The following is a 269,300-nucleotide window of genomic DNA, read 5'->3' on the forward strand; positions in this document are numbered from 1 at the left end:
TACTCTTTCAGTAAAATAATATTTTCTCATGTTGCTTTTGATCTTTCCCCCAACTAACCTCAGATTGTGTCCCCTTGTTCTTGTGTTCACTTTCCTATTAAAAACACTTCCCTCCTGGACCTTATTTAACCCTTTAATATATTTAAATGTTTCGATCATGTCCCCCCTTTTCCTTCTGTCCTCCAGACTATACAGATTGAGTTCATTAAGTCTTTCCTGATACGTTTTATACTTAAGACCTTCCACCATTCTTGTAGCCCGTCTTTGGACCCGTTCAATTTTGTCAATATCTTTTTGTAGGTGAGGTCTCCAGAACTGAACACAGTATTCCAAATGTGGTCTCACCAGCATTCTATATAGCGGGATCATAATCTCCCTCTTCCTGCTTGTTATACCTCTAGCTATGCAGCCAAGCATCCTACTTGCTTTCCCTACTGCCTGACTGCACTGTTCACCCATTTTGAGACTGTCAGAAATCACTACGCCTAAATCCTTTTCTTTTGAAGTATTTGCTAACACAGAACTGCCAATACAATAGTCAGATTGAGGATTCCTTTTCCCCAAGTGCATTATTTTACATTTGGAAACATTAAACTGCAGTTTCCATTGCTTTGACCATTTATCTAGTAAAGCTAAATCATTTACCATATTGCCGACGCCTCCAGGAATATCAACCCTATTGCACACTTTAGAGTCATCGGCAAATAGGCAAACCTTCCCTACCAGACCTTCCCCTATGTCACTCACAAACATATTAAAAAGAATAGGACCCAGAACAGACCCTTGTGGCACACCGCTTGTAACCTGACTCTGCTCAGAATACTCGCCATTCACAACAACCCTCTGGTGTCTATGCTTCAGCCAGCTGCAAATCCATTGAACTATCCAGGGATTAAGTCCAATCTTCACTAATTTATCTATCAGCTCTTTATGTGGAACCGTATCAAAGGCTTTGCTGAAGTCCAGGTAGGCAATATCCACGGCACCACCTTCATCCAACACCTTTGTGACATAGTCAAAGAAATCAATGAGATTAGTCTGACATGATTTGCCTTCAGTAAAGCCATGCTGATTTGGGTCCAATAATTTATTGTTTTTTAGGTGCTGATTTATCCTCTTTTTCAGTAGAGTCTCCATCATTTTAACGACAACTGATGTCAAGCTAACTGGCCTGTAGTTACCAGCTTCTTCTCTACTGCCCTTCTTGTGGATAGGCACAACACTTGCCATTCTCCAATCCTCAGGAACATCTCCTGTTAACAAGGATTGGTTAAACAAATCAGTCAGGGGGGTAGCAATGACAGATCTGAGTTCTTTAAGAACTCTGGGGTGGATGCCATCTGGACCCATTGCCTTATTTATCTTTAATATAAATATCTCTTGTAATAATCCTTCAGTTGTTGTCTCCTATGCATCACTCTACGCATGTGTGGATGTGTCATTAATTCTTGTTCAGAATCCAAAGATGATACAGATGATTGATCTCCTCTCGGACTGTCTGCCAAACTCCCCTCTTCCCTGTCACTCATGCTTCCTTGGTCAGAGGAGGCTTCATCGGCAGATTCCATCAGGAGCAAAACAGGCCTGAGGCATGTGGATGTTTCCCCCACATCCACCTGCACATTCCTTGGGGCAGGAACTGGGCCAGAGCTAACCACAACAGGTAGTAAAATATTTTGCAGCCCTTCATTGGACAAGATGTTCCACAGGGCAGGGGCTGCCATAGAAAAAAAATACAGTGGAGGAACAGCGCAATGGAGGTAGCTGATTGAGTAATATCCCCCCTTGCCCCTCACACCACTCCCACCCTTCCCATGTGTCTTTTGTTTTAATGTTTTATTTTAAATTTTGATGTTTTTTATGCTTTAACTATATATGTAACTTACTTACTTACTTACTTACTTACTTACTTACTTACTTACTTACTTACTTACTTACTTACTTGTTTGTTTGTTTGTTTGTTTGTTTATTTAATTTGTCATACAAATTTAGTATTGTATTGTAGTTTGTTTATTTATTTATTATTTATTTATTTATTGGATTTGTATGCCGCCCCTCTCCGTGGACTTAACATAATATAAGTATAAAGTAGAGATAGAAAAGATAAAAAGACATTAGGACAGGAACGGTAGGCACAAAGGTGCACTTATGTAGCCATCCAGAGTGACCCTATGACAGTGCTTCTCAAATAGTGGGGTGGGGCCCCCTGGGGGACATGCTTTTTTTTTGCCACAGGGAGCAGGGTTTTTTTGCACTGAATAATAGCACACAGCAGGAGATATGAAGTGCAGATAACAAACCCTTAAGAGATACCATGGGAAAATATTTAACGGGGATGAAAATAAAGGAGAGAGATGATAATTAGTGTCGGGCAAATCGAACTTGCAAAGTTCAGGCTCGTGCCGAATTTTGCAGTGTTCGGCATGCCGAACCCAAACCCAAACTTTTAAAAAAGTTCGGGTAAAGTTCAGGTTCGGGTTCGGCATTCGCTTGAACACCGCGAAACACCACCGCCCGGGAGGAAAGTGGGGAATCCCATCATGGGATTCCCCACCTCCTTTTGCTTGTGGCGCTGCAAGCAAAAGGAGGTGGGAAATCCCACGATGGGATTCCGGAAGCGGGGCTTTGATGTCATGGAGACTACTTCCTGGCCGGCCGAAACGGGGAGGAAGGAGTCTTTGTGACATCAAAGCCCCGCCCCTGGAATCCCATCGTGGGATTCCCCACCTACTTTTGCTTGCAGTGCCGCTGCGGCATCCTTTTCTGTAAAAATAAAAGGAAGCAAAAGGAGGTGGGGAATTCCCCACCTCCTTGTTTATTTTTACAGAAAAGAATGCCACAGTGGCTTGCTACTGTTTGGGTTTGGCGAAGTCACCTGAACTTCACGGCAAAGTTCGGGGGAGTTCGCCGAACCCAAACTTCGTTGGGTTCGCCCAACAGTAATGATAGTGAGATGAATGTATGTCTTCCGAAAGCTAAGGTGAAGAAATATGATGGAGCATATGTAGTGCTTGGCTTCAGTGTGACTATGGTGGGAGACGAGGAAAGACCAGTAAGTTTACTGTGTCTAAAAATGTTGGCAGTGAACAGCATGAAGCCAAATAAATTAAGGTGTCACTTAAACACATTGCACCCCAATCACGCTGATAAGCTGCTTCAGTTTTTCAGTGAAAACATGCTGAATCGTCCCGGCAGAGATTTGGGAGGGGCGCAAAATGTTTACTTCTTCCTGAGGTGGGGGTTGCATAACAGAAAATATTTGAGAAGCACTGCCCTATGATAAGATGGACAATAAATTTTATGAATGAATGAAAGAATGAATGAATGAATGCATGCATGCATGAATGCATGAATGAATGAATGAATGCATGCATGCATGAATGCATGAATGAATGAATGCATGCATGCATGAATGCATGAATGCATGAATGCATGAACGAACGAACGAACGAACGCATGCATGCATGCATGCATGCATGAATGCATAAGCAAACAAACAAACAAACAAATAAATAAATAAATAAATAAATAAATGGGCAAAGCAAATGTTCTATCACTGAACCGTACCACCTGCTAAACCTGCCAAAGTTTCTAGTCCTTTACTATGATCTCAAATTTGAAGATTGCTTCATTGAGATCGGTCAGTCTCATGAGCTCTCTGTCTCAGGCCCTTTTCAGCTTTGCCTACCTGGTAACTTTTAACCAGATGAGGCAGAGCTATGCACACAGATTCATTTCTCGCCCGTCCCTGGACGTGAATGTGTTCCGTTGTGTCTGTTGCTATTTTCAAAAATACAATAAAAATAAAGTCATCAGCAATGGCTCTGAGAAAACAATGATTTGAACAGCTTCACCTCGTTACCCTCCACTCCCTACTTCTCATTCATTTCCCATTACTCCTCATTCCCATTTCCCAATAGCTGATGAGTCATATACATTCTGATAAATATCAGGGTCTGCAGTTAATGGGAGCCCATGATTAGAATAACCCACTAAGAAAAATAAATCAACCTTATTGGAGGGCAAATATTCTTCCCACCTCCCCATCTCCTTTTCTGTTAGCATTTTAGCAACAGATTAGGTGACAATCAAAGCCCTATTTACTCCTCTGAAGTTCAGTGAGTGGAAAAGAACAGACTCTTACAGTCATCTGGTATGGGTTGTTTTGTAATCATGTTCTTCACAGACAACCAAGGAGACCCTTTAAAATCCAGAGAGGAAATGCTTCAGCAGACCACAAATGGTCCGAACCATTCTTCAGTTTGGTGGTCAACGTGACTTTGAAGCTTTTTGTAGCTTTAGAACTGTGGGAACTTGGGAAGGGCTTTTGCGTGGGGGGATGTAGAGATGTAGCCATAACGAATGAGCCGGGGTGGCGCAGCAGGTAGAGTGCTGTACTGCAGGCCACTGAAGCTGACTGTAGATCTGTAGGTCAGCGGTTCAAGTCTCACCACCGGCTCAAGGTTGACTCAGCCTTCCATCCTTCCGAGGTAGGTAAAATGAGGACCCGGATTGTGGGGGCAATACGCTGGCTCTGTTAAAAAGTGCTCTTGCTAACATGTTGTAAGCTGCCCTGAGTAAGGAGAAGGGTGGTATGAAAATTAAATAAATAAAATAAATTTCCTCTAGATTTGCAAGGTCATCCTATGTTCAGTGCCTGCCCGGAAGTTGGTGGGAGTAGCGGACATGTTGGCAGAAGATGACTGGTGAACTTGTGGGTGTGGGAGCAAGGGAATGAACTTTAAACTGGGTGGAGAAACCCTCGTGGCTTTAGATTCGGGTTTCTCACAGATGTGCCAACATGGCTCTGTTAATAAATTGGGGCTTTGAGGAAATACGTGCCTCGGACTCTGATTTAATTTCAGATGCTATTTGAAACCCTGACGCTTCTTTTAAATGGGCCAGGCTGAAAAGCAGGAGATTGTGAGCTGAAGCCTACCTTAGCAATGAAAGCCAACTGGGTGATATGGGTCACTCAATCCAGGAGAGAAAGGTATACTGGATGTGTTCACTTCCTTGAATTTTTTATAAAAATAATAAAAAGTAAGATACAAATAAATAAAATCTAAAATCTAATCTAAATTACATGGTAGCTCACATCAGTATACCAAAGGTATACCAAACGTGTGAGCCATCATGGGTGTACCCAGATACACCCAGGGGTGGGCAGCAGGCAGGACGAGGTGGAACTCAGCGGAAATGAAGATGTGTACGCAGCTCCAGCTGATCGGCGGCAGTCACTTCCTGGATTACTGGTCTTGGCTCGGCTCTCCTTTTTGTCCCTGCTTCTGCTGCTGCGTCTGCGCTCTTTGCTTTTTTCCTCTTTCCTTCTTCCTGGCCTCGGATGAGCTTCCCTGTCTCCTGCCCGGCTCCCCTCCAGCCTCACATGGCCACCTCCCACCTGAGGTGCAAGCAGAAGGCGTGGGTGGAAGCAGCACTGGCAGCATTTATACTTCTGGCAGAACCCGTTCACCTAGCTACCCAGCCTGAGGTGGGGGGTCGATCCAGGAAGGAGAGTGCGGGAAACGCGAAACAAATTATCACCCCAGCGAGCGACACTGGTAAGGTTGTAAGTCAAGGACTTAACAATTCACTTGAATGATGATGATCATTCAAGCCACTCCCACCTGGTTACTTGGCCGGCAAGCCACTCCTACCCAGTTACATGACCATTAAGCCACACCCACAAAATAAGCCACAGCCACAATGTGGCAGTAAAATTTTTGGCTGCCCATTACTGTAATATGTTCTTACTTGGTCTCTTCTACGCATAATCCTGCGCTTGCATGGGTCCAAAACAATTTTGGCTTCCCATTAATGGTTATACCCTTATAACTCCACGAGCTGCACTGGCTTCCGGTCAATTTCTGAGCGCAATTCAAGGTGTTGGCTATTACCTATAAAGCCCTACAAGGCTTAGGACCGGATTACTTACGAGACTGCCTTCTACCTCACACATCCCAGCGACTGATCAGTTCCTACAGAGTCAGGCTCCTCTGCGTCCCCTCAGTCAAACAATGTTGGCTGGCAGGACCACAGGGAGGGCCTTCTCAGTGGTGGCTCCAGTACCTGGCTTTCCGAAAGGCCCTAAAAACACGGCTTTGCCGGCAGGCCTGGGAAGACCGTTGAGCAGTGACGCCTTGCTCCAGTCTGTTGTATGATTGTGAGATTAATGTTTTTGTTATGGGGTTTTAACGTTTGTGTTTTATTTTATTGTTGTTCGTCAGCTTGAGTCCGCGAGGAAATTGGCAGCATATAAAAGTAATCAAATCAAATCAAATCAAATGTCTTCAATGAAAAAACAACCAGTTGCCTCCTGAAAAAAACATCTTTGGGACAACCATGACCAGGATGACTGATAATCTCCATAGACCAACTGCAGTACAGTTCCCAAAATTATTTTTCATATTAGAAGCGACGTCGAAAGCACATTTCTTCTGCCATAATTCACAAGACATGTATCCCAACTAAATTCCACCTTGCGTTGGTGGCTCTGAAATTGAACTGCACACGTTGGAATTTCACTACCAATTTGCGAGCGGAGAAAATGGATGCATTTTTCTGAAATTTCTCCAGGGGAAAGCAGAAATTTTCCAACAGTTTTTCAGGAAAAATATTTGCTTTAGTGGAAATAGTGTTGTTATTGAAACAGCCCTGGGGTATAAGAGGAATTCCTTCGTGATTAAGTCCTTCTGGGATTTTACTGAAACATAGGAAGTTGAAGAGGCTACAGGTTACTAGACACTTAGACAAATGCTCGGACTAACATATACACAAGAACAGGAGAATTTAATCAATCTTATTTAAAATCAAGTTCTGAAGCAAGTTCTTTTTCTTCTGATTGAATAACAACTGGTAGAAAACAGATCAGGTTTTTTAGTTAAGGTAATATTATTTCTTTCTTTGTTTATTGAATTTATATGCCGCTCACTCCAAAACGGACTCTGAGTGGCTAACAACAGTCATAAATACAATACAGGTAAAAAAGAGCAATAAATACAACAATAATCTCTGCATAAAAATCTAAAAACCATAAAAATCACAACACCATATAAAGAAAACCATACACACTCACAATCAATCCTATTAGAACTTCAATTCACATTGGGAGATGTTTGTGGTTACAGAGGGCCCATAGCCTTGGTGAATTTTTCCTCATATCACAACCCATGATTTAATTTTGTTCTGGCATTGCAACAGAAGATCCAACTCCACTTAGCCAGGAGATAACTAAGATCTTTAGGTGAGTGGAATACTCTGCCGCAGATAAAGTTCTAAAGAAGACTAAATAACTACAGTGGTATCTCTACCTAAGAAAGCCTCCACTTACGAACTGTTCAAGATTTTTTTTGCCTCTTCTCAACAACCATTTTCCACTTATAAACCTGAGCCTCCAAAACTGTAAGCAGAAAAGGCAGGGAGAAGCCTCTGTGGGGCCTCTCTAGGAATCTCCTGGGAGGAAACCGGGCTGGAAAAGGCAGGAAAAAACCTCTGTGGGGCCTCTCTAGGAATCTCTTGGGAGGAAACCGGGCCGGAAAAGGCAGGGAGAAGCCTCCATGGGGCCTCTCTAGGAATCTCCTGGGAGGAAACGGGGCCTCCGCCCTCCCTGTGGTTTCCCCAATCACACGCATTATTTGCTTTTACATTGATTCCTATGGGAAAAATTGCTTCTTATAAACTTTGCTCTTTAACAACCTGATCACAGAAAAAATTAAGTTTGTAAGTAGAGGTACCACTGTACCAAGTTTGCTTTCCTTTGTAACAGCGGTCTGCACCTCATGGGCTGTAAACCATTATCGATCCACAGCCTGTTTTAGGTAGTGTGTGACACCATCTCCCATCCACCACTGCTGTCAGTCTTTCCCAAAAAAGATCCCTGGTAAAAAAAAAATTAAAAAAAGGTTGGGGACCATTGTTTATATGACAAATAATTGGGCAGAATTTGAAGAGTTATGGAATGTTGTTTCTGCAGCAATTCTTAAAATTCCAGACTAAACCCCAGGCTAGTCAGCTCTAAGCATCTTCTAGATTGTGTGACCACCTGCCTTGAAATAAAATAAATAAAAATAAAAATACTCAAGGTAGGGTGGGCTGTTATTCCTGCACTCTTGCAAATGACACAGCAAGAGTGCAGGAATTGGACTGGATGGCTTGGATCCCTGCTGAAGGCTGCTAGTATGATTTGTGCAAATTACGATTTTGCCTACAGAATATTTTTTAAAGGTTAGAAATACTGATTGTAGCAATCCCATTGGCCCATTACAGCAGAATAAGCTTCCTTAACATTTGTTAAAGTCTGACACAACACAAGTAGTGACATGTTCCCATTCAAACATTGGGCATAGCTTGCTGTGTGAATGCAGCGCCTGAATTTATTCATTTATTCATTACGTTTTTGTGACTGCCTGCTTCACAGCAATTTCATTAGTAGATTGATTTCATAATAGATCCTAGTGTGTCATTGTGTAATGGGGACTGAAGTAGACCCAGAGACAGGGTTTGGAGCAATCGGTACTTTTATTCAGCTCAGAGAACAAGTGACAGCTCAGCAAGGTAAAGTGACAATTCAGCGAGTACCGACTGACTCTGGCTGGAGAAACCGCTCCTTTTATATATTTGCGGTTCCCGCCAAAGCCAGAGCCGGCCGCGTCTGAGCCAATCAGGAGCGACTTCCTGCTTGGGCTCAGACAGCGCTGAAAGAGGAACAAACTATTTACAGAGTTACAAGGTAGCCATTACAGGATACAACACCCCTCCCCTCATAGTTGGACACATCCATCAAGAAAGCCATGTGACAAAGTCGTCCAATCGGTGGGGCCTCTGAGGAGCTCGCGCTGACCTGCGCAGTTCTATTTCTCCTTCGCCACCGACTGTGGAGGATGGCTCGCCGCTGTTCTCCCGGTGTGGCGGACTTGGCCTGGCGGGCCCAACGAAGGCTTCGGAAGACGAAGATGGTTCGGCGTCGCTGGATGGTTCCCCCTGACCCGATAAGTCTCTTTGCGTGTCTCTTATTTCGGGCAATGTACTAAAGTCTGTTGGAGGGGGAGAATCCATGTCAGCGGTTTGTGGCAATTGATTTTCTGTTCGCTTCCGAATGTGGTCTATGTGTCGTTTCCACAAACGACCATCCTCTAGTTTAACAACATAGGTCTTAGGTGCATTTTGCTTAACAATAATTCCCTTCATCCAGTTTACATTTCCATCAAAACTTTTTACATATACATTTTGTCATTATTGACACAGAACCTTGGGTTTAACCTGTCTAGTGGTGACCTCAACTTCCTTCCCATCAATAACTCTGCAGGGCTTACATGTGTGTGCGAGTTAGGGGTAATGTGTTGGGTGAGTAAGAATTGGTCCAAGTTCTGTTGCACATCCCCAGGGCCTGACCTGCGCAATGCCTCCTTTGCCACCCGTACGTAACGTTCTGCCAATCCGTTAGCCCAGGGCGAATAAGGCGAGATGAGGGCATGCCTGACCCCTAGGCCATCTAGGAACAATTCGAATTGCCTGGCTGTTAGCTGTGGCCCATTGTCAGACACTAAGAGATCTGGACAACCATGGGATGCAAACAGTCTGCTCAATACCTTGATAGTGGCACTTGTGGTTATGTTGTTCATTGCTATTATTTCCAACCATTTGGAGAAGGCATCAACCACTATTAAAAAATACTGAGACCCCACTGGGCCAGCAAAATCAATGTGGATTCTAGACCACGGACCAGCAGGCTGTTCCCACTCAGCCGGAGTTGTTTTGGGGGGACTGGGCCGTGACTCTTGGCACGGATCACACTTTGACACCCAACTTTCAATATCAGCATCCAGCCCTGGCCACCATAAGTGCCCCCTCGCCAGGCTCTTCATCCTGACAATCCCAGGATGACCCACATGTAACATTTTGAGTACCTTTCCCCTTAGGCTTTTGGGAATGATCACTCTATCCCCCCACAGCAAACAACCTTTTACATACGATAACTCAAGTCTTTTGTTTTTAAAATCACACAATTCAGGTTTCACAACATCATTTTGCCATCCCCTTAGAACACAGTTCACCACTTGTTTAAGGATTTGATCTTGCTGCGTGTGGGCAGCTACCTCTTTTGCTGTGGTTATTGGGTTTTCCTCGAGTTCTATCATTAACACATCTGTGGAAGGAACAGGGTCTTCCACTAAGTCTGCTATGGGGCATCTGCTGAGGCCGTCTGCATGATTGATTTCCTTCCCCCCCTTGTGGGTGAGCTCATACTGATACCCTGAGAGGAAAAGAGCCCATCTGATTAGTCTTGGAGACATAAAAGGTGGAGTGGGCTTGTTGGGGGCTAGCAGGCCTAGTAGGGGTTTGTGGTCAGTGACTAACTCAAAGCTTCTTCCAAAAATGTAATTGTGAAACTTCTTTACCCCTGCCACTAATGCTAGAGCCTCCTTGTCTAACTGGCTATAATTCCTTTCTGTGCTGGTCATGGTTCTAGAAAAAAATGCTATTGGGGCCTCTGTCTTATTAGGTAGAACGTGAGCTAGGACTCCTCCTATGCCGTACGGCGAAGCGTCGCACGTGAGCCTAATGGGTAGTGAAGCACTATATTGGACTACTACACTTTTAGAGGTTAATAAATTTTTTATTTGAGAAAAAGCTTCACGTTCAGTTTTCCCCCATGTCCAGCGGGCTTCCTTCTGGAGTAAACGATGGAGGGGCTCTGCTACTGTTGCCTTCTGCTTTAAAAAAACGGAATAAAAATTAAGGAGGCCCAAAAATGCCTGTAACTCATTCTTATCTCGTGGCTCTGGGGCTTCTCTAATTGCTCTCAGCTTCTCTGTTGTGGGGTGGATACCTTCCTTATCTATTTTATATCCTAGGAATTCTATACTGTTGGTTCCCCAGACACATTTATCAGGCTTGATTCTTAAACCTTTGTCCTGTAACCTCTTAAGTACTTCCCTTATTCTTTTGTTTACTTGTTCCTGGTTTTCCCCTGCAATTAAGATGTCATCAAAGTATGGAATGGCCCCATTTACCCCTGACAATAGGCGTTCCATAATGCTCTGGAATATTCCTGGGGCTATGCTTACCCCAAACTGTAACCTCGTGCATTTGAAAGCCCCCCTGTGCGTTACAATTGTTTGGGCGTTTGCTGTTTGTTCATCGACCGGAAGTTGCTGGTAAGCTTGCGCCAGGTCGATCTTTGCGAACCTTTTCCCCTCCCCCAGGGAGTGTAGCAGTTGTTGCACAACCGGAATGGGGTAGGGGTGGTGTTGGAGTGCCCTGTTCAGGGTCGATTTGTAATCAGCGCAAACTCTTAAAGAGCCATCTGGCTTCAGAGGGGTAACTATGGGAGTTTCCCATGGCCCCTGTTCTACAGGGACCAAAATACCTTGGCTAATGAGTTTGTCCAGCTGTATGTCTAGTTTGGGAAGGAGCGGCAGGGGGACCCTGCGAGGTTTTAGTCTGATCGGTGGGACCTTGGGGTCAATAGAGAAAGATATAGGGGGGCCCTTATACAATCCCAATGTGGGGCTGAACACTTCGGGGAACTCTTTCACAAAGTTAGGCATATCATAACAGTTTACATTACACACACCCGAAATCTCGATGCCCAGTGGTTCCATCCATGCTAAACCCAGAAGAGAGTGCTTGGCCCCTGTTACAATAAGCATGGGAAGGGTACATTTAACATTCTTGAATGCGATAGGTACATTTGCTGTTCCCAAGACCGAGATGACTCCCCCCTGAAAGTCTCTAATCACCAAAGAGGTTTGATTTAGGTCAGCCTTACATACATTAGGCATATACAGTTTAAATTTTTCCCAGGGCATGATGGTATATCTAGAGCCCGTATCCAGCTCCATTGAGCAAGGTTGGTTATTGAGTAACAGTGATATAACAATTTTAGCCCCTTTTTTGGTTGCCGTGTTATTCACGGAAAATTGAGAGTTACCTCTATAGTAGTCGCGGTTAGCGGTTGAGTAGTTCCTTTGACCCGCGTTGCGGAATGGTCTCCTTTCTCGCGATTGGGGGGTCTGGTTTGGAGGTCGCTGGTATTGTGGTGTGGCACATGTTTCCTCTGGCGCCGTTGCTCTGCATGCGCTGGCGATGTGGCCTCTCCGGTTGCAACGGCGGCATGTAGCGTCTCGGAAAGGGCATCGATGGCGCTGGTGATTTCCCCGGCAGCCCGCGCAGGGTGCTGGGTGAGTAGCTCTCAGGTGTCTCGGCTGGTCTTGCACCAGGAGGCAGTTGTCTCCGCTGGGGGTTTGTTGGCTGAGGTTGTCTGTTTCCACGGCGCTGGGAGACGCTGAGTCGATTTTTGCAATGATTTCTCGCCTTCCGTGCTCTTTCAATTCTCTCGCCGCTGCGTCGGCTGCTTCTGCGGTTTGCGCCAGTTTAATCACGGTTTGTAGAGTCGGCTCTTCTTCGATGAGGAGTTTATTTCTCACCGTGTTGCTTTTCATGCCGAAAACCAAGGCGTCGGTGAGGCGAGCTTCCGGGTCTTTAAACTTGCATTGAGCAAGTACTGTTCGCAGCCGCGTTGTAAACTGGCTGATCGACTCGGTTTCCCTCTGAGCCATCATGTGGAATTGATGCCGAAAAACCATGGCTGGTTTGGTCGGCTTGAAATGGCTCGCCAGTTTTTGTTGTAGGACGTCCCACGCTGTGGCTCTTGCTTGTTCCGGCTCGGTGAGAGTTTGGGCGAGTCTGCGGATTTCTGCGCCGCAGTAGTTAAGGAAAATAGCCCGTCTGCGATCGGCTTCGGCGTCCTGCATTCCCGCCGCCTCGAGGAAGATCTCGAAGGTGGCCATGTACTCGTCCCATGTCGATTTCTCGGGATCGAAGAGTTCCGGAGCCTGGCCGATCTGGATTTTGTCCATGTTGCACGCGAAGTTTCTTCCGTCCGTTCGTCGCCAGTGAAGTAGACCCAGAGACAGGGTTTGGAGCAATCGGTACTTTTATTCAGCTCAGAGAACAAGTGACAGCTCAGCAAGGTAAAGTGACAATTCAGCGAGTACCGACTGACTCTGGCTGGAGAAACCGCTCCTTTTATATATTTGCGGTTCCCGCCAAAGCCAGAGCCGGCCGCGTCTGAGCCAATCAGGAGCGACTTCCTGCTTGGGCTCAGACAGCGCTGAAAGAGGAACAAACTATTTACAGAGTTACAAGGTAGCCATTACAGGATACAACAGGGACTGTTATTGTTTTCCTATTTGGGAGGTTGCTAGCTCAAGTGTGAGAAAAAATCCCTTTGTAATGTAGGAAAGGAGTCCTTTTGGCATCATATACTTAGAGCAAGTCAATAAAATGCCACTTATCTTCTGCCTTTCCAAAGGCATAGTAGTATGCTGGCATCTACTTAGGACCATAAAAGAGTGTCTCCTGGAGCCATTGGACATGATGTGGGCTGAGGTTCAACATATTGGATAGCACTATTTGGGGGAGCTTGTTAGAGTGATTCCACTTCTAAACAAGCTACCACATTTAAAATTGGTTTGTTTGTTTGTTTGTTTGTTTGTTTGTTTATTACTTACTTACTTACTTACTTACTTACTTACTTACTTACTTACTTTATTTATTTATTTATTTATTTATACTTATTTATTTATTTATTTATTTATTTATTTATTTATTTATTTATTTATTTATTTATTTATTTATTTATTTATTTATTTATTTATTTATTTATTTATTTATTTATTTATTGGATTTGTATGCCGCCCCTCTCCGCAGATTCGGGGCGGCTAACAACAGCAATAAAACAGCATATTATAATAATCCAATACTAAAACAGTTAAAAAACCTTATTATAAAACCAAACATACGTACAGACATACCATGCATAAAATTGTAAAGGTCTAGGGGGAAAGAGTGTAACATGGGCATATTTGGAAAAGCCCATGATAGCTCTCGCAGCTGCATTCTGCACGATCTGAAGTTTCCGAACGCTTTTCAAAGGTAGCCCCATGTAGAGAGCATTACAGTAGTTCAGCCTCGAGGTGATGAGGGCATGAGTGACTGTGAGCAGTGATTCCCGGTCCAAATAGGGCCGCAACTGGTGCACCAGGCGAACCTGGGCGAGCGCCCCCCTCGCCACAGCTGAAAGATGTTTCTCTAATGTGAGCTGTGGATCGAGGAGCACACCCAAATTGCGAACCCTCTCTGAGGGGGTCAATGATTCTCCCCCCAGGATAATGGACGGACAAATGGAATTGTCCTTGGGAGGCAGGACCCACAGCCACTCCGTCTTGTCTGGGTTGAGTTTGAGTTTGTTGACACCCATCCAGGCCCCAACGGCCTCCAGGTACTGGCACATCACTTCCACTGCTTCGTTGACTGGACATGGTAATATAATAACTTTGGTTCTGGGGTGACCTTGCCCCAGAATCTGAAGGTGAAAATGAAGGTGGGGGAAAGAATCTAATTTATTCTCAAAGGTTAGAAGGTTTGGAGAGGGACTGATTCAGAAAGTCACACTCTAGATTAGAGATTAGAGATTGGAGATTGGAGATGGTAGATTGGAGATGGGAGATTGAAGATGGGAGATTAGAGATTAGAGATTAGGTTGGGTTCATAGTTCCCTCTAAGCTGAGCAGTGAGCAATCGCTCACTTAAAAATCATCATCAACTCAGAGTTTTTCAAACCTGCCCAGAAGCCGAGAGGGAAAAAGTGAGAGGGAAAGAGTGCCACACAGTCCCGAAGGGACTGCCGCTCAGACAGTATACTTTTCCGCCCACACCAGAAAAAAATTAGAGGGGACATTGGTTGGGTTAGGTTAGATTATTAGAGTTGGAAGGTACCCTGTAGGTCATCTAGTGACTAGTCCAACCTCCTAAGTCAAGCAAGAGTCACTACACCATTTCAGACAAAGGGCAGTCCAATCTCCCCTTGAAAGTCTCAAGTGTTGGAGACCTCACAACCTCTGCAGGCAAGCTGTTCCACTGGTTGATCGCTCTCACTGTCAGAAAATTTCTCCTTTATTTCCAGGTTGAATCTCTGCTTGGTCAGCTTCCATCCATTATTCACACTGTTGCGGTGTTTCGGAATCTTGATGACTCCACAAGATGTGTGGACTTTAATTCCCATAATTCTTCAGCCAGCCTGGCTTCTCCCATGACTTGCACTGGAAAAGCCTGAGCAGAATCAGGGTGTGATGACCACTCAGTGCTAAATCTTGTAAGGTAGAGCATTGTGCCCAAAACCTTTGGGGGTTAGTCCCTCCATAATGCAGATTTGCTTTCCACCCAACATCCTCTAAGCCAGTGTTTCCCAACCTTGGCAACTTGAAGATATCTGGACTTCAACTCCCAGAATTCCCCAGCCAGCATTCGCTGGCTGGAGAATTCTGTGAGTTGAAGTCCAAATACCTTCAAGTTGCCAAGGTTGGGAAACACTGCTCTAAGCCACAGATGACTGAAAATCCTTGCACTCATGGGACATGGCCTGCTTTTGCCTGTTGATCAAAGTAAGAGTTCCAAAGGCACATTAGAAGTCAAATGGGGTGGAATTTACCAAAGAATGCTTCTACAAAGTCAACCAAGAGATATTTGACCCATTCATATTATGGCTGGTGCAAATAAGAAAAAAAAAATGTTGGCCCCAGGCTCTTCTCCGAATCTGTACTTTTTAACAAAGATACACTGCCCAAAGGCCACTTAGGCAAGCAAGTATTTATTTTATTGGTTTGTTTGTTTTGTCAAGTACGTATTGGTAGTATACAAAGATATAGCAATTTTTATATACATGATATTGGTACTAATAATAGAGAAACATTAGGACAGGGGACGGAAGGCATGTAGTGCACTTATGCACGCCCCTTACTGACCTTTAGGAATCAGGTGAGGTCAACAGTGGATAGTCTAAGGGTAAGGTTTTTTGGGGTTAGGTGATGATACTACAGAGTCAGGTAGTGAGTTCCATGCATCAACTACTCGGATACAAAAGTCGTATTTCCTGCAGTCGAGTTTAGAGCGGTTTACTTTAAGTTTGTATCTGTTGTGCACTTGTGTGTGGTTGAGGTTGAAGCTGAAGTAGTCATTGACAGGAAGGACATTGTAGCAGATGATTTTTATGGGCTATGCTTAGGTCGTGTTTAAGGCGACGTAGTTCTAAGCTTTTTAAACCTAGGATTGTAAGTCTAGTTGCATAGGGTATTCTGTTGAGGGTGTAGGAGTAGAGGGCTCTTCTAGTAAAGTATCTCTGGACATTTTCTAGAGTGATTATGTCTGAAATGTGGTGTGGGTTCCAGACAGATGAGCTGTATTGCTCATCTGTCTGGAACCCACACTCAAAGGATTGGTCTGGCAAAAGTTTGTATGCTCTGGTTAGTAGTGTGAGATTATTGGAGCAGAAGCTATGTAGAATTAGGTTAACAACTCTCGAAGCCTTTTTGGCGATGTTGTTGCAGTGGGCTTGTTATACAGTCTTGATATTCCTCTGATTTGGGAAGTATACAGATTCATATAATAAATGCAATATTTCATGTTAGCTTTTGTATGATGGTTTTCAGTTCATTGGTATTCTTTTATTGCAAAACAAGAAAACTTTATCTTGTCAAATATAGAACTTGCAATCAAACTGAAATTGTAAGCACAACAAAACACTCTTCAATTTACATCTGCTGAAATGAAATGATGACAAAGTGAGAATGTTTTTTTCAGCAAAAACCTTTTTTCCTTCACTTTCCTTCCAGCAAGGGCCTTCATTCAGCTTTGCTGTTTCCAACAGGACTGAGCCAGTTAGCTTCTGAATGTTTACAGCCAGAATAGGAAGGGCTTCATGTTTGTTGTTTCCACCTTTCAGAAGACTGTCAAACCGTTCCCATCTGAATAGGAAAAATGGCTTCTCCTAAAATGGCTTCTTTTCCCAGATGGTGCTATCTCCAGCCTTCCTCTCGCTTGGCACCAATATACAAGAGCCACTGGAATATATCATTTGGAATGCTAGGAGCCTCTTGGTGCAAGCTGGAGTAGATGTTACATGAGGTTGCCAAGTATTTATTCTATCTTGTTGCAAATTGGAGTTTAATTGAAAGACCAGATTGTACTTATTTACCTGTCACTGTATGGTTTCTCATTAGTTTTACCATGACAGCATGAGAATGGAATTATTTTTGAAATGCTATGTGGTTGCTATAAATATTTCTTTGTCTGTCTGTCTGTCTGTCTGTCTGTCTGTCTGTCTGTCTGTCTGTCTGTCTGTCTGTCTGTCTATCTATTTATTTATTCAAGCATGTACAAGGTAGTAGGTATTGGAATATCTCCGGGACCGCCTTCTGCCGCACGAATCCCAGCGACCAGTCAGGTCCCACAGAGTTGGCCTTCTCCGGGTCCCGTCGACGAAACAATGTCGTCTGGTGGGACCCAGGGGAAGAGCCTTCTCTGTGGTGGCCCCGACCCTCTGGAATCAACTCCCTCCCGGAGATCAGGATTGCCCCCACCCTCCTTGCCTTTTGCAAACTCCTTAAAACCCACCTCTGCCGTCAGGCATGGGGGAACTGAGACATCTCCCCCAGGCTTATATAGTTTTATGTATGGTATGCTTGTGTTGTATGTTTTTTAAAATAATGGGTTTTTAGATTTTTTTAAAATATTAGATTTGTTCATTGTACACTGTTTTATTGTTGTTGTGAGCTGTCCCGAGTCTGCGGAGAGGGGCGGCATACAAATCTAATAAATAATAATAATAATGATGATGATGATGATGGAGCCTTAATAAATGGTGTTAAGCTGTTCCAGCCATGCCCAGCCCCCAACTCCCCCTTCGAGGTCAAATACATCCAGTGATAGGCTAACAAAATTTTTACTACCACACTGTGGACGTGGCTTATTCATTTTGTTTCAACATCTTTCAGTGCAAATTAATTAATTAATTAAGCTATTCATTCATTCATTCATTCATTCATTCATTCATTCATTCATTCATTTATTAGATTTCTATGCCGCCCTTCTCGAGGCGACTCAGGGCAGTGTACAACAACTGGGTGTTCTGGGGTGGAGCTCCATTTTCGCTACCCCACTGATTCCCCCCCCCCCCCGTTCAGGCAGTAGCCCACCCCTGATTATCTACTATATAAAATGTATGTACACACATGCACACACAGCTCTTGTAAAATTATACACATTCAACCTCATTTACTGTGATAGGAAAAACATACCCAGAGCCCAGAAGGGAAAAAAAGAAAAAAAATCAAAATTTTGCTACCGGTATGTGTACCTGACCGAACCCGTAGGAGCCCACCACTAAATTGACACCCCTGCTATGGGGTCTCCTGCTTCAGCAGGGGTTTGGACTAGAAGACGTCTAAGGTCTCTTCCAAGTCTGTTATTCTGTCACTAGTCTAACTGCTGTTTAAAGAACATCTCATCTTAGTTATGGGCAACAATATTTGGAAGCTGAAAAGAATTGTTATATATGGATTATGTGATCTAGAGAATTCTTTCCTTCCAATACTGGATTTTTGTATACCTGATTTTGTTAATCCTTCAGTTGAATTATCAATGTATTATGTGCTGAACTACAATTCCATGAATAGTATTTCAGCACATAATGGAGAGTATCAGATTGGGAAAAATCATGTATGCAAATAGAGAGATAATTTACTTCTCTTCAGGCAATCAATGTGCTTGGTTATTCGATCTTGATATTTCTACTAACTAATCTTTTTAAGCAACAATTCCTCCAAGTATTGAGCTCACATTATAAAATCTTAATCTGCAATTGAAGTTAAAACTGAAATCAATTTCCAGATTACGGATTTCTTATTTTAGCAGGCATCAGATGCAATATTTCATAACCTGTCAGTAGGGATGGAATAGAAAGATATTTGTTGCATTTTAATACCGTACAAACTCAGCTAATTTTGCACTTCCAAAACTAATAAACAAACTGAGAAATCATTATACTTAATATTCACATTTTCCCTGGTTTTGCAGTGAATTTACAGCATTTATGGAAAGGTCTGCGGAGTCTGTGGAGAGGGGCGGCATACAAATCCAATAAATTATTATTATTATTATTATTATTATTATTATTATTATTATTATTATATGGAAAAGTTGTCCCCAAAGGATGTGTGTTAGAGAAAACAGAAGCAGGATTTTTCTACAATCAGCTCATTGTTACTGGTTTTTGAATCAGACAGTATTGATCGTGGGTTATTTAATTAAAAGAAAAAGCTAAAGAATTAACCTCAAGGTTGAATTGGTTGTATTCTTTACCATAGTTCATTTAGGAGTGTTTATTATCAGAATAGGCAAATGGATAGAAAAGAATCTGGAGAACCAGCTGCTTCTTAGAATCAATTATTCCATTGTTATTGTGCTTAGAACAAGTAATTGTGAATAAGGATTTCCACTTATTGTCTTTGATCTGCTTTCACTTGATTGATCAGCTGGGACTCAGGAGGCAGGGAATAGATGGGGAGGGGCCAGGGGTGGGCAGCAGGCAGGACGGGGTGGAACACAGTTCCACCAGTGGAAATGAAGCTGTTTGCCCAGCTCCAGCAGACTATCCCCCCTCCCTTCCTCTTCCTCCTCCTCGGAAAGCTGCAGGGAGTTATAGTTAGTTATAGTTTATTAGATTTGTATGCCGCCCCTTTCCAAAGACTCGGGGCGGCTCACAGCCTAGCAGTAATACAATACATTACAAATCTAACAATAAAAATTAGATCCATTTAAAAGACATTAATAACATAATAAAACCTCTAGCTATGCAGTCACACACATTCAACCTAATCTATCATGCAGTAAGGCCAAAAATATAATAAAAAGGGGGAAAGATGGTAATTATCCCCATGCCTGGTGAACAAAAGTGGGTCTTCAGCATTTTACAGAAGGCGAGGAGGGTAGGGGCTATTCGAATCTCTGGAGGGAGTTGATTCCAGAGGGCCGGGGCTGCCACAGAGAAGGCTCTTCCCCTGGGTCCCGCCAGCCGACAATGCTTGGTCGATGGGACAGGGAGAAGACCCACTCTATGGGACCTAATCGGCCACTCGGAGATATTCTGGTCCGATGCCATGTAGGGCTTTATAGGTCATAACCAACACTTTGAATTGTGACCGGAAACTGATTGGCAGCCAGTGAAACTGATCAAGACCAGCACTCGCAGGAGTTGCAGGGGCCCCATTTCCTCCCCCCTCTTTTCTCAACAGCTGATCAGCACCCATTCGCTTAGCTACCCAGCCTGAGGCTGGGGTCGACCCAGGAAGTAGAACATGGGAAACGTGAAGCAAATTGTCACCCTAGAGGTGACACTGGTGAGGTTGTAAGTCGAGGACTTAGCAGTTCACTTGAATGATGATGATCGTTCAAGCCACTCCCACCTTGTCACATGGCCGGCAAGGCCTACCCAGTTACATGACCATCAAGCCACACCCACAAAATAAGCCACAGCCACAGTGTGGCAGTAAATTTTTTGGCTGCCCATTACTGGGAGGGGCCAATCAGAGGTGGTATTTACCGGTTCTCTGAACTACTCAAAATTTCTCCAGAACAGAATCCCACCTCTGTCCCGGAACTAGATGAGAAATTTTAATAGAATAACAGAGTTGGGAAGGTCCTTGGATGTTTTCTAATCCAACCCCCTAATTAGGCAGGAAATCTAAGCCATTTCAGACAAATGGTTATCCAATCTCTTCTTTAAAACTTTCAGTGTTGGCACTTTTACACGTTGTTCCACTGATTAATTGTTCTGTCACAGTTCCACCTTGATTTGGGGAAGGAAAGCCAGAAATCACAGGGGGAGTTTCTCTGTGGGCAGCTCTTCTATTTATTTATTTTTATTATTTATTTATTTATTTCGTCAAGCATGTATTAGATAAGAGATAAAAGAAGAAGACAATAGGACAGTAGGACAGGGATGGTAAGCACAATGGTGCGCTTGTGGACGCCCCTTACAGACCTCTTAGAAAAGGGGAGAGGTCAACTCTAGACAATCTAAGGTTAAAGATTTTGAGGTTTGGGGAAGAAACTATAGAGTCACGTAGTGCATTCCAGGCACTGATCACTCTATTGCTGAAGTCGTATTTTGTGCAGTTGAGTTTGGAGCGGTTTACATTAAGTTTGAATCAATTGTGCACTCGTGTACTGTTGCGGTTGAAGCTGAATAAATCATTGACAGTGTTCTGTCGGGCTCTCTGACAGGAGCCTCCTGAAAATTCAAGGATACAAATTTCAGACACACACACTTTTGAAAATTCAAAACAATGTTCTTTATCACAAAATTCAAAATAAACAAAGCATACTCTTTTTTGTATTGCAAAGAGCACTCTTCCCAAAACAACCAGGTAGTCTGTACAATTTCCCTTAATCAGTCATTAAGTACTTAGCCAGCAGCTGTGGAGAAACTTCACACCCCTTCTTCTTCCAACGAAGGGAGGCACACACACACACACGCTGCTCTGCTTTGGTTTCAAAGGCGTGAAAAAGCAACAAAGTCCAGCACACAAGATTCCTGATGAAACTGCAACAGATATTCTTCCTCAATGGCCAAACCCACATGCTGCTATTTATAGCAGCAGCCCTAATTACTGGAGCCCCACCCAAACACAGGTGGCCTCCCTTATTTCCTGTAATATGGTCTTACTTGGTCTCTTCTACGCATAATCCTGCGCTTGCGTGGGTCCAAAATGTCATCATCTGAAGCTATAGAAGATAAGGGAGATTGACTGCCTTGGCTGTGTGCCAAGCCCTACTCTGCCGAGTCACTCCCACCTTCTTCTTCATCTGAGGAAACTAAACTCTGAACTGATTCTGTCGGCAATAACACAGGCCTGTGACATGTTGAAGTTTACCCTGCATCCACCTCCCCATTCCCTGGGGCAGGAGCTGGGCCAGAGCCAACCACAACAGACAGGTAGGACATTGTTGTAAATGATTTTGTCAACTACATTTAGGTCAGATCGAAGGCGACGAAGTTCTAGGCTCTAAGTTCTTGGAGCTGAACAAGGGCATCGTTGCTCACCTTGAGCCCAGAATGATGGAAATGATTCTGGAAGAAAGGACATACACGACTCAAAAGGCTCCTCAAAAGTCTTTGTAGCATCTACAGATGAGAGGTTTTACAAATGTGGAATGGAATTTCAGACTCAGCCTGCATTTCAAATGCCTAGTAAAGAAAACAGGGGCAAAACAGTCCCATCTTAATCACATGCCTCAGTTACCTTCTGTTTATTCACTAGAGATGAGACACACCGTGTTGAGCTGGTCTTTAAGAGAAGCGGAATCTCTACTGGAATTAGGTGGTAAATTCTCACACATTGTCCAGTGCCTATTACACTGCCTTGTAATGTTACAGAGGCAGTCAGAGCAGAACTCCATTTCATGTTCTGTTGAACTTTACTACTTTATCCTGGGAGGCCAAATGTTTTGCTCTAAAAGGTGCCTCCATGAATTACACAACGTAACATCTTTCATTTACGCACCACTTAATTGCGGTTGCTCCCATTGAATGTGGGATTTCAAAGCAGAAAAGTGCAGCGACATGCTCAAATTAGATGTACACTGGCAGGGCTGAAGGATGGGGAGGATCAGGGCTGCTGTTTCCTAATTAGAAGCAGCAATAAGCATCCCATTAATCTGAAAGTGCAACTGACTGCCTCAAGGAGGTTAATGGTCAATCCATCACTGCAGGTCTTGAAGATTGAGCTCAGAAGGGTTTTCACCCAGGGCTTTGGTGAGGATGAGTGAAGTCTCCTTTTAATATAGCTTCTTATTTGATTTGATTACATTTATATGCCCCCCATTTCCTTGCGGACTCAAGGCGGTGAACAACAATAAAATATGATACAAAAAGTTAAACCCCATAGTAAAAACATTCATCCCACAATCATACAACAATCAAGCTGGAGCAAAATGTCAGTGCTCAGCGGTTTTCCCAGACCTGCTGGCAGAGCCTTGTTTTTAGGGCCTTTCGGAAGGCCAGGAAAGTGGGGCAGTACAAATCTCCAGGAAAAGCTGGAGCCACCACAGAGAAGGTCCTCCCCCATGGTCCCACCAGTAGGCATTGTTTGGTGAGGAGGCCGATTCTGTAGGATCTGATCGGTTGCTGGGATGTGTGAGGCAGAAGGCGATCCCATAAGTAATCTGGTCCTAAGCCATGTAAGGCTTTATAGGTGATGACCAACAACTTGAATTGTGCTCGGAGATCAACCGGAAGCCAGTGCAGCTACAGTGCAGTAACATGGGTATATCTGGGTACACACAACAGCTCACGCAGCTGCGTTCTGGCCTAATTGAAGTCTCTGAACGCTCTTTCTGCCAGCTGTAACCTTTTTTGGTTTTGTGTGGGGGGTTTTATTCCCATCATTTGGGGGCCACCCAGAATTGCTGGGAGCCAGATAGTATATACATATAAGTCAGGTGACCAGACGTCCTGCTTTTTGCGGGACAGTCACACTTTTTTGCAATTTGTCCCGCATTCCGGGGCATTTTTAAAAAGTCCCGATTTTTTAAAAGAAGCTGCCGGGTGGAAATTGCTGGACCTGCGCATCAGGCGGCATGGCCAAAGCATTGGACTTGTACCACCCATTCTGTCCCTAGCTAGGCTCCGCTCGCCAGCAAGCCCCACCCGGCCTCACAACTTTTTGCCCTTCGCTCACTCAGCCTCTGCAGCCGTCGCCCCTTCCCACCTTTCCCCCCCCCTCTTTTATTTTTTTCTTTATTTTTTTATTTCCTCACTTCCCCTTTTCTTTCTCTTCCACTTTTATACCTGGCTCGACACCTTCCTGGGGCCCCAGCCATTGGCCGAATTCCTCAGTGTGGTTGAGCCACCCAGGTGGAATGGCTTGCAAAGGGGAGGAAAAGGAAAGGGAAGCGCGGCTGAGGTGTTCGCCCCCCTCCTCCGATAGCCCATCCATAGTGCTTGTGGGTGGGCGGGCAGGCAGATGGAGCAGCTTTTGCGCCAGGCAGGAAAACCCGTCTGCTCATTCCAAGCACCAGCTTGCCTGGTAAATAAAGATGGGTCCATCTCAGCCTGACGTTTTTCCTTCCCAACGGGCCTTCGCCCCGGCACCGTGAGTGGAGAGAGAGACTGACCGTGCTCTGTGATTTATGGGGAAAGAGAGAGAGAGAGAGAGCAAGAGAGAGAGAGAGAGAAAGCAAGAGAGAAAGAGAGAGCAAGAAACAGAGAAAGAGAGAGAGAGAGAGAGCAAGAGAGAGAAAGAGAGAAAGCAAGAGATAAAGAGAGAGCAAGAAACAGAGAAAGAGAGAGAGAGAGAAAAGGAGAAGAAGGAAGAGAAAGAGAAAGGGAATGAGAGGGAGAGAAGGAGGGAGAGAGAAAGAAAGAGAGAAGGAGGAAGGAAGAGAGAGAAAAAGAGAGAGAGGAAGGAAGAGAGAAAGAGGGAGGGAGAGAGAAAGAAAAAGAATTTTTTTTGCTAATTTTTTTGGCTAAACATTTTAGCCCCCCCCCCCCCCAGCTCAATGGTGTCCCTCTTTACCAATCTTAAAATCTGGTCACTTTACATATAAGTAATATATTTTGGGAGAAAGATATGTTTGGAGAATCCGTTATGGCCGTTTTTGCAAAATAGCTCCTCTGGTGAATGGTTGCAGTGGTGAGTGTGGTTAGGTCACAAAAATATACAGTGGTACCTCTACCTAAGGACTCCTCTACTTACAAACTTTTCTAGATAAGAACCGGATGTTCAAGATTTTTGTGCCTCTTCTCAAGAACCATTTTCCACTTACAAACCTGAGCCTCCGAAACTGTAACTAAAAAAGCAGGTAGAAGCCTCCATGGGGCCCCTCTAGGAATCTCCTGGGAGGAAACCGGGCTGGAAAAGGCAGGGAGAAGCCTCCATAGGGCCTCTATAGGAATCTCCTGGGAGGAAACAGGGCCTCCACCCTCCCTGTGGTTTCCCCAATCGCACACATTACATTGATACCAGGTAAGTGCAGGGCATGCGAGAAGGCTAGGAGAGGGTGAAAAATGGGCCTCTGGAGCCCTGGGAGACCATTTCTGCCCTCCTTGAGGCTCAAAGAAAAGCTCCAGAGCCCAAGTAGTGCAAAAATGCCCCCCTCCGCTGTGGTGTAGGAAGCTTTCTAGGCTACTGTGTGTCCTGTCTGGGTGCCCCCAGACTTCAACACCAACTGGAAAAAGCAGCCAGACACGCTGGTAAAAGCAAAAGCACTTTATAGTTTGAAAAATAAACACAGAGAAAAACCTGTTCTTCCCAACAGGCAGGCTATGAGACTTCACAGCAGAGTCCTGATGGCCAGACAATACAGCAGACTTCTTGCTGGCACACCCACCATTGTAGAGAATAAGACCCACACCTTTTCCCCCCAAGGTTTCAGTATTCAAAGTCACAAACCAGAATTCCAAGACGCCAAAGATCACAGCCAGGTCCCAGGACTCCCAAAGATAATACTCCACAAGCCAGGAAGGGTGGGTCTGCCTTTTCAGCCTTTCCAGAGAGCACCACACCCAAACCCAGCTGTTGCCTCTTTAGTGCTGAAAGTACCTGGCTAATTGTCCCCTTCGTTGTGTTGCTCTTCTCTGCCGGAGATCGATTATTGCTTGTGCATTTTCTTTTCTTTCTTTTTTTTTAAATATAAAATTTTATTACAAATATATACACATTTACATACAATATGTTTTATATTAATACAATGCTAAATCAACGCATAACAAATAAACGAACAAACATGACAAACAAACAAACAAACAAAAAGAAAATATTCTTTAAAAAAAGATCTAATTGCTTATTTAAGTACATTAATAACAATAACTATTCACTTAGTATATTTTATAATATTTGTACTTGTATTCCCTTCAGGAGGTAAGTTTTGAATGATTTTTGATTTTAAATTATTTTCTGGTGAAGCATGTTGTGTCCTCAGCGTATACCATTTTCTCTTGTAGGTTGTCACTGTTCTTTAAATCATTTAATTCTTTCTTATCCGCCTTCTTTTATTCATATTCCATTTCTTTAATGTCATACAGATCTTTTTTTATAAAAAGGTTTTTTGTATATATGTCTTTTGTATTTTTTTTTCTATGTAATGAAAAGGATATATTTTCATCTAAGGAATCCAGGCTGCTTGCTGGGGAGAGCTCCCTCTCGGGGGACTCTGGCTGTCCTCCCTCTCCCTCAGCCTGAGATTCCTCCTCCCCGTCTGCCTGAACCTCCTGTTCCTCATCCTCCCCCTCTGAGCAGGAAGCCGGCAGAGGATCAGCCATTCCCTGAGGGGCCTCAGACGGAATCACAACACTGTGTAGGAAACTGACTAGGCTGAGAATCCCTTGCTAAAATTTTTGAAGCCCATTACTGGATGTTATAGTGACCTTTGGTCACTTGATTATAATTTCTGTCATTCCTGCCCATCTTAGGCAAGCAAAGTCAGTAGGGAAGCTGGCAGGAAGTCAAAAATTTGTGATCGTATGAGGTCCATCCAGGCTTAATGACCCATGCAGACCTTCTTTAATGATAGCAACTGGACTGCTGGAATTGCCATTGTGGCCCAATTGCCATTGCGGACTGAGGAGTACTTCACACACAATCGGAAAGATGATGCCAGAGACTGTTTTTTACTTTTTAGTATGCTGGCTTAATTAGTTAAAGGAGCTTATATAATAAGAGCAGCAACAACAATGCAATCTGTTTTAATTGTTATAGCAGGTGGGGTGTCTTTTTTATCAGTTCAGTTGATTCTTCATTCACTTAATTCACAATTGCTGCCAACCTGCCGTCCATTGAGGACCTGTATACTGCATGAATCAAAAAGAGGGCTGTGAAAATATTTACTGACCCCTTGCATCCTGTTTCAACTCCTACCCTCAAAACATCGCTAGAGAGCACTGCATACCAAGACAACTAGACACAAGGACAGTTTTTCCCCCAAATGCCATCACTCTGCTAAACAAATAATTCCCTCAACACTGATAAAATATTTATTGTCTAAGCTACTATTACTATTTTTTTCATAATTCTTATCACCCATCTCCTCCCATTTATGACTGTATGACTATAAACTTGTTTGTATCCTTAAGATTTTTACTGTTTCCGCATTGCTTATTTGAACCCTATGACAATCATTAAGTGTTGTGCCTCATGATTCTTGGCAAATGTATCTTTTATTTTATGTACACTGAGAGCATATGCACCAAAGACAAATTCCTTGTGTGACCAATCACACTTGGCCAATAAAGAATTCTATTCTTTTTTTTTTTTTTGAAAATCTCTTTATTAATTTTTCTTATATCATTCCCATCACATATCATTTTGAATTACAGATTATACATATTCTCAGTTAACATTCTGACAGTAAGTTTTGACCGGTTTCATTTCATTATATACATTGTATTTCATATTTTTAAATTCTAAAATCTATTACGTTCATTAATTATACACGGTAACTGTAGGTCGTTTCAATTGTACTGTTGTTTCATATTATGTTGCTTTTATGTTCTCTGTTGAATCCATTCATGCCATTTTTGCCATGTTCTTTTTGATTCTATTAATTTATTTCCCTTAATTGAGTTCGTGAATTCGTCCATCTCTACACATGCATATATCTTATCTATAATTAAATCTTCCGTTGGTATCTGATCACTTTTCCAGAGTTGTGCTATCGCAATTCTCGTGGCGGTGTTTATATGTGTTGTGAGGAGCATTGTTTGTTTTGAATAATGTTTTCTCCAAACTCCTAAAAGCATAGCTTCCGGTGTGAGTTCTATTTCCTCTTTCGTAATCTCTGTGAGCCAAGTATGAGTTATTGTCCAAATTTTTTGTATCATGGGGCAGGACCACCACATATGGAAAAACGTACCTCTTTCCTTTTTACACTTCCAACACGAGTCTGATAATGTTGGGTGGATCTTTGCTAATCTCGTCGGTGGGAGGTACCATCTGTAGAATAATTTGTAATAGTTTTCCTTATATGCTGCCGAAAGGGTTATTTTGGATATTGTGGTCCATGTTCTTTCCCAGTCGGCAATATGGATGGCGTGTTGCAGATTTTTTTCCCACGCTATCATTGGTGTTTTGGTCGTATCTTTTATTCTTTCCTGTTCTAAAAGTATTTGGTATATTCTGCTTATTTGTTTGTTTTCATTTCCTATCAGAATCTTATCTAATGGGTTCATAGATTTTTGAATACCGGGTGTTTGATTGTCTTTTTAAAATCTGGATTCTATTTGGGCGTATGTCCACCAATCCATTTTATGATTTAATCTTTCCAGTTCTTGTCTAGATTTGAGTTCCCCGTTTGGGTGTAATATGTCTCTGTACTGGATGGTTTTGGCTATGTCGATCAAATTTGGGTAGATGATGGCTTCCATAGTGGAAAGCCATCTTGGAATTTTGTCGTAGTGTTTATTTTTAATTTCGTACCAGGTTTTTAGTAGTAATTTACGGATCAAGTGCCTGTCAAATATAGTTTGTTTTTGCAATTTATCTTTCCATAAATGCGCATGCCAGCCTGTTTGTAAGTCATGGCCTTCTAATACAAGTATTCTCTTATTTTTTAAGTTAATCCACTCTTTTATCCAAATTAGGCTTGCCGCGTTGTAGTATAATTTTAGATCCGGGAGCCCCAGGCCTCCTCTAATTCTATTATCTTGGAGATACACATATTTTATTCTTGGCCTTTTGTTTTGCCAGATGAATTTGGAGATGATTTTATTGATTTCTTTAAAAAAGTTATGTTCCAAGTTAATCGGAGCTGTCTGAAAAAGATATAAAAATTTGGGAAGAATATCCATTTTTATTACAGATATTCTGCCTAACATTGATATTTGTAGGTCTTTCCATTTCTCTAAAAAATTTTTGGTATCTTGCAATAATTTGTCATAATTGTCTTTTTTAAGTGTAATTGTTTTGTTTGTTAATATTAATCCTAAGTACTTCATTTATTTTGTAGTTTGTAGTTTAGTAGTTTCTTCTAATTTCCTAATTTGTCGTATACTCATGTTTTTTGTCATTAACATTGTTTTCTGTTTATTTATTTTTAGACCTGCAAATTCCCCAAAATTTTCAATTTCTTTGATTAGCCCTGGGCCAGAGCTGGTTGGTTCTTCTAAAAAGAACACCATGTCGTCCGCATATGCCTGTAATTTATATTCTTCTTTTTTAATTTTAATTCCTTGTATATTTTTATTATTTCTTATTTTATTTAGTAGTAGTTCCTGTGTCAGTATAAATAATAAGGGTGACATTGGGCAGCCTTGGCGGACTCCTTTTTCTATCAAAATTGGTTTTGTAGTGTCTCCGTTTATTATTGCTCTGGCCTTTTGGGTGGTATATATATTTTTGATAATGTTTTCAAATCTGTTACCTAATTTTAATTCTCTAATTAACTCATTTAAGTATTGCCAATTAACATTCTATTCTAGAATTCTATTCTATTCTATTCCTGAGCCTGGTTCAAACCACTGGTGCATACTTATTATACTAAATTATTTGGGTCCTAGTTAAGTGGTTCTTACTCACAGGTAATATTTTCAAAGGAAAGTACAGTACTTTTGGTTGAAATAAATGTAAAGGCCTTTCACATAGTGACAATTTGTGTGTCAGGAGTTTGGTAGTATCGCCAATGCCAGACTTTGGGGCCAAGGAGCAAAGCTTTCTTTCTTTCTTTCTTTCTTTCTTTCTTTCTTTCTTTCTTTCTTTCTTTCTTTCCTTTCTTTCTTTGTTTCCTTCCGTTCTCTCTTTCCTTCCTTCATTCCTTCCTTCTTTCTTTCTTTATTTTCCGATACACAATAATACACAATGAAAGTAATAGAAGACACCTTCAAGGAAATAGAATTAGCAAAAGAATAAAAGAGAGAACATAGGATAAAATAAATCAATAGGAGAATAGAAGAAAGATATAGGGATAGAAGAGAACATATATGGGATACAGGAAAGACAATAGGGCAGGGGTCGGAAAGCACTCTAGTGCACTTATGCACTCCCCTTATTTCTTGGACATTTCAAGTAGGGCACTATATTTTAACCTGTTTTGCTGTTTAAACAGTTGTTGAATTAGCTCTCAGCCAACTAGTATTACAAAATGCAGCTGACAGAGTCAGTGACTTTTCTGATATTCAAGACATGCCTATTCCCCCCAGAGACATTTTGAAATGAGCAAGTTTGCTTTTACTTTAAAAATTCAAGTCAATCTTGAACGCAGGCTTTGAATAGAAGGGCTGAGTGTTTTATAATCCTCACTTTTGCCACTTGAAGGGTGTTGTGAAATGGGAAGGGGATAATTTAAAACCTCCCCGGCAGAGGTTTTCCAAGGGCTGGAAATAAGGAAAGTAATTACAATTGGTTGCCATCAATTAGACTTGAGCTTTCTGACAGGCTCTGCACTTCTTCTTTTAGCTCACTGTGAAAAATATGAAGGAAGGTAATTTGGAACCTTCTGTCCCAAGCCAGCCACATACGGTAGGATTTGGTTGTACAAGATTTGTATCTTATTCTTATGCCAATTCGGGAACACAAATGCTAGCTTCAGAATTGTACATACAGGTAGTTCTTGACTTACAAAACACAATTGAACTCAAAATTGCTGTTGCTAATTTCCTCCATTTTTTGACCTTCCTTGCAACGGTTGTCAAATGAATCACTGCAGTTGTTAAGTTACTAACGCAGTTAAGCAAATCTGGGGGAAATTTTAAGATTGGATGAAAGTTAAAAATATCTAAAGTATATCAATAATTCCCCCCCCCCCAAAAAAGGTAACAGATTAAAAAATATCGGGTAGACACCCAGATGAAAAAAAAAGAAATGGTGGCAGTACTAGTTACTAATGTAACATAAATCTAAGATAGCCCATGTTTTTATATTATTTTTAGTGATGGGCGAACCCAACGGTGTTCGGGTTTGGCAAGTTCGGACGAACTTTACACAAAATTCGGCCAAACCCGAACCGAGCCTGAATGGGGAATCCCACCAAGAGATTCCGGGGGCGGAGCTTTGACGTCACATATACCGGCAGGTTGCTAAGAACGCTAAGGTGATCACTTCCTGGATTCCATGATCACTTTGGCATCCTTAGCAACCTGCTGGTGACGTCAAGGCTCCGCCCTCGGAATCTCTTCGTGGGAGGGATTCCCCAGCTCCTTCAAAGGGAGGTCTTCACATAAAAATAAACATTGTTATTTTTACATGAAAGGATACCGCAGCGCCGCTCCAAGCAAAGGGCGGACCTTTCACGTAAAAATAAACATGTTTATTTTTATGTGAAAGGACCGCCCTTTGCTTGCAGCGCAGCTGCGGAGTCCTTTTTCGTAAAAATAACTGTTTATTTTTACGTGAAGACCTCCCTTTGAAGGAGCTGGGGAATCCCTCCCATGAAGACTCCAGGGGTGGAGCCTTGATGTCCCCGGCAGGTTGATGTATTTTACGGGTGGGCCGTTGTTGCTTGCTGGCCCCAGCTGCCGCTCTAGGCACCATAGCAAGATTTGGCTGCTGCACATGTACAGCAGCCAAAATCTCGCACTGATGTCCTTGTGGCAGCAAGATTTGGGCAAAAATTACCAGTTTCTTTGCTTCCATGCATGCACAGAAGCAAAAACCTGGTAATTTTTACCGGAATCGCACCGGTTGTGCATGCACACCCAGTGGTAACAGAGCAGGCCTATGCACTCCGTTGCCACTGGCAGAATGGCGTTCCAACCATCCCGGTTTGACGCCCACCTGTATTAGAGCAACTGTGTTGTGACCCACCAGCAGCCTGTGTTAGAAGCTCCTCCATGTTTGTAAAGACAGGTAGATGAGGTTACAGAGAGCTGCTCTTTAAAGAAACATTTCTTAACTCTTAGCAAATGGTCTCATGAGTATGAAATCCACACAGAATTGTAGAGAATAATAGAAAATAAAGAAACCATTTGAGAACATTTCATCGAGGCAGCCTTTGCCAGTGTCATCTTGGATCAGCTATGCTGGCTGGAGAATTCTTATTTTTGCCCTTGGCAGAAGGGTGCATGAGTTCTGGGTCCCATTATTTATGCTTGTCATCTGATGAGATCCAACAGCTGTGCTTCTCTGACATGCCTGCCTTACAGAACAACAATCCCTGTGAGATTTGGATGACCCCAACAGTACCTGCTTTTTCGGAGACCTGGCTTTGCTTCCAAGCATCGGGTTAGGAGGTTTTGTGCCTAACTTGATTGCTTTTTTATTATGTTTGCTTGGATTACATTCACTCTGACATATTTTATTGTACTGTGACATCTTTGAAGATGATGTGCTGTTTTGATCTATTGATTGGGCTATTATATAAACAAACAATCACTATAGATGTCTTAGCACAACTACGGTGTAGGTACATAGCAGGACGTGAGTAGTATAATAGTTTTGATTATCTTGATATACAAGATACATATGTATAAGTGTGCCTGGGTGTATAAAATGGTGTAGATATGTAATAAATAAAACAATTCCACAACTTAAAATGAATAAAAAGAGCAGGTTATTTTATATATAGGGGGAAACTACATACATTGTCTTAAGCTCCTCTGCAAAAAAAAGGAGAATATGAATCAGATAAACAAACTCACAAAATATAGTGACTTGATTGCTTGAAAGTCCTCTTCCTTGTACCATTTATCTAACGATTTGCTGATAGATACACCTATATTGCTGTAATAAATCCTAAGTATTGATTTCCTAATTGCTTGGCCATCTTCATTTACAAAAAAAAAAATCAATTGTTGATAGATTTCAAATATTGATAACATGAGGGTTGGTTGTAAAGTTGGTTTTTCATCACTGTCATAACTGACTGGTCACTAAATGAGAAAGTCAGTAAAGGAGGACTATCTGTACTATAAGATGAACACTAACTTCCACAGGCACAAAATGAAATTGCAAGACACTTTTTGTGGCTTGTTGTTATACAGTATTGCCTAAGGGACAATTTGGCCCTATCAAAAGCCAGGTCACAAATTTGTCCAAATTTCTCCATATCCAGAAACCATGGCAACTTTTCTCCAGATTTATAATCCTGCTCCCTGATCAACTGTGTGTATTTTCTATATGGTTAACAACATACACTCCTAGTGATTTTCTGGGCACATAGCCCATTTTGTGCACAGGGGAATAATTAAAGGATGGGTTCTCTCGTTTTATTTCAGACACTTTGATTTATTGAGAAACTTTCTAGCTGTCAAGAATTGCTTCCTTGATGATTTCAAACTGATTCTGAAAATTTATTTATGTATTAAATTTATTTATTTATTAAATTTGTATGGGTCAAATTCCTCCTAGAAATCTAGAATTTGCCCAGCTTTCTGTTTTCCAATTTTTGGCTAGCTATCCACCCTCTCCAAAATCTTTTGGCAGGAAAGATTGGAATTTTTCAGCTCTGTTGAAAAAAATTAAAAGTGTTATTAGTGTGCGTAGTCTCATTAATTCCAGTTCCAGATCAGAATATAATTTCTGGGTTTGCTCTGGATATTGAGAGATCATTTGTCTACTAGCCTGTGTAATTTGTTCTTTGGACAAAGGTGACTGAAATAGGCTAATTTAAGAAGAAAAGGCATTTCAGTTTTTTCAAGCAATAGAATCATGATTCGCTTTAATTATAATGACTGACATTTTGTGATAAAAAAAATCTAATCAACTGGATTGGGTAACGAAAGAGTGACTGTGAAATTAAATGGAGTTTGAGTCTTAGGTCCAAGTTACTTCACCCTTTGCATTGTAGGGATAGCTGGCAAAGCATCATCTCCTAAAGGCAGTGATGGGCTCCTATGGGTACGGTCAGGTACGCAGTACTGGTAGCAAAATTTTGATATTTTTTCCCCCCTTCTGGGCTCTGGGTAGGTTTTTCCTATCACAGTAAATGAGGTTGAATGTGTATACAGTGTTCCCTCAATTTTCGCGAGTTCAAACTTCGCAAAAAGTCTATACCACGGTTTTTCAAAAATATTAATTAAAAAATACTTCGCGGGTTTTTTCCCTATACCACGGTTTTTCCTGCCCGATGATGTCATATGTCATCATCAAACTTTCGTCTGCCTTTAATAAATATTTTTTTAAATAAACTTTAATAAATAAACATGGTGAGTAATAATCTAAATGGTTGCTAAGGGAATGGGGAATGGTAATTTAGGGGTTTAAAGTGTTAAGGGAAGGCTTTTATTACTGTTCATAGCCAAAAATAGTGTAGTTACTTCCGCATCTCTACTTTGCGGAAATTCGACTTTCGCGGACGGTCTCGGAACGCATCCCCCGTGAAAATTGAGGGAACACTGTAGTTTTAGAAGAGCTGTGTGTGCATGTGTGTACATACACTTTATATAGTAGATAATCAGGGGTGGGCTACTGCCTGTCCGGGGGTGGTGGACGCAGTGGGATAGCAAAAATGGTGCTCCACCCAATTTGCACTGGAAAATGTTGAAACAAAATGTATAAACCATGCCTACAATGTGGTAGTAAAAATTTTGGTAGCCCATCACTGCCTAAAGGTAACTAATAAAATAGATCAGAAGTTAATTGGAGCAACCAGAACTCTGCTTACATAATCTGCGGAGAGAGGCGGCATACAAATCTAATAAATAATAATAATAATAATAATAATAATAATAATTAATAATTAATAATAATAATAATCCTAACTGGAACTAAGTCCCCTTAATTTTTAATAGGGCTCGCCTCTGAATGGACAGAGATCTTTTTCATATGATGTATGCCTTTTGTGTACAGATTTTGGAGAAAAACAAAACTGGGCAAAGGATTATTAATATAGCTGTCAAGCCGCTGCAGAAGTTGGTGATAAATTAAGGGCTTGCCATACTATCTATAGAAGGTCTGATGTTTATAGGAACTTGGGACGGGTGATTTTCATGGGGGAACAGATACAGCCATAAAACATTCTTTCGAGTGGTTGAAGGACATCCTATGTCCACCCACCTGGGCGGAAGCAGAGGAAGGACTTGCCACACTGGCACAATCTGAGTGGGCAATGTGACATGTTTGTGGGTGGAGGACAAAGGATGTGAACTTCCAACTGAGTGGGAAACTCAGATTCAGGTTTCCCTGTGAAGGTGCGAGGATGGCTCCGGAAATAAATTGGAACTTTGAGGAGTATTTTGATTCGGACTCTGATTTAGTTTGGATGTTACCTGGAACCCTGACAATAGCTTTCAGCATCTGCTGTCACCATCCAGCATAGCTGATGTTGGAGCCATAACCTAATGTAGTGATGGCAAAGCTATGGCACGGGTGCCACAGGTGGCACAGGGAGCCATATCTGCTGGCATGCGAGCCGTTGCCCTAACTCAGCTGCAATGTGCATGTATGTGCCTGCCAGCTGATTTTGGGCTCACACAGAGGCTCTGGGAGGGCATTTCTGGCTTCCAGAGAGCCTCTGGGGGGATGGGGAGGGTATTTTTACCCACCTCTGGCTCCAGGGAAACCTGGGGAGGGTGAAACACGAGCCTACTAGACCCACCAAAAGTTGGGAAACAGGCCATTTTTGGCCTCCAGTGGGTGGGGAAGCTGTTTTCGCCCTTCCCAGGCATTGAATTATGGGTGTGGGCATTAGCGCATGCGCGATAATCCGTGTGCATGCTCTTTCGGCACCTGAGGAAAAAAGGTTTGCCATCACTGGCCTAAAGCATCTAAACGTTGTTTTCCAGTGACATATATGGCATTGGATCAGAATATCTCCAGGACCGCCTGCTGCTGCACGAATCCCAGTGACCAGTTAGATCCCATTTGGCCTTCTCCGGGTCCCGTCGACTAAACAATGTCGTTTGGCGGGGCCCAGGGGAAGAACCTTCTCTGTGGCGGCCCCGACCCTCTGGAACCAACTCCCCCCAGAGATCAGAATTGCCCCCCTCCTTGCCTTTCGTAAGCTCCTTAAAACCCACCTTTGTCGTCAGGCATGGGGGAACTGAGATATTCCCTTCCCCCTAGGAGTAACTGAAAAAATCTGGAAGCGATGCTATTTTTTAAAAGTTTGGCCACCCACTGTACAAGACCTGAAAGACAAAGATGGGTATTCTCAGAGAACAATGCACACATTCACTTCCAGGGACCCACAAACAGCACCGAACACTCTGCAGTGTTATTAAAAAAAGGATAATTCATTCAGCACCTGCTGCTTTGAGATAAGAGCTCCGGTGCATCCGTAACAATTTCCACAGACAGATCAGTCACTTCATCTGCCAAAAAAACACTCCTCTCCAGGTCAAGCAATTGGCAAAGCAAACTTCCCCAATTATTCTTCTGAGAGTTTGTGCAAACTGTTTAACGGAAGCAAATTTAACATTTCTCTGCCTTTTTACAGCGCAAGAAGGATGTAGCCTGCACAGATATTAAAATGGGTTAAACGGGATCTAACGTCTTTTTTTTTGTCCATTAATGCTTGAATTTAAAACACCTGTACAAATAATGACTCTACCATTTTCAGGTGCCTTTAGGGAAAACAACAGGAGGCAAAAGAACATTTACTCTTCTTTGGTTGATCCCATAAGCCAAGTTAAGCAAGAATTTCCCAAGGACGGAGCTGTGTAATCCAATCAGCTTCTTGTCTAAACATGTCAGGCTTATAGTCCTCAAAAGACATAGGACGATCATTGGAACAGTGGAATAATTTACTTTAGCTGTGGTGTAAAACAGCTGCCTAATCGAATTGGGAGGTTTTTAAGATGGGACTGGCAGGCCACCTATCATATTTTTTCACTTGATATTTTATTATTAAAATAGTAAAACACAGGCAAATTAAATAATTGCTACATTTTAATTAAAAGCATTATTTCCAGTCACAATTCAAAGTGTTGGTTATGACTTATATATGACCAGTTATATATGACTTCATGGCACCGGACCAGATTACCTCAGGGACCGCCTTCTGCTGCACAAATCCCAGCGACCAGTTAGGTCCCACAGAGTGGGTCTTCTCCGGGTCCCGTCAACCAATGTCGCTTGGCGGGACCCAGAGGAAGAGCCTTCTCTGTGGCGGCCCCGGCCCTCTGGAACCAACTCCCCCCAGAGATTAGAATTGCCCCCACCCTTCTTGCCTTTCGAAAGCTGCTTAAAACCCACCTCTACCGCCAGGCATGGGCGAACTGAGATACACTTCCCCCTAGGCCTTTACAATTTTATGCATGGTATGTCTGTATGTATGATTGGTTTTTTATATAATGGGTTTTTAACTGTTTTTAGTATTGGATTTTGTTATATACTGTTTTATTGTTGTTGTTAGCCTCCCCGATTCTGTGGAGAGGGGTGGCATACAAATCCAATAAATAAATTGTTCTGTCTGGGTCCCCCCAGACGCCAACACCAACCAAAAAGAGTAGCCAGACACACTGGTAAAAAGCAAAGGCAGTTTATATAATTGAAAGCAAACACAGGTAACAAAAACTGTTCTTACAGACAGGAACACTATGAAGCTTCACAGAGGTTTCACGAAGGCCAGGCAATAAAACAGGATTCTTGCTGGCAAAAACAACGTTGGAGATAATAAATCCCACGCCTCCCCCAAGTCTTCCAGACTTCTAGGCCACAAGCCAAGATCAGAGACGCCAAGAATCGAAGCAAGGTCACAGGACTCCCAGTTGATAACTCTCCACAAGACTGTAAGGGCGGGCCTGCCTTTTCAATCCTGCTAAGGAGAACCACACCCAAACCCAGCTGTTGCCAATTCAGGGATGGAAATATCTTTCTAATTGGCCCCGTCTTTGAGCTGCATGTCGCTGCCTCATGTCTATTATAGCCTGTGCGTCTTCCTCCAATGAATCCAAGCTACTAGCTGGGGAGAGCCCCCCCCCGGGGGTCTCAAGCTGCTCTCCCTCCTCCTCTTCCTGACGTTCCTCTCCCCCGTCTGCCTGGTCCTCCCCCTCCTGTTCACTGCCCTCCTCCTCTGGGCATGGATCCGGCAGAGCTCCAGCCGGTCCCTGAGGAGCCTCAGGCTGAATCACAACATAAATAAAATAAATAAATAAATAAATTATGTCAAGACATTTTATTAACCACATCCGTCCTTTCTGTTTGTGTCTCCAATTGCTAAGTGCAGTTAACTTATCTGCATTTTATCTTCAGTGTTAAAAATTCTTACTGGTTTCTAATTAAATGCTGAACGTTTGAAACCTGCCACCCCGCGTAAAGTGCAGAGTATAGGACAGCCATTCCTGCTTGAATTTGGTTCTCTTGAGTGGTTTAACTGGTTTTCCTACACAATGCAGCCCTTTGGACTAGCTGGTCCTTTGATTCTGACATTCTCTCAGAATTATTGTACAGGATCTGATTTTGTTTCAAACAATGACTGATTACTGTATTCTCTTGCATAGCCGGAAGGACTATTAGCTAATGATTACTATTCAAGATGCCAGTGTAATGGGCTGTAATAACAGCCTTGGGAGACAGGAGCAAGAGCCACAGCCTAGACAAAGGTCTGATAAGAGAGATCCAAGTCCAAAGTAATAAAATGAGAATTTTATTTATTTATTTTATTTATAGTTTGTTTTGGAAGGGTCTTCTAGTCCAGTGTTTCCCAACCTTGGCAATTTGAAGATTTCTGGACTTCAACTCCCAGAATTCCCCAGCCAGCATTTGCTGGCTGGGGAATTCTGGGAGTTGAAGTCCAAATATCTTCAAGTTGCCAAGGTTGGGAAACACTGTTCTAGTCCAACCTCCTGCCAGTGATGGTGAACCTTTTTTTCCTCGGTGCCCAAAGTGCACGTGTGCATGCCCACACCCATAATTCAATCTTCCCCATGCACCCCACCCCTGCGCATACATACATGACACCCCCAGGAACTGCCTTACCCCCCAGGCATGTGTCCACAACCCCCCTTTTCTGCCCCATTTCCCAACTTCCGGTGGGCCCGGTAGGCCCATTTCGTAAACTTTTGAAAACCCTCCTATGTCTCCAGGAATGGGGAAATTTATATACCCCTTAGCTATTATGATTTATGTATGGTTTGTTTGGGCTGTATGATTGCTTTTTATAAGGGGTTTAAACTGTTTTATAATCATTGGATTTGTATATTATGTATTGTTTTGTTGTGAGCTGCTCGGAGCGGGGCGGCATACAAATCTAATAAATTATTATTATTATTATTATTATTATTATTATTAATAATAATAATAATAATGTCATCTGGCGGGCCCCAGGGGAAGAGCCTTCTCTGTGGCAGCCCCAACCCTCTGGAATCAACTCCCCCAGAGATCAGAACTGCCCCCACCCTCCTTGTCTTTCGCAAACTACTTAAGACCCACCTATATAATAATAATTATAATAATATATAATATAATAATAATAATAATATATTATATAATAATAATAATAATAATTATTATTATTATTATTATTATTATTATTTGCCCTCCCCAGGCTCCAGAGGCTTCCATTGAGTCCAGAGGGTGAAAATGGCCTCCCCCACTCCCCGGAGGCCCTCCAGAGGCCAAAAACACTCTCCCAGTGCCTCCACATGAGCCAAAAATCAGCCGGCCGGAGCGTACACATGCACTGGAGCTGAGTTAAGGCAATGGCTTGCATGCCGACAAACATGGCTCTGCGTGCCACCTGCGGCACACGTGCCATAGGTTCACTATCATGGCCCTATGTCATCCCAGACATAGGGCAGTCCAGTCTCTTCTTGAGTGTTGGGGCCTTCACAACCTCCGCAGGCAGACCATTCCACCGATTGATCGCTCTCCCCATCAGAAAGTTCTTCCTTATTTCTAGGTTGAACTCTCCTTGGTCAGCTTCCATCAGTTGCTCCTTGTCTGGCCCTCTGGTGCTTTGGAAAACAGCCTGACCCCCTCCTCTCTGTGGCAGCCCTTCAAGTATTTGAAGACTGCTATCATGTCCCCCACCGGACCTGCTCTTCACTAGACTATCCATGCCCAGAATGCAGGTGGATTCAGAAGGATCCCTCCTGGTTTTCTGGAAAGTAAAGGCAGGGAACGGGAAAATACTTTCAGACTTGCAAGATTTTGTTGCTATAATTTTATAGTAAAGGTAGATTAGTATGTATGGCTTAGGCTTGGCTTCGTGACCAGGCTAACTCTGGTAGGCCAACAGATACCTAGATAGATTACTATTGTCTTCTTTCGTTTCTTTTTATCATTACTTATCTAATGTTTTATTTGTACAAATTACCACCCTATAATTGTTTGACAAAATAAAATAAATAAATAAATAAATAAATTAATTAATTAATTAATAAATAAAATAAATAAAATAAATAAAATAAATAAAATAAATAAAATAAATAAAATAAATAAAATAAATAAAATAAATAAAATAAATAAAATAAATAAATAAATGAAATGAAAAATAAAATGAAATAAATGAAATAAATGAAATAAATGAAATAAATAAATAAAATAAATAAAATAAATAAATAAATAAATAAAATAAAAATTACTAGGAAAGATTAACTGGGGCATTATTGCATTTCTGTCCTGCTTCTGACCTGAGTTTTGACGGCAACATGTTCAATTTCCTGTACATACCAGCATTGAATATACAGTGTGAGTTCTTAATCTACCAAGTGATGTGCTGCGAAAAGAGTAGTTTTTTTCAGGGCAGTTTTTACCTGTCTTGAGATACGCTGAAAATCGACTGAAACAAATGGGGCTGGATTTCTCCCTGACATTTGTTTTTCCTTTTTGCAGTAAAATAGAAAAATGAATTTATCCAATGTCACAACAAAAATCACAACGTAGTCAAGATGTGTAATTGGAGGAGACCAGAAAAATATATAAAGCAGTAAAATGCAGAAAAGAATACGTCGCTCCAGATCTGATGATGTTATAAAAAGAGAGACGGGTGGTAGGAATAACAACTGGTTTTGGAAATACCAATAATTTGTTTTCATTATGAGGTACCCATATTGTGATACTCAAGGATTCAGTTAAAATGTACTCCTGTGATAATAAAAGATAAAAATAGTGGTGGTGATAATGGAAAACAGGCTATTATTCAGAAAGTTTACTGCCAAATAAAAAGCAAGGGAACAATAGTTGAGGCTTGGCTTTAAGTACCTCTGACTTTAAATATTGCTGCGTCATACTTCCAGAGTCTACAACTCAGCAAGGCCTTGGAAAATATTCAGGAGTATTATTTTTTTGCTTTCTCAGCCTGACAATGAATTTAATTGAATAATGTTACCCTCTGTTGCCTGAGAGCTCATAATCAAGATGACCATCCTTCGATAACTCTTTCGATTCTACTTTAAAATGTGGGGACTTCAAGTCCCAGGATCCATCAGCCAGCATTGCTTGGAACGTGCTGAAATAAGTCTCTCTCGTCTTGAGTGTTAATGACCTCAATGGCACTTTTATTTTTCCATTTTGAATGGGAAAACAATCCCTGGGTGGATTGAGACCTTGAGATTAGGCAGATTCCAATTGTCTGAATCTACGAAGCTCCACACTAAGCTGTGGGTCTCTCTAATGTAGGGTGTGTATATTCTGTGACTTCAGGATCCCTTATTTTCTTTTCTCAGTATTGAGAATCCTTTCTGATTGCTATGGACAATTAATTTTGGGATAAGAACTGAAACCACAATGTAAGCCCTCAATAGAATCAATGTAATAAATAACCTTGGGATCTAGTCTATCCATCTTTTTGCAGGCCAAAGCTTAACATTTCTTGCTCTACGCTGCTCACTCAGTTCCAAACCTTTCATCTGCATTTCTTTTTAAAATTAAGGTTCAGGTTGAAAGGTCCTTATTTTGACCCTATGTCAGTGATAGCACTCACTTTTGGCTTGGGTGCCAAAAGGCAGCATGCATGCAATAGCACATGTGCATGCTCAAAGCCATAATGCAATGTCATTCCCCTTGTGCATGCGCACAACCCCCCACCCTGTCCCCACTCATGTGCACAATCCATTGCATTCCCCCCCAGCGCATGCGTGCAGGCCTCAGTAAAGCCTTTGGACTTCTGGTAGGCCCATTGGGCTGGTTTTCGACATCTCTAGCGTTCAGGAAAGCCTCCTGAAACCAGGGAATGGTGAAAACGGCTGAAATGGCAAACCGGAAGTTTGGAAATGAACTTCCGGTTGGCCCGTAAGCAGTTTTTTGCAGGCCTCAGTAAAGCCTTTGGACTTCTGTTAGGCCCATTGGGATGGTTTTCGACATCTCTAGCGTTCAGGAAAGCCTCCTGAAACCAGGGAATGGTGAAAACGGCTCAAATGGCAAACCGGAAGTTTGGAAATGAACTTCCGGTTGGCCCGTAAGCCGTTCTTTGCTGTCACCAGGGTTCAGGAAGCTTTCCTGAGCCCTGGGGATGGCACAAATGTCCCCAAAGCATGTTGGATCTAACATAGGACAAGACCTTGTGTGCCCTCAGATATGGCTCCGCATGCTTCTTGTGTCATAGGTTTGCCATCACTGCTCTATGTTATAAACTACCCTGCTTAGCACAGACACAAAAAAAGAGCAGAAATTGGAATAAGTAGCCAATCAGGAATTGTTTCATTCTCAGCTCTGTGAGGCAAATCATACACAGCTAGAAGAAAACACTTTTTGTTGCAGCTTTTTATGAAACCTGGCAGGTGGCGCTTTAAATTACACAAGCAGGTGCCCTGTGCCTTGCTCCAAGGCTGAATGTAGACGACTAGTCATTGCTGGGATTTTGAAAAGTTGAGAGCTATTTGGCTGGTCCAGGCATGCTTTAATTTTCTCCACCCTTTGTGGGTCCTGCTGAAGCCTCTGCTTCTTACTGGGCTTGTTTTATGGATAGCTGGGAACAGAAAGGCATTAATTGTTTGCTTTTGCCACTGCAATCAGCAGTTTGAAGTAGGATTATGAGAATTTCAGGATTTGCATGTAGTCATGGCAATTCTTTAAATCCTTACTAGGTAAAATCATTCTGTAGGTAAATACACCTTGTAGAAAAGGTTTATAATATTTTTGTTGTGCTTTAAAGCTCAAGAATGACATCTTGGGCTGGATTTAAGAAAGCCCAAACTCCATCCAGTACAATTTGTGGACTTTTAAAGCGTTTGCATGATTGTTCATTTTTCATAATTCACTGTGATTTTGGCTACTCATAAGAGAAAAATCTGTATCTATATTGGCATTTTATCAAATGCAAATTGGTCAAATGCAAAGATCTTCCCTCTCACCACTGCAACGTTTATTCAACAACCTTTGCTCACAGAGTTTCAAATACAGTGATACCTTGTCTTACGAACTTAATTGGTTCCAGGACGAGGTTTGTAAGGTGAAAAGTTTGTAAGACAAAACAATGTTTCCGATAGGAATCAATGGAAAAGCGATTAATGCGTGCAAGCCCCAAATTCCCCCCTTTTGCCAGCCGAAGCACCCGTTTCCCTGGGAAACCCCACCTCCGGACTTCTGTGTTTTTGTGATGGTGCAGGGGAATCCCAGCAGGGGAATTCCAGCAGTGCAAAAAAAGGTGCTTCGTTGGCAACGGAAGTCCAGAGATGGGGTTTCCCAGTGAGGAGAGCCTCAGCAAAATTGCAGCATTGCAAAAACACGGAAGTCCTCGAAACCCCACCTCTGGACTTCCGTGTTTTTGTGATGCTGTGATTTCGCTGAAGCTCCCCTTGCTGGGAAACCCCACCTCCGGACTTCCGTTGCCAGCGAAGCGCCCGTTTTTGCGCTGCTGGGATTCCCCTGCAGCATCGCAAAAACACAGAAGTCCACAGGTGGTGTATCCCATGGAGGGGAGCCTCAGGGGAATCCCAGCAGCGCAAAAACGGGCGCTTTGCTGGCAACAGAAGTTTGGAGGCGGGGCATCCCAGTGGCGACGGCTTGGGTTTGTAAGGTAAAAATAGTTTGGAAGAAGAGGCAAAAAAATCTTAAACCCAGGGTTTGTATCTCGAAAAGTTTGTATGACGAGGGGTTTGTAAGACGAGGTATCACTGTGTATGTGATTCTTTTATCTGGTTGATAAGAAATGTAACTGTATGCTCACCACTTTGCAGAATGGCCACAAATGAAAACTTAAATAAGGGAACTTGGGGATTTTCACTTTGTTTAGGCACAGGATCAGGATTTCAGTTCTCCTTTGGATACTTCATCTTAAGGCAGTGTTTCCCAACCTTGGGGATCTGTAGATTTCAACTTCCAGAATTCCCCAGCCAGCATAACTGGAAGTTGAAATCCATAGATCTTAAATGTTGCAAAATTCTGTCTTACTCTTAAGGGATTCTGTCCTGTTCCATAAGCACAGAGAGGATAAACAGGCATCATTCAGCTGGAAGTGGCATGTGGAGCCATCTCTCCAGGCACGCGAGGCGTCACCTGTTGCTCTTCCGTGTTCTGTTGCCCCGACCAACTGGTCTTCACACATGTGGAAGTGCTGGAAATTGGAAGAGCAGCCGCCGGGTGCACATGTGCGCAACGGAAGATGAACTTCTGGTTTCTGATGCGTGCATGCGCACCAGCCAGCTGGTCTTCGCACATACACGCACACCGGAAACCAGAATACCAGGCGGCCAGTGTGCATGCATGTGCCAGAAACTGGAAGGTCATCTTCCCAATGCACACATGGCCACCTGGTATTCCGGTTTCCGGCATGGAGGCTCTTCACCAAAATGTTGTTCCAGGCTTTGACTGAGATGGTCCCTTCACCTTCAAACTTCCCTTGAATCCAGCTTGACTCCTGGTGACTCCATGGCCAGGTTTATTCTTCTTTTCTTGACACCACAGTTGAGCTTTGTATTGTCTCCTTTCCTTTCTTTCCCCAACCCCAGAAAAACAAAAATCATTTGTGGTGACAGTGTTGACAATTGGAGCCCTTTAAGGAACTGCTGAACAAGTGTGAGAAAATGTCTCGTCTTTGTTCACCTTCTCTCAAACGCATGGCCTCACTCCACTGCTTTGAACCAAATGGCAACCTTGACATTTTGTGGGAAAGGAGATGGATGCCTTCCACTCTCCTGCCTCCTCAATGACAAACAGGCCAAAGACCTGTATCAATTATGCTTCAGAAAAAGCCTTTTCCTTTGTCAAGAAATTAGAAATAAATCATGGAATTGCTAGCTTTGCAGAAGAAAGAAGCACGGTGGGGATTTCAATTTCAATAAATTGAATTAGAAATATAGAAACATAAAAGGAAAGTGAACACAAGAACAAGGGGGCACAATCTGAGGTTAGTTGGGGGAAAGATCAGAAGCAACATGAGGAAATATTATTTTACTGAAAGAGTAGTAGATGCTTGGAACAAATTTCCAGCAGACGGGGTTGGTAAATCCACAGTAACTGAATTTAAACATGCCTGGGATAAACATATATCCATCCTAAGATAAAATACAGCAAATAGTATAAGGGCAGACTAGATGGACCATGAGGTCTTTTTCTGCCGTTAATCTTCTATGTTTGTATGTTCAATTTACTGGTGTTACTGGAAGGATCCCAGTGGAGATACTTGAGTCCATGGAAAAAGCTTGCTCCAGTGCCAGGAAACCACAGATATGGCAGTCTGTGGACACATCTAATTTGAGAATTTGGTCCACTGACCTTCCCAACCAAATATTCTACACTGATTCTGGGAGATATGGTTGCATCATAACTGGAAGACAACAAGAGGATAGAAATTCTTCTTCTTCCTAGTGTATTTGCACAAATGCAGGGTCTGTTTTTTGGATTATTGAACATCACTTTGCACAGTCAGCTGCATCTCCATGGCTCAGACCTGTAGGTTACATATCTTTGTTGATAATGTCTTGCCATTTCTGTTTTGGACGCCCGCAAGGTCACTGGCCACTGACTTCTAGTTGGTAAGCAGTTTTGGCAATGGTGGAAGGTGCTTCTCTCAGGACATATCCATGCCAGCAGAGCTGGTCTTCACCAGGATGATAGAAATGTTGCTTGCAATATCAATGGTGTCCTCCAGATTGGAGTTACTGCCAAGGATTAAACTCAAACCCTGCATGCAAATATTTTGAGGCGGAATCTTATTAAAGAACTGTGTAGGTTAAACCTGCCATGAAATGGGAGGGATGCAGTCATTTTACTTCATTTGTAGCCTGATACAAAATTCCAGCTCCACTAATTGCATCACAAATTGCATCCTAGTCAAAGCAGTGAAAAATATGACATTGGGTGATTTTACATTATTGATTCAAAGTCGAATTTTGAATACTTTACAGCCATTTCTCTTCATTAAGATAAATCCACCTTGATTCTAAAGAGATTTTTAATATTACTTGCAGGTCACTCATAGAAACATAGAAGTCTGACGGCAGAAAAAGACCTCATGGTCCATCTAGTCTGCCCTTATACTATTTTCTGTATTTTATCTTAGGATGGATATATGTTTATCCCAGGCATGTTTAAATTCAGTTACTGTGGATTTATCAACCACGTCTGCTGGAAGTTTGTTCCAAGCATCTACTACTCTTTCAGTAAAATAATATTTTCTCATGTTGCTTTTGATCTTTCCCCTAACTAACTTCAGATTGTGTCCCCTTGTTCTTGTGTTCACTTTCCTATTAAAAACACTTCCCTTTATTTCTAGGCTCATCTTGCCTAGAGGCCAATAGACTGTTTCTCTATGATCCCCTCCACTGGATTTTAAATACTTTTTAAATGACTCTATGGTTTAATGCAGCATTGTGGTCTTAAACATTTGTTAACCACACTGGTGTATAGATATTCGAGTGGAGGGATACAAATGTTAACATAAGCAGTGAATGCAAAAACCTGTATTTAATTGGCAGGAGCAATTTTATTTTATAGAAGGAATGATGCCTTTTCTCTTGTGTATCTGCAACTAGGAGTATAAACTTTATCTGTAATGCCAGATATACTCTGAGACTATCAAGTAAATAACTGAAGGCTAATATTGCAGATACTAAAATGGCAAGATTAATCTTGCACAAGAGGCAATTGTCGGTTAACATTAGTCTAAACCAAAAGACAACCCAATGCGATCTGTTAAAAATAGCTGCAGCTGATATAAAGGAGTCTACGTTGCAAAACACCTTATGACTTAGGGTGTCAAACTCGCAGTCACGTTTTTATCACAACTTTTTTCCCCTTTGCTAAAATGGGAGTGAGCGTGGCCAGCACATGACGCATCCCGCTCGTGAGCTGTGAGTTTGACACCATAGATTTGAAACCCTGAAGGTTTCCAGGCTGTCGCCTATTTATAAATGATAATCAGAGAAATGAAATAATGGTCAACTTTTTTCTTTCTTTCCCTGTTATAGAAGAGCCAACAAAAATTCATTGGATGGATTTGAATGTGATACTGAAAGAGAATCCGCTCTTGGATCTAAAACGGACCTTGCTTGGCTAGTTCAGACATTGTTTGTAGTAGGGCCATCGCATCTCCATTCTGCTCTGGCCTTAATGTGCAAATGCAAAGCCTCGGGGGTTCTTTGCTAAATGTCAGTCCAGTCTTTTCACCATATAGGGCCCTTCAAGTCCATAGCCAATCTTCCTGTAGTAATCTCTGGTACCCACACCTGCAAGGGAAAAAAACAAAAAAAGATGTTCAAAAGGCAATTTACGGAGAAGAAAACGCAAATAGCCACTCTCTCTGAAAGATACATTTCATACAACGCAGATTTCAAAATTACCCCTATTACATCTATTGTCAGCAGCAATGTATGTTTCCTTTTAAATCACGTAGCATCTGTACATCTTCTTCGCTACCACCTGCACATGACACCAAATACGTTTGGCTCATCTTCTCTCATGTTTCGGTCCTTATTCATCCCCAGTTCCCACATTACAGAGGAATCCCCCCCCCCTTTTAGAGCAACATGTTCTTCCATTGATACCAGAGATGGGAAACCTTGCAGCCCTCAGGCTAATTTCATTTACCTTGTTAATTTTCAAAAAATCTAATGCAAGTTCAAATGACTGATAAGCATGACCTGTCCTTTATCTGCTGAGATGTTATGAAGAGGAAAAAGTGGGTAGCATAGTGCCTTCCTCCTCAATGTGTTTCTATCACGTTATTCAAGGGAATGTATGATTGTTTTTTATATTAAGGTTTTTAAACTTTTTTAATTGTTGGATTTGTACTGTTTTTGTTGTTGTGAGCCGCCCCGAGTCTTCGGAGAGGGGCGGCATGCAAATCTAATAAATAATAATAATCTTTGTATACTACCAATAAGCACTTGACAAAACAAATTAATAAAATAAAATAAAAATATGGTTATCGATGGATCGCAAATCTGTGCCTCAAACCAATTCTCCATTTCAGCTGCAGAGCTTTTTATTATTATTATTATTATTATTATTATTATTATTGAAAAAAGTTTTATTAAATATTTACATTAAAATTACACAACAAAAGACAACATAGTGACGATATGTACACATAAAACAAATATGAAAAAAAAGAAGAAAAAGAAGATGAGAAAAAGAAAAGAAATAAAATAAAGCATTCTGCTTTATATATAACATATTTGGTATCATTATTTACAATTAGCACTACTCGAAGAGTAGTGTGATTTATGTGCAGCTTACGTCTAACTTACAAAGGAAAATCTTCCTTTTTACAATTGTTATACATTTAATACATAAATACAGTCTTATAACCTCCTTATCGTTATATCAATCATATATCCTTTTTTCTTCAATGGTATAATGGTGCTATAATTTGTTAATATTTGTTGATGGTAGTTAAGTTTGTTGTCTCTAAATTTGGATTTGGGGTTCCTAATTTCTTTTCATTTTATTTTATTTTATTTTAATTTATTTTTTGCAACCCAGATATACCATCTGTCCCAGCTTTTCTGAAAGTCCTCCATGTCCTTATCTTGTAGTTCGTAAGTCAATTTAGTCATTTCCACTACCTGGTAGATTTTAGTTATCACATTATATATCGTTGGTGTGAGTTCCTCTTTCCAGCATTGAGCTGCAGAGCTTTTTACTTATTCCGCGGTCACGCTTTCCACACAATTAACTAAAACGTTCATGACTATTCTGTGACATTTGCTACATAATAATATTGTTGACAGTCAATCTTTTTGTTTGCATTTATGATTATTAAACTGAACTAAGACATTTTTTCCCAGATGTGGAACATATGGTTTCTTCCAATGTATCTTGCGGAGACAAAGAGAGCCCATTAGTGTAGCTCCTATTTTGCTGCTGGAAAATGAAGTTCTTAATCAGCGATTCAGCGAGGGGTTGAAGGTGCCGAATGAAAACAAGGAAATAAGATGCGTGCAGGCTATAAATTTTTCTGAAAAATGGCTGGCCTACAAGTTCCATTATTTTGAATAACGGGTGGGATGTATGAAACTCGTATTCTTTTTTTTTACATCAGGTTCTTGCCAATCCAGAAGATCAAGTACGGAAATTCTAAATCAAATATGCATAAAAGATAAGATTTATAAGTTCTGAAAGACATACTTTGTAAAATAAGAAAGGTGAACAGTGAATCACATCACTTATACTTTTGACCTTTCAACTTATGTAGTTATCCTACATATCTACCATAAACTGGAACAATGTACAAAATCTCTTATTTGTCTATTGTGAAAGGGGGAGACAGGGTCAGAGGGGCACGTATTTGAGCTCAGTTCTGACTGTCTGTGAAACTTCCGAAAGACTCATGAGCCACGAGCCAAGCTTCAAAAGAAATATAGTCACTTATTAGGAGCAACATTTCGACAATACTCTGATGCAAAGGGGGGTTCCTCATGGTTCGGATTGGTTCGCCTGAACCGGTAGCAAACTGCTGGTGACATCATAATGACATCACGGAACCCCTGTGGAAGCCATGTTTTTTTTTAAAAATCCGATTTTTGGTGGGGGGGAATTTTTCACTTTTTCTTCTTCTGCGCATGCACAGAAGTTGAGTTTCCAGCGTTGCACAAATGTCACCATCTTGGTTTTGGATTTCTTTTTGATTTTTTTGGGATTTTTTGCCACGCGGCATGGCCACAAGGCATTTATTTATTATTTATTTATTAGATTTGTATGCCGCCCCTCTCTGCAGACTCGGGGCGGCATGGGAGGAACCAAACTGGCAGTGAGGTAAATTAGAACCCACCCTTGCTCCGATGCAGTCAGAACTGAACTCATGTAGGTTACATGCCCCCATGACCCTGTCTTCCCCTTTCTCCCTAGGCATATCATAAATCACATTCTCCAATGAACCATGTTGTAGGGCTGAGAATCCCACACCCGTCCTGCTGACTCTGATAACCTAGGACACAGTCAGTAAGAAAGACATTTGTGGAATGTAGTTTCAGTTAGGACAAGTAGCAACTCTGTCAGTTCTCCCCCCTTCCTGCTTATGGCAACTTGAAAGCTTTGGAACCAACTCCCCCCGGAGATTAGAACTGCCCCTACTCTTCCTACCTTCCGTAAACTCCTTAAAACCCACCTTTGCCGTCAGGCATGGGGGAACTGAAACATCTCCCCCTGGGCACATTTAATTTATGCATGGTATGTCTGTGTGTGTGTCTGTTAGCATATGGGGTTTTTAAATATTTAAATATTTTAAATTTGTCTGATTGCTTATGATTTGTTTCTACATGTTGTGAGCCGCCCCGAGTCTTCGGAGAGGGGCGGCATACAAATCTAAGTAATAAAATAAAAAATAAAATAAAAGTTGACATCTAGTTGCAAATAAAGAAAAAAATGGGGTGATAATACTTTTGGTAGACCAAGAACTGCTCCGAGTCCTCGGTGAGAGGCAGCATACAAATCTAATAAATAATAATAATAATAATAATAATAATAATAATAATAATAATTATTATTATTATTATTATTATGAACAATTTTATCAGATACTTGAAATATTATACTGAGGAATAAGAAATAAAATAGGCAATACAGATAAGCTTATTAATACTGAATAACAAAATGACAGAGTTGGAAAGGGCTTTGGGGGTCTTCTAGTTCAACCAAGAAGGAAACCCTATACCAGCGATGGCAAACCTTTTTTTCCTCACATGCACCAACACCCATAATTCAATGCTCCCCCAAACATGTTCATGCAGACCCCTGTGCATGTGTGTGCAATCCTCTATGCTGTACTGCCCCTGCTCATGCATGCACAACCCCCTGCTCCTCCGTTTTCCAACTTCCGGTGGGCCCGGTAGGCCCGTTTTTCACCCTCCCCAGGTTCCAGAGGTTTCCCTAGAGCAGTGATTTTCAACCTTTTTTGAGCCGTGGCACATTTTTTACATTTACGAAACCATGGGGCACATTGAGGGGGGCAAAGGGAAGGGGCTAAAAAAAAGTTTGGACAAAAAAAATCTCTCTCTCTCTTCCTCCCTTTCACTCTATTTCTCTCTCCCTCTTTCTCTCCCTTCCTTCCTCTTTCTTTTTCTCTCTCCATCTCTCTTTCTTTCTCTTCCTTTCTTCCTCTCTTTTTTGCTCTCTTTCTCTCTCCCTCCCTACCTTCCTCTATGTCTTTCTCTCTCTCTCCTTCCCTTCCTCTCTTTCTCTCTCTCTCTTGCTTTCTTTCTCTCTCTCTTGTTCTCTTTCTCTCTCGTTCGTTCGTTCGCTCGCTCTTTCTTTCTTTTGCTTTCTTTCTCTCTCTCTCTTGCTTTTTTTCTCTTTCTTTCTCTCTCTTTTGCTTTCTTTCTCTCTCTGAGCTTCGCGGCACACCTGACCATGTCTCATGGCACACTAGTTGAAAAACACTGCCCTAGAGCTTGGGAAGGGGCAAAATGCCCTCTCCAGTGCCCCCAGAGGCCCCAAACATCCTCCCAGAGCCTCCATGCAAGCCGAAAATCAACTGGCTAGCGCACACATGCACACTGGAGCTGAACTAAGGCAATGACAAGTTGTACCATAGATTCGCCAACATGGCTCTATACCATTTCATACAAAGGGTTGCCAATCTCTTCTTAAAACCTCTAGTGTTGGAGACCCACAACTTCTGGAGGCAACCATCCCACTGATTCTGTCAAGAAATTTCTCCTAGATTGGTTCTCTCCTTGATTAGTCTCAATCCGTTGCTTCTTGTGCCATCTTCAGATGCTTCGGAAAATCTCTTCTTTGTGGCAGTCCCTTAGATATTGGAACATTGCTATCATATCATTCCTCATCCATCATTAAACTAGTCATACACAATTCCTGGAACCATTCTTCATATATTTTAGCCACCAATTCCCTAAACATCTTTGATACTCTTCTCTGCAGGCTTTGTAGAGTCTGAACATTTTTTTTTATACTAAGGCAACCAAAACCAGATGCAATATTCCAAGTATGATTTTACCAAGTGGTACTAACACTTCACATAATCTTGAGCCGCATTGGCTATTTTGGCAGCTGCATTACACTGCTGGCTCATTTTTAACTGATTGTCCACTAGGACTTTAAAATTGCTCTCAAAGTCACTACAATTGAGCCAGGCACCACCTCTTCTATATCTATGCATTTGATTTTTCTTGCCTAAATGTAGAACTTTACTGTTTTTGCTACTGAATATCATGTTGCCTGATACAGCCCAGTGTTCCAATTTGTATCTTGATTCTGTCTTCTGGAGTATTGGTTATTCCTGCCAGCTTGGTGTCATTTGCAAATTTGACAAGTTTCCATTCTATCCCCTTGTCTAAATCATTGGTCACTCACAAAACAATTACCAATTATCAGCCTGCATTAAAACATGAAATATGCTAGTCCTATCTGGAATGCAGAAAGGTATTTCTAGCAGATAGAAACATAGAAACATAGAAGTCTGACGGCAGAAAAAGACCTTATGGTCCATCTAGTCTGCCCTTATACTATTTTCTGTATTTTATCTTAGGATGGATATATGTTTATCCCAGGCATGTTTAAATTCAGTTACTGTGGATTTATCTACCACGTCTGCTGGAAGTTTGTTCCAAGGATCTACTACGCTTTCAGTAAAATAATATTTTCTCATGTTGCTTTTGATCTTTCCCCCAACTAACTTCAGATTGTGTCCCTTTGTTCTTGTGTTCACTTTCCTATTAAAAACACTTCCCTCCTGGACCTTATTTAACCCTTTAATATATTTAAATGTTTCGATCATGTCCCCCCTTTTCCTTCTGTCCTCCAGTCCAGACTGTACAGATTGAGTTCATTAAGTCTTTCCTAATATGTTTTATGCTTAAGACCTTCCACCATTCTTGTAGCCCATCTTTGGACCCGTTCAATTTCGTCAATATGTTTTTGTAGGCGAGGTGTCCAGAACTGAACACAGTATTCCAGATGACTGGAGGATGGGGAAATGAGCAAATTCTCTATGTTCTTGGTGTCCTTATATTGTCCAATAATAGCATTGGCACAAACTCTTCCTGGAGAAAAGATGGAGCTGGTATTTAGCTCTTTTGGAATTTCTGTTTCCTGGCTCTTGTTCTGTCTGTTTCAAGTTTGTGGTTGCCTCTGGCGAGTAGCTGCTTCTGGTGGTAGCTGGAACTCATAAATAAATACAGGGTTCCCACCCACAGGCAAATGGAGAGGCAAATAATACAATTTAGACTGGGCTGTCCATCACTTGTTACACTTTGAAATGATTTTAAATGGGGCTTGCAAGTGGCAATAATCAAAACACTATCATTTTCTCTTCAAGGCTGGTCCTGTAATCAATTATTCTCAGCTATCTCCCCCCTCCCTTTTCAGCTTGTTTGAATGAGCATTGTTTCAAACAATGCTGATGTAAATTCTTAGGTCAGAATTAGCAACCTGATGCTTTCTAAATATTTTGGACCATAGCTCCTATAAATGACTGGTTCCTAATATGATTTGATTGCTTATTTGCACCTGGACTATCATAAATGTTGTACCTTTGATTCTTGATGAACATATCTTTTATTTTATGTACACTGAGAGCATATGCACCAAGACAAATTCCTTGTGTGCCCAATCACACTTGGCCAATAAAAATTCTAATTCCAATTCCTATTCCATTCTATTTTCTATTCTATTCTATTCTATTCTATTCTCTATTCTCTTCGCCTCAACCAATATAGCAAGTGCTTTAAGAACAATATTCCAAAGCGGAGGCAGTGAATGTTCGGGACAAAACTATTTTTCTGAATCAAATGCAGGGATTGAAATTGTCAAGAAGGCAACTGTGACTAAATGACAAAAGCTTTGCCTCTTCATGTATTTTTTATTCATGACTTACATAAAGGGAAGGGGTGGCTCACAGCCGCCATCTTGAATGTGTTTACCACCACTGCAGAGGCTCTTGAATGCAATTACACTTTATTTAAATGAAACACAGTTAATATATTCCCTTGTAACGAGTAGAAGAAATTACCTAGAGGGACAGTAGGAAGAGCTGAGAATGGTCAGATAAAAGAAATCTGAGTCTGGAGCTGAATTGTTTCTAAGAAAGCATCTGAGAGAAATTCCTCATGAGGAAAACAATTCACACTTGCAAGATTCTGTTATTATAACCTTATGTTAAAAGTAATGTTAGCCTATATGACTTTGATTTCCTAGTCTGATCAAATGTAGAGGAAGATACACACATATAGCCACAGCATATATACAGTACTTATGCTTCAGCCTATTAAGTATTCAGTCATCAGCATCTCAGCGAGTTCCAAGTATAGTTACAAATAAAGAAGTAGTAGCCATCACGATCTATGGAATGTTTAAGTCAAAAGGGATTGATGAAAGCTTAGTAACATTTTAGTAGTTTTAAAATAAATGTTAAACTTTCTTTCTTTCTTTCTTTCTTTCTTTCTATCTATCTATCTATCTATCTATCTATCTATCTATCTATCTATCTATCTATCTATCTATCTATCTATCTATCTATCTATCTATCTCTATATCTTTATATACAAACCACACACAAATATACACATATATGTTCGGAAACTTCAGATCGTGCAGAATGCAGCTGCGAGAGCAATCGTGGGCTTCCCCAGGTATGCCCATGTTACACCAACACTCCGCAGTCTGCATTGGTTGCCGATCAGTTTCCGGTCACAATTCAAAGTGTTGGTTATGTCCTATAAAGCCCTTCATGGCATCGGACCAGAATATCTCTGAGACCGCCTTCTGTCGCACGAATCCCAGCAACTGGTGAGGTCCCACAGAGTTGGCCTTCTCTGGGTCTCATCGATGAAACAATGTCGTCTGGCGGGACCCAGGGGAAGAGCCTTCTCTGTGGTGGCCCCGACCCTCTGGAATCCCCCCAGAGATTAGGACTGACCCCACCTTCCTTGCCTTTCGCAAGGTGAATTGGGCTGAGAGAACGTGACTGGATCAAGGTCACCAAGCTGGTTTTCATGGCTGGCTTTCATTTTCCATCCCATGCCATAATGTTAAAATTAGGCAGAGAGACAGTGAATAACTCCAAGTTACCTACTAAACAATGTGATGAATGAGCCATGTGTATCCAAGTTTTTAATTTCTGGAGCACAGCCTGAACTGTAGCCCTCTGAGAATTATCTTTTGCATATGGATTTAATAATGGACTTATCCATTTATATTCCTCTCTCCTTTATTGTACTTTTTTTCTGTTGCTAACCAGAATCATGATGAGGATTGATTCTGTTTTTTTTGATTTTGAGGATTAGTTCTAATTAAGGAAAGGAAAATTGTCTATCACTTTTAGAACCAGCAATGAGGTACATTTGTAATCAATAAAAAATATGGTTCAGTTCCTAACCCTGAAATAATGAAAGCCCAGATGCTGCTTAAAAGAGAGTTGTCCCATCCTGCCACCAACTTCTGCTGATTATAAGTCACCAGTCATAAGTAAAGCAGGATGAGGGAAAACTATATAAAAATGTTTAAAAGCATCCAATCTTCAAAAACATAATCACAACAAAAACCAATTGCTAGTTCAAAAAAGGCCTAATAATCCTACTTAATAATCCTAACCCTATGTAGCTTCTGCTCCGGTAATCCCACACTACTAACAAGAGCATACAAAACTTTCACCAGACCAATTCTTGAATACAGCTCATCTATCTGGAATCCACACCACATTTCGGACATAAACACTCTAGAAAATGTCCAGAGATACTTTACTAGAAGAGCCCTCCACTCCTCCACTCGCAACAGAATACCCTACACAACTAGACTTACAATTCTAGGTTTAGAAAGTTTGAACTACGTCGCCTTAAATACGATCTAAGCATAGCCCATAAAATCATCTGCTACAACGTCCTTCCTGTCAACGACTACTTCAGCTTCAACCACAACAACGCACAAGCACACAACAGATACAAACTTAAAGTAAACCGCTCCAAACTCGACCGCAGGAAATATGACTTTAGTAACTGAGTAGTTAATACTTGGAACTCACTACCTGACTCTGTAGTATCATCACCTAACCCTCAAAACCTTATCCTTAGACTATCCACTGTTGACCTTAACAGATTAACAGAATTAGAAGGGACCTTGCAGGTCATCTAGTCCAACCCCCTGTCCAAGCAGGAAACCCTATATCTGCCTCTACCTATGATCGAACTCACAACCTCCTGATTGCAAGGCAAGAGCTTCACCTCTAAGCCACAGCAGCTGCTCCCTCACCTGATTCCTAAGAGGTCAGTAAAGGGTGTGCATAAGTGTACCAGCATTCCTACTGCCCTGTCTTAATGTTTCTCTCTTACTAGCATTAGGTATATAAACATTGTTATATCTTTGTATACTACCAATATGTACTTGACAAAATAAAATAAAATAAAATAAAATAAAAGTAAAATAAAATAATAAATAAATTTTTAAAGTTTTGGCTGAAAAAGATGAAAGTCCACATTTAAACCCAAGCACTACACGATAGGGTGAGCTCCTGTCTTTTGCCCAGCTCCTGCTAACCTAGCAACTTGAAAGCATGCAAATGTGAGTAGATCAATAGGTACCACTTTTGATGGGAAGGTAACAGCGCTCGGTGGCGTCATACTGGTCACATGACTGTGGAAATGTCTTCGGACAGCACTGGTTCAATGGCTCTGTTGAAACGGAGATGAGAACCATCTCCTACAGTTAGCACTAATGAGTGGAGTAAAACCTATAGGGATTTCTTTACCTTTTTGGGTTTTTTTTTAAAAATAAAAACAATTGCATAAGTTATAGATAAAGATATAATTGTGTGCCAATTTTTTAAATAGTTTTTGTTTCTTTTGTAAGCATTGACTCCCACCAGTGGGGTTTTTTTAGGAGGGGGGATACAGCTGGGGATGAGGCTGAGCTGAAGTGCCATTAATGAAATATTGCCATCTCTGCAGGAGCTCAATGAGATATAATCACTCCATCTGGAAGGTCTGTGACAGTTCCGAGTCTGGTTTCAATTGCATGAAGAAAAACCTACAGTCCATAAGAGCTAGAATCTGCATCCGCGAGGATGGAATTGACAGATTTATCTACCACCAAATATTATTGTCAGAACATTAATCATTAGGTTCAGTCAGAATAAAGCGGAACATTCAAGGACAGTTTATTATTTCAAAATCTATACCATGACATTTCTGTCATTAGCTCCTCCTGGTGTCATATCGAGCTCATGCGAATCTTTCTGGCTCAGAAATTTTTTTCTCTCAAGATTGTAGTAAATCTCGCTATCTTCTCTGGCTTAAAAACTTCACCTCTGGCATCTGATATATAAACTGCAGATCAGCTTTCACTCCTTTTATATGGAAAGCAAAACTTGAATTGCCTATGGCAGTGTTTCCCAATCTTGGCAACTTGAAGATATCTGGACTTCAACTCCCAGAATTCCCCAGCAAGCATTCGCTGGCTGGGGAATTCTGGGAGTTGAAGTCCAAATATCTTCAAGCTGCCAAGGTTGGGAAACACTGGCCTATGAAATACTGCACAAAACTCAAGGAATAGTTTTTTCAACAAGATTTGGGGAAGGAGGGGGGTGGGTGGGCTGCCTGAACAGGGCCAGCACTGTACGCAATAAACTCCCTGGTGAATGGAGAATTTAATGGAGCCTATAACTCAATAGACAATCACCAGGTTTGCACAGAGAACGTCTTAAACTGCTTCTGACCTCATCAATTTAAAAAGGATCAGATGAATATGAGAAGTCCTGCTGAGTCAAACCAAAAGTTCACCTAACACAGTATTTTCTTATTCAACTGACCAAGTGGTTTTGTTGGGAAATCCAAAAAAGGACAACAGGATCTCCCACCCACAAATTACTCATGACCAATACACAAACAAAAGTGATTATAAAAAGTATACATATATCCAGTATAACTAGTATCTGTGAAAGACTTATTATTCCTCATCATTCAAAGTTGTATCATTTTCTGAATGGCTTCCTCAAGTTAACTATATTCTAAAATGCCCATGTTACTCCAACACTCTGCAGTCTGCACTGGTTCCCGATCAGTTTCCGGTCACAATTCAAAGTGTTGGTTATGACCTATAAAGCCCTACATGGCATCGGACCAGAATATCTTCGGGACCGCCTTCTGCCGCACGAATCCCAGCGACCGGTTAGGTCCCACAGAGTTGGCCTTCTCCGGGTCCCGTCGATGAAACAATGTCGTTTGGCGGGACCCAGGGGAAGAGCCTTCTCTGTGGTGGCCCCGACCCTCTGGAACCAGCTCCCCCCAGAGATTAGAACTGCCCCCACCCTCCTTGCCTTTCGGAAACTCCTTAAAACCCACCTCTGCCGTCAGGCATGGGGGTATTGAAACATCTCCCCCTTGCCCATGTAGTTTCTGTGTATGATTCGATTGTGTGCTTGTTTTTTATATATTGGGGTTTCTTTTGGATTTTTTAACCTAAAACTGTAATTTAGATTGCTAAATATTAGATTTGTTACTATGTATTGTTTTTCACCATTGTTGTGAAATGGGGTGGCATATAAAAAAGAGCCGGGGTGGTGCAGCAGGTAGAGTGCTGTACTGCAGGCCACTGAAGCTGACTGAAGATCTGAAGGTCAGCGGTTCAAATCTCATCACCGGCTCAAGGTTGACTCAGCCTTCCATCCTTCCGAGGTGGGTAAAGTGAGGACCCGGATTGTGGGGGCAATAGGCTGGCTCTGTTAAAAAGTGCTATTGCTAACATATTGTAAGCCACCCTGAGTCTAAGGAGAAGGGCGGCATAAACATTGAATAAATAAAATAAATAAATAAATCCAATAAATCCAATAAATCTAATCTAATCTAAAAGTCTGTAGAGATTCTATGTCATCCAGGTCATGGTTGTCCCAAAGGTGTTTTTTTCTTTCCTCCGGAGGCAACTGGACTTTCCCCCCCCTTTAATTCAAAAGAACAAAAATTCAAAAGAATGTGCTACCCAAATTACTTGGTTTTATTTGCCCCGACTCTCCCCTCCTTTCTTACTTTGGATGCCTCCAAACAAGCAAGAAAAGTCTTTTCCTTATTGCTGAACTGGTGAAATTGCAATCCCTAACCCAACAATTGTGTGCTAGGTGAAGAAACAACAGGCAGCTTCCTACACAAAACTTACAGGAAGGTGTAGGGCAGTGATGGCAAATCGGTGGCACGCATGCCACAGGTGGCATGTGGAGCAATATCTGAGGGCACACAAGATGTTGCCTCATGTCAGTTCCAGCACGCATATGTGCACTGGGCAGCTGATTTTCGGCCTCCCAGAGGGCGGAGGGAGGTCGTTTTCACCTTCCCCAGGCTTCAGGAAAGCCTCCATAGCCTGTGGATGGTGAAAAACAAACCCAACGGGCCTACCAGAAGTTCAGAAACAAACGTCCGGTTGGGGCGTTGCTGGAAGTTTGTTTGTGAACTTCTGATAGGCTTGTTGGGTCCGTTTTTGCCATCCATATGCTCTGGAGGCTTTCCTAAAGCTTGGGGAAGGGGGAAAATGACCCAATGGGCCTACCAGAAGTCCAGAGGCTTCAGTGAGCCTCAGGGGGGCAGCATAGGGGGGTACGCATACATGGGGTAAGGGCATTGCATTATAGGTGTGGGCACCCTAACCTGAGCAAAAAAAGGTTCGACATCACTGGTGTACGGGATTCAAAAACAGACATCAAAGGATAATTTAATATAGAGTGACTGCTGATTTCCCAATGCAGCTTTTATTTACACTTGGGGAAAAGGAATCCTCAATCTGAGTATTGCATTGGCAGTTCTGTGTTAGCAAAAACTTCAGAAGAAAAGGATTTAGGGGTAGTGATTTCTGACAGTCTCAAAATGGGTGAGCAGTGTGGTCGGGCGGTAGGAAAAGCAAGTAGGATGCTTGGCTACATAGCTAGAGGTATAACAAGCAGGAAGAGGGAGATTGTGATCCCCTTATATAGCGTGCTGGTGAGACCACATTTGGAATACTGTGTTCAGTTCTGGAGACCTCACCTACAAAAAGATATTGACAAAATTGAACGGGTCCAAAGACGGGCTACAAGAATGGTGGAAGGTCTTAAGCATAAAACGTATCAGGAAAGACTTAATGAACTCAATCTGTATAGTCTGGAGGACAGAAGGAAAAGGGGGGACATGATCGAAACATTTAAATATGTTAAAGGGTTAAATAAGGTTCAGGAGGGAAGTGTTTTTAATAGGAAAGTGAACACAAGAACAAGGGGACACAATCTGAAGTTAGTTGGGGGAAAGATCAAAAGCAACATGAGAAAATATTATTTTACTGGCCTGGGATAAACATACAGTGAACCCTCGAGTTTCGCGTCCTCAAGCATCGCGAAAGGGCTATTTCGCGAGTTTTAAACCCGGAAGTAAACTCCACCATCTGCGCATGTGTGCGTAGATGGTGGAGTTCCCCAGCTGGGAAGCTGGGCGGCTTCCCTGGGTCTTTCCCCTCTTGCCCCGTAAGACCCCAGCGGCGGCGCGAGCAACGGCGTGGGCGGGCGGGCGGCATGCGCGCGGGGACACCCCAGCTCCGCTGCCCAGCTGGGGAGCAGAGCTGGGGTTTCCCCAAGCGCGCGCGTTGCTGGGGCCGCTCCCCAGCTGGGGAGCGGATCTGGGGTTTCCCCAAGCGCGCGCGCGTTGCTGGGGCCGCTCCCCAGCTGGGGAGCGGATCTGGGGTTTCCCCAAGCGCGCGCGCGTTGCTGGGGCCGCTCCCCAGCTGGGGAGCGGATCTGGGGTTTCCCCAAGCGCGCGCGTGTTGCTGGGGCCGCTCCCCAGCTGGGGAGCGGAGCCGAGGTTTCTCCAAGCGCGCGCGCGTTGCTGGGGCCGCTCCCCAGCTGGGGAGCGGCCCCAGCAACGCGCGCGCGCTTGGGGAAACTCCGGCTCCGCTCCCCAGCTGGAAGCGGCCCCAGCAACGCGCGCGCGCTTGGGGAAACCCCAGATCCGCTCCCCAGCTGGGGAGCAGCCCCAGCAACGCGCGCGCGCTTTGGGAAACCCCAGATCCGCTCCCCAGCTGGGAAGCGGCCCCAGCAACTCGCGCGCGCTTGGGGAAACCCCAGATCCGCTCCCCAGCTGGGGAGCGGCCCCAGCAACGCGCGCGCGCTCCCCAGCAACGCGCTGCGGGCGGCGCTGGAAGTAAAAACACCATCTGCACATGCGCAGATGGTGTTTTTACTTCCGCACCGCTACTTCGCGAAAAATCGATCATCGCTTGGGGTCCTGGAACGGAACCCTCGCGATGATCGAGGGTTCACTGTATATCCATTGTAAGATAAAATACAGGAAATAATATAAGGGCAGACTAGATGGACCATGAGGTCTTTTTCTGCCGTCAGTCTTCTATGTTTCTATGTTTCTATTATTAGTTCATTCAGGCTACCAAATAATCCCAATTTCTACCTATGGAATAAAAATGGAGGAAAACATTTTCCTGATTGAAATGAAGCTGTGCCTCTTATGAGGTATGGCATGCATGAATGTTCCCCTAGTTTTATTATTGTTATTATTATTTGAAGGGTTGTCCAAGGTCGTGAGCGAGGAAGGGAACTGAGCCCTCTGTCCTGCCAAAGGCCACCTTTGTCTTTTGCTTTTCAAAGGCTACTATGAAGGGCTGGCCAGCTTGGATGTCATCCATTCCCAGAAATGCCCCCTCCTCTCCTCTCCAGGCACTTCAGCAGCCGTGTGCGCTCAGGCATGCAACATTTCTGGCCTGTGTCCATGTTAATTTTCTACTTGATGGCACACAAATCGAAATCTGGTCTGGAGGAAAGCTGATCAACTCACTACATGGTAATTAATTCACAGCAAAGACAGGCAGTTCTGCAAGGTGTCGCTGCCCTCCTCCCCACCCTCCCCTGTACCATCCTGCAGCAGAGATAAGATGTCATCATAACGTAAGAGATGTAAATTTTGGGTATTCTTACCTACCTCCAAATTTACACGCACAATAAAAACGCAATTTTTCCAAACGTGGCTGGCCTTGAGTTCCCTACAAGGGCATGAAGGCTTTTATGAACTGGATGAAAATCTCAGAGCCCCCCCAGGAGAAAGATCACCTAAATTTCCTTCCAATGGTGAAGGGGGAACAGATAGGAAAACACTGCCTGATAACTGGGAACCTGGGTTGGCCATTTTTTTTACTATGCAGTTGTATATATTCACGCTCTGACGGCTGGATAAATACCATGAAGAATGTTATCTTTAATCTTTTCAAGAAGACAGAGTTTTGCTGAAAGTGGAATTGGGAGATAAATTAGCTGAGCAAGGAGACAAGGAAAAAAAATGAGATTGGTCCTACAAAACTCCTCCAACTTACCCCAGTTTACTTGCTGGGGGGAATCTGTTTCCAGATTAAAAAAAGTCGATACAAATAGTTTTAAGTTTCTGGAAATAGACTTTAAACCAGTGATAGCAATAGCATTTAGACTGATGCTCTGCTTCATAATGATTTTACAGCCCTCTCTAAATGCTTTACGGAATTAGCCTATTGCTCCCAATAATCTGGGTCCTCATTTTACCCACCTTGGAAGGTGGGTAAACCTTAAGCAGTGGTGAGATTTGAACTACGGAACTACAGCTAGCAGTTAGGTGAAGTAGCCTGCAGTGCTGCACTCCCGGCTCTGGTGGTGAACCTTTTTTGGCTTTTTTGGGTGCCAAAAGAGTACACATGTGCGCGATAGCTTGTGCATGCATGTTCACACTCATAATGCAATGCCTTGCACATGCACACAACCCCCACCTGCACTGCCCCGGCGTCCATTCACACAGATCTCACCGAAGCCTCTGGCGATTTCCAATAGGCCCGTTGGGCTGTTTTCTCCAGGGTTAAGGAAAGCCTCCTGAAGCCTGAGGACGGCGAAAAATGGCTCAACGGGCCAAATGGAAGTTTGGCAACGAAAGGAAGCGGAGCTGCTCTACTACTTATTTATTTGGATTTGTATGCCACCCCTCTCCGAGGACACGGGGCGGCTCACAGCATGTACAAAAACAGAACAATAATATGAATCCAATTAATAATACATTAAAACAATCATTAAAAGAGAACCTATCAAATCAATCATTCAACAATCATACTGAAAACATTCATTGGTCAGGGGGGAAGATCTAAAAACCCCAAGCCTGGCGGCAAAAATGAGTTTTTAAACTCTTCCGGGAGGCGAGGAGGGTGGGGGCAATGCAAATCTCCAGGGGGGAGCTGATTCCAGAGGGCTCTTCCCCTAGGTCCCACCAGCCAACATTGTTTGGTCGACGGGACCCTAAGGAGACCAACTCTGTGGGACCTCACCGGACGCTGGGATTCGTGTGGCAGAAGGCGGTCTCGGAGATAGTCTGGTCCTATGCCATGTAGGGCTTTATAGGTCATAACCAACACTTTGAATTGTGCCTGGAAACAGATCGGTAGCCAAGGCAGTCCTTACCTTGGGTTAGTTGCAATCAGGCCTCACAAACCTCGGCCCGTTTCTTCTGCAGCCGGGAAGGCTTTCCTGAAGGCCTGTGTAGCTGATAACAGACCTCCGGATCGATCCAGAGTTCTGTTATCAGCTGCAGAGGCCTTTCCTAAAGGCCTTTCTTGAAGGCCTCTGCAGCCGATAACAGAGCTCCAGATTGACCCGGAGTTCTGTTATCGACTGCAGATGTTTTCAGGAAAGCCTTCTGGCTGCAGAAGAAAGAGGCCGAGATGTGAGAGGCCTGGCTGCAATTGTCCAAAATCAAAGAAGTTCTTGAAAGAGAAAAGAGGCTGAGGGTGAGCACAAAAGTGAACTGCCGGTTGGCCAGTTTTTGCCATGTGGAGAGTGAAAATGGCCGGAAACCAGCTGGTCAGAGCGCACATGCAACACCTCATGTGCCCTCAGCTATGACTCCGTGCGCCATCTGGGCCACATGTGCCATAGGTTCGCCATCACTGCTCTAAACTCTCAGATATTATTTAGCTATCTATGAAACAAATAGAAAAAATGTCTCCCAAAAGAAAAGTATGCCTAATCCACCACAAACTTGGTTTTTCCTATCAGTTTATGCAATACTGCGTACAGCTAAAAGAAAGGATTTTTTAAAAAAAATTAAGTGACACTTACATCTTGATTTCCTATGAAAAGTCAGTAACTGCCATTTTAGACACACAAACAGAAAATGAAATTGTGGGTCAAAGCACTGAGAAGCTCCAATGGGGCTGCCCCCAAAGGTCAAAACCAATTCCTCCTGCCATGCGGGTACATTATTCAATCTTGGAATATCAAGCAACACTTTCACAATAAGCAAGTTGTTCCATTTATGTTTGGCTCTTGGAGACAACTGCTGAGGAAGGAGAAGGAAAAGGGGATAAAGTGGGGAAGGACGGCTTTTCGGTTGCTAACGACATACAGCCCACCTTTTCAAGCGAGAACAATGGAGGATTGATTGACCAAACTTGAAAGAATTGAACAAGCATCTAAATTTTTTTTGGGGGGGGGGGGATCTTTAGAAAATTGAGTCAGGGCTGCTCAGTAAGCAGCTTACTGCCCCAACAGCTTTCTCCTCTTCCTCCCACCATTACATGGTTTGGCCGCTGCTCAGGGTGCTGATTAATGGCCTAAGACCTAGCTTGTGTATGTGTACACGCAATATATGGGGAAAAGTTCTTTGTATGTCCTGGAAGGACAGCAGTAGTAGTTTTTGCTAACCAAATGCACCACCATTTTAAGGCTTTCCAATCAAACATACTAGCCAACCTGTTCTGCCGGGCTCTCTGGTAGGAGCCTCCCGAAAATTCAAGGGTACAAATTTCAGACACACACACACGTTTGAAAATTCAAAACAATGTTCTTTATCACAAAAGTCAAAATAAACTAAGCACTCTTTTTGTATTGCAAAGAGAACTCATCCCCAAACAACCGGGTAGTCTGTACAATTTCCCTTAAGCAGTAATTAAGTACTTAGCTAGCAGCTGTGAAGAAACTTCACACCTCTTCTTCTTCCAACAAAGTGAGACACGCGCACACACGTTGCTCTGCTTTGGTTTCAAAGGCGTGAAAAATCAACGAAGTCCAGAAAACAGCAACACAGGATTCCTGAAAAACTGCGATCAGATACTCTTTCACAATGGCCAAACCCACACGCTGCTATTTATAGCAGCAGCCCTAATTACTGGAGCCCCACCCAACCACAGGTTGCCTCATATTCTCTTGTAATAATCCTTCAGTTGTTGTCTCCTATAAATCACTCTATGCATGTGTGGATGTGTCATTAATTCTTGTTCAGAATCCAAGGATGATACATGATTGATCTCCTCCTGGGCTGTCTGCCAAATTCCCCTCTTCCCTGTCACTCATGCTTCCTTGTTCAGAGGAGGCTTCATTGGCAGATTCCATCGGGAGCAAAACAGGCCTGCGGCATGTGGATGTCTCCCCCACATCCACCTGCACATTCTTTGGGGCAGGAGCTGGGCCAGAGCTAACCACAACACCAACCTGGCTGAAGAATCCATGAACTGTGCTCATAGCATAACTGGACAGCACCCAGATTAAGAAAGGTTGCTCCAGAAACCAAGCCATGAATTGACACAACTGAACCTGCCCTTAAGCCTTTCCCTTTACCAGTGCCCTTCAGATGTAGTCTAGGATTATGTTCCCCAGAGGGAGCAAATAGAAGTCTTGGAAAGTCTACAAAGGAACTCCCAAAATGCTTCTCCTGTTGATGTTCCCAAGAAACTGTCCTTTCTTTTTTCGGAACATAAAAGTTACACACAGAGAGAAGACTCCTTCCCTTCAAACTTTCTCACAGAGCTCTTCTTGTGAGGATAAAGCTAGGGGAGACCACCAATACGCCACCCTCACATCTCAGAAAAAATTAGGATATAAAGGTAATAAATTACAATTTTCTTCTCTGAACTTGACTATTTTCTTTTCAAAGAAAAAGTTAGGAGATAAAGGTAATAAATTACAATTTTCTTCTCTGAACTTCATTATTTTCTTTTCAAAGATATCCAAATTAATAATATCCTTTGCATCCATCAGCAGCAGGTTACAATTATTAGCTGTGCAAAGAAAGGATTCTGTCCTGAATATTCTACCAATCACTTCAATGGATGGACCCAAAGTTCCCTAACTGTATCTGATATAGGAGACATGGTGACACAAGGGTTAGAATGAAGTATTGCAGGCTGACTCTGCCCACAACCAGGAGTTTGATCCTGACTGGCTTGAGGTTAGATCAACATTCCATCCTTCCAAGGTTGGTAAAATGAGAACCCAGATTGTTGGGGGCAATATGCTGACAAAGAAACATAGAAGATTGACAGCAGAAAAAGACCTCATGGTGTATATAGTCTGCCTTTATACTGTTTCTTGTATTTTATCTTAGGATGGATATATGTTTATCCCAGGCATCTTTAAATTCAGTTACTGTGGATTTACCAACCACATCTGCTGGAAGTTTGTTCCATTTGAAAACTGCGCAGAGTGCTGTAAAGCATTATGGAGCAAAATATAAGCTTAAATGCTGTAGCTACTGCTATTTTATTACTGTATGATAGGATGAAAAAGCCTTTTCTCCAGCCATTATAAAGCTCCAGATTTCAGATGTCTTATAAAATCTCATTTTTTAAATTTAGCTTCCATTGCCCATTAACTCCCCTGTTATTTTTTAATCAGCTGCCTTTTTAATGATTACTGCTAATGGCTTTAGAATTGATGATGATGAGAAGGGACATATAGTAAAAATACTTTGAATAAATAAACATTGAGAATAGTACTGGAATATCACCTTAGCTTTTATGGAAGTATCTCCAGCTTTAAAGATGGCAGCTATTGAAACTGCATGAAGATGGAACCACTGCTAGGAAATTTTGGCGGCATCTGAGAAAAGCCCGGTTCATATGCCGTCAGATTGATTGATTGATTGATTGATTGATTTATTTATTTATTTATTTATTTATTGGATTTGTATGCCGCCCCTCTCCGCAGACTCGGGGCGGCTAACAACAATGATAAAAACAACATGTAACAATCCAATTTAATAAAACAACTAAAAACCCTTCTTTATAAAAACCAAACATACACACAAACATACCATGCATAACTTGTAATGGCCTAGGGGAAGGAATATCTTAACTCCCCCATGTCGGACGACAAAGGTGGGTCTTGAGTAGTTTGCGAAAGACAAGGAGGGTGGGGGCCGTTCTAATCTCTGGGGGGAGTTGATTCCAGAGGGCCGGGGCTGCCATAGAGAAGGCGGTTCCGGATGTATTCTGGCCCAATGCCATGTAGGGCTTTAAAGGTCATTACCAACTCTTTGAATTGTGACCAGAAACCGATCGGCAGCCACTGCAGGCCACGGAGTGTTGCAGAAACGTGGGTGAATCTAGTAAGTCCCACGATGGCTCTCGCGGCCACATTTTGCATGATCTGAAGTTTCCGAACACTTTTCAAAGGTAGCCCCATGTAGAGAGCATTGCAGTAATCGAACCTCGAGGTGATGAGGGCATGAGTGACTGTGAGCAATGGCTCCCTGTCCAGATAAGGCCACAACTGGTGCACCAGGCGAACCTGGGCAAACGCCCCCTTCGCCACAGCCGAAAGATGATGTTCCAATGTCAGCTATGGATCGAGGAGGACGCCCAAGTTGCGGACCCTCTCTGAGGGGGTCAATAGTTCCCCCCCCAGGGTACTGGACGGACAGATGGAATTGTCCTTGGGAGGCAAGACCACAGCCACTCCGTCTTGTCTGCATTGAGTTTGAGTTTGTTGACACCCATCCAGGCCCCAACAGCCTCCAGGCACCGGCACATCACTTCCACTGCTTCGTTGACTGGACATGGGGTGGAGATGTACAGCTGGGTATTCCCACATGATATAGCGGTTAAGGTGTTGGTTGCATAGTTGCAACTGTGTATTATTTTATTACTGCTGCTTGTCATTTTAAATATTCAATTAAACATTCAATTTGTATCAATTGTTTTGAGATTCTCTGAATGCAATGTTCTATCCTCATAAAACAGGTTAGTTTTTCTTCTCCAAATGAAACAGTACATCCTAAATACTTCCCTGTCCCCAGGAAAGTACCAATCTACGCAGTATCTTCCAAACACCAATCTTTAGAAGTAGTATCTGTGGACTCATTAAACAAAAGCTCCTTCTCTAAGAAAACAATAGCTCTGGTTGCTGGCAAAAAATTCCAGTCTTTGTGAAGCTGACATGCAGGTGTGAAATCATTGCAGGTTACCATTGCCCTTTGGCCAATTAATTTGGGCTAGATAAAAAAAAGGAAAGCAGCCTTCTTAACTGCCAGCATCTAAATGCGGGGAACAGCAAAGTCAAAATTCCCCTGTGCCCCCCTTTGTATAAAAGACTGGTCAAGAAAGTGTTGTGATTCAGTCTGAGGCTCCTCAGGGAACGGCTGGAACTCTGCCGGCTCCATGCTCAGAGGGGGAGGACGAGGAACAGGAGGAGGAGGAGGACCAGGCAGACGGGGAAGAGGAATGTCAGGACGAGGAGGAGGGAGAACAGCCTGAGACCCCCGGGGGGAAGCTCTCCCCAGCGAGTAGCCTGGAGAACGCACAAGCCATCATAGATATGAGGCAGAGAAGGGCAGCACAAAGAAGGGGACAATTAGCCAGGTATTTCCATCCCTAATAGGCAACAGCTGGGTTTGGGTGTGGTTCTCCTCAGAAAGGTTGAAAAGGCAGGCCCGCCCTTCCTGTATTGTGGAGAGTTATCTTTTGGGAGTCCTGTGACCTTGCTTCAATCCTTGGCGTCTCTGATTCTTGCTTGTGGCCTCGAAGGCTGAAAACTTGGGGGAGGCGTGGGTTTTTATTATCTACAGTGGTGTGTGTGCCAGCAAGAAGCCTGTTGTATTGTCTGGCCGTCGTGACTCTTCTGTGAAGCTTCATAGCATTCCAGTTTGTAAGAACAGTTTTTGTTATCTGTGTTTGTTTTCAAAGATATAAAATGACTTTGCTTTTTACCAGCGTGTCTAATACTCTTTTTAGTTGGTGTTGACGTCTGGGGGAACCCAGACAGAACAGAAAGTGGGCAGAGAAAGTTGCACTTTAGGTCCACAGCCAGCCCAAAGATATATACATGGATGGGAAGCAAAGCGCAGTGGCTTGTTTCAATTTATTCTAAGCACACATTTTTCTTAGCACAGACTGCTAAAAAAGCCCAAACTGCAGCCGCTTGGCAGGTGGCAGAGAGAGCAGCAAGATTTCATCAGTGACTGCCAGAAGCTTCCACGGGAGCGCCTGTTCTTAACTATCTTCTGATTTGATTCATTTCAAGCTCTGTTAGTGTAGTGACAGGGTTATAATGCACTCAGTTCCTTCTTCGTGGCAGGATTCCTAGAGATCTTGTCTGTTCGTGTTTCTCTCTCTCTCCTTCACCACTCCGGATCATCTTGGCTTGAAAGGATGAGGAAATTTTAGAGAGGTTTCTTGCCTTCCGAAAAGCTGTGAAAACTTGGTTTTGCCAGCAGGCCTGGGGCTGATGAACTATACCAGTGATGGCGAACCTTTTTTTCTTCAGGTGCTGAAAGAGTGTAAGCACGTGCTATCGTGCATGCGTGAGTGACCACACTCATAATTCAATGCCTGAGGTGGGCGAAAACAGCTTCCTTTGTGAGCCGCTCCGAATCCTCGGAGAGGGGCGGCATACAAATCTAATAAATTATTATTATTTATTATTATTCCTTGCCCTCCTCGGAGGCCCTCTGGAGGCCGGAAACAGCCTGTTTCCCAACATCTGGTGGGCCCAGTAGGCTCGTGTTTTGCCCTTTCCAGGCTCTAAAGGCTTCCCTGGAGTCGGAGGAAGGTATAAATGCACTCCCCTTGGAGGCTCTCTGGAAGCCAAAAATGCCCTCCCAGCTCGCATGCCAGCAGATATGGCTCTGCGTGCCACCTGTGGCACTTGTTGCCATAGGTCCGTCATCATTGAGCTATACTATCTATTTATTATTTATTTATTTATTATTTGGATTTGTATGCCGCCCCTCTCCGAAGACTCGGGGCGGCTCACAACAAGTGAAAAACAATCCAATACAATCCAATTAATTAAAATATTATGAGTTTAAGAAAATCCCCTATACTAACATACACATCTAGCTCCAGCCATGGATATGAATGATCTATTTTGGGGTTTTTAAATTGTTATTGTATTGTTTTAAAATGTGGTGCACCACCCACAGTCCAGAAAGAGTTGGGCAGCTTATAAATCAATTAAATTAAATTAAATTACCAGTATTAAGGTTTTGGGTGGGTGTGCTTTGGAATAGGAAAGGGATTTAACATGGACATTGTTCAGGGTCTTATCTTGCATAATTTTAAAATGGGTTTATGGTCCAGTGGGGAGAACTATGGGAAGATGAGCTTGGATTGGGATAGAAGAATTGCTTAGGCAATTCTAAAGGCAATTTAGAGAGGCCTAAAGGAGGAGAAGGAAGTCATTTACTAGCCCAGAATGTTATGTCTCCTCTTTCTCTGGGGTAGGGGCAGAGGGGCAGAGGGGGGGGGGCTTCCCTAAAAGATAGACGACAGAATCAAATACTGTACCAAGTTCTCCTTTACCTGAGTTGGCAACCAATTGCCAAGAAAGAGTCTAAATTGGTACAGAATGAAGTTTTAAGCAGTTAATGCATTTTTCAACTACTAGTAGCTTGTCAATTTTAATTTGGCTTTTCTATGTGTACAAAATATAGTTATGTGAGGGGCTGAGATAAAAGCTTCCTGTCTTGTTGAGAGGTGGAAGGAGCATCAGAAGACGATTCTTTAAAGTGCCTTTTGATTTCTGTTACATTTGCTATTATGGGCAGGACACCTAAATGAATAAGCAGAGGAGTGTGGCACTCAAATTAGGTCCAAAGTACAAAGATTTCTTTTAAATCTTTTATGAAGTTTGAAGAATAGAAAAACATTCTACTTTCCTACTAAATAGTAAAAAGCAACATTCAACAGGAGAGAATCCTGCATTCCCCTATTTTTTGTTAAGATTAGAAAAGCAGCAGATATCCATCCAGTAATAAGCTTGGAAGAAATAAAAACACACTGCTTGAAGTATAAATGTTAAATAGTATGGCTGTAGATTCTTTCAAAATTATTTGGAAGAAATGTTAGCTGAGAATTGCAATCTCAATCTACCTGGAAAATCTCAGGATGAGGAATGGATTTTTTTTAATTATTATTATTATTATTATTATTATTATTATTATTATTATTATTATTATTATTATTATTTATTACATTTGTATGCCGCCCCTCTCCGTAGACTCAGGGCGGCTCACAATACAATAAAAACAGTTCCTGACAAATCTAATAATTTACAATTTAAAATTTAAAATAGTTAAAAAAAAACCATTTTTAAGCAGACATAACTACAAACATACCATACATAAATTATATAGGCCCGGGGGAGATATCTCAGTTCCCCCATGCCTGACGACAAAGGTGGGTTTTAAGGAGTTTGCGAAAGGCAAGGAGGGTAGGGGCAGTTCTAATCTCTGGGGGGAGCTGGTTCCAGAGAGTCGGGGCCGCCACAGAGAAGGCTCTTCCCCTGGGGCCCGCCAACCGACATTGTTTAGTTGACGGGACCTGGAGAAGGCCCACTCTGTGGGACCTAATCGGTCGCTGGGATTCGTGCAGCAGAAGGCGGTCTCGGAGATATTCTGGTCCGATGCCATGAAGGGCTTTATAGGTTATATTAGTTGGATATTGAGGCAGATATGACCAAAAATGTAAGTTTAACCCACCCTTCCTGTCCTAAAGACCAGTATACATAATTCCTCTTTTCCATTAAAGGAATTTTCTTTGGAATAATTTGACTTAATTTTAGAAGTACAAATCAAAGCAAATATTAATCTGTTGGGGAGAATTTCAAAACAGCAATGCAGCATTTGTCAAAATGTACATGAAAAAGTTTGTAAGTTTGTCTATGACAAGAAAAAAAATGATGAGGATAATGATGATGAATTGGGCACATGATATAAATATTTCCCAGAAAATTAAAGAGAGGCATAGAAATAAACTTGCATAAATACAACCTGGATAAAAAAAAATCATGGCTTAAAGCAGCAAGCAATTTTAAACAGGTAAATCCTCAACTTACAATAATTTGTTTGGTGACCTTTTGAAGTTACAACAGCACTGAAAAAGTGACTTGCAATAGTTTTTCACACTTACGACTATTGCAGCATCCTCATGGTCATGTGATCAAAATTTAGACACTTGGCATTTGACCCATAGTTATGACTGCCTTTCGCAAACTCCTCAAAACCCACTTCTGTCATCAGGCATGGGGAAATTGATTCCCCTGGGCCGTTTCCGCTTTATGTATGGTCTGTATGAGATGTATAGTTGTTTTTTATATATATTAAGGGTTTTAAATTTGTTTTAATCATTGGATTTGTATTGTTTCTTGTTGTGAGCTGCCCCGAGTCTTCAGACAGGGGCGGCATACAAATCTAATAAATAAATAAATAAATGACGGGGGGGGGGACCAGATTCATTTAACAACCGTGTTACTAACTTAACAATTTCAGTGATTCACTTAAAAACTGTGTCAAAATAGGTTGTAAAGTGGCAAAACCTGCCTTATAAATGTCTCACTTAAGTGTTCTGCTGGCGTGTTTCAACCACCCGTAATTACAGGGTAATTAGTCCAGGAAGACACACACCACACGATAAAAGGAAACCCCAAAAGTGTTTATAAACAGAAAAACAGAAACAGCTCCCCTTTTTAAATGTCAAAGGGATTTTCTGGTACACACAAGGCACAGATTAAATGCAACCCAATTGCTCACCCAATAACTGGGAAATTGAGTCCAATTCTAAAGTCCAGAGTCCACACACAATCTTGAACAGCACAAAAACCACGATCTTGACGAAACAATGAATCAGATAAACTGCCATGAGGCTAAAACACCAGGCTGCACTTTTATCTGTAGCACTAATTACAGCAGCCCCACCCAACCACAGGTGGCCTCATTTTCTCTTGTAATAATTCTTCAGTTGTTGTCTCCTATGCATCACTATACGCATGCGTGGATGTATCATTAATTCTTGTTCAGAATCCAGGGATGATACAGATGATTGATCTCCTCCTGGGCTGTCTGCCAAACTTCCCTCTTCCCTGTCACTCACGCTTCCTTGGTCAGAGGAGGCTTCATCGGCAGATTCCATTAAGAGCAAAACAGGCCTGCGGCATGTGGATGTCTCCCCTACATCCACCTGCACATTCCTTGGGACAAGAGCTGGGCCACAGCTAACCACAACACTTAGCAACAGAAATTTTGGGCTCAACTGTGATCATAAATCAAGGACTGCCTGTATTGCCAGGGATGCTGGCAATTGTTGCTGAAATGTGAAGACCAATTTGAATCTATAAAATATATCTGTAGGTCTTGGCAATTTTTTCTACAAATTACACCATTTGACCGAATACTGGTAGGCTGTATCCTATATGTTGATCTCCCTGATCATCCTGGTCAGAGGTGGGTTTCAGCAGGTCCTGATCAGTTCTGGAGAACCAGTAGCGGAAAGTTTTGAGTAGTTCGGAGAACTGGTAAATGCCACCTCTGCCTGGTCCTGCCCCCATCTATTCTCTGCCTCCCGAGTCCCAGTTGATTAGAAGGAAATGGGGATTTTGCAGTAACCTTCCCGTGGAATGGGGATTGAATGGAGATTTTACAGTATACTTCCCCTGCCATGCCCACCAAGTCATGCCATGCCCATTAAGCCAGGCCCACAGAACTGGTAGTAAATTTTTTTGAATCCCACCACTGATTCCTGGTAGACTTGAATGATCTCAAAAAAGTACTGGATTATTCTAGATACACTCCCTGAGGATTCAGAAACTAACAAGTGGCTCCTATGGATTTGCTCACTTTCCATGTCATTTTAAATGGCTTTTATCTAAAGAGTTTCTGCCTGGTATTTCACCTTTCAGCTATAAAAAGTACAATTTGGCTTTTGGTGTTTTTTCCCTTCTTCATACATTTATCAAGGCTGACTTTTGTGAAAAGGTCACTCTACTGTGGGTTTGCTTTAGGGCACAGGTCAATGCTAGAGACCATGAGGTGTCCTAAGTAATTTCTTCAAAACGTTATGGCTTTAATAATAATAATAATAATAATAATAATAATAATAATAATAATAATAATAATAACAATAATTTATTGGATTTGTATGCCGCCCCTCTCCGTAGACTCGGGGCGGCTAACAGCAATGATAAAAACAGCATGTGACAATCCAATAATAAAACAACTAAAAACCCTTATTATAAAACCAAACATACACACAGGCATACCATGCATAACTTGCAATGGCCTAGGGGGAAGGAATATCTCAACTCCCCCATGCTTGGTGGTATAAATGAGTCTTGAGTAGTTTACGAAAGACAGGGAGGGTGGGGGCAATTCTAATCTCCGGGGGGGAGTTGGTTCCAGAGGGCCGGGGCCGCCCCAGAGAAGGCTCTTCCCCTGGGGCCCGCCAAACGACATTGTTTAGTCGCCGGGACCCGGAGAAGGCCAACTCTGTGGGACCTTATCATGCGGTAGCAGGCGGTTCCGGAGGAAGCTCCCACATCTAGAAATATGCCCTGCCTTCTCCATATGGTTAATTAATTTAGCAAAAATGATATGAAAGCCTGGAAATTCTACATGGACTTTTTGTTGAAAGAAGAAAAAAAGACTAAATTGATAATTCAGAGATTATAAAAGGGAATGAAGTGGATGGGGGGAAATTGACATCGTCCTTATTCAATTAAAAAAAAGAATAGAAAGCATAATTGTATACTTTTTTTTCTTTCCTTTCTTTTTACCTTACCTTCTATCTTTTTTTTTGCTTTGCATACCTGTGTGTGTGTGTGTGTGTGTGTGTGTGTGTGGCAGAGAGAGAGAGAGAGAGATAGAGATAGAGAGAGATTTTAATCAAGTCTGCAGCAAGAATGATTCCCAAGTGAGATAAAGGCAAGAGTCTATATCTTCTAAAGTACACCAATCTTTCTAAAGACTGCTTAGAGGCTTCTCTACAATATTATCTTATGCATTTCATGCTGCTTTAAAATATGCTCTTAAACTCTCTTTAAGCGCTTCCTCTCCTTTGCTTCTTTGTAATGAAAATGAGAAAAAATCAACAAAAAAAAACCCAGCACTTCTTTGGTATATCTGAAATAGTTTGAGGGTGAGTGAAAATGTGACCAAGAGAAAATGAGAGAAGTTGCTAAGGACCAGAAGCACCTTGCTTTTATTTGCCTTTTATTTTTGAAGTGTACCAGACATGCCCCTGTACCATATGAACTGCCATGAATAAGGATTAAACTTCTCATCCGTTTTTTTTTTCAGGCTTTCTCCTGGCTATCATATTCTTTGATAGATTTAAATTTATTCTGGACTTTCCCCCAAGAGTATTAACCCCTGGGTTGAATTTATGAATAGGTGAACAATACAATGCGCACATAAAGGGGACTCCCACTCCTTCCTTCTGCAACCCTCTTTTCAATTTGACTTTGAAGAGTTTGCCAGTGTCTCCAGCAGACGGTGGCGGTGTAAATTTATGATTGTATCAGCAAATTGATGTAACTTTCAGCTTAGTGAAGAACTAGGAGTGAATATCAATCTTATTTCTGTGCAAAGTACAGGAATTCCTCGGAATTAGGAGGATACAGGATATTGTTCCTAAATAGATTTGAACTATAGTACCTCTCCAATGGGGGGTTCAGAGTAAGTTTGCCATTGGTTCGTGTGCGCATTCGCCCTTGTGTGTGACACTTCTGCGCATGCACAGAAGCATAACAACAACAACAACAACAACAACAACAACAACAACAACAATAATAATAATAATAATAATTTATTGGATTTGTATGCCGCCCCTCTCCGTAGACTCGGGGCGGCTAACAACAATAATAAAAACAACATGTACAATCCAATAATAAAAAACAGCTAAAACCCCTATTATAAAATCAAACATACACACAAACATACCATGCATAACTTGTATTGGCCTAGGGGGAAGGGCTATCTCAACTCCCCCATGTCTGGTGGTATAAATGAGTCTTGAGTAGTTTACGAAAGACAGGGAGGGTGGGGGCAGTTCTAATCTCCGGGGGGAGTTGGTTCCAGAGGGCCAGGGCCACCACAGAGAAGGATCTTCCCCTGGGGCCCGCCAAACGACATTGTTTAGTCGACGGGACCCGGAGAAGGCCAACTCTGTGGAACCTTATCAGTCGCTGGGATTCATGCGGTAGCAGGCGGTTCCGGAGGTAATCTGGTCCAATGCCATGTAAGGCTTTAAAGGTCATGACCAACACTTTGAATTGTGACCAGAAGCATCCTGGGCAGGTGGGTGGAGCTTCTCACCACCGCCACTACCAGTTCTAAGAACTGGTCTGGACCGGGAGCAATTCACCACTGTACCTCTCTCTTTAGAAAATAAGCATGCACATCAGGAGTATGTCACATGTAGCCAAATAAGATATTACTAGACAGAAATTCCCATAATCTTTCCCTACTGGTTATGCTATCTAGAAATAAAGCTAGTATAGCTGCCTGTCCCCAATTTACATAATTTGAAGAGCAATATTTGGGGATGGTGTTTATTAGTAGCTGGAAATATACATTATTTCCTGATCACAGCTGGAATATCAGTTGAGACCATCCTATCGTGCAGATTTAAAGGACATTCACCATTCAGATACAATGGATGTTGTGATGTGGTCAAAATTTCCACAGAGACAATTGTATGGAAAGTAAATTAAAGAAACTTTTGATTCTAATTATCTGATCTAGATTTCATAACGTAAGTCATTTTCTTCTGGAAGGACAAGCACATGAAGAAACAATAACAAACCTCATCAAACCATAGATATCCTGTGCAAACATACGTTGCTGGGTTTTTTTAAATAGCAAAATGCTCCCTCTGCCACAGACAAAGACTTCTGATCTAGAAAGTTTTTTCTCTTTAACAATTTTCAGATACTGGGCTATTCAACACTTTCTCTCCCATTCATCTGCTAACAAAGGAGGGTACATACTTACAAAGTTGCTAGTAGTTTATTACCTGAAATGACAGCTATCTTCCATGAGCCATGCTCTTCCTTGGCAATTCTCTCTGCTTCTTCCATGAGCAGCATCCCAAATCCCTAGAAAAAGAAAGAGCACAGAAGCAGGGAAATGTAAGTTTTCAAAATACAGTGATACCTCGTCTTACAAACCCCTCGTCATACTAACTTTTCGAGATACAAACCTGGGGTTTAAGATTTTTTGCCTCTTCTTCCAAACTATTTTCACCTTGCAAACCCAAGCCGCCACCACTGGGATGCCCCGCCTCCGAACTTCTGTTGCCAGCGAAGTGCCCGTTTTTGCGCTGCTGGGATTCCCCTGAGGCTCCCCTCCATGGGAAACACCACCTCCGGACTTCCGTGTTTTTGCAATGCTGTAGGGGAATCCCAGCAGCACAAAAACGGGTGCTTCGCTGGCAACAGAAGTCCGGAGATGGGGTTTCCCAGTGAGGGGAGCCTCAGCGAAATCGCAGCATCACAAAAACATGGAAGTCTGGAGGTGGAGTTTTGAGGACTTCCATCTTTTTGTGATGCTGCGGGGATACGCCCAGGACCGGAGCCGAAGAGATCAGCCTGTGCCGATCCAGAGACGTTGCTTCCCCTACACTTAAAGGGGAAGTGAGAAGAGCAGCTAAAAATAGGCTTGATTCGAGGTAATGGTTACTGAGATCGTGGTATAGTGGTTGAATGGGAAAGTGGATCGTGTTTTGACAACAGTAGAGGATTTTGGAAGAAGAGCTCTTGCTGTAATAGATAAGGACAACCAGTGACAATCTATTTGGAAGTTTTGGAAGATTTTTCACGGCAGCCATTGTTGGTTGCTGAAAGTGGTGGAGGGGTTATATTGGAGATCGGAGTTTGGATCGTAGATCGGAGCTGGGGATTGGAGCTCAGCAAGATTACATATCTTTCCCCCATAACAAATTGGATTATTAACATCGAAAATAGATTGTGCATCAAGAGTAAGGTGGATTCCTGAATGTATATGGTGGTTCGTGGAAGTGGATTGAAAGAAGAAGAGGGGAAAAAAAACGGAGCGGCCTAGAGGTGACTTTGCAAATCGGAAGCCTGTGCTGAGATATTGCTAAATCAGCACACACAATAACTGGGATTTATTTGGTGCAGAACTGTGAAAACCTTATAAGAATATCCATAACATTGTGAGAACTTTTATATAACTTTGTGGGCTTTGGTTCTTAAGTAGAAAATGGTTCTTGAGAAGAGGGGAAAAAAATCTTGAACAACCAGTTCTTATCTAGAAAAGTTCTTAAGTAAAGGCATTCTTAGGTAGAGGCACCACTGTATTCTAGTATTTGAGAGACTGCCACAAAGAGGAGGAGGTCAATTTAGTTTCCAAAGCACCAGAGGGCAGGACAAGAAACAATGGATAGGAACTAATCAAGGAGAGAAGCAACCTGGAATTAAGGAGAAACTTTCTAACACGAGGACAGTTAACCAGTGGAATAGCTTGCCACCAGAAGTTGTTGGTGCTCCAATGCTGGAGGTTTTTAAGAAGAGATTGGGACAACCATTTGTCTGAAATGGCCTAGGGTTTCCTAGCTGAGCAGGAAAGAGTAGTAGAGGACTAGAAAGAGTAGTAGATCCTTGGAACAAACTTCCAGCAGACATGGTTGGTAAATCCACAGTAACTGAATTTAAACATGCCTGGGATAAACATATATCCATCCGAAGATAAAAATACAGGAAATAGTATAAGGGCAGACTAGATGGATCATGAGGTCTTTTTCTGCCGCCAGTCTTCTATGTTTCCAGAAGGTTTCCAAGCTCCATTCTGATTGAAAATTTATTCTTCAGCTCTATTTCTTGGACACTAACACAATATTTAATTTAGTTCCATATTTTAACGTATTTATTTTATTTCCATATACACTTAGATCCCTAAACTGTTCCATCATTATTCTCTTATTTCATCTTCCTTCCACATCATTTGATTTCTATTATTTTTAATTCCTTTCACTATGCTGGAGGCTCATTGTTTAGCTTCCTTCACCTAAATTATTATTTCCATTAAAACCACTCTGCCTTTTCTCTGCTTCTTAATCTTGTTTCTTGTTCTTTCATTATATTCCTTGAAACTATATTTTATCCTCTATTGACATGCAATATCTTTCATTCTCGTTTTTTGCACTAATATTCCTTTACGGTAATTGCATTTCCAGAACCTTTTTTTTAATTTCTGCACACCAGCAAAGATCTTTGTTCATATTTCTCCAGATACCTGTGTAAAATAATTCCATTTACAGTACTCTATTCCAAGGAGCTACCACTCCCTCTTTCTACATGTTATCAGGAAATTAAAAAATATATAGTCTAATATTTTTTATATGATTAATATTTTCTTTTTCTACATTCATTCTACTTTCACTCGTGTTTTTCAGATCTTTCTTTTCCTTCCATATCCATTTTCCGATAGATACTTCTAACTTTACCAAAGAAAGCTCTGTCCAGGCAGAATATCTCTTTACCAGTGTAGCTTTCACAGATGTTTTGTCTTTCATTATAAACAACCATGTCAATAATCTTTTCTATTTATTTATTTTCCATTTGCAGTATGTATGCCATTTATGTGTAAATGACATATTTGAAATAACATCTTTCTCTAAGCAATCACCAAACCATCACCATTTGCATCCATTCTTGTATCTCAAGATGGCTCAATTTATTCTTAGATTGTTCCCACCATCCAGTTACTTCACCTATTCTAACAGAATAATGCTTATTTTAGGATTGCATTCGTTTATAGTGTTGTCTAGTCCGCCCCCCAAACTCATCCTTGGTTCTCCCATTATCCTATTATTCACAAAACATGTTTTCATCAAACTATGAAGTCCTACTTTGATACCCAACCACAAAGTCACGGATCAAAACAATTCATATGTTTTAGTTTCCCCATTCATTTCTTTATGCATATATTTTACTTTGCAAGATTGGACCACTTTCTATCTTTTCCCTTTCTCTTAGTTCCACAAACACATAACATATCCACAGTGAACCTTCAATTTATGATCTTTGGTTCAGCTGATTTTGAATGTAACAGGCAAAATCTAAAAACAACAGACAAAATTTATTGTTTGCAATCAATCTGAACAATGCCCATACATTATCTAAGTTTTATTCACATAGTGTACAGTTTATAGACTCTATGTACATTTTACTCACGCATAAAATCCCACTAATGGACATTAGGCTTTAACAGATTTCCAATTAGTCTGTGAAATCAAGCAGTTAGTCTATTTTTCTTTTTTCATTTCATTCATTGTCACACGCCGTATTTTTCGCAGTGTAAGACACACTTGACAATAAGTCGGACCTAAGTTTATAGTTTAAAAAGTTTTTATTTACAAATATACAATAAATACATTGGTTACAATTAACAATATAGACATGTCAAATTACAAGAAAAAAGGAAATGCGAGTAATGGGTAATTAGAGATTAAAGCAATAATCCTGTCGAATTATAGTTTAAACGGTAGACAGAGACAAATAGACAAAAACCGTCGACAGACATACAAACATACAGAAGAAAGAAAGGAAAGAAGAAGGAAGAGTAGAAGGAAAGAAAGGGCAGGCGTGTATACAGTAGATCTGTGTTAAAATTGTGAACTAGATATACTTTCAGTAGCTCATTTTCTTATATCTAATATTTAAAATTTTAGATAAATAAGAGAAAGTGTTGAATAAATCAAGATAAAGAGGTTTTAAGAAAGCCAGTCTAATTTTAGTATATATATCGATGTCTCATACATCTATTTAAAAAAAAGAAAGATTGGATACCAGATTTGTATATGTTTGAATATATACAGTTCTTAACATTTATTAGGCAAGTTGTTCTTTTTTTTCTAACCAACAGTAGAAGGGATCCCAGCAGTTGTTGAATGAGGACTCAGTATTATTTCTAATTACCATAGTTAATTTAGTCATTTCTGCACAGTATTTGATTTTTCCTATTATTAAGTCATCTTGGGGTATGTCTTCGTTTTTCCAGCATTGCGCAAATGCTAGTCTGGCTGCTGTAGTTATATGAATAATTAGATGGACTTGATTTTAAGACGGACCTAGGTTTAGAAGAGGAAAACAAGAAAAAAAAAATCAGGCACAGACTGAGAGGCCCACGGATAGGTGTCCTCTCATGTGCCGGCTCTGCCTATTGACTCCTGCACTGTGGAAAAGAGACAGAAGAGGTGGGCAATGACAAAGACAGAAGAGGCCGGGTTCAGCACTGTAAAAGTAACACTGCCGCCGCCTGGCTGCTAGTCACCAAAAGACCTGCACCCTTTCCACCCATATTTGGTGGGGGGAGTGTGTCGTATGGAGCGAAGGTACTTCACTACAGTGGTACCTCTACCTAAGAACGCCTCTACTTACAAACTTTTCTAGATAAGAACCGGGTGTTCAAGATTTTTTTTGCCTCTTCTCAAGAAATATTTTCTACTTATAAACCTGAGCCTCCAAAACTGTAAACGGAAAAGGTAGGGAGAAGCCTCCGTGGGGCCTCTCTAGGAATCTCCTGGGAGGAAACAGGGCCGGAAAAGGCAGGGAGAAGCCTCCGTGGGGCCTCTCTAGGAATCTCCTGGGAGGAAACAGGGCCGGAAAAGGCTCTGAGAAGCCTCCGTGGGGCCTCTCTAGGAATCTCCTGGGAGGAAACAGGGCTGAAAAAGGCAGGGAGAAGCCTCCATGGAGCCTCTCTAGAAATCCCCTGGGAGGAAACAGGGCCTCCATCCTCCCTGTGGTTTTCCCAATCGCACACATTATTTGCTTTTACATTGATTCCTATGGGAAAAATTGCTTCTTCTTACAAACTTTTCTACTTAAGAACCTGGTCATGGAACAAATCAAGTTCATTAGAGGTACCACTGATTAGGTCCCACAGAGTGGGTCTTCTCCGGGTCCTGTCAACTAAACAATGTCGCTTGGCGAGACCCAGAGGAAGAGCCTTCTCTGTGGCGGCCCTGGCCCTCTGGAACCAACTCTCCCCAGAGATTAGAATTGCCCCCACCCTCCTTGCCTTTCGAAAGCTACTTAAAACCCACCTCTGCCTCCAGGCATGGGGGAACTGAGATACACTTCCCCCTAGGCCTTTACAATTTTATGCATGGTATGTCTGCATGTATGATTGGTTTTTATATAATGGGTTTTTAACTGTTTTTAGTATTGGATTTTGTTATATACTGTTTTATTGCTGTTGTTAGCCCCCCCGAGTCTGCGGAGAGGGACGGCATACAAATCCAATAAATAAATAAAATAAATAAACTGAGACACCTCCCCCAGTCTTTTATATTGGTATGCATGTGTTGTATGGTTTTAATTGTTGGGATTTTATATATACTTTTTAAATATTAGATTTGTATTACTATTATATTGTTTTTGTTATTGTTGTGAGCCGCCCCGAGTCTTCGGAGAGGGGCAGCATACAAATCTAATACATTATTATTATTATTATTATTATCATCATCATCATCATCAGAAGGAGCAGAAGAAAACAGTTCCCCCAAGGTAAGAACTTTTACCTTTGTCTACTGAAGGTGCACAAGAAGTCCTCTGGGGATATTTAAATGTATATTCTATATCTAACTAAAATTTTCATTATATTGAAGTAGTTACTTCGGTGAGTAATGAAACATCTCAATTTAATAAACCTTGGTCCAGTTCCCATGATTTAACTTTTAAGTCTTCTGGTGATATTGTAACTTGAAGGAGCAAAGGGCTGAGTTTTTGTGGCCTTTGGACAGTTGTTTCAGGTGTTTTCTTTTAAGTAATAACAGGACACTTCTGAGAATCAAACCAATTCCATCTTTGAATATTTTACCACTTAATTTTGACAGTATGAATCTTCTGTGTGTTTGCTTTGTGGGCTGTTATCTGCCCACCCCTGAAGAAGAGATTCACAGCAATTTATATTGGATATTTCTCAAACTGCCATATCCAGCTAGTGAATTAGTAGGGGAGAATCCTGATCAGCAAGTCCAGACTGGTACACTAGAATAACCCACTACAAGAGAGATTTAGAGAACAAAAAGACAGAACCTCACTTGTCCCATCTATCTCTCAACTAAAACCCATTCAAACATAGGAGATCCAACTCAGCTTGGAGCTAAAGCCTTTCCACTCATAGATCTTAATGATCGGCCTGCACTTTTTTTACAGGCAATTGCTCAATCCCAAAAGATAACACACTAGCAATACAGACAATCTCAGAAGGATACAAATGGTGTAAGAAAAACAATTTTCATCGAATGGCATCCTCTGTGTACACTGATATTATTGTTATAGGATAATGTCAATCTACACAACTGGGGCTTCATTTGTTTCATTCATAACATTATCTACGATTCACCTGTCAGTCATACAATTCACTTTGTATAGGTCTAGGACAGTGATGGCGAACCTTTTTTTGTAGGGGTGCCAAAAGAGCGCACGGGTGTGCGATTGCACATGCGTTTGAGCCCACATCCATAATTATTATTATTTATTAGATTTGTATGCCGCCCTCTCCGGAGACTCGGAGCGGCTTACAACATAATAATGCAATGCCCTCCCCATGCTCATCCCCCACACGCTGCCCACACATGAATGCACGCAGGCCTCACCGAAGTCTCCAAAATTACAGTAGGCCTGTTGGGCCAATTTTTGCCTACCTCAAGCTTCAGGAGGCTTTCCTAAAGTCTGGAGAGGGTGAAAATGGCCCAATGGGCCTACCGGAAGCCCATTTCTGAACTTCCAGTAGGCTGATTGGGTCTGGTTTTTTTGCCATCCACAGACTCTGGAGGCTTTCCTGAAGCCTGGGGAGGGTGAAAATGGCCCAATGGGCCTACCGGAAGCCCATTTCTGAACTTTCAGTAGGCTGATTGGGTCTGTTTTTTTGCCATCCACAGACTCTGAAGGCTTTCCTGAAGCCTGGGAAGGATGAAAATGGCCCAATGGGCCTACCAGAAGCCCATTTCTGAACTTTCAGTAGGCCCATTGAGTCTGGTTTTTTGCCACCCACAGGCTCTGGAGGCTTTCTTGAAGCCTGGGGAGGGTGAAAATGGCCCAACGGGCCTACCGGAAGCCCCTTTCTTAACTTCCAGTAGGCCCTTTGGGTCTTGTTTTTTGCCATCCACAGGCTCTGGAGGCTTTCCTGAAGCCTGGGGAGGATGAAAATGCTCCCCCCCCCTCCAGAAGGCAGAAAATCAGCTGGCCCGCACGTACATGCGTGCTGCAGCTAACATTATTATTATTATTATTATTATTATTATTATTATTATTATTATTATTATTATTATTATTAATTAGATTCGTATGCCGCCCCTCTCCGAAGACATAGGGCAATGCCTCAACAACGCCACAGATATGGCTCTGCGTGCTACCATCACGGGTGTAGGACAACAAGCCAAGCTCCACTCAAAACAATTAATGCACACAAAACTGGCATTTCTCAATTAGTAACATTAGCACAATCACCATTTCATTTTCCTTCAGTGTGTTTGTGTTATTCCTTGCTATCTAGCCAACCACAAATAGCTTCAGCTCAAGAAAGATCTGAAATGGTCCAAGGAAATGAATTGTGTGATTTTATCTTCAAGTTTAAGATGGGCAGTCCAATTTAAAAATAAAAGGAATTGCATCTAAAAAGCATTATAGAAGAACATTTACTTGTAAATGTACCTATTATGAATAGGGCCAATTATATTCTGTAACTGATTTTATCAAATAAGGAAGCATTTTAAAAGGCAATATAGTTACAATCATAACATCATGTTTATGAATGTATAATGTGGCTCTACCTCCCAAAATAAAACTATTTTTTACCAAGCTCCCTCAGGCCTTTTCACTATGACAACCATGTCCATTAAATGAGAAACCGCGACAGGGGACCATCTATGGTTATGAAAGGCTCTATTTCTGGGTAAAACTCCATAGTTTGCTTTAAGATGAAAAGAAGGAGGGACAGGTGACATTAGTTGCATTTGGGTCCATCTTTCTTTCTAGAACTCAAGATGTACAGGTAACCCTCAACTTACAACCATCTGTTTAAAGCTCCTTCAAAGTTACAATAGCTCTGAAAAAAAATGACTTAAAACCAGTCCTCTTACTTACAACCTTCAGCATAGCATCCTCATGTTCATATGATCAAAACTCGGGTGCTTGACAACTGGCATGTATTTATGATGGTTGCAGCATCCTAGGATCATATACAGTGACCCCTCATTTATCACGGGGGTTACGTTCCAGGACCACCCGCAATAAACGAAAATCCGCGAAGTAATAATAATAATTTATTAGACTTGTATACCGCCCCTCTCTGAAGTAGGATTTTCTCTCTCTCTGTCCCCCACACACACTGTCTATCACCCACCCCTCTTTACCTCTCGTCTCTCTGCCTCCATCTCTCTCTCTCAGGGAACCCTCGCGAGGGGCTCCTGGAGGCTCCACTCTGCACCCAGCAGCAAAGCGTCGCTTTGGCAGGGACAAGGCAGGTGTGCCGCTAAGTTAACCCCAGCCCCTTCTCTGCTGCCGCCAGGACCGGCTAACTCAGCTGCAAGCCTTTAAAGCAGCCTACCCTCCATTCGTTATTGCCCGGGTTAAGGGAGAAGGTCCGACTCGGGCAAAACCGCCACCACCCGCGCTCACTTCCGGGTCTTTCAACAACCCACGGCGCACTGAAGCCGTGAAAGGTGAACCGTGAAGTGGCAAGGGATCACTGTAATGCCCAATATTTATTTATTGATTGATTGATTGATTGATTGATTGGATTTGTATGCCGGCCCTCTCCGGACACTCGGGGCGGCTAACAGGAATAATAAGACAGCGTACAATAATAATCCAATAATAAAAACAATTAAAAACCCATTAATATAAAAACCAAACATACAGACAGACATACCATGCATAAAATTGTAAAGGCCTAGGGGGAAAGAGTATCTCAATTCCCCCATGCCTGGCGGCAGAGGTGGGTTTTAAGTAGCTTACGAAAGGCAAGGAGGGTGGGGGCAATTCTAATCTCTGGGGGGAGTTGGTTCCAGAGGGCCGGGGCCGCCACAGAGAAGGCTCTTCCCCTAGGTCCTGCCAAGCGGCATTGTTTAGTTGACGGGACCCGGAGAAGACCCACTTTGTGGGACCTAACTGGTCGCTGGGATTCGTGCAGCAGAAGGCGGTGTAACATGGGCATATTTTGGAAAGCCCATGATTGCTCTCGCAGCTGCATTCTGCACGATCTGAAGTTTCCGAACACTCTTCAAAGGTAGCCCCATGTAGAGAGCGTTGCAGTAGTCCAGCCTCGAGGTGATGAGGGCAGGAGTGACTGCGAGCAGTGACTCCTGGTCCAAATAGGGCCGCAACTCTTGCTTGATCGTACCAGCAGGAATAGGCCGAGGTAGAGGAAAGGATCGAGTCTATTTTTGCAAAGAAGATCTATCCATAAATTAATACAGCTTTACATGAACTATGCACCATGAATTATTCCATTGTGCTCCAGGAATGTGAAGCGTGGGAGGGAAAGAGGAAGGAAAACAGTGCCGTTTCTGGGGTGCCGCAGCTACATTCCTCCAGTCCATCTTCGTGCGTCATGCACTCAGGGCCTCGCTTCCAATCTATTTCCTTTGATTAGTGCTAGATTTATTCAAATTGACTTTTTTTCTCTCCCTTTTGTCTTCCACGTGCGTCAACCCCTTTTTTCCACTCCCAGCTTTTGAAATTTCACTTTCGGGAAGTAAGAACTCATTTTCTGCTCCTTTCCCCTATTTCTCTGTTGCTGCTGCCTCATTGCCCAGGGTTATTACCATTAAACAGAAGTCACATTCTAATGCGCATACAGCCAAAAAAGAGAGAGAGAGAAACGCTTCAAAATACCTCCTTTTAAACCACAATGACTTGAACTGAAAAAAAATTAGGTGTATAAAGTGCACGCTGATAATTTCTCTATTCTGGCTAAAAGCTCAAAGGTGGCGAACTAATGATCGCATCCAAGAGACACTTAATTTAATATTTACTTAACTGCATTCCATTTATTGAGAGAGAGAGAGAAAAGAAATGATGGGAAGCAGCTGCACAGCCCACATGGCAAAGAACAGAGGTAAAGGAAAAGAAATGCACTATAAACACATTGTGGAAACACACATTTAATATAGTAAGTCAATAGCAACACCACTTAGACTTCTATACTACTCCACACTACTTTACAGCCCTCTCTAAGCAGTTGTCAACGCCCTAAATAGCATCTGAGAAATAAATCAAGTTCCAGTCCAATTCTTTCACTCAAGGTTCCATTTGTTAACAGAGCCATGTTGGTCACATGGCTCCGAGTTTGCGGAGAGGGGCGGCATATAAATCCAATAAATCTAATCTAAATCTAATCTAATCTAATCACACACCAATCTTCATTCCGATACTAAGGTCTTTCCAGTTCCCACCCAGGTTAAGGTTCATCCTACATTCCCACAGCCACAAATCCATCACAAGACCCAATCCGGGGCAGGGATTTCACCAACTTTCTCTTTTCTTCAGTTGATGCAGAACAAAAGGTGACCTTGGCTCGAGAAAAGCCATTCACATTAGAGAACCATCTGTCAGCAGTGGTGAGGGGGACGTTTGCGCAGGTTCGCCTGGTGCACCAGTTGCGGCCCTATCTGGACCGGGACTCACTGTTCACAATCACTCATGCCCTCATCACCTCGAGATTCGACTACTGTAATGCTCTCTACATGGGGCTACCTTTGAAGAGTGTTCGGAAACTTCAGATCGTGCAGAATGCAGCTGCGAGAGCAGTCATGGGCTTCCCAAGGTATGCCCATGTTACACCAACACTCCGCAGTCTGCATTGGTTGCCAATCAATTTCCGGTCACAATTCAAAGTGTTGGTTATGACCTATAAAGCCCTTCATGGCATCGGACCAGAATATCTCTGGGACCGCCTTCTGCCGCACAAATCCCAGCGACCGATTAGGTCCCACAGAGTTGGCCTTCTCCAGGTCCCGTCAACTAAACAATGTCGTTTGGCCGGCCCCAGGGGAAGAGCCTTCTCTGTGGCAGCCCCGACTCTCTGGAACCAGCTCCCCCCGGAGATTAGAACTGCCCCCACCCTCCTTGCCTTTCGTAAGCTCCTTAAAACCCACCTTTGTCGTCAGGCATGGGGGAACTGAGATATCTCCCCTGGGCCTATACAATTTATGTTTGGTATGTTTGTATGTATGTCTGCTTAATAATGGGGTTTTTAAAATATTTTAAATTTTTAAATTATTAGATTTGGTATGAACTGCTTTAGTGTGTTGTGAGCCGCCCCGAGTCTACGGAGAGGGGCGGCATACAAATCTAATAAATAAATAATAAATAAATAAATTTGTTGTGCTTAGTAACTTTCCCTCTCACTCGCTACCCTTCCCAAGGCCCCTAATGCTAAACTACTGTGGCAGGCCAAAGCCTCTGAATCCACACAATGGCTTCGGCCTGACGGCAGTTTACAAATCTAGCATATTGCCCCCAGCAATCTGGGTCCACATGTTACCAACTTGGAAAGGATGGAAGGATCAGTCAACCTTCAGCCGGTGAGAACCAAACTGCTGGAAGTCGGCAGAATTAGCCTGCAACATTGCACTCTAACCACTGTGCTGCCACGGCATATATGGCAAGCACTTATTTCTTGGATGTTATTGTCTCTGGGCTTGACATGAGACAATCTGGGTCTTACCAACATAGCCAGGCATGTTCGCCTTAGAACAAGGACAGAAACACCAGCCTGAAGCTGACGAGTGAGACCTCGTCGGAAATTTCTGGCGACGTTTCGATGAGGTCCCACTCATCATCTTCAGGCTGGTGTTTCTTCAGACACACACACGTTTGAAAGTTCAAAACAATGTCCTTTATCACAAAATTCAAAAGAAACAAAGCACCCTTTTTGTATTGCAAAGAGCACTCTTCCCCAAAACAACCTTGTAGGCTGTACAAGTCCCTTAATCAGTCCTTAAGTACTTAGCTAGTAGCTGTGAAGAAATGTCACAGCCCTCCTTCTTCCCACAAAGTGAAACACACACACACTTTACTCTGCTTTGGTGTCAAAGGCGTGAAAAATCCACAAACAAAGTTCAGAAACAGAGAGGCACGATCCTGAAGAACTGCGATCAGATAATCTTCCACAACGGCCAAACTAGCACGCTGCTATTTATAGCAGCAGCTCTAATTACTGGAGCCTCACCCAAACACAGGTGGCCTCTCTTATCTCCTGTAATATTTCCTCAATTGGTCTCTTGGATGCATAAGTCTGCGCCTGCGTGGGTCTAACACTTCATCATCCAAATCGACCGAAGATAATGGTGATTGGCTTCCTGGGCTGTGTGCCAAGCCCCCCTCTTCCAAGTCACTCCCAACTTCTTCGTCTTCCGAGGAAACTGCACTCCCTGACTCTGCCGGCAACAAAATAGGCCTAGGACATGTTGACGTTTCCCCTGCCTCCACCTCCACATTCCCTGGTGCAGGAGCTGGGCCAGAGCCAAACACAACATATATATATATATATATATATATATTATATATCTAATAAATAAATAATTATACCTTACTGTATAATAACTGTATTTGCAAATCAAGAACTTACTAATTGCATAAATGTGCTTAAGAACAGTTCGCTCAAATGTGTGAGTCAACTGAAATAGTTGACCAACAGCACATTTTTCCCTTTCTTTCCTCTTTCTTTCTTTACTCTTCCTTCCTTTTTTTCCTTTCTCCTTTCCCCCCCCCCCTTTCCTTTCTTTTTCCTTTATACCGTATATAAATTTAATCTAGGCCTGTGATAAGACAACTATGTAACCAATATAATATATTAAGTACCGGTATATACCAACATATTAATTAATTGATATAAAATATATAAAGAAGAAAGAATGGTAAACTGCTGAAATGTAAGCCTAAAACCTCAACTAATGTCAAACATGTTGGTTAATTTTTTTTACTTTAATTGTTAATTAAAGTTTATATTTTTTCAAAAAAAGAAAAGGCAGTTTCTAATGAAGGAAGGAGCACATTGTAAGAAGAGGGGATGAAACAAGAGATATCACAGCCCAGAGCTGGATCAGAGAAAGAGACTAAGGATAGCCATTCTTTACAACCTCCCAGATGATATCCATTAGGTTTAGAGTAGCATAGGTTTAATATGGTAAGATCCTGACTATATGATATAAGCAAGTAAAAAATTTAGCCTTAGCTGGATTATTCTACGTTCTTCCTGGGTTAGGCCTGATATCAGTCTGGAAACAGAGAGATAGGGTAAGGACTCACCTTAGTGAAGCCAAATGATAGAAAAAGAGAACCAATTTGGTGTAGTGGTTAAGACACCAACCAGGAAAATGGAAGGCTGTGAGTTCTAGTTCTGTCTTAGGCACAAAGCCACAAAATCTTGAACTAGTCACTCTCCCTAAACCCTAGGATGAAAGGAATGGCAGATCACTTGCAAAATATTGCCAAGAAAACTGCAGGGATTTGTCAAGGGAATCAGTAAATATTGATTCAAAACTGCACAAACACACACAAATGTACCCACAAACGAATATGTATATAATCTAGTCTTGTCTCACTTATGGAAGAAAATTATGGCAGTTGCAGTTGAAGACACATGGAAAACATCAAATTAGAAAACACTGGAATAGATCCATAAGAAACAATGACACATGTCAATCAGGTGCTCCAACAATTGATTCTATTGTTATTAAAAAACAGTAGTAATTTTACCCAAAGTCTCGATCAAGGAGTTGGTTGGCCACTGGCATCAAAGATAACTCAGTTATTAGTTGTTGTTTTTTTGAATCACATGAGACATAAAAATTTAATTAATAAATAAACTTCATTAGGAAAATAATATATAATATAATAATATAATATAATATCATCATATCATATCATTTCATATGTGTGTTTCTGTCGAATCACCCTGGTATATCCTATCCTTGGAGAAAGGCGGCATAGAAATCCAATAAATAAATAATAAATATGGGAGGGAGCACACTGCTTCCTTTTTGCCTATTCTCCTTTGGCTGACTAAGTGGGTGTGGCCGACTGGTGGGTGTGGCCAGCTTGACGCCACTTCCCAAACTGCTGCCACGTTTCCTCTTCACACTGGGAAGACTGGGCCTAATTTTAGTGGGTAGACCGGGCTGAAGCGACCTGGCTGGTCCCTTACATTTTCCAAGCAAACCTGCGGACTGTATCCAACCACATCATGGGCCACATCCGGCCTTGTGTTTGATACTCCTGCCCTAGATCAGTGTTTCCCAACCTTTTTTGAGCCGCGGCACATTATTCATGTTTTCAAAATTCTGGGGAACACTGAAGGGGGGGGGCGGGGGGGCTAAAGAAAAGTTTGGACAAAAAAAATATCTCTTCCTCCATTTCACTCTATTTCTCCCTCTCTCTTTCTCTCTCTTCCTTCCTTCCCTTCTTTCTCTCCATCCCTCTTTCTTTCTTTCTTCCTCTCTTTTTTGCTTTCTCTCTCCCTCCTTCCCTCCCTCTATGTCTTTCCCTCTCCCTCCTTCCCCCCTTTCTTTCTCTCTCTCTCTTGCTTTCTTTCCCTCTCTTTCTCTTGCTTTCTTTCTCTCATTCTCTCTCCCCTCCTTTTTCTCTCTCTCTCTTTCTCTCTCGTTCACCACGCCAGCAACAGAGAAAAAAAGAAAGAGCGAGAGAGAGCCGGAGAGAGAGTGGAGTGCGCAGCAGCCATCAGCCTCCTTGCCCTCCCAGACGTCCCCAGCGCTCGGCCTCGCGCCGCCTCCCGTTAGCCCGGCCGAAAGCCACACAGTCCCGGACTCCCGGATCGCTCGCTTCTCCGGCCAGCGCGGCGCTTTCCTGGGCAGATGGCTTTGCTGACCGGAGAAGCGAGCGATCCGGGAGTCCGGGACTGTGTGGCTTTGCGCCATGAAGAGAAAACGGCAGCAGGGAAAAGTCGGCCGTTTTCTCTTCATGGCGCAAAGCCACACAGTCCCGGACTCCCGGATTGCTCGCCCCAAGGCAGGAGGCGGCGGCGGAGGAGAGTGGGCGGATCGGGCGGGCAATTGGGCAGGGCGGAGAAGCCAGGGGCGCGTTTGGCCGGAGGCACTGTGGGGAGGCAGGGGCAGGGAGGTGCGGCAGTAGGTGCCTCCGGCCAAACGCGCCCCTGGCTTCTCCGCCCTGCCCCATTGCCCGCCCGATCCGCCCACTCTCCTCCGCCGCCTCTCGCCGCGGCACACCTGACGGTGTCTCGCGGCACACTAGTGTGCCGCGGCACACCGGTTGGGAAACGCTGCCCTAGATGATGAATGAAGTGACCAGCTTCATCCATCTCATTGCCAAGAGAATTACCCAATCAAGTCAAGATCATCTGGAATTTAGCTTGACTCAAAGGAGACTTCACTTACCGGTACTTTTATATTTATTATAAAATGATACCCTATTTAAAAGCTCACAATATCAAAGTGCATCAAAGGCAGATAGATTAATTCTATATGATGCAGTCACTGTTCACTTTAATAAGCAGCAGTTACCTGATGCTGGAATTTAGAGGGATCTCGGCTGCTAACGGGAACCACACTCCCATAGACATGGAGTTCCCGGACAATGGAGACACCACCCTTCAGCTCAGGTCTGAATGTGTCCTCCGAACATTTCCGCAAACGTAGAAGTCCAATCAGGATGTCCTGCTCAGGATCTTCATAAGAAAGAAAAGTCTCCCAACCACCATTGGCCACGTAGTCTCTCCGGACCAGTTCAACCTGGTGAAAAGAGAAAGAAGAGCCAAAAGGTTGATAAATGATAATAGAGAGTAGTCACTGTAAAAATTGTGCAGCAATCAAAAGGGACCAAAGCCAATTTCATGGTGATGCAGGTAATTCTTTGTGCTGGAGAAAAATAGCGTGAAATAGTTTCACCATGTGCAGGTCACAATAGATGGATTTTTAACAGCGTAGAGTCAGAAAGTGTGATTATTGTCTTTCCACACAAGTTAAAATGTTAAATGAAAACATCTTTTGTGGAAAATCACATGAACACTTCTTAGAAGAGACCTCAGTAGTTGTGGCCTCTCAACGCCTTCTGCTGAGAATATACCAAGAAGCACCGTGCTTAGACACGACCTATGCATTTTTTGCTTATAGTTGGCCACTGAGGGAAGAAAACATTACAAAAGATTTCTCTAATCAAATATCAGACTTTATTGCAGAGAATTAAATCCAGAAAGCACACACAGGCAGACTGATGCAGCAAGATTGATTTAAATAAGAAACTTATTTATATACAAGAATATCACATGAGTATTTACAATACCAGTAGCAGAGTTCTTCTTTAACATAGCAGCAATTACAGGCAAACACACAGGCAAAAGAGAAGAGTTAGTTTCGTTTTCAGAGTTCAGAGCGGACTGAGAGAACAAAGAGGACTGAGCCACCCCCAGCCTTCTAGCTTCAGTTTCGATTCTCTGCACAGATTCAGATGTGCTTAGCTCTCATTGTCTGACTTAGTTGCTATGCCTATTCATTGTCTGACTTTGTTATCATTGGCTCTCGCAGTCATGAATATTCTAACATCAAAGTTTCTTCTTAGGCTCTTAATATTTAGAAGTTAAAAATCACCTTTGCCAATTCTGGAAAGATTCAGAAACTCCCCCCCAAAATACAATAATTAGAAAAATATATGAATGCGCAGAGATGGATAGATTAACGATTGATTTGCGTGGCCAAAAAGATTCAGAATACTTTGAAATTTGGGACAGATGGTATCAATGAATTCGGCATAGGGAAACAAAATGAAAAGAAAGAGCTAAAATTGAAGCACATTATGTAAATATATATAGAGAGAAATGTATAACATATAAGTATAATAGTATATGTATAAGTATACAAATATTCAGCATAATAGTATAAATTTAAGTATATTATCTATTTTATTAAATAAGATTAAGTGTAGAGCGATTAAATGTATATAAGTTTACAAAATATAACAAAGCTCAAAAGAAAAATATGCAAGAATGTACCAATGCAGAACTATTACTGTATTTATTATGATTTTGTTTTGTTTTTAAAAAATTAAAAATTAATAAACTTTATTTTTTTTTAAAAGGAAGTTAAAAAAAAGGTAGGGTTTGAACAACTGACATTGCAAGCAATATAGATACAAATACTCTAATCACTAGAATATGAAGATTGTGGGCCCCTTGATATGCAGGCCAGCCCAAATCTGGAATTGAAGCCATGCTTCTGATATTGTGGAGTTTCTGGAGGTTTTCAGAAGATGAGCTTGTTAATTACGGGTTGGTTACTGTTGGGTTAGTTCAGTCGCTGCTCTAGAGGAAACACTTGAAGACAACCCTGCAGTGTTTCCTTTGGAGTTTTGTTTTGCATTAGTAAGAACTCGTGCTTTGTTGCATCTTCCAAAGATCCTTTCTTGAGTTCTCACCTGAGACCTTTCAATGAGCTCTCTTTCTGATCAACTTCTGATCAGCTGGGATATTATTTGGGTAGAGGAGAGGAGCTTCCATTATATAAGGCTCTGCTTGAGAGATGTCACACACACACAAAAAAGCTTCTAGAGTTGTTAACCTGATCCTTCGCAGCTTCTGCTCAGGCAATCTCACACTACTCACAAGAACCTACAAAACTTTTGCCAGACCCATCCTAGACTACTGCTCATCTGTCTGGAACCCATACCACATCTCAGACATCAACACCCTTGAAAATGTCCAAAGATATTTCACCAGAAGAGCCCTTCACTCCTCCACTCGAAACAGAATATCCTACGAAAATAGACTAACAATCCTGGGCCTAGAAAGCCTAGAACTACGGCGCCTAAAACACGATTTGAGTATTGCCCACAAGATCATATGCTGCAACGTGCTACCGGCCAATGACTACTTCAGCTTCAACCGCAACAACACAAGAGCACGCAACAGATTCAAACTTAATACGAACCCCTCCAAACTTGGCTGTAAAAAATATGATTTCAACAATCGAGTTATCGAAGCGTGGAACTCATTACCGGACTCAATTGTGTCAACCCCTAATCCCCAACACTTCTCCCTTAGACTCTCCACGTTTGACCTTTCCAGGTTCCTAAGAGGCCAGTAAGTGCCCTGGTGTGCCTTTCGTCCCCTGTCCAATTGTCTTTCCTTTCTTTCATCTATCATATATATTCTCTTCCTTTCATATATCCTCTCCTCTAAGTTCACTTTTACCCTTATATATATTACCACGTCTTTTTTTCTTCCTATGTATTTGTGTATTGGACAAATGAATCAATAAAATAAAATAAAATAAAATAAAATAAATAAATGTCAATGACAGCTTGTTTGTCTATGTATCTATGCTTGCTGAGACTGCCCAGATTTCTTCCTTGTTGCTCATTTGTTGCTTCAATTCCTGAAGATCTGTTGATACTGGACTTTGAATTCTAGACTCAATCTTGCTTCTGCTTATGGTGATAAGAGTCTATTATAAAATCCTCTTGTTGCTTCTGATAATCTGATTACATAGCTGGCCACGCTGGATAAATCTTGATACAGAAGATGATGTGATGTATACTGGATTATTTCATATAAACTGAGGATTTTCTAGTGTGTTAGGAATAGCAGTAGCACTTAGACTTATATTTATTAATTGGATTTCTACATACTGCTTCACAATGCTTTACAGATCTCTCTAAGCAGTTTAGAGTCAGCATACTGTCCCCAAACAATCTGGGTCTTCATTTTAGCTACCTTGGAAAGTTGAGGCAACCTTGAGCCGCTCAGGATTGAACTGCTGGCAGTCAATCGAGTTAGCCTGCAATACTGCAGTCTAACCATTGCACTACCACAGCTCTAGGCCTTAAAGATTTTAATTTTATTTCCCATCAACATCTAATGGAAAATAACCCTGCTGCTTTTAATTAACGTAATCCATTTGCTATAATATCCTATGATAGAATCTCCCAATCAACTTGAGCTAAGAGCGCAATAGAATTAATTTAATTTGCTTTCACAATGCAAGTAGAGTTGGGGATCATATACACTTCTGCTACACGAATCCCAGCGACCAGTTAGGTCCCACAGAGTGGATCTTCTCCGGGTCCCGTCAACTAAACAATGTCGCTTGGCGGGACCCAGGGGAAGAGCCTTCTCTGTGGCGGCCCCGGCCCTCTGGAACCAACTCCCTCCAGAGATTAGAATTGCCCCCACCCTCCTTGCCTTTCGTAAGCTACTTAAAACCCACCTCTGCCGTCAGGCATGGGGGAATTGAGATCCTCTTCCCCCTAGGCCTCTACAATTCTATGCATGGTATGTTTGTATGTATGTATGTTTGGTTTTTATATTAATGGGTTTTTAATCATTTTTAACATCAGATTACTATTGTACATTGTTTTTATTGCTGCTGTTAGCCGCCCCGAGTCTACGGAGAGGGGCGGCATACAAATCAAATCAAATCAAATCAAATCAATTCAATTCAATTCAAATCAAATCAATCAATCAATACACACATACATACATACATATATACTTCTAGGGGAAACTTGAAAAAGCAGGGATACCACAGAGAAGATTAATCTATATCAGGGTTGTCAAACTCAACAGTCTGCGAACCAGATGCATCATATACTGGTCATGCCCACCCTTGGTTTAGTGAAGGGGGGAAAAGTTCCGATACATCATATGATGATGACATGAGTTTTGACACCCCTAATCGATACCCTGTATTTCTCATAAGGAAGAAGAACTCTCAAAGGCTTTGTAGAGATTACTTCACTAGAGATTAAAGGAGTTGTGTGATGAATCGGAGTTATGCTATGTAGGAATTTAATGATAACTACCAGCACTTTGCAAAGGTTCCAGACACCTACAGTATTCGTAATCAACTAACTGATTTAATACAGATATGTTGTACGCCACTAACATTTTGTACCAGCTGCATCTTTTTGGAGATTTGTAACCAAATTGCACCAGCAGGACAGACAATTCTGGGGGCAATATGCAATTTGAATTGCTATTGTTTAACGTTCTTCCAAGGTTAATTCAATTCAATTCAATTTATTAGATTTGTATGCCGCCCCTCTCCGAAGACTCGGGGCGGCTCACAACAATAATAAAAACAATATTCCAGCGAAAAACAAATCTAATATTAAAAAGCACATAAAACCCTATCATATTTAAAAAAGCAAACAACATATACGTACCCAAACATAAATATAAAAAAAGCCTGGGGAAAAGGTGTCTCAACTCCCCCATGCCTGGCGGTATAGATGGGTCTTGAGTAATTTATGAAAGACAAGGATTGTGGGGGCGGTTCTAATCTCCAGGGGAGTTGATTCCAGAGGGCCGGGGCTGCCACAGAGAAGGCTCTTCCCCTGGGGCCCACCAAACGACATTGTTTCGTCGATGGGACCCGGAGAAGGCCAACTCTGTGGGACCTTATTGGTCGCTGGGATTCGTGCGGTGTCAATAAGTAAAATAAAATAAAATAAAATAATAACAATTTGCCATTTAAAGTAGCTACCAATAAATTGGCAACGAGTTCAGTTGGTGCTGTCCATCCGTCATAAAGCCAGATAGTTTATATTGGAGGTCTTCACACTTGGCAACTTTAAGACCTGTGGACTTCAACTCCCAGAATTCTCCAATCAGCATAGCATAGTTAGCTGGAGAATTCTGGGAGTTGAAATCCCCAAGTCTTAAAGTTGCAAAGTTTGGGGACCCCTGGTTACCACCAATATTCAATTGGTGGCATTCAGTTCTGGAAGTCTTCTTCAAAGGCAGTTTCATCACAAGCATCTTGAAATTTTAACCTGCCACTAGTGCAAATTGGCTCATTTCCCCTGCAACCAGTTTATTAGCCGAAGCTATTAAGATTCATTCCAGGGTTCTGATGCCACCTGAGCCTCCTCAGTTGGAACAGAATGAAAACCTCCATTCAGAAAGTTCATCTTCCATAGCCATAGCATCTAATCTGGATTCATCTTCACTTTGTTTGATTCTGTCCACTTCTAATCTAACTCCCGGAACCAAAGTTCCATGGTGGGTTACTATGTTCCTGGACTAAATAATTAGAAACAAAAGATACTGTAATGATCATCCATAGCTGATTATAATGTGACATATTTTATAATTCCAACATGTATTTGTGTGCCGTCTTATTGAAAGATTCTAGGCAGCTTCCATCTCCTAAAAACCTACCACAAAGCAACATCACATAGCCACAATAAATCAGACAACCCACCTCCCCCAAAGCACTTTCCTCCAATTAAATAGCATTGTTTGCCCTGGAGGGCTCTCTGTAAAAGCAGTGTTTTCACAGCTTTCTGGAATGTTAACAAAATGTTAATAGAATGTTTTCTATCACAGACCCAATTATGGATAAGCATGCTTTTTGAACTGGAAAATAATTTTCTGAGCCTAAATTGGCTGAGATGTTTGGTAACATGTTTATTTGACTTATGCTAATTTTATTTGCTGCAGTGGTTTCCCCACCCCCCAAATAAACTTTTTTTTATTTATAAAAAATGAATAATTTTTGCTAATAAAGTGAGCAAGATCTATGGTTCTCAACCTTCTATATCTGCAACTGTATCCACCAGAGAACCTAGATTTCAAGGGAATTTTTAAAAAAGGTATGGGGGAGAAAAAAGGATTAGATAAAGGGCACCCAGGTTAATTTTTTCTTGTTGGATTCTCAGATACTAAAAAAAAAAGCCTTTAGGATAATGATGATGGATGAGACAGAGGTTCAGCCAGTACTACTTCCCCTACTATTGGCTGCTAAGAGGGAAATTCCTACCTAGAAGGCAGCTGTTAAAATGAAAGGAAAGGATCAATGCTCAATAAATCTTTGCAACAGTCAAAGCTGCCCTGTGGGAAAGGAGACCATTTGAAATTCTGTCAATGAGCATCCACGGGCCAATGCCAATGCCAATGCCTAACAGAAGTTATAAAAGAAAGGAGGCGAGTTATGGGATGGATGTGGAACAACCCAGTTGGCTTGCAGAGAGGAATGACACATTGCCTTTCACATCTGATGGCTTCTTGCTAAGGTGCCAAGTGGGCAACTGTTCAACTCCCTAGTTTGGCAATGGGCTCTATGGCCATTGCAAACCCACGGCAGCATCATTACAAGTTCTGGCAGATGCAAGGCAAGCGTGATTTTTTTCTTCTTCCAGGAATTGTAAAACTGACAAGGATGCGTAAGAGTAGACGTGGATTCCGCGTTAGACAAAAAGCTGAGTGAACCACGGTCAGCAGAGTGAATGAGGAGATGCAGTTGTTTTATTATTTGTTTATTAGATTTGTATGCCGCCCCTCTCCGTAGACTCGGGGCGGCTAACAACAATAATAAAACAGCATATGACAAATCTAATATTTAAAATAATTAAAAAACCCTTATTAAAAACCAAACATACACACAAACATACCATGCATAAATTGTATAGGCCTAGGGGGAAAGGAATATCTCAATTCCCCCATGCCTGATGACAGAGGTGGGTTTTAAGGAGCTTACGAAAGGCGAGGAGGGTGAGGGCAATTCTGATCTCTGGGGGGAGCTGGTTCCAGAGGGTTGGGGCCACCACAGAGAAGGCTCTTCGCCTGGGTCCCGCCAAACAACATTGTTTAGTCGACAGGACCCAGAGAAGGCCAACTCTGTGGGACATAACTGGTTGTGCCTTTTCTCTCCTCAGATGGACATTTAAACATACCCTACATTCCACCTAATTTGGTTCCATTTCACTTTCTACTGATGGCACATACTGGTATACAGTGGTATCTCTACTTACGAACTTAATTCGTTCCATGACCAGGTTCTTAAGTAGAAAAGTTTGTAAGAAGAAGCAATTTTTCCCATAGGAATCAATGTAAAAGCAAATAATGCATGCGATTGGGGAAACCACAGGGAGGGTGGAGCCCCTGTTTCCTCCTAGGAGATTCCTAGAGAGCCCCTACAGAGGCTTCTCCCCGCCTTTTCCGGCCCTGTTTCCTCCCAGGAGATTCCTAGAGAGATCCCATGGAGGCTTCTCTCTGCCTTTTCCAGTTACAGTTTCGGAGGCTCAGATTTATAAGTGGAAAATGGTTCTTGAGAAGAGGCAAAAAAATCTTGAACACCCGGTTCTTATCTAGAAAAGTTTGTCAGTAGAGGCGTTCTTAGGTAGAGGTACCACTGTATCACCAATTAAGAATCACTAGCTGAGATGTTTTATTCAAGACATATTCACTGTTTTTAGACTACTGATCTGGCTTGATAAAAGGCAGATTCCTTTTGTTATTTTGGGAACAAAGACAAGCGATTCTGCCATCTCAACCTCTATAAAAGGGTGTCAAGTTCTTTTTTTCAACACTCACACGCAGAAAAAACAAAGCTCACCTGGTAGGGTCTGACTTTGTGATGTATCTCTTGTATTCCAACTTCTCTTGTTCTCACATCACGGCACTAGACAGGAAGAGTAAGCGATAAAGCTTCAGATAAGAAGAAAAGAATTGCAACAGGGAACCTATTTAGGCTAAGGAATAGGGCCTTCATCATCACCCTCATTTCCTCCAGGGTTTAAAATTAAGTTAAAATAGACAAGATGACAATTTGAAGGGGAGATTTCAAAATAAAAATGCTTACTTATCCATTATAGGATAAGGAAGGAAAAGCCTGATATATTAATTAAAAGCCCATCCATTGCACATGTTAGCAAACACTGGTTTCCTTGAAGCAATCTGCATCTCGTGGAGAAATATATCAATATTTTTTTAAAAAACAGCCAGGTGAGAAGAAATTTCTCATCAAATACGAGACACCAATGTTAACTGTGTTTTGCACTGGATAAGTAAGGACTGATGCAGAGATAGTGATCGTGCAAGTTTAAAGCTATGCAGACTGAGAAATTCCTGAAAAAATGGTCATAGAGTGTGATTTCTATGAAGAATTTGGGGCTGGAACTTGCCATGCTTCTCTAAGTGACAAGAATCTTTCAAATTTTTCAGGGAAATATTTCTTCACCCAGAGGGTCGTTGGTTTATGGAATTCACTTCCAGAAGAGGTCGTGACAGCTGTCAGCCTTGATAGCTTCAAGGCAGGATTAGACAGATTCATGGATGCCAAGCATATAGATGGTTATTGAAACGGATATCCAAGTGCTGCCTCTATGTTGGTTGAGGCAGGCAGGATTCCCTTGAGTACCACTTGTTGGGGGTCCAGGGAAAGGGAGGGTCTTGCCTTCTCTTTATGCTCAAGACCCCCATGGACAATTGGTGGGCCACTGTGTGACACAGAATGCTGGACTCGATGGGCTTTGGCCTGATTCAGCATAGCTCTTCTTATGTTCTTAAATGTGATGAAAAATATCTGGATAAATATGTCTGATCTTACATTAAAACAGGACAAGCAACGTATGTTTAATTCCTGTCAATGACAGCAGAATTACTTGGAGGATAGTTTAAGAGAATTGTAACCCAAGATTTTGAGAAGGGAACAAGTGATCTGATCTATAAATAATTTAGTTCTTAACTCAGTTTCAAGCAGGGTGGGCCCCGATTTTGGATGTACAAGTGACAACAGTGGCACAAAGTAAGCAAAGTATGATAAACTCAGTTTGTGATCCTGGGGAAGGAAGGGGAGGGAAAGAATGTGGCTTCTAGATATTTGTAAAAATGGTAATTACTAAGGGTCAAGATATACAGTTTATGCATGGTATGTTTGTGTGTATGTTTTTGTTTTTTAATAAGGGGTTTTTAGTGACTTTTAAATTATTAGATTTGTTGTATATTGTTTTATTGTTGTTGTGAGCCGCCCCAAGTCTACGGAGAGGGGCGGCATACAAATCTAATAAATAATAATAATAATAATAATAATAATAATAATAACAACAACAACAACAACAACTAGTGCACTATCTTATATCTTGACTGCCCTGAAAATGGTCTAGAAGTTTGATCCAATACTTAACAAAAATGTTGAAACAAAAAAATTGAGCACAGCAGACTGTATGTTTTCTTTTTAATAAGGGGTTTTAAATGATTTTTAATTATTAGATTTGTCATATATTGTGTTATTATTGTTGTGAGCCGCCCCGAGTCTATGGAGAGGGGCGGCATACAAATCTAATCAATTGAATTGAATTGAATTCTTAAACAGCTATTATCCATTTCTAAGCACAAATCAAGCACGGCTTTTAATCTTAAAGTGATTTAAAACTCAATGAATCTCTTCAGTAATGATTATCTTCTTCAAGGGACTTTCAGTGGAAGTGACAGCAATACTGCTCAACCCTTTTCTTCCGTACCACTAAGATTGCTGTGAATCTGGAGCAACTTTAGGTGCCATGCAAATCTTGATTTACCCAGGATATTCATTTTAATCCTGGCTAATTTAGACTAATTATTGTCAACACTTTTGTTCTGCTACAGCAGTTAATATTAATAAAATGGAAGTTGTCTGATCATTATTTTACAAAAGTGTTTATATTTTTAAAATGATATTAGGGGTCTGCAGGACTTCAAATTATGACTTTGGTGGTCCGCGGAATTTAAAAGTATGACCTTGGTAGTCCCTGAGTTCCAAAAGTTTGGGGGGCCCTGCTCTAGGCTCCCTATATAGAACCCAAAATTTAAAAATAAAACTAAATAAGTAGGATCCTGGCATGCGGACATGCACCAACTTCAATAAACATAATTGATTTGAAGTAATGCCTTTGGGCTTCATAAATGTATCACTTGTATGTTAGACAACTTGTCTCTATGTGACTGGCCTTGTCTATTGTAGCAGTCTCCTATTATAATCATCCTTGGAGGATGCATCCACCATATGCTCTCAATGTTCCAAATGTACTTTTGGTTCAAATGATTATTTATTTCTATCCTATATAAATACATTAAATACACCAAGGGACAACAAGCAACAATGAGCTTTGCTTAACAGAAAAAATAAGTTTTAAAAGCCTTTTTCCATGAACAAATGCAATTGATAGCACTTCACCCAAATCCCTTTAATCCTAAAAATTATAAATTATCTTTGTATAGCTCAAGCTGTAAAGAAAACATATGTATTGTAAATAGGAGATCTTTAGACAGGACTGGTTTGTTTTAATACACAAAATAGCCTTTTATAAATCAACTATTTCAGGGGTCCCCAATCCCAGGGCTGCAGGTTGGTACTGGCCCATTTAGTACTGGGCCATGCAAACAGCAGGCAGGTATGCTTGTGCGCACAGCTCAATTTGCATGAGTAATAAGCAATTATGCGCACATGTGAAGTTCCATTTGCACAAGTGCACAAATGATGCCTCATGCGGATGTAAGATTGCCTTCCACTTGTGAAATTGAGTTGTGCATTCAAGCATATGCATCCACACAACACCACCTACGCCCCCCCCCCCCCCCGGTCTGAGAAAAGCTGGAAAGGTTGTGGAGCATTGAACTATATCAGAAGTGAGTTCTTCACGGTTCAGACTGGTTCGCCCGAACTAATAGCGACCCGCCGGTGGTGTCAAAATGACATCACCGAACCGGATTGGTCGGTGGGGGCCGGTCCATGGGCACCACCAGCTTTTTCCTTCAGAGCATGCGCAGAAGCAGAGATCTGGCAATGTGCATGTAGTCGCCATCTTTTTTTCAGCTTAGTATTTTTTTTCAGATGGGAGGGAGAGAACCAGCAGCAAAGTAAGTTGGAAGCTTAGGCTACCCTAGATTTAAATTGCCACATTCAGGTCAGGTTCTGGGTCTGGCCGATTCCAAATAGGCCTTTTCATATGTACGATGAAGTATTTTTTATGGGTGTTCATGATGAATCCTCAAACTGTCCCCTTCACACACACTCTTATATGAATAAGAATTATTTATTTGGGTAGAAAATTCCAAAATAATAATTAATAATAATAATTAATAATAATAATATAATAATAATAATAATAATAATAATAATTATTATTATTATTATTATTATTATTATTATTTTATTGGATTTGTATGCCGCCCCTCTCCATAGACTCGGGGCGGCTAACAACAATAATAAAAATAACATGTAACAATCCAATAATAAAACAACTAAAAACCCTTATTATAAAACCAAACATACACACAAATATACCATGCATAACTTGTAATAGCCTAGGGGGAAGGAATATCTCAACTCCCCCATGCCTGGCGGTATAAGTGAGTCTTGAGTAGTTTACGAAAGACAGGGAGGGTGGGGGCCGTTCTAATCTCCGGAGGGAGTTGGTTCCAGAGGGCCGGGGCTGCCACAGAGAAGGCTCTTCCCCTGGGCCCCACCAAACAACATTGTTTAGTCGACAGGACCTGGAGAAGGCCAACTCTGTGGGACCTTATCGGTTGCTGGGATTCGTGCTGTAGCAGGCGGTTCCGGAGGTAATCTGGTCCAATGCCATGTAAGGCTTTAAAGCGTAGGTCTCCATACAAAAGTGTAGGTCTCCATACATTTGGAAGAAAAAAACACCCCAGTAGGATGGAGTGTATTTATCCATCATCAGAATGATGAGAATTAGAATCTTAATGCAACTAATCTGTGATGAGGCAATTATTTCAAAGGACTTCAGGCTGCCTATGTACGCTTCCAGAAAAACATTTACTATTTGTAACTATTATATTTTGATGGATCTCTATGGCTGCACTCAGGCCTACATGCAAGTATAATACTTATTTAATACATTTGCAGTTGCCCATCTCTCTACCGGGTGACTTTGAGCAGATTTTGCAAACCAAAGCAATCATACTTGGTACAGATAAGAATAGATACAAGTCTGGTGGATTTAAGAAATACAGAATAAAATTATGCGTTTTACCTCTGTTCCTAAGTCCTTCATCCTAGCCAAAGCCAGTTCTCTCAAGTTGCCATGTTCCACTCCAGAAGTGACTAAAGGCATTGGGATATCCCTAAAAGAAACAGATCCTCCATTAAACAAAGGTATAATTTCAAAAAATTAACCATCAATGCTTTAAATATAAAATACAACAGTTCTTCGTCTACTACTACTTGGTTGAATCAGGCCCAGCAGGACTTCATTCCTGTATTGTTCTGGTGCTGTTCTTGATACCTGACTAAGAGTTTGTAGTGTTTGCCACTGCTTTGACCTATGACCATTCATTGAATAGTTAATAGCTATTCAAAGTTACAATAGCACTGGGGAAAAAAATGACGTATGACAGGCTCTCACATTAACGGATGTCATAGTATCCCTGTGATCACATGATCAGAATTCAGATGACAGGCAATTAGCAGGTGTTTACAATGTTTGCAGAATCTAGGATCACATGACTTCCAGGAAGCATATGACAAGCAAAGTGAACGAGGGGAGCTGGAATTGCTTAATGACCACAATAATTTCCTTAACAAGCATAACAAACAAACAAAAAAGCTAAAATTTGTTTTTTTGGAAAAGCATTAATATCTAGAATTATACTGTTGCTTCTTCTGCTACCATCTACTTCCTGTCCACATATATTGTGATTTGACTTACTCTGACAACAATAATTGAACTATGAACATTTCAAATGTTCATAGAACCGTCTTCTGCCGCATGAATCCCAGCGACCAATAAGGTCGCACAGAGTTGGCCTTCTCCGAGTCCCGTCGACTAAACAATGTCGGTGGCAGGCCCCAGGGGCAGAGCCTTCTCTGTGGTGGCCCCAGCTCTTTGGAATCAACTCCCCCCAGAGATTAGAACGGCCTCCACCCTCCTTGCCTTTCGTAAATTATTAAAGACCACCTATGCCACCAGGCATAGGGGAATTAGATACCCCCGGACATATATAGTTTATGTATGGAATGATTGTGCTGCATGGTTTTAATATTGGGTTTTTAAATATGTTTTTTTTAATATTAGATTTGTTTACATTATTATTTTGTTGTGAGCTGCTCCGAGTCCACAGAGAGGGGCGCCATACAAATCTAATTAATAATAATAATAATAATAATAATAATAATAATAATAATAATAATAAATGCAGATCCATTGCATCAAAGTTTGGTTCCCAAAATGTCCAAATAAATGCTTCCAGAAAACATAGATATATCCTACCCCACTGTTAACCTCAGAGGTCTTCAAATTTGGCAACTTTAAGACTTGTGGAGTTCAACTCCCAGAATTCCCACACTTGGCCAATAAAGTATTCTATTCTATTCTATTCTATTCTACAGTGTTCCCTTGACTTTCGCAGGGGATGCGTTCCAAGACCGCCCGCGAAAGTCAAATTTCCGTGAAGTAGAGATGTGGAAGTAATTACACTATTTTTGGCTATGAACAGTATCGCAGGACATCCCCTAACACTTTAAATTCCTAAATTACATTTCTATTCTATTCTATTCTATTCAACATTGCAATGTTTCTGAAACTTTCTCTTAAGGCTCCAATATGTCTGGCTAAAAACTGCTATCTGGTTGCAAGAAAAATGATGAAAAAAGATCTGGAGACTAGAAAAGTTGGGAATGTAAGAAGAAATAGAGGTTTGATGGTGATAAGGTACGGCAAATTATCAAGACAGATTCTCCACCCGCTGGCACACTGGGGCTTAATTCCCTCACCCCCTGCTCTCTTCTATATCAACCACCTAGCCGAGCCTCTCCCCCAGAACACAGTAATAATTAGCTCATTCCTTAATTTATTCAGCTGGTCCCTGGGAGTAAATACAACCTCATCTAGTCAACAGGCATTAACAGTCTTCAGGCAGTAACAGTTAAGAGTTAATAAGCTCTTCCCTGCTCCAGCTAAAGGATACACTGGAGGAGAATGCAATTTCCATCTAGGCATGTTAGAACAGAGGCAGCCGTCAGAGAGCTGTGCTTCTTTCCAATTACCAAAATACTGTGGAACGCCAGGCTGTTGCACGATTCACCACAGGGATGTCAATAAAACCACTCTTGCACCCTAGCACGTAGCCTACATAGCAATATCCACTGAGCAAGTCTATCATCTCCGAAACAGTGACACAGTGTACTGGCGTGCCCGAAGGCCCTGGGTGGCCATCTGCTGTGAAACATATTTCTGTTTCTGTGTAAGGAGGGGATGTGACTCAAGATAAGCATATACATCTATGCAAATGGGGCAAATTTTAAGAATCTAAAGACAAACTTTCCATTCTCTCTATCCATGATGTCAAAGGTTTAAGTCTAGATTTTCCAGTAGTGAAGACCACTCATAGAAACATAGAAGACTGACGGCAGAAAAAGACCTCATGCTCCATCTAGTCTGCCCTTATACTATTTCCTGTATTTTATCTTAGGATGGATATATGTTTATCCCAGGCATGTTTAAATTCAGTTACTGTGGATTTACCAACCACGTCTGCTAGAAGTTATACTCTTTCAGTAAAATAATATTTTCTCACGTTGCTTCTGATCTTTCCCCCAACTAACCTCAGATTGTGCCCCCTTGGTTCTTGTGTTCACTTTCCTATTGAAAATACTTCCCTCCTGAACCTTATTGAACCCTTTAACATATTTAAATGTTTTGATCATGTCCCCCTTTCCCTTCTGTCCTCCAGACTATACAGATTGAGTTCCTGATAAGTTTTATGCTTAAGACCTTCCACCATTTTTGTAGCCCGTCTTTGGACCCATTCAATTTTATCAATATCTTGAGGTCTCCAGAACTGAACACAGTATTCCAAATGTGGTCTTATCAGCGCTCTATACAGCAGGATCACAATCTCCCTCTTCCTACTTGTTATACCTCTATATGTCATACTCAGGGTGTCACAGGTCCATTTGCTGATGTTTACCTGCCCAAAGATTCTTCTAATAATTTTTTTAACAAGGGCAAGACCTCAAGTCAGAAGCCAAATGATAGGTAAGGCTTATTGGGTATGGCAATACAGTATTACCTCTACTTATGAACGCCTCTACCTACGAACTTTTCGAGATATGAACCGTGTGTTCAAGATTTTTTTGCCTCTACTCACAAACCATTTTCTACTTATGAACCATCGCTTCTCTCTCGGCTCCTGCTGCGAGCAACGGCCAAAACAGCATGTTGGAGGAGCTTCATCTCACCTCCAAAATCACCCCTCCAACACTTCCTATGCCGCCCCAAATCACCTCCAAAATCACCCCTCCAAACACTTCCTATGCCGCCCAAATTGCCTCCAAAATCACCCCTCCAAAAGCTTCCTATGCCACCCCAAATCGCGTCCAAAATCACCCCTCCAAACGCTTCCTATGCCTGCCCAAATCACCTCCAAAATCACCCCTCCAAATGCTTCCTATGCCGCCCCAAATCGCCTCCAAAATCACCCCTCCAAACACTTCCTATGCCACCCCAAATTGCATCCAAAATCACCCCTCCAAATGCTTCCTAGGCCACCCCAAATTGCCTCCAAAATCACCCCTCCAAACGCTTCCTATGCTGCCCCAAATTGCCTCCAAAATCACCCCTCCAAACACTTCCTATGCCACCCCAAATTGCGTCCAAAATCACCCCTCCAAAGGCTTCCTATGCCACCCCAAATCGCCTCCAAAATCACCCCTCCAAACGCTTCCTATGCCGCCCTAAATTACCTCCAAAATTACCCCTCCAAACGCTTCCTATGCTGCCGCAAATCACCTCCAAAATCACCCCTCCAAACACTTCCTATGCCGCCCCAAATCGCCTCCAAAATCACCTCTCCAAACGCTTCCTATGCCGCTCCAAATCGCCTCCAAAATCACCCTCCCAAATGCTTCCTATGCCACCCCAAATTGCCTCCAAAATCATCCCTCCAAACGCTTCCTATAGTGCCCCAAATCATCTCCAAAATCACCCCTCCAAACGCTTCCTATGCCGCCCCAAATCGCCTCTAAAATCACCCTTCCAAATGCTTCCTATGTCGCCCCAAATTGCCTCCAAAATTACCCCTCCAAACGCTTCCTATGCCGCCCCAAATCACCTCCAAAATAGAGGTTTCAGAGGCTGAAAAAAGAGCCTCTGAAATGGAGTTTCTGGGCCTGGAGAAAAAGCCTCTGAAATGGAGGTTTCGGGGGCTAAAAAAAAGAGCCTCTGAAACAGATTTCAGGGACTGAAAAAAACCTCTTGAACAGAGGCTGGAAAAACAAGGTGTAGAGCTCAGAATCAACAGACCTGTTGCTAAAGTTCACCTCTGAGAACAGCTGATTGAGGGTATTCAGAGGTCAATCCACCCACCAATCAGCTTTTTTCTTATTTTCCTCCCCCAAAATTGTCTTATACTCCGATGCATTTTATAATCCGAAAAATATGGTACTTGATCACTACATTGCTTCTTATTACAGTAATTCCCATCCTTAAGCAGACCAACTGTGATCAGAAATGTTCTGTGCTGACAATTACAAATGGGATACTCTTCCCTCACTAGGTGAAAATCAGTGGTGACAAATATTGGATTAATATTCTGAAATATTTATCAGCCAATATCCCGACTAAAGAAAGTGATGCATTCCTTCTTTTGGCTAAAACAAGTTGTGCAAATAGTCGATTCATTTTTGGGTCACTAGCTGCCATCTGCATTTGAATGTTGCAAAGAATTAATAATGTGTGGCCCTCTGAATATTCTGAGGCTGCTATTCCTCTAATCTTACATTAAATATGTTAAAGGGTTAAATAAGGTCCAGGAGGGAAGTGTTTTTAATAGGAAAGTGAACACAAGAACAAGGGGACACAATCTGAAGTTAGTTGGGGGAAAGATCAAAAGCAATATGAGAAAATATTATTTTACTGAAAGAGTAGTAGATCCTTGGAACAAACTTCCAGCAGACGTGGTTGGTAAATCCACAGTAACTGAATTTAAACATGCCTGGGATAAACATATATCCATCCTAAGATAAAATACAGGAAATAGTATAAGGGCAGACTAGATGGATCATGAGGTCTTTTTCTGCCGTCAGTCTTCTATGTTTCTATGTACTGATCACACTGGTTGGATTGCTGTGAATTGCAATTTGGCAATAGCCTCCCTCTAAAAACTGAATATTTCCTTTACCTAGCTACTCCAGGAAAATGCTCTCATTTATCCACTCTTTTACCACATAGTAGTTTAACACTAATACTGTACTGTATTGCGCAATGTGCTCTTTGTTCCGTGTGTCCTTCATCCTTTATTGCCTAGGGGCCAATCCGCATTTGCTGAATAGCTACAGATCACCACTGCCCACCCCTTCCCAGCTTGGTTTCTATTTTCAAAGCTCATTTGCAAGTTTGTGTCTAAGATGCAAGTGGCCACAATCTATGGTGAGTCATCAGAGATGAACCCTGGTAGTTATGCACAGATGAGCTATCAAGCACAAGCCACAATTATCATAACATTAGCCTGGCGGTGTCGATTCATCCTGAATCACATGTAATGGCTCGATATTTGTGATGAGAATTTGAATGACAGAGCAGAAGTACAACATTGCCAGTTACTTTCAGGGAAGTGAGGGATGGTGAGACGATTTAGATTTCCAGAAACATTTATTCTGGGAGCACAGACAGGGTCAGAAATAGACGCTGCATGAAGAAATCAAACTGTTTTGTTATCTCACTGTTCCACTGCCATATTTTATTAAGACAGAGCAAATGGAAGCCAAATGTTACCTTTGTACTCGGTACACTCGGGTCCAGGGAGGCACGAGGGCAAGAATTCTTGCTACCAAATCCACAAGGGTGCTTGGAGGGTAACTTTTGTACCTCCCAGTTTTCCAGAGTTCATAGAGGCCAGTGCCACGGATCACAAGAGTTGGGTATAGCTTCATGCCATCTGGGCGAAAGGCAGGATTCTCAAAAAACTCCTGAAGAAGAAACAACATGTAAGAGATATTAGTCTTAGTGCAATGGCTCACCATGGCTGGACAGTTCAACAACTCATCATTCTGACAGACACATGGAGATGGGAGTGGGGAATCTGCAGGGTCCAGTAGCAGGGAGATTTTGTCGCAAAACCTCATCAGGCCATTAGATAGGCCTTGGAGGGAGAGACATTCATTGAGTACAGGCCGTTCCATCATCACACTAAAAAACTCTCCTCTGTGTGCCTACTGTTCTGGTTTCTGGTAGAAATTTAGCAATTACAAATAACTCTTATTAAGTGCATTATATCATGAATAAAGAAACTCCATTTATATCTCTGCTCTTCTGGAATTCAAACACATTTCATACATGTACTTATCTGTTGGTCCATTATCTCCCTTGACCGCATTTCTCACATTCCTTCTCCTTCTCCACTTAACAAGATTTATTTTCCTAAATGCATAATCTCTAAAAACAGCAGCCCTGACTGTCAATCAACACAAAATACTTTTGCTTACTTGGGACTGCAAGAAAAAACTCAATTTTTCTCATCGGCAATGTTGAAACTCCACCCTTTTTCCCCACTGACTCCCTGACGTGCCAAATACATCACTACAGTATTTAACCCATTCCTCTCCTTAATATCTTCTTCCAGACCTCTGTTCTCTACGTTTTTGGGCCCTTCTGAATTTAGGGTTAACCCAACGAGCGTCTGATTCTCCCTCGCTAGATCCTGAACTCATAGCCCCATCTTGTGGCTGGCCTCCCACCTGTTCTACTACCTGTAACTCCGGCCCCCCCACTAATTCATAAACACTATCTGAATCAGAGTCCTCAATATCTTCATCATCCTCCAACTGACCAGGAGTATGTACAACACCTACCAGGTGAAACTCCTGTTGCACCACACCACCCATGAGCAGAGGTGGGCTGCTAAGGTGGAACTGTGATGTGTGTTTGCCCCCGTGGGTCTGAGTGCTAGCAGAGTCTAGCGCAATTATGCTACTGCACCTGGGCAGGTAACAAAACGGACACACAGGTGTGCCACACAAGATGTCCTAAGGCTATAATTTTTTAAACCATGGATTTAATGCTATTTCAGAAGAGTACTAAATCTTTTGAAATCTGCGTTTAAAAATAGCTGCCTTAACAACTGACAGGTAGTCCTCCCTCAGGGCAGTATGCAGCACTGCATTAGGTGAGCTGATTTTAAACATGAGTTTAATGTTATCGGGGTTGTTTGACAGTTGAAGATGGTAACCGCCAATCACAACCTGTCTAGTTTGGAGTCTTATGTTTTTCTTCTGTGCCACACAGACCAATTCTTCACAAAATGTTAACGGATAGAATGTGATGCGCAAGTTACTGAGATAGCTGCTATCTCAAAATGCCTTTAAATTGTGATTTTAAAAAATCCAGTGAGCAACAGGCTTGACAGTTCTTCATAATGATTATCTAAAACCTCCATGTTCAGGTATGTAAGTATGTAAGTGAACAACTGCTATGGAAGAACAGCAAAACAATGAATATATGGTTTTCAGGAAGCCCTACAGTAAATCTAACAGACATAGGTTTGCAATCATGGGAATCAAGATGATGGAAAGATCTTTAGTCAATAACAATTTTCACACTGTAATGGAACAGAACAGCCTTGCAATAGCTACTGATCATACTTGGGAGATATAACACTTGCTCAGGTCAATGTGCTTAAAGTCCAATGCATAGTAAGTCTTTTTATAAACAAAACTCCTGGAGATGGAATTGTATATTTTGATCTCCAAAATGTTATATTTTAAATGTTTTGATCCAAAGCAAGCAATACTACTATGTTTCAAAGGGCTCACTTTATCCAAAAAATCTGTACTACCACCACCTCACCCTCAGCAGCATAGAAACAGAGAAACAAAGAAGACTGACGGCAGAAAAAGACCTCATGATCCATCTAGTCTGCCCTTATACTATTTTCTGTATTTTATCTTAGGATGGATATATGTTTATCCCAGGCATGTTTAAATTCAGTTACTGTGGATTTATCTACCACGTCTGCTGGAAGTTTGTTCCAAGGATCTACTACTCTTTCAGTAAAATAATATTTTCTCATGTTGCTTTTGATCTTTCCCCCAACTAACTTCAGATTGTGCCCCCTTGTTCTTGTGTTCACTTTCCTATTAAAAACACTTCCCTCCTGGACCTTATCCTTTAACATATTTAAATGTTTCGATCATGTCCCCCCTTTTCCTTCTGTCCTCCAGACTATACAGATTGAGTTCATGAAGTCTTTCCTGATACGTTTTATGCTTAAGACCTTCCACCATTCTTGTAGCCCGTCTTTGGACCGGTTCAATTTTGTCAATATCTTTTTCTAGGTGGTCTTCAGGACACATGCCAGATATTCTATAAGGGTCATAAGGGTTTCCCAGCACAAGTCAATTTATTTTAATCTTTTCCAACACCCCCCCCCCTTCCACTATTATTACCATTAATGACATCAACACAGCTCATTCTTTCACAGCCTTGTAAACCCGCTAGCATAAATAAGCAGGATGCAAATTGTACAAATTAGTAATGTGGATGGCAAAACAACTGCTGTTTTCCCTTTATTGTGAGAGGATGGCTACTCAGCTGTACAGTTACAGCTTTTCTTCCAGGGGCCAGACAAACAGGTGATTATCTTGCTTTGGCAGGATAAATATCTATGGAATTGGTTTACTGCTCACTCTGAGTAACGTAACAAAAACAGTCAAACAAGGGAAAACTGAAATGGATGAGGAGGTGACAATGTTATAGAAAATGGATGGATCTCTGTAGGTGAAGATTAGGCAGGCAGGTAGAATAAACAGGAGCTTTCAGGAGAGTCAGGAGTTAAAACTACAAAGACCACAATGGGCTTCTCTCAAACTTTTAAACATTAAACAAGCTTTCTTTGATGGGTTTTTGCTACTGTGCATTTTGATGGGTTCTTAAGGACTATTGTTTTTTGTTAAAAATTCAGGTTTCGCACTGCAGGGGCCAGGATGGCTCCAGCAATAAATTGGAACTTTGACGCATCAATGAAGAGTCAGGAGGCAAAATGACATCTTGTGGGAAGGCACAAAGCCTGGTATCTCTTTTTATTATCCTCAAGTTGCATACCATTAGTTATCAGGTTACATCTCACTGGATATTAGGAAACACTTTTAGAGAATCCCATTGGTTGGTTGATGCATGGGGGGGGTTTCATGATTGCCTTGTGGGCAATTTTTATTTATTTTTATTTATTTATTTTGTCCAATACACAGTAATATACAATGAAGCTTATAGAGATATAGTAGAGAAGAAATATGAGATATAGGAGAGACTACAGGACAGGGGACGGGACTACATGGGGCTACCTTTGAAAAGTGTTCAGAAACTTCAGATCGTGCAGAATGCAGCTGCGAGAGCAGTCATGGGCTTCCCTAAGTATTTATTTATTATTTATTTATTACTTAGATTTGTATGCCGCCCCTCTCCGAAGACTTGGGGCGGCTCACAACATGTAGAAACAAATCATAAGTAAACAGACAAATTTAAAAATATTTAAATATTTAAAAAACCCCATATGCTAACAGACGCACACACAGACATACCATGCATAAATTAAACATGCCCAGGGGGAGATGTTTCAGTTCCCCCATGCTTGACGGCAGAGGTGGGTTTTAAGGAGTTTACGGAAGGCAGGAAGAGTAGGGGCAGTCCTAAAAGTATGCCCATGTTACACCAACACTCCGCAGTCTGCATTGGTTGCCGATCAATTTACGGTCACAATTCAAAGTGTTGGTTATAAAGCCCTTCATGGCATCGGACCAGAATATCTCCGAGACCGCCTTCTGCTACACGAATCCCAGCGACCGATTAGGTCCCACAGAGTCGGCCTTCTCCGGGTCCCGTCAACTAAACAATGTCGGTTGGCGGGCCCCAGGGGAAGAGCCTTCTCTGTGGCGGCCCCGACTCTCTGGAACCAGCTCCCCCCAGAGATTAGAACTGCCCCTACCCTCCTTGCCTTTCGTAAACTCCTCAAAACCCACCTTTGTCGTCAGGCATGGGGGAATTGAGATATCTCCCCCAGGCCTATATAATTTATGTATGGTATGTTTGTAGGTATGTCTGCTTAAAAATGGGGTTTTTTAACTATTTTAAATTGTAAATTGTAAATTATTAGATTTGTCATGAACTGTTTTATTGTGTTGTGAGCCGCCCCGAGTCTACGGAAAGGGGTGGCATACAAATCTAATAAATAAATGAAGGCACTCTAGTGCGCTTATGTACGCCCCTTACTGACCTCTTAGGAATCTGGAGAGGTCAACCGTGGATACTCTGATCAATTCATGTTTTTGCTTTAAAAGTCCATTGCCTATGTGCAGTTTTGGGGTATCTCTTCTCTCCAGGGTTGATCAAGGAGGAAGTCTGTTTTTAGGAAAGGAGGTATTTGTGGAATGTCACGTAATCAGTTGTTGATCTGGTGCCTACAGAATATCATGTCGGCCTTATCATGGTTTGCCAGCGATAGACTTGATGCCATTCTGGCTCCACAGTACTCTGACTTGGACCCTGATTTAATTTGGATGCTACCTGGAACCTTGACATCTTGTCCCATAAAATTCAAATTTGTATGTGGGTCATCTCCTCTGCACTCCCTAGATTTGTGCAATGTTCCAGAATCATCAGGCATTAAATTGTGGAGATCATACCACTCAACAAGAGTGAAGATATAGCAAAAATGTATTTCCAACTGATGAATTAAACACCTCTGAAATACATACTGTCTCTGGATGCTCCCTCGTTCTTGCTCCTTGCTATTCATTAACATTTCTGATTTTTTATTTAGCGAGGCACTTTACATTGAGATTAACCCGACAGACCTCATTTCTTTTCTGGTTTTTAAAAATTGCTTTTCAAAACCATCTAGGTCAGGAGCTATCATCCAATAACAGCGTAAAATGTGTGGCTTCACCATCTGGGTACCAAGGATAACCTTTCTAAACGTCAACAAACGTTATCAAAATATTGAGTATCAGGATGTATAGTATACCTAAATGTGGGTGCAAAGTGAAAAACACGAAGGATAAACGTCACTAGAATTTCTTACCCACGTACATTCTTGAAATGAAAACCAAAACCAAAAAACCCCAAGTTTAAAGCTAGAATGAATATTATTTTGAGATATTGCTTATACAGTAATACCTCGTCTTACGAACTTAATTGGTTCCAGGACAAGGTTCGTAAGGTGAAAAGTTCGTAAGATGAAACAATGTTTCCCATAGGAATCAATGGAAAAGCCAATAATGCGTGCAAGCCCATTAAGAGAATCCAAAATATTAAAAATATTTTTAAAAAAGCAGTGGCCAGACAAAGCTGAAGGGAACGGAGTGGGGGGAGGGAGTCCCAACGAAAAGAGCCTCTCTTGAGCTCCATGAGTCCCTGCCTCCCGTTTTTGTCCCCCCCCACTCTGCTCATCTCCCCCACACCTTTCTCCTCCCCTGAGCTCCATGAGTCTTTTCTTCCCGTTTTTTCCCACCCCACTCTGCTCATCTCCCCCACACCTTTCTCCTTCCTTGAGCTCCATGAGTCTTTTCTTCCCGTTTTTTCCCACCCCACTCTGCTCATCTCCCCCACACCTTTCTCCTCCCTTGAGCTCCATGAGTCCCTGCCTCCCGTTTTTGTCCCCCCCCACTCTGCTCATCTCCCCCACACCTTTCTCCTCCCCTGAGCTCCATGAGTCTTTTCTTCCCGTTTTTTCCCACCCCACTCTGCTCATCTCCCCCACACCTTTCTCCTTCCTTGAGCTCCATGAGTCTTTTCTTCCCGTTTTTTCCCACCCCACTCTGCTCATCTCCCCCACACCTTTCTCCTCCCTTGAGCTCCATGAGTCTTTTCTTGCCGTTTTCCCCACCCCACTCTGCTCATCTCCCCCACACCTTTCTCCTCCCTTGAGCTCCATGAGTCTTTTCTTCCTGTTTTTTCCCACCCCAGTCTGCTCATCTCCCCCACACCTTTCTCCTCCCTTGAGCTCCATGAGTCTTTTCTTCCTGTTTTTTCCCACCCCACTCTGCTCATCTCCCCGACACCTTTCTCCTCCCTTGAGCTCCATGAGTCTTTTCTTCCTGTTTTTTCCCACCCCACTCTGCTCATCTCCCCCACACCTTTCTCCTCCCTTGAGCTCCGTGAGTCTTTTCTTCCTGTTTTTTCCCACCCCACTCTGCTCATCTCCCCCACACCTTTCTCCTCCCTTGAGCTCCATGAGTCTTTTCTTCCCGTTTTCCCCACCCCACTCTGCTCATCTCCCCCACACCTTTCTCCTCCCTTGAGCTCCATGAGTCTTTTCTTCCCGTTTTCCCCCCCCCACTCTGCTCATCTCCCCCACACCTTTCTCCTCCCTTGAGCTCCATGAGTCTTTTCTTCCTGTTTTTTCCCACCCCACTCTGCTCATCTCCCCCACACCTTTCTCCTCCCTTGAGCTCCATGAGTCTTTTCTTCCTGTTTTTTCCCACCCCACTCTGCTCATCTCCCCCACACCTTTCTCCTCCCTTGAGCTCCGTGAGTCTTTTCTTCCCGTTTTCCCCACCCCACTCTGCTCATCTCCCCCACACCTTTCTCCTCCCTTGAGCTCCATGAGTCTTTTCTTCCCGTTTTTTCCCACCCCACTCTGCTCATCTCCCCCACACCTTTCTCCTCCCTTGAGCTCCATGAGTCTTTTCTTCCCGTTTTCCCCACCCCACTCTGCTCATCTCCCCCACACCTTTCTCCTCCCTTGAGCTCCATGAGTCTTTTCTTCCTGTTTTTTCCCACCCCAGTCTGCTCATCTCCCCCACACCTTTCTCCTCCCTTGAGCTCCATGAGTCTTTTCTTCCTGTTTTTTCCCACCCCACTCTGCTCATCTCCCCCACACCTTTCTCCTCCCTTGAGCTCCATGAGTCTTTTCTTCCTGTTTTTTCCCACCCCACTCTCCTCATCTCCCCCACACCTTTCTCCTCCCTTGAGCTCCATGAGTCTTTTCTTCCTGTTTTTTCCCACCCCACTCTCCTCATCTCCCCCACACCTTTCTCCTCCCTTGAGCTCCATGAGTCTTTTCTTCCTGTTTCCCCCCCCACTCTCCTCATCTCCCCCACACCTTTCTCCTCCCTTGAGCTCCATGAGTCTTTTCTTCCTGTTTTTTCCCACCCCACTCTCCTCATCTCCCCCACACCTTTCTCCTCCCTTGAGCTCCATGAGTCTTTTCTTCCTGTTTCCCCCCCCCCATTCTCCTCATCTCCCCCACACCTTTCTCCTCCCTTGAGCTCCATGAGTCTTTTCTTCCTGTTTTTTCCCACCCCACTCTCCTCATCTCCCCCACACCTTTCTCCTCCCTTGAGCTCCATGAGTCCTTTCTTCCTGTTTTTCCCCAGCCCACTCATCTCCCCCACACCTTTCTCCTCCCTTGAGCTCCATGAGTCTTTTCTTCCTGTTTTTTCCCACCCCAGTCTGCTCATCTCCCCCACACCTTTCTCCTCTCTTGAGCTCCATGAGTCTTTTCTTCCCGTTTTTCCCCACCCCACTCTGCTCATCTCCCCCACACCTTTCTCCTCCCTTGAGCTCCATGAGTCTTTTCTTCCCGTTTTTTCCCACCCCACTCTGCTCATCTCACCCACACCTTTCTCCTCCCTTGAGCTCCATGAGTCCCTGCCTCCCGTTTTTGTCCCCCCCCCCTGCTCATCTCCCCCACACCTTTCTCCTTCCTTGGGCTCCATGAGTCTTTTCTTCCCGTTTTTTCCCACCCCACTCTGCTCATCTCCCCCACACCTTTCTCCTCTCTTGAGCTCCATGAGTCTTTTCTTCCCGTTTTTTCCCACCCCTCTGCTCATCTCCCCCACACCTTTCTCCTCCCTTGAGCTCCATGAGTCTTTTCTTCCCGTTTTTTCCCACCCCACTCTGCTCATCTCCCCCACACCTTTCTCCTTCCTTGGGCTCCATGAGTCTTTTCTTCCCGTTTTTTCCCACTCCACTCTCCTCATCTCCCCCACACCTTTCTCCTCCCTTGAGCTCCATGAGTCTTTTCTTCCTGTTTTTTCCCACCCCACTCTGCTCATCTCCCCCACACCTTTCTCCTCTCTTGAGCTCCATGAGTCTTTTCTTCCTGTTTCCCCCCCCACTCTCCTCATCTCCCCCACACCTTTCTCCTCCCTTGAGCTCCATGAGTCTTTTCTTCCTGTTTTTTCCCACCCCACTCTCCTCATCTCCCCCACACCTTTCTCCTCCCTTGAGCTCCATGAGTCTTTTCTTCCTGTTTTTTCCCACCCCACTCTCCTCATCTCCCCCACACCTTTCTCCTCCCTTGAGCTCCATGAGTCTTTTCTTCCTGTTTCCCCCCCATTCTCCTCATCTCCCCCACACCTTTCTCCTCCCTTGAGCTCCATGAGTCTTTTCTTCCTGTTTTTTCCCACCCCACTCTCCTCATCTCCCCCACACCTTTCTCCTCCCTTGAGCTCCATGAGTCTTTTCTTCCTGTTTTTTCCCACCCCACTCTCCTCATCTCCCCCACACCTTTCTCCTCCCTTGAGCTCCATGAGTCCTTTCTTCCTGTTTTTCCCCAGCCCACTCATCTCCCCCACACCTTTCTCCTCCCTTGAGCTCCATGAGTCTTTTCTTCCTGTTTTTTCCCACCCCAGTCTGCTCATCTCCCCCACACCTTTCTCCTCTCTTGAGCTCCATGAGTCTTTTCTTCCCGTTTTTCCCCACCCCACTCTGCTCATCTCCCCCACACCTTTCTCCTTCCTTGAGCTCCATGAGTCTTTTCTTCCCGTTTTTTCCCACCCCACTCTGCTCATCTCACCCACACCTTTCTCCTCTCTTGAGCTCCATGAGTCTTTTCTTCCCGTTTTTCCCCACCCCACTCTGCTCATCTCCCCCACACCTTTCTCCTTCCTTGAGCTCCATGAGTCTTTTCTTCCCGTTTTTTCCCACCCCACTCTGCTCATCTCACCCACACCTTTCTCCTCCCTTGAGCTCCATGAGTCTTTTCTTCCCGTTTTTTCCCACCCCACTCTGCTCATCTCCCCCACACCTTTCTCCTCTCTTGAGCTCCATGAGTCTTTTCTTCCCGTTTTTCCCCACCCCACTCTGCTCATCTCCCCCACACCTTTCTCCTTCCTTGAGCTCCATGAGTCTTTTCTTCCCGTTTTTTCCCACCCCACTCTGCTCATCTCACCCACACCTTTCTCCTCCCTTGAGCTCCATGAGTCCCTGCCTCCCATTTTTGTCCCCCCCCCCGCTCATCTCCCCCACACCTTTCTCCTTCCTTGGGCTCCATGAGTCTTTTCTTCCCGTTTTTTCCCACCCCACTCTGCTCATCTCCCCCACACCTTTCTCCTCTCTTGAGCTCCATGAGTCTTTTCTTCCCGTTTTTTCCCACCCCTCTGCTCATCTCCCCCACACCTTTCTCCTCCCTTGAGCTCCATGAGTCTTTTCTTCCCGTTTTTTCCCACTCCACTCTCCTCATCTCCCCCACACCTTTCTCCTCCCTTGAGCTCCATGAGTCTTTTCTTCCTGTTTTTTCCCACCCCACTCTGCTCATCTCCCCCACACCTTTCTCCTCTCTTGAGCTCCATGAGTCTTTTCTTCCCGTTTTTTCCCACCCCACTCTGCTCATCTCCCCCACACCTTTCTCCTTCCTTGCGCTCCATGAGTCTTTTCTTCCCGTTTTTTCCCACCCCACTCTGCTCATCTCCCCCACACCTTTCTCCTCCCTTGAGCTCCATGAGTCCCTGCCTCCCGTTTTTGTCCCCCCCCCACTCTGCTCATCTCCCCCACACCTTTCTCCTCCCTTGAGCTCCATGAGTCTTTTCTTCCTGTTTTTCCCACCCCACTCTGCTCATCTCACCCACACCTTTCTCCTCCCTTGAGCTCCATGAGTCTTTTCTTCCTGTTTTTGTCCCCTCAACTCTGCCCGTTTTTGCGATCCTGGGATTCCCCTCCTGGGATTTCCCTACAGCATCGCGTTTTTGCAGAAGTCAGGAGGTGGGGTTTCCCATGGAGGGGAGCCTCGGGGGATCCCAGGATCGCAAAAACTGGTGCTTGGCTTGCAACGAAAGTCTGGAGGCGGTGCATCCCAGTGGCAGCGGCAGGTTCGTAAGGTGAAAAAAGTTCGTAAGAAGAGGCAAAAAAATTCCAAACCCTGGGTTCGTATCTCGAAAAGTTCATATGACGAGGGGTTCGTATCACGAGGTACCACTGTATACTGCTTATATAAAAAAATTGTCAGGACAGTTGGAAGTTAGTGCTTTACCTACATTTATGTAAAGAGGAATGTGGAGATTGTAGAGATTCCACAGCCTGGCGAAGAGGATTGCTTGGGGTGGGGGAAGAGGACATGATTGACAGTCTTAAATCTAGCTAGTTGTCTGAGAATTCTTCACTATCATTTAGACTACACTATTTACTATTACTAAAGTAACAGTGTACTATTACTACACATTAACTCTGCTTGCAAAAAAAGTAGTATTTTGACAAGTTGGGTGATTCCTTGCAAAGGCAAATGAGTTCCTGAACCAAAGACTCTGACACAGCTGACTTTCCCCCTGCAGTTATCTCAGAGATTTTAAATGTCATTGATGTTACAGCAACAATTAATCCAAAGGCAGAGCAGAGGGGAGGATAGCAAAGGTTTATCATTCAACTCTCAAAATTGTCCCTAGGCACTTTCAGTTGATGAGTCATAAGCAGCTCAAGGAGGAGGAACAGTTTCTACCATTCATCAGCTTTTAAAAGAAATGAAGGTGCAAGACACAAATTGCAAACTGCTTATAGTCTTTCACAGAGGTTTTTAAAAAAACCCATAGAAAGCTGTTCCACGTAGTTCATGACAGAGGCAGATGTACCTAGCACATGTCCCCAGTTTGTTTCCCTTGTGCTATTCGCTGAGTGCCAAAGATAAGAGATCTGAGCACATGGAACAGAACAGAACATCATTAGCTGTTGGTACAAAAATCAATATATTTTCCATGCTATGTGAAATGTATTTATTTAATTTAGACATCATTCCCAATCTACAATTCTGAGTCATTTAAATCCAAGTCTGTAGTTTTTGTTGAAAACAAGAAAGGAACCAGCAAAATTTTATTTTCTGTATAGCCCTATAAATGCAATAATGCATGGAAAAGTTGGGGCTGTACTGAGACAGGTTTTTTTTTAATGATGCTTTGTTGTAGAAACCAGGGGTCCCCAATCCCCAACTATCAGATCATCGCCTATTTGCAACCAGGCAGCACAAGTAGCGGGCTGGCATGCACCCACACATTTATTTCATTTATTTTGTATTTATTTGTTTTGTCAAGTACGTATTGGTAATATTCAAAGATATAATAATATTTATATACATGATACTAGTAAGAGGGAAACATTAAGACAGGAGACGGAAGGCACACTGATGCACTTATGTTATTACTGACCTCTTAGGAATGGGGTGAGGTCAACAGTGGATACTCTAAGGGTAAAGTTTTTTGGGTTAGGTGCATAGTTCCCTCTAAGCTGAGCAGTGAGCAATCGCTCACTTAAAAATCATCATCAACTCAGAGTTTTCCAAACCTGCCCAGAAGCTGAGAGGGAAATTTTATTATTATTTCTGTGTCGCCCAGTCCCGAAGGGACTGTCGCTCAGACACTATACTTTTCCGCCCACCCCAAAAAAAATTTAGAGAGAACACTGGTTAGGTGATGATACTACAGAGTTTGGAAGTGAGTTCCATGCATCAATTACTCAGTTACTAAAGTTGAATTTCCTGCAGTCGAGTTTGGAGCGGTTTACTTTAAGTTTGTATCTGTTGTGTGCTCGTGTGTTGTTGTGGTTGAAGCTGAAGTAGTCGTGGACAGGAAGGACGTTGTAGCAGAAGATTTTATGGGCTATGCTTAAGTTGTGTGTAAGGCAACGTAGTTCTAAGATGTGCAAACCTAGGATTATAAGTCTAGTTGCGCAGGCTATTCTGTTGCGAGTGGATGCAACAGAACCTGCGCAACATGCCACACAACTGTGTGACGTCAGAAAAAGACCTCATGCTCCATCTAGTCTGCCCTTATACTATTTCCTGTATTTTATCTTAGGATGGATATATGTTTATACCAGGCATGTTTAAATTCAGTTACTGTGGATTTACCAACCACGTCTGCTGGAAGTTTCTTCCAAGCATCTACTACTCTTTCAGTAAAATAATATTTTCTCACGTTGCTTCTGATCTTTCCCCCAACTAACCTCAGATTGTGCCCCCTTGGTTCTTGTGTTCACTTTCCTATTGAAAATACTTCCCTCCTGAACCTTATTGAACCCTTTAACATATTTAAATTTTTTGATCATGTCCCCCTTTCCCTTCTGTCCTCCAGACTATACAGATTCAGTTCATGAAGTCTTTCCTGACAAGTTTTATGCTTAAGACCTTCCACCATTCTTGTAGCCCGTCTTTGGACCCGTTCAATTTTATCAATATCTTTTTGTAGGTGAGGTCTCCAGAACTGAACACAGTATTCCAAATGTGGTCTTATCAGCGCTCTATACAGCAGGATCACAATCTCCCTCTTCCTACTTGTTATACCTCTATATGTTATACTCAGGGTGTCACAGGTCCATTTGCTGATGTTTACCTGCCCAAAGATTCTTCTAATAATTTTTTTCAACAAGGGCAAGACCTCAAGTCAGAAGCCAAATGATAGCTAAGGCTTATTGGGTATGGCAATACAGTAGTACCTCTACTTACGAACGCCTCTACCTACGAACTTGCGCAAGTCAAGCTGCGTGTGCATGAATATGTGTGCTGGCCTCCCGCTTGCGTAGGCTGAGTGGCATGCACATGTACCCACTGGCCTGCAGCTTGCAGAGACTGCTTCTCCTCTGCCTCCCGCTGGGCTGCTAAGCCGCAATGGCTGGGGACCCCTAGCATAAACCATAACTCTTGGACCTCACTCATTCTAAGTCACAATCCACAAATAAAAGAAAATCTATTAAGGCTTTACGTCTTTGGCTTCCTTTAGCATGTCACAGGAATTATTGCTTATATCTTAGACCAGGGATTAGCAATCTTTTAGACCCCAGGGACCACTAAATTCAAAATTTAAAATCCGGTGGACCACTAATTTTTTTTAAAAAAAATAAATAAATAGTATTTAGTGCAATATAAAAAAATAAAAATAATTTTTCCAACAAAATTTTCTCATCCATGGACCACCAGTTAGTGACCACTGCCTTAGACACTATCAAAAGAATGTATAATCTCTACGATCAAGGGAAAACATGGAGTCTAAAAACATTCAGTGGTTTGCTGCCCAAATGCTTCTGTCAAACTGGTGCATCAGTTGGTGATAAATTAACATCTTGCCACACAATCTATAGAAGGCCTGATGTTTATGGGAACTTGAGAGGGGTGATTTCAGGAGGGACAGATGCAGCCACAAAGCATTCTTTAAAGTGGTTCAAGGACATCCTATACCCACCCACCTGGGCGGAAGTGGAGGAAGGACTTGCCACGCTGGCACAATCTGAGTGGGCAACGTGACAAGTTTGGGGGTGGGGGACAAGGGATGTGAACTTTCAACTGAGTGGGAAACTCAGATCAAGGTGTCAGGAATGGCTCTGGAAATGAATTGAAACTCAGATCAAGGTGTCAGGAATGGCTCTGGAAATGAATTGGAACTTTGAGGAATACTTTGATTCCGACTCTGATTTAGTTTGGGTGTTACCTGGAACCTTGACAGTTTATTTATCAAAGGAAAGAAAGAACAAGGATTAGAAGACTGAAAGAGACATTCTGAGCCACTCTCTAGAGCAGTGTTTCCCAGCCTTGGCAACTTGAAGATATTTGGACTTCAACTCCCAGAATTCCCCAGCCAGCGGCTGGCTGGGGAATTCTGGGAGTTGAAGTCCAAATATCTTCAAGTTGCCAAGGTTGGGAAACACTGCTCTAGAGACTATGTTTATATTAGGATTCCCCCCCCCCTTCCAAACTACCATACTCCTTTTTGTTGTGTTAGCTTTTCCTGTCAAACCAATCTTTTGTTTGTTTGATTAGGAGAGTCATTCTGATGGATGGAGGGGCAGGGGGACAGACCCAGGGCTGGGTCCCTTTGCATTATTTCTTTCCAACATTCCATTGGGCTGGAAACAATTAAAAAAAAAGTAGACTATTAAATTGTTCAGAGTTTAACTGACTGCAATTTGGTTGAGTAATTAAAGTTATTATTTCAGGCATTTATGGAATAAAGCTCTTGGAAATGTTTTTCAAATTACTGGTGCCAATCACCTTGTGTCTTTCCTCTAATAATCTAAGACTAGAAAGGTAAAAATATCTTCTTGTACAGTTTTTTATTTATTTATTTATTTATTTATTAATCAGATTTGTATGCCGCCCCTCTCCGCAGACTTTTTCCTTCTGCAAAAATGGCAGGTTTTCAAGGGGATGATTTGTCAGTTTAATAAGTCTTTTAAGAGATTTTTCTTGCATGTGCAATAATGGCAAAAATACCTTTTCTCTGCTCACCCATTTTATTTGCTTATGTAAACATTTTTGGAGGCCTATATCTTAAGGCTTATGAAGTATCGTTGTATCGCTGTAGTATGAAATATGAAAATATTTCTTCCTAATATGGTTCCTAAGATGATTGAATGGCTTATATGTACCTGGACTATCATTAAATGTTGTACCTTACGATTCTGGATGAACTTAATCTTTTCTTTTATGTATACTGAGAGCATATGCACCAAGACAAATTCCTTTATGTGTCCAATCACACGGCCAATAATATTCTTTTCTTTTCTATTCTACTCTTGCTGTTATAGGCTTACTGAAAAGTCTACACCTCCATGAGTTAAGAAACGGGGATAGGAGTGGAAATGATAGAGATAACAATCACTAATTATGATATGGAAAAACAGGATGAAGTGAAATTCCTTCTTTCTCCTGGAGAATACTACAAATTTTTAACAGCATATTTACTATTTGTTTATCCTGCATTTCTTACAGGACCTCAATATATTGTAGATTATCTTATCCAGGTTTATCCTCATAAGAATCCTAAAGACATTATTTGGTTTCCTAGGGTCATCTTATCTTGGCTTATTATCTTATCTTAGTTTAGCACTTGAACCATTACACTGTTTTGTTACATTGTTATCCAAGCTGTATGAAAATCTAGGTTATTTAATGAATAGGAATAATTGATGGTTAAGATAACCAACAAAAGAAAGAAAAAACTTTTTCACAACTTCACTGTTAACTATGGAATCTGCTTTCAAAAAATCTAGCAATGGAGATTACTGTAAAGGTTTAAATAAAATCATGAAGGATAAAGTTACTAATGGCAACTCTTTTTTGCAATGTATCTTCATCGTCCCTTCCTCATATCATGGTCAACCCATTTCTTGCTATCAATTTTTGGAATATGAATATTGTACTCATATTCTTCTTAGAGACTTCCATAATTACTACTATAAAAAGAGAATGCTGGATTAGAAAGGATCAGACTGATTAATTATGGTTCTTCTTATTTTATGGTATTTGATAAAGCTAGATAAATATATCTAAATTTCATGAGGTTTTAATGTGGGACTTTCTATTGCTAGCAAGCACCGTGGGTTGCTACAACATCAACGGAGATTTCTAAATTCTGAAGAGAGAATTTCAAAAGCAACTTTTTGTTTACAGTGTAATAATAAACTGTGCACATAAGCAACGCATAGTTCCCAACTCTGTTCCAGAACTTCTATTGTAAACAATTAACATCAATAGGACCGAAATTAGAGAAAACTAGAGAAACAGAACGAATATCCCTTCAAGTGCCTCAGATTCAGCAGGGGAGTTTATATCATGATCAGATTAATAGCTGGCATAAATCAACTGCTCACCAAAATTAATGAGGTTTTTAACACAGCCAGCATTTCAAGACTACATTAGGCAATAAAAGGCACACGTGTGTTGTCAAATGCAAGAAAAATGAGGTGACCTGGGGGGGAAATAGAAGGGGGGGGGCATCCATGAATCACCCATGCTGTCAAAACAGCATTGAAATAAGTTCTACAAGTGGAAAATGCACACTTGAGATTCCTCCGTCTGCTGCTTTGTGGTCTTTTGTGTCAGGGTTCCAAATAGCATCTGAAACTAAATCAGAGTCCAAGGCATAGCGTTCCTCAAAGTTCCAATTTATTAGCAGAGCCATGCTGGCACATTTGTGAGAAACCCAAATCTGAAGTACTGTGGGTTTCTCCATCCAGTTTGAAGTTCATTCCCTTGTTCCCACACCCAAAAGTTCATCACATGGCCCGGTCTGGTTTTGCCAATGTGTCTGGTCCTACTATCAACTTCCGGGCAGGTGCCGAACAAAGGATGACCTTGAGAACCTAGAAGGAATTGTTATGTCTGCAACCCTTATGCAGCAGCCCCTCCCAAACTCCGAAGCACTAATACATTCTACATTCTCATATTTATTTATTTATTTATTTATTTATTTATTTATTTATTTATTGGATTTGTATGCCGCCCCTCTCCGGAGACTCGGGGCGGCTAACAGCAACAATAAAGCAGTGTACAATAGTAGTCTGATGTTAGAAACAATTAAAAACCCATTAATATAAAAAACCAAACATACATACATACATACATACCATGCATAGAATTGTAAAGGCCTAGGGGGAAGAGGGTCTCAATTCCCCCATGCCTGACGGCAGAGGTGGGTTTTAAGCAGCTTACGAAAGGCAAGGAGGGTGGGGGCAATTCTAATCTCTGGGGGGAGTTGGTTCCAGAGGGCCAGGGCCGCCACAGAGAAGGCTCTTCCCCTGGGTCCTGCCAAGCGACATTCTTTAATTAGATTTATTGGATTTATATGCCGCCCCTCTCCGCAAACTCGGGGCGGCATATAAATTGGCGGGACCCCCGAGAAGATCCACTCTGTGGGACCTAACTGGTTGCTGGGATTCGTACAGCAGAAGGCGGTCCCTGAGATAATCTGGTCCGGTGCCATGAAGGGCGTTATAGGTCATAACCAACACTTTGAATTGTGATCGGAAACCGATCGGCAACCAATGCAGACTGCGGATGGCTTCGGACTGACATTTTAACTATAAATTATCCCTTTTCTTAGACTTGTCTTTGTTTTAATATAATGAATTCTCATTTTATCAGATCTTCATGGAAAAGACTTCACATGAAGCAAAGCAAAGCAAATCTCCACTATGATCTATATTGCTTGTATAAAGAAGTAATTACTTGAATGATACAGATATGTGGCTTGCATCTTCATTGATGTGATAGCCACATTATGCAAATGCCAGAAATGAATGTGTATTTATTTATGTAAAAATTTACACGATGTCATCACACATGTGTGTCCAAAGCTAACCTACTCTGGTTCTTTCTTCACTATACTCAATCGGTCTACTAAAATGAAATAAAATAAAACACTTCAGGTAAGGCAACGCGTGACCTATTAAAATATAACTGCCTATTGAAATTCTCTAATGAATGTTGTACAGTGGTACCTCTACTTAAGAATGCCTCTACTTAAGAACTTTTCTAGATAAGAACCAGGTGTTCAAGATTTTTTTGCCTCTACTTAAGAACCATTTTCTACTTAAGAACCCGAGCCCGGAAAAATTTCCCAGGAAATTTGAGAGCGGCACAAAGGCCTGGCCAGTTTCCTGCCATTCCCCCTTCAATCCCGGCCATCTCAGGCTTTTCTGGGCTGCCAGAGGAGCTTTTTGGTGGCGCTTAAGGAGGCTTTGGCAGTCCAGAGCAAACGGAGGGAGGTGTGTGCTCCTCCTCGCCGCCTCAGAGTCCCTCTTTTTTTTTTAAGCCTTAAAGTTTTGAATTTTTTGGATTCCCTTCACCTCACTGTCTTCCTTTGGCAGCGACTGTCCTCCTCTTCTTCCTCCTCTTCCTCCCACCCAAATTCTGAGCTTTTATTTCTTTCCTAATGGGTATGCACACATTATTTGCTTTTACATTGATTCCTATGGGAAAAATTGCTTCTACTTTTTGAAAGTTCAAAAACAATGTGCTTTATCACAAAATTCAAAGAAACAAAGCACCCTTTTTGTATTGCGGAGAGGGGCGGCATACAAATCCAAAAAATAAATAAAATAAATAAATAAATTGCAAAGAGCACTCGTCCCAAAACAACCTTGTAGGCTTTACAATCCCCTTAATCAGTCCTTAAGTACTTAGCTAGCAGCTGTGAAGAAACATCACAGCCCTCCTTCTTCCACGAAGTGAGATACACACACTTTGCTCTGCTTTGGTTTCAAAGTCGTGAAAAATCAACAAACAAAGTCCGGAAACAGCAAGGGACAGTCCTGATGAACAACGATCAGATAATCTTCTACAATGGCCAAGCCAGCACGCTGCTATTTATATCAGCAGCTCTAATTGCTGGAGCCTCACCCAAACACAGGTGGCCTCTCTTATCTCCTGTAATATTTCTTCAATTGGTCTCTTCTATGCATAATTCTGCGCCTGCGTGGGTCTAACACTTCCTCATCCAAATCGACCGAAGATAATGGAGATTGGCTTCCTGGGCTGTGTGCCAAGCTCCCCTCTTCCAAGTCACCCTCACCTTCTTCTTCGTCTGAGGAAACTGCACTACCTGACTCTGTCGGCAATAAAACAGGCCTATGACATGTTGATGTTTCCCCTGCATCCACCTCCACATTCCTTGGGGCAGGAGCTGGGCCAGAGCCAACCACAACACTAATGATGTGATGGTCATTTTGAAAAATTCTTTTTTAGCGAGCACCTAGAAGCCAAGGGAAACATACGTGCCAAGTTTCTAGTTTGTAGGTTTTACAATTCTGGAGAATTCATGATGTGTGAGAGGTATTTGGCTTTTATATATCTAGATTATGAGAAACACCTCTGGTATGCATATGCTACTTTGTCTCCAATCTATGCTCTCTTTTTCTCCCCCTTTTGCTAAAGTGAACTCTGATTCAGTTATAATCTTGCTAAACAGATTTCTGCATAGCTTACTCAACTACAGCTTTGTAATGACTCTTTGTCCAAGTAATCACCACCGCTTTGCTAAACATTTGACTTTAAGATACAGTCAGGATGATTTTTTTGTGTCAAATATTCAAGCGTCTGATGAAAAGGTTTGGTGATAAAAGGATACTCAAAAGAAAGATCAAATTTTCATTGGCTGCTTTATTCTTCTCCTTCTCCAGGCAAATGAGCCTGATTGTCTCATGAGTCTAAGGGAGCGATCAGAGATAAATTTAAAAAAGAGTAAATTCTTACCACAAATTGGTTGATGTCTCTCTCAAGTCCCATGTTGGGGAGATCCGGCATCATATGCGCTACCACCTTGAATCCAGCATCTTTGGCTAAGTGGAACGATTCACACACAGCCTTTACTGTATGGCCCCTGGAGTAAGGAAATTGTTGAGAAACTTATATAAATTATGTTCCCCATGATGAAAACCTCTTGAGTAAACATTTTAGAATATCCGGATACAAAATGCTTTACCTTCTAAATATTATAAAAACTAATAGAATCTATAAATAACAACATTAAAGGATCAGTATAACCACAAAATCAATAAGCATGGAACAAAGAAAGGCCTGGAAACTTGTTCTAGACAAAATAATTCTAAACATATTGGCCATGTTGGTTTTCTATGTCCCATTGTCCAAAAAGAAGTACAGTGGTACTTCTACCTAAGAACGCCTTTACTTAAGAACTTTTCTAGATAAGAACTGGGTGTTCAAGGTTTTTTTTGCCTCTTCTTAAGAACCATTTTCTACTTAAGAACCCGAGTGTTACTGGAAGGCTTGGAATACTGTTCATAGCCAAAAATAGTGTATTTACTTCCGCATCTCTACTTTGCGGAAATTCGACTTTCGCGGGCAGTCTCGGAACGCATCCCCCGCAAAAATCGAGGGAACACTGTACATTGTTAATAATATTGTTACAATTAAATTTCAAAAATTATATATCTCTATCTCTTATTTCTATCATAAGCAAAGTACTAACAGGCTCAAACTCAACCCTGACAAGACGGAGTGGCTGTGGGTCTTGCCTCCCAAGGACAATTCCATCTGTCCGTCCATTACCCTGGGGGGGAATTATTGACCCCCTTAGAGAGAGTCCACAACTTGGGTGTCCTCCTCGATCCACATTAGAGCACCATCTTTCAGCTGAGGCGAGGAGGGCGTTTGCCCAGGTCCGCCTGGTGCACCAGTTGCGGCCCTATCTGGACCGGGAGTCACTGCTCACAGTCACTCATGCCCTCATCACCTCGAGGTTTGACTACTGCAATACTCTCTACATGGGGCTTCCTTTGAAAAGTGTTCGAAAACTTCAGATCGTGCAGAATGCGGCCAGGAGAGCTATCATGGGGCTTCCAAGATCTGCCCACGTTTTTGCCAACATTCCGCGGTCTGCACTGGTTGCCGATCAGTTTCCGGTCACAATTCAAAGTGTTGGTAATGACCAATAAAGCCCTACAAGGCATCGGACCAGAATACCTCCGGGACCACCTTCTGCTGCACGAATCCAAGTGGCCAATCAGGTCCCACAGAGTTGGCCTTCTCTGGGTCCCATCGACTAAAAAATACCATTAGGCGCGACCCAGGGGAAGAGCCTCTGGAATCAACTCCCCCCCGAAGATTCGAATTGCCCCTACCCTTCCTGCCTTCCGCAAGATGTTGAAGACCTATCTATGTCACCAGGCGTGGGGGGAATAACTATCTCTTCCACCAACACCACCTTTTTTCCTGACTATAATATATGAGAATGGGGTGTGTTCTGCCAGCTCTCTGCACGAGCCTCTAATTAAATGCAAAGGTAGCCAAAACAGACACACACACGTGAAAAGTCAAGAATACTTCCTTTATCCATAGAAAAATAGAAGCAAACCCCCCTTTTTGTATTCAAAGGGCTCACTTTCAAAGCAACCAGACTTGAATGCAGTGAAATAACAAAAAAACCAAACTCAAAGCAATTAACAAGTAGCTGTGAAGTCGGCACAACTACTCTCCTTCAGAGGTTGTCCAAACTCACATGTTTAACTATGATTTACGTTCAGAGGCCTGATATCAAAACACATAGTCCTTGGAGAATCCGGAGAGTCAAGCCACATCTACTATTACGAACAGATAATCTTCCACATGGAGAGGCCAGCACACTGCCCATTTAACAGCAGCTCTAATTAGTTGAACCACACCCAACCACAGGTGAACTCTCTTATCTCTTGTAATACCTACATAGCGACTCTCTTCTATTCATGGCCCTTCACATGCATGCATCTATAACTGCCCTGGTCAGACTACATCTGGAATACTGCATACAGTCTGGGAGGAACCCTACTTAGCAGTAGTGACTGTGAAAGGGATCTCGGAGACTTGGTGGATAATCAACTAAATATGAGCCAGCAATGTGCAGCAGTGGCTAAAAAGGCCAACACAATCCTAAGCTGTATCAACAGGGGGATACACTCCAAGACCAGAGAGGTATTAATACCACTCTATAACACCCTGGTCAGACCACATCTGGAGTACTGCATTCAGTTCTGGTCACCACACTTCAAAAGAGACATTAAAACTCTGGAGAAGGTGCAGAAAAGAGCAACCAAAATGATTAGGGGACTAGACACCAAGAATTATGAAGAGAGATTGCTGGAACTGGGCATGAATAGCCTAGAGAAAAGAAGGACCAGGGGGGACATGATAGCAGTCTACAGGTACTTGAGGGGTTGCCACAGAGAGGAGGGAGTCACGCTGTTTTTCAGGGCACCAGAGGGCCAGATGAGGAACCATGGTTGGAAGCTGACCAAGGAGAGATTCAACCTAGAAATAAGGAAGAACTTCTTGACAGTCAGAATGATCAACCAGTGGAACAGCCTGCCAGCGGAGGTTGTGAACTCCCCAACTTTGGACATTTTAAAGAGGAGATTGGACTGTCATTTGGCTGGGGTGCTGTAGGATTTCTTGTTTAAGCAGGGGGTTGGACTTGGTGACCTGTAAGTTCCCTTTCAACTCAAATAAACAAACAAACAAACAAACAAATACTCTTTCCTCCTTCTATTTTCTCCACAACAATCACCTGTGAGGTGAGTTGGGCTGAGAGGGTGAGAGAGATATTGGCCCAAAATTACTTTCATGCCTAAAACAGGATTGAGGAAAAATCTGGCCTGCACATTCCCTACATGGCTTACAACTCTTTTGCACTTCACAAAATTGTCATTTCCTATATTATTTCAATCAATTTTCTGCCACATTTTTCCAGATATGCTTGACAATCTATCCCCCCTCCCTTTTCAGAATATTTCTGCATTCAATTGTAATTTTCTGCCCCCCCCCTGCCGTTTTTTTAAACGTAGGAATAACAACGGCACTCTTACAATATTGAAACATTTCAATATTTTGACAGTGTTAATGCTTCTCTTTCATTACTTTTTGGAAGCAAAACTAATGTTTCTTGGCATTCATTTCAACTGCTCTCTGATGTATTGTTATCACTTCCATACAGATCTCTAAATTATATTCCTCTGAGCATTTTTTTCAGTTCAGTTTCATCGCAAATAATTTCATCGCTTTTATTCCTAACGAGCTGTACCCGGCCACGTGTTGCTGTGGCTCGGTCTGGTTAAGTGGAAAAGAAAGTGCACATTTACATTTTTGAATAACAGAGTTTGAAGGGATCTTGGAGGCATTCTAGTCCAACCCCCTGCTCAATTATGTCATAGAGTTTGAAGGGTGCCGATCGGTTTCCGGTCACAATTCAAAGTGTTGGTAATGACCTTTAAAGCCCTACATGGCATTGGGCCAGAATACATCTCGAACTACCTTCTACCGCACGAATCCCAGCGGCCGATAAGGTCCCACAGAGTTGGCCTAATCCGGGTCCCGTCGACCAAACAATGTCGTTTGGCGGGCCCCAGGGGAAGAGCCTTCTCTGTGGTGGCCCCGGCCCTCTGGAATCAACTCCCCCCAGAGATTAGAATGGCCCCCACCCTCCTTGTCTTTCGCAAATTACTCAAGACCCACCTTTATCGCCAGGCATGGGGGAGTTAAGATATTCCTTCCCCCTAGGCCATTACAAGTTATGCATGGTATGTTTGTGTGTATGTTTGGTTTTTTATAATAAGGGTTTTTAGTTGTTTTATTAATTGGATTGTTACATGCTGTTTTTATCATTGTTGTTAGCCGCCCCGAGTCTGCGGAGAAGGGCGGCATACAAATCCAATTAATAATAATAATAATAATAATAATAATAATAATAATAATAATAGAGCAGGGTGACATTTGTACACCTCTCCCCCTCCCTGTCACCCCGTGGTTTAAGAGACTGGCCCAACCCATCTGCCAAAATACAATAAGACTGGCCTACCTCGCAGGGTTCTTCGTTCCACCCAAGCATACAATACTTAGGAGAAAAACCCCACGGTTTAGTATCCAAATCTACTTTAAGAGCAATTTTCAAAACAATCAGTGAGCAATCAGAGATTTTAGACCATGAGCAAACAAACATTTACATTTGTATTTATATAGATTGCAACATCTACAGAATTATTCAGCCAGTAGGTGGCAGTGTTCAGTTTGCATCTATGGTTATAATCTATGGTTCCCTTTATGTTCTGAGGTGATTTTTCTGTGGCATTTAAAAACACAAACAGACTTTGAAGGGATCTTGGAGGTCTTCTAGTACAACCCCCTGCTCAATTAATTCAGAATAACAGAGTTTGAAGAGATTAACATTACACAGCAGGTTGACATTTGTACATCTCTCTCTGTCTCCCTCCCTGTTCCGCTTTAAGAGACTGGCCTGACCCACCAGCCAAAATACGATAAAACCGGTCTACCTTGCAGGGTTCTTGGTTCCACCCAGCCTACCTTGCAGCCAAACCGGGTTCCTTTATTTTCTGTGGAGACTTTCCTGAGGCAGTTAATCAGCAGCCAAACAAAATGTGCCTGCTATGTTTGTCACCAGTCTCCATGCAAAGCAAATGCCTGTTTTTTTCACCAGCCAATCAAAATGTGTCTATGGTTTTCACCAGGAAATCCTAGGTTTTTGACTATTTTCACCTGTCAGATATGTTGTATCTATATAATATAGTACAGTGATCCCTCGAGTATTGCGAGGGTTACGTTCCAAGACCCCTCTCGATACTCGATTTTTCGCAATGTAGTGGTGCGGAAGTAAAAACACCATCTGCGCATGCGCGCCCTTTTCCATGGCCGCGCATGCGCAGATGGTGTTTTTACTTCCGCACCTGGGAAGACCCAGGGAAGGTTCCTTCCGCTGCCCAGCAGCTGAGGAGCCGCCTGCCTGCCCGCCTGCCCACCGCTTTTCCGCCCGCCGCTTGTCCGCCGCTTGTCCGGCCGCCGCTTGTCCGCTGCCCGCCCGCCGCTCGCCTGCCCGCCGCTCGGTGCACGATCGGGGTTTCCCCTTTGCGTGGGCGGCGGGGAATTCTGGGAGTTGAAGACCCAGGGAAGGTTCCTTCGGCCGCCCAGCAGCTGATCTGCTCGGCAGCGCAGTAGCAGCAAGGAGCCGAAGATGGGGTTTCCCCGTTGCCCACGCAAAGGGGAAACCCCATCTTTGGCTCCTCGCTGCTACTGCGCTGCCGAGCAGATCAGCTGCTGGGCGGCCGAAGGAACCTTCCCTGGGTGCCGCCCGCCACTCGAGAGCAAGAGGGGGAGAGATAGAGAAAGAGAGAGAAGGAAAGAAAGAGATGAGAGAGGGAGGAAGAGAGTGTGAGAGAGGAAGAAGCAAGATAGAGAAAGAGAGAGAGAAAGAAAGATGAGAAAGGAAGGGAGTGACGTCATCGGGTGGAAAAATCGCGATATAGCGTTTCGCGAAGATCGAGATCGCGAAACTCGAGGGATCACTGTATACCATAAGGGCTATATTCGTTTGGAACGCTGTGTCAAAATTTCAACGCAATTGGTGAAGTACTTTTCAAGATTAGCCCTCCCTAACAAAGATACATTTACATTCTTACATTTTTTTAATCTTCTGGAAGTTCCACAGTTCTTCTACTAAGTCAAGTCAGCTCAGATCAGGAACTAATGCACTACAGAAACCTCTGAAAATGTATTTTATTGCTTGGGTATAACAGAATTTTGAAAGCCTGTCAGAGTCAGAGAGTCAGTCAGTCAGTCGATCGATTTTACTCAATCAGAAAACAATTCCACATCACTGAATTTTTACTACAGTTTTCTTTGAGCCTATTATCTTTTAAGAGAAAACTAACCTACATAAGAAATGCTTATGATTCCATATTGCAAGGAAGGAAGTGAAAAGTGAAACATTTTAAAGTGAAAAGTTAGGATCAGTTAAGAACATCTGAATGGGCTTCTTCAAGGCTAATTCACATACTACATTGTTATAGATACTCTTAAATGCTTGCAGATATGAATGCAAAATGAGATGACAAAAGTGTGAAATAACAGATAATGGTAACTAGAATGTAGCAAATGGCAACCACTACTTTTTGTTGAATATTCAACATTGAATTTGGTTTCTGCAAGTACAATCTAGGGTAGATGCATATACAGATATTTGTCATTATATATTAGTATACATATATTTATATAAATGAAAAATAAAAGACATAGCTATAAATAATTACTGAGATTTCTTGAAAGTATCTGCAATAAAAATCACATTTCGACAACAAAACCCTCATATTTGTGCTATCATGTGTTTAAATATATGCAAGCTGGTGCATTTTTATAATTTATTTTGCTTGCACACTGCCTATTTCCAAAGGCTCTGGAAGGATAACAATGTCAGTATATTAAATAATAGTCCCAGAAAACCCTAGGTACTTATGAAAACAAAATGATCAAGAAAGATAAAAAATACAAATATCATACATCCATAACCCTACCTTCCCATTACAACACACCCTCCTCCTCCCATGAAAGATGAATATGTAGGTGTTTCAATTTTTTTCCTAAAGTCAAAGAAGGGCTACATTAAATAAACCTCCGCCCAAAGGGAATTCCAAAAAGCAGGGCAACATTTGATCAAGCACACTGCCATGGATACAGAGTGTAGAGAAACTGCTTTTGATTTCTTCATACAATTTCCAAGTCTTTCCGGCACCCAAAGTGAGCATCTGACACATGGAAAGCCAATCTTTTGTGGGTCACTAAAATAATTTGCCTATAAAAATTCTCGTGAGAGCTTTAGTTCCGGAAGCTTTAGTTTTGGGTGAACATGCAGCAAGATAAGTTTAATTTAGAATTATGTACGATGACTAAGACTTTCTGCCATCATAGTGTGGTATAAACCCAAACTTCTTTCAACTTTGAATCCCAGGCCCTAATATTCATAAGACTATCAAGTCCAGGAAAGTGACTCATCTCAAAGGTAAACTTTGATGTAAACATTTTAAATAGAGTCAATTCTTCATATGGACCCCTTAAATCTGGTTCATCCCCAAATGGTCAAATCAGAATGATTCTTTTGCATGAACTTGGTTAAAAATCAGCAAATACTTTGTTTACTGCTATTGTTTATTCAAATTTATTGGCCATCCAAGTCCAGTGGAGCAGTTGTACTTGGTTGTACATTTGAAACAATTTCCACAAATATAGAAAGGAGACAGGGAAAGTTAGCATATTGCATATTGGATTAAGGCTATGGACTGATGTAGACTTGCATTCTCCTCTCAGAACGTCTAATTTTGTTAACATCTAGCAAACTGGGTCATGTCTCATTATTTAAGCACTTAGGTGAATGTCTCTAGAGTCAGAAAGGGTAAGCAGGGCTGAGCTTGGTGGGTGTTTAGATGGGAGACCTCCAGGAATACCAGGGCTGTCAATTACACCTGTACCACTGCCAAGGAAACTTCTTGGACATTCGAAGTACCAGGACTTCAGTTCATATGGAAAGAAAATAATTGCTATAACAGAGCACATAATCTCTGGCCTAGTGCTGCCAAATGGCACAAATGACTTGTAAACTACTGTATTTTTCAGAATATAAGATGCACCTTAGTTTTTGGGGAGGAAAATGGGGTGGGGGGGGAACTGCCTACCAGGTATTCATCTGGCTAGTTCATATTTATGACCATTACAGTGTCCCAGGGTCATGTGATCACCTTTAGCTATCTTCTGATAACTATCTCAGTTAACAACAGAAATGCTGGGCTCAATTCTCAATTGTAAGTTGAGAATTACCTCTATATTTCAAAGACTACTATCAGTTGATACTCAAACAGGACGGCTGTGAGTGGCAAGTCACTTGTTTGCCCCTCGCTTCCCCATCATTCTCTTTAGTTCTCCAAGATAAAACCTGCCACCTCAATTAATGGGGTAGGCACACTCCACACTCAACACAGAGCTCCAAGCAATCGCCATTTTTTACCGACTGTCAGATATATGAGTCTCAAATACTTTCTTAGAAGTAAAGGTAAAGGGTTTTTTTGTGGTGCAGTACACTGACTTCCCACTTATTTCTAACTGTCAAGGTTCCAGGTAACATCCAAACTAAATCAGAGTCTGTGTCAAAGTACTCCTCAAAGTTCCAATTTATTTCTGGAGCCATCCTGGCACCTTCACTGGTAGGTAAGTTGGAAGTTCACATCCCTTGTCCCCCACCCACAAAATCGTCATGTTGCCCACTCAAATTGTGCCAGCATGGCAAGTCCTTCCTCCACTTCTGCCCAGGTGGATGGGCATAGGATGTCCTTGAAGCACTTGAAAGAAGCCCTTGTGGATACATCTGTTCCCTCATGAAAATCACCCCTCCCAAGTTCCCATAAACATCAGGGCTTCTATAGACAGTATGGCAAGCCGCTAATTTATCACCAACTCCTGCACCGGCTTGCCACTCATTTAAAAAAAGGATAACAATTTTTTTAAAAAAAACTGGTGGTCAAAAGAATATGGTAGGCATTTCTAAGCAATGTGTCCACATTGCCTATCCTGCCTACATAACGTAAAATTCCAGGCAGGAAACACTGAAAATATAGCCATCTTTTCATGGAAGATTCTGGCAGAACCTCATTTAAGCACTTTAGCATAATGGTTAATAAGTTAGAAATATAATTGGTGTTGTACTTTTTGAAGGAACATTAAGGAGGGAATTTAATTAAAAGAAAATGTAACTGGATGACAAAATTAGAAAAAAAAACCCTTTTGCAACTCTTTTGATGATTGATATTAGTTACTAACAAAATACCGCATTTTATTTATGGAAAATTAGATGACACACTGTATTGTTTGAAGGTATGTTGAGAGAAAAAGAAATTACACCCCCCCCCCCCCAAAAGTCCTTCCTTCCTCTGTCTCTCCATTCATTTCATTCTTCTTGCTTCCTTCCCTCCCTTTCTTCCTTGTTCCCTCCAATTCTTCTTCCTTCCTTCCTTCCTTCCTTCCCTCCCTCCTTCTTTTCCACTTCTCTTTCCCTCCCTCTCTTTCCGTTTTCTTTCTCTCTCTCTCTCTTTTCCCTCTCTCTCATTCTTTCCCACCAGGTCTCTCTCATTTCTGTGTATTTCTCCCTCTCTCCCCCACTTCTCTCTCTCATTTGTTTCTCCTCCATTTTTGCTCTCATTTCTCTCACCTTAATTTCGGGTGGGGGGATGCAGCTGTAGTGGCAGGCAAACAGCCGTTTTCTTCGGGGAGGGGCCATATGCCTCTGGGAGGGGAGGCTAAGAGCGAGCTTTAAAAAGAAAGGCTGAGGGAGGCCGAGGCAAGAGTTTGCCTGGTTTGAGCAGCGCCATCACTGAGCAACGGGAGCAACCGCCCCTTTTCTCCCACAGGATACACACACATACGCATACTCCTGCGGCGCTGCTCAAACCGGAACTCTTGCCTCGCCCTCCCTCTGCCTTTCTCTTTAAAGCTCACGGTGAAGTGCTTAGCTTCCTCCCCCTCCCCAGCACATGGCAGGGCACAGATCAGCTGTTGGACGGCGAGAAACGGCGGCAGCTCCACCGTACGGGGATTTTTGCCTGCGCCGGCCACAGATAGCAGGTGGGCCGGTCACAAATAGTGGGCAGCCTGAATGCTGCCCGTGGGCTGCCCCTTGCCAAGGTCTGCTCTAAAAGCTTCTAACTCTTTTTTTGTATGAAATCGTATAGGGTTTCCTGCTTGAGCAGGGGGTTGGACTAGAAGACCTTCAATGTCCCTTACAACTCTGTTATTTTTTTATTCTTTTTTGCCTTTCCCCCCATAGGTCTTACCTGTTAGTATCTCTGGCCACATCTTCATAAATGCTTTGCACTCCAATTTCCAGCCTTGTGCATCCATAGGACAACATGTCACTCAAATGTCGTTTTAGGCAATAATCTGGCCTGGTCTCTATAGTAATCCCAATGCACTTTGTAAGGCTTCGCTCAGAGTATCTGTAGAAGGAAGTAATAAGTGAGGTGAAAGAGAGCGGCAAACGAGATGGGGTAAGTTTAGTCAAGATTGTTCAAGTTATGGTCCACAGGTTACATCTATCTAAGCTGGCACAGTTCATTACGATCACTGGCTTTGGAGAATATCTTAGCAAATCATTTTATGACAGCTATGACAATGGTGCATTCAGACCTGTCCCTAAATCTTTGCAGTCTGACACTGAAATAGTCTGTAAACTAGGATCTTTTGCTAAAAGATAGTCTGGAACTGATGTCATTTGTGATTATCTACTGCACTGAAAAACTATGCTTTGGAAGGTCTTAAGCATAAAACTTATCCGGAAAGACTTAATGAACTCAATCTATATAGTCTGGAGGACAGAAGGGAAAAGGGGGATATGATCGAAACATTTAAATATGTTAAAGGGTTAAATAAGGTTCAGGAGGGAAGTGGAAAGTGAACACAAGAACAAGGGGGCACGATCTGAGGTTAGTTGGGGGAAAGATCAGAAGCAACACTGAGAAAATATTATCTTACTAAAAGAGTAGTACATGCTTGGAACAAACTTCCAGCAGACGTGGTTGGTAAATCCACAGTAATTGAATTTAAACATGCCTGGCATAAACATATATCCATCCTAAGATAAAATACAGAAAATAGTATAAGGGCAGACTAGATGGACCATGAGGTCTGTTTCTGCCATCAATCTTCTATGTTTCTATGTTTCTATGCTGCCTCGTGTAATAATAGCTTTGGAGAAGGACATGTTTCAACGTGAACTCATTTTTAAAAAGTCTTAATTCTACTCTTACTATTAAGAAACAAAGGAATACCACCCCCCCTATGATACAGGTGTCAAACAAGCGGCATCACATTGCAATGTCACGTGACGTATTGCAACGTTTTTATCCTTCGCAATGCTGGGGTGGCCGTGGCCTACGTGTGTCATATCCAGTATGTGGGCTACCACTTTGATACCCCTACTCTATGAAAAGAACCAACGAACAATATCAGTAGGTTTCTGGTATTCTCAAATGCACGGTTTCCCCCACAATTTTATGATAGACAAATCAACTTGTGAATTGTTTTGAAAATATTCCTGAAGCTCACCTAGGATTGGTGCATGTCCACTGTGCTTCAAAGAACCGCATGCATGTGCATAATGTCTTAGTAGTTAATGGGATTGATTTGCAGATATATACAGATGAGCCACCACATTCAAGGCTAGCACAAGAACTGGCTATCCCCAAATGAAAAATTGTGAGTCTTGGTAGTTAAATGTTTTCATAGAAACATAGACGCATAGAAGACTGGCGGCAGAAAAAGACCTCATGGTCCATCTAGTCTGCCCTTATACTATTTCCTGTATTTTATCTTAGGACGGATATATTTCTACAACACTCCGTGGCCTGCATTGGCTGCCGATCAGTTTCCGGTCACAATTCAATGTGTTGGTTATGACCTTTAAAGCCCTACATGGCATTGGACCAGAGTACCTCCGGAACCGCTTGCTATCGCACGAATCCCAGCAACTGATAAGGTCCCACAGAGTTGGCCTTCTCTGGGTCCCCTCGACTAAACAATGTCATTTGGCAGGCCCCAGGGGAAGAGCCTTCTCTGTGGCGGCCCCGGCCCTCTGGAATCAACTCCCCCTGGAGATTAGAACTGCCACCCTCCTTGTTTTTCGCAAACTACTCAAGACCCACCTTTATCGCCAGGCATGGGGGAATTGAGAAACCTTCCCCCAGGCTTTTATATTTTATGTTTGGTATGTATGTGTTGTTTGGTTTTTAAATATGATAGGGTTTTATATGCTTTCTTTTTTAATATTAGATTTGTTTCGCTATAACATTGTTTTTATTATTGCTGTGAGCTGCCCCGAGTCTTCGGAGAGGGAAGGCATACAAATCTAATAAATTATTATTATTATTATTATTATTATTATTATTATTATTATTTTCACACTGCATTTTCGGGAAATGCTGATCTGAAATACCTCAATGAGAAAAATCAAACAACATTAGTGTATATGTATAGACATCATTTTATTTTAGTTAAAATTATTATTATTTTACACTAGCTTTCAGGAGCAGTATTGCTTTATTAAACATGTGGGGGTTTTGGCTACTATTTCAGCTGGTTTGAGAATTGGGCCATAGGCTATTATGTGGCAAGGTACCAACAAAAGGCTTGGAACAGATATTCAGATGCTATGTCTATACTAACAAAGATACCTACAACCGTGATGCGTTTCCCTTTGACGAAAGTGTGAAAGTTTGAGTTTGAAGAAAAAGAATAGAGGTATAGAAAGAGCACTGACACTTCTGAACTTTATTTTTGGAGAATATAGCAGCAAAGAAAACAAACAAAAACTCACTTGAACCACTTTATAAAATCAGTGTTTTCACTTGAGTTGAAAATGATCTGGCTCTATTATATTTTGGCACAGTATGTGAATACGATGAACCTTGGTAGGAACTGGGCATGGCTGGTCTAGTGAAGAGAAGGACAAGGGGAGACATGATAGCAGTTTTCAATATTTGAGGGGCGGCCACAAAGAGGAGGGGTCAAGCTATTTTCCAAAGCACCTGAATGCCAGACAAGGAATAATGGATTGGAAACTGATCAAGGAGAGATTCAAGAATTCTAGAAATAAGGAAGAATTTTCTGACAGTGGGAACAATCAACCGATGGAACAGCTTGCCTTTGGAAGTAGTGGGAGCTTCATCACTGGAAGCTTTCAAGAAGAGACTGGACTGCCATCAGTCAGAAATGGTGTAGGATCTGCTTGGGTGGAGGTTGGACTAAATGACCTACAAGATCCCTTCCAACTCTTGTTAATTTATTTTATTTATTTATTTATTTATTATTTAGATTTGTATGCCGCCCCTCTCCGCAGACTCGGGGCGGCTCACAACAAAATAAAACAATTCATGACGAATCTAAATTATAGTTTAAAATATTTTTTTAAAAAACCCATTTACTAAGCAAACATACATACAAACATACCATGTCTCAGTTCCCCCATGCCTGACGACAAAGGTGGGTTTTAAGGAGCTTGCGAAAGGCAAGGAGAGTAGGAGCAGTTCTAATCTCCAGGGGGAGTTGGTTCCAGAGGGTAGGGCCGCCACAGAGAAGGCTCTTCCCCTGGGGCCCGCCAACCGACATTGTTTAGTTGATGGGACCCGGAGAAGGCCCACTCTGTGGGACCTAATCGGTCGCTGGGATTCGTGCGGCAGAAGGCGGTCTCGGAGATATTCTGGTCCAATGCCATGAAGGGCTTTAAAGGTCATAACCAACACTTTGAATTGTGACCGGAAATTGATCGGCAGCCAATGCAGACTGCGGAGTGTTGGCGAAACATGGGCATACCTAGGGAAGCCCATGACTGCTCTCGCAGCTGCATTCTGCACGATCTGGAGTTTCCGAACACTTTTCAAAGGTAGCCCCATGTAGAGAGCATTACAGTAGTCGAACCTGGAGGTGATGAGGGCATGAGTGACTGTGAGCAGTGAGTCCCGGTACAGATAGGGCCGCAACTGGTGCACCAGGCGAACCTAGGCAAACGCCCCCCTCGCCACAGCTGAAAGATGGTTCTCTAATGTGAGCTGTGGATTGAGGAGGACGCCCAAGTTGCGGACCCTCTCCGAGGGGGTCAATAATCCCCCCCCCAAGGTGATGGACGGACAGATGGGATTGTCCTTGGGAGGCAGAACCCACAGCCACTTCGTCTTATCAGGGTTGAGTTTGAGTCTGTTGACACCCATCCAGGCCCCAACAGCCTCCAGACACCGGCACATCACTTCCACTGCTTCGTTGACTGGACATGGGGTGGAGATGTAAAACTGGGTATCATCAGCGTACTGATGATACCTCACCCCATGTCCTTGGATGATCTCACCCAGCAGTTTCATGTAGATATTAAATAGCAGGGGGGAGAGGACCGACCCCTGAGGCACCCCAAAAGGGAGAGACCTCGGGGTCGACCTCTGGCCCCCCACTAACACTGACTGCGACCGACCGGAGAGGTAGGAGGAGAACCACTGGAGAACAGTGCGTCCCACCCCCAACCCCTCCAGCTGGTGCAGAAGGATACCATGGTCGATGGTATCGAAAGCCGCTGAGAGGTCAAGAAGCACCAAGACAGAGGATAAACCCCTGTCCCGGGCCCCCCAGAGATCATCCATCAACGCAACTAAAGCAGTTTCCGTGCTGTAACCGGGCCTGAAACCCGACTGCTGGGGACCTAGATAATCGGCTTCTTCCAAGGACCATTGGAGCTGGATTGCCACCGCCTTCTCAACAACCTTCCCCATAAAGGGAAGGTTGGAGACTGGACGATAGTTATTAAGTACGGCTGGGTCCAGGGAAGGCTTCTTGAGGAGGGGGCGCATGAGCGCCTCTTTATAGGGTGTTGGAAAGGATCCCCTCCCCAAGGAAGCGTTGACAATCTCCTGGACCCAGCTCCGTGTCACCTCCCTGCTGGCCGAGACCAGCCAGGAGGGACACGGATACAGTAAACAGGTGGCGGAACTCACAGCTCCAATGGCCTTGTCCACTTCATCAGGTGTCACCAGATCAAACTCCTCCCAGACAGGTGGACAAGTACGGGCCCCAGTCACCTCGACTGACTTGTTGTCAGTCGACTCTGTTTTCCAATTGGAGTCGAGGTCAGCCCCGATCTGAGCGATTTTATCAGCGAAAAACGTGTTAAAATCCTCGGCACTACTCTGTAAGGACTCCCCCCTGGTTAAGAAGGGAGCGGGTCACCCTAAACAGAGCAGCCGGGCAGGATTCCACTGATGCAATCAAGGCGGCATGATACGCGCATCTTGCCGCCTTGAGCGCCACTTTGTAAGTCTTAATAAAAGCTCTTACAAGTGTTCGATCAGATTCAGACCTACTCTTCTTCCATCGCTTCTCTAGACGTCTCTTTTGGCGTTTCAACTCCCGGAGTTCCTTGTTGAACCATGGAGCTCTATGGGGTCTGGCGCCATGGAGAGGTCGCAAAGGCGCAATCCGGTCAAGAGCCTCTGCTGCAGCCTTGTTCCAGGCCTCCGCAAGAGACTCCGCCGAACTGTGGACGAGTGCATCTGTAAGACCCAGTTCTCTTAAAGAGTCCATAATGTTGAAAAAAAAGTGGAAGGAAATAGAACATGATGATCTGCAGCAAGATCAAAGTGATTAGACTTGACTTACAGTAGGAATAGGTACTTAGCTGGGGGAACATAAAGAACTAGATTAGCGATAGATGCTCCTGAAGAAAGTCTATCTAAGAACCAAAAAAGATGTAGTGGCACATCTATCTATCTATCTATCTATCTATCTATCTATCTATCTATCTATCTATCTATCTATCCATCCATCCATCCATCCATCCATCCATCCATCCATCCATCCATCCATCCATCCATCTATCTATCTATCTATCTATCTGACTTTTATGCTGCCCCTCTCCAAGGACTCATGATCAATAAATTCCAATGGATAAATAATTTTGCACTGCATTTTATTACTTTCATTGGATTTTAATCTCTTAATCAATCTACCCTAGGAGGAAAAATGGGGCACTGTTCATCAGCCTTTCCCATTGCTGAATTTTGGAATCCACTTGAAGCAAAATCTAGCTCTTGTTGGAGAGACTGTAATCCTACTCTCCAGAGAACTCTAAAAAAATCCCAACCTAACCCTCCTTGCTTCTAGTCTGCCAACTTCCTATAACTACTGTGAAGCTTTTACTTTCAGCCACATCCCACGCTGCAGGGAAAAAGTAGTTTTCAGAAGCCTATTTTCAATGAATGAATGAATGGTGGAACACAAATTTTCCGCTGATGACTAATACATAGTGCACTGTTGCAAAACACAACCTGGCAAATAAAATCAAAGGCAATACATCTTGATTATAAAGTAATCATTCTACTTTGAAGTTGTAGCAAAAGTATTTTAAAGAGGAAGGACAGAATTAACTATAATGAGATAGAAACTTCAGTTATTAACTACATTTCCTACCTACAGTCAGGGGATCATATGCTCACTGCTAAAACTCTGCATTGCAGCAGCTATTGTTATTTGTCGTAGCCATACCATGCAGCGAGTTAAATCTAGAAGTTAATTTATAGAAATTAATTTTTAAAGTTATCTGGATTATTTATGATTTGTTCTATCTTGTTGTGAGCCGCCCCGAGTCTTCGGAGAGGGGCGGCATACAAATCTAAATAATAAATAAATAAATAAATTATTGTGACATAACTTGGCATCATATTCACCTGGTACAAATGCAACATATGTAGAAACATATAGATTGAGAACCACTATATCCTATTAAGAAAAGTAATAGCTACTTTGAAAAAAATGTTCAAGCTTATTGGAGGATTCGCATTGGAGGCAGATCACCAGAATGGAACTTAAATATATATATAGACAAAGCAGAGTTGCACAATCCACAAATTACCCATTTTATAAAGCAGTGTTTCCCAACTTTGGCAACTTGGAGATATCTGGACTTCAACTCCCAGAATTCCCCAGCCAGCATTTGCTGGCTGGGGAATTCTGGGAGTTGAAGTCCAAATATCTTCAAGTTGCCAAGGTTGGGAAACACTGCTATAAAGTGTATTCATAGACCACTGGGGCAAACAAGGTAAGACAGCCCAGAAGTCAGAAGCCAGAAAATGAGTGAACAGTGCGGTCAGGCGGTAGGGAAAGCAAGTAGAATGCTTGGCTGCATAGCTAGAGGTATAACAAGCAGGAAGAGGGAGATTGTGATCTCGCTCTATAGAGCACTGGTGAGACCACATTTGGAATGTACTATGTTCAGTTCTGGAGACCTCACCTACAAAAAGATATTGACAAAATTGAACAAAGACGGGCTACAAAAATGGTGGAAGGTCTTAAGCATAACATTTATCAGGAAAGACTTAATGAACTCAATCTGTATAGTCTGGAGGACAGAAGGGAAAGGGGGGACATGATTGAAACATTTAAATATATTAAAGGGTTAAATAAGGTTCAGGAGGGAAGTGTTTTTAATAGGAAAGTGAACACAAGAACAAGGGGGCACACTCTGAGGTTAGTTGGAGGAAAGATCAGAAGCAAGGTGAGAAAATATTACTTGATTGAAAGAGTAGTAGATGCTTGGAACAAACTTTGAGCAGACGTGGTTGGTAAATCCACAGTAACTGAATTTAAACATGCCTGGGATAAACACATATCCATCCTAAGATAAAATACAGGAAATAGTTTAAGGGCAGACAAGATGGACCATGAGATCTTTTTCTGCTGTCAATCTTCTATGTTTCTAAGTCAATTCATGTTCCTAGCAATGATCAGGATATGAAAATGCAAGTGATATGTTTTAGGAATCAGCCACTGTATGGGACATCACCATGGAATAAATCAAGCCATTTAGGTTCTTTCAAACTAAGAATGACCAAGTCCAAGAATGACCGATGTTCCTTCCAGCACTGGGAATTCGATGCGAGAAGCTGCCAACCACCTATATCTTTATCAAGCTGCCTAGTGCTCAATTAACCTATTCTAAATAAGTAGCAATTAAGATGCATCCAATCAATACTGAATAACTCTTTGGCCAAACAGGTAACTGAATAATAACAATAACTTACAAAAGGACATTCAGTGATATGGATCTACAACACTCCGTGGCCTGCATTGGCTGCCGATCAGTTTCCGGTCACAATTCAAAGTGTTGGTCATGACCTTTAAAGCCCTACATGGCATTGGACCAGAGTACCTCCGGAACCGCCTGCTACCTCATGAATCCCAGCGACTGATAAGGTCCCATAGAGTTGGCCTTCTCCGGGTCCCGTCGACTAAGCAATGTCGTCTGGCGGGCCCCAGGGGAAGAGCCTTCTCTGTGGCAGCCCCAGCCCTCTGGAATCAACTCCCCCCGGAGATTAGAACTGCCGCACCCTCCTTATCTTCCGTAAACTACTTAAGACCCACCTATACCACCAGGCATGGGGGATTTGAGACACCTTTCCCCCAGGCTTATTATAATTTATGTTTGGTATGTATGTGCGGTTTGGTTTTTAATTATGATAGGGTTTTTAGTTTTTTTAATATTAGATTTGTGCCATTATAATATTGTTTTTATCGTTGTTGTGAGCCACCCCGAGTCTTTGGAGAGGGGCGGCATACAAATCTAATAAATTATTATTATTATTATTATTATTATTATTATTATTATTATTATTGAAGAGGAATATTCTTGGCCCTTTCTGGAATTGTCAGGCAGATGTTTTTAAACATGGCCTGTTATTTCTATTTTATTTATTGTAGCTATATGCCCGTCCTTCTCACAAGGAGCGAGTCTGGACGCTGTGGAGCAAAACAAATCATAAAACAATAAACATGCCAAACCTGGTCATATTAGACAAGTTAGAAAAGGAAGGACACAGAAGAGATCATACTGGTTCCCTGAAATCTCCAAGCAAGATGACAAAGCTGAAAAATAAGGGTATAGTGTACAGTAGCTGACTTGGCTTCAGGGTAGAGAAGGGCTTAGAAGGAGACAGGTATACAAAGCATCTACAGAATGGAAAAGTAACATATGCTGTTTCAGAAGAACCCATACCTGTCTGTGCCACTACATTTTTGTACCACTGGAAACCTCCAGATATATATTCTTCCATGGCAGCCCCACATACAGCACATTACAATATTCTAGTCAGAAAGTGGCTACAAAAGGAATAACTCAGCGGAGCCACCAGGTCTAGGAACCTGTGTAACTGGTGCGCAAATGAAACTGTGCAAGTTGTGACTGCCACCTGCTCTTCTCGGAGTTGTGAGTCTAGGAGAACCCACAAACAGCCTATTGGGTCTTTCTGGGACCATATAGCCCCATCCAGCACTGAAGATGGCATTACATGTAAACTGTTAACATGCTAGGGTTTTTTATGTTTAGATATTGGGGAGAGAGAGGAAGAAGGGGAGAGAGATGGAAACTTGCACCACTGACAGTTGACAGGTTTTACTACCAAATGTCATTTGCATGGTGCAAGGGATGGAAAATGGGTATTTAGAACGTCTACTCCCACAACATTTTTCTCTATAATTGTTCATTTTGACTTTCAATCCTTCTGTACTCCAATCAATGCCTTGTGAGTTCAGCAATGTATTATTGAGGCTTGTAGGAGATAATTTAGGCATTGTGTTGTGACCTGCGCGCGTGCGAGCACACACACACACACACACACACACACACTAATAATAACAACAACAACAACAACAACAACAACAACAGAGTTGGAAGGGACCTTGGACATCTTCTAATCCAACTCCCTGCTTGGGCAGGAGGCCCTACATTACTTCAGACAAATGGTCATCCAACATCTTAAAAACTTCCAATGTTGGAGCATTCACAACTTCTGCAGGCAAGCCGTTCCACTGATTAATTGTTCTAACTGTCAGGAAAATTCTCCTTAGTTCTAAGTTACTTTTATTTATTTTATTTATTTATTTATTCAATTTTTATGCCGCCCTTCTCCTTAGACTCAGGGCGGCTTACAACATGTTAGCAATAGCACTTTTTAACAGAGCCAGCATATTGCCCCCACAATCCGGGTCCTCATTTTACCCACCTTGGAAGGATGGAAGGCTGAGTCAACCTTGAGACGGTGATGAGATTTGAACCGCTGACCTTCAGATCTACAGTCAGCTTCAGTGGCCTGCAGTACAGCACTCTACCTGCTGCGCCGCCCCGTCTCTCTTTTCTCCTTGTTTAGTTTCCATCCTTTGCTTCTTATTCTAACTTCAGGTGCTTTGAAGAATAGGTTGACTCCCTCTTCTTTGTGGCAATCCCTGAGATATTGGAACACTGCTATCAAGTCTCCCCTGGTCCTTCTTTTCATTAAACAAGCCATGCCCAGTTCCTGTAACCGTTCTTCATATGTTTTATCCTCCAGTCCCCTAATCATCTTTGTTGCTCTTCTCTGCCCTCTTTCCAGAGTCTCAACATCCTTTTTACTATATATACAATTTATAGGGCATCTGACTCCCAACAACTCTGGTAGGTCCTATGCCACAAAGGATTTTATAGGTGAAACCAGGATCTTAAATTGCATTTGGAAGCCAATCAATAACTAGAACAGCTTGCAGAACAATGGTGTCAAATGGTGCCATAACAAGAAATGTACCACTGTATTCTGTAGATTCTGGGGAGTCTTCAAAGGCATCCCAATAGAAAGCCCATTATAGCAATCAGTCTGTAAGCGGACTAAGATGAATGACTGAAAGGCTACTTGGTTTCAGGAAAGAACGTAACTGTTGCAAAGGCACTCTTCATCCCAGCTGCTACCTGCTGTTTACGGGCAATGAACCCATACTGTCGGTGCAACTAATCCATAAGGATTCTCCAAACTGCACATCAGTCTTCAATTAGGAACTGCAATTCCATCCAAGACCAACGACCAAAGATCTCGGAGCCAGGCCTCCGAAATATCTACAGCAGCGGTCCCTAAACTTGGCAACTTTAAGACTTGTGGACTTCTATGCTGGCTGAAGAATTCTGAACAGTTGACAAGATTAAAGTTGCCTCTGATCTACAGCCACTCAATCTTGTCAGGATTGAACATGCATCTATTCCTTCCCATCAGACCTGCAGAGTCTTCAGATACTAGCCTGGAACCTTTACAGCATCATTTTGTTGGCTTGGAATTGAGGTGCATAATTGAAGGTCATCCGATATCTTTCTCAAATTTTCTGTAGTATAGCCTGAATTCTTCCATAAGAATAGCTTTGAACTATAGTCAATTCTTCAAGGATTCCTCCCCCCCCCCCACACACAAACACACTAATAGGATTTTTGAATAAACTACAGCACATTAGAAATCTTATTGTAGAGACTGGGCTATCATTTGGCTGCTCTCAGCAAACAGCTCTTCGGCTACCATCTGTTAACAGAACAATTCTTCCTACTGAATTACTTACTTACAAATAATCTCTTCCCTTCCAGGGCACTTTTTATTGCTTTTTAAAAAATTATAGGAATGCTTTTGTGAATTCTGATTCATTACAATGTTTTATTATATCTTAATATTTTTACATTGAAGCTACCTTTAGGGTTATATTAATAAGCAGTTTAGAAATACTTTACAAATAAATAAAATCCACTCCCTATAACTAATGTCAGAGGACATTAACATGCAGTTTAAAGGAATGGATCATGAACCACAGTCAGGATTTCAGCCAAAGTTGGATGAAGCAGAACTTGCTCTGTTATGGTCTAAGCAAGCCAAACCTTAAATGGCTTGAAATTTTTATTTTTGGATAGAAGAGAATCAGAAAGAGAAGCCACAAAAGCTTATTTGGCACTTGGGAAGGAAATTTCAAACTCATACGGTTGCGTGCAAGCTTTACAAAATAAAATGTTAATCACAAGTTGGATTTTTTTAAAATGATACAAAGATATTGTCTTTATGTATTTCATGCATTTCTTACCTCTCAAATAATCACAGTTGCCATGAGACAACTGTAATTATTTGAGAGATATGAAATGTATGAAATGGAATTGTTAAACAGTAAGATTCTATGTTAAGGAAAGGATTTTATGCTAAGGTAGAGCTATTATTTTCGGAGTATATTTCCTCCCACTATTATTCTATTTGCTTTAGCTTTTATTGATTCTAGTATATGCAAATGTGCAAATCATACATGTAAGGAATAGTCACAGAAATTTATGGAATACTTGTCTTTCAAATAATATTTATTTCTTTAAAAAACACAAGCTCACCCCCTTCCTCCAGTTTTTATTTTTCATCATTTACACATAACTGTATTGTGTTTCATTCCGTTTTTCACATTAATCAGCGCTACTTTGGTTTGATACAGCTCCTATGAAAAAGCGCAAATACGGTTTCCGAAATACTTATGAGACCTAGATACAGTATGTGTCCAGTGCAGAGCTGAGATTCGCCATCACTAGTCTAGATAAAGTATATGGTCAATCTAACTCTAGCTCTGTGTTTTCGGAGAAGGGCGGCATATAAATCTAAATAATAATAATAATAATAATAATAATAATAATAATAACAACAACAACAACAACAACAACAGTAATAATAATTTTAGAAAAAATGTAATTCAATGTCGTATGGACAGTTGGCGGAACAAAGCATTGCATGGACAGTTCTTGGAGAAGATTGAAGGCAAAGTGGATAAAGACCTGGTCATGGCTTACAAGTGGAACACTCAAAAAGGAGACAGAAGGACTGATACTGGCGGCACAAGAACAGGCCATTAGAACAAATGATGTCAAAGCCAGAATTGAAAAATCAACAGATGATCCAAAGGGCAGACTCTGTAAAGAAACAATCGATCACATACTCAGCTGCTGAAAAAAGATCGCACAGACTGACTACAAGCATAGACATGATGCTGTGGCACAGATGATCCACTGGAACTTGTGCCGGAACTACCATTTACCAGTGGCAAAGAACTGGTGGGATCATAAGCCCGAAAAATTGGTCGAAAATGAGCAAACAAAACTACTGTGGGACTTCGGACTTCAGACTGACCAAATTCTGAAGCATAACACACCAGACATCTTGATTGTAGAGAAAAAGAAAGTATGGATCATCAACATCGCAATCCCAGGGGACAGCAGAATTGAGGAGAAGCAGCTAGAATAATTAGTGAAATACGAAGATCTAAAAATTGAGCTGCAACGACTCTGGCATAAGCCAGTGAAAGTGGTCCCAGTGGTACTTGGCACGCTGGGTGCAGTGCCAAAGGATCTCAGCGGACATTTGAAAACCACCAGAATTGACAAAATCTCCATCTGTCAATTGCAAAAGGCCACTTTACTGGGATCGGCAAACATAATTCGCCGCTACATCACGCAGTCCTAGGTGCTTGGGAAGCGCCCAACTGGTGATGAAATACGAAATCCAGCATAGTGATCTCGTTTGCTGTGGTACTGACATAATAATAATAATAATTTTAGTAGAAATAATGTATAATTTTTAAGCATTTCTTATAACATAAGACACATGAATGTTAGGTGCTTCCTGGAGCCTGACACAGGTATAAAACATTGTTAGCCTGGAACATCTGCAGTTAGAAAGAAATCATCACACCCTAGTGTATTAGTAAAGTAAAACATTTTGCTAAATATCCACTTATTAATACCCTTCTCTTTAACCTTTTAATAAATCAGATTAAAGATGACTTTGGGAGAATCTCGTTTTCTGTTGCTACATTGCGATTGAAGTATATAAAGCAAACACTTGGAATTAATAGAAAGAGAAAATAAACCACTGTCCTCTTGACTGGAACAGTTACTGTATAACAAAACGTTATTGTTTTTCTTAAGGATAGTCAGGAATACAATGGCTACAACTTCATCAATCAGCTTTTAAAAAACTTTTATCTGTTAGTATATAAAACTGGCTCCAATGTAACCGAGGAAGAAACCAATCAATTCTTATATAACATAGCTCTTCCAAAGATCACACATGATCAAACTTTCTCTCAAGCTTACCTTTATTTCTTCAGGAAATAACAGATCCCATTAAATTTATAAAAAGAAGAAAAACTCCAATCCTGGTGGTTACTCCACTGAGTAATATATAACACATATTGATTTTTTTTTGCCTGTTTCCTAGCATCCATTTTTACTCGTTATATTGGAAAAGTAATCTTCTAATACTTCTTCATACAGGATATGTTCTCTTCCCACAGCCATCATACTTTTTCTCTTGTTTTTTTTTCATTACTTTTTCTTTCATTCCCATTTTTTGACAAGACATTTCATACATTAATTCATATGGGAAAATTGAAAACTCTTTCACGCGACAATGAAAAAAAATCTAAGATTCACACTCAGGAAACATTTAGAATATTATTCAATATTAATCTTGCATTCATCCAAATAAATGTTCATCTCTCTATTGAGTTTCATTTCACAAAAGAGCTATTTGTTTTATTTAGGGAGAGAAACGGATCTGAGCTTGTATCTGAATTTGGTATTTCCAAAAAATGATGAATTGAGATTTTTGTTTACATATTTATTCTCCAGAATTTTGGGAGAATCCATGGAGTAACCCATTATACTGTGAGAAACCTCGCCCTCAAGCTCTCTTAAACTGTAAACAAACATAGACATGATTTGAACAATCCGAGTTTCTGGAGAGGGGCAGCATACAAATCTAATCTATTATTGTTGTTGTTGTTGTTGTTGTTGTTGTTTATTTTATTTATTTATTATTTATTAATTAATCAGATTTGTATGCCGCCCCTCTCCGTAGACTCGGGGCGGCTAACAACAACAATAATACAATGTAAACAAATCTAATATTTAAATTAATTTTAAAAAACCCCAATTTAAGAAACCAATCATACATACTGACATACCATGCATAAATTTTATAGGCCTAGGGGGAAGGGAAAGTCTCAATTCCCCCATGCCTGACAACAGAGGTGGGTTTTAAGGAGCTTACGAAAGGCAAGGAGGGTGGGGGCAACTCTGATATCTGGGGGGAGTTGGTTCCAAAGGGTCGGGGCCGCCACAGAGAAGGCTCTCCCTCTGGGTCCCGGCAAACGACATTGTTTAGTGGACGGGACCCGGAGAAGGCCAACTCTGTGAGACCTAACTGGTCGCTGGGATTCGTGCGGCAGCAGGCGGTCCCGGAGGTATTCTGGTCCGGTGCCATGAAGGGCATTATTATTATTATTATTATTATTATTATTATTATTATTATTAAACACAAGTTATATTCATGCTCCTCTCCCACAGACTTTTAACTAACTTATATGATGAAGCCTTCTTGAAAACATCCAGACATTACCATCAAATCTGCCAAAACGTCCCGTACGTTTACAATATTTTGCTATATTGAACTAGTTCTAAAATATTTTATTATTTATTTATATTTATTGGCACACAGCTCTCTTGGACTGACATGCTTTCTGAATTTTCTCAGAATTAATTGGACTATAGGGTTCTTTTATTTTAAACTGAAAACAGAAATAGGTATAAAGGAAACCTTGTAGAATTGAGATGGATATAGCCATCTCTGGAAACATCCACATAATTCTAGTGGGAGTAACCAGATAGGACATTGAATTCTTCCTCAATTTCATAGTTGAGGAAGTAATACCCTCATGGTCTTATCACCTCGAGGTTAGACTACTGCAATAGTCTCTACATGGGGCTAACTTTGAAGACTGTTTGGAAACTGCAAATCGTGCAAAACGCAGTTGTGTGAGTGGTCATGGGCCTCCCCAGAGATGCCCATGTTTCCCCAGCACTCCACAGACTGCACTAGTTGCCGACTGATTTCCAGACACAATTCAAAGTGTTGGTTATAACCTATAAAGCCCTACATGGCATCAGATCAGATTACTTGCAGGACTGCCTCCTGCCACATGAGTCCCAGCGTCCGGTTAGGTCCCACAGATTTGGCCTTCTCCAGGTCCCATCAACTAGACAATGTTGTTTGGCAGGACCTAGGGGAAGAGCCTTCTCTGTGGGGGCCCCGGCCCTCTGGAAATGTGTATATTTTCATGTCTTCAAATGGTGAATTTACAAGATTGCGGCTGGATTTGACAGGCAAGCATTGTAGAAGTGTTAAAGAGACTTTAAATTTTAAATGGATCCACTGACTCAGAAACATTGCTTGCCTCTGGCAATAAAAAATGAATTAATTCTTCAATGATAAGCTTACGTCTTTAAAGAATATGCTCATGCACACAAAAAGGGGGAAATTTGAGCCTACACCTGCAGTGGTTTCTGGTCTTCTTCCAACTTCTTTAATTTTACCCCCATGTTGAAAAGTAAGTATTCATGAGCACAAGCAGTTACTGCCTCAGAATTGGTGATTCTGAGAGGGCTCTTTAACCACATGGGTTGAAGAACGATGGAAACTGCTATTCAGTGCTCTCTGGAAGGGCCATAAGTGGGAAAAAGCTGTTGTAGGCAGAAGCTGGGAAAAGATTTAAGTTTAACTTTTGGGGGCTTCTGCAAATACTTTAGTAACACAGAATTGATAACACTCTACAGATTTGAGAGGTGTCTTGAAACTTCACCTCACCATGATATTGGATTCCTCAACAATTCAATTTTCCTTTGAACAAAAATCCTTCCATGGGTCTAATTTTCACAAATTTATTTATTTATTTATTTATTTATTTTTTTATTTATTAAATTTATTTATTTATTTAGCATGCCGCCAAAGACTCTGGGCGGCTCACAAAAAAGATAAAAACATCATAAATATCAAGATAATTAAAAACATCTATTAAAAATAATTAAAAAGCATATACATCTTTCATTCTGGTTGGATCTTATAATGATATAAGTGAGATCAACGGCCCCAGGCATGCCGGAAGAGCCAGGTCTTCACTGCTTTACAGAAGGCCACTAGGGTAGGGGTAGTCCTAATCTCGGGGGGGGGGGGGGGGCAGTGAATTCCAGAGGGTTGGGGCAGCCACAGAGAAGGCTCTCCCCCATGGGCTTGCCAGTCAACATTGCTTAGTTGATGGAACCTGAAGGAGTCCAACTCTGTGGGACCTTACCGGTCGTTGTGAGCTATGCAGTAGGAAGCAGCCCCAAAGATAACCTGGCCCGGAGCCATGTAGTGCTTTAAAGATAATAACCAACACCTTGAATTGTGTCCAGAGACTAAACCAGAAGCAGAGAATTGGTGAAATGTGGGTGTACCTAGAGGTGTGCCCACAACAGCTTGCATGGCTGCATTCTGGATCAATTGCAGTCTCCGAGCATTCTTCAAGGGTTGTCCCATGTGGAGCATGTTGCAATAATCTGGAGGTAACCTTGAGGTGACAAGGGCATGAGCAACTGTAAGGAGAGCCTCACGATCCAAATGGGGTTGCAACTAGTGTACCAGGCCAACCTGTGCAAAGATCCCACTGGCTACTGCTATTAGATGTTGTTCTAATTTAACATGTGAGTTCAGGAGGACACCCAAATTGCAAACCCATTCCAAGGGGGTAATTTCTCTCCCCCCCCCCAGCACCAAGGATGGATAATCGATAATCTTTCGGGGGCAAAATCCACAGCCACTTGGTCTTGTCAGGGTTGAGTCTGAGCCTGTTTCCTCCCATGCAGACCCTCACAGCCTCAAGGCACCGGCACATCGCATCCACTGCTTCATTGAACTGACAGTGGGTGGATATATACAACTGGGTATCATCAGCATATTGCTGGTACTTCACCCCGTGAGGACGGATGATCTCACCCAGAGGTTTCGTGTAGATGTTAAATAGGAAGGGAGAGAGAACCAAGCCCTGAGGGACCTCACAAATGAGGGGTCTAGGGGTCAATCTCTGTCTTCCTACCAACACCGACTATGACCAGCCAGAGAGATAAGAGGAGAACCAACAGAGCATGGTGCTTCCCACTCCCCACCCCCTCTATCATCCCAGAAGGATATCATGGTCAATGGTATTGACAGCCGCTGAGAGGTCACGTAGCACCAAGATAGAGGAGTGACCCTCATCTCGGGCTCACCAGAGATCACCCATAGCATGACCAAAGCACTTCTGTGCTATAACCAGGCCTGAAGCCAGGTTGAAACGGGTTTAAATAAGCCATTTTATCCAATGACCGCAGGAGCTGGAGTGACACCACTTTCTCCACAACTTTTCCCACTGGTAGGTTGGAGACTGGACGAAAGTTCTTTAAATCTGCTGGATCCAGGGAAGACTTCTTGAGAAGGAGTCTCACAATCTCTTCCTTTAATGGTTGCAAGAAAGACCCCTCTCTCAAGGATGAATTAATCATAGCCTGTAACCAAATATAGCAAGAATTTACGAAAACCAAGATGACTGATCACCCATGGAGAATTGGAATTAGGAGGTAGGCCAGATCAGGAAACAGACAAAATTACAGTAATTGTTGGAATAAAAACCTGAAAGTCTGTTCATGATTACATCCGGGTCCATCTTCTGCCACACGAATCCCAGCGACCGGTTAGGTCCCACAGAGTCGGTCTTCTTCGGGTCCCGTCAACTAAACAATATCGTCTGGCGGGACCCAGGGGAAAAGTCTTTTCTGTGGCAGCCCCGACCCTCTGGAACCAGCTCCCCCCGGAGATCAGAATTGCCCCCACCTTCCTTGCCTTTCGTAAGCTCCTTAAAACCCACCTTTGTCATCAGGCTTGGGGGAACTTCCCCTGGGCCTATACAATTTATGGATGGTATGTTTGTGTATATGTTTGGTTTGAATAAGAGTTTTTAAATTATTTTAAACATTAGATTTGTTACATGCTGTTTATTACTGTTGTTAGCCGCCCCGAGTCTACGGAAAGGGGCAGCATACAAATCTAATACGTAAGTAAGTAAGTAAGTAAGTAAGTAAGTAAACAAACAAACAAACAAACAAACAAACAAACAAATAATGATTATACCCAAAAGACTCAAGATGGAGTTGTTTTCGGTTCCTTTCTCACACTTTCTCCTTTCCCAGGATTTCATCTCTTATTTTGCTTTATCCCTTCTTTAAGGTTATGTATATAATCCTCTGCACAGTAATAATACAATGCAGATTATCCTAAAACAACATTTTGGGATCTGAACAACAATATAGATAGACTATAATGTCTGTAATACTGAAATACTTCTCCCATTTTAATTCAGGGAAAATAAAATGGTCTGTTAACCAATAGTTTATAAAATACTAAAAGATAGCATACCTCATTGTCTAAAAAAACTGCTTGGCAAATACTAGAGTTTGTTATAATGCCTTATTATCTGATTTCCCTCTAATAACCATAAAAAATGAGATGGAACAACTAACAGACCGAAACTATTTTAAAGAGCCACTGGCATTGTGACTGCCTCTAGAACAATTCAACGCAGGCCTTCAAATTCAGCCAAACTACAAGTCACAGTACAAATTTTATTTTCCAAATAAAAATAACTGACTGCATAATGGGCATAAAGTCGCACAATGCAAAATGAAATCTCTGGCAGGTAAGAACGATAAACCAGCCCTGCTTTCCATTGGCAGGTTGAGGATAAAAGCCTCCCTCCCCCGTCTGTCTTCTGCCAGCCTCTACTCCAATTTGTTTAAAAATTCTTTAAGCCTGTTCAAAAGACACATAATTAAAGGTCTTATCTTTCTCTTTTCCCTGCCAAAAAGTTACTAACCACTTCGTGGCCAAATTTAAACTTTCTTGGACTTCACTCAAGTTTTTTTAAACCGTGAGTCAGAATTGGATTTTGTTTTGGGCGAACGTTTCCTCCATCCCCTAAATGAGTCAGAAGAAAAATTAAGATTTTTTTTTTTAAAAAAACAACCCAGTTTATTTTCATCTGAAAAGTTAAGTTCATCTACGTGCTCCTGTTCAAATCACCTTCTCTTCTCCTCCTACCTGCTTCCCTACCAGAATTCTCTACCTAGAAGTGAAATCCTTTCTCTAAAGAACAAAGTCAAGTCACCGCAGAGTAAAGATTGCCACGCAGACAGCTGTCCACCCACCCTCTGCGTTATCCACGTAATCATTAAATCCCCAGCTGGGCCTTGTTTGATAGGGATCTGGAAAGCCTATTGAAATCCCTTTAGTGGCCTCATGTTCTCAAGAGATAATTCTTTTAAAAAAAACCAAAAAACACAAAACTTCTCATCAGTCTTGCCAGGTATTCTTTAGAAAGACAAAAGTCCTTGTGATTGGGTCAGTGGCTGATTCTGTTCTCCCAAACACGAAGGCTCCTTCGTGCAATGCCTTCTGGGGAACATGCTTGCTTCTGCTGGAATTTTTCTGTAAAATTTGTACTGTATGACAATCATTTAAGTGTTGTACCTCAAGATTATGGACAAATGTATCTTTTCTTTTGTGTACATTGAGAGCCTATGCACCAAAGACAAATTCCTTGCAATGATGGGCTACAAGTCAGAACGCTAAATTGCGCTCGCCGACACGGCTCGTAAGTTCTTGGGGGACCAGCGCGGTTTTGCTGCTGCACCTGTGGAGGTAGCAAAATCGCGCACGGAGCCGCAGGTAAAACCTCGCCAAAATATGGGCACAATTTTGCTACCTCCATAGATGCAGCAGCAAAATTGCGCTGGTCCCGCAAGAATTTACGAGTTGCGGTAGCGAGCACAATTTAGCGTTCTGGTTTGTAGCCCATAGCTGATTCCTTGTGTGTCCAATCACACTTGGCCAATAAAGAATTCTATTCCATTCCATTCTATTCTACAAGCAATATTTTTAGTATTGGATTATTATTATACGCTGTTTTATTACTGTCGTTAGCCACCCCGCGTCTTTGGAGAGGGGCGGCATACAAATCTAATAAATTGAATTGAAATAAATTGAATATTTATTTATTTATTTATATTTATTTATATTTATTTATAATTTATTATTTATCTATCTATCTATCTATCTATCTATCTATCTATCTATCTATCTATCTATCTATCCATCCATCTATTTATTAGATCTGTATGCCACCCTCCTCCAAGGACTCAGGGTGGCTAACAGCATATAATATAACAATACAGTACAATGGCAAATCTAATTAAATTTAAGATTACAATCTAAAAATCCAATATTTAAAAACAATCATACCACTTCAATCATACAACATATATCTCATTTCATTAGCCAGGGGGCTGAGACCTAATTGCCCCAAGCCTGGGTGAGTCTTAAGACTCTTGCAGAAAATGAGGAGGGTGGGGGCAGTGCGAATCTCCGGAGGGAGCTGATTCCAGAGGGCCAGGCCCCCCACAGAGAAGGCTCTTCCTCTAGGTCCTGCCAGCCGACATTGTTTGGTCGATGGGACCTGGAGAAGGCCAACTCTGTGGGCCCCAATTGGTCGCTGGGACTCATACGTCAGGAGGCGGTCCCGCACGTTTTCTGGCCCAATGCCATGTAGGGCTTTATAGGTCATTACCAACACTTTGAATTGTCTCCGGAAACCAATCGACAACCAATATGCTACAATAATTATGAGGCCGCCCATTGAAATCTAAGAGTAGGTTATATGTTCCAATTCATTGCCATTCTAGTGGGGGGCGGGGAGTAAAGGGAATTACACTTTTCCAATATAATTATATGGGAGGGGGGGTGTATTGATGGTTAAGAAATATAAAATATAAATAAATATAAGAGTGGGAGATAGGAAACCCCTTATTAACATGGACAAGAGACATAAACATTATCTTGGGCAAGTCCATATGACTTTTTTAAAAAAAAATGCAGATGAGAATCAAGGGGTCATGCCAGATATTGATTTGAGAGAGCGAGAAAGGTTAGAATTTTGGGGGGGCAAGGCATGAAATACATGTAAAAAAGTAATGCATAAGAGACAGCAAAGCCAAAAACTACTATTAGTGTTCTCATTGTTCCTATCACTCATCTCCTCCCACTTACGACTGTATGACTGTATGACTGTAACTTGTTGCTTCTATCCTTAAGATTTTTATTAATATTGATTGTTTCCTCATTGCTTAATTGACCCCTATGACAATCATTAAGTGGTTTTTAACAAAAGTATATTTTCTTTTATGTACACTGAGAGCGTATACACCAAAGACAAATTCCTTGTGTGTCCTATCACACTTGGCCAATAAAGAATTCTATTCTATTCTATTCTATTCTAATCTGTTCTGTTCTGTTCTATATTATTATTATTATTATCATTATTATTATTATTATTATCATTATTATTATCATTATTATTATTATTATTATTATTATTATTATTATTATATTCTACCAGCAATATGGACTAAAATGATTGTTATTGTGGGAACAAAACTTGATTCTCCTGGTAATCCAGCTCCATTCAGTTTAGTAGACAATTGATTGGTCATTCATTGGAGACAATGCACATTTAAAGGCTTGGATACTAGGTGAGCATGGGACTTCCAAAAGAAAGAGGTTGGTTTAATGCTCTTTAGAAGTGTCTTCCCCTCAGAGCTTCCCTCCAGCTGTGTTGACTCACAACCCCCATCTTCTCTGGCTGTACTAAAGTGAAGGTGAAAGAAATATTAAATGCAGGTGAAGGTGCAGAGATGGGCACAGGCTACTCTTCTCCTTTGATGCCATTCTAACAATCCTATGGAGAGGGGCGGCATACAAATCTAATAAATAATAATAGTAAAATAATAATCCTACTGTACCCTTAAAGTGCCACCTGAGATCCAATCTGCCAAAATATTATTGAAGGATATTTGTTTAAATTACTTAAACTTCCATGAATGGCTAGGCTAGTGTTGATGAACCTTTGGGCTCGGCATGTCTAACTTCAGATTCCTGATACAGTGGTACCTCTACCTAAGAATGCCTCTACTTAAGAACTTTTCTAGATAAGAACCGGGTGTTCAAGATTTTTTTGCCTCTTCTTAAGAACCATTTTCTATTTAAGAACCCGAGCCTGCAAAAATTTTGCAGGAAATTTGAAAGCAGCGCGAAGGCCCGGCCAGTTTCCTGCCATTCCCCTGGATTTCTCTCTCTGGCGCAGTGTATGGGAGGCAGCCTCGCGCCAGGTGTATGGGAGGCGCATGCTCCTCCTCGCCACCTCAGAGTTCCTTTTTTTTTAAGCCTTAAAGTTTTGCATTTTTTTGATTCCCCTCACCTCACCTTCTCCTTTCGGCAGCGACTCTCCTCCTCCTCCTCTTCTTCCTTCTCCTCCGCCTCCCACCCAAATTCTGAGCTTTTCTTTCTTTCCTAATGGGTTTGCACGCATTATTTGCTTTTACATTGATTCCTATGAGAAAAATTGCTTCGACTTACAAACCTTTCTACTTAAGAACCTGGTCACAGAATTAATTAAGTTCTTAACTAGAGGTACCACTGTATGTCCGTGTTCTCTCTTCCTCTCTCTCTTTCTCTCTCTCCTCTTCCTCCTCCTCCAACAGACGAACAAAAGAGAAGAAGCCTCAACTTTAACCCTAGATGCCATTCAACATGTGCAGAATCCTTTGGGATTTGCATAATTGCCTTCATGGATCTATGTACATTCAGGTAGTCTCTTTCTGTTGACAGATCCCTGTGGCCTACCTGAAGCTGCTGTGGGTTGCACAAGGCTTTTGTTCTTAAAGTGGCTTCGAAGACTACTTTTTATTTTATGGCCTCCTCGGCCTCCACAAAACACCCCCAAACAAAAAACTCACTAGCCGGCATCTAAACTAGCCCTGAGCTTTCTCCAGGAAATAGATGCATCTCCCCTATTATGGTATTGGTCCAGAGTGGCATTTTCAAAAGCATTCTGAAAGCATTTTAAATTACTTTCAATCAGCTCGCCTTACAAACCAAATTAAAGATTAAAGACAGGTAAACAAAATGTTTCCTCAACTCTGTCCTACCGAATAGCTCTTTGAATGTGAAAACACGACACAGTATATACTGGAAAAGTCTCTCAAAATTTAATCTTTGCAATTCAACTCGATGTGTTGGTCTGAGAGAATATGACTAGCCCAAAGTCACCACTGATCTCTACAATTGACTTAATTATCTCCAATGCCTTAACTACTACTACTAAAATAAACTTTTGCACAATACATCTTTTTTTAGGGTATTTTGTTTCATTTTTCCTCCACCTTGAAAACATAGAAGACTGACGGCAGAAAAAGACCTCATGGTCCATCTAGTCTGCCCTTATACTATTTCCTGTATTTTATCTTACAATGCATATAACAAACTCAATTATCTTACAAACTCAACCCGGATAAGACGGAGTGGCTGTGGGTTCTGCCTCCCAAGGACAATTCCATCTGTCCGTCCATTACCCTGGGGGGGGGGAATTATTGACCCCCTCGGAGAGGGTCCGCAACTTGGGCGTCCTCCTCGATCCACAGCTCACATTAGAGAACCATCTTTCAGCTGTGGCGAGGGGGGCGTTTGCCCAGGTTCGCCTGGTGCACCAGTTGCGGCCCTATCTGGACCGGGACTCATTACTCACAGTCACTCATGCCCTCATCACCTCGAGGTTCGACTACTGTAATGCTGTCTACATGGGGCTACCTTTGAAAAGTGTTCGGAAACTTCAGATCGTGCAGAATGCAGCTGCGAGAGCAGTCATGGGCTTACCTAGGTATGCCCATGTTTCACCAACACTCCGCAGTCTGCATTGGTTGCCGATCAACTTCCGGTCACAATTCAAAGTGTTGGTTATGACCTTTAAAGCCCTTCATGGCACTGGACCAGAATATCTCCAGGACCGCCTGCTGCCACACGAATCCCAGCAACCAATTAGGTCCCACAGAGTAGGCCTTCTCAGGGTCCCGTCAACTAAACAATGTTGGTTGGCGGGCCCCAGGGGAAGAGCCTTCTCTGTGGCGGCCCCGGCCCTCTGGAATCAACTCCCCCCGGAGATTAGAACTGCCCCTACTCTCCTTGCCTTTCGTAAGCTCCTTAAGACCCACCTCTGTCGTCAGGCATGGGAGAACTGAAACATCTCCCCCGGGCAGATACAATTTATGAATGGTATGTTTGTATGTATGTGTGTGTAGAAAATGGGGTCTTTTAAATATTTTTAAACAGTAATTTAGATTTGTTGTAGATTGTTTTTTCACTTTGTTGTGAGCCGCCCCGAGTCTGCAGAGAGGGGCGGCATACAAATCTAAATAATAAATAAATAAAATAAATAAAATATGTTTATCCCAGGCATGTTTAAATTCAGTTACTGTGGATTTACCAACCACGTCTGCTGGAAGTTTGTTCCAAGGATCTACTACTCTTTCAGTAAAATAATATTTTCTCATGTTGCTTTTGATCTTTCCCCCAACTAACTTCAGATTGTGCCCCCCTGTTCTTGTGTTAACTTTCCTGTTAAAAACACTTCCCTCCTGAACCTTATTTAACCCTTTAACATATTTAAATGTTTTGATCATGTCTCCCCTTTTCCTTCTGTCCTCCAGACTATACAGATTGAGTTCATTAAGTCTTTCCTGATACGTTTTATGCTTAAGACCTTCCACCATTCTTGTACCCTGTCTTTGGACCCGTTCAATTTTGTCAATATCTTTTTGTAGGTGAGGTCTCCAGAACTGAACGTTGAAAGCATACATAAAACAAATAGGGTACAGTGATCCCTCGAGTTTTGCGATCTTGATCTTCGCGAAACGCTATATCGCGATTTTTAAAAAAATATTAATTAAAAAAAAACAACCACTTCCGGGTTTGGCTTCGGGAGTCAGCTGGGAAGCGGCGCGGCTGTTTTAAAAGGTCGCAGCCAGCCTGGGGGGCTTCCCAGCACCCCCCCCGAACCCTCAACCCGGGTTCGGGGGGGTGCTGGGAAGCCCCCCAGGCCGGCTGCGACCTTTTAAAACAGCCGCGCCGCTTCCCAGCTGAGTCTTGAATCCAAACGCCAAAGGCGAACTTCCGCGTTTGGCTTCAGGACTCAGCTGGGAAGCGGCGTGGCTGTTTTAAAAGGTTGCAGCCGGCCTGGGGGGCTTCCCAGTACCCCCCCGAACCCCCAACCTGGGTCTTCCCGGCCGCCCACGCAAAGGGGAAACCCCGGCTCCTCGCTGATGCCCGCCACTCGCCCGCCCGCCAGCAAGAGGGGGAAGACCCAGGGAAGGTTCCTTCGGCCGCCCAGCAGCTGATCTGCTCGGTAGCGCAGCAGCAGCGAGGAGCCGAATCGGGGTTTCCCCTTTGCATGGGCGGCGGGGAACGCAAACTCCACCATCTACGCATGCGCGGCCATAGAAAAAAGGGCGCGCATGCGCAGATGGTGTTTTTACTTCCGCAACCCTACATCGCGAAAAATCGATTATCGCAAGGGGTCTTGGAACGGAACCCTCGCGATAATAAGAGGGATCACTGTATTCTATTTTTTTGAGTTTTACCTGTATACTACACTGGCAATCTCTACTTGTATACACAATATTTAAAATAAAACAGTACATTTATGAGAAAAGCTGTGGGATTTCCTTTTGGCAGTTACCATTCTGACAATCTCTCTGTACTACTAGGATATTTTGATCAATGAAGGAATCAGATACTGTAGGAAGAGAGCTGTGTTAAGTCTATGGTAGCCCAATATCAGAAGAAGGCTAGTAGCATCTTTCAGTTTAACGAATTTTATTAAGAGGTTTAAGCTTTTGAAAGCTATGGCTGTCTTCATTGGATGAAATATAATGAAAGGATGATAATACACAACCAATTTTTCACCCAATTGATCAGCAATACCCCTCTGACTCATTCCAATTTAAATCTGACATCAATCTAGCCACTCCATTGCATCTGATGAAGTGAGCTATAGCTCACAAATATTGTGCTTCAACGAAATGAGAAAACCTTAGTCTGAAAATGTATTATTGAAGGAATCATTCTATACAGGATTTATCCAATTTAATTAATAATTATTGCTTCAGCACTTTGGACTAACTTTGTTTAACCATGGTATGATGAATAATATGTAGTTCGATACATTAACATTCTATAATAAACCAGGACAACACTACTCTCAGATTATATCTTCCAATATTTCTTAATATCTTGCATTATAAGGGGACATATCAATCATGATTAAAACATTCATCTATTTTCATCATTATCTGATGTCTGCCTTTCCTCCATTGGGGTTTCAACTATAAGCTGATAACTATGTTTCTGACTAATGTTTTTCCTACGTATACATATGCACACACCTCTACAAGAGAGTATGGATTTTAAAATACAGTGGTACCTCTACTTACGAACTTAATCTGTTCCGTGTCCAGGTTCTTAAGTAGAAAAGTTTGTAAGAAGAAGCAATTTTTCCCATTGGAATGAATGTAAAAGCAAATAATGTGTGCGATTGGAGAAACCACAGGGAGGGTGGAGGCTCTGTTTCCTCCCAGGAGATTCCTAGAGAGGCTTCACGGAGGCTTCTCCCCGCCTTTTCCGGCCCTGTTTCCTCCCAGAAGATTCCTAGGGAGGCCCCACGGAGGCTTCTCCCAGCCTTTTCCAGTTACAGTTTCAGAGGCTTGGTTTTGTAAGTGAAAAATGGTTCTTGAGAAGAGGCAAAAAAATCTTGAACACCCGGTTCTTATCTAGAAAAGTTTGTAAGTAGAGGCGTTTGTAGGTAGGGGTACCATTGTATAAGAAAAGCAATCACAAAACAATGTAAAATAACATACTCAGGGATGACTCACACCCTGGTCAGTATTTCTTTACCCTCCTACCATCGGGAAGAGAAGCATAGCCAGCCACAAAAACAGGCTGAAGAACAGTTTTTATCCGTGGGCTAACCGACTCCTGAATGTGAAATCACATCATAACTACATAGTATGATGGACTTGCAGAGCTAGCAAGTTCACATTTGTGCAATAGGACTGCGTATTTGTTTAATATGATTTATTGGGTTAGGCACAGTACTTCTCAAATAGTGGGGCGGGGTCCTCTGGGGGTGTGTGCAGACTGATGCAAGGGGGGGCACGTGACCCCAGGGAATGTGCTTTTTTTTTAGTAGGGTTTTTTTGCACTGAACAATAGCACACAGCACATAGCAGGAGATTTGAAGTGCAGGTAACAAACCCTTAAGAGACACCATGGGAAAATATTTAACAGGGATGAATAGAAAGGAGGTGAGAGACGGAGATAACGAGACAAAAGTAAGTCTTCTGAAAGCTAAGAGAAGGAGATATGATGAAGATTATGTAGCGTTTGGCTTCACTGTGACTATGGTGAGAGATGAGGAAAGACCAGTAGGTTTACTGTGCCTAAAAATGTTGGCAACAGACAGCATGAAGCCAAATAAATTAACATGTCGCTTAAAACACATTGCACTCCAATCACACTAATAAGCTTTTTGAGGTTTTTTCCAGCGAAAATTTTATTTATTTATTTATTTATTTATTAGATTTGTATGCCACCCCTCTCCAAAGACTCGGGGTGGCTAACAACAATAAAAAAGACAATGTAACAAATCTAATATTAAAAATAATCTTTAAAAACCCAATTTAAAGAACCAATCATACATACAAGCATACCATGTATAAATTCTATAAGCCTCGGGGGAAGAGAAAATTTCAATTCCCCCATGCCTGACGACAGAAGTGGGTTTTAAGGAGCTTACGAAAGGCAAGGAAGGTGGGGGCAACTCTGATATCTGGGGGGAGCTGATTCCAGAGGGTCGGGGCCGCCACAGAGAAGGCTCTTCTCCTGGGTCCCGCCAAACGACATTGTTTAGTCGACGGGACCTGGAGAAGGCCAACTCTGTGGGACCTAACCGGTCGCTGGGATTCGTGCGGCAGAATGCGGTCCCGAAGATATTCTGGTCCGATGCCATGAAGGGCTTTATAGGTCATAACTAACACTTTGAATTGTGACCGGATATTGATCGGCAACCAATGCAGACTGCGGAGTGTTGGTGTAACATGGGCATACCTTAGGAAGCCCATGATTGCTCTCGCAGCTGCATTCTACACGATCTGAAGTTTCCGAACACTTTTCAAAGGTAGCCCCATGTAGAGAGCAATACAGTAGTCGAACCTCGATTACCGAATATTGCAAACAATCGTTCCGGCGGAGAGTTGGGGGGTGCATGACATGTTTACTTCTTCCTGGGGGGGGGGGGGGGGGCGTAACAAAAAATAATTGAGAAACACTGGGTTAGGGATTTTCTGTCTTCACTGTGAGTTGCATTGTGTTGGGTGGGAGGTGCACTAAAGGAGGCACAACCAATCTCATTGTACACATGTTGTGCAATGACAATAAAGGTTTGAATTTGAATTTGAATACAATAATCATTTGATTATTGAAATGCATGCGGCTGTGTAGGAGACAGACTATTCTAGCTAGCTTGCTATCATCCATAGAGGAGAATATTTGTAGCTCAGGATTGAATTGTAAGAACCTTTGTGCTCTCTGAGCTTGGATGTTTTCTTATAGACATTTCATTACCAAACTAGGTAACATCATCTGTGCTAAAAGGGAGTGGGGTTTGCTCTTATTTTATATACTAGTGGCTTGCCCTGTTAGTGTTGGTGGGAGTGGTCTTGGTAGTTCCTTGACTGAGCTGCTGTTGTATTAGCATGTTTGTCTGAGTTAGTAGTTCCTTGATTAAAGTATTAAGGTAACCCAGTCTATGTTAATAAAAAGTGACGTTACACTCATATTTGGACATGCCAGAGTTGATTCTGCATGAAATAGGTGCACCATACATCTATAGCTTCTCTATATAGCTGTCTGCATACATGTACAAGCAGATTTTCAATCTAAGTGTTTCAAGCAAGTGTCTTCAAGAACAATTAATGAACATCAGACCCCTGGTTGGGAGCATGCCAGCTCAATAGTCCAAGAAAGTTATGGATTCCTTCCCGTGTAATACTTTTTCTATTTAACTTACGACTGTCAATTCACACCTGAAGAGCAAGTTTGGAAAATCAAGCGGAATTTTTTTTTTTTCTAACAAACTACTGTATTTTAAATATCTGCTGCCCTCCAGAGGAAAGAAATTTTTAAGATTCTAGAATGAATAATGTATCTGCTTCACAAGGTTTTACAGTTGTGTTTCATAAATGTTTTAGGGATTTTGGGAGTATTTATTTTGATTTAAAAGGCAGAGACCTAAATTCCTCTTATCTCGTGAATCTCGCTAATATTCACGAAACTCTTATTATCTGCTCAAGGGTAAAAGGGATGTCTTATGAATGTCCCCCTCCCCAAATTACAAGAAAGATTGGAATCTTAGATTTTCTAGGGATTTTTCAGAATTTTTTAATGTTTTACATTTTAATTAGGTATCATTAACCAACTGGACAGCACCATTACTCACCATCGACTCCAAATCACTTACCAACTACTTAAAAACCCAACCTTCTTTTTTTACAAATGTTCCTCAACTATGAAGATATTTTTTTTAATCTATTTAGTCTATGCTGTTTATTATTATTACTATTCCATGAAGTTACCTATAGATATATTCCAGGAAGTTTACATTTATTCAGAAGTACTTAACCAAAAGCAATTCTAGACAGCTGCTTTGAATTACCTCTATAAAACATATATTGATCCATCTTCAACAGATGTTATAATATTTACTAAGGGGAATGTTGCTCAAGATAAAAATTACTCGAGGTGGCATTTAATTAATTCAATTTCCCTTTGGTCTTATTTTAAAATGAGCTATACATACATGGGTTACTTTTAAATTGTTGAGGCCAATGCTGATAGCAAGTTCCAGTTTTGTTATATTATCATAAAGGGCACATAGATGCTATCCTTACCTAATTATTTGGCAATTTTTATCTGCTGATAATCCATAAAACTTCTCATTTCTCCTAACTTTTGCCTTGATTCTCATTCTACCTCGAGTAAGCAATGGTAGACAAGAAAATTGAATTAGTCAGCAAGAACAGATTTCTATACATGCTCTGGATCCTTTTTTAGTTAACAGCACAGCAGGCTCCATAGTCGATCATTGTTATCACTGTTGGTCTTAATGATTTTGACCATATTTTTTTCAAAATATTTTAAATCTCACCAGAAAATCACCAGGGTAATTTTCACTGTGACCATTCATTTGATGGAATTCTCAGGTACAATAAACAAATTAACATAGAAAACTAATCCAGGCACCAAAGAATTTGCTGCAGAAGATACTTACTTGACTGCTTCTGCTACATTGTTAGACGTATGGCCTGATAAAGCATCGTGCAAATTGCGGATAAAGTAATCTCTATATTCTTCTGGAAGAGCCATGAATGTCCCACCCATTACAATGAATTCCACTTTGTCGATGCTGTGGCCCAGCTGCTTCAGCTGTAAAAACAAGATCAGTCTTTTGAACCATGCCAAAATCTATCACATATTTTTAACTCTGATGATCAAAACACTGTAAAATATTTCAAGTGAGTTAGTTCACAGCTTTGCATAAAACAAACATTATAGCATTCAGTTTTATTTTAGATTCTTCATTGAGTGCCTTTCAACATCAAGCAACAAACTTATATTGAGCTATCCATTTAACTCACAAGCCTTCTTTCTTAATAGCCTTTCAAGTTTGTAATTCTCTTCCTTGGAGTTCTACTAATGCCTGTGTTATCCCTCTTCTTAATCTCTGGCCATTAATGTTCTATGTCTAGGATATAACCTCGAGGTTACTCCCTTGTGGGGTGACTCAGGGGTTGGTACTCTCCCCCCTGCTGTTCAATATCTACATGAAACCGCTGGGTGAGATCATCCAGGGGCATGGGGTGAGGTATCATCAGTATGCAGATGATACCCAGTTATACATCTCCACCCCATGTCCAGTCAGCGAAGCAGTGGAAGTGATGTGCTGGTGCCTGGAGGCTGTTGGGGTCTGAATGGGTGTCAACAGACTCAAACTAAACCCGGATAAGACGGAGTGGCTGTGGGTTCTGCCTCCCAAGGACAATTCCATCTGTCCGTCCATAACCCTGTGGGGGGGGGATTATTGACCCCCTCAGAGAGGGTCCGCAACTTGGGCGTCCTCCTCGATCCACAGCTCACATTAGAGAAACATCTTCCAGCTGCGGCGAGGGGGACGTTTGCCCAGGTTCGCCTGGTGCACCAGTTGCAGCCCTATCTGGACTGGGACTCACTGCTCACAGTCACTCATGCCCTCATCACCTCGAGGTTCGACTACTGTAATGCTCTCTACATGGGGCTACCTTTGAAAAGTGTTCGGAAACTTCAGATCGTGCAGAATGCAGCTGCGAGAGCAATCATGGGCTTCCCTAGGTATGCCCATGTTACACCAACACTCCACAGTCTGCATTGGTTGCCAATCAATTTCCGGTCACAATTCAAAGTGTTAGTTATGACCTATAAAGCCCTTCATGGCATCGGACCAGATTATCTCCGGGACCGCCTTCTGCCGCATGAATTCCAGCGACCGGTTAGGTCCCACAGAGTTGGCCTTCTCCGGGTCCCGTCGACTAAGCAATGTCGTTTGGCATATAAATCTAATAAATAATAATAATATTCCAGGATAACGGAAGGATAGAGTGGAATATTTAGGGTATTCTTGCTTTTCCGACACCAACGTTTTAATAAACAATGATATTCATTTATTTATTTATTTTGAATAGTATTTGGAACCTTTTAGAGTAGGGGTGTCAAACTCACATTGTCACGGCGGCGTCACATGAGATATCATAATTTCCGCCCTTTCGCTAAACTGTGTGTGGGCGTGGCCAGCGCATGACGCATCTGGTCTGGGCACCGTGAGTTTGACACCCCTGTTGTAGAAGAAGACTACTTTCTCAAAATGTAAGAGTTTTTGGCAGGTGATATAAATAATCTTTGGCTAAAAAAATAAATGGTCTAACTCAGTGTAAGACAAATTTTTGAATGAAGTAACATGGTGGAGAGTGATCTGCAGAGAGTAAGAGCCCTGCAGATCATCATTCAAGAAGTTGGTGTTAACTTATGAAGACCAAGCAGTAATAGTCATATTAGTGGCATCTCTTTCATTCTTGAAGAGTTTGTAATCTTCCCAATGAAAAAGGTTCAAGTTTAGTGGAAGTTTATAAGCTAGCCCTGATCTTTAGACAAATAAACGGCCATCCTGCTACAGCCATGCTTTGCCAAATGCCAGTTCACCATAGGAAATGGGGGAAAAGAATTAGAGGGGCGGTAGAAGGGAGGCTGGGATAAAGGGGAATCGAAACTACTGGTTGTGCCATGTGACAGCTGCTCATATTTCCATGTTCATGCAATGGCATGTGATGCCATCCAGCCTGCCAAGCCAGAGACTGTTACAAATCAATTTGTTTGAATGCAATTGGAAAGTAGTAGTAGTAGTAGTAGTAGTAGTAGTAGTAGTAGTAGTAGTTGTTGTTATTATTATTATTATTATTATCATTATGTCAATACAACACAGCAAACGAGATCACTATGCTGGATTTCGTATTTCATCACCAGTCGGGCGCTTCCCAAGCACCTAGGACTGCCTGATGTAGCGGCGAATTATGTTTGCCGATCCCAGTAAAGCGGCCTTTCGCAATTGACAGATGGAGATTTTGTCAATTCCGATGGTTTTCAAATATCCGCTGAGATCCTTTGGTACTGCGCCCAGCGTGCCAAGTACCACTGGGACCACCTTCACTGGCTTATGCCAGAGTCGTTGCAGCTCGATTTTTAGATCTTCGTATTTCACTAATTTCTCTAGCTGCTTCTCCTCAATTCTGCTGTCCCCAGGGATTGCGATGTCAATGATCCATACTTTCTTTTTCTCCACAATCAGGATCTCTGGTGTGTTATGCTTCAGAATTCGGTCAGTCTGAAGTCTGAAGTCCCACAGTAGTTTTGCTTGCTCATTTTCGACCACTTTTTCGGGCTTATGATCCCACCAGTTCTTTGCCACTGGTAAATGGTAGTAGTAGTAGTAGTAGTAGTAGTAGTAGTAGTAGTAGTTGTTGTTATTATTATTATTATTATTATTATTATTATTATTATTATTAGATTTGTATGCCGCCCCTCTCCGAAGAGATAACTAGGGGAAAGGTGGGGAGAAGAGAAAGGTTTCCTAGATGTTTTGGGAGCCAAGCTTCATATCCAGCTTTGCCTTACTGTAACCATTTGGCATTCAGCATATTTTCCTTTTGATTCAGTTTTCATTTTTACTCATGCGTTTCCTACGTGAAAGAATATTTTGCCAATCGGTTAATCTCCTGAATGCTAAATTGGTTTAAATAAATAAGATCATGGACAGAGCCGCAGACTAAGCTTCACATTTACCTACAAAGAACTAAACTGATTTATTTTTATCCCACCATCATCACATTCTTCCACCATAACAAATCCTTACTTGTTCAACTCGGTGTCTGGTCTGGAGATAAGGATCATATCTGGCACGTATGGCTCTCATAGATGTTGGCTGCAAGAAATCAAAACAATATTCCTTAGGAAACAACTAGCAAGGTCGGGCGATAGGAAAAGCAAGTAGGATGCTTGGCTGCATAGCTAGAGTTATAACAAGCAGGGAGAGGGAGATTGTGATCCCGCTATATAGAACGCTGGTGAGACCACATTTGGAATACTGTGTTCAGTTCTGGAGACCTCACCTACAAAAGATATTGACAAAATTGAATGGGCCCAAAGACGGGCTACAAGAATGGTGGAATGTCTTAAGCATAAAACGTATCAGGAAAGACTCAATGAACTCAATCTGTATAGTCTGGAGGACAGAAGGAAAAGGGGGGACACAATCTGAAGTTAGTTGGGGGAAAGATCAAAAGCAACACGAGAAAATATTATTTTACTGAAAGAGTAGTAGATCCTTGGACCAAACTTCCAGCAGACGTGGTTGGTAAATCTACAGTAACTGAATTTAAACATGCATGGGATAAACATATTTCCATCCTAAGATAAAATACAAAAAATAGTATAAGGGCAGACTAGATGGATCATGAGGTCTTTTTCTGCCGTCAGTCTTCTATGTCTCTATCTTAAAGCATCTGTAATTCAAACCCCTCTCACTCCAGGGACAAATGATCAAGCTCAAATTATCTTATAGAACTTCAGATCAATTATGTAAGGATTTAACTATATGCAGAAAATTCTAATGCTGGGACAGGTGGAAGGAAAAAGAAGACAACAACCATTAGCAAATTGGATGGACTCAGTCATAGTGGTGAATGGTACTCTGTGAAAGACTTTTACCTTAAAGTCAGATTAAGTTTAAACTCTTAGGTTAAAGTCAGATTGGGCAGATTGAGAAAATCTATGTCTTTGTTAGTAGTCGATACTGACTTGATGGCAAATAATACATCAAATCCAAATTCCTAACTGTACTGTCAAATTGTATTTTTGCTAGATCAGGAGTATATAGCTTTTACTGGACTGAGGATCACTCAGTCTTGCTCAAAAATGGTGCTCATCTTATTAAAAAAAGTTAACAGGTTCAGTACATAGACTAAAATGTAGGTAATGTAACTGTAAATGACATGCTGCAAATGAGATGATCATTCTTCTATTTAATAATTAATTCTATCATTGAATTTGACACTTTTAAGTAGCAATGTCCAGAGCACTCGTCCCAAAACAACCTGGTAGCCTGTACAATCCCCTTAATCAGTCCTTAAGTACTTAGCTAGCAGCTGTGAAGAAACGTCACAGCCCTTCCTCTTCCACGAAGTGAAACACACACACTTTGCTCTGCTTTGGTTTCAAAGTCGTGAAAAATCAACAAAGTCCGGAAACAGCAAGGCACAGTCCTGAAGAACAACGATCAGATAATCTTCCACAACGGCCAAACCAATACGCTGCTATTTATATCAGCAGCTCTAATTACTGGAGCTCCACCCAAACACAGGTGGCCTCTCATTATCTCCTGTAATATTGCTTCAATTGGTCTCTTCGATGCATAATTCTGCGCATGCGTGGGTCTAACACTTCTTCATCCGAATCATAGAAACATAGAAACATAGAAGACTGACGGCAGAAAAAGACCTCATGGTCCATCTAGTCTGCCCTTATACTATTTCCTGTATTTTATCTTACAATGGATATATGTTTATCCCAGGCATGTTTAAATTCGGTTACTGTGGATTTACCAACCACGTCTGCTGGAAGTTTGTTCCAAGGATCTACTACTCTTTCAGTAAAATAATATTTTCTCATGTTGCCTTTGATCTTTCCCCCAACTAACTTCAGATTGTGTCCCCTTGTTCTTGTGTTCACTTTCCTATTAAAAACACTTCCCTCCTGAACCCTATTTAACCCTTTAACATATTTAAATGTTTCGATCATGTCCCCCCTTTTCCTTCTGTCTTCCAGACTATACAGATTGAGTTCATTAAGTCTTTCCTGATACGTTTTATGCTTAAGACCTTCCACCATTCTTGTAGCCCGTCTTTGGACCCGTTCAATTTTGTCAATATCTTTTTGTAGGTGAGGTCTCCAGAACTGAACACAGTACTCCAAATGTGGTCTCACCAGCGCTCTATATAAGGGGATCACAATCTCCCTCTTCCTGCTTGTTATACCTCTAGCTATGCAGCCAAGCATCCTACTTGCCTTTCCTACCGCCCGACCACACTGCTCACCCATTTTGAGACTGTCAGAAATCACTACCCCTAAATCCTTCTCTTCTGAAGTTTTTGCTAACACAGAACTGCCAATGCAATACTCAGATTGAGGATTCCTTTTCCCCAAGTGCATTATTTTACATTTGGAAACATTAAACTGCAGTTTCCATTGCTTTGACCATTTATCTAGTAACGCTAAATCATTTACCATATTACAGACCCCTCCAGGAATATCAACCCTATTGCACACTTTAGAGTCATCGGCAAATAGGCAAACCTTCCCTACCAAACCTTCCCCTATGTCACTCACAAACATATTAAAAAGAATAGGACCCAGAACAGACCCTTGTGGCACACCGCTTGTAACCTGTCTCTGCTCAGAATACTCGCCATTAACAATAACTCTCTGATGTCTATGCTTCAGCCAGCTTGAAATCCACTGAACTATCCAGGGATTAAGTCCAATCTTCACTAATTTATCTATCAGCTCTTTATGTGGAACCGTATCAAAGACTTTGCTGAAGTCCAGATAGGCAATATCCACGGCACCACCTTGATCCAAAACCTTTGTGACATAGTCAAAGAACTCAATGAGATTAGTCTGACACGATTTGCCTTCAGTAAAGCCATGCTGATTTGGGTCCAATAAGTTATTGTTTTTTAGATGCTGATTTATCCTCTTTTTGAGTAGAGTCTCCATCATTTTAACTACAACTGATGTCAAGCTAACTGGCCTGTAGTTACCAGCTTCTTCTCTACTGCCCTTCTTGTGGATAGGCACAACACTGGCTATTCTCCAATCCTCAGGGACATCTCCTGTTAACAGGGATTGGTTAAACAAATCAGTAAGGGGGGTAGCAATGACAGATCTGAGTTCTTTAAGAACTCTGGGGTGGGTGCCATCTGGACCCATTGCCTTATTTATCTTTAATCTTTCAAGTTCTTCTAAGACATCGGCTTCTAAGATCACTGGAGCTGAATCCGTACAGCTGGAAGCAATGCTATATCCCTCTATAGTATTATTTTTTAATGTGTCTTTTGAGAAAACTGAACAGAAGTAGCTATTGAAATGGTCAGCGATCTCCTTATTCCCATCAATGCAAGTATTATTCCCGGTACTAAGCTTTGTGATGCTGCAGTTTTTCTTCTTCCTATCACTAATATATCTGAAGAAGGTTTTATCCCCCTTCTTTACAGATTTTGCTATTTCTTCCTCTTTTGAAGCTTTAGCAGCATATATTATCTGTTTCGCCTCCTTCTGTCTCATTTTATACACCTATCAGCTATACTTCCAGACTCTTTATACCTCCTATAGACAGCCTTTTTTTCATTGACTATAGCCCTTACATCATTGCTAAACCATAGCGGTTTCTTCTTCCTTTTACCTTTAGTTACTTGCTTTACATAAAGTCTTGTGGCTTTTAAGATGGCCTTTTTTAATACAGTCCACTGGGTGCTTGCTCCTGCCAATTTATTCCTCCCCTTTAATTCATTATTTAAATATTCCCCCACTGCATTAAAATTTGTTTTTCTGAAATCCAATACTTTGGTTGCAGTATAGGATTGCTCACAATCAGAATCGACTGAAGATAATGGAGATTGGCTTCCTGGACTATGTGCCAAGCCCCCCTCTTCCAAGTCACCCCCACCTTCCTCTTCGTCCGAGGAAACTGCACTACCTGACTCTGTCGGCAACAAAACAGGCCCATGACATGTTGATGTTTCTCCTGCATCCACCTCCACATTCCCTGGGGCAGGAGCTGGGCCAGAGCCAACCACAACACTCAATATCAACATATTTTCTTTAAAATTGCTTCTAGTTCATACACGAGACTTTAGCAAAGAGCCAGACTGAGTCAGCTATCAATTTAATAAAAAGCTAAATGTCTTTTGAAAAACAGAGACCATTCTTAGTGGCAATGTTACTTGAAAATGAAGGGAGATGTAATGGAACAGTTTTGGAGACACAGCTTGGAAAAGTCTTAATATATTACTTCACAAATGTACTTTAGTTCTTCAACTTAGGTCCTCCATATGCATTGTCTGTCCCTAATATTTCTGTTATTTTGGTTTATAGTATTTTCCCCCCTGAAATAGGATCAATGGGGCCATGAGAGCAGTACCTCATATCCAGTGTAAGATTGTGTTGAATATTCAAAGTCTGAATCAGGCCCTCCAGGACAGTATCTGCATTTTCAAGGAAAAAATATTAAAATCATAGCTACAGGTTAATTATACAATTAAAAACAGGGGTTAGCAACCCATAAACTGTGTACATTTAAAGGAATAGCAGATGTTTGAAGGCAAAAGAATTGTTTCAATTAACTTTCAAAGTGATCCCTGTAGAAAGCAGGCTACTGGCCTAAATAGATCCAACCCCTAGGATGCTGTGCCAGAAAAGGAATTCAATTTAGGGTACTGATCAATTCCAAGACAGAAGAAAGAACATGAAACAGAAACCTTCCAGTTCAAAGAATGGTTTGGGACCTTACTACAAAAACCAGACCCAACATTGCTTTCTGAAAAGCAAACTTGATAATCAGTGTTGCTAGAAAAATCTATGGTTGTATTATGCTACAGCAGTGTTTCCCAACCTTGGCAACTTGAAGATATTTGGACTTCAACTCCCAGAATTCCCCAGCCAGCAAATGCATGCGTTATCTTCAAGTTGCCAAGGTTGGGAAACACTGTGCTACAGAATTATGTAGTTATTTTGGCACTGGTTCAGTGTGTTATTTGCAACAGCCATTGTAGTTATAAACCATAATTAGTTAGTTAGTTAGTTAGTTAGTTAGTTAGTTAGTTAGTTAGTTAGTTAGTTAGTTATTAGAAAAGCCATTGTTTAATATAATGTGCAAACAAAATCTATGGGTAAATTGTTCCCTACTCCACAAATTATGGTTGAAGTCCTAGGCCTATATTACTTAAAAACAAATCATCACTTGAGCATATTTACCACCAAAAAAAAAGCACTGAATTATAGTTACTCGGTATTTTTATTTTCTAAAAGATGGCTGGAGTTCCTTCAGGTTTATAAATTGACATGCAAATAATGTTATATTTAGGCTACATCTTCTTTTTAGCATACTCTTATTACACTATCAAATGTCAAATTCAGCCATTTGTCTGAAAAAACTTTTTGCACCTATCGGTATATCATAAAGAACAGATACCATAATTATATAAAAATAATAAATGTATGCAAACCTCATCTTAGATGAGTCTAAAGAAAGAACATAGCCTCTCTATTATTTAAAAACATGTTTACAATTATTAGGAATTTATTTTTAGATGAAGCTGAATATTTTAATGCATTCCTATATGTTTTGGCTGGGTGTTTAAGATATTCTCACGTTATTAGGCATACTCACACACATATATTTCCTGTGAAATTAATATGTGGACATCTGTGTGGTTTGCACATTACTGCCACAACAGCAATCTGAAAGAAAGGAGTGTTGCAGAGAAGTTATTAAATATCTAGTCTTTTTGTATACAGCTAATACATCAATCCACAATGAAGGAAGGGTTAAAACAATTTTCTGTTCAGATGTTCTGTTCAGAATATCCTGAAGCTATTCTCTAATCACTAAAGTCAAAGTGGCGCAGTCGGTAGAGTGCAGTACTGCAGGCCACTAAAGCTGACTGCTAGATCTGCAGGTCAGTGGTTCAAATCTCATCACCTGCTCAAAGTTGATTCAGCTTTCCATCCTTCCGAGATGGGTAAAATGAGGACCCGGATTGTGGGGGCAATATACTGGCTCTGTTAAAAAGTGCTATTGCTAACATGCTGTTAAGCCCTTTGTTAAAAGGGCATTATAAATATATTATATATTATATTATAGGTTGTGACCTATAAAGCCCTTCATGGCATCAGACCAGATTATCTCCGAGACCGCCTTCTGCCGCACGAATCTCAGCGACCGATTAGGTCCCACAGAGTTGGCCTTCTCCAGGTCCCGTCGACTAAACAATGTCGTTTGGTGGGTCCCAGGGGAAGAGCCTTCTCTGTGGCGGCCCCGACCCTCTGGAACCAGCTCCCCCCTGAGATTAGAACTGCCCCCACCCTCCTTGCCTTTCGTAAACTCCTTAAAACCCACCTATGTCGCCAGGCATGGGGGAATTGAGACACCTCCCCCGGGCCTATGCAATTCAGTTTTTTGTAATGTTTTTAAATTATTAGATTTGTCTTCAACTGTCCTATTGTTGTTGTGAGCCGCCCCGAGTCTATGGAGAGGGGCAGCATACAAATGTAATAAAAAAATAAAATAAAATAAAATAAATAATTATTATTGTGAGCCGCCCCGAGTCTTCGGAGAAGGGCAGCATACAAATCTAATAAATTATTATCATTATATTATTATTATTATTATTATTATTATTATTATTATTATTATTATTATTATTATTATAACTTTTCCTGAAAATCACAAAAGGAAGCTGTAACTACAATTTTACAAGCATTGTTTTTCAAAGTGTATCTATCATGTTAGACCAGGTGTTCAAACTCAAGGTCTGGAGGCTAAATCTGGCCTGAAGGATGTTTTAAATCTGGCATGAAGGGCCACCATGGAAACAGCAAAGGACCAGCCCACAGTGCCTCTGCCAATCAAAACAGTGCTTAAGAGGGCCAAATGCAGTCCTCTATAGCTATGTTTTTGCTGGCAGAGGGTTGTAGGAGGCTGTTGCAATCAAAACAGAGCTTGGGAGCCCTTTTTCTCTGGACCACATCCAGGGATCACCAGATGATGTCGTCATTAAGTGAGACAGGAGGCAAGCATCATCTTCTGGGGAAGGCAATCCTCCTGGACAAGGCCTTGCAACTCTTTTTATTGTCATCCATTATCCATCAAGTTACATCTCATTGGGTATTGGAGAATACAGAATCTTATTGGCTAGTTCAATGCATGGGTGGGCCTCATGATTGCTTCATGGGCGATTCGTGTTATTCACTGCCTACGTGCAGCTTTTGGGGTAACTCTTCTCTCCAAGGTTGATCAAGGAGGAAGTCTGTCTTTTTAGAAAAGGTGGTTTTCTGGATTGTCACGTCTGGTGCCTACAGAATATCACGTCCTTATTTTATTTATTTATTAAATTTGTATGCCGCCCCTCTCCGTAGACTCGGGGCGGCTCACAACAGTAATAGAAAAAAACAATGTACAATACAAATCTAATAATTAAAACTAAAAAACCCATAATTTTAAAAACATGCACACAACATACCATACATAAACAGTAGAGGCCTGGGGAAGTTATCTCAGTTCCCCCATGCATGACGGCACCGGTGGGTTTAAAGGAGTTTACGAAAGGCAAGGAGGGTGGGGGCAATTCTAATCTCAGGGGGGAGCTAGTTCCAGAGGGCCGGGGCCGCCACAGAGAAGGCTCTTTCCCTGGGACCCGCCAAACGACATTGTTTAGTCGACAGGACCCGGAGAAGGCCAACTCTGTGGGACCTAATCGGTCGCTGGGATTCATGCGGCAGAAGGCAGTCCCTGAGATAATCTGGTCCGGTGCCATGAAGGGCTTTATAGGTCATAACCAACACTTTGAATTGTGACCGGAAATTGATCGGCAACCTGTTGTGGTTCCGTCTGAGGCCCCTCCGGGAACGGCTGACCTTCTGTCGGTTTCCAGCTCAGAGGGAGAGGCTGAGGAACAGGAGGTGCAGACAGACGAGGAGGAGGAATCCCAGGCTGAAGAAGAGGGAGGACAGCCAGAGTCCCACCAGGGGGAGCTCTCCCCAGCAAGCAGCCTGGATTCCTTAGAGGAAAGTGCACAAGCCATAATTGATCTGCGACAACGAAGAGCTACTCAGAGACGGAATCAATTGGCTAAATACTTTCAGCATTAAAGTGGCAACAGCTGGGTTTGGGTGTGGTGCTCTTGGGAAAGGCTAAAAGGCAGACCCACCCTTCCTGGCTTGTGGAGTTTTATCTTTGAGAGTCGTGGGACCTGACTGTGAACTTTGGCGTCTTGGAATCCTGGTTTGTGCCTTTGACTATTGAAACCTTGGGGGGGGGGGTGCCAGCAAGAAGCTTGCTGTATTGTCTGGACATCAGGACCCTGCTGTACCGTATTATATCCTGTCTGTTGGGAAGAACAGGTTTTCCTCTGTGCTTATTTTTTCCAGTTATAAAATACTTTTGGCTTTTACCAGAGTGTCTGGCTGTTTTTTCCAGTTGGTGTTGAGGTCTGGGGGAACCCAGACAGAACACAACCAATGCAGACTGCGGAGTGTTGGTGTAACATGGGCATACCTGGGGAAGCCCATGATTGCTCTCGCAGCTGCATTCTGCACGATCTGAAGTTTCCGAACTTGTCTTATCATGGTTTGCCAGTGATGGACTTGACAGTATTCTGTCTCCACACAGAGCGCTTGGGCCACCCCAGGCACCCCCGACACGAGTGACATCGAGCTGGCCACGCCCACCCTGACCCCCACAAGGTCATTGACTCTGGGACCCTGTGCATGAAAAACAAACAAAGACTTACCCCACTAGCAGTTCGGATGGGTTTTGCTTTCAACTTAGGAACCAAGACTTTGCGGTACTGTGGGGGAACAGCAGCAATGATGTCAACCAGGCGTGGCTGTGCTGAAAGGCCATACTTGGCAGCTGTCCTTGTTTTAATCCTAAAATTGAAATCCATTCTACTTAGAGGCTATATAATAGGGAGAGGCAATCAGACGATTTGGCTTTCGATTCACATCAATATTTAAACTTGCCTTGGCAAGGAATTCTTAATGCTATGGTCCATAATAACCAAAGAGCTTCAGGTTGCTTCTATGTGCCTTTCTTCAATACATATGTCTTACTTCTTACATTGGCATATACTACAATAGGTACAAAAAGCCAGCTACTAATAGGAGACAAGAGCTCCAGCCTTATATCCTTGCTTTTGGATTTATGTCTTATGATTTTGTTTTCAAGTAATTTTTACTGAATTTTATACATGAAAAAAGTACAAATACAACATATAAACAAACATCAACACAAATATAAATCTGAGTATTTTTCAAGTAAGTTAACATCCAACTTTTTCCTTCTTATCCGTATACTATAAGATTATATATCTATACATATATTCTAATTTCATACACATTTTCATTGTATATCAGTTTTCCTTTTTCCTATTCATTTGTACCACAATGTCCAGATATCATAATATGTCTTATGATTTTATTCTCTCTCTGACCCTATTCAGTATCTACATAAAGCCACTGGGTGAGGCTATTGGCAAGGAGTTAGATATCAGTTATTGCACTTATTTAATCGTTGGGCTGGCCAAATGATGTTCTTAGCTTCTATCTCAACTTCTTAGGTTCTTTGATGGAGAGGAACAGATTTAAGCTCAACCTAGCAAGACTGAGTGGCTAGGGATTTCGGGACTGCCTAGTTCTGAAAGTCTATTTTTTTAAAAAAATAAATTTTATTAATTTTTAATAAGAAGAACAGATACACACTAAAGACAGTGCAGATGCATGCTCCCACCACCCAACATCATTCATTCATTCATTCGTTAAATATAAAATGGGTGATTACAAAGGAGATGGCAGTATTAGTAATAAGGAGTGATATGGGTGAATTCAGAGAAATTAAGGAAACAGCTAGAGAAAGTGCCCAAGTGTTTGTTTGTTTGTTTGTTTGTTTTGTTTGTTTATTGATTGATTGGATTGGATTGATTTGATTTGTATGCCGCCCCTCTCCGAAGACTCGGGGTGGCTAACATCAGTATAAAAAGATAATGTACACAAATCTAATATTAAAAACAATCTAAAAAACCCCAATTTAAAGAACCACTCATACATACAAGCATACCATGTATAAATTCTATAAGCCTAGGGGGAAGGGAAATTTCAATTTTCCTCCATGCCTGACGACAGAGGTGGGTTTTAAGGAGCATGCGAAAGGCAAGGAGGGTGGGGGCAACTCTGATATCTGGGGGGAGCTGGTTCCAGAGGGTCGAGGCTGCCACAGAGAAGGCTCTTCTCCTGGGTCCTGCCAAACGACATTGCTTAGTCGACGGGACCCGGAGAAGGCCAACTCTGTGGGACCTAACCGGTCGCTGGGATTCGTACAGCAGAAGTAATAGTAATAGTCTTAGGTTGGAAGTGATGCAACAAAATGAACAATACAAAATTGGTACCGGTACATGGTGGAACACATTCAGTTTGAAATTATGGATACAAAACTGATTAATGAAAATAAAGTGAAAAAACTGATGGGAAGATGGGATAGGGTTAGAGGTTTTATGGTTAGTAGAATTTGAGACTGGGTTATAAAGAATAAACTGGAATCACTCTATAATTTGTAAACATGGTAACGTTCTTGGTTTAAAATAATATAAATCAGTACAACCTCATTTGGTGGAGGGATCTGAAAGTCTATTTTTGATTCTGGATGGGGTGGCATTGCTCTGTGAGGTTAACTCAGAAGCTATAGTCTAGAATACAGTGGCACAAATACTAATGTGTATACCTCACTATATGCCTATACAGTGATCCCCCGCTCGTTGCGAGGGTTCCGTTCCAGGACCCCCCGCAACGAGCGGGTTTTCGCGAAGTAGCGCTGCGGAAGTAAAAACACCATCTGCGCATGTGCAGATGGTGTTTTTACTTCCGCAGCGCTAGCGAGGAGCCGAAGATTGGGGGCGGCGCGGCTGTTTTAAAACATCGCCGCCGGCATGGGGGGCTTGCCAGCACCCCCCGGACCCCCAACCCGGGTTTGGGGGGCTGCTAGGAAGCCCCCCATGCCGGCGGCGACGTTTTAAAACAGCCGCGCCGCCCCCAATCTTCGGCTCCTCGCTAGCGGGCAGGCAGGCGGCGGACAAGCCGTTCGCTGGCGCCGCTCACTCGCGCTTCCCAGCTGAGTCCTGAAGCGAATTCGCTTCAGGACTCAGGTGGAAAGCGGCGAGAATGAACGGCGTGGGCGCGGGACGCGCGAGCGGGCGGCGGACAAGCCGTTTGCTAGCGCTCGCTCTCGCCGCTTTCCAGCTGAGTCCTGAAGCGAATTCGCTTCAGGACTCAGGTGGGAAGAGGCGAGAATGAACGGCGTGGGCGCGGGACGTGCGAGCGGGCGGCGGACAAGCCGTTCGCTAGCGCTCGCTCTCGCCGCTTTCCAGCTGAGTCCTGAAGCGAATTCGCTTCAGGACTCAGGTGGGAAGCGGCGAGAATGAACGGCGTGGGCGAGCGAAGGGCGGGCGGCAGCGAGGAGTTTGCGTGGGCGGTGGGGAAACTCCTTGCTGATGCCCGCCGCTCGCCCTCCCGCCAGCAAGAGGGGGAAGACCCAGGGAAGCCGCCCAGCAGCTGATTTGCCGGGCGCCATCTACGCATGCGTGCCCATAGAAAAAAAGGGCACGCATGCGCAGATGGTGTTTTGACTTCCGGGTTCAAAAATCGCAAATTACCCTGTTCGCAATGGTCGGGGACGCAATAACCGGGAGATCACTGTACATCTATTTTGGTTGTCAGTGGGTTTTTTGGTCAACTGAAGGTGTTGGTGGTCTGTAGAACAGCCTATTTCCATCTTTTGCTATTCACTAAAATCTGATACCTTAGCATTTGACCAGAGTCTCTCCAATCAAATGTTGTTTGCTACATTAAGCTCTCTACAACTTCAGATACATAGAAACGTAGAGGATTGACGGCAGAAAAAGACCACATGGTCCATCTAGTCTGCCCTTATACTATTTCCTGTATTTTATCTAAGGATGGATATATGTTTATCCCAGGCATGCTTAAATTCAGTTACTGTGGAATTACCGACCATGTCTGCTGGAAGTTTGTTCCAAGCATGTACTACTCTTTCAGTAAAATATTTTCTCACATTGCTTCTTATCTTTCCCCCAACTAACCTCAGATTGGTCCCCCTTGTTCTTGTGTTCACTTTTCTATTATAAACACTTCCCTCCTGAACCTTATTTAACCCTTTAACATATTTAAATGTTTTGATACAAATTATACAAACCTTTTCCCTTTCCCATAAAAAAGTGGGGAAGGCGGAAACAATAAAATGTTGGAGAGCAAAGAAGAAACAGAAGGCAACTCACTTGTTTAGGTTCACATCTTTGCCCTCGTCATGGGCGTCAATGAGTTGTTTGATGACATCAGCTATAGTCATCATCATGAGCTCTGCTCGGCTGAGATCGCCTAAAATAGAAGCAAAAGGTTATTGAAAGGGAGCCTGTGCAAAAGTGATTTCTCACACCCAAATGTAAACTGACTTGTGCTCTCTCAGACAGAATAGCCTTTCTCTTCTCTCAAAGCCTAAAGCTTATTCACCTGAGTCATAGAACACAAGTGCCTTCATTACTAATCAATGTGGCGTCTGCATTGCTCTGCAGTAGATGATATGTGAGAGTTGAGGAAATGCTGCCCTCGGGTAGTACATACAGCAGAAGATGAAGTGAAAACTATTAGGTCTCCCTTAGTTAACTTTCCTCAAGGATATTTGAAGACTCCAAGAAGGAAGGTAATAAAAGTGTTCTTGGAGGAACTACACTACTTAAAAAAAATAAAGGGAACACTTAAACAACACAATGTAACTCCACAACAGATTTAAACTTAATATTAACCGCTCCAAACTTGACTGTAAAAAATATGACTTCAGTAATCGAATTGTCGAAGCGTGGAACTCATTAGCGGACTCCATAGTGTCACCCCCAAACCCCCAACACTTTACTCTTAGATTATCTACAGTTGACCTATCCAGATTCCTAAGAGGTCAGTAAGGGGCGAGTACAAGTGCACTAGAGTGCCTTCCGTCCCCTGTCCTATGGCTCTCCTATATCTCCTATACCTTTCTTCTATTTCTATATCTCTTTGAGTCTCATCCGCAAATAACAGCCGAGACTAATCCTTCCCATTTTCATTGTTTCCATCTTGCAAGTGAATTTTGGAATCTATAAAACATTTTTTCTACCTTATGCTTTAATAAAAGAACTTAAACTGGAAATGACTATTTAGAAGATTTTAATGCTTAAAAGAAATTAGTAATGATGAGTAAAATTTCTTTTTTATAGTCTGCTAAAAACATTGTGTTCCGGGCTGACATTTCAACAGCGGAGGAATATACCTTTGTTGCCTTATTTTTTTTTCATCCTGTTGTCTCTGCAACATAATAACATCATATAACAACTTGAAAACAAAAGGGAAATAGAAGGAACTGATACCTTTCCTTTGGATTAACCTAGCTGGATTACTTGCTGATTGCCTTTGGATTACTTTGGATTACTTGCTGATTGCCTTTTTCTTGGGATTATTTTTTTTTGAGAACCTTTTCACATCTGCCTGGTTATATGAACTTCTGACTTCTAACCTGACTCCATTTTGAGATCTACTTTTTTTGCCTTTGTCTTGAATTTGGAAAAGAACATAGACTCCATTTTAATTACAAGAAAATTATTAATTTGACTTTCTTTTTGAGACCTGCAACTGGGATTAAGTATAACTGTATCTTCTGACATTTGGATTCACATTCTTCATTTATTTAGTATAATTTCTTGATTTATAAGAAGACTATAACTATATATATTGTGTTTTCTTTTTGATTAATTAATCCTTTTTTGATTCCCTTCTGATTTTCCTTCTTTTTACACCTATCTGTAAAAGAAGTTTGAATTGAAGACTATGCACTGTTAGCAAACCTTGGTTTCCTGCTCTATTCCAATTATTTGAATTGAAATATTCCCCCCTTCTCTCTCCTTTTTTCTCCCTCCTTTTACTGCTTTATTAAGTCTCTTTTCTCTTCCTTTTTTTTTCTTTACCTCCTTAGAATCTCCCTTTTTAAAATAGTTATTATTCTTTCTTTGCTGTTATTTACTCTGTCTTCTTATTAGACCATTTATTTTTAACTTTTATTTGTTTCTTATTCCTAAAAGTTTTACATTTGTTTTCTGTGTTATTATATTTTTAAATTTTTAAATTTCCAAAATAATAATAACAATAATAATAATAATAATAACATATATTGGATTTTGAATTTTGAATTTTCTTGACAACTGAATAGTTATAATTTAAGGGTAACTGTTAATAAAACAGATTGAATAGATTTGGAATTTATAGAAATTTTCTCCCTTTCACTACATATAAATTTAGATTGATTTAAATTAATTTGAATTTTAAACTGTGGATTCAAAATTGATAATGTCAACTTCTTCAACTGTTGTTAAAACGGTCAAAAAACAAACCACTGCAACAATCTCTTCTCCACAAGTGTCGCCGCGTCCTTCCCCGACGCACCAGGCGTCAGCTATGTCTTCCAAGGATAAAGAAAAAGACAAAACAATGCAGTCCAACTTTGCAACACTACAAGAAACTTTAAACAACATGCAGGACTTTATGTTTAAATCTCAAGAAAATGCTACCCAGCAAAGAGAGGCTATAAAAGAGGATGCAACACAACAAAGAGAAGCTATAAAAGCAGACTTGACAGAATTTAAAAAGGAGATGGCCCAATTGAAAGTTGATATGGCCGAGGTGAAAGACCAGATAAAGGTGATTCAACAAACACTACAAGAAAGCGATGATTGAGTGAAAAAGGTTGAAGAGAAATCCGACAAAAATGCAAAAAGAATAGATTATCTTGAAGGGAGAGCTGATGCAAGACATAGAAGACATGATGAATCAATCATCCAGCTGGAGATGCAACGTGCTTCGTATGGACTACGATTTCAGAACATGAAAGAGGAAAAAGATGAAGATTTAAAAATGACTATGGCGGAAACTATTGGAGGAATACTCCAGGAGGATCCTGCTGCGCTAGTGAAAGAAATTGATGAAGTTTACAGAACTTCGAATAGTTACATCCGTCGCCACAACCTCCCAAGAGAGATTCACATCAAATTTACCAGGAAAACTTTGCGAGATGACATACTCCACTGGGCAAGAAACTCCAAACTCCAACATCAAGGAGTGGAAATAAAAATATTAAAACAAGCTCCAAGAAGTGTCAGAGAGAGCAGAAGAGATTACCATTTTCTTACCAGAATTTTGATCAAAGAAAATATAACCTATCGTTGGTTAATCCCACAAGGTCTTTCTCTGACATGGCGCTCTACAAGATACAAGCTGGAAAATGTAGAACAAGCTAGGTATTTCTTTGAAAATAGTGGCATCAGCCACATGGACTTTTCAGATAAGCAACAAGAGGCTCAACAACAATCAGCACAACACCAACCAGAGGAGAAATTAGCAATCCAACAAGAAGAACTTTTGGGGGCCACTGCTCAGGCAATAGAGCAGGACCAAGGTGCTAGAAGAGTTCAACCCCAGCGAGAAACCAAAAAACCTACTAAATGACAACAACTAAAGATCTAAAGATCTTTTCGGTAAATGTTAATGGACTTAATGAACCAAGGAAAAGGAAACAAATCTTTTCCAAAATCAGAAGTCAAAATGCTCAAATTGCAATATTACAAGAAGTACATATTAAAAAAGATAACCAAAAATTATTGTTGAATCCTAAAATTGGAAAAATGTATGCTGCATTAGCAGATCAAAAAAAAGAGGTGTGGTGATGTATGTAGAGAATTCTATAAATTCCAAACAAATATACAAGGATAATGATGGTAGAATATTGATTGTACAAGTTGATATTGAACCTAGACCTATAGTGGTTGTTTCTATTTACGCTCCCAATGAAGACCAAATGACATTTTATAAAAATTTACATCAAATAATAATAGATTTAGCAATTGAGAATGTATTAATAATAGGTGATTTTAATGCTATTGTGAATAGGCAACTAGACCATTCGGGGGGGGGGAGTAATAATAAAAGGAAAAAAACAAAAAGAAATCTACTACCTAGTACTTTCCAAAAAATGAAAACAGAATTACTGTTAAATGATATATGGAGGGAAAGACATCCCCATAAAAGACAATTTACGTTTTACTCTAATCCCCACAAAATCTGGACAAGAATAGACATGGTATGGACACCAAAAATGGTTGCAGAACAAATAAGGGAAGTAGAGATAGATGTTAATACATGGGCCGACCACAACCCAATAGTGGTTTATATAAGAACGAATAATAAACAGAATACTTGGCGGATGAATAGAAATATATTAAACGATAAGAAATATAAGGATTGGATCGAAAAGGAATTAAAAATATTTCTTGAAATTAATAAAACTCCAGACACCACTCCACAGAATTTATGGGACACACTCAAAGCTTATATAAGAGGGTTAACAATATCCTATATAGCAAAATACAATAAGGAAAATAAATTAAAGTATGTACAATTAATAAATGAATTAAAACAACTGGAATTTGCATCGCAGCAACACACCAAGAACAGAGATTTTAAAACAGAAATAAATGTAATTAAACATAAAATTAGAATTATAGAACAAAATCAAATAACTGAAAAAATTAAAAGAGCAAAACAACATTATTTTGAACATGCAAATAAACCAGGCAGATGGTTAGCATATAAACTTAGAAAGCAGAGTCAATCCAAATTGATAAAAAAATTAGAAGATAAAGATGGTACAATAAAATACGATATAGAAGGAAAGGCAGATATTGTCTATAATTTTTATAAAGATCTTTATGCCAAAGACAATGTTAGTGAAGATGAAGTTTTTAATTACTTACAGGCTTCAAAATTACCACAAATAACAGAAGACCAACAGACTATGTTGGATGGACCAATAACAATGGAAGAACTCCTAACTATAATTAAAAAACAGAAAAACAATAAGGCCACTGGTCCGGATGCTATACCGGCAGAATGGTACAAGATAGAAAACGAAATAGTAAGAAATCATATGTTAGAAACTTTTAATTTATGTAGACTTGAGGGTAAAATTCCAAAATCTTGGTCAGAATCGTTGACAACTTTAATACACAAATCCGGCACTGACCCAGTAAAAATCAAAAATTATAGACCTATATCTTTATTAAATGTGGATTATAAAATATTTATTGCCATTTATGCAGATAGACTTAAAAGAATTATAAATGGAATAATACACCAAGACCAAAATGGATTTCTACCAGGGCGACAAATTAAAAACAATCTTAGAACTGTAATAAACACATTAGAATATTATGAACAACATTCAGATAAGACAGCATCTTTAATGTTTTTAGATGCTCAAAAGGCCTTTGACAACGTCAACTGGACATTTATAAAAATGCAATTAAACAAAATGAGATTTGGCCCAAAATTTGTTAACTTAATAGATACTATATATTCAAAACAAACGACTAAGATAATATTAAATAATAACCAATTACAAACACTTGATATAAATAAGGGAGTTCGTCAAGGATGTCCTATATCACCATTGCTATTTATTATGACACTTGAAACTTTATTAATTAAAATAAGAGCGGATTCTGAAATAAAAGGTTTAACTACAGGAGGCGAAACTTACAAACTCCAAGCTTTTGCAGATGACTTAACGTTTATAATTGAAGAACCGATAACAACAGTTCCTTCGTTATTGCAAACTATTGAACAATACGGAAAGGTAGCAGGTTTAAAGATAAATAAAAGCAAAACTTCTTTTTTAACTAAAAATATGAATAAAATACAAGAAACTAAATTAGAAAATATTTCTGGAATAAAAACCGTAAAGAAAGTAAAATATTTAGGAATAAATTTAACAGCGAAAACAATAACATTAAAAAATGATAACTACATAAAATTATTATCAGAAATTAAAAAAGATTTAGAAACGTGGAATAGCCTGAAAATATCATTTTTAGGAAGAATTGCTACAATCAAGATGAATATTTTGCCTAAGGTTTTATTTCTTTTTCAGGTAATTCCAATAAATCCAGGGGGAACTTTTTTTAGAACTTTGACAAATTTAGTTAAAAAATTTATATGGCAAGGGAAAAAAGCAAGGATAAAAATAAACTGTTTAGAAGACATTAAAGAAAGAGGAGGATTTGGTCTTCCAAACTGGAAATTATATTACCAGGCCGCCGCCTTAACATGGATTAAAGATTGGATAACCTTAGAGAATAAAAGAATATTAAATCTAGAAGGACATGATCTCATGTTGGGTTGGCATGCATTTATATGGTATGACAGGGAAAAAAATCACTCATATTTTAAAAGACACACATTAAGGAAGTATTTATTAGAGGTTTGGAAAGACATAAAGAAAAATCACTTCTTAAGTGTTCCAGAATGGATAGCCCCCCTAGAAGCAATAACACATCCAAAGTCTATAAAAGACACGAAAATATTTTATAGATATAAAGAACTATTAAATGATCAGATGAAGTTAAAACCTAGGAATAAATTACAAGAAGAAGGAATAATAATAGACTGGTGGCATTATGCCCAGATTCGATCCAGATACCAGAAGGATAAAACTCTTTACATTTTTAATAAAAGTAAGAATTTGCTAAGTAATTTAATTATCACCAATTCAGTAAAAATGATAGGGAAACTATATAAATTTCTTATCGCTCACAAAAATATAGAGTTGACTTTAAAAGATACTATGATAAGATGGTGCAGAAATATAGGCAAGGAAATAGACATAGATACTTGGGAAAAAGTTTGGATTAATAATTGGAAAATGACCAAGTCAGTTTCATTAAAAGAAAACCAAATTAAAATGTTTTATAGATGGCACCTCCCACCAAACAGGATAGCAAAAATGTTTCCTAAAACATCCCCACTATGTTGGAAATGCAAGAAAGATATAGGAACTTATTACCATCAATGGTGGACATGTGGTAAAGCTAAAATTTATTGGAAGATGATTGAGAAGATATTAAAAGAAATATTAAAGCATGATATAGATAACACCCCGGAATTTTACTTATTAGGAATTACCAATCAGACTTATAAGAAAGAAACTCTTTATTTAATCATACACATATTAACTGCGGCTAGAATAATATACGCGCAAAACTGCAAGGGGGAGGAAATCCCCAAAAAAGAAGAAGTTATAGCTAAAATATTAGATTGCGCTGAAATGGATATGATGACAAGACGATTAAACGATCAAGAAGACACTAAATTTTATGAAACATGGAATAATGTATATAGATGGTTAGATAAGAAAAAATAAGAGATAGATCTGTTTTTATTTAGGTAATAACAATATTAATATTAGTTCAAATGTATTTGTTGATGATTTTGATATAATAGTTTACTCACAAGCAACATATTAAGAATTTTGTTTTATATATGTTTAGTAACTGAGATTTGTCTAAATGTTTGATTAGATGAATATATTACACATAAACAACATATTAAGAATTTTTACTTATACCGTACTAACATTGCATTTAAGATTTGAAAATTTTTTACTAGACTTTTTAACATTTAACAAATGTTTGATTATGTATTCTTTTTTCTATTTGAATGTATACTTTCAAAAGAAGCGGGGAAATACATCCCCATTTTATGTTTAATGTTTGTATGTCTGTATGTCTATTTTATGAAAAACAATAAAAATATTTTTTTTAAAAAAAAATAACCTTCATCATGTATTTTACTATGTGCATATATATATATACCCACTAAAACCCTCATTGTGTATTGGACAAAATAAATAAATAAATAAATAAATAAATAAATAAATAAAAAATAAATAAATAAATAAATAAAATAAAACTTCTGTGAAATCAAACTGTCCACTTAGAAAGCAACACTGGTTGACAATCAATTTCACATGCTGTTGTGCACATTCAACTTTGTACAGAACAAAGTATTCAATGAGAATATTTCATTCATTCAGATCTAGGATGTGTTATTTGAGTGTTCCCTTTATTTTTTTGAGCAGTACAGTATATATTTTCCCTAAAAGTTTATTCTTTTCTAAGGAACAATAATTCACACAGAATAGTCATGGACTGGAGGATATGGCAACTAATTAAACACCTAGCCTATGGGAAAACCATACCCCAAAAGCCTTTATTAATGTTTATCAAACCAAACTGACATATTGAGTGGGTACCATGGGGTTCATGGACCCTATACTTTTCAATACTTTCAGTAATGCTTTGGAGGAGAAGATGCAGAAAATGCATATGAAATCTGAGATGGGATAATACCTAAAAGACTGAAAGGATTGAAAGAAGACTTGTATTTTAGAGAAGTGGACCAATAGTTACAGAATTAAGTTTAACAGAGGCAAGTTCTTCCCTTAGGAGGGAAAAAAAATCAAATGCCCAGATAGCAAAGGTGATATTTGTCCTATCAGGCCAACGGATTATTATAAACTAAACCAACAATGTCATTGGGCTGCAAATAAAATATAAATGCAATTTCAAGCAGCATCAACATAATAGAAGTATAATTTCCAAATGACAGAATGTAGCCATACCATTTTGCTTTGGTCAGATCCTACCATCAATAATACTGTGTTTGGAACACACAGTATGGATTAAGGCAAAGTGGAACAGATTAGAGAAATGTAAGAATGATCTGAAGATTAGAAATCAAGTAAAAAGAGAGTCAGTTTAGCATAATGGTTAAGGCAGTAGGCAGAAATCAAGAGACTATGAGTTATAATCCTATCTTCGGCCCAAAGTCAGTGGAGTGACAGCGAGCCAGTCACTCTCTTTCAGCCCTAAGAAGCAGGGAATGGCAATCCACTTTTGAAAATCCCGCCCTAAAAAACTGCAGGAATTTGTCCAAACCAAAAATCAAACTGACCTGAAAGGGACACACACACACAAATTATGAAGAGACAGAAGGAACTGGGAATAAATCTTGAGTAAAGAAACCTCCATCTTAACAGGATATATTAGCATTGTTAAACACCTGAAAAGGATCCAACAGATTCTCTACTGCCCCAGAGAGCAGGATATGAGATCCTAGGTTTAAATTACAGGAGGGCAGATTGTTGATTGAGTGTGGTGATTTCCCCTACAGTGGATGTGTTCCGGTGAAAAATAGACAGTTCTCTCCTTGGGATTATTATTATTATTATTATTACTATTATTACTATTATTATGATGTCAAACATGTACAAGATAGCAGGTATTACTATAAACATAAACATTAGCAAAGTAGATACAGGTAAATTTGAACAATAAGACAGTAAGACAGAGATGGTAGGCACAATGGTGCACTTATGAACACTCCTTAAAGACCTCTTAGTAATGGGGTGAAGTCAACTGTAGATAATCTAAGGCAGTGGTTCCCAATGTAGGGCCCATGCTCAATGGAGGGGGGGATTTCATTTTTAATGGGGGCAGTTGGAACCTTGTTTAAACCTAGCTAATGGCCTTTTAGGCTTCCTCTGTGTGAGTAGTTCAATTTTTGAATAAGAATTATATGTCATGGGGCGGGGGAGGCCTCAGGATTTTAGAGATGCTTAGGTGGAGCACGGCCAAAAAAAGTTTGGGAACCACTGGTCTAAGGTTAAAGGTTTCGGGAAGAAACCAGAGAGTCAGGTAGTGTGTTCCAGGGATTAATCACTCTGTTGTTGAAGTTGTATATTCTGCAGTCGAGTTTGGAGAAGTTTACAATAAATTTGATTCAATTGTGTGCTCGTTTATTGTTGCTGTTGAAGCTAAAGCAATCATTGACAGGTAGAACACTGTGGTAAATGACTTTGTGAAGTACATGTAGGTCAGATCGAAGGTGACAAAGTTCTAGGCTATCTTTGGATGCTGAAGTCGTATTTTCTGCAGTCGAGTTTGGAGTGGTTTACATTAAAGATCAGCAGATTTAAATCCGATCTGATTTATATGTAGTTCATAAAATGATATACCAAAATGTCCTTCCTGTCAACGACTACTTCACCTTCAACCACAGCAATACATGAGCACGTAATAGATTCAAGCTAAATGTAAACTGCTCTAAGCTCGACTGCAGAAAATACAACTTCAGCAATAGAGTGATCAATGCCTGAAATGCACTACCTGACTGTGTGGATTCTTCCCCCAACCCCAAAATCTTTAACCTTAGATTGTCTACAGTCGACCTCTTCCCATTTCTAAGGGGTCTGTAAGGGATGTGCATAAGCACGCCATAATGACTACTGTCCCTGTCCTACTGTTCGTATTGTCTTCTTTTATCGTTAGTTTTGTTTACTTATGTTAGGTTTATACAAACTACTACTATCCTGTACATGTTTGACAGATGTCAAACATGTTTGAGTCCTCGGAGAGGGGCAGCATACAAATCCAATTAATTAATTAATGAAATAAATACTTAAATACATACATACATAAATAAAATAAATAAATAAATTAGCAAAGTAGGTACAGGTAAATGTGGACAATAGGACAGGGACGGTAGGCATGATGGTGCACTTATACACGCCTATTAGGAATGGGGTTAGGTCGATTGTAGAAAGTCTAAGATTAAAGTTTTGGGGGTTTGGGGAAGAAACCCCACAGCCAGGTAGTGTATTGCATGCACTGATCACCCTGTTGCTGAAGTAGTATTTTCTGCAGTCGAGTTTGGAGCGGTTTACATTAAAGATGAGCAGATTAACCTGGATTCCTAGGCTGAACAGAGGGAACCCTTCAAGTCTCTGAACACTCAACAAGCCTTTTCAGGTTGAAATCACTCCTTTTTGTGCTGATGATGCGGATCATATTTAAAAGCCATTTCAATCGCAACTTTCTATATGGGTGCACACGAGACTTGTCTTATCTTGGGGCTTCCAGCTGTGTAGTGGGACTACATTTCCCAGAATACCCAAACAGCGCGGCTCCACACCCGATCCAATGCCTCCGGAGAGCATCTATATTAGGAGGCTTCAGAACAATGGTCCCTTCTTGTCCCGTTCCCTTTCTACCTTTCTTTTTCTGCCTCATGGCGAAGGTCCCCCTGGCGACAAACGAAACGATTTCTCAAGCCCTCCCCGCCCCGTTTCTTCTCGCCGGCCGTCGAGCAGGCGCTTCTGTTATGCCGCTCTAGGCAAATCTCTCTTTTTTTCTTCTTCTTCTTCTTCTTCACGACAGTGCTGCAAAAAAAAGGAGGAAATACCGAGTAGGAACCAGAAGGCCGTTTTTTTTCTCTAAGCGACAATGTCAGAGTCGAGCAGGAAGAAAAGGGATTGGGTAGAGCGCGAGAGGTACCGCCTTTTCCGCTGTAGCCTGAGCCAAGACGCCTATTGATGCCTTATCTCAGGAGTGGCCCTTTTATGATTTGTGGACTTTAACTCCCAGAATTCTGAGTGGCTCAGGAAGTCCACAAGTCCACAAGTCATAAAAGGGCCCTCATTTCCCCATCTCTTCCTTAACGTATGCTACGTACTGCAAAATCCGGAGGCCGGATGGCAGGAGGAAGCTGAAAGTTGTAGTTTTGCTGCCATCTAGGAATTTTAAGTGTTTCTGCAGCTCTGATCTTGTATCTCTTCAGGTCGAATTAAGCACGCAGAGAACCACCTAATGAACCTAAATCAGCCCTCCTGCCTTCAAAGAGATTAACTCGTACGGTCACAGGTGATTGCTTTTTTTTCCCCCAGCAAGGCCTTCGGTTCGCTACTTTTAGTAGACAGGATTTGCTGTCACAAGAAGTTGCATATTTTATTTAATCATTATTTACTAAACACTGACAATGTTTGGAGTTCTCATAATAATTGGTCACCACAATGCAAAAAGGATGTTGAGACTCTAGAAAGAATGCAGAGAAGATCAGCAAAGATGATTAGGGGACTGGAGGCTAAAACATGTAGAACGGTTGCAAGAACTGGGCATGGCTAGTTTAATGAAAAGAAGGACCAGAGGAGACATGATAGCAGGGTTCCAATATCTCAGGGGTTGCCACAAAGAAGAAGGAGTCGACCTATTCTCCAAAGCACCTGAGGGTAGAACAAGAAGCAATGGGTGGCAACTAAACGAAGAGAGAAGTAACTTAGAACTAAGGAGAAATTTCCTGATAGTTAGAACAACCAGTGGAACAGCTTGTCTCCAGAAGTTGTGAATGCTCCAACACTGGAAGTTTTTAAGAAGGTGCAAAATAAAAAAATAAACCAGCAGTTTCGTGTTTTTAATGGTTAATTGTATAAATATTATAAATCATCCAGGGTCTTCTGCAGTGAACACACATAATAAATATAAATACAGGCCCTTTAAGGCAGCAGTGGGCTACGAGCTGGAACGCTAAATTGCGCTCACTGCCACGGCTCATAAGTTCTTGTGGGACCAGCGCAATTTTGCTGCTGCACCTGTGGAAGAAGCAAAATCGCGCATGGAGCCACAAGTGCCCCCGTTTTTCAGCATGTGTGGAAGAAAAAAAACCTCACCGAAACACGGGCGCACCTGCGGTTCTGTGTGTGATTTGCTTCCTCCACAGGCGCAGCAGCAAAATCACACTGGTCCTGCAAGAATGTACGAGCCACGGCGGTGAACGCAATTTAGCGTTCCGGCTCATAACCCACCGCTGCTTTAAGGAGATGGAAAGCAGGACTAGCTGGGAATTTCAATACTCAGCTTACAACCACGATTGGGAGGCAGAATTTCCATTGCTAAAAAGTAGTAGATGCTTGGAACAAACTTCCAGCAGACGTGGTTGGTAAATCCACAGTAACTGAATTTAAACATGCCTGGGATAAACATAAATCCATCCTAAGATAAAATACAGGAAATAATATAAGGGCAGACTAGATGGACCCTGAGGTCTTTTTCTGTCGTCAATCTTCTATGTTTCTAAACAACTTGTATGACAACTATATGACTTTTTTGCCACTGTTTAATGAATTACTGCAGTTAAATGAATCAGTCACTAAGCGAATCCGACAGCCCTTATTGACTTGGTTGTTGAAAGTCAGCTCAGAAGGGTCTCAAATGGCAATCACATGATTCCAGGATGCTGCAACCATTATAAATGCATGCTGGTTGCCAAATGCCTGAATCTGATCTGGTAGGTTGTAGTCAGCAACAGCTGCAGGTGAAATACTTCAGTTGCATGATGTACCGCTCAACCACAGAGAATGCTGAATAGATGATTTGTTAGCCAAACAGGATTTTTCTTCTGTAGGCCTGGAAAATCTTCAAAATCCTGTTCCACAATGTTCATCATTTATTACAGATGCATTTGATAAGGTCACCAAAAAAAGGCCTTTTCAATGGTTGCTCTGATTCTGGAAGTTGCTGCTTAAGTGTTCTGACCTAGGCTTCCTGAAAGAGCATAATTCACAAACGTAGTCCCCCCCCGCCCCAAACCCTCTTGTTTTTCAATGGTTATGAAGTATATCCATTCGCAGCAATAAGGAGTCTCAAACAGTTTAAATTAGCCCGACAGTAGTCTGCCACAGTCTTTCAGGAGAAGGCTGATAAGCACCCACCTTTGTCTCTCTTGACATGCTGCCAAGTAGCTTTGCTAGGCCAAATAGAGCACAGAGTCGAAATGGAGCTGCTGAGTTAAACCAACCAGAATGAATCAAGTTGCTTCCTGCAAAGGTTCACATAAGTTTACTCCTCTTTTATGTCTTATAGGAGGGCCAATCATCTCCAAGCCTTACTACCAAGTAACCCTTTTCTCCCTTAACTGCTCTTGCCTTCTGGCAGCTCTGCACATGTGCGCACTGGGAACAGGATCCCCATGTTCCTCTGCTTCACTGATGTCTGGCTGTGAAGGCTCCAGAGGCAGTACAGAACTCCCAGATGGCCCTGGTCTCATCTCTGCCTCTGATGCAGAGCCTCCTCCAGACTCCAGGACTGGGCCATGTTCCTCCCCAGCTTCCTTGCTGTCCAACTCTGCTGCTCGCTCCGCAGGCTGCATTAAGATAGATTAGATAGGCAGGTAGGTAGGTAGATAGATAGATAGATTCGTTTGTTTGTTTTTCATCTCCAAGGACTCAGGGCGGCTTAGAACATATTAAAAAACTATGTAAACTTCCTAATTCAATTAAACTAATTAGTCTAAAAACCCAAAAGCATTCAAAATCAATCATTCCCATTGACACAACAGCATACATTACATTTCATCAGCCAGGGGGCCAGTCTAATGGCCCCAGGTTTGGCAGTATAAATGAGTCTTTAGACACTTGCGGAAGGCAAGGAGGGTGGGGGCAGTACGAATCTCCGTGGGGAGCTGATTCCAGAGAGCTGCCCTCCCCCACAAAGAAGGCTTTTCCCCTAGACCCCGCCAAACGACATTGTCTAGTTCAGTGTTTCCCAACCTTGGCAACTTGAAGATATTTGGACTTCAACTCCCAGAATTCCCCAGCCAGCAAATGCTGGCTGGGGAATTCTGGGAGTTGAAGTCCAGATATCTTCAAGTTGCCAAGGTTGGGAAACACTGATCTAGTTGACAGGACCCGGAGAAGGCCAACTCTGTGGGACGTGACCGGTTGCTAGGGGTCATGCGGCAGAAGGCGGTCCCGTAAGTAATCTGGTCCGATGCCATGTAGGGCTTTATAGGTCATAACCAACACTTTGAATTGCATCCGGAAACCAATTGGCAGCTAATACAGTCCATCTCCATTGCCCATCGAAGCCTCTATGCCAGGGTGTCAAACTTGCATTGTCATGGCAATGTCACATAATATATCACAACCTTTTCCCCCTTCGCTAAAGTGGCCGTGGGTGTGACCAGTACATGAGGCATCTGGCCTATGGGCCAGGAGTTTGACAGCCCTGCTCTATGCAGTAAGCTTCATTTGGGATGTATACCCAGGGATTTTGTCTGTTAGCTGATTGCTTTTTTCTGCCTGCTGGGGATAGTGGCTGATTTGAAAGCCACCTGCTACTAATTTTAAATTGCTTTCTTTATTGGCGAACTTCATTGTGGTCTTCTTATGGCGAGTATGGAATAAAAATGCAAATGAGCAAGTTTTATTCCCAATTAAGTGGGCAGAGAATTACAGCGGTAGAACATAATCTTATCTGCTCTTCAGAATCTCTTTTCCTTTCCTTCACCCTTTGACTTTATCCTTGCTCCATCTCCTCCTGCCTTCGGTTCACTTTCTGTCGTCTTGCCATAATTCATTCTTCCCGCTTTCTTTCTCCATCTTTTCCTTTTGTTTCTCCATCTTTCCTTTCTGATCTCCCTCCTTCTCTTCCCATCTTTAGTGCCCTAGCCTCTTTTTTCCTCCTCTTTCCTTCCATCTTCATTAGCCGCCCCGAGTCTTCGGAGAGGGACGGCATACAAATCTAATAAATTATGAACAAAACATTGCATGGCCAGTTCTTGGAGAAGATTGAAGGCAAAGTGGATAAAGAAAAGACCTGGTCATGGCTTACAAGTGGAACACTCAAAAAGGAGACAGAATACTGGCGGCACAAGAACAGGTCATTAGAACAAATGCTGTCAAAGCCAGAATTGAAAAATCAACAGACGATCCAAAGTGCAGACTCTGTAAAGAAACAGATGAAACAATCGATCACATACTCAGCTGCTGCAAAAAGATCGCACAGACTGACTATAAGCATAGACATGATGCTGTGGCACAGATGATCCACTGGAACTTGTTCCGGAACTACCATTTACCAGTGGCAAAGAACTGGTGGGATCATAAGCCCGAAAAAGTGGTCGAAAATGAGCAAGCAAAGCTACTGTGGCACTTCCGACTTCAGACTGACTGAATTCTGAAGCATAACACACCAGACATTGTGATCGTGGAGAAAAAGAAAGTATGGATCATCGACATCGCAATCCCAGGAGACAGCAGAATTGAGGAGAAGCAGCTAGAGAAATTAGTGAAATACGAAGATCTAAAAATCAAGCTGCAACGACTCTGGCATAAGCCAGTGAAAGTGGTCCCAGTGGTACTTGGCACACTGGGCGCAGTGACAAAGGATCTCAGCGGACATTTGAAAATCATCAGAATTGACAAAATCTCCATCTGTCAATTGCAAAAGGCCGCTTTACTGGGATCGGCAAACATAATTCGCCGCTATATCACGCAGTCCTAGGTGCTTGGGAAGCGCCCGACTGGTGATGAAATACGAAATCCAGCATAGTGATCTCGTTTGCTGTGTTGTACTTGACATAATAATAAACATTAGCCGCCCCGAGTCTTCGGAGAGGGGCAGCATACAAATCTAATAAATTATTATTATTATTATTATTATTATTATTATTATTATTCATTTATTCCCCTCTCCCTCTCTCCCCCTTCTCTTTCTCCCTTCCTCTGCCAATCTTTTTCTCCTCCCTTTCCCTTTCTATCCCATATTTGTGTGCATATGGATCATTTATTTGTACGCTCTGCTGGAAAACCTCAGAATTTTCAGAATACTTCAGAGAGAATTGGATATTAAAATATATGAAAATTCGGGCCAGCGATGAAGGAGACATTAAAATGAAAGGGAATGTGAGGTCAAGCACAAATTATAGTACTCTGAATTACAGAATGAAAATGGAGGGAGATTAAATATGACCACAAATCAAAATAAATCTGTTATTCAGAAAATCAATAGTCCTTTATTTTGGATTTATAGAATAGCTGTTACTAAATATCTCTGCACAATAAATCAGAGGAGATAGGGCAGAGAGAAAACATCTCTCACTATCTCTTTAATTGTTTTTCATTTTAAATTGCCGTTTTAGTAGTGGTAAAAAGCCAGGTCATCATACTTAAAAATTGTTACTGATTCTGTCTTAGTTTTGATAAACTTCCTTGGCTTCCACAGCTCCCTCTAATTTTTGCTTATTTATTGAATGGAATGGAATGGTATGGTATGGTATGGTATAGTATAGTATAGAATAGAATAGACTAGAATAGAATTCTTTATTGGGCAAGTGTGATTGGACCCACAAGGAATTTGTCTTTGATGCATATGATCTCAGTGTACATAAAATAAAATATACATTTGTCATCCTCCTAATATAATCCTCCTAATACAATTAAGAGGACTAAATATGCAATTGTTGAAAGAGGACAACAAAATAGCGCAATGGCTAAACCACAATTAGCCTATCCATGTAATAAGGCTCCTAGGTTGGATAGTTTTATTAGAAATTTTAAACTGCTGAGTGATCCTGCAAGCAGAACTTGGATCACAGAACAGGTTAAAAGTAAAATGAAAGGAGAATTTCCCCCCCAAAGAGGTCATGGTACTGTTTACTAGATCTGCTTTTTCCAGACCAACGAAAAGCACTTCAGATGTTGCACAGTAAATATATTTTTTTACATTTCTGAATCCCTTTAAAGCTGCTTGTTATAGCTAGAAATAATTGTGGATAAAAATAGCATACTGTTCATATATTGCTGTCACACATTCAGGTGTAAACTATCACCTGTCTTTTGCCCTCCTTTTCAATATATGAAATGATTCACAAATGATATATTTAAAAAAGATTATTTTTTGTACTACATACAAATGTATGCAGGGCAGGGGTGGGTTGCTCACGGTTCGGATCACATCGCCTGAACCGCTAGCGACCCACTGGTGACGTCAGGATGGTGTCATGGACCCATTTTCCATGGCTCCTCAAAACCCACCTCTGCCGTCAGGCATGGGGGAACTAAGATAATATTTCCCCCTAGGTTTCTACAATTTATGCATGGTATGTTAGTATGTATGATTGGTTTTATAACAAGGGTTTTTAGCTGTTTTTAGTATTGGATTTTTACATTCTGTTTTTGTCACTGTTGTTAGCCGCCCCGAGTCCATGGAGAGGGGTGGCATACAAATCCAATAAATGAATGAATGAATGAATGAATGAATGAATGAATGAATGAATGAATGAATGAATGAATAAATAAATAAATAAATTTCGGAACTTTTGACAATTTTTAAAACTGTTTGGACATTGTTGCCTCTGCTGCTGCTGCTTGAAAAGGGGTCCTCCTGCCCACCCCCACGTTTAAACTGACTTTTATTCCTTCACCCAAAGCACAGCTGATCAGCTTCTCAGCTGTGTTTCGGGTTGATTCCAGCTACTGAGCATGCGTGGAAACCAAATTGGAAGAGGGAATATGCCTGCGTGCAAGAAAGGAGCACGCACACATGTGCAATATATCATGATGTGAACCACTGACAAAGGTTCCTCTTACCCACCCCTGATGCAGGGAGAGCCCAGAAATGAAAATAATGTCTTCCATATTGTTGTGGTTGGCTCTGGCCCAGCTCCTGCCCCAAGGAATGTGGAGGTGGATGCAGGGGAAACATCAACATGTCATAGGCCTGTTTTGTTGCCGACAGAGGCAGGTAGTGAAGTTTCCTCGGAAGAAGAATAAGGTGGGGGTAACTTGGAAGAGCGGAGTTTGGCAGACAGCCCATGAGGAGATCAATCATCCTTATCATCCCTGGATTCAGAACAAGAATTTAGGACACATCCACGCTTGTGTAGAGTGATGCATAGGAGACAACAACTGAAGGATTATTACAGGAGATAAATGAGGCCACCTGTGGTTGGGTGGGGCTGCTGTAATTAGTACTACAGATAAAAGAGCAGCCTGCTGTTTTAGTCTCATGGCAGTTTATCTGATTCATAGTTTCGTCAAGATCGTGGTTTTTGCTGTTCAAGATTGTGTGTGGACTTTCTGGACTTTAGAATTGGACTCAATTTCCCAGTTATTGGGTGAGCATTTGGATTGCATTTAACCTGTGCCTTGTGTGTACCAGAAAATCCCTTTGACATTTAAAAAGGGAGCTGTTTCTGTTTTCTGTTGATAAAGACTTTTGGTGTGTGTGTTTCTGGACTAATTAACCTGTAATTACGGGTGGTTGAGACATGCCGGATGAACACATATAAGCTGCCGACATATTTATTTCTCTGCTCTGCATTGAGCTCCTGTATTCTACAACCAGTTGTTTAGGTTGAGATTGGAATATTTAGATTATGGGAAATATTTTATTTATTTGTTTTGTCAAGTACGTATTGGTGGTATACAAAGACATAATAATATTTATATACATGGTACTAGTAAAAGAGAAACATTAGGACAGGGGATGGAAGGCACTCTGGTGCACTTATGCGCGCCCCTTATTGACCTCTTAGGAATTGGGAGAGGTCAACAGTCGGTAGTCTAAGGGTAAAGTTTTGGGGGTTAGGTGATGATACTACAGAGTCGTGTTTAAGGCAATGTAGTTTTAAGCTTTCTAAATCTAGGATTGTAAGTCTAGTTTTGTAGGCTATTCTGTTGAGAGTAGAGGAGTGGAGGGCTCTTCTAGTAAAGTATCTCTGGTCATTTACTAGAGTGTTTATGTCCGAAATGTGGTGTGGTTTCCAGACAGATGAGCTGTATTCAAGGATTGGTTTGGCAAAAGTTTTGTATGCTCTGATTAGTAGTAATTAATCAAACTCTTTGATATAACACATTAGGCGTGGGTAGAGCTTTACAAGACAAAATAGCAACAGTTACAATAGGTCTTGCCCTAAGAGTCACATTTTTATATAGCCCAAGCTTTTATGAACCTTACAGAAACGCCTGTAATATCATGTTTTTGCTTTGGATCCAATTTATGTTAAGCCTGCTTGAGGTAGAGCTGAGCGATATTTGCATAAAATTGATTTATGCAAAGGATTGTTCATTTGTTCAGTTGGGGTAACAGCTGTCCAAAGCTTGCTCCCATTCACTATTTTGGGCTAGGAACTGTCTGAACACTGGTAGCTAGTAACACAACTGGATTTTAAACCTGTTTTTAAAGAAAAGCACTAGTATGACAACTATTCCCCTTTGGTTTTGCAATGTTTTGTCACATAAAGAATTCACCAGTTAAAGTACTCTGAAAGGATAGTTATCAGTGGAATTCACATATTGTTCAGACTTGTTAGTTTTGGCAGCTTCCAGATGGAATTTGTAGTTGGATTATCCTGCAATTTCATGCTTTAAGGTATTTGGTAGAAACTCATGAGCAAAGCCAAAGGAGAGAAAGGCTTAATTACAATAAGGCATACTAAGGTAGCAGAGGAATAAGGTCAATTTATTCTGTATAATTTCAAACAGCTGACAAAAATAACTCTTATGTGGCTACTACATTTGCTGCAAAATTACTACAAAATTTGCTACAAAATTGTAGCAAATTTCCAAAACATCTGTGTGTTCTTTTAATGCTGTAAACCAAATTGATTTTCCTAAGGGCAGACCACAATTTTGAGAACTGAAATTGCAATAGGGATTAATTTCCATTGTGGGAGCTTGTTATGGCTGTAGTAACCAAATCAAAGCATTTTTGAAGCTTACCTGAAACTATCTACTTTAGTGCTTGAAGACATATAGACCACAAATGTGATTGTTAGTCTAATATCAAGACTATTCTACGAAGATACAACTTGGTATGGACACTACTAAGCAATCCAAAGCCCACATGTTGCCCCAGATCATGTAAAGATGGCAGCACTGAAATTTGCCAGCAAACAAATTAATATTCAAGGATTGTTTTTTTTCCCAAAGATAAAAAGTATCTGTTAAATTGAGACATTTTATTCCCTTCTCCCAAAAGCTGAACATTTTCAATTGTGTCTCCAGATATCTACCTGGGTCCTTCAGGAAATAAATTTTTGGAAAAAAGAAAACGATAATGTCATCTACAGTCTCAAGGATTGTCTGCTTCTGTGTTAAGTTTGCTTTCTAGATTTGAATCATTTTTATTCAAAAAATCAGGCCCCAATGCACTAACTGCTTAGTATAGTGTGTGAATAATCATCTTGCAGTTAAAAATCCTGGTATGGTGGTTTTTATTGCCAATATTCAGCAGATACTAAAACTCATAGCAGTTTTAAATAAGCAACTAAAAATTCCTCCAAATTTCATTTGTAAGATTGATTCTGCAATTCTGACTTGGAATAAAAAGGGATTTGATTTCTGGTGCATTACTTTAAAAGCTTTATTGGGTCATGGGATTATGTCAAGCAACTAATGATATTAGTGGGAAACCGATTTACAAGCCAGGAGGAAGCCTGTATTTTCAGTTTTGGAACTGAATCTGCCATGAAATAAAGCAAGTCTTGATGTGTCTCCTGGGATATGGCAGAATTCTGCACACACACATCCCAAAAAGTCTATAGCTTTATAGTTTACTCTTCTCTCTAGATCAGTGATGGCTAACCTTTTCTGCACTGAGTGCCCAAAGCGTGCACATGCCCCAAACCCCCAAAATTCAATGTGTGCAACGCCCACATGCATAAGCTCCACCCCCTGCACATGTGCCCGTGCCACTCGCATGCACCCTGCCCTGTATGCATGCACCCCACCATATATGCACACCTCTGCATATGCCCCACCCCCTACACATGTGTGGCAGTGACTCAAAGATCAGCTGGTTGGCGGGAGGCCCTTGCGCATGCACAGCAGAGCTGAGCTGGGGTGAAGGCTTGTGTGCCCACAGAGAACTAAGGTAGCAGAGGAATAAGGTCAATGCTGCATGCCACCTCTGGCACATGTGTCATAGGTTCACCATCACGACCCTAGATGTTTAAAGAAGCAACAAACACTTCAAAGCTTTCACTTTAGTCCTTTTATTAAAAATTCTAAATAGTCTTTAAAAAACAAAAAACAAATGCTTAATGCTATGGTAACTGTTTGTACATGCACAGTTAAGGTGCTAAAACCAAAATAAATCTTGAGTAGGACACTGGCTTATTGTACATGAAGAATCAAATCTACAAGGAGTTTAGTGCAAGTTGAATTGTTAGCATTGGAGATCAGGTACCATGCTGGTGTATTCAAATCTATCTCTCACACTCAAATCACAATTTCAGATAAAGGTAATAAACCTGATTTTTTTTTTTAAGAAACATTAACAACCACCCCCTCCACACAATAACAGCATTGATTAGAAGTACTAGAATTTGGAGAATTTTCCTATAAGAAGAGATATATATGTATATAAAACCCTTCTCCAGTTTGAAAACAGAGAAAGCAAACAATCTTTTCTTTAATCTGCTACTTCATTTTGGCTTTTATGCCCTGGCAAAAAGTAGCTTATACCCATCAAATCATTTTATACAAATTACATTAAATACAGGTGTTTTGTGCTAAGGCTGAACTATTTTTTTCTAGAACAAAGACTTATCTTCTCTGCCTAACTATGCCAGATCTGACAGAAACTGGCTTAATTACTAAATTGTTCAATATTCTATATTTGTTATAGTTGCAACATTACCTGCAACAATGATATAATCAAATCAAAATCGGAGAATGGGCAAATGTTGCTTCTCAGCAAGGGGAAAAAATGGGAGCTCAGATGTCATTCTACTAAACTAGTTTATGTATAATGTTGAGTCAGTTTTCTTTATATATAACAGTGATATGCACAACTTGTATTCAAAATTGGACATAGATTTTACATAACACCATTCCAAGAATGCTTGTCCCAGTCAGTTTTTTTAAAAACCTCCATGTAACAAGCTAATGCTAAATATAGCCTAATTTTTTGCTTGGTGTCATTTTGCAAAAGAGAAAAACAAATTCTTTGTAAAACCAAAGATTAAGTCTATTGCGGTTACCAAAAATAAAATAAAAAGCCTCCTGCTGAAAATAAACCTTCAAACTGTTTGGTTTATGGTGACAGCATTGCTAATACAGGACATTATTTGTTGTACATGAGAAAATAAACTGAAGAACTGGTCTAAACAATCTATTTCCACAGCTCCTGAATGGGGAGGGAAAAATAGACGCTTTGGGTCTAGCAAGGTATGCAAGATGGAGCCCAAAGTGGCAGGAATACTTTGGAATATCTAAAGCCATTTTCATTGTGTTTTATTAATATTCTTTAAAAAGTATTTGACATTGCAAATTAGTTTTTATTTGTTGATTTAAACAGCCTTCATTAAGCCCAGGAGGTAGGCAGTTTGATGCAAACATAGTGATTTTGACAACTGCCTGCTTCCTTGAGTAATGAAGATGGAAACATTAGTTTACAGGCACTTGCCCATATTTCAACAGTTGAGAAGTGGAGATACCCCAATATAGGTTTTTAAGAAACAGCACTGGTTGATATATAAATTTCAGATTTTAAAAAGTATTTTAACAGGCAATTAATGAAAAAAAATGAATTCAACATATTAAAGTGGTTTTAATATATAGCTATGGGAACGCTCTGGGCTCTATTCTGCTTTACATTAATAGAAAAGGGCAGCGGACCTGTAAGCGTTGACTACAATGTAGAAGCAAACTATGTTTCTATTTTCTAGGACACATTTTTTTTGAGTGAGTTACATCTATGGGAATCTGTGCTGACTCAAATTGTAAAGACGTTAAGAAAAAATATTTTACTATATCTTTTAAAATTTCCTAAAATCCTACAGAAATTTTCCTTTACAAGATATTATTATTTTTGTCTATTTTGAATTACCGGTACATAATTTGGGGGCTGCTCTATGCCAAGGAGAAAGAAAAAAACATTGCTGGATATTTAATAATTGTATTGCCTTAGAGTTAAATCGTATGTTTGTTGCCCTGATTGAATCATGTAATGTGTGTGTGTGTTTGTATTAATTATAGTTTAAAAAACAGGAATTTGCAAAAACCCAAGCAGACTTGTCTTTCCCCAGTTCTGATCTAGCAGTCCCACCTCTCTGAAGTTGGTACAGGTAACCTCTGTTATCTGCAATCCATTAGTTATGGTTGGTAAATACAGATAAGATTTTATTATTTGCAAAAGGATTGGATAGCTTTAATCTTTGATACATTATTCTATTTGGAAGATTTCTAGAATACTGTATTTTTAATGGAGGGAGGTATTTAAGCGTGCACAAAATGATGGTAGACTCTGCTCATGAATAAAGCATACTTTTCAAAGTCTTCTTATGCACAATGCTGTTATCAATGGCTGTTAGACTAGAATAGAACCACGGCAAATAAGAAGGTCTACTTACATTATATTTACATTTTATGGAAAACTCCCTTGATACTAATATTTTCCTTGAAATGCAAATATTGCAAATTTTGCTATAACAAAAATAAATAAATCCTTGCTTATCATGATTTAGATGCTGTTCTGGCTTCCTCACAATTATAATTTCATAATTAACATTAGCTTGACCCCAATTGATTTAAAGTACCCAATCAAGTTACAAAACGGCTGATCTAGCACTTCACAATTTATAAATTAGAATTTAAAATAATACTAAGTCTAATTCTTTTTAGCTCCACAGTATTTCAGCACCGGTTACTTTTCTTGATGAATCAAGAATGAAATGGTTTGTTATTAAATTCAGACACCTAGCATATTTGTTCTCCATTGTATATATAAAAAGTTGATATAAGGGAGGGTGCATATTAAGAAAAAGAAGCAGAATAATCATTTTCCAGCAGTAGTATTAGAGCAATAGATGAGGTAGATTTAAACACACACAAGTGCTTTCTTAACTCATGCCAATAGCTGCCTTAGGAAAATCAAGTTCACTGTCCAAGACAAGCATGGGCAATGTTTTAATTAAGAACTGTAGGTTTGCATATTTAAATTGCTCATGTGCATATCATTCATAAGTGAGAATGAATACAAAACTATAGCTGGTTTACACTGCAGTTAAAAACTCATTATACTTTTAATTTGGAGGCCATTCTATTTAACTGATTTTATTGTTTTGTATGATATATTTTGAGTTGCATCTTTAAATGAGAAAAATCCCTATCCTGGAATTATAGTCTCACTGCTCTTAAACTTGGACTGGTCCCTAAATATCAAAGAACTTTGAAATAATAAGATGAATGCTAATGCTTTGCAATTAGGCAGTTGAATTCAAAAAGGTTCTTACAATATGTACACTGAAGGGTTTAGCTGCATTTGTTCTTCTGGTTTCCATACACCTATCTTGAATTTAGAATGGAAAATGATTGAATTCAACATTTTATCCTCAGTGGCTATCTGCAGGGCTCAGCAAATATTCTTCATATACAAGATAACAGATTATTTTATGGATCTTCTTGCCTTTAATTTCTCAAATAAAATAAAATAAAATAAAATAGGAAGAACCATTCAAGGCACTGATGCTGAAAGAAATGAAGCATGGGGGAATTTTCGTAATATTCCTAAAGGCTATATTAGTTGCCATATACTTGCTATATTAAGAAGCCAATTTCTCTCCTATTCAATGAGATTTTTGAAGGTGTTGACAACTCCATTTTTCTTTTCTTTGAAAACTAGTAGTAAATGGGAATATTTTCTATCCAAACTCAAACAATACAAGAAATTACACTAAATGTTGATAAACTCCCTCCCTCTCCATCAAGATTAGAATTTAACTTAAGAACCAACAGTATTAAGACTTTTGCTATTTCCCCCCTTTTTGTTGTAATTCCAGTGCATTCACTAATAATCTCTGATGCCCTCTATACAGTATTTAATATGCAGCCTACATTCTGTGCCACAGGGGAACAAGTAATTAGTTTATTATTTCATTAGAATGGAAAAAAGCAAAATACATATCTCCCACTCCTTCCACAAAAAAAAAGTCTTCCACTTTAAGGAAAGTTTTCATAGATCCTTTGTAGTATGACACTAATAGATGCATAGGGATTTTTAGAAAAGATGGGGAAAACATCAACAAATAAATATGTTAGCCAATCTTAATTGCATCCACGGTTAACTTGTAGACTTGATCAACAACAGACTTGCTTAGAAGCAGCTTGCCTAAGAAATCTTGAGCTACAGGAAAAAGGTACTGACCAAACTGAGTGCCATTCTGGCTGATATATTATTTTGATAACAAATGGATGCTGTTCATTTAAAAATAAGTGTGAGATGGGAAAAGAAGTGCAGATCAAGCGCTGGTCCCATCCTCTTCAATAACTCGGTTCATGCTGGTGCCGTGTGTTATGTGAGTTACTGGATTTCCACTGAGGTCTCTGGTGCTACTGTGGCGTGACTGATCATTGAGCCGATGGGAACTGCTATGCCTGGAGTGGTCAGTCAATCGGGACATACTGCCATGAGGTAGTCGATCTTCAATTCCACGGTAACTGCAGGGGGTATATCTAATTCATTAACAGTTATCTGTTTTAGTAATACAGACACATATACATTGAAAATATTCCAATTATCTCTCAAATATATAAATTAGATAAGCAAAGCTTAGATGTACTGCAGTTTAATCCAAACATTTTCATTTTTAGGACTCTTAGATTTCAGTAAAAATACTTTAACATATTTTATTACTTCTTTGTAATACTGATTCCGCTTTTAAGCATACAGTGATACCTCATCTTACGAACTTAATTGGTTCTGGAATGAGGTTCGTAAGGTGAAAGGTTCGTAAGACGAAACAACGTTTCCCATAGGAATCAATGGAAAAGTGATTAATGCATGCAAGCCCAAAAATCACCCCTTTTGCCCCATTACTGATGGAATTCTGATCATTTTCAGGGCCGTAGTGGGTAGGAGGGGGGGAGACAGCGCAGGCTGCCTGGAGGGAACCTCCTGGGTGGATTGACAAGCTGGGAAATGGCCTTGCGGCTTGTAAAGCGGCGGGGCATCACCCTCCCTAAAGGTTTTCCTCGACGAGGTGCTAGGGGGGGCAGACCCCTGGGTCCGGAGTTGCTCCCCCTGCCCTCCCAAGCCAAATCAGTGGCTCCAGGCTTCTCAAAGCCCGAAGCAAGGATGCCTCCCCCCACCCCTCCCACCCGGCGCCGACTTGAAGCTGCCCAGCAAAGAGGAACCTGCCCCCTGAGGAGGCGAAGTGCTTGGGAGGGAGAAAGGGGGGGCAGGCCCCTGGGTCTGAAGTCACTGCTCCTGCCTCACCCCAAGTCAAATCAGCAGCTCCAAGCTTCTCAAAGCCTGAAACCAGGACGCCTTCCCCCGCCCCTCCCACCCAGAGCTGGCTTGAAGCTGCCCGGCAAAGAGGTACCTGCCTCCTGAGGAGGCAAAGCGCTTGGGAGGGAGGGGGGGGGCAGGCCCCTGGGTCCGTAGTCGCTGCTCCTGCCCCCCCCCAAGCCAAATCAGCAGATCCGAGCTTCTCAAAGCCTGAAGTCAGGATGCCTCCCCCCGCCCCTCCCATACCAAGCCCTAGAAAACAACTTGCTAAATTATATTTCAATTTAGCATACAGTAGGTAGAAGGAAGAATAACTGCATACAACTTTATCATTAGGAATCCTGACTCAATCATTTCCCTTGAATTAGAAACATAGAAACATAGAAGTCTGACGGCAGAAAAAGACCTCATGGTCCATCTAGTCTGCCCTTATACTATTTTCTGTATTTTATTTTAGGATGGATATATGTTTATCCCAGGCATGTTTAAATTCAGTTACTGTGGATTTATCTACCACATCTGCTGGAAGTTTGTTCCAAGGATCTACTACTCTTTCAGTAAAATAATATTTTCTCATGTTGCTTTTGATCTTCCCCCCAACTAACTTCAGATTGTGTCCCCTTGTTCTTGTGTTCACTTTCCTATTAAAAATACTTCCCTCCTGGATCTTATTTAACCCTTTAATATATTTAAATGTTTCGATCATGTCCCCCCTTTTCCTTCTGCCCTGGCTTTGATAAGAATTTTTTACCTTCTGCTGATGTATTTACAGGATAATATTTTAATTTCCTCACCTGCCATCTCGTGACCTATGCAAGCTGCCATGGTAGCTACTGACTTTGCTATGCACACTGCCTGCTTTGCTTCGTTGATCATCCATCTTAGCCAATTGCGTAGAGGAGGCATGAGTGGAAGTCCCTTGGGTGGAAGTCCCTCTGGATTTGCGAATTATGGGTGTATTTGGATCTCTCAAGAGAGACTGAGCAAAGTCGGGTTCCTGAAGTACTTGACGGCTCTCATTAACAACCCTGGTAAATATAAATCAGTTTAACACCAAAACACAAATTGAAGCACCAGCATCTAGAAGAAGCTAGTCAACAATAAGCTCAGACTATGCTGCACGAACTCAGAAATGCATATTTCTGTTATATCTGTATCATTATAAATTAAGACAATGCATACCAGACATGGTGAAAATGGTTAAAAATTACCACTATAATTATAGCAGCTGCATGCTATCATGCCCAGAATATTGCAACCACCAAACAGATATAAGCTATTATGTCCTTGGGCCCAATTTGATCGTTCCTCATGGCTCCTGTAGACTAGCTGCCATCCAACCAATATAATAAGCTTTGGGGAAGCATGGGGCCTTTAATTGTTCCTGACAAATTGGTCCTGGGAAGTAATACAGACACTTAACAATAACATTATTACATAGCCAGCACTCAGTACTGCAATACTGCACCACCATGGTTTTATTTCCCATGCTATTAACATTTATAGTTCATAAAATTGCCAAGGAAAGTCACCTTCCGTTTTAGAATGCAATGTCAACTCCTTCGGGAGTTGGGCGGCATAAGATTCAATAAATTAAATTAAATTAAATGGCAACCTGATCTTTTTTTTTTTTACTCACAAATCCAAAATGGATGATTTTGGAAATGAGAGGAGGGGAAACAAGCTGAAAACTCAGGAAATAAAATCAATGGAAAATGTATTTCCCGGGTAGAAGGATTCAACTAATGGGGTAGAGTTGCATACTTTCTAAAATCATGTTTATAGTTAAAAGTTGTTTCTAGATTCCTTTTTCATTCTGAAAGCACAAGTAGTAGAAATAAGCAGGTATAACATTTATGGACTTCAGCTTAACATATAAATTAGAAAAGGCAGATTTGACTTCTCATATATTTCAATCTTCCCCACCTTCCAAGTGTATGGACTTCAACTCACTCTTTTTTTCTGCGCCCATGAAAAAAACTGGCCCATTCAAAGCAAGTCTTTTTACTTCCAACCCAAAAGACTGATGGGATTCCCACTATGAGGGCCATCAGATATTTCATAAGGAAGAGGATCAAGTCCGGTCGACTCATCTGGGTAACCTGTAAAAAAAGAGGCAAGTGTAAACAAGCAAAGGGATGTGCAGATACAATTCCAGGTATTAAGTCATTTAAAAATAATTACTATAGACCCAAGTGTGCCCAAACTTTTTCCTTTATTATCCAAAACTGCTTATCGGAAAGTCCTTTTTATCCAAATGTAGATAAATCACTTTAAGGCAATTTAAATGTCCCTGTTGTGATTAGGTTCTTATTATGGTAACATTAGGGTAATTAGGGAACTTACTGCAACGCTCTCTACATGGGGCTACCTTTGAAAAGCGTTCGAAAACTTCAGATCGTGCAGAATGCGGCCGCGAGAGCCATTGTGGGGCTTCCCAGATTCGCCCATGTGTCCTCAACAGTCCGTGGCCTGCATTGGCTGCCGATCAATTTCCGGTCACAATTCAAAGTGTTGGTTATGACCTTTAAAGCCCTACATGGCATTGGACCAGAGTACCTCCGGAACCGCCTGCTACTGCACGAATCCCAGCGACCGATAAGGTCCCACAGAGTTGGCCTTCTCCGGATCCCGTCGACTAAACAATGTTGTCTGGCGGGCCCCAGGGGAAGAGCCTTCTCTGTGGCGGCCCCGGCCCTCTGGAATCAACTCCCCCCGGAGATTAGAACTGCTCCCACCCTCCTTGTCTTTCGTAAACTACTTAAGACCCACCTATACCGCCAGGCATGGGGGATTTGAGACATCTTTCCCCCAGGCTCCTTATAATTTATGTTTGGTATGTATGTGTTGTCTGGTTTTAATATGATAGGGTTTTCGTTATTTCTTTTAATATTAGATTTGTGCTACTATAATATTGTTTTTGTCATTGTTGTGAGCCGCCCCGAGTCTTTGGAGAGGGGCGGCATACAAATCTAATAAATTATTATTATTATTATTATTATTGTTGTTGTTGTTGTTGTAATAAGTTCCTGTGTCACTACCCAAGGAAAATCCTTGGCAATATAGCACCATATACATCATCCCTAGAACTCCTGCATGAGACACGTAAGAAAAAAGATTGTTTTCTTGAAATAGTGTTCCCCATACCTTCATTTTTAATTTATACAATTTAATTTAGCAATCATTGCTGGATTGAGAATAGTATTAAATTAGTGAGGAAAAGGCAGGTGTTCATATAGTTCCACAAAAAGGTCTACATGGATACCTGATTTGCAAGCTTCTCATTCATATTAATTACTATTGTTCTTGAGCAATATTTGGTAAATATCATTCCTCTTCTTGAAGTAGAGGGAGCTGGACTGCCTACATGTAGGAATCTGAAGGTTTTTTCAAACTTTCAGCTTTGTCAATGCTGTCTGAATCTCTTATGGTTCCAAGACAATGTGGTAATTGAAGATATTAGAGAAGGGCATCAAAAATGGTTAGACAGTGAATTGACTATTGAAACTTGTTAACATGATGGGATAAAAACTCATTTAAAAAATGCAGTGCTATAGTTTGACCTCTATTTCTGCTATTGGTATTGTACAGTTGGTAAGAGACAAACATTCTGTGTAGCCATTAAAAGCTGGGCCTGTTTGTTGGATTTCTGATTTCTCAAATTTCAAATTGCATCTGCTTCCTTTAGCGTCTTATCAGTAATTTAAATAATAGAACAGACCAGATGGTGAGAGAAAGTGAACAACTATAATCTGAGATTCTTTAATTATTTATCTCTGAAAAATAATTCTACCTATTAAAAAAGAATGTCTTTAGAATCAAATAGCCCCTAATTTAGATTTTGCTGCTCCATATCAAGAGAAAAATATTCCGCTAGACTAGGAAGCTTAATTCTCAATATAAAAAGTAAAGCGCTGGATAAAAATTTACATGAAGCCATCAGGGTGAATAAATCATGATTTAAATCACTAGTAAAAAGGCTTGATTTAAATCAACTCGATTTAAATCATAATTTTTAAAGAGCAACTGTTCTCTGTCCTGCAGCGGCTCCTTTGACCTGCTGTTGACTCACCAACAGTACCAATACTGCAGAATATGCAGCCTTATGCCACATAACTAAGCTCTATTTCATGGTGAATAAACTACATTATTAATGTATCTTAAATAAAAACTATGTTTAGATAGATTTTTTTTTACTCCAAAAGCATTTTATTATAATAAAATTGATTTTTTAAAAATCCAATTTAAAATTTTAAAATCCATATTTTTTGATATATATTTTTAAAATAATTGACTGTTATCCACCTTGGAAGCCAGGGATGAGATCATCCATCACCATGGAGAGAAGTATCATCTGCATGTAATATACCTTTCTTCCCCTGGTGACTTAAAAGGCATATTGATGCCCTATTTTGGGTTTGCCTATTTGCCGATGACTCTAAAATGTGCAATAGGATTGATATTCCTGGAGGGATCTGTGTTCAGTTCTGGAGACCTCACCTACAAAAAGTTATTGACAAAATTGAACGGGTCCAAAGATGGGCTACAAGAATGGTGGAAGGTCTTAAGCATAAAACGTATCAGGAAAGACTTAATGAACTCAATCTGTATAGTCTGGAGGACAGAAGGAAAAGGGGACATGATCAAAACATTTAAATTTGTTAAAGGGTTAAATAAGGTTCAGGAGGGAAGTGTTTTTAATAGGAAAGTGAACACAAGAACAAGGGGATACAATCTGAAGTTAGTTGGGGGAAAGATCAAAAGCAACATGAGAAAATATTATTTTACTGAAAGAGTAGTAGATCCTTGGAACAAACTTCCAGCAGACGTGGTTGGTAAATCCACAGTAACTGAATTTAAACATGCCTGGGATAAACATATATCCATTGTATATGTATATGTACATTTCATTAGGTCCGCAGAACAGATATGCTGTGGAATCCATCTCTGAAAGTATTTCATCTGGCAGGACCCAAGGGACGTGCTTTTTTTTGCCATGGCATCCACTCTGCAAAACATCATCCCACATAAGGGGAGACTGGCTCCATTATCTTATGGTTAAATAATATTGTTGACAATTTTTAATTACAGTTTTTAACATTGCGTGATTTTTATTGTTGTTTTTATTGAATGCTGCCTATTGTCACTTTATTGTGAGATAGATGATTATATAAATATCATAAATTATAAAAAGCCTCAGGATCATCATTTACTTACATACTATTTAACTATTACGCATAGTTAAAAGGAGTATGCCCAAGAACCACCCTATATCTAGTAATGGGAAACATAAAATAGGCCAGTACAATCTACATTTCAAGCAAGATAGATACTGGGTTTCTAAGCACTATCCTAAGCCATAGTATGATTTGTTTAGTTTTGGCCTAGAGTTCTAATCCCACCTTAGCCATGAAAGCCAATTGGGTGATTTTGGGCCAACCATTTTCTTTCAGCCCAACAGAGTTGATAGAGAAAGAAGGAGCTGTCTTGAATTATTTATGAAAGGAGGAATATTAGATAGATAAATAGATGGATGGATGGATGGATAGATAGAACAATGTGTCATTAAGTTGTTTCCAACTACTAGCAACTATATAGATTTCTACTGCTTGAATATAATTTCTTTGGATAGTATCAAACATATTTTGACATATTTTTTTCTCCAATTGTAGCCACAAAAGACTATACTACAACGTCATGATATTTATTACATAGGAATACCAAAAGAGGAGGTTGACATGTTTTATGCTCAAGATTAATGGAAAATTGACAGAACATGCAAGTAAAATATGCTATTTATGATTGGAGACTGGAATGCTAAAGTTGGAAATCTATCACACATGACCCTTTTTTCAAATATGACCTAATGAGATACACACAAAAGAAAGCACTATTATTCCAGAATCTTATTTACCATCTCATAACAGCAGTTTATCAGCTTAAAAGAAAAGGCATTTAATAGCAAAGCAATTGCAATTCATTCCTTCTGAATAAGCTCTATCCAAGATACTATAATAAAGATTGCTTCTGTTCAGTAAACCATCCTCTCCATTTCATACTGGTGTGTATCTCCCCGAACTACCTACCATTTGGCATGTTTAGTAAGTACTTCTGATCATTTTTCATGTTTGGCAAGTGTAAACTTACAGATGTGTGCAATTTTATATGGACATGCTTAGTGCCTAATGTATTTAAATTATTTTAATATCCCCATTTCTTAACTGAAGGACTTTTTATTTCAGGGCATTTAAAGTAATACAAATATATATATTTTAATAGCAATTCATTCTATTTTCTCTGAAGATCATACCTTCTTAAAAATCATATTCTTGTTCACATTCTCAATTTCGGTTTTCAGTTTTTAAAACAGTATTTCTTCTGAGTCATATTTCTGGGCAGCATAATTATGCTAATTATGATAGTATATTTTTACTTGATAAATATATTACATGAGACTGGTACCAAAGTTAAAAAAACACCAGCAAGCTTTTTGCCTTGAGGGATACAAAAGGACTGACCATAAGGAAATGATTTAAGAGATAGGCACACTTACCTGATAAGGGCAGGGTATGTGATATTCTTTGCACCTTTCTTGAATCCATGTTGTTTCCCACACACTTCGGTAAGCTTGTTCATAGAAATAGCAGCCAATGACAACCAAGAGTGGCACAAGATACAGTACACTGAAGACGCCAATCCGAATCATAAATTTCACCAACTTGTCCTGGTTTTCCTTCTCTAAGGGAATTTCAATACGGACTCGATTTAAAGAAATGATGCCTGCAAGTAGCAAAGAAACTCCAACCACCACATACAGGCAGAGAGGAGCAAGAACAAAGTATCTCAAGGCATCTACATCATAAAGGCCAACAAAACATACGCCACTGATATTATCACCTTCTATTTTATTCATAGCTAGGAGAATGATGGTAAGGGTTCCAGGAATGCCCCATGCACTAGCATGGAAGAGGAGGGCTTTCTTTTCAATGGCTTCACTACCCCATTTTGGGACAGCTGCCAAAAACCAAGTGATGGTAAGAATCACCCACCAAACGCTCCCAGCCATGGTAAAGAAATACAGTACCATGAAAAGCATGGTGCATGCTTTATTATGAGAGCCCTGTGTCACTGTGGAAGCCTTGTACGTGGCAGGGCCAGAGGCATTGCAAGCAACCCGGTCCTCCAGCAAAAAGCCAATGAAGAAAATGAGGGACACCATCATGTAACAAACAGCATAGAAGATAATGGGTCTTTCTGGATAGCGAAATCTTGTGACATCAATCAGGAAAGTCAAGAAAGTGAACAAGGTAGCAGAAAGGCAGACAATGGAGATCACACCAATGAAGTATCGTGCGAAAGAAAGTTCTTCTTGCCTAAAGTACATATTTGGACAAGGAGGGGAGCAGTCCCGTACCCGGAGGAATGTGTAGCCCAGATCGGGGTCTATTTTCAGTTCTCGAGGGCACCAAAAACCATAGTCTCTTTGAACTTCCACTGTTGCTTTTTCTGTTGGTTCCCCAACTACATTGAGATCAATGGGGCGAGGATAAGGCTCATCACAGTCTGGGAACCTAGAACAGCAAGACCAAAGGACTTGTAATAATTTTTAAATATAACAAGCATTTCTGCCTGTTCTGGTTCTTTCAAAAGAATTGATTTGAAGGAATAGTCTAAGAAGAAATAAAATTAAATTATAGGATTCTATAGATAGAAATTAAATTCTTATATAAACTTTAGATTAACAATTTCATGTATCCAAATATCAGTAGCAGCTTATTTTCAGAGGCTTATAGTTGAAGATTTGTCTGATTTCATATTAAATATATTTAGTTAACTGCCATTATCCTGTAAATAATCTAAGAGATTTTTGTAGCTAACCAAGAAAAACAATCAATCAATAGCTATCTTAAAACATTTAAATGAATAACAGAAAAAGGCTACTGCTATGTGTGTATATTTTTGTGCCCAGGTAAGGCTTTGGAATTTGCCATGTCCATTGCAGTTTTTACTGTTTTCAATCAATTTTAGAGTACAAATGCTTCAAAAACAAATCTGGAATGCCTTGCTTTACACAATCTGCATCACAGGGTCCTTTAGCCAAAACATATTGTTATTAAAAGTCAGCATAATCTATAAAATATCTGAAATGCTAATATATCCCTGCTTATCCAATTATATCCAACCAAGATAAACTTTTCCTGATTAAGCATATAAATAACACAGATGTATTTCTACACTTCTGCTCCTGCGTTTTTCATTAATTTATTGCATTGTTTTTTCAGTTTTGTCTTCGTACTTATACATCTCTCAACTCTACTAAATATTCTACCCCATATTTTTCAGACTTTAATTCTGAAATTTAATAACTGAACTGCAATATTCTGTAGGCATGATATCCCTCAGTGATTTGTACTGTGGAGCGTACATATTTCTTTTCATTGAGATAAAAGGCCAATGTAATTGGTTTCAAATTTATACTTAACTTCTATTTGTCACTTACAAAAGCTAGAAGAGGCTTCTATACAAGTGGTACCCCTATGTAGAGGCTACTTTCAGCTTTGACAAAAGCAGGCTAGCAGTATCCTCCAAAAGCATTCCCAAAAGCTTGTAATATGTTCTCTAAAGAAACTGTGATTAGGGTGGGCTGGAAAACATGGAAAAACCATTTTCCTAACTCCATGATTGATTAAAAACTAATTGAAAAATTTTCAAGTATAAAAATATAAATTTGAATATATATGAGAGCAGAGAGCTCAGGACTGGTTTCATCCCCAGGAAAATATCACAGGTGTATGACATGTATTTCTGAAAATACATTTTGAAAAGCATTATATAGTAGGTGATTTTAATATAATAGTAATTTTAAGTAGTAATTGTAATAAACACAAATCCTGAGGATTCCCTCACCTGTTGCATTCCATGTCTTCAGGCCAAGACACACCAAACATTTCCATGAGCTTTGAACATTCATTATATGCTCGTTGACAAATTCTGCGACACGGGAGGGTGACTCTACCATATTCCATGCAAACAGGAGCATAAAGCGCACATAGGAATGGTCGAAAGTCTCGGGAACAATCAAGGTTTACCATAGGATGAAATGGCTATAAAAAAGAAGTAAAAGTAACTGGCTCTGGGGCACTATTTCAACAACCAAATTCTATATTGTGTACTGAGATTTCTCAGAATCCTTACACAGGTTTGAGAAAACAGGTAAAATAATATATATGCCTGACAAAAAACTTCTAAAATGTTCAATAACATTAACTATTTTTACTGTACCATTTTTGATTAATATAACCCTATGTAATTTATGATATAAAGCTGAATGCCACCCATCTGTCAAGAGCATGATACACCATTTTCCAATCAGTTATACAATAAATTATACAATGGTTATACAATGATTTATAAATTAATCAATTCCATGATGCCTACTGTATATTACTGTTGATCTACATCATAATACATTAGTAATATATAATAGGCTTTCATGAGATATATTGATAAAGCATACCAGTCAGACAAGAAAATGCTACACACTCAGGCACAAACCTCCTTGTGTTGGTATGTGTGTTTGTGTGTGAATTTCTTACATTTTGGGTAGTATTGTATTTATTCTCCCAACTATTCAGTGCTGTATATTCAATCCAAATTAACTCAAATGTTACACCTAAAATATTGGACACTTAAAATATCAGCTTACTCTAGATGGAAAATAATTTTAACGTAAGTACAAAGAATTCTACCCTTCTTTGACAATATAATATATGTACTAAACCAGAATTCACATTTGAGGTTAAGATGCACATATTAAATATTTAGATAGCGTCTTCAGCCCAGTAGTCTATTTTTACATAGAAAACTTGCAGAAAAGAATTGGGGGGAAAGTAAAAGAAAATCAAGGCATTCAGTTGAATATTGCTTGAAAAACAAATGTGATACAACTGCACACACAGATGAAGAAAATGTTGTAGTGATAATGGGTTAGAATATTGTCTGAAATGACTAACAAAAAATTATTTGGTGGTGCTTGAACAAATAATTCCCTTTTAGTTTGGTCGTTTCAGAATTTTCTAGGATGTAATAACATGTATGGTATCTAGAATTATTTGGAGGAAAGGTGAAAATCAGGCGTAGGTGGTATCTCAATTTCATATCCCAATATTATTATACAATGTCTAGACACAAGAAGCACTGGAAGATGAGCTGTCAGCACTCCCAATGACAGCCAATATTCCCAGTGAATACATATTATTAGAGTAATACAAATTCTGAATAAGCAACTACCTATATGCAGAAAGTAATTTTATCAGTCTCTTACTTCTTCAGTGCTTTAAATGCAGGATTTAGGAAAAGGATTAACTCAATGACAAGATTTTAACTTGAAGCCAAAAGTAATATATTATGAACTAAAATTTCAGAAATTATTGCAGTATAGAATCCTTACAAAAACAGCATGGGTTGACAAGTTTATTGGGAGGAGAGGATCAACAATATGAAATACTAGAAGATAGAGGAGAGAAAAAGAAGGGATGTTTTAATAATACCATTTTTAGCTTGAACTTAAAAAAAATTAAAAATATATCATGGGAAGAAAAGTGCATATATAAAAGCAGCTAGCAGCAAAAGGCTGCTTCTAAGAGAGTAAAGGGAGCTTTATTCAAGTAGTTTTTCTCCTTAAATTTTTAATTAGTATGCTCCATTATAATCAGCGTCAAGATAGAGTTTATGTACCTCTTCTGCTTTTTTATTAAAAATGAATTGCATTTTAATAGGATTCTTGCCTATGCTTATATTTATTTTAAATAGATTAGAGGGAATATTCATATTCTGAATCCAGTAGCATGATACTTGCTTTACCCTTCTCCTAAGAGAGAAAATGTCAAAATACAGAGTCCAAAAAATGCAACATGCCACATTTCTTTAGTTCACAATCAATTATATAATGTACAAAATATAAAATAATTCAAATTTCGTATGGATAATTCCTCTTGAATGCATGGCAACTGCTTGTGCCTAGGCAAGCAAAATTTCTCTCCACCCTCTTTTCAGCCACCCCAAGTCTTCGGAGAAGGGCAGCATACAAGTCTAAATAATAATAATAATAATAATAATAATAATAATAATAATAATAATAAATAAAATTCTGATTTCCATCTGGACGCTGTTTGCAAAATGAGAAAATAAACAGAAACACTTGTTTTACTATGAATCACTACCTTTGACATGAACAATTTAATTTAATCCAAATCAAGAAACAGAACAAGTTTATAACTTGGAAAAAGTTCTTTTCTACTAACAAATTACTGAACCTTAAAACCTTAAAACCTTCCTCCTTTATTTATGTTCAAATTAACAAGGTTTGCATGTTCTATTCACAATCTGACCCCTCCTTTCTGTGTTCCATACCTATTACCATGGGAACATTGCATTTATAGGATTTTTAAGCCTACCACAGGCCAAGCTTAGTCTAAAGTGTGAAAAGGGTAGAGTCAAAGGGTATAATTTGGCTCATGAGAATCAGAACACTAACCTTTGTCACGCCACAAAAGGCTGGTAACCATAGGAACAGTTATCAAAGAAAAAGGACCTAGCTAATATACCCAGAGATACCATATATAGGAGAAGTAAAGATAACATGAAATATAGAATCATGGCAAATACACACACAAATGATTTTTACATTGAATTTATTGGGAGTTATGTTTGAATAATAATAATTTGAAAACCCTGCATCTTCACTGAACAGGTCTACATGCTATGAAATATCAAAGCTGCCCCTGAAATCTATGGAACACTTAACACTTAAGTCCAGATATAACTACTCTTTTTTCTGCCGTTCTGCCATTTTCTGGAGTTTTAAGGAAATTAATAACTAAGGAAAAATGTAGACAGGGCTTTTATAATATTAAAGATTTTCACTGTGGTTCCAGATAATTTAAAAGTCCTCCATTAAAACTCTCATATTTTCACATTTCCATTGTAACAGACAAAGTTTTGGGATTTAGGAATGTTCTGGATGCATATGTAAAGCATAAAAGAAAAGCGATAGAAAAATATATATCCATTTAATAGTTTGCTATTGCAATTCAGCTGTTAGTTACACAGTAAACCTGAACTGAAGAAAATATAGTATTTGGGGGGGGGGGATGTTTGTGACTCCATTGGATAACTTAAAATTGCAGAACACACTTCTCATGATTTTCAATAAAATAATTATATTCTTATTCAATTCTCCAACATTTTGAAGTGGGCATCTGAAAAACTAGCAGCCCAAGTTCAAGATCCGAGCACCATGTAATGGGCTGAGCATCCATCCTCACTCCAGCTCCTGCCAATCTAGCAGTCTGAAAGCATGCAAATTCAAGTAGATAAATAGGTGCCACTCTGGTAGGAAGGTAACAGTGCTCCATGACATTATGTTGGCCACTTGACCATGAAAATGTCTTTGGACTGCGCTGGTTCAATGGGCTTGACACACCGCCCTCTAGAATGGGGCAATGACTACCAGAATACAATCCACCGGGATTTTTTAAAAACCATTTTGCATTAATTTTAATACTAAGAAATGTAACTCATTGATTTTAAAACAAAGCCAATATGGGCTTAAATTGCTTCAAATGTAATGTATTATGGAAATGAAATCTTCATATTTTATTTACCATCTTCCATTCAGCTTGCTGAGGGAGATGGAAGGTGGAATAACAACATATCTCAAAGGCATCAAGTTCAGGAAGGCGATAATAGCATAAGACAAGCAAAAACCATAAGAAATTATTGAGGAAGGAACCAACTGTTCCAGAAATAACAAAAATTCCACAAAAAGCAAGCAGCTACAGAAACAAAGCAACGGTATAACCGATTACTATACATATGCTTAGATCAGACCTGGGCATTTTATGGCCCACGGACCGTATCCAGGCATCTTTGTCTGGCTCATGGGAGCAGCAGCAGGGGATGGGCAGTGGCAGGCGGAGGGGCAGTGTGCTGGCAGTGACTTTCCACACAGTTCATTTTTCATATGGCCCCTTGAGAAAATTAATTGTACTTACATGTATCTATTTTGAAAGGGGCGTTTAAATTCACAGTACTAACTGCAGATGGACAGCTCCTAGCCTGCTTATACAAACTGGATAGGTCAAATGGACTAATAGAAATGCAGCTCTGTTTTATATAAAAAGAAGCCACAAAGTACCGTATTTTTCAAAAACCAATGAGGTGTTTTTTACAGCCTCAATCATTAAAACTTAAGGGACACAAAGCTACCAATATGGGCAAGATGGGAAATGAATTACAACCTTTTCAATGTAAATGTTTATCGTCAAAGCTTAAGGAGTTTGATTTTAAAAGTTACAAATCAATCTGAATCTTTGAGGGGAAAAAATCTATCTAAACTGCAAGACATAAAAAGCAATCAAATTTCAATATGTCCTGGAATAATATACAGGTGAAATTCAAAAAATTGGAATATCGTGCAAAAGTTCATTTATTTCAGTAATGTAACTTAAAAGATGAAACGTAATATATAAGAGACACTCTTTACATGCAAGGCAAGATAGTTCAAACTATCTTGTGACAGTGATGTGTGATTTGCCATTACTGGGATGATTATGGGGTATAGCTCATGAAAACCCCAAATCTACAATCTCAGAAAATTAGAATATTATATGAGATCAATAAAACAAGGATTGAGCATAGAACAATATTGGATCTCTGAAAAGTATAAGCATGCATATGTACTCAGTACTTTGGGCCCCTTTTGCAACAATTAATGCCTCAATGTGGCATGGCAAGGAAGCTATCAGCCCATGGCATTGCTGAGGTGTTATGGAAGACCAGGATGCTTCAATAACGGCCTTCAGCTCTTCTGCATTGTTCTGTGTCATGTCTCTCATCTTTCTCTTGGCAATGCCCCATAGATTCTCTATTAGTTGAGGTCAGGTGAGTTTTCTGGCTAATCAAGCACAGTAATCCGCAGTCATTGAACCAGGTTTTGGTGCTTTGGGCAGTGTGGGCAGGTGCCAAGTGTATAAGCAGGCAAGTCCAACTGGAAAATGAAGTCAGCATTCCCATAAAATTCATCTGCAGAAGGAAGCATGAAGTGCTCCAAAATCTCCTGGTAAGAGGCTGCATTGACCCTGGACTTAATAAAGCACAGTGGACCAACACCAGCAGATGACATGGCTCCACAAATCAACACAGACTGTGGAAACTTTTGCAACTCGGTTGGAAACGAAGAACCCAGCGTATCGAGGAAGAATGGAGAGGCACACATTGCAAGATGCTTGAAGTCCAGTGTGAAGTTTCCACATTGGTGAGCGTTCATCAGTGTCTGTTCTGTTCTTCTGTCATTCGGTTTCAGCAGTTCTTCCCACTCGCCTGGCTTGGTGGTAGGAAAATGTAAGGCCAGAAATGGGGCATCGGCCGATTGAACGATGAGCAGGTCAGAAAGGTTCGAAACCACATTGAAAAATTTTCGGTACGTTGATGGAATGGGATCCGACACTGGAGCTGACCACTGCCTCCAAACTGTGGCCAGGAACATTTGAGGAGCAGGAATGCAGTCCATCTCCAGTGTCGCCTCCGAAAACAGCAGTTCAGGATGAGCCCCTTGGGGATGTGGTCACCTCTGAAGAGGGAATATCAAGTCCTGCCACGTCTCGAGCCTTAAATAGAGGGATTTGAAAAGGCTGGGTAGAAAGAGGCCAGAGGAGATAGGCTGATCTGGAGGCCTTCTCTCATCTTCTGAAATCTCAAGGGCTCCACTCTCTTCCTCCTCCACCCAATAATCTTGGCTACCAGCATTGGAAACATCAGACAAGTGATCTTAACTGCCAGATCACAAGGTGGGACTCGGCGTAATTTAGCAGAGCTGATCCACTAAGGACTGGAGGCTCGTTGTAAGGCCCTGCTGCACCGCCACTGTGATGTGGTTGGTGCAGGTTGGCCATGTCAAAGACTGCAGGAGGCCTGTGGGCTGGAGCTGCTCATTGGTCTGAAGTGGGCTCAGATAGGACCGGGGGCACCATCACAGAAGGCTGACAGAGAACAGAGCCCAGTCTAGAAGGACCCCAAAGGTTTGGACTTCGTTTGGGTAACTCTAGAGCATCAAACAGCAGGGGATCGTCTGCTGTCCCCCCACAGATCGGACATCAAGGCCCCAAAGGACCTGGTCCTTATCGAGGGCCACAACTCCCCTTGGTGATTTATCAAAAATCTTTTGCAGGACCTTTTTCCCTGTGCCTTTCCGCTTTTTCCTGATGCCTTGGAGATGGCGGAGTGAGCATGATGAGATTTGGATGACCACTGCCCCAATGGATGAGGTTGGTCATCATCTGTAACCCGGCAGTTAGTCTTTTTAAGATGTTTGCCGCTGGGCTTTTCATTCAAAGGGGCCTTCTGTGCCATTTTGGGATAAGCGTGCCAATTAGCCTCCAAAATGGCCACTCCAACTGACAAGCTCAGTTTCTGGCGCCAAACGGACGAATGAGAAGCTTACCACACCCAAGCAAGCTCCGAGGGACATGGGCCCACCCGAGCAAACTCCAAGGGAACTAGGCAACGGAGAACTAAAAACAAATCAGCTGTCTACACATGTAGTTTGAAAATGGCTGCTGGGAGACATGTGAACTGACAGCTCCAGCAGATGGTAACTATCTCAGTGTGGCTGAGGGGGAAGTGGCTGGAGGGTGATGAGAAGATGGTTGCGCCGGCAATTTAATGGAGCCGAAGCCCCTTTCTTGAAATTGTGTGAAGGATGACAAGAAATGGAGTTTGAGACTCTTGTGGCAGGCCGGGTCAAAGCCCCTTAATGGTCAATGCCATAACACATGGCCCAATACTTGCCAAAGTGGCCAGAGCTGAAGCTTTGCGGAATCTTTGGACTCTCTGGATGATTGACGAGAAGCCCTAAACTTACTGTAGCAAAATCTGTGCACTTTCAATTGAGAAGTCTAGCATTCAGGATGGGAACAATATTTTGCCATGTCCGTCCTGCTGAGGACCGAGTCGAAGCTGGGTCTTAGCAGGGTGGATCCTGACAAAAAAAGACAGACTCGGTCCCCATTCTGAGTGGACAACCCATCCTGAATGCTGGCTCCACCCACAATGAAGAAATGCCATTTATAATTTTATATAATATATATCTGAGCGTCTCATTTTCATTGAATGTAATAATTGTCATGGTACCAAGTATCATGTATAAGGTAATATATGCCTGTATCTTTTAAAGATGAGAACAAACAAGATTTAAGATTTATTAGATTTGTATGCTGCCCCTCTCTGAAGACTCGGGCCAAGTACAGTCATCAGCCTTCTACCAGCAAAGTATCAAAAAGTCCAGTATTCCATTTTTCCACCTGGAAACAATTTCATGTTAATTGAATGTTCTTAAATTCTACTTCAGAGGGTCTTTTGAACTTGCAGGGTTGATTCTGAGAGTGTACAGGAAGAAAAGCATAAGAAAATAGCACTGGAGGGCAAACATCATTTCACTAAAGTTAAATTATATCAGGATTTATGCCTAGAGCCAGAAGTAAACCACAGATCTCCACACTTAAAATTTTTAATTCAGCTCCTGTCTAGACTTGGCAGAGGATGCCCAAGAAGTACTTGGAAATATTGTTAACAGTAAAGACTTGAACATTACATTGGCTACTGCAAGTCAAAGGAATGAGAGACTATCCATTTATGCTGCAGAATTTAAAATCTAGGTTTCTTCCAGCCATTTGTATAAATTAATATATATTTGGCAGATACTTGATAGCTTTGAGAAGTGGATGAGTTGTTTACATAATCATTTTCTTTAGCTCGTAAACAGGTAGCTCCTGCCTTACCTATTACAGATTACACCATTCATTTTGCATAGAAAGAGTGCTTATAGAATTGGTCTACATTATAACAGCTATGAAAGAATATTAGAAAAAGTAATAGATTCCTTCATTTCTCTTCCTTCTTGAAAAGAGTGCAGATCTGATTAATGAACTACAAAATAGGCATGAGGCACTAGATATATCTTCATTTTCCATTTGGTGCAGATCAGTATGTACTGTATTTTTCGGTGTATAAAACGCACCTTTTTCCTCCCTAAAAGAGGCTGATACTTAGGTTGCCTCTTATATTTTGAATGTAGCTCCCCCACCTCCCAGCCCTAACTAGCTGCTAACAATCTTCCCAGCTCTTACTTTGCAGGCTCTTTCATTGTTTCTCTCTGCGAAGAATATTTTCCAAGCCCTAAGTCTTTGCAGGATTTTTTTTTCATTACTCTAACTTGCTCTGAGTAAGTTTCTTTCCAGCCCTAACCAGGTGCTAAGGATGTTCCCAGCTTTTACCGGCTTGCAAGATCTTTCATTGTTATTCTCTGCCAAGAATGTATTCAAAACCCTGTCTTTGTAGGGTTCTTTTTCATTGTTTTACTTGCTCCAAATGTTTCTTTCCAGCCCTAACCAGGTGCTAACAATGTTCCCACCTCTTACAGGGGAAGCTCTTTCATTTTACCCCCTGCAAAGAAGAATGTTTTCCAAGCCCCAAGTCTTTGCAGGGTTTTTTTCCATTGCTCTATTTGCTCAGACTGTTTCTTTAAAGGTGCTAATGATGTTACCAGCTCTTACTGGCTTGCAAGCTTTTTCAATGTTACTCTCTCAGAATATTTCTTAAGCCCTTAATCAGGGGATAAAATAATGTGCTAAAGCTGACCAGACTAAGGACACTAGCAAGATGAATACCTGGTAAGCAAATTATTTTCCCTATTTTCCTCCCCAAAAGTAAGGTGTGCCATATACTCTGAAAAATACGGTATAATGCTTCCTCTACATTTCCCCCCATCAGCATTTTCATCATCTTGTAAGTTAACACATGCAGAAGAATCTTTGCAGCTTTAATTACAACCCCCCATGAAAATTTCAAAAAGCTTCATTGTAGTTGCAAATATATTATTTGAAAAATCATAGATCAAAAACTGCTCATGAGAAATTTACTGAAAGTAAATAAAGTTGGTTCAAGATTCTCATCACTCATAGGGTAATATAAAAAGCAATTTTATATATTAATAAAACCCTCCCGATCTAGAGAACACATAATCACATGTGATGACCTTTCATGAAGGTTTCATGCTTTGTAAATACCCCCAACAGCAAAAATATAGTAAATACATTTAATTGTTCTTTGTTGATAATTCTGAACAACTGTGGTGAAGATCTTGATTTATATTTTGAATGTAAATACTTACTTCCATTGCTAGAGCTGCTGTTTGTTGATCATAATGATTCAAAAGGTTAGGCATAAATGTGGTATTGTACGGAAGATCTTGGCACATCCTCAGAATTATGGGTTCACATGAAAATAGGCTGTGGCCACCACTGCATCCTGCTAGAACTGCCAAAAGCCAAAGATAATGAATCATCCAAATTACAGCCATTCTTCTGCAACAGTCATGAGGGTCTCCAAATTATTTATCAGACATTGCTGGATATTTCAACTTTTTATCTTAAAGTTTTTCAGAGACTGAATAATTCTTCATGCTAATAGGTTTTGGCATAGTCCAGTAGAATACTTGTATTTCCAAAACATTAATAAGATACTTTGTCTTGTTTTTTCCTTCCATACCACCATGCAAGTTGAACTGTATAATCGTAACTTATTGACTAACCGCATTCCCAAACAGACTCCATGTTGACAGCCTTTCTTCTTCTATCAATAATCTGAGGATAAGAACATAAATACTTTATTAAAGTTTAAACTAGTACCAACATAGATTAAAAAGACATAGGCTCAAGTTCTGATCATGGAACACAAAGAATGGCTTTAGAGCAGTCATTCTTTTGTACCCCAATCTACGTGTAGGTTGTCATAGGGTTATAATTGATAAAAGGCAAAAGATTTAAGAGATCGTGAGTTCAACTTCCACCTTAGCAATGAAAACCAGAGGAATGACCTTGGGTCTGTCTTTCTCTTTCAACCTAACCCACCTCAGAGTGGTTGTGGGCAGTGTTCCCTTTAATTTTTTGGGGGGTGGGCGGAAAAGTATAGTGTCTGAGCGGCAGTCCCTTCGGGACTGGGCGGCACAGAAATAATAAACAAATAAACAAACAAACAAATAAATAAAAAACCCACCCTGTTTTGCCTCAGAGAATTTCAAAATAAAATACTGTACTGTGTGTCTATAACAGTGAGCTCATAATAGGGCAACTCTATCAATATCAAAATGCCACTTAAATAGTTAAGCTAGTTTCAAACTAGATTTTGATTTTCTTTCTCTCTTCCTTACTCCCATTCTTTTTCTTTCTCTTTTCCTTCCTCTCTTTTTTCTATCTGTTTCTCTCTCTTCCTCTCTTCCTATCTCTCTCCTTCCCTCTCACTCTTTCCCTCTCGGCTTCTGGGCAGGTATGGAAAACTCTGAGTTGATGATGATTTTTAAGTGAGCGATTGCTCACTGCTCAGCTTAGAGGGAACTATGGTTGTGGGGAAAATAGGATGTGATCAACATGTTTGCCACATTGAGGTATATGTAAAAACAACAAGTTGGGATACAAATAAATAAATAGAGGTTCCTGTGTATACTTCACCAACTTCTAAATAAATAGGATATAGAAATGCAATAAACAAAATTGAGGAGAGGAAGAAGGGTTGTGGAAAAAAAAGGGGGGAGGTGTCAAGGGATGGCAGAAAAGCAGTTTCAACCGAATAAAAATGTATTGATGAATAGAAAATATGTATGGGACTATTCTATTAAGAATAAGAAAATGACATGGTATTTTATTTGTGAATGTAAATACTGTATGTAAAATGAAATAAAATTTTTTGGGGGAGGGGGAAATAAAATAAAATACTTCATTGCTTATTAGATATATGCCAAATATAAGAAAGATGCAATACTTTCAATCATGCAATGATATCCCTAACACTGTCAAACATTTGTCTATTCCAGGTCCTTGGGAAACACTCAATAATAATACCAAATCCAGCCTAAACATTGGGTTGACTATATGACTAATTATATCTAAAAGTCCCCTCCAAGGAATAGTACTTCACCATAGTGGAAGGGCTTGGATGCTTTAGTGTTGTCAAGGGCTATGCTGAACAGGTGAGGTGCAACCATATCAATTGAAGAATCAGACTAATCAGAATTTGTTCCAAAAACCTCCCATTCAATGCCATGAGAATACACAATCTGAATTTCATGCTGGATCATCTGTTGCCCAGATTAACAAAAGTCACATTGGATGCTATGGCTCCTAGGGATTTATTGATAAATGTGCTATAAGGCTCAATTCTTCCTTCTAGGCAACTAGGTGTGGAGTTGACAGGTTTCTGTAAGGCAATCAAAATCAAAGAATTTGGTCAAAGGAAGAAAACTAGTCAATTATGGAACGTTTCTACCAACTGGAACCATTGGAATGCAGATTTCAAAAGTGAATGTACCAGCTTTGCAAAAAAAAGATATAATTAATCATACTTTATGGATCAAAAGTGTGTAATTTTGAAACACATGTTTGGCAAAACTGAATCAAATTCACAAGACTGTAGCTAAAACACTAAAAATATTAATGAAGCTGTTTACAGTAAATTGTGACCAAATGATCCAGCTGATATATGCTTTATCTGATGTAACTATAGATTTAAAATATGAAGCAATAAAGCCATTAAGAAAGGAAAAGCTAAATGGAAAATGTACTTGGATCTGGATAAAGAAAATGTGCATAGATTTGAGCAATTTGAAGAATTTAAGATAAGTAAGCTAGAAAACAACTATTCCTTGACTTATAACCCATTGCTTACCCTAAGGCAGAGGTCCCCAACCTTTTTTGCACCAGGGACCGGCTTTAAGCTAGACCAGTTTTCCATGGCCCGGTGGGGGGGGGGGAGCTAGCTGTCAGCGGCGCCGTAAAAGGGGCGATCAAGAGAGGAATGGGTGAATGAATGGACGGAGGGTGGGAAGGAAGGAAGGAAAGAGGGAAGGGACAGGAACAAAAGAAGGGTGCAAAGGAAGCAAGGAAAGGTGTGAAAGGGGAGAGTAAGAGAGGAAGGAGTGAAAGAAGGGAATGAGGGAGGAAAGAAGGGAGGAAGGAAAAGGAAAGCAAGAAATGGAGGGAGGAAAGGAAGGAAAGAAAGAAAGAAAGAAAGAAAGAAAGGGGGAAGGGACAGGAACAGAGGAAGGAAGCAAGGAAACTTATGAAAGGGGAGAGTAAGGGAAGAAGGTAGGAAGGAGAAAGAAAAGAAGAAATAGAGGAAGGGAAGGTAAAAGAGAGAAAGAAAAAGAGCAAGAAAGAAAGCAAGAAAGAGAAAGAAAGAAAGGCAACTTCAAAGAAAGGCTCACTGAGCATCTCTCCCTCTCTCTCTCTTTCTATCCCTCTTTCTTTCTTTCTCTTCCTTTCTCTCTCTCCTCTTCCTTTATCTCCTCTCTCCCTCTCTCTTTCTCTCCCCCCTCTCTCCCCCTTTCCCTCTCTCCCTCTCTTGCTATCTCTCCCCCCTCTCCCTCTCTCTTTCTCCCTCTCCCTCTCTTTCTCTCTCTCCCCCCTCTCTCTTTCTCTCTCTCTCCCCCTCTTTCTCTCTCTTCTTCTCACTTTCTCTCTCTTGTTTTCTTTCTGTCTCTTTTGCTTTCTCTCTCTCTCACTCTTTCTTGTTTTCTTTCTCACGCTCTTTCTCTCTCTTGTTCTCTCTCTTGCTATCTCTTTCTCTCCCCCCCTTTCTCACTCTCTCTTTCTCACTTTCTCTCTATCTTGCTGTCTGTTGCTGTCACTCACTCTCGTTCTCTCTCCGTTCTTCTCAGCGATGACGCGCGCACGCCCTGCCCGCCTCACCTTTGCGAGAGCACTTTCGCCCCGGGCTCTCAGCAAGGGGGTTTGCAGGAGAGGCGGGGCCGGCGAAGGTGATATTGAATGTCGGGGGAGAACGGGCGGTTGCACGCGCTCCCTATCCCCCTGCTAGCCCACTCGGAATATTCAAAATAAGAAAAGCCTTCGCCGGCAAAGGTTTTTCTTATTTTGAATATTCCGAGTGGGCTAGCAGGGAGATAGGGAGTGTTCTCCCCCGACATTCAATATCACCTTCGCCGGCCTCCGCTGAGGAAAGCCTTTGCCGGCATTTCCTCTCGGCGTCAAGGAGGCGCAGCGGCAGGCGGAGAGAGGGAGGGGGGGGCAGCGGCGTCCCTCCTGGCCTTGGCGGGCCGCCCAACCCTCCCCACCTCCTGCAAACGCGGCGGGCGGCGGGGGGAGAGCGAGGAGCCGGTTCCGGCGGGCGCGGGGCTTGGCTGGCTGGCGGGGGGAGCGCCGCTGCTGGTGCGGAAAGGCCGAGGGGGCCCTGGCGCCGCGGACCGGCTGAAAAGCCCCAACGGCCCGGTCCCGGTCCGCGGACCGGCGGTTGGGGACCTCTGCCCTAAGGGATATTTATGACCTGGATTCAAAGTTTTGATGGTTGTTCACCCCCCCTTTCTCGACGGTCAGGTGACTGAAACTTAGGACGCTAAACAACTGGACACTATTTACATCCTTTTGCAGCATCCAATCGTTCTGTGATCAAGTTTTATTATGATTTTGCCAAAAACCAATATTTATTTCTGCATTTATTTATTATTTATTATTTTATTACAGTATTTGGATTTGTATGCCGCCCCTCTCCGAAGACCGCATCTGTAACAAACCATTGGTTTGCTTAGCTACTGTGGCATTCACCTAACACTGCTTAACAAGTGCAATTATTTGCTTAAGGACAATATAAAAAGCCATAAAATTGTATTGGTCATATTATTGACCCGCTTTATGATAGTGATAGGCAGTCTCCATTATGGTCATAACTCAAGGACTATTTGTAGTAAGAAAATAAAAAAACTACTCTGTGCGTGAAATACAACCTAGAGAGTAAAGGAATTGCAGAAAGTATAAACAGTGGTGTCAAACTTGTGTCATCGCATTGTCATCACATGACATATCGTGAGTTTCCCCCTTTCAGTAAAATGAGAGGGGCGTGGACAGCACATGATGCATCTGGTCCATGGCCCGTGAGTTTGACACCCCTGCTATAGAACAACTAAAATAGAGCCATGGCTATTGCAGAGAAGATCAAGCAATATGCCAGTTGAATAATTCAATTCCAGCAGAATTGGCAGGTTAGAACATATCAGAATGAATCCTCATCATTTAGTTATGTTCGTTTTCCTAGTCTGTAGATTAATCTGTAGATTACCCATACATAATAATAATTTCTTCCTTTGAAAGCAAATCTAAAAGTGGAAGAAACACAATGAAAATACTAAACAGAATTTTGAAGATGGGAAACATGAAACATAACTATATGATAATAATATTGTATCTGTTTCTATGAAACTAAAAAGATGTAGGAGAAATGCAGGGAACAAAGATAGCCACTTTTTGTAGCCTTGCGCCAACTCTATTTGGAATCTTGCTCTCATGCTGAAGCATGCTTTTGGAACTTTAACAGAGGTAGTCTATCTCATGACCAGATCAGATGAAAAACTCTTTAGCCCCTCTAGATTGAGAGCAAAGTCTAAAGCCCAGCTGAAATTCTTACAGTATTTCCTCTTCGCTGACGATGCTGCAGTTACTGCTCATTCTGCCGAAGACCTTCAATGACTCATTGACTGTTTTAGCAAGGCCTGCCAAGATTCTGGATTAACAATCAGCCTGAAAAAAACGCAAGTCATGGGTCAGAACGTGAATTCACCTCCCCATATTACAATCTTTGCACAAGAATTGGAAGTTGTCTGTGACTTTGTGTATCTGTGACACTCTCTCTCTAAATACTGAGCTGAATAAACATATTGGTAAAGTGGCCACCACATTCTCTAGACTCATAAATAGAGTATGGCTTAATAAGAAGCTGACAGAACATATAAAGATCCAGGTTTATAGAGCCTATATCCTGAGCACACACTTGTATTCCAGCAAGTCTTGGACTCTTTATGCACGGCAAGAGAGAAAATTGAATACCTTCCATACGCGCTCTCTCCAAAGTATCATTGGCATCACCTGGCACGACAAAGTTCAAAATAGCACAGTCTCGGAACTTGCTGGAATTTTTAGCATGTATACACTATTGAAACAGTGACATCTTCACTGGCTTGGGTATATTGTGAGGATGGATGATGGGCAGATTCCAAAAGATCTCCTATATGGTGAAGTAGTGCAGGGAAAGTGCTCCAGAGGGAGATCACAGCTGTGATATAAGGATATCTGTAAGAGGGATTTAAAAGCTTGGGAATGAACATTAACAGCTGGGAAACTCTGATCGTTCAGCTTGTAGGCTAAAGATGCAGCATAGCCTTCTCCATTTTGAGGAGACACTTGTTCGGAAGGGTTAGGCAAAGAGGAAGTCCCGGAACCAGCAAAATCCGGGAGCCAGGCAGGGGACAGAATGGATCTGCGCTCAGTGTGGAAGGGATTGCCATTCTCAGATTGGCCTTTTTAGCCACACTAGGTGCTGTTCTAGGAATTCTTTCCAGAACATGATACCATAGTCTTTTGAGACTTAAGGTTGCCAATGAATGAATGTGTATATGAAACTATCGCTATCATATGAAATGAAATTCCATAATTTAATATGTGATACAATGCTTACCTGTCCTGAATCTCTCATAATCCAGCTTTATTATAGAATCATAATACAGAGAAAGAATAAAAATTCTCATCTACTTTCTGCAAATTCTGCACTATTGGACATCTAATATGAGATTTCAAATGAAAAACTGCTTACGAAGCAAAGGAAACTTTTCTTCCCAAGCCTCTTGGCATTTTCAAAAACTATTCTAGTACAAAGATAGGCAAAGTTGGCTCTTCTATGACATGTGGTCTTCAACTCCCAGAAATCCTGAGTTAGTATGACTGGCTCAAGAATTCTGGGAGTTGAAACCCACAAGTCATAGAAGAGCCAACTTTGCTTACCCCTGATCTAATAAGTCACTACCGGAAACTAGATGCCAGATTAAGTGTTAGTTCTTATATTTGTATTTTTCTTATATAATTTTGGAGATATAATGTAGTCCTCAATGCTAAATAATCCCTTCACTATAAATATTACATGTACTAGGGTAATTTTGTTTGTCCTGCTTAATAGTGATTTTTTAAATAAAATATTAGGGGGGAAATAGTTATTTACTATATTTACCTGGCAGTAAAACTAGGATTTGAGAGCAAGATGTAGAGTATCTCAGTTTGATAAACAGACAAACAAACAAACAAACAAACAAACAACAACAACAATAATAATAATTTATTAGATTTGTATGCAGCCCCTCTCCAAGGACTTGGAGCAACTCACAACAAATAATACATGAGATACAAATCCAATATTAAAAACAATCTTAAAACCCTTGTGAAAAACAATCATACAGTTCAGACATGAAATGGAACAGCTAGGGGTATGTCAGTTTCCCCAAGCCTGGTGACAAAGGTGGGTAAATAAATAAATAAATATGTTTTCCACTAATAATTAAACATTAAAGCAAGAAATTTATTTCAGATTCACTGAAATGAGAGAATCTTTTCTCTTTAATATATTTTAGTAGTAAACTAGGCATCTTTTTTTCAAAGAAATATATTGGCCCTTGAACATGAACAATATTAATAATGTTTGAACATGAACTTCCCCTTTTTTATTGTTACAGTTAATTCTTTTGGATGATCACTAATTCTAAACTGTAACAATAAAAAAGGTGAAGTTCATGTTCAAACATTATTTTGTTTAAACCGAAAATTAATATTTATATACACAGTAAATGTATATATGATGAAGGATTCTTGCACTAGCTTAGAATGTTGTTCTGTTGTTAAATACTTATTGGCAAGGTTAGATAGTCTTTCCTTCTTTTTAGAAATCCTTATATCAAAACTGACTTGTATGGGACTGCTCTTTAAATTGAGACACTGTTACATAAAGTTATCTGTAAAGAACAACACATGCTTTTACTAATACAATTACAAACATTTAAAAATGACAAATATCCTCTCATAATTGTTTTAGCATTTTTCAGGCTGTGGATAAGGAATAGAATTTATGATTAGAACCCCATTTCCTATAGTCAACCTGATATGGTAATATAAGAATTCTCATATGATGCAAAAGGGGATTATCTAATCTACTATCCTATGGTTCAGAAAAACCAACAATGTCCTTACTTCCAACATTTCTTCATGAAAAATGGTATTTAAGAACAAAATGAATCTGGAATAGCAGGTAATATTTCCATTATGGCCAGTAGCCATTAATAACAAGCATAATATAAAGTTCTATATATAGGTGAAAACTGATGTATTATTTATTCAATCTGCCTTCTACCAATTACAGGAAAATCCAATAAATCATAATTAACAAAAAAGGAGAGTAACCTTAGTCTTCACTTTCCAGTTGCATTTACTTTTACTATGCCTTTCAAAACTCAGTGTTACTTATGAAAGCTGTTTCCTCCAAAGGAAATAATTTCTACCTAGAAAACAAATCTGGCTTAAAAAGATGGTAGTTGGCAACTCAAACAGATTGGCTGGCATATCTATATCAACTGTACAGCTGTATGCAGAGTCTCAGTAAATAAAAGGGGCAGATGCAAATTTTAATCTGCTTTTAAAACTTCTTTAATTACTAAACATATTTAATGCAACTTAAGGTATTTAGGCCATAAATGTTAGAATAAAATTTCTGTAATTTACTAATTTCTGTATTTACTACTATTTACTATTATTTATATTCATGTTTTTGTAACAAAACTGCTTTTGTTATGTATGGCCATTGCATTCGGTTTTAAGATTATATCTTGGGAATCAATATACAGACTTTCATAAGAACAAATAGAAATAAATGATGAAATATGTGTCACCACATCATTTTGCAATTCAATTTAAATACTTCTTTATTTAGGTCCTATGCCATAACACAAGTACACAGCATCAGGGCTTGTGTCATGAATATATTTCATCACTCAAGATATCTATGGCTACATGCTAAAAACTATATAGGATCAAGATTAAAATATAAAGTATTTTTTTCTATTAAAACATAATCAATATAATTATTTCCAGACCATTTAATAATGTTCATTTTTGTCACATTAAACATTTTGTTGATATTTCCTACAGGGTTCTGGCAATTAAATTAAGCTTTCAGGCTTAACTGAGAGATTCAGCATTTATGATCTTTAAAAATATACAACTAAAAAACGGTTATTTATTTATTTATATTCATTTACATAAATTATAGTCTTCTCATCTCTAAACAACTTTGTTTACACTTTAAAAGCAAATAAGTAAATGAATGAAATTAATAAATAGGTGACAAGAGTTAAAAAACCCAGAACCCCCCCCCCCCAAAAAAAACCTTATAGGGGGCTACCACCCTGTCCAATAAATTATATGAACTGATAGCTAAAATAAAACATTCCTACTTGAATTCCAACAGCACTATCAGTTTTTTAATCTCATCACAATTATTTGAATGAATTGTGCCGTCATTCACATTTTACTCCATATCAACAATCATGCATATAATTCAGATTATATATAATTCATACATAGATCATGTAGCTACTTAGGAAAAAACCTCAATATTTCTGAATATTACTGAGATGATTCATATAATCACTAGCAACAATAATGAAAATGTTAACTCTGGAACTTAAATGAAGATGCATTCTATGAGATGTTATGGTATAATTTTTAATGTTTCAACAGTAAACTGACAGCTTTGAAAATTATTTCAGTTGCAATTTATGTATGAAAGAACAATCAGTGACATAAAAGAGAAATCAGGTTCCTTAACTGTCAAACTAATCTATTATAAGCTGTATCAACAAGAGGGATAGAATCAGGATCACAAAAAGTGTTAGTACTGCTTTAAAATGCGTTGGTAAGACCATACTTGGAATATTGCATCTAGTTTTGATCATAGTACCAAAAAGATATTCAAACTCTAGAAAGAGTGCAGAGAAGAGCAACAAAGATGATTCAGGGACTGGAGATTAAAACATATGAAGATCAGTTGCAGGAACTGGGCATGTCTAGTTTAGTGAAAAGAAGGACTAGGGATGACATGATAGCAGTGTTCCAATATGTAACAGTCTGCCACAAAAAAGAGTGTCAATCTATTCTCCAAAACACCTTAAAGCAGGACAACAATGGATGGAAAGTTATCACGGAGAGATCCAGCCTAGAACTAAGGAGAAATTTCTCAAGGCTAAGAACAGTTAATTGTGGAGAACAGTGTACCTCCAGAAGTTATGAGTGCTCGACCATTGGATGTTTTGAAGAAAACATTGGGTAGCTATTTGTCTGAAACAGTATAGTATTTCTTGCTTGAGAAGAGGGTTGGACTAGAAGACCTCCAAGGTCCCTTCCAACTCTGTTATTCAGGTTTGTTATATTCCTTTGGCTACTGTCTTGTTTTTAAAAGAAAACAGAAGCACAAAATAGAGCATAATTTCTTAAAGCAGTAAAAAATAGTTCAATGATTCCCATATTGTGGTCTTGTTACATAATCAGTAGTTTGCAGAAGTGTACCAGATGGTCAACTACAACTTCCCACCATCCTCAGTGCTAGTGAGGAGCCTATAAAAAAGTCCGCTAATCATCTCAGTGGCCACCTCCTACGGTAGATTATCTGTAAGTTCAGCTAGTTTATGAAAATGAATCAGTGAAGGAAAAAAGGTTCATTGAAGCATATAGGTGATAAAAGTAGCAATACAAAAACCAGAATTCATAAAACCGACAACAGCAAATAGATCTCAAGTGATTGTGAGTCTGTAAGTAGATGTTTAACTGCAACTGTAATTCAAACATAAGTAATTCAAAAAGAAAAATACGAAGAGAAATACATACATGAGTATCTTAATAACATGGACATAGTGTGGAGATCAATTTGGGACATAGAGTGGAGATCAATTTGCCCATCATCTTAGTACATCTAAGTACCGATACTAGTACTACAGAAGATCATTCCATTATGTTTGTGCTAAAAATAATATACTGCACAAAAAAATAAAGGGAACACTCAAATAACACACCCTAGATCTGAATGAATGACATATTGTCATTGAATACTTATGTTCTGTACAAAGTTGAATGTGCACAAAAGCATGTGAAATTGATTGTCAATCAGTGTTGCTTCCTAAGTGGATAGTTTGATTTCACAGAAGTTTGATTTACTTGGAGTTATATTGTGTTGTTTAAGTGTTCCCTTTATTTTTTTGAGCAGTGTATTATGGTGTTGGATATACAAAATAATCTAAGAATGAAAAGGCATACTTAATTTGGGGATTTTTGTTGTTGAAAATTTAGCTTAAAATAGCTTTCAAACAGGGAGGGCAGGAAAGTACTATATAAATGTAACTATAATCATGATCTTATTCATCAAAAAAATAGTCTTTATTTTGAAAACAGAGGTGTTTGTTTTACTGGGAATCTATTATTTCCAAATATTTAGAAGTCCACAACTGCCAAAAGTTTACAAAGTAGTGATTTGGGAATCTTTCATTTCATCATTGGAATAAAAATAATTCACATTAAATAATCTTTGGTTAGAGGCTTCTCCTATAATATCTTCTAAAGGATTATCTCATAAACTAAAAAAGAAAACTCACTCTCCATGCTATCATTTACTGAAATGGAAATTCACTCTACGCTATCATCTACTGAAATAGAAAACTTTCCCATACATCTTCCTTAGTACTCAGTCAATGCCTTGTATGGCAGTTAGTAAAATTTAACTAGTACTGTAATTTTCTCCTTCTGCATTAAAACACTAATCTATCCCATTTTCTTTGCATATTTAATATTTTAGTTTTCTTTTAAGCACGCACTGGCTTCCATCATTCCTGGGGGGGGGGGATTAAAGGAGGACAAAAATGGTTATGTAAAACATATTTGCTGCTAGAATTATGGTAAGGACAATGAAGGAAACATCTCTTCAGTATTAAGATATCATAAAAATAAAAAAATTGTTTTGTGGGATCAGAAGATTCACTCTATAATTTCTTTTCCAGCACCAGTAAGATTGAAAGACAAGTCACAGAAAGGGTTTCCCAGTCTTTCTTCTAGAGAAAGAGTAATAAGCAAAGGGATGATTGCATTTGTTTTTGCAACTCATTGGTTTTCTTTGTGCACTACTGATAATTTGGAATATCAATTTCTCAACTGAGTTTTAGTCCCCTTCTGAAAAGATTATTCTAAATCAACTCTGACCCAGGATTACGTCTAGCTCCTGCCAAACACATCCTTGGTGAACATAATCCAGTAAGACATTCCTCCTTATTTCAGTGCTTACATGTGTGAGGCAAAACAGCAAATCAAAAAGATGATTGCAATTTCTTTAATCGCTTCCCAGCCCCACCCCCACCCCCCAGAATGAGCTTCTATACAGGCAAGCTCAATCACAATTAAAATATTTGATCTTTCATTCAATATTATTTTTTAAAATATCATTTCACACATTATACATTATTATTATTATTATTATTATTATTATTATTATTATTATTATTATTATTATTATTATTATTATTTTACAGCCACTTTGGTGGCCTGGGTTCAGTCAGATGTAAAAAGCTTCATGAAAATTATGGCTCATGTAAACGATAACTACTATTTCACTGTTCCCTCATATGATCTTCTACAGGGGGGTGGGATGGGGGGACACACGAAAAGTGACCAGGGAAAAAAAAACAAAGACGGAAAGCCTCCATTAATTCTCCCCCACCCCCTTTCTTTCTCCAGCTACGAAGATAAGAGCATAAATCAGGTACATTGTACTCCATTTGTCTCGCCTTTCAGTGCCAAGCCCACTTTGATCTGAAGATGCCAGAGAGAAAGAAATAACCCGCAGCCCTTTTAACTCCCAACCTTCCTCGGTCGCGCAAAGAAGAGGCTGAGATCACGTTTTTATTGTCCCTAAAGGGAGCGGGCAAGAGAAGGCAACCCGCCCTGGGTTGCCGAAACTGAGGATGTTTAGGCGCTGTAGTCCCAACACAAACGGCCCCTGGCTGAGGGCGGCGGCGGCTTCTAAGAGGGGGGGGGGGGCGCGCGCGAAAGAACCGGTTTCTCCACACAAAAGAAAAAAAGAAAGCGGAGCGTTCACACTTCTTTTATGAAAGAAAATTAAGGGCTCCTCCTTTTTTGAGGCGGCTGAGGAACGAGGAAGAAGAGGAGGAGGAAAGATAACACACACACACACACACACACACACACACACGTCCCTTTTCTCCGTCGCCGTTTACTATACCTGCCTCCGGCTCCTTTGCCTCCTCCTTCAGGTGCCTCCGCCGCTCCAGCTCCATCGAGTACAATATGCCGGCGAACAACTTCCTCAACGGCCGCCGCCGCCGCGCCTTTTTCTCCTCACACTCTGCCCCGCCCCCTCACGAGTCTTGAATGCGGGGGGGGGGGGGTGTGAGTGTATGTGTTTGTGTGTGTGTGTGTCAGAGAGAGAGACGAAGAAAGAAGGGGGGGGGGAAGTAGCCAATGAAATACCGATCCCTGCCGCCACTCTCGCTTGGTTGCTAGGTAGAACAAAAGAAGGGGGGTGGGGTTGGGGGTTGGGAGGACACTGCGCTTCGGATGGGCCTCTGCAACCAGGCAACGGTTTCCATGGCGAAGAGAATCAACTCGCAGGCGGCGGAGAAGGAGGAGGAAGGAGCGCTGTGCGAGAGACTGCTACGCCGTTGTGTGGAGTGTTGAATGGTGGGGGGCGGGAGTTGTGGGACGAAGACAGCCCCACGTCCTTAATGGCCCTCTGCCCCTCGCAGTCGTTAATGGCGTTGCTGAAGCGTTAAAGATTCAAACAGAACAGGTGAGAGAGCTTGTGTGGTGACAAGCCAAGTCGTCCAAATTGGGGCGCTGTGTTAGAAGAGAATACTGTATTTCTAGCTCAGAGTTGAGCCTTTGGGTCCTTATGGGGTAAGTCATGTTGCCTGGTTTGGTCATGAAATGTCTGCAAAGAAAAATAACCTTAACCAGAGCACCAAGGACCCCCACAGAGGCACAGTTCCCTCTACACATCTTGACATATATGATAACAATTTTTTATTAATTGCTGCTACATTTTTTTCCTTTGCTTGAAATTATACCCAATGTGTAAAAAGCCTGTTTTAATGTTGTGAAGATATGTATAAGAAATTATATTATAACTTATTATTTTCTCTGTAAGGTGCTTTGGGCATGCTACAAAGAAATATGAGATATCGAATAGAAAGAAGTAATTGGATTAGGACCTTGGGTTCAAGAGTTGTGATCTTGGAAGGCCTCTGTCTTATATCTTTATCTATACTGCTCAAAAAGAAATAAATAAAGGGAACACTTAAACAATAGTAACTCCAAGTAAATAAAACTTCTGTGAAATCAAACTGTCCACTTAGGAAACAACACTGGTTGACAATCAATTTCACATGCTGTTGTACACATTCAACTTTGTACAGAATAAAGTATTCAATGAGAATATTTCATTTATTCAGATCTAGGATGTGTTCTTAGAGTGTTCGCTTTATTTTGTTGTGCAGTATATTTGACAGTGTCAGTGGGCAGGTGGATTGATATCTGCTGTTCTGAGTTCCTAAAAAAAAAGATGGAATAGAAAATGGAGAGTTGGATAATTACTTCTGAAACACATTTATAAATATTTATATAGACAGGTGTGAGGGTAGGCACTATTTAAAATAAATCTTCATTATTAGTATTAATATTAGGTTATTTTAAATAGTAGCCTTATCCATATACTGTATCACTTACTACCATTGAGAAAAGAATCTGTACACTGCAGCAGATCCTCCATTTTTTAGTGGAAAACAAAATTGGGGAGGAATTTTATATATACAAACTCATATATGAGAACTATCTAACTCTTCCTCAAATTTAAAATCAGTACAATATGCATTGAATAAGAAAGGATTGTAAACATAGAGTTTTAATATTTTCTTTTATTACAGCTTCCAATTAGTAAAGAACACAAATAATATTTTTAGAGCAAAAAGTACGTTTTCTTTATTTGGAAGTAATCTAAATGTATTCAATGTCATCTAGAAAATGTTTTCCACAGTTTACTTAAGGAATTATGCTTCTAATCTATAGTAGTGTAATTGCTTGTGTAACAATGTTATTTTTACTATTGTTAATTATGCTAGCATATTATTGCCGACATTGAATATAGGATTACAATGAGATATAGACCTCGTTTTTTCTATGTTGGAATCCCTACAGAATGGGGAGGTGGGATAATATAAATACAGATACCAACTTTAACAAATTACATATATATCCAAATTAATAGATCTTTTAAAACTTTTTTTTACTTGTTTTCAGAGGCCTGACATAGGACATCAGAAAACCCAGGGCCAGAACATCCCTGTTGTCAACTTTCAAGGCTACTTTTATTGTCGTTAGAAAACTGACTCAGGTAGGCCTCACGTGGTGCTGCATGAATTGGGCATGAGCCCATTCTTCAGTTTCAAAGCCAAAGTCATAACCTCTCAAAAGAGAGAACTTTCGTCTAGATGAAGAGATTCATAATACTTTGTTTACTACATAAGAGAGGGCATATTTGTCTGTGACATCTATCAGTGGAATCAATTTCTCCCAAACATGCTTCAGACTGCTTTGCTGGGTTGAGGAACCTGTTGGAGCAGATTTGAAGGGACAGGGAAGGGTTCTGCTTCATTTATTCATGTTAATATTATATATGTCGTCTTTAGCTTTCCCACATTATATTCTATAAAATTATTGATTTTTATAAAGAAGCAAAGTTCCATTCTTCCACTGGAAATGTGAAAGATTAAACCCCACATTTTCTTATACTGTAAATCATTAAAAAAATTGTAATTAAATTTTTAATTGCTGGATCAGGAAAAATCATTGAATATTGTACAACGTTTCATGAAATGACATGAAGATTGAAAGAGTAGAGTAATCCCTTAAAATATAGAATTGCCAGTTGTATTTATTATGCAAAAGACTTTTGGTGTAGTGGTTAAGATACCAGGCTAGAAACTGGAAGACTGAAAGTTCTAGTTCCTCCTTAGGCAAAAAGCCTACTAGATAACTTGGGCCAGTATCTGGCTTTCAACCTTGGAAAGGAGGAAATGGCAAGCCAATTCTGAAAAACCTTGCTAAGAAAACTGCAAGGAATTGTGCAGGTAGTCTGAGAATTGAACACGACTGAACATAAGGAAAAAATATTGATCATGCAGCAAATTTAGAAGGGAAATCTGTTTAAATCATATGTAGAATATACAGAAGGTGGGATAATTTTGAATTAACTGCCATGTTTCCCCAAAAATAAGACCTTATATTTCCTTGAACCCTGAAATAAGCACTTGGCCTTATTTGCCATGTACTCAAAAGCCCGATTGAGCTTATTATTAGGGGATGTCTTATTTTGGGAGAAACAAACAAGTTATATTTGAAAATTCTTTAGGGACTTCTATGTAAAGTTAAAAAAATATTCCAGATACTACCACCGCTTCCAAGCCTTTATTTATTACGGTTGTTACAATCCAGTGCCATCCAATCTAAACAGTTTCTTGTGTAAAAGCCCTAAATTTATATATTACACAACTTAGGGACTTAAATTTCAAAAGTATAAATAATACATAAAATAACATCTGGCCATAAAATCAGCCTTGTCTAAACTAATGTCTTGAACATGTACAGATATCCCTAATAGCATAAGGGAGCCCTAAATAACATAATTTTAATAGGACTTGAGAATGACTTGTTTATTTATCATGTTAAAATGCAATATAGTTTGAGACAGCTTAGAATGTTACATGAGCTCAGCGAATCTTTTTTCCCCTCGGATGCCAAAAATTTGTGCGTGTGCACTGTCGCACGTACGCAAGTGCTCACACCCGTAATGCAATGTCCCTCCCGCACATCTCACTCCCTGCACATGTGTCTGTGTAACCCCTGTGCATGCGTGCAAGTTACACACATCCACCCCCCCATTTTGGCCTCACATCCCAAAACAGCAGTGGGAAAGGGGGAAAGCCTCCTATCTCCAAAGTAAGCTTGGAAGGGGAAAGCTTCTTTTCTCTAAACAGAACTGGAGGAGGAGGTGGGAGGCTCCTTTCCCCAAATGGAGCTGGGATGGGGGAAACCTCCTTTCCCTAAACAGAGTGTGCCATCGGTTCTCCATCATGGGTCTATGATTTATTCAGAAAGCCACAGTGAAGAAAATAAAATCATTTACTATGAGTGTTAAGTAATAATTAAGGGATGCATATACTTATCCAAGTTTCAAAACTTCAAAGTACTTCTGAAAATATTGAGTAATCCCAAGTATATTAAAACCCTTTCCTGTGTACAAAGTAATAATTGCATGTGGGTTGTATTCATTTAAGGATAAAACTGATATATCATTTATAAGTGAAATAAAAGCACAGGCTAAAATAACAGGATATGAACTATAAAGCAAATCACAAAATTGTTGTTTTGGGGAGAATGTTTGCAAGAAGATACCATAACAGGGTGATTTCTCTACTTTCCTAATTCAGAATTAGTTTACAAATCTTTGACGCAACATTTTTGTTTCTTCTGTTTTATATGTTTCAATATTTTTCTTACATTCTTAATGTCATCTGATGTATGCTACCCAGTTAACTTTGAAATATAGAAACTGTAGTTTCTCCCAGCTAGAAAGCTCACACTTAGGTACTGTTTTTTCCCCTTTCTTAATGGATTTTATGGTGAAAACAAAATATTTCATTGTTTAAAGTTTATCGCCACCTGCTAATGGAAGGAGTGAGGAAATTGAAAAAAGTTGCAATAGGAGACAATATCCTGTATATTGCACATAAAATTATATTAATGGGCCAAAGTCATTGCTGAAGAAAGCCTTCTCTTGAAGTCATTCTGCCTTCCCTCTTTTCTTAGTTCCAATATTTATATACCTTCCCCCCCCCCCCAATGAGACCTGTCCCAAAAATAAACCCTGGCATGTTTCTACACTTGCGCCTAATATAATGCCTATCCCCAAAATAAGCTCTCCTTAAGAGCTTGCACATTCCGTCTGGTCATGGTGCCGTAGCTACCAGGCAAAGCAGTGGGCGAGGGGAGAGCTGTCCCACATGCCCTGCAGCAGCTTATCTCAGGGCCCCCATAGCCAGCCCATCCATGCCCTGCCTCATGGTGGCAGCACCAGCATCCATGGGCAGCAGGAGCCCACATGGCTGCCGGCCCAATTCTGCTTGCTCACAGATGCAGTGGAGCATGAGCAGGTGTTGGGAGTGGAATGGGTGGCCAGGCTGAGTGGGCCCTGAAGTAAGCTGGTGTGGGGTGCGTGGAGTAGCTCTACACGACTGCCTTGTAGCGGCAGCACTGGCATACGGGTGCAGGGGAATAAGACCCACCCAAAATAAGCCCCAGTGCTTATTTTGGGGCTCAAAAGATAATAAGACCCAGTCTTATTTTGGGGGAAATGCAGGTTGTTAAAATTGCCTTACTCACATGCAAGGGCAGTTTCCCTGTTTTATTTTATTTATTTATTTATTTCTTGGATTTATATGCCGCCCCACTCCGCAGACTTAGTTTACATACTATGTCTTATGTTTTTTCTTATGATTTTTGTCTTCCCCATATTTTGAAATCAATAAAAACAATATTTATTAAAAGCAAAGATGGAATTAAATGTATGATTACATATTAACTAGTGAATTTTACCATCTTAAATTAAATACACTGATTTATTCAACCATTTAAAATGCAGACTCTTACTTGTAAAGCCTGTGTGTCTTGGAAACCCCAGTTTAGCATTTCTGCTGAGTTAAACCGGGATTAGCACAATACAAAAAAAAAAAATCAGTCTAATGACTTCAGTTAATATGATACAAGCATTAAAGTAATTAATCTTTCTTAAATATAATTAAATTACGTCTGGACAGTTTACCTTGGCTCCTTTCCTTTTCTGTGAGGTTTACTGAGACTTCAGGTTCCAGTCTTTTGGAATTGTAAAGCGACATAGCTAAAAATACTGTAGATATCTTCTTGTTCCATTCCCTAATTACTAATCCTTCAAAACAGATATACATCACAAAACACAGAAGTACAGTTTTGAATTGTTAAAATAGTCTTACATAGAGGCATCTGCAAAATGCTTACAAAGCAGCTATACTAGCCAGGAGAAAAATGTGACTGCTTTCATAATTTGAAAAAGAGTATGTGCTGCAATTTACCTCTTTCTAATATTTTGCACAACCCTATTATGCGTGAGTAGAAAACAAGGAGATATCACAGCTACCTTACAAAACCATTGCGTTCCAGCTCAATTATAATGTATTGGATTACAATTTGTAAAGTGGATATTTTTATGTGTGTCTAGGCATCACCATCCAATTTGTTATATTTTTGATGTTGTGATACATATCATTGATTTCTGGCATTTCCGAAAAACGTGCTTTAGAGTAGCGTGGCAGAAATATTTGCAGGTGGGAATGACCTGAGGAGAACAAGCAAAATAAGGTCGTGTAAGGAAAAAAACCCCTTAGGATAAATAGTTGGAAATGTTGGTATAGACAGTATTTATCCAAGAGAAGACAACCCCCTCCCCCCACACACCCACAATCTGATGGGGTTCTAGCTGCCTTCTTTGTGCAGTTGGTTACTTTTTTGTTTGTTTGTTTGTTTGTTTGTTTGTTTATTGATTGATTGATTGATTGATTGATTGATTGATTGATTGGATTTGTATGCTGCCCCTCTCCGTAGACTCGGGGCGGCTAACAGCAGTAATAAAAAACATCATATAAATCCAATATTAAAACAACTAAAAAACCCTTATTGTAAAACCAAAGAGAACAGACTGCTGGACTAAATGATCCAAAGGCCTTATCCAGTAGCTTCTGTTATGTGCCAGATATGAACTTTGGTTTTCTTGGGTAATTTGGGTCATTTAAACAAATATTTATGTTACACATAATAATTAGTATGCTTAAAATATCCTTACCTAGTGGTTTATGGTCCATAGGCTGAAACCCATTGCAGCAAACCATCAGGAACTTATTTTGGATTGGGTCCAGGCTAAATTATATGCATATAACATACCAGTTATTTAAATTGCCAAGGAAAACAACTGGTAACAATTAATGTTAATAGCATGATGTATTTGAAACTAATGGAACATTACATCAGATTAGACCAGAGGTGGGTTCCTCCCAGTTTGGTCCGGTTCGCCCAAACTGGTAGTAATCCGCTGGTAATGTCACAGTGATGTCACAGAACCGATTCGATCTCTGCCGGTCTGTGGGTGCCACCATCTCGCTCTTTTTTTGAATTATTAGGTGAGGCACCTCTTGACATGAGTGACATTGAGTTGGCCACCACCACCCAGGTACATGACCATCAAGCTACACCTCCAAAATAAACCATGCCTACAGAACTGGCAGTAAAAATTGTGATATAATTAAGACATCGATCACTGTTGCATATTTAGTTGACTCAATCCTACCTAACTTTTCACCTTTTAGATGTGTTGCACTTATCACTGCAACTTCCAGAATTCCCATCCGACATGCTAACTTAGAATTCTGGCAACTATAATGCCAACATCTAAGGAATACCAGATTGAGGGATGTTCATTTATAATCATTGAGTTAGAAAGTAATTTAGAGATTATCTAGTTCTTATTCCTTATCCAGCGCAGTAATTCTATTCTTCAGCATCAAATAAGTGTTTATTGTCTTCCACTGTGAACAGCTTTCATCATTATGAAATTTATGATGCCCAACTGAAATCTCCATTTTTCCAAATACTTCAAATATCGTTATTGCCATTTTTAATCATTTTGGCTCCTTTTCTATGAAAAAAGACATGGCATTTGGACCTCCCAAAAACCTGAATGGTCCCAAGATGCAAACAAAGATGAGCACCTGGACACCATTGAATCATCAGCTCATGAATGATAAGGTAAGTTTTAGGAACTTTATAAATAATGAATCACTTGTGTCCTTGCCTACTTTCTTAAGAAGTATGCGGGCCTCCAGCATGTTACGCAACAACAGAGTTGGCCTTCTCCGGGTCCCGTCAACTAAACAATGTCGTTTGGCGGGACCCAGGGGAAGAGCCTTCTCTGTGGCGGCCCCGACCCTTTGGAATCAACTCCCCCCAGATATCAGAGTTGCCCCCACCCTCCTAGCCTTTCGTAAGCTCCTTAAAACCCACCTCTGTCGTCAGGCATGGGGGAATTGACATGTTCCTTCCCCCTAGGCTTATAAAATTTGTGTATGGTATGCTAGTGTGTATGATTGGTTTTTAACTTGTGGTGTTCTTAAAATTAATTTAATATTGGATTTGTCTTGTATTGCTGTTGCTGTGAGCCGCCCCGAGTCTGCGGAGAGGGGCGGCATACAAATCTGATTAAACTAAACTAAACTAAACAGTATCAAGATCATTCTTGTGTGATTCTAATAAGCCCATATTCTGCTTGGAGAATTGCCCTAGATCAGAGGTCGCAACCCTAAACACTAAAAGAACCATTTGAATCTGTTTCCCACAGAAAAGAAACACTGGGAGTCACAAAATGTCCTGTGCCTGACTATTTCTGGAGTGGCCACAAAACTAGCATATATAGTTGAATTAAACATTCAGATTTTCTTCTGAAACCTTTCTTTTCTTGGATTTATCCATAAGTAGCTTACCAGGGAACAAAAAGCTCAATAAATTGCATGCCAATGGGTGTCACACATTGGCAATTGTGATGCATATTTTGAGCGACAGGGAGCTGCAGCAGAGGAATGAAAGAGCCACATGCAGCTCCAGAGCTGCAGGTTGCTCACCCCTGCTCTAGATAAAACCCAGATACTTCACGTTGTAGCAATAGTTCAGACTTTCCAAACTTGATGTCCTTCACATATATTGAGACTATAAATTGTCATTGCCTAGCAACCTGCAGAGAGCCGTAATCACATGATCACATTTTCAAATTTCAATATGGGCTTCCCACAAGCAAACTCAGTGAGGAAACCAGCAGGAAAAGTTGCAATACAGTTCCTCATTTTTTCCCAAAGGTGCTTTTTCAAGAGGCAACTGGACTTCCTTGCTGAAGAAGCATAAAGCGTATCAGGAAAGACTTAATGAACTCAATCTGTATAGTCTGGAGGACAGAAGGAAAAGGGGGGACATGATCGAAACATTTAAATATGTTAAAGGGTTAAATAAGGTCCAGGAGGGAAGTGTTTTTAATAGGAAAGTGAACACAAGAACAAGGGGACATAATCTGAAGTTAGTTGGGGGAAAGATCAAAAGCAACATGAGAAAATATTATTTTACTGAAAGAGTAGTAGATCCTTGGAACAAACTTCCAGCAGACATGGTTGGTAAATTCACAGTAACTGAATTTAAACATGCCTGGGATAAACATATATCCATCCTAAGATAAAATACAGAAAATAGTATAAGGGCAGACTAGATGGACCATGAGGTCTTTTTCTGCCGCCAGACTTCTATGTTTCTATGTTTCTAAGAAGCTTCTTGGATGAGAAGTGAAATGTCCTCAAAGAAAACAACAACATTCATTTGCTTTTTGAAAAAGTACCTTTGCGACAACCATGATATGGATGACTGAGAATTTCCATAGACATCTCTCATTTTTTCCCACCACAACAACCTCCCACCCACACATAACCTATGTCAACCCTCCCTCAATTCACTTTTGGCCAGGACTGGTTCTCCCCAAGTTCCCCAGCCCTGTGTGGCATGCCTGCAATCCTTACCCAGGGCTTCTGTGTCTTCCTGTGGGTCCCCGGATTCCCATCACTAAATAATGTGGTCATGTGATGTTTTCCGATCATTGTATTGAACTGAAAATTGTATTGCCCAAGGTCTTCTGATGCAGATAGGATTCCGATCATTTCTTAAATTAGAATTGCCTCTTTTATCATGTTCCTCTGACAGCTTCATTTACTTAATTGTTTCTAATAATGTAATGAGTCATTTCTTATTGAAGCTTAGAAAAAGTAATTTTAAAATTAGTTTTATTTCATTACAGGTATTTGAAGAAAGAAGAAACTTGTTGGGGAAATGGGTAATCATCTTTTATTTCAATGGCTCTGTCAATCTCACAGGCTTCAATATTTATTGTACAATAACTAAATGCTGCTGGGAAATGTAAGTGTATTCCAAAATGCTTACAATCAGCATTTTTTACCGTAGATATCGTGTATGAATTGTTTTTAAAAGAGCATAGCGTTTATCTAAGAGTATTTCCGTAATGGTACATTCATAGTATAAAAGATTTTTACTTCCATAGTTCTACAATTCCTTGATCACAGGAATTCCTTGATTACAGGGCTGGGAAGGCTGATTTACAGGTTATTTATTTCTTATACTTGGGGGTGGGTTCTAACTTACCTCGCCACTGGTTTGCTTCCTCCTGCGCCAAGTGGGCATGTGCACATTGCCCATGCATGTGTAGTGCCGAAAACCAAGCTTCTGTGCATGTGCAGAAACAATAACAAAAAGATGGTTGCTCCTACAGCGTCGCCATTAGAGCTTGTTTGGGGATGTGGCCAACAGACAATCACTCCCAGTTCGGCGAGCTAGGGAAAATTCCCGCTACCAGTTCTATGGAACCGATCCAAACCGGGAGCAATCCACTTTTGCTTAAAGCCACTTTTGTGTGTTGAAGACAAAGCAAAATGCATCATTTTTAAAATTATGCTTATGAGCTATCCACAAACACCTAGCTAATCCTTCTAGAGGCAGACTGTGGCCTGAATGAATTCTTGGCTGACATTCGTGTCCTTTGCAACAAGGAAAGGTGCAGATCTCTCTTTCACTTTTGGAATTAGCTTAAGTTCATAATTGGCTTTGCAGTTTATTGCTTGTACACTATCATGAGGGAAAGTCACTTGTAAATGGCTCCCCTAGAGGTCATGAAAACCACAACTCTGGTTTTTTCCCCACAGTTTGACAAGTGGACAGACAATCAAAGGCGAAGAGTCCTGACAGACTTCTTGGAGCATTGCTCTCTTTCACAGCTGAAATTCTGTTTCAAACTGCTGCAGGATCGAGTGCCAATTGAAGCACTGGATTTCACCACCCAGCTTCCCCGAGTGTTAACTTTGTACATCTTTTCCTTCCTGGATCCTCGAAGTCTCTCCCAATGTGCCCAGGTAAAACTCAGCATGTTGGAAAGGATGCAGCGGAGAGATACAAAGCTGAACTCACTGGGTAGGTTTAGCCTAGAGAAGGGAAAGCTAAGGGGATTATGTTAAAACAGATTTTACATTTTCAAAGGAGCTGAGGCAAAACAATAGTTATCTATGGTCCTTTGTAAAAGGCACAAAGAAATGTCCTCATTAATAGGTAATAGCTTAGGAAATATTTCCTACTGGAAAAACTATTTGACACGGAATGAGCTGAGTAAGGAAGTGCTAATGACTTTCATTTGTGTAGCTTTTCACAGTAAAAGACTGGTCAATTGCTATATGCCTTGATGGGGACATGGGAAGTCGATTAATTGTCTGAGTCTTTTCCAGCTAGCAATTTTACAACCCTTGAACCTAATTCCAAGATCAGTTTAGAGTCGGAATGGCACTGATGAATTTCCACCTCATTGTGCAGGCTCATCAGCATACCTAATTTAGGTTCTAAACTTTGTGGTTCTAGTTTCTGGCAGGTCCAGTTAAAAGATTTCAAAAATATTTGTTCAGTTGTGACCTTAGAGACCCATTTTATGTCAGAATAAATAATAATGGGCTAGGATTATAGTCTTCCCTAGTCTAAGGTCCTTTGGATGGCTACAATTCTAGTAATGGCTGGCCATAATGACTGCTAATTGTGCTAGCGTGGGATATTGCCAATTTTAGTTTAATATATGTAAAGCAAATCAAACTGGGTTATAAAGTAACCTTTTTTTGGTGGACTAGGACAGTGGTCCCCAACCTTTTTTCCACCAGGGACCAGTTTCAGCAAGACAATTTTTCTATGGCCCGGTGGGGGCGGAAAGGGGGTTTAGCTTATCGTTCCATTGTCTCTCCCCCCCTTTTTAATTTGGCGGGGGAGTTGAGGTGACAGAGGGAGGGAGGGTAGGAGGGGGCGGTTTCCTGTCTCTTTCCCCTCCTGTTCACTCGGGACTGCCGTTTGCCTTTCAGCAGTTCCAGAGGACATCCCCCCCTCGTTCCGGCTGGGATTGCAGCAAGAAATCCCAGTGCATTGGAAGGTGCCTCCACGGACACAGTCACCTTCCTTTGCGATCGCTGCCTGCTTGGAGCGCCCACCACTCTCAGGTCTGGTAATTTTCTTGCAGCAAGGAATCCTTCCAAAAGAAAATTACCAGAGCTGGTGGTGGGGGTTTCATGGTCACACACACACACCTGGCTTCGCTCCCACCCAGGACCCCGGGAATAGGGTGGGGGAGTCTAGCAAAAAAAGAGCTGCACAATGCCAAAGCCTTTTCGTTTGAGCTGCAGGCAGAGCGAGGGCTTTGCAAGGGCTTCGCAAGGAGGAAATAGACCACTTTCGACGAGAGAAGAAAGACAGGAAAGGAAGAAAGCAAGCAAGCAAAGGTTCTCTCAGCCCGAGGCAAATGGCGGTCCCAAGTGAACGTGAGGGGAAAGAGACAGGAAACAGCTTGGCACTCGCCGGCTCCACAGTAGCTGCTGACTCCGCGGACCGGTGCAACATGCCTTGCGGCCCGGTACTGGTCCGCGGACTGGCGGTTGGGGACCCCTGGACTAGGAGGTCTCTTAACTCCCCCATAAAACGCCTGCTTTATGTACAGAAGATTTCAGGCTCTCTTTTAAAAGAGATTGAGTGATCAAGGCTGGGAAAAACTCTGGAGATCATTGCTTGTGAAAACATGCAGTATTTATTCAGCCAGACCAATGACTTACTGCAGTGCTAGACAGCGTTGTACGTAAATCAAAGCAACTTAATAACATAATAATCCCTTTTACTTATTGATGTAGTTGTTCTATAAGACTCATCCTAAAGCAGCATTGACCAGAATAATTGCAGGAAAATACATCTAACCACATACTGCAGATTAGAAGATATACAATTATGAAATATACCACTGAAATATACTGCAAAAATTCAAAGTCTAGTTTGTATCAAAGAATATATATTCAAATGAACACTTCCTTGGAATTATCAATTTGAGTTAAAACAGCATTGTGTTTTAAAATTGTCAAAATGTGTTTTGTATTTGGGGAATATGCCCCATATTTCATGGGTTTTTGCTATGATATAGTCCTTTGAAACACAGTAAAGGTGTTTTTGGCACTTCTAGGTAAATTGGCACTGGAACTACTTAATCCAGCTTGATCAACTCTGGATGCCGAAATGTCTGCGTTTTGGATGGTACCTCAATTTCTCTCCAACTCCATTTGAGCAAGGAATCTGGAAGAAACACTACATTAAGAAAACAGAAGAATTCCAAATGTCCAGACCTAAGGTATTTATGGAGCTTTTGGAAGATGAGTATTTTGGGCAATAAATCTGAATGTTTATATTATATATTGAATGTTTGAAACTTCCATATGCAACTTTGTTTTAGTAAACATGGGAAACATTCAAGCTTATAATTCCATATTGAAGCAGAACATTACTAGATGCCCTTCTGAAATTCTGAACTGTCTCACAAAATGTATGAAAATTCATCTCTGGATATCTGAGCTGGTACTTCAAAGTCTTTACTTATATAAAGGCATAGTAATGTTAATGTTAAAGAAAAAACTATTCTCAGATGATGTTGAAAACGTTGGAGCAGATTTAATACAACTCTGTTATATTTCTAGTGCATAATTTGAAACTATCCAATTAAATACAATAGAGATTCTGGGCATACTCAGTTTGTAAAGAATGGCTGAAATTTATTCCTGCAAGGTATAATGATGGCCATTGACTTGTTTGGCTTTAAAGCCTAAAACAATTTCACATGAATATGTTTGTTATGGCTGGTAATGATCTCTAAAGAAAATTTACACAGAGTTAATGTGTATCAAAATATTGGTACCTGACAAGAAAATATAGGGGGAATGTTTTTTTTTTCATCTCTAGTTAAGGAGAGATAATTTTGGATTGTTTATTTATTAATAAACAGCCATTTTTCTCAGTTATTTTGTGCCTTTAGTATCTGTAACAGATTTGGAGAGATTCTGAGTTATGGTGAAGCAGTGCATTACTACCAGCACACTACTCTTTTCAAGCAATAAATAGAGATATTATGGGGGACGTTAGAAGAAAGACTCAGCATAGTATGGAATATCTATAATAATTTTATGATTACTTTGCTTATGTTTTGCTTTCTTTAGATCCCACCAAAAAATGATTTTGTGGTGGCTGATATTCAGCCAATAACAAAAGATGTTCCAGAAATAAAGCAGTCTCTGTTGTCAGTCCTCGAATCAGCATCTCTGTTAAGAAGGAAGATAAACAAAGGAAAGAGTGATCTCCCTCCTTGGCGTTCATCAGATAAGCACCCAACAGATATTATTCGTTACAACTATTTGGATAACTTTGATCCCATTGAGCAGGCAAGGCAGGCGTAAGACACCTTTCTCCTACAGTAATTTTCATCTATCTCTCTCATTCTCTGGCAACAAAATCAATGTTATGTTTGATGTTATAATGCCACCTGCATCAGAAGAAGCTGGTCAGAGAATTCTATTTATCCTCAAAAGCCAAACCTTTTATTCATTATTTCCTCATGTATCTCCTTTCAAGATTATTAACACATCCTACCAAGTTGGATTCTAATTTCAGCCAGTAAAATATGAGCAGGGGTTCTTGTGGTGGTCAGATATTTCAGCTAAGCCTGGACTCCCCCAGAATTCCGAGAAAGTCATCAAAGAGTTGTGTTGTCATCTTCAGATATGCATACAGCAGCTTCAAGCCTGCTTTAAGACTTGTGGACTTCAATTCCCAACTTGTAGGTACTTCAAGTCAGCTATGCTGGCTGGAAAATTCTGGGAGTTAAAGTCCACAAGTCTTGAAGTTGCCAAGTTTGAAGACCTCTGTGTTAGATCTGTCTTCATGTCTCTTACACTGAGCATTGCTAAGAATCTATGATGCAGCAAGGCTTGAAACTCACCAAATTTTTCTGATATTTTAATTGTTGGATATGTTCAAATCAGAGTGAGCAAAATAAGAAATCATTTTGCAGCCAACTCCCAAGTTATGGATTACAAACTGATTTGTAAAATTTTAGAAACTACAGAATCCTGAACCATCTGCCTATCTGCTCTTAAGCTTTCATGAAATTCAGTTGTGTGCATGTTTTCCCAATTTCACTCAGATCAGGCTTATTTCAGAGCTACTGCTTTTGTCCTCACTAGTTTTGTTGCAGGTCAGGGAATCATTTGATCCACAAATACAACTCCCCCATCTTGTCTGTCTTAAGAAGCTATTGTAGCTTTGTTTAATCTGTCCATTTTCTCCACTCTTGCAGTATAAGAAGAGGAGGAGGTCTCACCCTAGACCTCAGATCACAGTCAGCCTTTCAGAAAAAGAGGAAACCAGGCAGTGGAACGTACAAACTGAGAAAAGCAAAGTCTCTGGCAAGTATTGTGATTGGTTGACTGTGTAAGCCAAGCAACAGACAGTGAGCAGTCCAACCCTCTGATATTGGCAGTTTTCCCAATGCCCCTTTGTTTGCGCCCCACTGCATTTCATTGCTGTTTGACCATCAGACCTCAAAGCAGCTATTTAATCTTTGCATATAAATTGTTATCACTGTTGTCAAGACAGGCCTTTGTCGGACAGAATATTTTTTGTAGAAGGGCTCACAGGAGATACCCTCTGGATCAGCTTTTAAAGACATAGGCAATAAGAAGAATATAACTGGGCAGAGTAAAGCCATAAATAAAGTTACATGTTCTATTGGACAGTGTAATTAAGTTGTGATTTCCTCCCCTTCATTAATGATACTTTGCCTGTATGAGAACAGCAGTGCACTGACAAAGCAAAACTGATCTCCTAATAGATTATCTTATTTCATTTTATGCATATCTGGAAAGTGTTCAAGAGAATCAGATTCCAACCTATGTTCAAATTCTTTTCACTAAATCACGGGTGTCAAACTTGATTAGGTCCTGTGATGTATCTGAGGTGGGTGTGGCCTGCACATGATGCGTCTGGCATGCAGGCAGACAATTTGACGCCCCTGCAGTAAATCACTAAGAGATGGATATCTATGGAGATTTTCAATAATTCAGGGCATGGTTGTCTCAAAGCTGCTTTTCAAAAGACAGACTTTCTTAGTCTTTTTTTCTTTGAAAATGTTTTGCTTCTCATCCAAGAAACTTCTTCAGTTCTGGCTAACTGATAGGGAATGAAAGGATGACTCATAGTTGGATTTTGACTAGACATTCCTTTTGAGATGACAGGACAAGGTCTGGTCGGTTTAACTAAGACAGGTTTGAACTTATAGATCCTGAGGAGGTGGACAGTATGCTCAAATGCTAACCCGGCTACCTCTTTTTTAAAAAAAATCTCTGCCCCTCTTGGTTGGTGTATGCTGTCCGGGAGATGATAGATGATTGGGTCCATGATGTAGTCATGGATTCACTGAGGAAGTCTAGTCTCTGCAATCGTGAAGAGGATAGTCATGCACCACTTCCTCAAGAGGTCTTCATAGAATTTTTATTTAGTCTCTAACTTTTCTGTTTTAGAGAACATTGTGGGGAAAGTGATAGATTGTGACTACAGAGAGTCTTGGAGTGAATTATCTAGACACCTTTCAGTCAGATTTCAGGCCCAGGGGTAGTAGAGGGATAGCAATAGTTGTATTTATTAATGACTTCTAGAGGAAGTGGGACAAGATTCTTATTGATCTCTTTCAATGCCATCAGCCATATCATTGTTCTGGTCGCTGAGCAGTGGGAGAATAGTGTTGAAGTAATGTCCTGCTTTTTCTGTGTTTGGGTCCAGTCATTGTTGACAACTGCACCTATTTAATCATTCAGATTTTGACTTGTTCTGTGTCAAGATCACATTCCAGTAATACCTTCTAAATAAGTCCAATAGGACTTCTGAATTTTGTATTATTAATTAGTTTTTAATCAGGGTTCTGAAAGTTCTATTTCGATTTAGTAATTCCTTTAAGTTATGTTATTCTGTATATTTGAAGATATTGGAACCAACGAGATATTTCTAATTGTTCTAAGCTGAGACAAAAAGTTTAATCTTTGTTCTATTAAAGATTTAATCTTGAATTTCTTGGACAAGTATTTCCAAACTAGGTCTTCACCTTTCCTGACTTTTCATCATTACTTCTACTACTATTGCTATCATTATTAGCTTCTTATAACTTAAAGCTAAAAACACCACCACCTATATGATTCCACATTTTCTACTATGGAATAATTCCAGTACAGTGGAACCTCGACATACGAGCAGCTCTACTTACGAGCTACTCGAGATAAGAGCTGGGAGGGGAGCGACATTTTTGTTCGCCTCCCGAGCTCACATTCGGGATACGAGCGCCAAGGAGCTGTCTCCTGAAGCCGAACACTAACTTCCGCTTTCGGCTTAAGGAGACAGCTCCTTGGCGCTCGTATCCCGCGTGTTTTAAAAGGTTGCAGCCGGCCTGGGGGGCTCGGGGGGGTGCTGGCAAGCCCCCCAGGCCGGCTGCAACCTTTTAAAACACGCACGCCGCTTCGCAGCTCTCTGCTGAATCCGGAACGCTAACTTCCGCGTTCGGATTCAGCAGACAGCTGCGAAGCAGCGCGCGTGTTTTAAAATGTGGCAGCCGGCCTGGGGGGCTCGGGGGGAAGCCCCCGAGCCCCCCAGGCCGGCTGTGACGTTTTAAAACACGCGCGCTGCTTCGCAGCTGTCTGCTGAATCCGAACGCGGAAGTTAGCGTTCCGGATTCAGCAGAGAGCTGCGAAGCAGCGCGCGTGTTTTAAAACGTCACAGCCGGCCTGGGGGGCTCGGGGGCTTCCCCCCGAGCCCCCCAGGCCGGCTGCCACGTTTTAAAACGCGCGCTGCTTCGCAGCTGTCTGCTGAAGCCGAACGCGGAAGTTAGCGTTCCGGATTCAGCAGACAGCTGCGAAGCGGCGCGGGTGTTTTAAAATGTGGCAGCCGGCCTGGGGGGCTCGTGGGCTTCCCCCCGAGCCCCCCAGGCCGGCTGCCACGTTTTAAAACACGCGCGCTGCTTCGCAGCTGTCTCTGAACGCTAACTTCCGCGTTCGGCAGCAGCGGGGTTTTTTTGTTGCACGGATTAATTGACTTTACATTGTTTCCTATGGGAAACAATGTTTCGTCATACGAGCGTTCCGACTTACGAGCCTCCTTCCGGAACCAATTAGTCTCGTAAGTCGGGGTTCTACTGTATAGATATATTTAAAATTTTGGTTCCTGTTTTTGCTGAGCCATCTGTCATAACGATTTTGTCATTTGTACAAGAATGAATTCTGTAGTTCATTATTAAGTAATTCAGTAATGATTTTTGGTTTAATGCTGGAATGAAATCTCCAATGTGCTTGCTCAAGCCCAAGATTAACCTTATAAACTAATACAAAGCACCTGACTTCCAAAAAAACACCTTCAAGTGTCTTATTATTTCCCTTGCTCTGAGGAGCCTTACCAAGGCTTTGTGAATTAACTTATTCTACTTCTACTTCCTCCTCCTTTAGCATCCTAATAGTGAATTATCAAGAACACCAGATTGTGGGAATCAGGTATATGAAGCCCTTCGGAACATTTGCTTTCCATTGCTCATTCAGGTTCCCATTCTGCCAACCATCCTATCCTGTCATGTAGCATCAGTTTCTCTGACATTTTAAACTCTAGCATGCCCATCTGCTGCTCTTTCAATTGCTACCTGCCAGTCATATTGCAAATTAATCTCTGTCATTCACAAATTGTCTCTAACTCTAGCTTTTTCAACCAAATGCTACGGAAATGGAAAATGCTGCTATTAGCCTTTCCAGGCTTAAACACTGTTGGCAGGCAAACTTTATCCGCCACGATCTCTTTATAATAAGTACTAGACAAGATATTAGATAAATAAATTAAGGCTGCCATCCTAAAGTATGTCTCCTTCTGATTGGAAATTGTAAATCTTGTTGATTAATGTGCTTTTTTTGTTTGCATTACTAAGCACTACCGTGTTTCCCCAAAAATAAGCCCTCCCCAGAAAATACAATTTCCTCTCGTTAAGATTATGGAGACAGAGCTGGAAATCAGATAAGATGGCAAGAGGAGCTCTGTCTTGCTCCATGCACCCCAAAATAATAAGACCGCCCCCCCAAAAAGGCCAAGCATTTATTTGGAGGTTCAAAAAAATATAAGATGGTCTTATTTTGGAGGAAACACGGTAGATATCATTGGCGTTAATAAACAGTATCCACAAAGTATCACTTCAAATTTCAGGCCTGAAATCACAGGCTATGACAATGTCCTGTCCTATAAAGATGAATGGCTTCCTGTGGATGTCTCAAAGAACTAGTGACTGTCATGTTTTCATCGTGATGGGTGACATGCAGGCTGCATAGATAAATGCAGTATTTTATAACATTAAAATACCCACAGTTTAATGGCACTTTCTGTCTAATCTCCCTGCTTGTTGGAGCCAGTAGCACTGCAGGAGCCCAATCCCACCATATGTGAAACAATTCTGTCATAGCATGAATGGGACAGATGAGTGAACATTTGGATCACATGCTTTTCTGGCCAAAAGGGACAGATGAACAGAATGTGGACATTTATTTCATGATCTTTTTATGACATTTGAATTAGGGCCCTAGTGCTGTGAGCCATAGTTTGAGTTTTATTTCTTAATATGGGGAGGAAACAAGCCAAGGATCCCAATTCAGACAGCACGATAAATTAAGACAGGGCTTCGGTGATTTGTTTCTCTGCTCCTGACAGGAAGAGTGAAGTGTAAGGGTTTGAAAAGAATCCACAGGTACACCAGGACATTTAGGATAAGTTAGAGACTTCTGAAACTTTAATTTGCTTTAACATGCAAACGCTAATGTTGTAAAGTCAGAAGTGTGCTTTAATAGTTTGATTTTTTTGTTCCAAATAGTTTTTGGGTTCAAAGAAAGGAGATAGCTGAATTTCTGAAGTTGTTATTATTTGTAATAGTTGTTCATCATCATTACTGTTACAGAGGTAAGAGATAAATAATAAAAAAACAATTAGGGGAAACCTGAACCCAAAGCCAAAATACAGTTATAGCCAGAGACCCATGGACATAAAGAATTATGGCTGCCTATTCTGAAAATGCAAACACTATTAATTTCCAATTAAATTTAGAAATTTAAAGTTGAAAATTAAATTGGCTTACTACTGTTTTCCAGTATTTTTTAAAAAATGTCCTCTAATAATTTTTAGACATAGTGTTCCTCGATGGTTTGCCTTTTAAGTGATAACTAGTTCCAACCTCACTTAGCTTTCTAGCCTATACCAATATATCTGGTATAGGTGCTATAACCTACTGAAGCCCTGATCTTGAATTATTCTCTCTTACACAAATGTAGAGTTTATCAAAATTTTTGTAAAATACCATTCCAAGATTCTTCATTCTACCTATCAGGTTGTGATCATACTGCTTTTATTTGGGAGGGGGGGAGGGAATCCCCACCCATTTTGTTTTCATATATTTGTACTTTATTTGTAAGACTATTTATTAAAAAGGTTCTTTACAGCTTCATTAAACCTCACAGTAGGAGCCTCATTCATCCATTCCATTCCATTCATTCCATTTCTACAGCTGCCCAACTCAACCACCTGACTCTGGGCAGCTTATCATTCTAAAAATCACAAAACAATAAAGAGTAAAAGCATTCAAAAATACAGGTATATTCAAACATCTAGTAAATGCATATAAAGGCAACGGAGATCATTGTTTTCTCTCATTGTTTCTCTCTTGCCTTTTTGTCAACCCTTCCTTCCTTCCTTCCTTCCTTCCTTCCTTCCTTCCTTCCTTCCTTCCTTCCTTCCTTCCTTCCTGTTAACTGTGCGGCAAACCCATGGCCTAATTGATTATAGCGCATTGATTTACTTCCTAATTTTTAACTCCCTTAAAATATAACACAACTTTAAGGGTCCTCCAGTTCACCAGAGTTATCTGTAGGATCAAGGGAAAGCAAATGATGAAATAAATATCACAACACAAATTCTGCTCACTGTATGTAACTTAAAAGAACAAAGAGATATTGTATTGTGTGAATACAATGTGCATTTCATGGTTTTGCTATCATTGTGTTTAGGAATGGATGACTGCCCACAAATACAATGAGGCCCAGGATTACATAAAAGCTGAGATTTTCAGGATTCGTATTTAATTTTTGGAGGATATTTTGGTATAATTATGGCTCTTCATGTTCCAGAATTTACTACACCCAAGAGCATTTTAATAGTTAGCATTATTTATAGAATAGAATAGAATTTTTTATTGGCCAAGTGTGATTGGACACACAAGGAATTTGTCTTGGTGCATATGCTCTCAGAAAAAGATACATTTGTCAGGAATCATGTGGTACAACACTTAATGATTGTCATAGGGGTCAAATAAGCAAGGAAGAAATAATCAATATTAATAAAAATCTTAGGATACAAGCAACAAATTACAGTCATACAGTCCTAAGTTACCATGCCATATACTCATCCCCATCCCTTCACAGAAAATACTTGACAATCAATAGCCAAATGTATACTCTGTGCAAGGTACCTCTTGAAGTTCACCTATCTTTTTCAATTTTATCACTAAAACCATGGAAGTCAAAGCTTCATTTTCACATTTACCAGAAATGTCATCACTTGTTCTGTTTCAAATTTCATGTTTATACGCTTTGTTTCCTAGATGTCCCTCTCCGCAGAACTTGACTCACAGGCAGAAGTGACAGTTCGCCCAAGCTGGGCTCAGCACCAGCCAAACAGCTACCCTCTGACTGAATCAACAGCTAAGATGTTTGCTCAGAGTGCTCAGTGGAATGCCGAAATACGTCCTGCGCCTGCTCGGGGGCCCATCCCGAAACTGAGTGAGAAAGGAAAGAAAGCCTTTACCCGAACTAGCCGAAGCTCACCAAGTCAGTAAACTGTTGTTTGTTTCAAATAAAGACAGGATGGGTAGTTGAAAATGAGAGAGGGGTGAAGAGAAAATAGAGGTGCTGTCTCCTTTAATGTTTGTGTCTTGATTTGAACTTTATGGAGAGCCCATTTGGATCTCTCTTAAATCTGAATGCTGTAGTCTACTGGGCTGTGGCCCATTCAGAAGCAGGCTGTAGAAGTGGTGGATGAGGGTGCACAAACACACACACACACAGCTCCGCTTATGTGCACAGAGGGCAGGAGAGCAAACACACAAAGCTCCATTTGTGTGAGCAGCTTTTGTATGTGTGCCCACTGCTTGCGCAAATGGAGCTGCACATGCCCGCCTGCTGCTCATGCAGAGCATCCCTCCCTCCTGACAGTCCACAAAAGCAGAAAGGTTGGAGAGGGCTGCTGTAGATGACAGAAGAGAATTTGTTTAGGTTTGCATTCCACTTGATGGCTTCCTAAATTGATTGATCTTTGCAGGAAATAGCATCTTTGAATAGATAGATCTCTGATCTGATAGTATGCTCTTAAATGCAATGTATAGGATGAAGGTAGGCATTTTTTTAACACTGAGCTTAATCATTTATTCTCCCACACCCTTCCAGCATCACCACTGTTTGAAAGTCAACCCTGGGAAGTTCCATCATCCAGCTATGTATCTGATGCAGAGCAAGAAGCTGAAGAAAAGAGAACCTCAGCGTCACTCCTGACTTAATCTCCCGAAAGAAAAAGCGCTTGTTCAATTATTGTTAAGTGAAATGCCTCTTTTTCAAAGTTGGTGTTTGGACAAGGATTAAGAATCAAGTAGATAGTTGACAGATTTATCCTGACTCCATTTCCACGGTGAACCAATTAGCGGATATCTTGGTTTTAAAAATTTGTGAAGCCAGGAACTTGCCATGTGGCCTTGGATGTTTTCCCAGCCTCAGTTACTCAGCTGTAGAATGGAAATTGTCTTAATGTATTTCATAGGAATTTTGGGAGGATGAATGTTACAGGGATTACAACAGCTCAATTCTGCATAGGTTTATTTATGTACTCAGTAAAATTTACAGATAACTGAGTAAACAATTGCAGCTGAAGGTATTTAGAAACAATGCAACTCAATGCAGAATGTAAAAACAAATTGAAAAATGGGGGAATATTTAAAATTGATGTATGTGAGTTGAATCATGCTAAAAAATAATAGATAAATAGCTATCATGACCTGTGCCAAATAGTTTTCACATCCATTTCTGCATCTTTTCTTTCCGACTATCATGAATAAATGCTTGTATGAGTATTTAATGTATGTAAGCAGAAATTGTCATCTTTTCAAGGCTGGCATTATTAGCATGGGGTTTGTTTCAAAACTCTTTGGAAGGAGGCCAATCTTGCTTGGTTGGTGATGTTTGAAAAAGCATTTTGTAATGTGGCAATGTTCACAGTGCACTGGAACATGCTAATTAACTTGGATGTAAAATGGGGAAGGTCAAATATAAGACCAGGAATATAATATACCAATTCATCAATGATGGTTATGATAATGATTGTTTAATATAATCCAGTGTACAGTACCTACCAGCACCTGTTCAGTAACCAACCTATAGAAATATGATTTGATTTTTTAAAGAAAATAGAATATGAAATGGGAAGAAGACATTAGCTTGTCATTAAAAAAAATACTATATCCAAATAGACTGACCCAGACTCAAAATGGTCACAAAAGCCATGGATGAGTAATTTTTTAATATTTCCCTAGAAGGGTTGGGAGATTTTTTCAAAATAAAACAAGATATAATGTGAAATTTACACATGTATATATGAGTGTCAGATCTGCCACCACACCACCTCAGCTCTGCTCTGCTTTGATGGTAGCCTTTATTGGACAATAGCAAGATGACCAAGGGGGAAGGCCTGGGAGAAGGGAAAAATAATGGCTTTGCATGAGAATTTTTAGATCTGGCTTTTCCTATACTGTACTGTAACCATTTGGCTTTAGTAAAAGTAGACTTTTTGCAAACAATGGAATCAAATGTCTTTCTTTCCTAAATGTCCAAACTGGGACAGGCTTAACATTGAGTGCTTTCTTTTTGACTCCATCCTATATTCTATTCTATTCTATTCTATTCTATTCTATTGCTGTTATTATATTACTATGTTAAATACTATTATTATAACAACCACTATATTCTATTATATTGCCATTCAATTACCATTGTTATATTATTCTCTAGATCAGTGTTTCCCAACCTTGGCAACTTGAAGATATTTGGACTTCAACTCCCAGAATTCCCCAGCCAGCGAATCCTGGCTGGGGAATTCTGGGAGTTGAAGTCCAGATATCTTCAAGTTGCCAAGGTTGGGAAACACTGCTCTAGATTACTACTAGCAATGCTTTTTCCTTACATTACTTTCTGCCTTAATTCCTTTCTGGAATTAGCATTTGTATTGCTGTTTCTTTCCCTGTTAATGGCTTGCATGTAGAGCAGTGATGGCGAACCTTTTTTTCCTCAGGTGCCAAAAGTGTGTGTGTGCTCACTCTCACGCATGTGAGAATGCTTGGTGAGGGCGAAAACAGCTTCCTCTGCCCCCAGAGGCCCTATGGAGGCCGGAAGTGTCCTGTTTATCAACTTTTGGTGGGCCCAGTATACTCGTGTTTCAACCTCCCCAGGCTCCAAAAGCTACCCTGGAGCCCGGGGAGGGTAAAAACGACTTTCCCCATCCCCCTGGAGGCTCTCTGGAAGCCAAAAACACCCTCTCAAAGCCTCTGTGCGAGCCAAAAATCAGCTGGCCAGCACACACATGCATATTTGAGGTGAGCTAGGAAAATGGCTCATGTGCCAGCAGATATGGCTTCACGTGCCACCTGTGGTTCAGCATCACTAATGTAAAGTATTTGCACTTTTTCCACATTGCACTTTGATGTGCCTCTATACCTCTTTTATCTTTGGACCATCCACTCCGCTTGAAAGAAAAACATCCTTATTTTGGCACTTTTCTTCATTTTCCGGTGGTTGCAGAACTTCCAAAACACAGATCTCCATTTGTTCTCCCATCTGTTTCAAAATTGTAGCTTCATCATTCTGATGCTGGGGGGGGGGGGGACTCATATGAGAGGGAGGGAGGCTACATGGGTGTCTGCAATTTTTATAAGTACCGTAGTGTATTCTTCCACAGAAGAGGGATCATGGAAAGGTGAACTAATGTAGCCATCTGAAGAACACCAACAGAGCCACTTTTGCCTAGTGCTTAAGGTACCAGGCTAGAAAGCCTGGTGTTGAAGTCTTGACCATGAGTTCAAGCCTTGACTTAGCCATGAAGGCTGGTTGGGTAACTTTGGGCTAATCACTCTCTCAAGCCAACCCACCTCACAGGCAAATAAGAAGAGGCAGGTGTGTTGGATATGTTTGCCACCTTAAAGGTGAGATATATGTAAATAAATATCCCTATTTTCAGAAAGGCCAAACACATAGCAAGAGAAATTTAGCTTGAAGGGTGCTTTTTCCTGAATATAACTGTGGCAAAATTCAGCCTTTGAGGTTCTATAGCCTTTACTACTACATATACATTTTGGAACTGTTGGGGAATTACAGTTTATATTTACTTTGGAAAATGTTTGTCCCCATGCAACTCCGAGTCTTCGGAGAGGAGCAGCATAGAGATCCAATTAATTAAATAAAATAAACATTTTCCAAAAAATGATCTGTTAGAGTCCAGTTTACATTCCTTTATTTACTCTACTTGGAGTAAATAAAGTAGTGCACATTTTGAGGATTAAGAAGTTTGCTCATTCAAATGAATCAAATATTGACAAAGCGATAACAGAATAGAAAGCAGAAATTGATAA

At 40.8% G+C, this 269,300-nt stretch overlaps 3 protein-coding genes across 9 annotated transcripts; 1 reads left to right on the plus strand and 2 right to left on the minus strand.

Annotated features, from left to right (window-relative positions):
- Positions 1-46,552: 46,552 nt before the first annotated feature.
- On the minus strand, positions 46,553-197,014 carry ELP3 (elongator acetyltransferase complex subunit 3). Its single transcript, XM_070734881.1, has 15 exons — positions 196,712-197,014; positions 186,024-186,123; positions 182,469-182,607; positions 179,348-179,418; positions 178,100-178,163; positions 173,756-173,824; positions 170,588-170,742; positions 139,909-140,070; positions 130,010-130,136; positions 110,560-110,753; positions 104,821-104,911; positions 100,401-100,466; positions 92,574-92,801; positions 77,076-77,157; positions 46,553-47,317 (listed from the first exon to the last, which is right to left on the minus strand). The coding sequence occupies exons 1-15, from the start codon at positions 196,728-196,730 to the stop codon at positions 47,241-47,243; spliced, it is 1,644 nt and encodes a 547-aa protein (XP_070590982.1). The 5' UTR covers positions 196,731-197,014; the 3' UTR covers positions 46,553-47,240.
- A 10,240-nt stretch (positions 197,015-207,254) lies between these two features.
- On the minus strand, positions 207,255-244,239 carry FZD3 (frizzled class receptor 3). Of its 3 annotated transcripts, none has more exons than XM_070734894.1 (8): positions 243,723-244,239; positions 236,034-236,146; positions 230,737-231,208; positions 221,415-221,611; positions 219,061-220,078; positions 214,461-214,609; positions 213,302-213,535; positions 207,255-211,732 (listed from the first exon to the last, which is right to left on the minus strand). In XM_070734894.1, exons 3-8 carry the CDS (start codon positions 230,923-230,925, stop codon positions 211,519-211,521), a joined length of 2,001 nt encoding a protein of 666 aa, XP_070590995.1. In that variant the 5' UTR covers positions 230,926-231,208; positions 236,034-236,146; positions 243,723-244,239; the 3' UTR covers positions 207,255-211,518. The 3 variants fall into 3 exon arrangements, with proteins under 3 accessions (XP_070590995.1, XP_070590997.1, XP_070590996.1); XM_070734895.1 differs by having other exon boundaries at positions 211,121-211,717; positions 243,723-243,852; XM_070734896.1 differs by lacking the exons at positions 236,034-236,146; positions 243,723-244,239 and having other exon boundaries at positions 219,922-220,078; positions 230,737-231,005.
- On the plus strand, positions 244,088-267,473 carry FBXO16 (F-box protein 16). Of its 5 annotated transcripts, none has more exons than XM_070734902.1 (10): positions 244,088-244,289; positions 245,795-245,888; positions 251,177-251,386; positions 253,467-253,502; positions 254,386-254,592; positions 256,713-256,877; positions 257,737-257,969; positions 258,873-258,981; positions 265,236-265,461; positions 266,077-267,473. In XM_070734902.1, the coding sequence occupies exons 3-10, from the start codon at positions 251,279-251,281 to the stop codon at positions 266,184-266,186; spliced, it is 1,194 nt and encodes a 397-aa protein (XP_070591003.1). In that variant the 5' UTR covers positions 244,088-244,289; positions 245,795-245,888; positions 251,177-251,278; the 3' UTR covers positions 266,187-267,473. The 5 variants fall into 5 exon arrangements, with proteins under 5 accessions (XP_070591003.1, XP_070591002.1, XP_070591001.1 ...); XM_070734901.1 differs by having other exon boundaries at positions 251,289-251,386; XM_070734900.1 differs by having other exon boundaries at positions 244,090-244,289; positions 257,737-257,963.
- Positions 267,474-269,300: the final 1,827 nt, after the last annotated feature.

Source organism: Erythrolamprus reginae, chromosome 1, assembly GCF_031021105.1.
Source record: "Erythrolamprus reginae isolate rEryReg1 chromosome 1, rEryReg1.hap1, whole genome shotgun sequence".
Classification (NCBI taxonomy): Eukaryota; Metazoa; Chordata; class Lepidosauria; order Squamata; family Dipsadidae; genus Erythrolamprus; species Erythrolamprus reginae.

Bases quoted from the DNA above. Each gene is read 5' to 3' on its own strand.
- ELP3 (XM_070734881.1), bottom strand. The intron at 179,419-182,468 runs GTAAGTCTTTGT...CCTTTCTTTCAG, and splicing joins CCATCCGAACTGCTAGTGGG to ATTGCTGTTGTGGCAGTAAT. The intron at 178,164-179,347 runs GTGAGTATGCCT...TTGAAAATGCAG, and splicing joins TTCACAGGAAATATATGTGT to ATACTGTCCTGGAGGGCCTG.
- FZD3 (XM_070734894.1), bottom strand. From the start codon at position 230,925: ATGGCTGTAATTTGGATGATTCATTATCTTTGGCTTTTGGCAGTTCTA. The intron at 221,612-230,736 runs GTAAGTATTTAC...TCTTTTTTATAG, and splicing joins CAGCAGCTCTAGCAATGGAA to CCATTTCATCCTATGGTAAA. The intron at 220,079-221,414 runs GTGAGGGAATCC...TTGCTGTTCTAG, and splicing joins GAAGACATGGAATGCAACAG to GTTCCCAGACTGTGATGAGC.
- FBXO16 (XM_070734902.1), top strand. From the start codon at position 251,279: ATGAAAAAAGACATGGCATTTGGACCTCCCAAAAACCTGAATGGTCCC. The intron at 256,878-257,736 runs GTATTTATGGAG...TGCTTTCTTTAG, and splicing joins TCCAAATGTCCAGACCTAAG to ATCCCACCAAAAAATGATTT. The intron at 258,982-265,235 runs GCAAGTATTGTG...TTTGTTTCCTAG, and splicing joins TGAGAAAAGCAAAGTCTCTG to ATGTCCCTCTCCGCAGAACT.